The sequence below is a fragment of the Ambystoma mexicanum genome, chromosome 9 (genome assembly GCF_040938575.1).
Source record: "Ambystoma mexicanum isolate Mex_15411 chromosome 9, UKY_AmexF1_1, whole genome shotgun sequence".
Classification (NCBI taxonomy): domain Eukaryota; kingdom Metazoa; phylum Chordata; class Amphibia; order Caudata; family Ambystomatidae; genus Ambystoma; species Ambystoma mexicanum.
The window spans coordinates 79324269-79605527 of NC_090931.1; the positions used below are offsets into that span (position 1 = coordinate 79324269).

Consider the following 281259-nt stretch of genomic DNA (forward strand, 5'->3'; position numbering starts at 1 on the left):
AGTGTCATTGCCCCACTGCAGCCATTGCCAGTGGTTGGCACTCCATTTGAGAGGGTGGGCATCAACATTGTTGGCCCCCTTGACCCTCCCACTTCAGGTGGACATTGGTTCATCCTGGTCTTGGTTGATCATGCCACCGGGTACCCTGAGGCTATACCCCTTCGGACTGTAACTGCCAAGGTGGTTGCCAGGGCTCTCCTGGGCATTTTCACCCATGTTGGATTCCCTAAGGAGGTTGTCTCTGACAGAGGATCCAACTTCATGTCTACTTACATGAAAACCATGTGGAAAGAGTGTGGGGTAACCTACAAGTTCTCCACCTCTTACCATTCCCACACCAATGGTCTGGTTGAGAGATTTAATAAAACTCTCAAGGGCATGCTAGGCGCTTTGGAAGAGCCCCATAGGAGGAAATGGGATCTCCTCCTGCCATGCCTGCTGTTCGCTTACAGAGAGGTACCCCAAGAGGGTGTTGGTTTCAGTCCCTTTAAGTTACTCTTTAGACATCCCGTGAGGGGGCCCCTTGCCTTGATCAGAGAAGGTTGGGAGGCCACCCCTCCAGGTCCCACCAAGGAAGTGGGGGACTATGTATTAGGCCTCAGACAGAGGATGACACAGATGATGGGTCAGGTGACAGCGAATCTCAAGGCCAGCCAGGAATTGAATAAGTACTGGCATGACCTTAAAGCCTCACAAGTGGATTGGACTCCGGGACAGGAAATCCTTGTGATGGAGCCTACCAAGCCTAGAGCTTTGGTAGACAAGTGGACTGGGCCCTTCAGGATCATCTCCAAGATGGGAAAGGCAATTATATGGTTGACATGGTTGCCCCTGGGGTAGCCCCTGAGGTATTCCATGTTAACAGGCACAAGCCTTTCCAAAGGCGAGCAGAAGTCTCATGTCTCTTGCTAGCTTCAGAGCAAGAAGAGGATGAGAGTGAGCCCCTTCCTGATTTGCTGCATAGCAACCCTCTGGATGGCTCCGTGGAGTGAGTACATCTCGCTCCCCATCTGATGACAGAGCAGCAGAGGGCCTGCAGGCCTTTGCTCCGGCAGTATGCCTCTCTGTTTTCACTGATTCCAGGCCTTACACCGTGGTTTATTCCCGAAATTGACATTGGTGACAGTGTGCCTGTCAAAAGCAGGTGCTACCGTATGTCAGATACTGTAAAGAACCACATCCAGGCTGAGGTCACCAAGATGTTGGATCTGGGTGTTATGAACCCTCAACCAGTCCCTGGTCCAGTCCAGTGGTCCTTGTCCGCAAGGCAAGTTCCCAGGCAGGTTCCAAGGATTGGAGGTTCTGTGTGGACTACAGAGGAGTCAATGCCGTCACCAACACTGACGCGCACCCATTGCCCCGGGCTGATGAGCTCATGGACACCATAAGTGCTGCCAAATTTGTGAGCACCTTTGACCTTACCTCAGGCTATTGGCAAATAGCTCTGACAGACCATGCCAAGGAAAAGACGTCATTCTCAACACCAGAGGAACTCTACCAGTTTAGGGACATGCCTTTTGGGTTGAAGAATGCCCCTGCCACCTTCCAGAGACTGGTCAATCATGCGCTCAGTGGGCTGGAGGCCTTTTGTGTGGCCTACTTAGGCGACATTGCCATCTACAGTTCCACCTGGGAAGAGCATTTGACACATCTGGATAAGGTGTTGCAGGCCTTGAAAAGGGCTAACCTCACTATCAAGGCCACCAAGTGCCAGATAACTCAGGGGAACGTCAAATCTTGGTCATGAGGTAGGAGTGGGTCAAATCCAACCTCTCCCCAGTAAAATACAGGATGTACAGGACTGGGAGACTCCCACTACTCAAACCCAGGTGAGAGCCTTTTTGGCCTCAATGGGTATTATCGCAATTTCATGGCAGACTATGGAACCATAGCTGCACCCCTGACAGCTCTGACTTCACCCAAACAGCCTAGGAAGGTTAACTGTACTGAAGACTGTCAGAGGGCCTTTGATGGCTTGAACAAAAAGTCTGTGTAGGGCATCTGTGTTGTGTGCGCCCGATTACAGCAAGCCCTTTATTGTTCAAACTGACGCCTGCGATACTGGAATTGGAGCTGTCTTGTCCCAATTAGATGACAAAGGGAGGGAACACCCGATCATACTCATCAGTAGACAAATCAAGGGTAGAGAACTTAGGTGGGCTACTGTTGAAAAGGAATTTTTTAGCATAGTGTGGAGCCTTAGGCGTTTTAGGCCCTACCTTACATGGTCTACCTTCAAGGTCCAAACAGATCATAATCCCCTGAAGTGGCTCATGCAGATGAAGGGTGAGAACCCAAAACTGCTCAGGTGGTCCATTAGCCTGCAAGGGCTAGACTTCCCCATAGAGCACAGACCAGGGAAGAGTCACGCTAATGCAGATGGCCTTTCCAGAAGGTATGTTGACCGTCTGGATGGGGGTGTCTATCTCTTGGGAGATTAGGCACCCTAACCTCAGTCTGGGGAGGGGGAGCACAATGACTGAGACAACCCTGCCTGGAACTGGTATGAATGCAGTGTGGAGTGTTGAATGGCTGGGTACTTGTCCCAATGCACATAAATTGTTGTGAGTGTCTGGAGAGAAGTGAATGGCCTGAATGTACTATGCACCTGATTGGATGCCTGCCTGCATGAATGCCCTTCTGACCGATTAGTTGCCTGAGTGTGACCCAGCAGAATGAATGGGAGATCAACTAGTATATCTGGGGGCCTCTCAATGCTATAATTCGTGTTCAGAAGCTGAAGAGAAACTGGAGTTGAAACTGAAGCTTTACCTTGAAGCCCTGCTGGAAGAGAAGAATTGCTGTTGCCCTTCTTCATCAATCTGAAAGCTGCTGTGTCTTCAAGGACTGACCCAGAGAGGACCTGGTAAGGCGCCCTCTTCCCGAGCTACGAGGGACCATCATGCACCAGCTGATCTTTGCCAAAGCTCCCTGGTAGACAGACCTACGACAGGCTGCCGACCGGAGATGGGGATTGCTGCGGAATCACAAGCAGAAGCGCCCGGACACTGTTGTCCATCACCGTCGACGACCAACATTGACGAACGGAGCCGCCGTGCTCCCTTTGCCTAAAAACCTTCGATTCACAGACACGTTCGTCCGCACCGCCACCCGCCTTATCCCGCCAGAGATGGCCAGGCTGTCGACGCGCCGAGGAGCATCCGTCGGTGGGTTTCCCGCCACCCAAAGGCCACAGAGACGCTGATGACTCGACGCCCTTGCTGCGCCACAGTTCTTCAAACTCTTTGCAGTCCTGAACTATCGACATCGAGGTGCCCCGCACGCCTCATCCTTGCAGGACGTCTACGGTCCGTCGCTGATGAGCACTGCTAGGAACGAAGTTGCCACTTCACCGCCATAGTTCACCCTGTTCATCACCGGACGTTCGATGACCCGTGACTCCTGCCTTGAAGGGAGTGTACTCAAGAAGTAACTGCTTTCCTCTTATATCTATCATTGGTTTCCTTTACGAACTGATTTGTGTGACATTTAACCGTACAGTTGATGCCCTTTGATGAGGTCTAATAGTAAGTGTGGTACCACGTACAACTGTATATTTGCCATTGTGGATAACCGAGTACAAAGTGAGTTAACGTGTTATTGTACATAACCTTGAACATTAATTATATAAAGACTGTGTTTTAACTAATACAGTGTATGGACATTCCTTTGTGGGGGCTTGGGGTCTACACTGTACTTAAGAACCAGCCTGCATCACCTTCTGAGAAGCCAGGCCTGGATTGCTCGACCACGTACCAATAATAGAGAATCTTGGCTGGGGTCCTCTGTGCCTCTCCTCTACCATATAGAGAGCAGAAGTCCAGACACCCCCTCCAGTCTTTACAGTGACCTATCTACATATGGCCAGGGTTAGGAGTGCAAGGTTGCAGGTTGTTTTGCTTGGTATGGCTTACTCCCCACTTCCCCTGACTAACCCACTCCCCAGGATCTCCTACCAACTTACACTACACAGACAAACCGTCCACAGACAGCCACCACAGGTGTAGCCATTAACACATCAACACTAACCAAGGCATGACCAAGCTCTCCTTTTCAGCCCCATCGCACTCTCCCTCTCGGAGGAAAGGGGCAGTCTGGAAACTCAGACTTTACCTTTCTCCCACAGCCTTGGTTGATTTTTGTCCTCACTAAGTTTAACACTATCTGTTCCTTAGCAAACTCTGTAGTTTAATCTACTATCAATAGCCCTCCTGCTTCCCCCGATTCTGCTCCTTGTGACTCCCTCTCTCTTTGACTTCTTCACTCTTTTCCCTTTTCACACCTATTTCCGAAGCTGATGTCCTATATATGATCCTTCGGACTCACCCTACGGCTGCTCCTTCAGACCCTCCACCTCGCTTTCTGGTCAAATTGGTCAATCAGGCTCAGACTTCTTTCCTTACTATGTTGTGTAATCTTTTCTCATTGCTCTCAGGTTCCTTTCCTTCCCTCTTTAAACATGCTACTCTTTTACTAATCCTCAAAAAACCTTGACTCTTCTGACCCTTCTAGGAACGTTTAGTCCACTCAAGTTTCCTCTTTTCATAACTCAAATAATTGTCTTCCTTCTCAACAATCTGACTTTAGATCTGGCTTTTCCACAGAAACTGAACTTATTGTTGTATCTGATTCTATTTACCGTGCACACCATCTTAAACGTTCCTCTCTATTGATTCCTCTTGATCTCAGTGCAGCCTTCGACACTGTTGATCACCCCACTCTCCTTCCTCCTCCCTTGGTCTATCTGGCACGGTTTTCAACTGGTTCCCATTCTACCTGTCTAACCGCTCCTTTTCTGTCTCATGGTGTCCTGCAAGGGTCTGTCTTCGGTCCTGTTCTTTTCTATCTTTAAACTTTGTCCCCCACTGCTCTAATGACTAGTTTCGAGTTCCAGGCACACCTCTACGCTCGCGACACCTATATTGTTCTCTCATTACCCTTTCTGATTCTATTCATCATCGGCTATCCTCCTGTGTCTCTGCTATCTTTGACTGGATGTCTTCTCCTTTTCTGGGCATCAAATCTAAGAAAACTGAAATCTTGATTCTGCACCTCCATCTATCTACTTTCCTCTGCTGCACTTTCCTTTGTCCTCTCAAGCACGGAACCAGGAAGCCATATTTGACCCCACCTTCTCCTTTCAAACTCTTGTCTCGTCTGTATCTCGTTCCCGTCATTTTTATCAGTTCAACATCAGAAAAATGTGCAAACCTTTGCTCCAGTCTCAGGTTCTTTCTCGGCTCTATTATTGCTCATTGCTTTAAGTTGACCTACCTAAGTCTTTTCACCCTATGTTCTATCCTGGACTTTGTGGTTAGGACTCAATTTGGTCTTCCCTCTGTTCACATTTCACCTTACCTTGCCAGCCTTAAATGGCTTCCTGCCACCGTCATCATGAATTGAATTTTCTTTGCCTTGTCCTACTTACCTCTCTCTCTCTCTCTCCTGCCGTTAAAGCACTTTGGATAAAAGCACTGCAAGCAAATAAATCATTGGCTCATCTCATCCAAAGCAATGTAGTCTTATCAGATCCTGGGATCTTCCATATGAATGACATACTCCAGGTTTCTATGCCAACCCCATAAAAAGCAAATTGGCACTCAAGAACCCGGTACTTTCAACCTTCACCCATCAACACCACAGGTTTTGCATCTTCCTCTCCTTTTGTCTCACTAATGAACCCCACCCTCTTTTTTACTAATAGAGCCAAGCGCAGCAAAGATAACGATGGTGGCACCAGGACTCTATACAAGACCACTTAAGTTACCTTACTGAGCCTCCTCTTAGGCCCCAGGCCACATATCCAACCTAGGGACTATGCCACACATTAACCTTATTCAGTAGACCAGACAGTGGTCTTAGACACATGGCCACACCTTCCTCTCACCCACAGGGCCAAACATTTTCCATAGACCCTACGCTATGTCTTCTTGTCAGCTAGTGGGCCATACTGTCCCCTAAGTCACCACACTTTCAACTTATTCACTAAGCCTTACCTTAGTTTTAAAAGCCAAATCTTCATTTTAGTTACTGGGCAACACCTTCACATTAGTCACAAGATACACCGTCACCTTACCGGGTAAGCCATGCTTTCACCCAAATCACTGGTCTGCACCTTCATCGTAGCCACTGGGTCACACCTTCGCCTTAGTCATGGGTCTAACCGTCACCTTAGTCACTGAACCACACTTTTACCGTAATCAATGGGCAACACTTTAACCTTAAAGCCACTAAAACACACCTTTGCCTTAGTTAAAAAGCCGCATCTTCATCTTATTTACTGGTCAATGCCTTCACATCAGTCACCAAACCAGAGATTCATCTTAGTTACTGATCCACACCTTCACCTTAGCCACACCTTCCATGAATCACCACACCTTCCATGAATCACTGGTATACACCTTCATCTTCACTGGTATACACCTTCATCTTGGTCAATGGACCACACCTTCACCTTAGCCACACCTTCCATTAGTCACTGGTATACACCTTCATCTTAGTCAATGGACCACACCTTCACCTTAGCCACACCTTCCATTAGTCACTGGTATACACCTTCATCTTAGTGAATGGACCACACCTTCACCTTAGCCACACCTTCCATTAGTCACTGCTATACACCTTCATCTTAGTCAATGGACCACACCTTCACCTTAGCCACACCTTCCATTAGTCACTGGTATACACCTTCATGTTAGTCAATGGACCACACCTTCACATTAGCCACACCTTCCATTAGTCACTGGTATACACCTTCATCTTAGTCAATGGACCACACCTTCACCTTAGCCACACCTTCCATTAGTCACTGCTATACACCTTCATGTTAGTCAATGGACCACACCTTCACCTTAGCCACACCTTCCATTAGTCACTGCTATACGCCTTCATGTTAGTCAATGGACCACACCTTCACCTTAGCCACACCTTCCATTAGTCACTGCTATACGCCTTCATCTTAGTCAATGGACCACACCTTCACCTTAGCCACACCTTCCATTAGTCACTGCTATACGCCTTCATCTTAGTCAATGGACCACACCTTCACCTTAGCCACACCTTCCATTAGTCACTGCTATACGCCTTCATCTTAGTCAATGGACCACACCTTCACCTTAGCCACCCCTTCCATTAGTCACTGCTATACGCCTTCATCTTAGTCAATGGACCACACCTTCACCTTAGCCACCCCTTCCATTAGTCACTGCTATACGCCTTCATCTTAGTCAATGGACCACACCTTCACCTTAGCCACACCTTCCATTAGTCACTGCTATACGCCTTCATCTTAGTCAATGGACCACACCTTCACATTAGCCACACCTTCCATTAGTCACTGGTATACGCCTTCATCTTAGTCAATGGACCACACCTTCACCTTAGCCACACCTTCCATTAGCCACTGCTATACGCCTTCTTCTTAGTCAATGGACCACACCTTCACCTTAGCCACACCTTCCATTAGTCACTGCTATACGCCTTCATCTTAGTCAATGGACCACACCTTCACCTTAGCCACACCTTCCATTAGTCACTGCTATACGCCTTCATCTTAGTCAATGGACCACACGTTCACATTAGTCACACCTTCCATTAATCACTGGTATACGCCTTCATCTTAGTCAATGGACCACACCTTCACCTTAGCCACACCTTCCATTAATCACTGGTATACGCCTTCATCTTAGTCAACGGACCACACCTTCACCTTAGCCACACCTTCCATTAGTCACTGCTATACACCTTCATCTTAGTCAACGGACCACACCTTCACCTTAGCCACACCTTCCATTAGTCACTGCTATACACCTTCATCTTAGTCAACGGACCACACCTTCACCTTAGCCACACCTTCCACTAGTCACTGCTATACACCTTCATCTTAGTCAACGGACCACACCTTCACCTTAGCCACACCTTCCACTAGTCACTGCTATACACCTTCATCTTAGTCAACGGACCACACCTTCACCTTAGCCACACCTTCCATTAGTCACTGCTATACACCTTCATCTTAGTCAACGGACCACACCTTCACCTTAGCCACACCTTCCATTAGTCACTGCTATACACCTTCATCTTAGTCAACGGACCACACCTTCACATTAGCCACACCTTCCATTAGTCACTGGTATACGCCTTCATCTTAGTCAACGGACCACACCTTCACCTTAGCCACACCTTCCATTAGTCACTGCTATACGCCTTCAACTTAGTCAACGGACCACACCTTCACCTTAGCCACACCTTCCATTAGTCACTGCTATACGCCTTCATCTTAGTCAACGGACCACACCTTCACCTTAGCCACACCTTCCATTAGTCACTGCTATACGCCTTCATCTTAGTCAACGGACCACACCTTCACCTTAGCCACACCTTCCATTAGTCACTGCTATACGCCTTCATCTTAGTCAACGGACCACACCTTCACATTAGCCACACCTTCCATTAGTCACTGGTATACGCCTTCATCTTAGTCAACGGACCACACCTTCACCTTAGCCACACCTTCCATTAGCCACTGCTATACGCCTTCTTCTTAGTCAACGGACCACACCTTCACCTTAGCCACACCTTCCATTAGTCACTGCTATACGCCTTCATCTTAGTCAACGGACCACACCTTCACCTTAGCCACACCTTCCATTAGTCACTGCTATACGCCTTCATCTTAGTCAACGGACCACACCTTCACCTTAGCCACACCTTCCATTAGTCACTGCTATACGCCTTCATCTTAGTCAATGGACCACACCTTCACATTAGCAGCTCGGCCACACCTTCACCTTAGCCAGTGGGCCAAGTGGGCCACTCGTCTACCTTAGTCATTGTTCCACACCTTTATCTTAGTCAATGGCCACACCTTCACCTTAGTCACTGGGCCGCACCTTCACCTTATCCACTGGGCCACACCTTCACGTTAGCCACTGGGACACGCCTTCACTTTAGCCACTGCGATACACCTTCATCTTAGTTGATAAGCCACACCTTCACCTTACCCACTACTGGGCCAGACCTTCACCTTAGTCACGGGTCCATACCTTCGTGTTAGCCACTGGGCCACACCTTCACCTATGTCACTGGGATACACGTTCATCTTCTCAGATAATACATCTCAACTGCATTGTAGCCAGTGGGCCACAACTTCATCTTAGCCAAAGCTCCACCTTATTTTCTAGGCAACACCTTCGCCTTAGACACTGGACTTCTTTGAATGTATCCAAACAGGATGTTGAGCTGTGGGTGCTTTACTCCATACTTTTACAATTGAGTATTTTTCAGAGAGCAAAACAAAGTAGCTCTCATTGTTCAATGGGGTATTTTTTTTGACAAATGTAGAAACACATTTTCATTTTAAAAGCATGGCTAATTTTGTCTTACGCATTCTTTTAGTGCCCTGAAAGGAAAAGATGCTTTTGTTAAACCGATGCACCTTATAAGCTACTGGTCATTGAACAGAGTAGAGGGTCACCTCAGTGCGGCTGCGCTGTTGATAGCTCTGGTCTGAACCCATGAAGGAAGTAGTGTTCGTGGCAAGAAGAGGGGGTTTCTTGCGATCTGCGTTTAAATGTTGGGAGTAAAAATGCGTTTCTGGTCGTAAAAAAAGCAGTTATCATTGGTGACTGGGGTATTTTTTAAATGGGCATTTTTGTTTCACACATCCCTTCAAAAAAAGACATGCTTCTGTGTACCTCGGGTATTTGAAGAGCTGCATTCCGTGTTCCCAGTGCACACCTCTTTCTAGACCACCAAAGCACACCTCCTCCTACACCTTTATTGCCAGAGCACACCTCTTTCTAGACCACCAAAGCACACCTCCTCCTACACCTTTATTACCAGAGCACACCTCTTTCTAGAACACCAAAGCACACCTCCTCCTAGTAGACCACCAGAGCACACCTCCTCCTAGACCTTTTTGACCAGAGCACACCTCTTCCTAGACCACCAAAGCACACCTCCTCCTACACCTTTCTTACCAGAGCACACCTCTTCCAAGACCAAAGCACACCACCTATTAGACCACCAGAGCACACCTCATCTTCCTAGACCACCAGAGAACACCACCTCCTAGACCAGCAGAGCTACCTTCTCCTGAGCCTTTATTACCAGAGCACACCTTCTCCTAGACCACCAGAGCACACCTCCTCCTAGACCACCAAGGCACACCTCCTCCTAGACCATCAGGACACACCTCTTCCTCTTAGACCAACCATTTACCCCTCCTCCGAGACCACAATGGCACACCTCCTCCTAGACCTTCATTACCAGAGAACACCTCTTCCTAAACCACCAAAGCACACCTCCTCATACACCTTTATTACCTTATTACCAAAGCACACCTTTTCCTACACCTTCATTACCAGAGCACACCTCTTCCTAGACCACCAAAGCACACCTCATCCTACACCTTTATTACCAGAGCACACCTCTTTCTAGACCAGCAAATGACACCTCCTCCTAGTAAACCACCAGAGCACACCTCCTCCTAGACCATAGCACACCACCTCTTAGACCACCAGAGCACACCTCATCCTCCTAGACCACCAGAGCACACCTCCTCCTAGATCACCAGAACACACCCCCTCCTAGATGAACAAAGCAGACCTCCTCCTAGACCACCATAGCACACCTCTTCCTCCTAGACCACCAATGCACACCTCCCCCAAGACCACCAAAGCACACCTCCTCCTAGACCACCAAAGCACACCTCCTCCTACACCTGTATTACCAAAGCACGCCTCCTCCTAGACCACCAGAGCACACCTCGTCCTCCTAGACCACCAGAGCACACCTCCTCCTAGACCACGAGAGCACACCACCTCCTAGACCACCAGGGCACACCTCCTCCTAGACCACCAGGGCAAATCTCCTAGACCACCAAGGCACACCTCTTTGTTGACCACCAGACCACACCTCTTCCTCTTAGACCACCAATGTACCTCTCATCCTAGACCACCAGAGCACACCTCATCCTAGACCACCAGGGCACACCTCCTCCTAGACCACCAGGCCACACCTCTTCCTCCTAGACCATCAAGGCACACCTCCGCCGAGACCACCAGAGCAAACCTCCTCCTAAACCAGTAGATCAACCTCCTCCTAAGCCTTTATTACCTGAGCACACCTACTCCTAGAACACCAGAGCGCATCTCCTCCTTGACCACCAAAGCACACCTCCTCCTCCTCCTAGATCACCAGAGCACACCTCCTCCTAGACCACCAGAGCACGCCTCCTCCTAGGCCAGAGCACACTTCCTACGAGACCACCATAGCACACCTCCTCCTACTAGACCACCAGAGCACACCTCCACTCCTCCTAGACCATCAAGGCACACCTCCTCCGAGACCACCAGAGCACACCTCCTCCTAGACCAGCAGATCACACCTCCTCCTAAGCCTTTATTACCTGAGCACACCTACTCCGAGACCACCAGAGCGCATCTCCTCCGAGACCACCAAAGCACACCTCCTCCTCCTAGACCACCAAAGCACACCTCCTCTTCCTAGACCACCAATGCACACCTCATCCTAGGCCTTTATTACCAAAGCACACCTCCTCCTAGACTACCATAGCACACCTCCTCCTACACCACCAAAGCACACCTCCTCCTCTTAGACCCACAGAGAACACCTCCTGCTCTTAGACCACCAGAGCCGACCGCCTCCTAGAAAACCAGAGCCCATCTCTTCCTAGACCACCAGCGCACACCTTCTCCTAGACCGTGATAGCACACTTCCTGCTCCTAGACCACCAGAGCACACCTCCTCCTAGAAAGCCAGAGCCCATCTCTTCTAAGACCACCAGCGCACACCGTCTCCTACACCTTCATTACCAGAGCACACCTCCTCCTAGACCACCAAAGCACACCTCCTCCTAGACCACCAGAGCACACCTCATACTCCTAGACCACCAGAGAACACCTCCTCCTACACCTTCATTACCAGAGCACATCGCCTCCTAGTCCACCAAAGCAGACCTCCTCCTAGACCACCAGAGCACACCTCATCTTCCTAGAGCACCAGAGCACACCTACACCTTCATTACCAGAGCACAACTCTTCCGAGACAACCAAAGCACACCTCCTCCTACACCTTTATTACCAGAGCACACCACTTTCTAGACCACCAAAGCACACCTTCTCCTAGACCACCAGAGCACACCTCATCTTCCTAGAGCACACCTACACCTTCATTACTAGAGCACACCTCTTCCTAGACCACCAAAGCACACCTCCTCCTACACCTTTATTACCAGAGCACACCACTTTCTAGACCACCAAAGCACACCTTCTCCTAGACCACCAGAGCACACCTCACCCTAGACCACCAGAGCACACCTCCTCCTAGACCACCAGAGAACACCTCCTCCTAGACCAGCAGAGCTACCTTCTCCTAAGCCTTTATTACCAGAGCACACCTCCTCCTAAACCACCAGAGAACACCTCCTCCTACACCTTCATTACCAGAGCACATCGCCTCCTAGTCCACCAAAGCACACCTCCTCCTAGACCACCAGAGCACACCTCATCTTCCTAGAGCACACCTACACCTTCATTACTAGAGCACATCTCTTCCTAGACCACCAAAGCACACCTCCTCCTACACCTTTATTACCAGAGCACGCCACTTTCTAGACCAACAAAGCACACTGTCTCCTAGACCACCAGAGCACACCTCACCCTAGACCACCAAAGCACACCTCCTCCTAGACCACCAGAGCACACCTCCTCCTAGACCAGCAGAGCTCCCTTCTCCTAAGCCTTTATTACCAGAGCACACCTCCTCCTAGACCACCAGAGCACACCTCATCTTACTAGAGCACCAGAGCACACCTACACCTTCATTACCAGAGCACACCTCTTTCTAGACCACCAAAGCACACCTCCTCCTACACCTTTATTACCAGAGCACACCACTTTCTAGACCACCAAAGCACATCTTCTCCTAGACCACCAGAGCACACCTCACCCTAGACCACCAAAGCACACCTCCTCCTAGACCGCCAGAGCACACCTCCTCCTAGACCAGCAGAGCTACCTTCTCCTAAGCCTTTATTACCAGAGCACACCTCCTCCTAAACCACCAAAGCACACCTCCTCCTACACCTTTATTACCAGAGCACACCACTTTCTAGACCACCAAAGCACACCTTCTCCTAGACCACCAGAGCACACCTCACCCTAGACCACCAAAGCACAACTCCTCCTAGACCAACAAAGCACACCTCCTCCTAGACCACCAAGGCACACCTTCTCCTAGACCATCAGAACACACCTCTTCCTCTTAGAACACCAATGTACCTCTCCTCCGAGACCACAAAAACACACCTCCTCCTTGACCTTCATTACCAGAGCACACCTCTTCCTAAACCACCAAAGCACACCTCCTCATACACCTTTATTACCAGAGCGCACCTCTTTCTAGACCGCCAAAGGACACCTCCTCCTAGTAGACCACCAGAGCACACCTCCTCCTAGACCTTAATTACCAGAGCACACCTCTTCCTAGACCAAAGCACACCACCTCTTAGACCACCAGATAACACCTCCTCCTAGACCACCAGAGCACACCTCCTCCTAGATCGATCACCAGAGCACACCTCCTCCTAGACCACCAGAGCACACCTCGTCCTCCTAGACCACCAATGCACACCTCCCCCGAGACCACCAAAGCACACCTCCTCCTCCTCCTAGAACACCAAAGCACACCTCCTCTTAGAAAACCAGAGCACACCTCCTCCTCCTAGACCACCAGAGCACACCTCCTCCTAGACCACGAGAGCACACCACCTCCTAGACCACCAGGGCACACCACCTCCTAGACCAGCAAAGCACACCTCCTCCTACACCTTCATTACCAGAGCACACCTCCTCCTAGACCACCAAAGCACACCTCATCCTACACCTTTATTACCAGAGCACACCTCTTTCTAGACCACCAAATGACACCTCCTTCTAGTAGACCACCAGAGCACACCTCTTCCTAGACCAAAGCACACCACCTCTTAGACCACCAGAGCACACCTCATCCTCCTAGACCACCAGAGCACACCTCTTCCTAGACCAACAGAGCACACCTCCTCCTAGACCACCAGAGCACACCTCTTCCTCCTATACCACCAATGCACACCTCTGCCGAGACCACCAAAGCACACCTCCTCTTAGACCACCAAAGGACACCTCCTCCTCTTCGTAGACCACCAACGCACACCTCCTCCTACACATGTATTCCCAAAGCACACCTCTTCCTAGAACACCAATGTCAAGGAGTTCCCCCTTCTCATCTGGGTCCGGAGTTTGCCGGTGTCTTCGATCGGTGTCTTCGATCGCTGCCTTCTTGCGAACGCTCCTGGTCTTGAACAGCGTTGCTCGAGTCTCGTCTGGTTCCAGGTTGCGTTTAGTTCCGGGAGCGCGGCGTCCAGGAATCCGGGAGTCTGGGAAAGGCTAGAAATGCTCGGAACCAGGAAGGGGGAAAGGGTCAGGAGTGGGTAATAACACTGAGACAAAAGAAACAATACCGCGAGCTACGAACACACGCCTGGGGCTACTCTGCAATAGCATTGAGATGCGCGGAGCCGCGGAAGGCGTGGTCTATAAATAGATCATGCGACGTTCAGCGCATGGAGCGAGCAAGGGCTTCAGCTCTGCACGGCCATGTTGGAAGTAGTATGGAATGTAAGCCCCGTTGAGACAAGGACCAGGAGGTCCAAAAGAGGCGTGATCTGAAGTTCATGACAACCAAAGAACACCTCCTCCTAGACCACCAGAGCACACCTCCTTCTCCTAGACCAGCAGAGCACACCTCCTCCTAGACCACCAGGGCACACCACCTCCTAGACCACCAGGGCACACCACCTCCTAGACCACCAGGACACACCTCCTCCTAGACCACCAGGACACATCTCCTAGACCACCAAGTCACAGCTCTTTGTTGACCACCAGACCACACCTCTTCCTCTTAGACCACCAATGTACCTCTCCTCCTAGACCACCAGAGCACACCTACCCCTAGACCACCAGAGCGCATCTCCTCCTTGACCACCAAAGCACACCTCCTCCTCCTCCTAGACCACCAAGGCACACCTCCTCCTAGGCCATCAGAACACACCTCTTCCTCTTAGACCACCAATGTACCTCTCCTCCTAGACCACCAGAGCACACCTCCTCCTAGACCACCAGAGCATGCCTCCTCCTAGGCCAGAGCACACCTCCTACGAGACCACAAGAGCAGACCTCCTCCGACTAGACCACCAGAGCACACCTCCTCTCCACCTAGACCATCAAGGCACACCTCCTCCTAGACCACCAAAGCTCACCTCCTCCTCCTAGACCACCAATGCATAGCTCATCCTAGACCTTTATTACCAGAGCACACCTCCTCCTAGACTACCATAGCACACCTCCTCCTACACACCTCCTGCTCTTAAACCCCCAAAGCACACCCCCTGCTCTTAGACCACCAGAGCACACCTCCTCCTAGAAAACCAGAGCCCATCTCTTCCTAGACCACCAGCGCACACCTTCTCTTAGACCACCAGAGTACACCCCTCCTGGACCGCCAGAGCCCACCTTCTCCTACACCACCAATGCACACCTCATCCTAGACCTTTATTACCAAAGCACACCTTCTCCTAGACCACCAGAGCATGCCTCCTCCTAGGCCAGAGCATGCCTCCTACTAGACCACCAGAGCACACCTCCTCCTACTAAACCACCAGAGCAGACCTCCTCCTAGACCACCAAAGCTCACCTCCTCCTCCTAGACCACCAATGCACACCTCATCCTAGATCTTTATTACGAGAGCACACCCCCTCCTAGACTACCATAGCACACTTCCTCCTACACACCTCCTGCTCTTAAACCCCCAAAGCACACCTCCTGCTCGTAGACCACCAGAGCACGCCTCCTCCTAGAAAACCAGAGCCTATCTCTTCCTAGACCACCAGTGCACACCTTCTCCTAGACCACCATAGCACACCTACTCCTAGACCACCAAGGCACATCTCCTAGACCACCAAAGCACACCTGCTCCTCTTGGACCACCAGAGCACACCTCCTCCTAGAAAACCAGAGCCCATCTCTTCCTAGACCACCAGCGCACACCTTCTCCCAGACCACCAGAGTACACTCCTCCTAGACCAGAAGATCACACCACCTAAACCTTTATTACCTAAACACATCTCCTACTAAACCACCAGAGCATACCCTTCCTAGTCCACCAAAGCACACCTCCTCCTAGACCACCAGAGCACACCTCATCTTCCTAGAGCACACCTACACCTTCATTACTAGAGCACACCTCTTCCTAGACCACCAAAGTACACCTCCTCCTACACCGTTATTACCAGAGCACGCCACTTTCTAGACCAACAAAGCACACTGTCTCCTAGACCACCAGAGCACACCTCACCCTAGACCACCAAAGCACACCTCCTCCTAGACCACCAGAGCACACCCCCTCCTAGACCAGCAGAGCTCCCTTCTCCTAAGCCTTTATTACCAGAGCACACCTCCTCCTAGACCACCAGAGCACACCTCATCTTACTAGAGCACCAGAGCACACCTACCCCTTCATTACCAGAGCACACCTCTTCCTAGACCACCAAAGCACACCTCCTCCTACACCTTTATTACCAGAGCACACCACTTTCTAGACCACCAAAGCACACCTTCTCCTAGACCACCAGAGCACACCTCACCATAGACCACCAAAGCACACCTCCTCCTAGACCACCAGAGCACACCTCCTCCTAGACCACCAGAGCTACCTTCTCCTAAGCCTTTATTACCAGAGCACACCTCCTCCTAGACCACCAAGGCACACCTTCTCCTAGACCAACAGAACACACCTCTTCCTCTTAGAACACCAATGTACCTCTCCTCCGAGACCACAAAAACACACCTCCTCCTTGACCTTCATTACCAGAGCACACCTCTTCCTAAATCACCAAAGCACACCTCCTCATACACCTTTATTACCAGAGCGCACCTCTTTCTAGACCACCAAAGGACACCTCCTCCTAGTAGACCACCAGAGCACACCTCCTCCTAGACCTTAATTACCAGAGCACACCTCTTCCTAGACCAAAGCACACCACCTCTTAGACCACCAGAGAACACCTCCTCCTAGACCACCAGAGCACACCTCCTCCTAGATCGATCACCAGAGCACACCTCCTCCTAGACCACCTGAGCAGACCTCTTCCTCCTAGACCACCAATGCACACCTCCCCCGAGACCACCAAAGCACACCTCCTCCTCCTCCTAGACCACATAAGCACACCTCCTCCTACACCTGTATTACCAAATCACACCTCTTCCTAGAACACCAAAGCACACCTCCTCTTAGAAAACCAGAGCACACCTCCTCCTCCTAGACCAGCAGAGCACACCTCCTCCTAGACCACGAAGCACACCACCTCCTAGACCCCCAGGGCACACCACCTCCTAGACCAGCAAAGCACACCTCCTCCTACACCTTCATTACCAGAGCACACCTCTTCCTAGACCACCAAAGCACACCTCATCCTACACCTTTATTACCAGAGCACAACTCTTTCTAGACCACCAAATGACACCTCCTTCTAGTAGACCACCAGAGCACACCTCTTCCTAGACCAAAGCACACCACCTCTTAGACCACCAGAGCACACCTCATCCTCCTAGACCACCAGAGCACACCTCTTCCTAGACCAACAGAGCACACCTCCTCCTGGACCACCAGAGCATACCTCTTCCTCCTATACCACCAATGCACACCTCCGCCGAGACCACCAAAGCACACCTCCTCTTAGACCACCAAAGGACACCTCCTCCTCTTCGTAGACCACCAAAGCACACCTCCTCCTACACATGTATTACCAAAGCACACCTCTTCCTAGAACACCAATGTCAAGGAGTTCCCCCTTCTCACCTGGGTCCGGAGTTTGCCGGTGTCTTCGATCGGTGTCTTCGATCGCTGCCTTCTTGCGAACGCTCCTGGTCTTGAACAGCGTTGCTCGAGTCTCGTCTGGTTCCAGGTTGCGTTTAGTTCCGGGAGCGCGGCGTCCAGGAATCCGGGAGTCTGGGAAAGGCTAGAAATGCTCGGAACCAGGAAGGGGGAAAGGGTCAGGAGTGGGTAAAAACACTGGGACAAAAGAAACAATGCTGCGAGCTACGAACACACGTCTGGGGCTATTCTGCAATACCATTGAGATGCGCGGAGCCGCGGAAGGCGTGGTCTATAAATAGCTCATGCCACGTTCAGCGCATGGAGCGAGCAAGGGCTTCAGCTCTGCACGGCCATGTTGGAAGTAGTATGGAATGTAAGCCCCGTTGAGACAAGGACCAGGAGGTCCAAAAGAGGTGTGATCTGAAGTTCATGACAACCAAAGAACACCTCCTCCTAGACCACCAGAGCACACCTCCTCCTCCTAGACCAGCAGAGCACACCTCCTCCTAGACCACCAGGGCACACCACCTCCTAGACCACCAGGGCACACCACCTCCTAGACCACCAGGACACACCTCCTTCTAGACCACCAGGACACATCTCCTAGACCACCAAGTCACACCTCTTTGTTGACCACCAGACCACACCTCTTCCTCTTAGACCACCAATGTACCTCTCCTCCTAGACCACCAGAGCACACCTACCCCTAGACCACCAGAGCGCATCTCCTCCTTGACCACCAAAGCACACCTCCTCCTCCTCCTAGACCACCAAGGCACACCTCCTCCTAGGCCATCAGAACACACCTCTTCCTCTTAGACCACCAATGTACCTCTCCTCCTAGACCACCAGAGCACACCTCCTCCTAGACCACCAGAGCATGCCTCCTCCTAGACCAGAGCACACCTCCTACGAGACCACAAGAGCAGACCTCCTCCGACTAGACCACCAGAGCACACCTCCTCTCCACCTAGACCATCAAGGCACACCTCCTCTAGACCACCAAAGCTCACCTCCTCCCCCTAGACCACCAATGCATAGCTCATCCTAGACCTTTATTACCAGAGCACACCTCCTCCTAGACTACCATAGCACACCTCCTCCTACACACCTCCTGCTCTTAAACCCCCAAAGCACACCCCCTGCTCTTAGACCACCAGAGCACACCTCCTCCTAGAAAACCAGAGCCCATCTCTTCCTAGACCACCAGCGCACACCTTCTCTTAGACCACCAGAGTACACCCCTCCTGGACCGCCAGAGCCCACCTTCTCCTAGACCACCAATGCACACCTCATCCTAGACCTTTATTACCAAAGCACACCTTCTCCTAGACCACCAGAGCATGCCTCCTCCTAGGCCAGAGCATGCCTCCTACTAGACCACCAGAGCACACCTCCTCCTACTAGACCACCAGAGCAGACCTCCTCCTAGACCACCAAAGCTCACCTCCTCCTCCTAGACCACCAATGCACACCTCATCCTAGATCTTTATTACGAGAGCACACCCCCTCCTAGACTACCATAGCACACACTTCCTCCTACGCACCTCCTGCTCTTAAACCCCCAAAGCACACCTCCTGCTCGTAGACCACCAGAGTACTCCTCCTCCTAGAAAACCAAAGCCTATCTCTTCCTAGACCACCAGTGCACACCTTCTCCTAGACCACCATAGCACACCTCCTCCTAGACCACCAAGGCACATCTCCTAGACCACCAAAGCACACCTGCTCCTCTTGGACCACCAGAGCACACCTCCTCCTAGAAAACCAGAGCCCATCTCTTCCTAGACCACCAGCGCACACCTTCTCCCAGACCACCAGAGTACACTCCTCCTAGACCAGAAGATCACACCACCTAAACCTTTATTACCTGAACACATCTCCTCCTAAACCACCAGAGCATACCCTTCCTAGAGCACCAAAGCACACCTCCTCCTAGACCACCAAAGCACACCGCCTCCTCCTAGAACACCAATGCACACCTCATCCTAGACCTTTATTACCAGAGCAAACCTCCTCCTAGACTACCATAGCACAATTCCTCCTACACCACCAAAGCAGACCTCCTGCTCTTAGACCACCAGAGCACACCTCCTCCTAAAAAACCAGAGCCCATTTCTTCCTAGACCACCAGCACACACCTTCTCCTAGACCACCAGAGTACACCCCTCCTGGACCGCCAGAGCCCACCCCTCCTGGACCACCAATGCACACCTCATCCTAGACCGTTATTACCAGAGCACACCTCCTCCTACATACCTCCTGCTCTTAAACCCCCTAAGCACACCTCCTGCTCTTAGACCACTAGAGCACACCTCCTCCTAGAAAACCAGAGCCCATCTCTTCCTAGACCTCCAGCGCACACCTTCTCCTACACCACCAAAGCACACCAATTCCTAGACCACCAGAACACACCTCCTCCTAGACCACCAGAGGACACCTCCTCCTAAGCCTTTATTACCTGAGCAAATCTCCTCCTAGACCACCATTGCACACCTCATCCTAGATCTTCATTATCAGAGCATACCCTTCCTAGACCACCAAAGCACACCTCCTAGACCACCAAAGCACACCTCCTCCTCCTAGACCACCAATGAACACCTCATCGTAGACCTTTATGACCAGAGCACACCTCCTCCTAGACTACCATAGCAAACCTCCTCCTAGACCACCAAAGCACACCTCCTGATCCTAGACCACCAGAGCACACCGCCTCCTAGAAAACCAGAGCACACCTCCTCCTAGGAAACCAGAGCCCATCTCTTCCTAGGCCACCAGCGCACACCTCTCCTGGACCACCAGGGCCCACCTACTCATAGACCACCAGAACCCACCTCCTCCTAGACACCACCAAAGCTCACCTCCAACTAGACCACCAGAGCACACCTTCTCCTAGACCACCAGAACACACCTCATCCTAGTGCTTTATTACCAGAGCGCACCTCCCCTAGACCACCAGAGCACACAACTTCCTATACCTTTATTACCAAACCACAACTTCTCTTAGACCACCAGATTACACCTCCTCCTGGACAACCAACGCACACCTCCTCAGATACCACCAGAGCCCACCTCCTCTTAGACCACCAGAGCACACCTCCTCCTAGACCACCAGAGCACACCTCATCCTAGTTATTTATTAGCAGAGCACACCACCCCTAGACCACCGGAGCACACCACTTTCTAGACCTTTATTACCAAAGCACACCTTCTCCTAGACAACCAGAGCACACCTCCTCCTAGACCAGAGCACACCTCCTCCTAGACCAACAATGCACCTCTCCTCCTAGACCACCAGAGCACACCTCAATCCCAGTGCTTTATTACCAGAGAACACAACCTCCTAGCCAGCCAGAGCACACCACCTCCTAGACCATTATTACCAAAGCACACCTTCTCCTAGACCACCAGAGCACACCTCCTCCTAGACCACCAGAGCACACCACCTCCTAGACCACCAGAGCACACCTCCTCCTAGATTACCAGAGCACACCTCCTCCTAGACCACCAGAGCACACCACCTCCTAGACCACCAGAGCACACCTCCTCCTAGACTACCATAGCACAATTCCTCCTAGACCACCAAAGCACACCTCCTGCTCCTAGACCACCAGAGCACACCTTCTCCTAGACTACCAGAGCACACCTCCTCCTAGATTACCAGAGCACACCTCCTCCTAGACCACCAGAGCACACCACCTCCTAGACCACCAGAGCACACCTCCTCCTAGACTACCATAGCACAATTCCTCCTAGACCACCAAAGCACACCTCCTGCTCCTAGACCACCAGAGCATACCTTCTCCTAGACTACCAGAGCACACCTCCTCCTAGATTACCAGAGCAGCACACTTCCTCCTAGACCACCAGAGCACACCTCCTCCTAGAACACCAGAGCACACCACCTCCTAGACCACCAGAGCACACCTCCTCCTAGACTACCATAGCACAATTCCTTCTAGACCACCAAAGCACAGCTCCTGTTCGTAGACCACCAGAGCACACCTTCTCCTAGACTACCAGAGCACACCTCCTCCTAGATTACCAGAGCACACCTCCTCCTAGACCACCAGAGCACACCACCTCTTAGACCACCAGAGCACACCTTCTCCTAGACTACCATCGCACAATTCCTCCTAGACCACCAAAGCACACCTCAAGCTCCTAGACCACCAGAGCACACCTTCTCCTAGACTACCAGAGCACACCTCCTCCTAGCTTACCGGAGCACACCTCCTCCTAGGCCTTTATTACCAGAGCACACCTTCTCCTAGACTACCAGAGCACACCTCCTCCGAGGCCTTTATTACTAGAGCACACCTTCTCCTAGACTACCAGAGCACACCTCCTCCTAGACTACCAGAGCACACCTCCTCCTAGGCGTTTATTACCAGAGCACACCTTCTCCTAGACTACCAGAGCACACCTCCTCCCTAGATTACCAGAGCACACCTCCTCCTAGGCCTTTATTACCAGAGCACACCTTCTCCTAGACTACCAGAGCAAACCTCCTCCTAGGCCTTTATTACTAGAGCACACCTCCCAGACTACCAGAGCACGCCTCCTCCTAGGCCTTTTTTACCAGAGCACACCTTCTCCTAGACTACCAGACCACGCCTCCTCCTAGGCCTTTATTACCAGAGCACATCTTCTCCTAGACTACCAGAGCACACCTCCTCCTAGGACTTTATTTCCAGAGCATATCTTCTCCTAGACTACCAGAGCACACCTCCTCCTAGGCCTTTATTACCAGAGCACACATCCTCCTAGGCCTTTATTACCAGAGCACACCTCCTCCTAGACCAACAATGCACCTCTCCTCCTAGACCACCAGAGCACACCTCATCCCAGTGCTTTATTACCAGAGAAAACAACCTCCTAGCCAGGCAGAGCACACCACCTCCTAGACCTTTATTACCAAAGCACACCTCTTCCTAGACTACCTTGAGCACACCTCCTCCTAGACCACCAGAGCACACCACCTCCTAGACCACCAGAGCACACCTCCACCTAGACCAGAGCACACCTCCTCCTCTTAGACCACCAATGCACCTCTCCTCCTAGACCACCAGAGCACACCTCAATCCCAGTGCTTTATTACCAGAGAACACAACCTCCTAGCCAGCCAGAGCACACAACCTCCTAGACCATTATTACCAAAATCACACCTTCTCCTAGACCACCAGAGCACACCTTCTCCTAGACCACCAGATCACACCTCCTCCTAGACCACCAGAGCACACCACCTCCTAGACCACCAGAGCACACCTTCTCCTAGACTACCGGAGCACACCTCCTCCTAGGCCTTTATTACCAGAGCACACCTTCTCCTAGACTACCAGAGCACACCTCCTCCTAGACCTTTATGACTAGAGCACACCTCCTCCTAGGCCAGAGCACGCCTCCTACTAGACCACCAGAGCACACCTCCTCCTACTAGACCACCAGAGCAGAACTCCTCCACACCTCCGAGACCACCGGAGCACACCTCCTCCTAGACCACCAAAGCTCAGCTCCTCCTCCTAGACCACCAATGCACACCTCATCCTAGATATTTATTACGAGAGCACACCTCCTCCTAGACTACCATAGCACACTTTCTCCTACACACCTCCTGCTCTTAAACCCCCAAAGCACACCTCCTGCTCGTAGACCACCAGAGCACACCTCCTCCTAGAAAACCAGAGCCCATCTCTTCCTAGACCACCAGTGCACACCTTCTCTTAGACCACCATAGCACACCTCCTCCTAGACTACCATAGCACAATTCCTCCTAGACCACCAGCGCACACCTTCTCCTAGACCACCAGAGTGCACCCCTCCTGGACCGCCAGAGCCCACCTCCTCCTAGACAACCAATGCACACCTCATCCTAGACCTTTATTACCAGAGCAAACCTCCTCCTACATACCTCCTGCTCTTAAACCCCCAGGGCACACCTCCTGCTCTTAGACCACTAGAGCACACCTCCTCCTAGAAAACCAGAGCCCATCTCTTCCTAGACCTCCAGCGCACACCTTCTCCTAGACCACCAATGCACACCAACTCCTAGACCACCAGAACACGCCTCCTCCTAGACCACCAGAGGACACCTCCTCCTAAGCCTTTATTACCTGAGCAAATCTCCTCCTAGACCACCAATGCACACCTCATCCTAGATCTTCATTATCAGAGCATACCCTTCCTAGACCACCAAAGCACACCTCCTCCTAGACCACCAATGAACACCTCATCCCAGACCTTTATGACCAGAGCACACCTCCTCTTAGACTACCATAGCACACCTCCTCCTAGACCACCAAAGCACACCTCCTGCTCCTAGACCAAGAGAACACCTCCTCCTAGAAAACCAGAGCACACCTCCTCCTAGAAAACCAGAGCCCATCTCTTCCTAGGCCACCAGTGCACACCCCTCCTGGATGACCAGAGCCCACCTACTCATAGACCACCAGAACCCACCTCCTCCTAGACACCACCAAAGCTCACCTCCAACTAGACCACCAGAGCACACCTCCTCCTAGACCACCACAACACACCTCATCCTAGTGCTTTATTACCAGAGCGCACCTCTCCTAGACCACCAGAGCACACCACTTCCTATACCTTTATTACCAAACCACAACTTCTCTTAGACCACCAGATCACACCTCCTCCTAGACCAGAGGACACCTCCTCCTAGACCAACAATGCACCTCTCCTCCTAGACCACCAGAGCACACCTCAATCCCAATGCTTTATTACCAGAGAACACAACCTCCTAGCCAGCCAGAGCACACCACCTCCTAGACCATTATTACCAAAGCACACCTTCTCCTAGACCACCAGAGCACACCTCCTCCTAGACCACCAGAGCATACCTCCTCCTAGGCCTTTATTACCAGAGCACACCTTCTCCTAGACCACCAGAGCACACCTCATCCCAGTGCTTTATTACCAGAGAACACAACTTCCTAGCCAGCCAGAGCACACCACCTCCTAGACCTTTATTATCAAAGCACACCTTCTCCTAGACCACCAGAGCACACCTCCTCCTAGACCACCAGAGCACACCACCTCCTAGACCACCAGAGCACACCTCCTCCTAGACCAGAGCACACCTCCTCCTCTTAGACCACCAGAGCACCTCTCCTCCTAGACCACCAATGCACCTCTCCTCCTAGACCACCAGAGCACACCTCAATCCCAGTGCTTTATTACCAGAGAACACAACCTCCTAGCCAGCCAGAGCACACAACCTCCTAGACCATTATTACCAAATCACACCTTCTCCTAGACCACCAGAGCACACCTTCTCCTAGACCACCAGAGCACACCTCCTCCTAGGCCTTTATTACCGGAGCACACCTTCTCCTAGACTACCAGAGCACACCTCTTCCTAGGCCTTTATTACCAGAGCACACCTCCTCCTAGGCCTTTATTACCAGAGCACACCTTCTCCTAGACTACCAGAGCACACCTCCTCCTAGGCCTTTATTACCAGAGCACACCTCCTAGACTACCAGAGCACGCCTCCTCCTAGGCCTTTTTTACCAGAGCACACCTTCTCCTAGACTACCAGAGCACACCTTCTCCTAGACTACCAGAGCACACCTCCTCCTAGGCTTTTATTACTAGGGCACACCTTCTCCTAGACTACCAGAGCACACCTTCTCCTAGACCACCATAGTACACTGGGAGGGTGAGACGGGTGCTAGCGCACAGGGCATTATTGCAATAACGCTACCTCTACTTTCCTGATAAACAGCAGCCAGACATGCGCTAGTGGATTAATGTCCACATCTAAATCCACAGTATCCTCACTCGGGATTGTGGCCGGCCGGGCAGTGGGAGTGGCTGATCTATCCGCGTTAGCTGTGCTACACGAGCAGCTCCCCGGGACCCCTAACATTCAATTGAGCCCTACCGAAACGTTAACTGCCACATCGCACCCACAAGCGCTCAGAGCTTTTTCTGCAACAGCAGTCTGATCCTCAGAACAGAAACATTTTGCAGGTTGATGCCGATGTTGGGATGAAGGACTGCGCATCCGACAGCCTGCCCGATAACGTCACACACAAAGTTGTGCATGTCCGGAGCAAGGAATCAGTTTGCCTCCTGCTACTCTGATGACCTTGAAGACCAGACCGCAGAGCACCGGCTAAGCACCGGCTAAGCGAGTCAAGTGCCACAAGAGCTGCACCTACGAGTTATCAAAGCATAACACATCATCTACATACAGCTCATCAAGGAGTTGCAAAATGAAGAACATCTTCGCTAAAGGGTCAGAAAATGGCAAGCTTCCCCTGCCGACACTCATAAAATGGGGTGATGTCTTGAATGAGTCCAAATTTGTCAAGGAAGCCACTTCCTCCCGTAGAAATTCCTTAGCAGTTGCTGACAAGCTGCACTGTGACATAACTGAAATCACTTCACAAATGGAAAACAATAGGGCAGATATGCTAAGAACCTCTGCCCATTGCGAAACATTCATCCACAATGAAACCAGCTTGAATACCAGGTCAAACAAACACAGAAGAGTTGACTCATGCACATCTCCGGACATCAGATGCTCACAAACTAAACCATGTGAGAACAATTATATAAAATCAAGACTGCCAATTAGCGAGACAAGTGACCTTGAAAGAGCGGCCACGAATAAAGATCGCGCATCAACATCAGAAGAAACCTCAACTTTCCGAAGGTGAGAAGGTCCACATACAGCAGGAAAATTGGCACCAAACCCGAAGGAGTAAGTTCCAAAAAGATCATACAGCAATTCATACATGAACTAAATCCAAATATCATGTCAGCCCTAACCATAACTTTCGCTCCATTCATAAAGATGTATGAGCATATAAAAGAAAATTATAAAGATCAAAGCCCTCGAACAGCGATGATGCATTCAAAGCTTATCAACATCGAAGCATCCATGCTTGTGGTTAAAACAAAAGCAAATGAGGACAACGAGCGGACAGAACTAATTCAAAAATCACTAGTGGAACAACTCAAAATCAATGGAGAAGACAAAAAATTGTTGGCAAAAGTGGCCCGATAGGCACTCCTGCTAAAAATGAACAAAAACAGAGCCAATGACGAATTAGAAATAGGAGACAACTGCAAAAGATTCCACGGAGAAGCAAAGACTCCATGCCAGCAAAAGAAAAATGTAGGCACTCAAACAGATGCATTGCCCTCAATCATGGCCGAAGTGGATACCCAAATAGCCCATGGCCCATCCAGGCTGACCGCAGGAAATTCGAGTAACATTTAGGAAGCAACATCATTAAAACACCCAGAAATCATCAAAATAACTGAAATCCGCAAGATACTTCTGACAACAGAAGAACAGGGTCCCTCCACCAGACCAGACCATCGACCTCTGAAGATGCGGAAGGTATAGTGGGAAATCCGAGAGACCCAAGCTCGCTAACAAAACCAACAATAAACCCAGGTGGTTACAAATATCCAATCCTGCAAAGCAGGACTTCAAACCACGATCAAATCCAAAATTGTTCAATACAAAATGCCAAAAAATCAAACCAAAGGGAAACAGCCTAAATCTAACAGCTAGCGGAAATTCCTGCAAAGCATTAAGTCTTACTCACAGGAAATAGAAGGAAAGACCTCCGACATGAAGAAGAAAACCACAGTAAATTCATGCAAAAACAAACAGGATTCTTCTATGCAAAAGAAGAAAGGTTTATCTCCAATTAAGACAAACTCCTCATCTGACGACATGGCAATCTTGCTGTATCTAACAACACACGACACGGACCCTGAATCTGAAGACTCACAAGTTCGGCAAGACTTGTTCATATCAATATTTGATATGGACCCTGAAATCAAAGAATAACATGATCAGGAAATGTCGATTGCTGTGGACGTAAACTACCCCATAGCTCTTGAAGAACGCAAACAACACGATGGATCAAACTGAAGAGTCGTGATAGAGAACAATCATAAAGAATCCTCTAGGGCAGACTTCCTCACTTTAGCTGAAAAGAGACAAAGATTTGACCTAAAGGCCCGTGAAAAACCACCCAATGATAAAACCTCCAACTTTGGCCGAAACCCTTGTGATGCGAACCACCTGGATGACTTGGCATGTAAGGTGGACCAAACACAACATAGAACAAGACATCCATCAGTGTCTCTCCCCTTGAGTCGTAACAAACTCACCAAAGATGAGACTCAACGAGAACACGAAAATAGAGGCCACAAATACAACAAAACAAAATCTGGCAAAACATCAATTGCGAACAACCAATTAACATTGGAACAAATACTTTCAGTAAATGACGGACTGACCTTGAACCGTCAAACGTTCTACCGCTTCTTCATCATGTTACAGCACTACGAGCAATTGAGTATGATGACATTGCCGTAGTAGTATTCCCTAAAGACCTTCAACACGACCGTGTGGGGTTGCACATACATTCCAGGATGATCTGCGATCTACTGCTTTGCGCCACTTCGTCACTACTTCCACTAGGATTCGACATCATGGAATTTCGACACAAATCAAGTCAAGACAAAACCAAAAACCTCCATCAAAGGCAAAGAAGGCTTAATAAATGAAGTGGAAAGCAGAAGATCGCAAAAAGTTCCAGACCTGAATTGCCACAAAGGACAAAGTTCAACAAAGATGGACACAGTCAATTGCCTACAATGGAAGAGAGTGATCAATACGACAAAGAACAACATTAGTGACCAACACAAGGCTCCACTGAAAATCATGATCAAGTGCCCTAATAAAGCAATAAAGAGGAACAAGAATGTTGTGTACTCAGCAGCTTCAGCCTCAATGTAAGAAACATGGAGCTGGCTAGCCGAGGCACTTTGTTCTGGAAACAACAGCTAACACCAAGACCTTCAACAAGTATCGAGCTGCTTAATTGGATCATGGAACACCAGAGGATTCACACACCTGTTTTCCAATGGCAAGTGCAATTTAAAGCAATTTGACATCTGATGCCTACAGGAAACATGGTTATCCTCTCAACCAATTGCTGAAGGGTTTGACATACTCATGAATCCAGCACCAAAAGAAAGGAAGCGACGACCAATGGCAGGCCTCCTTACCATAATAAAAAAGAAAATTGGACTTCGAATCATAAAATCCGGCAATCCAAGTCCATATATCCAGCTCACTGTTCTGGAATAAGTTCAAAAACTCAAAGCATCAGACAATACCATTGCGATCATGAACCTCTACTGGCAACACAAGGCAACAGGCACCAACCAATTCATTTATCAAATAACCACCATGATTGATCAGCTTAAATCCTCAGCCATGAACCCAATTATATTATTGTGTGGCAATCTAAACATCAATTGCTTCACATCAGACAGTGATGCAAAGAATAAAGCCAGTAACAGACCTGAGGACAGAACAAGAAAGGCCAACACTTGGATGGAAGAAATGGAAGTAAGAAACATCTCCATCCTGAATGGTCAAATAGAGGGAGACATACCTCCACGGGCCACGTAGAAAAGAGGAACCCAGAAATCCAAGCTGGACTACTTCTTCATCTCAGAAAGAGCAATACAGAGAGGAGTCTCATTTATTTATTTTTAAAATGTATAGAGCGCGCAAACAGCCCGGGGGCATCGAGGCGCTGTTACAAGAAAATGACTTCGTTACTTGAGGCATTCATCATACAAAACACAGTGAGACATGTGGCAGATATTAAAAAATATTACATACATATAGTTTCAGCAGAATGGGATAAGGCGAATAGCAGTGTTTTGATGGCTTTGTGGAAAGGCTAGGTGGGAGGTTTGTGCTCTAAGTAATATCAACTGAACAGAGCGATCACGATTTACTGGAACTAACCTGCCACTTTCAGATGTCCCCTAAGCAAAATCGCTGGAAAACAGGAGTGACGGTAGAGGCTGGCAGAAACAGACTATGGCTAAATGCAGCAAAGCTGGGCAACATCAAGACAGAGTTTCAAAAAACACCTAGCGGCAGAAAAACCAAAGTCGACTACCTTCTGCTGTTGGATCAATATGTAGAATCCCAGCAGGGACTTTCGAAGATGCGGTTTCAAGTCGAAACATGCATTTCATCCTGAAATATTAGTATGAAAAAGAGAGCTACGTAAGGATATTAGATCAACTGCACATTTACAGATTTCAGAAAAAGCCATTAAGAAGAAGAAAGCCAAACAAAAATGTAAAACAATTGGCTAATCTCCCACAAATGCATAATTGAGCAATGAGATGCCGAGTGCATGATGCGATCCCTTTCAAACAGAAACACAAGTGTCTTCTGGCACCTCATAAACAACATAAACGATCCACAGCAAGCGATCCAAAACAACATGCTAGCAGAAGATGCGTGGATCAAACATTATGATGAGCTATACAAAAGGAAAGGGACGACACCAAATCTGGATTTGCCAACCCAGCATAAGTGGGATATTGACTTTTTAAAAGATGATATCTTAGCAAAAATCATGCCATAGCGTCTAGAGCACCAGACCCAGGTGGCACAACCAACCAGATGCTAAAATAATCACCTGATGAATGGGCTGATTTTTTGTCTGACCCTATTCTCACGAATAGTAGAAAAGGGGGAGATTCCAAGCTCCTGGAGAAGTGCAATTGTAGTACCGATATTTAAGAAGGGAATAAGAACGGACCCGAACAATTATCGCCGAATTGCAATTCTTGATGTGCTGGGCAAAATCTTCGCCTCCCTGTTGCAAACAAAAATGATGACCTGGATCAACGCGTCACAACATTATGACTGCAGACAAACAGGATTCGTACGGGGAGTGGGATGTGGACCCAATCTACTTTTGATCAACTTGCTAAAAATCAAAGCAATGAAACAAGGAGCCAAGATCTATTAGTCCTTCATAGATCTAGCTCATCCTTTTGATAGCATTGACAGAGAGCTATTGTGGTCAAAATTAAAAAGATGGAACTGTCCAACAAGTCTTCTCCTGGCGAACAAAGACTTTCCATTGGCGACTAGGGAAAGGAATATTGAACAGAGTAGACTCAACAAGATACTTGGGGATGTGGATCAACTGAAGCATAAATGATCCCGCGTGGGTGAGCACCATCAAGGCAAAAAACAAGCAACTAATAGCGCAGGGAATCACCATCTACCAAACATTCTGCAAATTCTCGATGCTACCGGTAACATCCTTTTATAAGCAGAAAGATGTCCCTGCACTACTCCATGGTGCAGACTGCGCACTAGGCTGCCCTTGGAGCCTGTGGTCATCTCTGGAAAACAAATGTCGACGAACTCTCCTTCATCTGCCACAAAGCATTCCCACAGACATCATAAGGTACGAACTGGGTTTGATCTCTATAAACGTCAGAGAAACTTGGAGTGATCTCTCGCACTATGGAAAAATCATGATAGATGACACGCCCACACAGTTGAACATCTTACGACCACAATGCAAACATAAGAATGACCCGATCCTCAAAGAATGGGCTGATCGATGCTTTAAAACATTAGCGGACATCAACACGTCCACGTCAACTTTGCAGTCTAATCCTGAGGCCGTAAAAAGAAAACTTTGGAACCAAGATTGGTCTGACACAGGGCCTCATTCCGAGGTGGGCGCAAAAGGGATACCGGGCACCGTTAAGGACATCGGTGTCGGTAATCCCTTGCGCCCTATTCCGAGGTCCCTTAGCGGTTCCCGCAATGGGCGCCTGGTTTTACCAGGCGCCCTTAGCGGGAGCCGCTAAGGGACCAGAGAGCTAATAATGGTACCGCAAATTGCAGTACTGTTATTAGCTACTTGCCCATTCCCATTGAGCCCTATGGGGGCTCAAATGAGAATGGATTTTTCAATGGGGACTTACTGGTCCCTCCAGGGTCGGAATGGACCTGTAAATCCCCATTGAACCAGGTCAAACCCGGACCCGGACCCCGCAAATAGCGCCATGACTACCTCCATACTCGGAATGAGGCCCACAGTCAACCAAAGGCACAAATACAAATTGTTCAAAAATGTATGCAGTGAAACAAAATCTATGAATAAATTGCCTAAATATCTAGGAAAATTCCCTCATCGTCATCATCGGAATCTATTCGTGAGATTTCGGTTCAATTTATTTCATACAAAAGAAAAGACAACCTTGAAAGTCGTAAAATCAACCCATTCACGAAGGACAAGTGTAGGTTTTGTCAAGGCTCCGTTGAAACAGTGAAACATCTAACCTTGTCCTGCCCTGCAATGAGAACATGAAGAACGCAACATCTTGGAGTCTTCATCTCTGGAAGACCGTAGCTAAGTGCAGCCGAATGGTGGCAAATATTCTGCAAAGGACAGCAGATAAAACAAACCCACGCCTTGACAACCTTTCTGGACCAAATAGCCAAATTATTAACATCATCAACTGATAGCTTCACATAAAAGAGCATGTATGTAACCATTGATTTTTGTAGAGCACCAATTAAAATTGTATCCATGCCTGGCGGGCCTTTATCGGTAGCAGGCTAACTTGTGCACCGCTGCTCTGGGCCGGCATGCGACATTCACATTACTCCACACCTAGCTGCCCCCTCAGACTGGTCCATTGCCATCACTGACCCCCCCCCACCCCCACCTTCTCTGCATACACCCATAGGTAGTGTCTGGTTAGCAGAACTGGATGGCTGGGCAATGCTGGGACGGCTCCCAGTAAACCTATAAAATTGACGTTTGTACGAGGATCCCTCACACTCTTGCTAACCCCCAACCCACATTCCAATCATTGCACTCATCAACCCCCATTATACGAGAAGAACGAGGGAAGAACTAAAAATCAATAACATTGAATCACATGCTTTTGTGATTCTTCCTGGTACATTTTGCACAGTGTTATGTGTGACCATCCCAAGTGCATTTCCCTTTTAAGATGGTGTGTCCCTCCCAAGTGTATTGCCCTCATAAAAGGAGCCCCTGCATGCGCTGCCTCAGAAGCGGCCCATCACTGCGAAGACCCTGTGAAACCAGCTCTACTGTGACAAGACCACACAGACCAAGAAGAAAACACACCCACGACTACATACTCGACCCAAGAAGGTATCCAAAAAATCACAGCTGATGGATAAAAATCTATCAGCAAGAACAAGAACAAGCGCTGCCTCAGAACGGCTGCAGACTCCAATTATGGAACTGCTGACTCGGTCCCATTTCAGGCCTGCACCGTGTGACCACGTTCCCACAGCCCTGGCCTGCAGGCCTGCACCGTGTGACCACGTTCCCACAGCCCTGGCCTGCAGGCACACAACGTGTGATCACGGTCCTGTAGCCCTGACCTGCAGGCACGCACCGTGTGATCACGTTCCCACAGCCATGGCCTGCAGGCACACACCGTGTGATCACGGTCCTGTAGCCCGGTGCCTACCGTGTGACCACGTTCCCACAGCCTTGGCCTGCAGGCACACACCGTGTGATCCCGGTCCTTGCTGGTCTGGACCCCCATGCCAGGCACCCTCCATTTAGGATACTCCTGGAATCCATGGTCCCCCTGGCACCCAGGCCGTATCCCTATGGCCTACCAGGGCCCCGCCCTTCAACCACAGTAAGTCTGGGTGATCACGGCACATCCACTAAGGTACTGGCACTCCCAGCGCCTGTGAGTTCCGCCGTGTGCCCACAGTCGGCCCCACAATACACGGCATGGCGCGATTGTGTCATCCTGACTATTACAAAACAGGGAAACCTTTTAAGAGAACGATAGCAGTAAAAGTGGAGGGGCCTGCCAAAGACTCCGCCCGTGGAACGCACCTTTATTTGTCTGCAAGTTTCCAGCTCGCAATGTAGTGTCTACATTTATTGTCTCCGTGGGTTGGCAAGGCGCCGGCTGCCAAACACAACCGGCGGCTCCTGGGACACTAAGTCTGGCACCAAGCCCCTTCTTTCTCATTGCAGCCCCAATGCCAACTGGTATTAATAGGTGACCGCGCCCACCCAGTGAGGCATAGGAACTAGTGGCTAGTTCTCCGCTACCACGGTGAGCATGGTTAAGAGGCAGCTTGCGGACCTTTCAGCAAATCTTCACCTATAAATCCACTGAATTGGTTTCACTTTCACATGTCTGCCCCCACCTCAACATCATCCATCTTTGCTGCCCCTGCTGGCCACTGGCCTCCTTGCAGGAAAGCTCACACAGCCGAGATCCTCTACATTCTTGCGGCCCACCTGTGCAGCTTGTAAAATTCTCATCAGTGCTTAAAGTGGCCTGCAACTCTAGCCGGGGCTCCCAAGGGGGCGTGGCCTGGCAGGGGGTTAGAGCCGCAATTAAATGCAAGCAACACTTACCTGAATGCTGCCTGTTAGACCACGCCCCCATAAGAGCCCCAGCTCCATTTTGCAAAGGGCCTCCCGGGGCCATAGCGTAACTGCCAGCGTTCATGCCAGGTAAGTGGAGTGTGAGGACGATGGCTTTTTTTGAATAAAGGCTGAAGCATTTGCGCGAGAGCTTCAGGCTTAACAAAAAAAAGCCTCTCCTTTTGATTGTGTTGCCGACCCCTTGCCAGACACCCCTTTCATTAGAGATGCAGGGAACACCACCCCTGCATCTCTAATGAAAGGGGTTCCCGGCACCGGAGTCGGCAACACAATCAAAAGGAGAGGCTTTTTTTCCCTCAGGCCTGAAGCTCTCACTTACACGGGGGAGCGTCAGGCTTTAGAAAAAGGCCTTGGCATCTAGCAGCCTGGTGGACTGGGGGTAGGCTCGGCCTCGCCTGACTCCCATAAAATGGGGACCATTTTGCTGAATTCAAATCGTTTTTTTCCTGATGCACAATTGGTCCACAGGTCCCAGATCAGTGGCCTGAATCTTTAAGAGGTTTGTCCGCCATCTTGATTTCACCTTTCCTGGTGCTTGCAATCCTGTTGTCTTCCCATGAACTACAAGCATCCATGGCTAGGGTGGCCAACTGTCCCATATTTTGCGGGATTGTCCAGTAATTGGGGACTCTGTCCCACAGTTTGCAGAGTGGCTGTGCGGGACACAGGTTGTCCCGACTTGTGACTCTCGGGAGACAGCAACAGCCACTCTGCAAACTGAAGTAGCCGTCTACACACCACGGCGCTGCCACCTGCTGTTTTTTTTCTCTGGGTGGCTCCATGGCCCCGGCTCCTTTTGAGCCTGCAGGTTGAGCTGCTACCTGTCTTCATTCCAATGCTAATGGTTTGTTCCTGGGGTCCTGATGGTTATGTTTTCAGTTAAAAAATGTGACAATCACCTCCCAAGCACAAACTGTTTGCATTGCAATGAAGCCAGGTGTTAAGAGCCATTAACAAATTTAAATTACAAATGGGGCGGGCCAAACGTGAATGACACTGCGACGTGGGCAAGTGTCCCGCAAAAGGATCTCAAAAAGTTGGCCACCCTATCTATGGCTCCCTCAAGCCTGCGAGAGCTATGCCTCATGGCTTGGGGCTCACACAGAGGAGCCGGCGGGCATTTACTAGGCCTCTGCGATGCAAACCATAGAGGAATTGTGGGAATTCCTGGTTACCTCGCTGCAACTAGTTTTCATAGAGTCTTGGGGCTACAAAGATTTGCACACTGGATGCAGTGTATGGAGGTGTGTTTTTTAATATTCATGAAGTAGACACTTGGTCTAGGCGGTGGTCAGTCGACACGTGTTTCGAACCCGGAGGTTCCTTCTCAAGGCATTTATAGTAATAACGATCTTGGATTTAAGATGCGAGGTTGGGTCTTATGGCTGCGTGGGAGACAGTTCAATGGTTGAACTCGTGAGATTTCATGGCTGATGCCAGTGCGTTCGCACATATGCCGCAAACAAATGAGGAGCCATGGATAGATGAATTGTGTGTGTGGCCGACACTCGTATGCAAAGCAACAGCTATCTTCATGAAGAAATGTACCTCACAATGTAAACGCTGTTACCATGAAATAAATCAATGGTTCAAAAGGGCAGTGCAGGGAGAGGCTGGCAGCAATAGCAGGGCCATTGTGGAAACGGGGGAGCACAGGGTCCCACAGCCACTACTAGGGTGTCTAACTTTCTGAGATCATTTTGCAGGACACTTGACATACACACGGTGGCGATGATGTCACACTTGACCCGCCCCCCCAATTGTTATTTAAACAACTTGTGAATGGGTTTTATCGCCAGGTGCCATAGCTGAAAGTGCGCTGACAACAGCTCGACCTGACAACACAAATGAGCCTGGGTGGGACGTTTACCCGTGCAGCACAGGACAGATAGTTGGCCACCCTACTTATTATGTAAGGAGAAACTCTGCAGTCATTAGGATTTTTTTTAAATAGTAGCATGATATATTAACATAAGCTATGAAATGAATCACTCTCAGAGGCGCCAGATAAGTCGAGGTGAGATTAAATGATTTGCCCAGGATCACACACGTTGGTTAAATGGAGAAACTGGGATGAGAACAATTAAAGCAATGAAACACCCATGGTGCCACATTTAGTTAATATACATATTTATTAAGGTTTTGCTTTGAGTTCCATGTGCCCAAGTAATACTTTCTTTATAGCAATGCCTTGAAAAGAACACACATTGCATAATGAACTAGCCTTTCATAACAAACTAACCCTAAAATACATAGTCATAAAAATATGCTGAGCAATAATTGTATGGCCGATGTTTTTTTTTCACCATCCTACCTACATAGGCGTCAACAGTAGCACCAGGCAAATTAATGTGAGCCTAATCTCACCTGGGTTTCAAAACCAGAGTAATTATTTCATAAAGCCTGCAGCATCTTGCACCCTTCTCGGGTCCCATCAGCCCCGTGCACAGTTCTGAAAGGACAACATCCCTGCTACTTGTGCCACACCCCCTGCCTCCCTCCCGTCAGTGTCTCGCTGCGTCGCAACGTGTCAGGTCCCTGGGAGAGCGGCTCTCCCGCCGGAGCTCAGACTTTGACATGAAACCGTGAGCGCTTGTCCCGTGTCCTGTCGACCCTCTCTCAGGCTGCCCGAAGCAACAGCGGGGCTGTTGGTGCCCCACTGATGGGGACTGCAGATTGTGGGATCCGAGCTGTCATTTTGGGACAGTCCCGCAAAAAACGGGACAGTTGGACATCCTAATAATAAGGTGCCACTTCAAGGCACAAAGTTATTCACCGCTCAGCTTACCTATGGTAGCGTCTTTAATGTCACTGGCCGTGGCCCCTCTATCTTACAAAGGCTAAAGATACTCTTTGCAATTCCCTTTTCGTGGAAGTCACTTATCTTGGTGTGAATGCACACCAGCAAAATCCTTAGGCTTCACCACCGATAGCATTCTGTCCTTCCAGAAACATATAGCCAAGAAGGTCCAATTCCCGCCGCAGGACTTACGGACCGTAGTGCAGGCCGTTGTGGTCTCGCGCATAGATGGGGGATAATGCTTTCCTGACAAGGCTCCCAGCTGCTCACTCAGGGATGTCATTTCACCATAATGCCAGGGGTAGCGGAAGTGACATCACACGGCCCTTGACCTCTGACGACATCACAGGAAGTGATGTCATTTGACCCCACCCCAAAGTGCCATCACAGGAATCGATGGAACACAACCTTTCAGCCTCTGACAAAGCAGGAAGTGGCATCACATAGCATTGTTTCTAAGTATACTACAAAAAATATGGTTTCGATATCACTGTAAAGTGAAATACATTTATACAAGAATGGATCACCATATGTATCATTGATATCAGCGCATATAGGCCCATATTACCAAATTACTGTGAATGCAAGCAGACGTCCAAGGCCAAACGATAATGATATGTTATTATATAGCACTTATGCCTAAGTACTCTTATTTAGAACAAATATACATACAATATTACCCAACCTGTTTTGGTACTCATTTATCAACCTCAGCAGGATGAAAGGCTGAGTTGACGTTGCCGGGAGTCAAACCTGCAACCTCCAGATCACACACACATTGCAACAGCGAGCTCTCAACCCACGGAGCTATCTTAACGGCAATAGCTAGCAGAAAATCAGCCACTCCAGAAACAAAGAGCCACATGCTGCTGGCCACAGCCCGGGAGCCTCGATTTAATTTAAAGAAAAAAAGGCCAACTTTTTTCTTAAGGGTTGCATGGAGACCACTTAGGTAGCGGCGGCCCCTAAATGATGTCCATGTGCTCACTTGGCTCCCCTAAAAGCAGTGCACCACGCTGCAGCATGTCTTAATATGGAAGCACAGAAATGTGACCAAATTACCCCCATCCTACGCGAGCTACATTGGCTTCCACTCCGAGCCAGGATACTGTTCAAGACTACATCTATCATCTACAAAGCAGTCACGAGTAGCACACCAGCGTCCCTGGCAGCTAAGATCCACATATCCGATGGTACACGTTCCTCGCGCAGAAAATCGACCAACCGGCTTGAATCACAACTCGTCTGTAATGAGAGGACCCGTAAACAATCCTTCACGTGTCATGCATCCACCCTCTGGAACTGGTCCTAGTGTCAGCTTGGAATGCCCCCACAATTCTCCAATTTTGCAAATCTCTCAAAACATGGCTCTTTCAACAGCACCTGACCAAGGACTACTTCCATGGACGCACAAACCGACGCACAGACCTCAAAGTACTACGCTACTGTTAAAAGATGCCAGTCCACATGCCAAGTAACCACACTCTGTAGAGCGCTCGGCTGCTCTCGTGCTAGGTCCGTGCTTTAAACAAATACAAAAAAATATATATAGGCAAATTAGGCTTGCATGTATTTTGCCCCATAGGGCTGGTCAGAACTTAAAATTGATTTTCCTGCATGTATAATGGTCCTACAGTTTTGTTATTTTTTTTGGTTCTGTGTATGTGTTAAAATGCCACCTGTAACTAAAATCCCCTAAAATGTTAATGGGGGAGCGCAAATGATATTGTGTGCAATTGCGTGCGCTACAGGCCACTTCCGGTATGCTACCACTTTCAAAGTGTCCCGCGAAACCCTTTTGTAAAGTTGGCCACCCTACAAACGTCTAGCAACGAGTTCAGGGGAGCTGCAGTCACTTGTGGGATAAAGACAAAGGCTGTCGGGAGGATGGTGGAATAGGACCGCATTGGGGGAAGCTGGAGGTATACCTCGATAGGGAACAAGGCCGGCATTCCGGGGAAAATGTGGCATCCCCCTTTATAGGTTCCCAAATTACTTTGGTGAGGAGATGCTTTTTTCAATATTCTCCCTGTATCCCATGTCAGATACATAACAGCTCTCATCTGATGTCAACAGCTGGACCCCCCCCCCTCATAGGACGTGGTGGTCTTTACTGCTGTTCCACCTGCCCCGCAGGTCTCCTGGCAATGGACTATTCCTCTCATGGCTGGGAGCTCTGCAGGGTGCTCCAATGATGCACTCCAGATCCTAGGCCCCTGGCCAGCATGGTTACCCCAGGTCCACCACCTGGTCCAAAACCTGGGCAATAGTGACATGACTTTGGTGTTTCAAAAGGTGCTGTAGAAGGTGCAATCCACCCACATGTACCGCAGCTGGTGGGACCATTTAGAAGATTTCTATTTTCTTTAAGTTGAGTTGCTGGTTGTACTAGCGGAAGTGTTTGGCGTTGCTCTGGCTCTTTCCCGCGCACTCCCATCCTTAATGTCCTGCCTCCAATTCCTTCTTTCCTTCACTGCCATGCCTTGGTCTTGTGTGGGCCTTTTAAATTAAATTGAGTCCTCGTTATTTCGTCAATGCTCGGTCAGGGAAATATCTCGCAGTGCAATCTGGTGCTCGTTTTATCAACTTTTCAGAATGAACAGTTTAGGGGTGCCTCGTCCAGAATGGGTGACGTCGTGTTTTCGCTTGTCTCCGCCATTGCAGCAGGGGATGAGCTCCAGCATGAACTAATTGCCCCCCTCACTGATGCACCGGAACTTGGCAGAATTGCACCCAGGACTGCCTAGGCCCCGTGGCACAGGATATGTGTGAAAAGACAGAGGAAAAAAGCCTGAATTCGTTTTTTCATTTTTCCCTCATCCGTTCGCATATATATATGTGGGGGAGACCACCCACACCCTCCTCACCTTATGCCTATACATTTTCTATTAACTTTACCCCCCACATATACAAACAAATGGGGTCAGGCTTTTGGGCCTCTGCCTTTTTGACCTCAGTATTTTTGGGTGTTTCCGTGGCACAGGACTCCAGGGCAGGCAGGCCGGCCGGCCGGCCATCAGGTGCGTTTCGCTGTGCACAACTTCCACAGGCGGCCATCGGCACGTATGTCCCTTTCTGGGGTCTCCATCCTTCTGTTGTGAGGTCATGGCAGGGGTCTCTGGGAATCATAGTCAACCTTTGCCACATCACAGCAGGGGGGGGGCACAGCATTTTCTCTGCTAGCTGTTTTTCCTCTTTTGGATTCCTGCTGTGCGGGTTATGTTATGCCTAGTTCCCCCCTCTCTACACCCTTTGAGTTGCTGGCCCACCGGGACAGCAAAGGTGGGGGGAAACAAGTTTAAGTGGATCATACAAAACGTACAATTATTATAGATGGGTAGCTGTCAACTACAGGATGTTTGATATGATTGGTTATTTATAACGTGCTTAATACCCAGAGGTTTCTAAGCGCAGACCCGGGGATCGAACTTGTGGTGCTCTGCGTCCAAGGCGAGCACGTTGCCATTGAGCTATCCTCCTGGAGTTCCGAGTGATATCACAGTCAACTTGGTGTTTGCCATCATCATCTCACTAGGTACAGCCGTTTAGTCTCTCACCCTCGCTCTCATTCTCTCATACTCTCATATACAGGATACTGTGCCAGGGGCAGAATTGGCACCAGCTGGTGGTTTACACAGGGCGTCTCAAGGCGGCTGTAATGCCCACTAGAACAAGGCGAACACATGTCCAATGATGAATGGTGCTTACGTCATGTTCAGATTACTTGAGAGAAGCAACACCATGTTACGTGTAATCCCCTTCAGATGCCCGTCACCGGGAGATTGTGAACTAATCCAGGCAGTCTGCTGACCAAGACCCCTCACGCGGCATCTACAAGACACGGCCTTTTCTAAGCCTGGGCTCACTCACGCCATTCAGCTAATCGGGCTCCAGGCGTGACCCTCCCTCCCCCCCAAAATGTGAGGTGAGGGGCGGGGCTCCCACACCAGGGCTGCCGCTTAATTGCTGACCACCGCCCGCCCTGCAAGGTAATTTACAGATGAAAGGAGAACGGTCCTCTCAGCCACTGTCCAAACGTAACCCCTTGTTGCGTAGTGACTACGCGAATGTGCGCATGCGCGAGCGGGATGGAGGCTCACGCGTGCGTGATTACAATAAAGATGGTCCCATGGCAGTTGGCGCCGGGGAGTCGGGGACCTGAGCAAGCAGGCAACCCAAATCTCGAACACAGCGTCGACGAGACAGGAGAGAGCAGAAATTGTCGCAGCGATGCACACCAGACAAGGGGACAAAGGCGCCAATCCCAACTACGCCATGACGCCGAGGACACAACGCCAATGTTACCGCTGCGGCATGGCCTACCCACATGCAGGAGCCTGCCCCGCCATATCACAGAGATGTGGCAACTGTGGCAGGGAAGGACACTTCCAGTCGGTCTGTAGAGAAGGCAGACCGTTTCCGACGCAAAAGTCCCCCATCGCCGCGCAATTCAAGGCGCCCGTTAGGAACCCCCCATTCCAGACGTACCAACCACGCACATACGCCCAAAACCCACGGAGATACGTTAGAGTAGTCGAAGAAGCTTATCCCGTGGACGACGGGCAAGAGCAGGAAGGCGAAGAGCAAGTATCCCACATCAGAGACGAGTACGACGGACCTCCGGATCATCTCTCACACCATGAAGGGGACCCACAAGGGTATCCACAGGAGCTGGATCAATTTCACCTGAATGCACACGACGAATACGTGAATCTCATCATGGACGAAAGCGAGGCACGTGAAGCTCCCAAAATACCCATCGACATAGCAGGCCAGCAGTTCTGTTTCCTTGTAGACTCGGGAGCCACCGTCAACATAATGGGCGAAAAAGAGTTCAACCAAATCACCAATAGACCACCCCTGACACCTTCAGCCTCCAAGATCTACCAATGGGGCGCTGCAAACCCCCTGCAGTCAATTGGATTTTTCAGCCGCCGGCTCATACGTGACAACCAGTCCACGACGACAGACATACATGTCATTCGCAGCCCCACCAAAGGCAGATGCCTACTTAGCTACAGGACGGCGTCATGCCTAGGACTCATTGACATACATGTCGGCGAAAGGGACAGAATACGCTCGACCGACCCGGCATCAGAAACGAGGGACTCAATACTGTTTCTCTCCTCGGCACTCACCAAACCTGAAATGATGTCGAGTGCTGCCATCCAAAAAGAATTTCCTCTCATCTGCAAGGGTCTGGGCCAACTGAAAGGTCCGCCGGTGAAACTCCACATTGATCCCACGATTCGACCGGTCCCTCAACACCCGAGAAGGGTCGGCTTCCATCTGCAGGAGGCAGTGTCAGCAGAACTCAACCAACTCCTGACCGATGGCATAATTGAACCAGCCACGGGCCCGACCCCGTGGGTATCCCCACTGGTCATAGTACCTAAAGAAGGCGGGCGCCTGAGACTCTGCGTTGACATGCGCATGGCCAATACAGCAATTCAGCGCGAAAGACACCCAGGGCCACGCATCGAAGATATGATAGTGCAACTGAATAAGTCCACCCTCTTCTCGAAATTGGACTTGAACCAAGGCTACCACCAAATGGTACTTCACCCAGATTCCAGAGGAATCACCACGTTTGCCACCCATGATGGCCTATTCAGATACAGACGCCTAAACTTCGGCATTTCATCGGCGGCGGAAATTTTTCACGAAGCAATCAGACAGATCATACGCCCAATCAAGGGCACGCTGAACTACAGCGATGACATTCTAGTGTTTGGCCGCACCCGAGAAGAGCACGACACCGCCCTGCGAGCCACGTGCAAAGCCATTCAGGATGCAGGCCTCACGTTGAATGTGGAGAAATGCAGATTCAGCAAAAGCAAGTTAAAGTTCTTTGGCCACATCTTCTCGGCTGACGGGATGACGCCGGACCCCGACAAAGTGGCCACCATCTTTGGTTTGCAAGCTCCGAAACAGATTGCCGACGTCCGCTCGTTCCTGGGCATGGCCGGATACTGCGCCCGCTATATCCCCCACTACGCCACCATCACCGAACCCCTCCGGAAGTTGCTCCAAAAGGACATGATCTTCGCCTGGACCGCCGAGTGCCAGGAAGCATTTGACTCCATAAAATTGTCCTTGGCCGAGGCACGGAAACTGGCCTATTTCGACCCAGAATGGCACACAGAAATCGTGGTCGACGCGAGCCCGGTAGGTCTTGGGGCCATTCTTGCCCAGACCAATGGCAAGGACGCTCACCCGCGCCACATCGTGGCGTATGCCAGCAGAGCACTCGCGCCCCCTGAGGCAGCATATTCCCAGGCGGAAAAAGAAAGTCTGGCCGCAGTATGGGCATGTGAACACTTTCATAACTTCGTCATCGGGAAACGGTTCACCCTCATCACAGATCACCAGGCCCTCCTGTCGCTGTTCGGAAACCCAAGGACAAAAATGCCCCCCAGGATAGAACGGTGGGGCATCCGGCTACAAGAGTATGATTATCACATCATTCACCGACCGGGGGGTGAGCATAATCCAGCTGACTATCTGTCGAGACACCCCTCTGGGACGTCAACGCCAAGACAAGGTGACATAGAATATATAAACTACGTCACTAACAACGCACTACCTCCGGCGATGTCACTCGAGACGGTAGCGCTCGCAACGGCAGCAGACCCATCCATGGCACTGGCGATCGAACTCACTGAACACAACAAATGGAAAGACTACAAGAGAGCACTATCGTCACACCCAGGAGCAAATCAAGACGAAGTAGAAAGGATTGCAAGGATCCACTCAGAGCTAGCAGTACACGACGGCGCCATACTTCTCAGAGGGTGCAGAATAATAGTCCCATCGGCCCTGAGATCTGAAATCATCAGGACGGCACATGAAGGCCACAGAGGCGCAGACAACACCAAGCGCCAACTGCGACGACACGTATGGTTTCCCTATCTCGACGCCTTAGTCGACCGGTGGGTGAGAAATTGCATGGCCTGCAAATGCACAGCCAGAGAAGAGGCACCTGCACCCCTACAAATAACACATATCCCAGAGCGCCCATGGGAAAAGCTCGCAGTAGATTTCTACGGGCCCCTCGAAACAGGAGAATACTTACTTCTATTCATCGATGAACACTCACGATTCCCCATCGTCAAAAGATCACCATCCACAGCATTTGCACACGTAGCGGCAATCTTTGATGAAGTAGTGAGCGAGTGGGGTATACCGGACATGATCAAATCGGATAATGGACCCCCCTTCTGTAGTCATGACTTCTCGAAGTTGGCGAAACATTTGGGGTTTAAGCACCAGAAAATAACGCCCCTCTGGCCTCAAGCAAATGGAATGGCAGAGCGGTTCATGTCATCGATTAAAAAGACAGTACAAAGAGCAAAGCTGGAAAACGTGGATCTCCACCAAGCTCTGTGCAGAATGCTCCGAGACTACAGGAACACGCCGCATGAAGCAACAAACAAGACGCCAGCGGAACTGATGGTAAAATACCAAGTTCGCACAAGGATCATTCAGCACCCGATGAACAGACCGGACCCCGACTTACAACTCATAGAGAGAGACACACAGAGAAAAGAACGAGCTTGCACCCACACCAATGAAAGGCGGAGAGCTCAGCAGAAGGACTTCCAAGTAGGAGACGAAGTCTTAGTCCAACAGCCAATGACGAGAAAGAGTGACTCCCGATTCTCTCCTCAAACGCTCCAAGTCACTGCTGTGAAAGGAACAATGGTGACCGCTGGAAACGAAGAAAGAGAGACGACAAGGAACTGCTCAAAGTTCAAGCTGGCACCAACGACCAGCCTTGAAGAACCTCAACCCACAGATCCTGAGATGATGTCGGTGGATGCGCGAGACACGTTGTGGACGCCTCCTCAGTTCTTCCCCCGGCCACGGACCAAGAGAACGGAGAGACCAGAAGAAGATCCTCATGAAGGCACCAGCGCTCGACCACAGCGGGCCATAAAGAAGCCTGCGCGATTAGTTGAGGAATGTTGAGCCGGAAGCAAAGACATTTTGTCCGGGGGTGATGTTACGGTCCGACACCGCTACAGGGACCGCGTCCCCTTTAAGAGGTCAAGCCCGTACCACGTGGGAACACGTCACGGGAGCAAGGACGTTATAAAGGGGGAAGGGACAGAGGCAAGGCAGTCCATGTAGGTATTTGAATAAAGAAAGAGTTACCTTCCACTCGGTGTGTCTGTCCTCCTTTCATGGGCTCTGTCCAGGCCCAACAGTCTCCAGCGTGGTTCCTGGTATGCGTGTGCCATCTGAATGCGGTCGGGGGCCCAGGTCAGCCCCCACCAACACAATACCCCTGAAGCTCCGGCTGATCGCCGGTATCAGGCAAGGCGGCAGGCAGCGTCCCGGACCAGGCTGCCTGCGGAAGGCGGCAGGCAGCGTCCCGGACTGGGCTGCCTGTGGAAGGCGGTGTGGCAGCGTCCCGGACTGGGCTGCCTGTTGAAGGCGGTGTGGCGGCGTCCCGGACTGGGCTGCCTGTGGAAGGCCGCAGGCAGTGTCCCGGCTGGGCTGCCTGCGGAATGCGGCAGGCAGCATCCCGGCTGGGCTGCCTGTGGAAGGCCGCAGGCAGTGTCCCGGACTGGGCTGCCTGTGGAAGGTGGCAGGCAGCGTCCCAGACTGGGCTGCCTGCAGAATGCGGCAGGCAGCATCCCAGCTGCGCTGCCTGTGAAATGCGGTAGGCAGCGTCCCGGACTGGGCTGCCTGTGGAAGGCGGCAGGCAGCATCCCGGACTGGGCTGCCTGCGGCCTTTGAGTGACCTGCAACTACTCCTTTCTCCCCCATCAACCGCACCGACCTTTTACACATGTTTGCACAAGTGTCACTGATGATCTGTAAGGGCCCACGCCCCCTCTTGGTTCATTACCTTAGCAAATAGGTGTCCATCTAAAATAAGGCTGCCCTTAACTCTGATATGCACAACAGGTGGTGCTTTAAAAGGAAGCATAACCGCATTCTTTAAATGAGTAGGAAAAGCATTCTGTATCCACGGAACACTCGGACTTGTGGTTTTCCTATTACGATGTGGAAAATTAAGCTACAGTATTATGCTTTAGGCTTACCATGTTTCCCTAAGGACTTACATATTGTAATATGAATTAATATGAGATATGTGTATTTTGTCTTTAAACTAACAGAGCTCTGAACGTTCCTGTGACCATACATGAGAAGGACTTGCAGTCCAGCTTACCCCTTAAGATTCTGGGACTTGTTTTTTTTCTTTACCATTTGAAAGTAAGGAAAACTAAAAGACCAAGAATTCCAAGCAAAATCAGGTCAGGGTGGCTCTCTCATGCATAGCCACGAGTAACGGGAGGCCTCTGCTCTACTATAAGACATGATTGTAGGCCTTAAAATGTAAATATTTGTGCCAAGTGCATGGGAGGTAACGTTTAGGCAAGTGTGGCGCCGCCCGATGACGGGCGCACGCGGCGGCGTGACATATCACGCCGCCGCAGTTTGTATAAATAAAGGGGGCGTTCCCGGCCACGGTAGAGTGACCGGGAAGCCCGAACTGGAAGGACTGGTGCCCGTGTGAGTCCTTGGGTGAAGGGGCTTACGGGACCGCGTGGGGGCTCTGATCCGCCCCCAACAGTGGCGACGAATGATGAGGGAGACCCGGGCCCGGCGGTGAAATTGTTTATTCCGAATTTTTGAATGGAAGCGGAACGAAGCATCGCTTCGCTTCATGCCGGGTCGCGGGACGCACACGCGGCCGGCGGCCATTTTGTCTTGTAGGCCATGAAACTTCGCAAGGCTCCGGTTTGGAGCGTGAGTACATCACGGGCCTAATTTTTGGAAAAATTGGAAGTGGGAGTTATGACCTGCATGCCCATGCTGGTTTTGTGCATTTTTACACAATTTTGGGACTCTTACGTCGTGTGAAAGCCAGGAGAAGGACCAACATCACAGGGCCTGTATAGGCCCATCCAGTGCCTAGGCTCAATTTTTGGAACCCCCAGGCCTATATGGACTTTGACAAGGGGAATTCACTGCTTTCTCTTGGTCTCCTTCATCATCAAAGCGCTGTGGTTTCTTCGCTGGCTCCTTCATCATCAGGTTTGGCTGCATGTTGTGCCTCCATTGGTGCCCTGCCTAGAAACCTCCCTCAAGTTGGGTGCCTGGAGAGGAAGAAGTTTGAGTTGCGGCCCTCAGGACAGTAGGTAGGGGGTGCCTGTGCGCTCAAACCCATGGGTGACTCTGATGATTCGGACAGTGGTGGTGCAGCTGCGTCACGTCCCCGCGATCGTGGCCAGGCTGCTGCTCAACAACAGGCTGTCCTTCCACCGGTGATCCAGGCCCCTGCAGGACTGCTGCCTGGACAACCGGGGCTTCCCATTATGGCCCAAGCACGCGCACCTGCGGCCCATGCCGCCCTGCAGCCCATTCCTGAGTTCGATGCATCGGGCCACCCTCGAGCATGGGGCCCCGATGGAGAAGATGGGTGAGTCGCCTCGACATGTATTTCAGGGCTGCTCAGGTGACGGATGACGACAGCCGGATTGCCACCATGCTATACTCGGCCGGACCGGCAGTCCAGGAAATATTTGAATCACTTACTCCCATCAATAACTCCTACGATGCGGCCAAGGCGGCGCTCCTCGCGCATTTCCTCCCCCTTGCGAATGTGGACTATGAGAGGTTCGTTATGCTTTCGGCTAAGCAGAAGGAAGAGGAAACACTGGACACTTTCTACGGTCGCTTACGCCGCCTCTCCCTCGGATGTGCATGGGGAGACGCAGACGGCATGATGCGCACGATGCTGATCCAGGCATGCTCCTCTGGCAAGCTCAGGAGGCAGGTCCTGAGAGAGCCAGGCATCACGCTGCCCCGCATACTGGAGCTGGGCAGATGCCATGAGGTAGCGGAGGTCCGAGCCAGCAAGATGGAAGCAGGGTCTCGGTCGGGCAGGCCTGAGGAAGTGTGTGTGGTGTGGCGAGGTGGCCGAGGTGTGAGACGCCCAGGTGGAGGACCCCGAGACAGGGCAGGAAGGAGTGGGGAGTCGTGCCAGAAGTGCGGGTATGACCTCCCCCACATGACAGAGTGCCCTGCGGTTGGAAAAACCTGCGGGAGGTGTGGGCTGGCCGATCACTTCTCGCGGGTATGTCGTGCGGCCATGCCAGTGATGGTGCCGAGGGGTCAGGCACGGTTGTGGACTCCGCGCCAGAACCAACCGCCCAGTGTAGCCCAGGTGGAGCAGGGTGAGGTCGAGCCCCAGGCGGAAGGAGCTGAGGAGGAAGACGAAGAGAACGTTTTTTTTGTCTCCAGCGTAGAAACGCTCAAAAGGAAAAGCAGGAGACAGCCAAGATGTGTAGTGGAGATCAACCACTCCCCAGTCCCGGTGCTCGTGGACACTGGTGCTTCCGTCAATGTGATGGCCAGAGGACATTTTGACTCTCTCAAACCCCTCCCGGGTCTGGCCACACCGAGAGCCCGCATATTTGCATTTGGGGGCCAGGAACCGATACCGCTGGACGGTGCCTTCGTGGCTGACGTGGAACATGATGGCTCACACATTAAGGCTCGATTCTACGTGACCCCGGTGAGCAGTAATACTTTGCTCAGCTGTGCAGCTGCAGAGGCATTAGGGATCGTGAGCTTCGCCTACTCCGTCCACCTTGAGAATATACATGACCTCCTGGACAAGTACGCTGCCCTCTTCAGCGGCATCGGAAAGATGACGGGGGAACCCATTCGACTACACATCGATGAGTCGGTGCAACCCATCGCACTGAAACACCGGCGAGTACCCTTTCACTTAAGGGGGCTGGTGGATAAGGAGCTGGACAATCTGGTGAGCCTGGATATCATCGAGAAAGTGGAAGGCCCAACCCCGTGGGTGTCCCCGATCGTGGTGGCCAGAAAGCCCAAGCAACCTGACTCAGTGCGCATATGCGTGGACATGAGGCTCCCGAACAAAGCGATCAGAAGGGAGCGGCATCTTACACTGACGATTGATGACATCATTGCGGATGTTCAAGGGGCTCGATTTTTCTCCAAGCTGGACCTCCGAGCTGGCTATCACCAGGTCGTCCTTGATCCTGACTCCCGGTACATAACGACTTTCACCACCCAGCGGGGTCTGTATCGATACAAGCGGTTGAGCTTCGGGGAGTCGTCTGCCGCTGAAGTGTTCCAAAATATCATCAGGGGCGCCCTAGCATATCTGGAGGGCGTCCTTAACATTAGCGACGACATCCTGGTGTTCGCCAAAACTGAAGTGGATCACATGAGGAGGCTGGGAAAGACCTTAGAACGACTCCAATCTCTGGGCCTCACCCTTCACCGGGAAAAATGTGAATTCATGCGCTCCTCCATCGAGTTTTTCGGATTCATCTTCAAGGAGGGGGGGGTGTCGCCAGACCCGAAAAAGGTCCAGGACATCAAGGCGGCGAAAGCCCCCGAGTCGGTGACCGACGTGAGGAGTTTCCTGGGGATGGTAACTTACTGTGGGCGGTTCATCCAGAACTTGGCGTCGAGATCTGAGCCACTCCGGGCGCTGACCAAGAAAGAATCACCATGGCAGTGGGGTCCCCTTGAACAAGCAGCTTTCGAGGACATTAAGGGTGCCCTCACAGCGGAGGACACGATGGCATTCTTCGACCCAGCACTAGAATCTGAAATCGTGGTCGATGCAAGTCCCTTCGGGTTGGGAGCAGTGCTGACGCAGGTGGACCGCAACGGGAGTGTTCGACCTATAGCATATGCTAGCAAGGCCCTCACTGAGACTGAACAGAGGTACTCCCAGATCGAGCGGGAGGCCTTGGCGGTGCTGTGGGGCTGCAGGCACTTCCGGCTCTACGTCCTGGGACGCCCGGTGACGGTGGTTACTGACCACAAACCACTGCTTCCGATCCTGGTGGGCTCCTCTTCGAAACCACCGGCGAGAATCGAGAGGTGGATGCTCGCCCTCCTGGAATATTCTGTTACCCTGGTGTACAGGCCCGGGGCCAACAATGCCGCGGACTATCTATCTCGTCACCCGGGAGTGTGCGGGGGAGAGGGATATGACACCTGCGGAGAGGAAGCGGACAGTCATGTTCGCATGGTGGTGGAAGCGGCAACACCAAACGCGATGTCCCTAGAGGAGTTGGAGGCTGCGGCAGCTGAGGACGAGTGCTTTCGAATTCTAAAAGACTCAATGCACAGTGGGTCGTGGAAGTCCATCCTCGAAGCAGGGGCCGGACGCACGCAAGAAGCCAAAACAGTATTGGAGCAGCTGTGGAAGGTAAAGGAGGAGCTGTCGTTCTCGGACTCTGGGCTGCTGCTCCGGGGTGACAGGATTGTTGTCCCACAGGCAAAGGTGGCGGAGGTGATCCATCTCGCCCACCATGGACATCAGGGCGCCGCCAAGACCAAGGCGCGGCTCCGCTCAAAGGTCTGGTTTCCAGAGTTAGAGAAAAGGGTGGATGACTTTGTGGCGGCCTGCGTATGGTGTCAGGCGGCCTCCCCTCTGCAACGTGAACCCGCCATTGAGGCCATGCCCCGAGGCACGAGGCCGTGGGAGATCGTCCACACCGACTTTGGCTCAACATCAGTGGGTACCCATTTCCTGGTGCTAGTCGATGAATACTCGAGATACCCCGAAGTGGAGTTCGTTGACTCAGTGGCCTTTGAGCATGTGGTGGTAGCGATGGAGAAAATGTTTGCGTCCCATGGTTTTCCCCACACCCTATGCTCCGACAATGGATCGCCCTTCCAAAGTGAGCGATTCTCCGAGCTGCTGGAGAGCTGTGGAATACAACACTGGAAGATATCCCCCCTGTGGCCTCGAGCGAACGGCGATGCAGAGAGACTGATGCAGACCCTAAACAAAACCTTCCGGATTGCTCAAGGGCAGGGCCAATCTTTACAATGGGCCCTCTATCAGTTCCTTCGGGTGTACCGCACCACCCCACATGCAGCCACGGGAGTGGCTCCGGCAGAGGTGTTATTCAAGAGATGCCCCCGGGGGCTGCTGCCGGAAGTTGGGGAGAAAGAACCGGGGGTCATCGATAATGAGTGGGTAGAGGCTCAAAGGCGAGTCCGAATTAAACAAGAAAACCTGCGCCGGGGTCTCCGCCCTCAGAGACTTGAACTAGGGGATGAGGTCCTCCTCCGTAATCGACACCCCCACGGGAAGCTATCACTCCCCTATGAACCGGAGCCCCTGGATGTAGTGGCGGTGAAGGGGTCCATGGTGACGGCCTCGGATGGACGATCAGCTGTCACCCGAAACGTGAGCTTCTTCAAGAAGCTGGGTGATCCACGAACTGACACCCCACCTGAACCGGATCCACCAGACACGCCGGCGGACGGAGGCCTCTATGAAGCGGCGCCCGAATCCCCCGTCCGGGGAGAGGCGGTGGAAGGACGTCACGTGCCGGAGGTAGGCAGGAGGTACCCCCAGAGGGCTGGGCGAGGGAAACCTGCCTACCTCAGCGAATATGTCGTGGGACAAATGGCTAGTGAACTGGGGTGAGCAGATCTGGGTGGATGACATTAAAGGGGTTTTTTCTTTGGGTGTGCAGTAGCGTTTAAAGTATATGTGTGATTTTCTGGTTAACAAAGTTAATGTTATTGCGTTCTGTTGTTCCTCCCGGAAAAGGAGGAGTGTGGCGCCGCCCGATGACGGGCGCACGCGGCGGCATGACGTATCACGCCGGCGCAGTTTGTATAAATAAAGGGGGCGTTCCCGGCTGCGGTAGAGCGACCGGGAAGCCCGAACTGGAAGGACTGGTGCCCGTGTGAGTCCTTGGGTGAAGGGGCTTACGGGACCGCGTGGGGGCTCTGACCCGCCCCCAACAGCAAGTGCCTAAACTATAGCATAGGTGAGAATCCCAGCTTCACTCTTTAACCAAAGTGTATGTGATCTTTACATGCAATCACTTGGCTATTCTCACTGGCGAGTTGCGCTTACCTGGGCCCCACACCAGACAACCCTGGAGATTGAACGGAGGGGGAGGGGCCTCCACATTATCCCCGCCCAGTTTCTGAAGTCACTCCTTCGCGCCCCTGCCTCTGAGGCGAAGAGGTGGTGTGAGGACATCCTGGCTTTCCTTGAGCCGACTGATTTCCAAAGGCGCTACCATGGTTATACTCAAACGGGTGGGGAAAACCCTGGCAGCAATAACCAACGAGTACCATGTGCAAGTGGTTGCATTTCAGCACATAGAATGGTGTGGTAATAATGTAGGGTGACCAGACGTTCCGGCTTGGCTGGGATTGTCCCAGTTTTTTTGGTGCTCTGTCCCCCTTTCTCAAGATTATGTTCCCATTGGAATCTGCAGTGGTCCTGGTTTTTGGTAGTAGGTCTTCGTAGCTGGCAGGCAGGAATGCACCATCTCACACAGAAGAAATGCTGCATTTTACGAATTAGGATAGTGGTAGTTTGTGCTAAATTAATTATAATATGTGGTTATTCTAACAGTAACACTTAAACCCCCTTCTCCTCCAAACTCTACTGAAGTGTAGTGCCTTGACAGCCACTTTCAAGAGTTAGTCCTACCTTTATGTTAGTTGCCCTGTCCGTTTTGTTTACTTTTTAAATCTGGTCACCCTGTGATAAGGTTACCGGCTTAAAGTCATTTTGAACCGCAACTTCTTCACATGAATGCAAACTAAACGCGCGTCACAATTTACTTGTTGGGGGGAAAGTGTTGCTTCTAATAAGAGCAATTACCCAGTGAACCCTGTCAGGTCTCGTATGGAAAGGCTGACAGAGGGCCCCAAGTCCACATTGTTGTGTGGGAGGTCTGCCGTTGTGGGCTATTCCCTCAGGGGAAGTGACTTTGGGGTAGAGAGGGGCTGGCAAGGGGCCGGCAGTTACCCTGGTTGTTAATAAAGAAAGATGTTACTCTCTGAGCTCCGACTCCGCGTGTAATTACTTAGGCGCGTGAATGGTGTCGGAGTGGCAGGGCCTGCACCCTAACACTGGCGACGGGACGAGGCGAACTCCGCTCGCACAGTGGGCTGCTGTCAGGCAGTTTTAGCGCATCGGCGCCCCTCAAACACACGCGACCTGTAAACAAGCCTGTGAAGGCCCAGACCAGGCCGCGGAAGCACAGCTGTGACATGCGCAGCCCACACAGCTGGCAGCCCCGCTCACAGAGTCCAGGCAGCATTTCGTACGCAGAGGCACAGAGCCCCTCACAGGCAGACTGGTTCCACCCCCACAGCACGGCGAGCACAGGGGCAGAACCGAATAACGATGGGAAGGCCACACGGGCGCCAAGACACGCCACCAAGGGAAACACACAGTGCACCAAGAGTGCCACGCACACGTGGTACAGCCCCACGTTCATCATCGTTGAAGGCAGCAGAGGACCCTGTCTGCCAGGCAGCAAGTAAGCAAACCAAGAAAAGTAAGCAATACAGAAAGAAAGTCACACCCTGCCCTCATTAGTCATAAAAGACTCCATCACCAGACGCATCACGTGACATCACAGAAACCCAGCATGACAGACCAGGCTTCATCATCAGCGCCCACAACCTCATCAACCGTGCCCACAGCTGCAGCATCAGGCACAGATGGAGCAACTGGTGCCAGACCCCAACAGCAGGTGGGTCAGCACAAGTAATACACATGCCCAACCCCTTTGACGTACGAGACACGATGAACCTGGGACCCCTGTGGGCCACATGGCTGTGGGATTTCAAATTTTACGCAGGGGCAGCGGGCCTCACTGACGATGCTAGGTTGAAATACACACTATCCATGGCCATAGGGCCAGCCGTGGGAGACACTGAGGGTGAACTAGTCAACTGGGACACTGCCACATACGAGGAGGTACACCGGAAACTGTCAGAATATTTTGCTCCGCATACCGACATAGACTACGAACGCCACATCTTCCATTCCACCCGACAAGAAAAAGGTGAATCACTAGACAACTACGTAATGCGCCTGCGCATCAAAAAAAAATACTGCAAATTTCACCGTTACCCAAATGAGGAGGCCCTAAGGTCACAAGTAATTGCGGGCTGTCTTTCCCAATCTTTCAGGAAGCAACTGCTCCAAAAACAAAGATTGTTGGAAGAAATATTAGCCCTAGCCAGGAAGGAAGTGACGGTCAAATCGCAATTAGACAATCTGGGCAAAGTAAAACTGCAACAACCCATCACGCCCACCGACACAGTCAATAGATTACAATCGTCCGCGAGCCAAGGTGGAGGACGATCCGACGCCACATGCTACAGGTGTAGTTATGAGTACCCACACACGGGTGACTGCCCCGCAGTAGGACAACAATGCGCCGCTTGGGGTGGCATGGACCACTTCCGGGCAGTATGCAAAAACACCCCATCGGCTGCTCCCAGCAGGCAGAGGACACAGGAACGCCGCAGGACCACACGCCACAGCCCGACAAACAACCCGTCTGAGTGGGACCACAAATCCTCATGCAGAGATGACAAGGAGCGCAGGAGCACACATGTCAGGGAGGATAGGCGATCACAGGAGGGAGGGAGGCGCAGTCGGAGACGAAGATTTGTCCGATACATAGAAATGCGCTCGTCCTCAAGTAGTGAGACCCCGTCCTCAGAGGACGATCAGCGAATAAAAGAATATGTCTGGGCTCTCAACAACGCAACGGCTACTCAGCACAGCTCTCACCCTTCAAGTGAACGACACCCCAGTAGAATTCCTAATTGACACGGGCGCTACGGTGAACATTATCAGCGAACAAGCATTCAATTCGCTATCTCGCCAACTGAATATACGCAAAACCACAGTGGACATTTACCCATATGGTGCAACCACACCGCTGCCATGCAAGGGCACCATCACGGCGTGGTGTGCACACAAATCTCATGCGGCAAAGTTACCCCTGCATATCCTAAAAACCGAGGCCAATAGTGGATGCATCCTAAGAGTTAAAACTGCAGTCGACATGGGCCTCGTGCACATTCTATACCAAATAATGGCCCACAAATACTTTGACACTCCGAAATCAATCCATGACACGTTCCTGAAACTTTTTAAGGGCCTAGGAAAACTAAAGAATAGAAAAGAGCACCTCCACATCAATCTGTCATGATCTCTGCTTCCAAAAGATCAGGACTTGCCCGACTCCCTTGGAAGCAGACCCATAACCCCGGTTCCGAGTGCCAGCCAGTCCCAATTGGGACCTTTTGGACCCTGTCCTGGCACCAGTGGCACCAGGCTCATAAAGATGCCCAGTCCCAGCGCTGGAAGCGCCGGGCTCATAATGCTTGGGTGGACTTACCTGCAGCAGATCATGCTGCTTACTTACCTGCCAGTTGAACCCCTGATCCTCTTCTGTTTGGGACTACTTTTCCTGTTGGGTGGGGCAGGAGCCACTCCCTAAGTTCAGAACACTGGAACTCTTCTGGAAAGCAGGAACTCTTTTCTTACCTAGGCGTGGCTGTGGAAGGAGACACCTAAGCACTACAGGAGGCTATTTAACCCACACCCAATGGATGAATCTTGCTTTGCGTCATTCTGCATTCTCTGCAGCAGAACGCTCATCGTGTCTTCTGCTTCTGATCCTTGGCCTAAGGGAACAAAGGCTTACCATCCTGGAATCCAGTCTTCAGCAGCACCTGTAAAGACAAACAAAGAACAGGTTAGCACTACGGTCTTCAGTGGCAGCGCATCTCTTACCTGGTCCATCGGCTGTCACCAACGCCTTGCGCTGCATTCCGGCATCTGAAAGACAAAGGCTTACCTACTCTTCGCATGCTCCGGAGGTCTTCGCACTGCATTCCGGCATCTGAAAGACAAAAGCTTACCAGCTCTTCGCACGCTCCGGAGGCCTTCGGCGCTGCATCCCGCATCTGAAAGACAAAAGAAGGTGCGTTTAAAGACATTGGGCAACTTTATTACTCACGTGCCATTACTCCTTCCCACGCCGAATCCAGTGGGTATTCCAGCACCCTTCAGCTTCTCTAAAGCTCCGAACTTGTACCTGCAAGATAAAAGGGACAGTTAGTGCGCATCGTGAAGCAGGCTACAAGCGCTTACTTACGTGCTTCCAGGCGCTTCTATTCCTCACGCGGGTTCGATCCTCAACTCTCATCAGCCCGCCATCCGCCATCGCCGGAACCCTGCAAAACAAGAGATATCATTACAAAAGACTTTTAAGACATTTGAAGTGCCCAGAACTTACCGTTCGTGCAGTTAACGACGGACAGCAGTCCTCTGAGGCCAAGAGGCCTGCACCCTTATCCAGTGAAGAAACTGGTTACGGCACCCTGCCCCGAGGCAGATGGAGAGCTCGGCGTTCACTTACCTAAGGTGAGGGTGTTAACCTTTGGGGTTCTACAGGAGAAGAGAAAGGGAAGAGGAGAGAGGCACCCAATAACCCCAGTTCATTAATCCCATATTTTCTATCTGCAGACATCTTACTCTTCGAGTCAGACATACAGTGCACAGAGGTCCAGCCCAAAGAGCCAACCGTGTGTTACACATCACCTTTGAAGATACGGCATTCACCCAGTCAAGACCGGCGCCTCTGCGGGAATCAGGTGAGCGTTACACAATCCAGTGGCAAAACATTACAGGGGAAAACCTGTTAACATACAGAGAGAGATAGAAGAGGAGCTAGGCAAATTAATCAAACTGCAAGTCATTGAGCCGGTACAGGGACCGACGCCTTGGGGGTCACCCATCGTCCCCGTTCCGAAAAGATCCCCGGATGGCTCCATACACCTGTGCATGGGCATGAGAAGGGCCAATGTCGCCATCAAAAGGGAGCGACACCAGACGCCGAGGATCACCGATATGATCCACCTCCTCCATGAAGCCAAGTTATTTTCTAAGCTAGACCTGACAAAGGGATACTATCAGATAGAAATAAGCCCTGAGTCAAGATACATCACAACCTTTGTAACACACCTGGGGTTTGTTTCAATATAAGAGACTCAGCTTTGGCATCTCATCGGCCGCTGAGATCTTTCAAGAGGAGATCCACAGAGTCATTCTCCACATAACGAATTGTCTAAACTACTCGGACGACGTGCTGGTATTCAGCAAAACCAAAGAACATCATGACACAGTATTACACTGAGTGTGCGCCGCGATGGAAACCGCAGGCCTCACACTCAACAAAGATAAATGTGAGTTTGGGAAAGGATCGCTATGTTTCTTTGGACACATTTTCTCAGATCAGGGCATGCGACCAGACCCAGACAAGGTCGCGGCACTCAACACGGCAATGCCCCTCACAAACACGTCAGAGCTACTCTCGTTCCTGGGACTCGCAAGCTATTGCTCGAGATACCTCAAAGATTATGCGATGGTGAGCAACCCACTACAATTACTAACACGCAAGGGCCAACCATTCATATGGTCAGAGGAGTGCCAGCAAGCATTCAAATCCATCCGAAATTCCATCTCAAAGGCAGAACATATGGCATATTTTGACACCTGCAGGAACACAGAAGTTATAGTAGATGCAAGCCCGGTGGGACTAGGGGCCATCCTCTCTCAAAAGGACCCATACGACCACATAAAAATGTTCATAGTAGCATATGCCAGCAGAAGCCTCACGCCCACGGAACAGGCCTATTCACAGGCTGAGAAAGAGAGCCTGGCAGTAGTATGGGCCTGTGAATATTTTCACCTATTCCTATACGGGAAGGAATTCACGGTTGTCACCGACCATCAAGCACTGCTCACCATTTACGATGATCCCAAGTCAAGGATGCCCCTGAGGATAGCCAGGTGGGGTTGTGGTTACAAGACTACAAGTTTAACATAAAACATCACCCGGGAAAGGAGGACAATCCAGCTGATTATCTGTCCCGACACCCCTCGAGCACGGCACAGACACAACAGTCCATAGCTTTGTAGATTCGTACATCAACTATGTGGTACATCATCTGCAGCCATTCCCCATAGAATGGTCGGAAGTGGTGAGAGAATCCGAACAAGGCACAGCGCTACAAATTGTAAAACACTGCATGCAAACTGACAAAGAGCGCACATGAAACAACAAGCGAAACAAGAACAGGAGACGGTGAGAGACGACATACGCTGGATTGACCAAGTCAGAGACGAGCTATCAATTGTGGAAGACCACATCATCTTGAAGGGCTGCAAAGTAATAATAACAGAATCCCTGCGGGGGAGGACCATACGGCTGGCTCATGAAGGACATAGAGGTGTGGCAGCAACAAAATGACTCATAAGACAAAAAGTGTGGTTTCCAAAACTGGACGCCCTGGTCGGTCGAAGCACAAGTAGGAGGATGCACAACCTGTGCACAACTCGCCCCTCCGCCACACCCTAATCCATTGCAAATGTCCACACTACCAAACAGAGTCTGGGACGAACTGGCAGTAGACTTGTGTGGACCCATGCGAGATGGCACGTATGTCTTAGTACTAGTGGATGAACACTCACGCTTCCCAGAAGCACAGATCGTGGAAAACACGACAGCCTCCTGCAGCATCCCAGCAATGGACCGCATGCTCTCTGCATATGGAATACCGAGAGTGATAAAATCGGACAATGGCCCCACCTTCGCCAGCACCGATTTTCAGAACTTCGCCAGGTACATGGGGTTTCATCATAGAAAGATAACACCAAGATGGCCCCAACCAAATGGAACCGTAGAGAGGTTCATGGACAATATCAAAAGAACACTGGAACTAGCCAGGGCTGGTGCTATCACTAGGCAAGGTTAGGCGCTTGCGTATATGTTGGAAATGTTAGAGCAGCAAAACGCTGCATTAACACCTCCACACAAATTACTGCCTTGCCTGTAGTGATAGCACCGGCCTTGCCCTGTTGTTACACTGGCTGCATCAGCAGCAGACCAGGTGGCACCATGAAGGTTGGGACTCAGGGTCGGGTCAGGGTCACGAATGGCATGGGCGTGACAGCGCTGGCACCTGCACATTAGCATGCCACGGAGCACCGCACGTTCCCGCTCGACCGATCGTCGACTCAATGGTATGAGCCAGTGAATGCTGCAGTGCATTGTGCAGCCTGGCTGATCCCCTGAGCCTGTTAACTTGAATTGGTCCGGACCGTCAGACGTGGTGACTGCCTGCGCACCCTGCACTAGCTGCAGAACCGCAGCAGTTTTTTGCTGTGCGGTGCGCCAGGCCAGTGCCCGTACTAGGCCATCCGACCCATCCTGGTGGCGGCTCCCGCTGCTGTGCCTGTGAGAGCGTCCTGGGGGTGTGCCATGGCTGTGCTGTGCTGAAAGAGTGAGGGAGTAACAGTCCAACGCAGGTGCAGGCTAAGGTGCTGTGCCGACTACTGCTGACTAACACCATGGTGTATCATGCATGCAGTGCTCCCCAACCCTCTCTCTGTCTTAATTAAAAGTTATGCCTATGCCTGGCTGGCTGGCAATGGCTCAGGCTGTAGGCTGTAACAGTAAGAGCCCCTCAAGGGGCGGGTGGCGGACTCAAGTCTGCCGCTGCAGATTACAGCAATGTTATGGAAAATAATTTAATCTGTTTTTAACTGATAATTTGTTATTGTTATAGCGCTTTCACTGTATGAATTGCTCACATCATTAGCATAGACTGCATAATCCTTGTGCCCTCATGCAAGTGTGTACCTGGACACGACTCTACCCCTTGTCCCGCCAGGACACTCAACCCCTGCTCTCTCTCAGTTGCACACTTCATGGTCCTCGCCGGCGACTCTATTCTTGCATGCAGCATGCTGACTTTCCTGTGACTGCCTGGCTGCCCCCTCGGTGCCCTGCTCCTGTGCTCTTGTCTCAGTCGCCTCCGCTCTTCTGTCACTGTCCCACTCCTCACCCGTTCTCTGCCGCCTATGCCTTTCCTTCTTTACAACACCCTCCCTTGCCCTTAGTTCTCACCGCATTCCCCTATTTCGTCTTTTTGTCCACATGCCTTTGTGGCTTTGCCCTGTCTCTGCCTAACACCTCCCAGTCTTCTGCCATGCTCCCTGGCCTCATCTTTGTGTCCACAACACTGTGGTTGGGGTGCCATCTCCATTTCTCTAGTCGATATGCCCTTCTGTCTCCTCTCTTCATCCCTGTGTCCTTCAGTCCACGCCTCTGTCCAGCCCCTTCCTTCTGCCACCACTCACCTGCCCCTATGCCCTATCCTCATATTACCACTGATCTAGTCTGGATGTATGTGTGTGTCTCAATCTGGTCCCCTCATGTTTCCAATGCCCCCCTTTCTCTTTCTGTTGTTTCCTGTTCTTGTCCTCCTGTCCCGTACCCACTGTGTTCTTCCCACATCTCACAGCAATACCCCCTCCTTGACCCGTTGCCCTCTCACCTATAAATCCAATAATCCAATGCCCGGTAAATCTAATCTCCTCCGCTATGGTCATGCTGGGTGGGCCGATTGGCCCTATCTACCTGCGTGGGACACGTGGCCATTTGAGATTCCAGTGTCCCCTGTGACTGCTGCCCGGCTACAACGAAGGAGAGAGGTGACTTAGCAATAAGAAAATCTTAGAGTTGCCACGGTCCACAGAAACCCACATGATTCTATATAGGGGGATGTGGAGAAGATACCCACGTCTACAACTCCCCTGTGCCCCACCATGCAAAGCACCTGTCCGTGGCCATTTGTCATTTTTTTTTCGAGCCTTGGGCTTTCATTCAACTGATAAGTTCTGGTAACTGTAGATTTGGTTACAATTTATTTAAGAATAAAATACAGTCGGGCCCAGGCCTGCCACAATGATGATGGAGGTGGCTGACAGAAGGGGCAGTTGTCCTGCAGTCCTGGACTTCACGCAGGCATTGTGATGAGAGCATGTATTTTTTGTTTTTGAAAGCACCACCTATAACCCGATCTATTGCATCTGAGTGGGGAGCAATTGCGTATGAGGAGGAACACAAGGGTGGTTAGTGTTGTTTGTTTATTGACCCACCCATTGACTACCCAAGGCCATGCTAATCGCTATGGCCATTCCAACCCACTTCCTGTCCAAAACGCAGTCTAACCATACAACTTTTCACTTGTAGTGCCTACCAATGTTTTTCCAAAGCAGTCTTCTGAGAATTTGAGCTGACATGTGCTACTGATGTAATAGAAATGTCTTACCAGGCCTGCCTACAGCCACTCAATTTATAAGCACTATGCTCTCCTTCACTGAAGTCCTGTTAAAAACAAGCACTGGCAAAGTCAACAGTTTTGACTTGTGTATAGGTATTTGGCATTTGCCAGGCACTGCAGTTATATGCCCAGGTATTCGCTCCATTTGCACCTGCTCCCATCATTGGCCAGTTAATACCACTACAGCAGTGCCTGGCAAATTCCTTTCCCTTGTCTACAAAAAGACCCAAACCTTTGGCATTGCCAATGCTTGTTTCTTTTGTTTTGGTGGTGTGGCACCAAATCTGGTAAGGTACCGGAAGCTGCCCCACATTTGTTTGTTGATTTCTTTTTATGCATGCTGGCGTAGAAGTCAGCCGATCCAGCAGGGCAATTTACACCTCATGAACACAAGGCTGTGGAGGGTGCGATTAGTGGGAGGGGGGCAATTCAATGAGAGTGAAGTGCCAACAGCTGTCTCCAGCCCTTTAAGCTGAGAACATGCTGTTACATGATACAGCTCTTTTTTTTTTTAAAAAATGAAGTTAATCTTTTTTGAAGTGTGGAAGTGGGGTTTGTTTCATTAAGTCTGTCTACTTCTCAAATTTTAATTCTCAGCATGTGTCCTTCCTAGTTTTTGATATGCCTCTTGGTAGAGTTATAAAATGTAAATTTCCTCCTGTGGTCTCCTTTAAAAGCGATCTGGGCATGTTTTGCATAACATGTTTCTATAACCTTCTACATTGTATGTTGCCAGATTCACATATGAGCCTCAATTTTTCCCCAGAAAAGCCAAACAAATGTTTTGCTATGTTTGTTGGGGGGGGGATTTTCTGTAAGGTGGGTCTTCGAAAGACAATGGGCCTCATTACGAGTTTGGAGGTAGCCATGCGGCTATTTGCGGCATGGCTGCCTCCAAACTTGGGTTCGGGTTCCTTGAATGAGGAATTACCGGGCCATTCCAACCTTGAAGGACCCTGTAATTCCTCATTCCATTTACCCATCCCCATTCCCATTTGAGCCCCCATAGGGCTCAATGGGAATGGGGAGGGAGCTAACAACGGGCCCGTTATTAGCTCCCTGGTCCTTCAGCGGCTCCCACTAAGGGCAACTGGTAAAACCATCCTCCCTTAGGGGGGACCCGCTAAAGGACCTCGTAATGCGGTGGTAAGGGGTTAATGGCACACGCATCCTTACCAGCACCGTTAACCCCTTACCACCAACCTCGTAATGAGGCCCATGCCTCCAATTTGGATGGCTCTATGGGGCATTTGTGCCAAACTGTTGAAGGTGCATGCATGTAATTTGGCAACAGGAAAACTGAATCAGAAAACTGGATGACCCACTTTAACAATATTGTGTAATCCTGAGCAAATCACAGTTGCTCTCGGTCGCTCAGCCCACTTAAGTGTCTAATTTGTGAGTGCATAAACCTGAAACCTACCTGAAACATTTATTTTTATCACCCAACTAAAGCTGGTACTCATTTATCGTCCTCAGAAGGATGAAAGGCTGAGTTGGCCATGTCGGGATTCCATCATGCACCTGCAGATTACACACAGTTCGAAGCAGTGAGTGTTCAACCCACAATCTATTTTATGGCTTACATTCCTATGTTTTAGTTGTATTTCCAGGAGGTTCTTAGATGATTATCCAATCCCGTTCCCAACAGCCTATTCCTCAACAGCCTTCAGGATGGAACTAGGGGATTCGGGGGGAGGGGAAGGGGGTTGAAATAGCCTTCCCAGGAAATGTGGTAACTTTTAAAACTTACTTATAAAATTGGTTGCTGCCACAAATCTGTTTTTTCTACAGCTCATCACATTGGATGGAAAGAACTTTGCAGCACTGTTTCACTGAACCAAGCCCACATACACAGGTATATGATGGAGTACAAGGGGGTTTACGGTAGTCTGTAACAAAATGAGGACAGCTGGTTGAGAACGCTTAGGATCTGGAGTGGGGGGGTGTCAATCTGACAGTTTGCCTAGGGTGGCAAAATTCTTTGCACCGGCCCTGGAACTAGCCACCATAATGAACAAGCCGTTCGAACAGGCCCTATATCACAGGTGTGTGCCTGGCGGATTTGATGTTCCGGCGACCCGTAAAGACAAGATTACCCAAGGACCCGACACCCAAGCCCCTGACACCCTTGGAGAGTCAAGCCAAAGACAAAGACTTTGAGGAGAAGGAAAAGATGAAGCAAACTGCCGACAGACGCAGGAAGGCAAAGAAATCAAACATCGAACTAGGCGATCAAGTGCTCTTGCGCCAGACAACGGGCAGGAAGGAAGATGCCAAGTTTGCCCCCGAACTGCTGACGGTGACACGAAAGAAAGGCACCATGGTCACAGCAGAAAGTGAAGGGTGCTCCTCAGTAACTCAGAACGTATCACAATTCAAAAGAGTGCTGACCCCACTCAATGAGAGATGGGAACGGAATGAGGAAGCAAGAGACTGGCACGTGATAGACAAACCTTATTTTGGAGACAGCAAAGCATCTGACGATGAAGGTCCACGGTCAGGAGAGCCAGAGTTCGAGGGACCCTCCACCCCTGAGAAGCCACAGCGACCTCAGAGAAGTCGCATGAAGCCGCTGAGACTGATAGAAGAGATGGGGTAAGAAACACTAGTGAACTGCTGAGTTAAAAAGGCGGGAGATACCAGGTCTCATATTGAGAGGCTGACAGAGGGCCCGTCCACATTGTTCTGTGGGAGGTCCACCGTTGCGGGCTATTCCCCGAAGGGAAGTGACGTTGGGGTAGGGAGGGGCTGGCGAGGGGCCGGCAGTTACCCTGGTTGTTAATAAAGAAAAATGTTACTCTCTGAGCTCCGACTCCGCATGTAATTACGTATGCGCGTGAATGGAGTCGGAGTGGCAGGGCCTGAACCCTATTAAACCCCCTTTTGCTGCTTTCTGCCATCTCGAAGGATTGTCTGCATGTGTGGCGACCTAAAACGGATCAACATTCTTAAAGGACACATGTCATCTCTGCGTTTGCGTCTTAATGACACGTCTAGGGCATCACGTTCTAGTCTCACGCCCATTTCCACTACAGGCCAGATAACAGTCTCCATAGAGGGGCGGCCGGATAATCACCCTTTTCTGGATATGTGTTTAGCCTTGGAACTTTACAAAAATACCCTATTGAAAATCAAAACCCGCTCGAAAGATAAATAGTGCACACTCACCAAGGAAAGTTCACACCCAACAATCACGCAGGAAGGGCCATTTCCATTTAAAACCCCAGCCATGGAACATTCACATTAAATAGGGCTTTGCTTTTCAATAGGCTAGATTTGAAACAGGCCATTTGATTATTCGGGCAGAGCTGGTATGGTGCCACGCCTCAAAGGAACACTTTCCATCTCACTTTAGAAAACTCGGCTGGTGCAGTTTTAGGTTTTATAACTGGCAATTAGGTTTTGAGGCTGGCAAGTCATCTGGGAAGAACAGAGGAGTAATGCGGTTTATACCCGACAAGTTTATATTTCCAAGGCCGAATGCCACCTCTTTCTTTGTCGCACCCATCGCCTCTGGCCTTTTCTTTAAGGCAGAGCGAAAAAATTATAAACTGTTTATGGGAGATGGAGAAAAGACGAGTCCAGCGTCACAAACAAGCGGTGACAAAAAAAAGCTTTGCACCAGAAGAGCACTTTTTAAAAAGATCAATTTAAAAAGCTCCATTTTAAAATCTGTGGTGCATTAGGAGATTGGCTTAAGTAAGTAAACATTCTGATGTTTGGCTTTGGACGAATCCTTTTAGGCTTACTTATAAACCAGAAAGTTAATGGCGGCCATGGCGATCGGAAAATGCACTTGCCCTTCAGAAATCAACATGTTACAAAGTTAACTCTTGCATTTGCTTACTGATAACTTGTTTTCTGGCCTCACAGCTTCAATTGTAATGATATAAATTAAATGAGATTGCACGACCATTGTATGAACACCCTCAATGGAAGCGGCCACCTTGACGCGGTGGCACGGTACCACTAGTCCCCATTCAAAGACTCCACTCACTGCCTCCATCCTTGAAAGTCAACCATATGTTCTTGAGGAAAGCCCTATGCCCTCATCTCAGAATAGTTCCCCATCCACACCGTCATCGCCCACCACCCATAGCATCACCTAATCTCCACTGTAGGTCATCTTCGCAGGCTGCCTTGTCAACCTTGCGGCTCGCTTGGTGACCCCATTCTAGTCTTCAGTTCAACATTTGGGTTGGGTAGCCCCAGCTTCCTGTTGCACTCAGACTCGCTTTACAACCTCAACACTCTTGGTTTCCATCAGCAGGTTAACAATCGGGCACACCCTCAATCTCGTCTTTGCCCTCGACGAGGTTGCCGTGCTGGTCAGATGGCCGGGACATCTCCTTTACCATCAGCTCTACTAAGACACTGCATGCCGACGTTATGCCAAGCACCTCACTCCTGTCATGCCTGCCGGACATACCTCTGGACCAGGAACAACTTCTTCATACAAGATGAGTTACGCCCATAGAACCATTAGACCTTTTTACTCAAAATGGAGGTTGTTCGATGCATTGCCCGGAAAACGACGTCTGCATTTTTCACGTCGTTAATTTTCACGTGACTTAGGTCCGTCATGTGTATCACGGCAGTGCGTACATAAGCAGCATGGAAACTCCATTCGCTGCTTCTGATTAAATCAATCTTGGCGTTTTGTAGCTGAACTCCGTTCCTGCGTTCTCGCATTCTTTTCAGCAAACTTCTTTGGCCTAATTTGAGCCTGCTTTCCTCCACACGCAAATTCCTGGGCTGCGTGTATCCAGTTCGCGTGCCAAATCTCCACGCGGACGCTGTCTGCAAGCGCGGCTGTCCTGAGCTGCGTGAATCCTGTTCGCGTGCCAAATCTCCACGCGGACGCTGTCTGCAAACGCGGCTGTCCTGAGCTGCGTGAATCCTGTTCGCGTGCCAAATCTCCACGCGGATGCTGTCTGCAAGCGCAGCTGTCCTGAGCGTCGTGAATCCTGTTCGCGTGCCAAATCTCTACGCGGACGCTGTCTGCAAGCGAGGCTGTCCTGAGCTGCGTGAATCCAGTTCGCGTGCCAAATCTCCACGCGGACGCTGTCTGCAAGCGCGGCTGTCCTGAGCTGCGTGAATCCTGTTCGCGTGCCAAATCTCCACGCGGACGCTGTCTGCAAGCGCGACTGTCCTGAGCTGCGTGAATCCAGTTTGCGTGCCAAATCTCCACGCGGACGCTGTCTTCAAGCGCGGCTGTCCTGAGCTGCGTGAATCCTGTTCGCGTGTCAAAATCTTCACGCGGAAACGCTGTCTACAAGCGTGGCTGGCCTGGCTGCGTGTATGCTGTCGCGTGCAATCCTGCACGTGTTTTTCTGAACTACTTTGAACTTTTGGTACCTGTGACAGTCAACAGGTGAGATTCTTATTTTGTTCTTCGTGGGAAAGGAAGTATTTCATGAACTATTGGAAGGTGATTGTGCACAGTACATTGGACGCTATCCTTGGTGCACCAACCCAGTATCTAGCGAGAGCCTCGTGCCGTTCGGGATAAGTCTCCCTTACTAATCTTCCCTTCCTTTGTCGTTTGTTCAACTCTTGGGATTCTTCAAGAAACTGTTCTGGAATTCTTCAGTTTAGCCTTAAGGTCAGTGTCTGAATTAATACCAATTCTGTGTTTCTTAGTATTTGACTTGGGACAGTGTCTTATGATACTTATCTATTCTAGGCATACTTCCTATACAATTCCCACGCCCTTTCCAGTGATCCATCTCTCTGCCTGTTTTATTCAGTCAGAGAGTTGTATAATTTGGAAGGTCTAATTGGACCTGCCTACAATCAAGTCGTGTGAAGATAGGATCCGGAAAAGCCCTACCAAATTGTATCCTTTTTTGGTTACCGTAACCTTTTCAGTTGATACTTTGGTGATTGATGACAGAATCAGAAGCCATGGAGGGTACGGATCCTATAACTGTTTTGACTCAGTTAATCTCTGACTTGAGAAATGAAATGATTACGGCACAGGATATGCTACGGCATCGAATGGATGTTATGCAAGATGCCATGCATGTCACTCCTCAGGGAGTACAGGTTCCAGTAGCCATTGCATCTGGATCTGGGACTACAACACCATCATTATCACAGGAAACTCTTAAAGTGGTTATGCCCACACAGTTTCCCTTGGCTCCTCCGAAAAGGTTCACAGGTGATCCTAAAACCTATAGAACCTTTGTTAATCAGTGCCGACTTAATTTCCTTTGCCGGCCTAATTCATTTCCTGATCTTACTACTAAAGCAGCATTCGTGCTTTCCCATTTGGGGGGTACAGCTGCTGCTTGGGCAAATCCTTTATTGGAATCAAATAGCCCCCTGTTGTACGATTGCGATGATCTTCTGGCGGCTATGAACAAAGTCTTTGATATGCGCTATGCTACTCAAGCCACAGATCTGGAGTTGTTGAATTTACAACAAGGTACTCAGCTTTTGTTGGCTTACATTGCACGATTTAACCAATTAACAGCCGAAACCCAATGGCCGGAAGACAAGAAGACGGCTGTTTTCTACAAGGGTCTTTCAGAAGAACTCAAGGACGCTTTGTCCACGGTTCCAGTGGTTCCTACAGGTTTTTCAGAATTTCTTGATTTAATTTTACAAATTGATGCCCGCAAAGGAGAGAAAAAACCTTTTCTTCCGGCACCAGTTCGTGCTGATACACCGGCACATTCTTCGAATGATCCTGAACCAATGTAAATTGGCGCGGTGAGAGGCCGGTTGTCTAAAGCAGAAAGAGAGAACCGAAAGAGAAATAACTTATGTATGTATTGCGGTTCATCCGAGCATTTATTGGCGGCATATCCTAAAAGGCCAAATAAGCCTTCGGGAAACACCAAAACTCGACAGTAGCAGGAGTCCCTGTGTCGAGTGTTACATCGGACTCCATTACATTTCCAGCTCATGCACCGATAGCTGTTGAGATGATTTTACGTTTCAATGATCAAGACTTAGCTTCCAAGGCTATGGTTGACTCTGGAGCCACTAATAATTACATTGATATCACATATGCCAAGAAATGTTCTATACCCCTCATAGACAAGAACAAACTTGAAACTGTTAATACAGTGGATGGATCAATCTTGATTTCCGGTACGGCAACTCAGGAGACTGTACCTATTCAGATGACTTTATCAAATGGTCATTCGGAGGAAATAGTCTTCGATGTCATTGCGGCTCCTCAATACCAAATAATACTTGGACTTAATTGTTTGACTCTTCATAATCCCACCATAGACTAGGTTACGGGATTGATCCAATATCCTTCCGTTTTTTCTAACGAACATTGCTTTACCAGCCAGGTGGTGTCAAATAAATCACATATGTTGGCCTCTATTGAGGGAACTTCCGCTATCAATGTGGTACATCAGAACGGTACGCATATACCAAGTGAATATGCAGATTTTGCCGATGTGTTTGACAAAGGTCAGGCAGAACAGCTTCCTCCACATAGGCAATATGATTGTCCAATTGAATTAATTCCTGGAGCTAAAATTCCTACTGGTCGAGTTTATTCTTTGACTCTCAAAGAAGATGCTGTCTTGAAAGAATATATTGATAAAGCTCTGGATATGGGATTTATACGGCCATCTCAATCGCCGGCTGCCTCTCCTTTATTCTTTGTTCCAAAGAAGGAACGAGACCTAAGGCCTTGCATTGATTACAGGGCTATTAACGACATCACCATAAATAATCAGTATCCTTTACCATTGATTAATGTTCTGTTAGACCAATTAGGAACTTCCAAGTATTTCTCTAAATTGGATTTGCGCGGCGCTTACAATCTGGTTCGCATTCGCGAAGGAGACGAATGGAAGACCGCTTTTAAGACGCGGTACGGCCTTTACGAATATTTAGTAATGCCTTTTGGTCTTTGTAACGCTCCCGCCACATTTCAGTTCTTCATGAACAATATCTTCAAAGATATGATGGATCAATTCGTGGTGATTTACTTGGATGACATTTTGATATATTCATCATCTTTTCTAGAACATGTTAAACACGTCTCAGCTGTCTTACAAAGACTGAGAGAGAATAAACTTTTTGTTAAAATCGAGAAATGTGTTTTTCATACACAAGAAGTGGAATTTCTGGGTTACGACATTACCAATCATGGTGTTCGAATGAGTCGTTCTAAAGTGAAAGCCATATTGAATTGGCCTATCCCACACAATGTCAAGTCATTACAGTCATTTCTAGGATTTGCGAATTTTTATCGCAGATTTATTTGTTCTTTCTCCAAAACAGTGGCCCCATTGACAGCTTTAACTAGCTCTAAAATTCCATTCTGTTGGAACCAGAATGCTCAAGCTTCCTTTGAGAAGTTAAAAGAAGCATTTACAACTGCACCTGTACTTCAGCATCCTGATCCGGATCCGGATGGTCAGTTTATCGTTGAAGCAGACGCATCCAGTGTTGCTACAGGAGCTGTACTCTTGCAGGTTTGTGCAGAAACTAAGGAGGAGCATCCAGTTGTCTTCTTCTCACGCAAACTTACCCCTTATGAACAGAACTATACTGTCACTGAGCGTGAGTTACTTGCAATCAAAGATGCTTTCCGAGAGTGGCGACATCATCTTCTTGGGGCCAAACATCAGGTGGTGGTGTATTCGGATCATAGAAATCTTCAGTCATTTAAAACTATGAAATGTCTTACAGCTAGACAGGCCAGATGGCATGTTTTTTTTGCTCAATACGATTTTCAAATTACTTATCGCCCTGCCAGACAACATGTCAAATCTGATGCTTTGTCTCGCATCGGTGAAGAGGTGAAAGAAGAATCATCGGTACAAAATAAGTTGTTGGCAGATCACGTGATATGTAGTTGTTCTGCACAACCTTCTCTAAAAAACGACTTACAGGAGCGGGTGAAACTAAATCCACAATTGATTCAGGAATTGAACATTGATTTATACAATGGTTTGCCTTTTAAACAAGGAGTACTCTATCTACCAACTGATACCATTCAGAAAAAAAGCCCTCAGTTGGGGTCATGATTCTTTGATTGCTGCCCATCCTGGACAGAATAAGACTCTAGAGCTATTGAAAAGATGGTGTTGGTGGCCGTCTATAACACAAGATGTTATAAATTATGTTTCAACATGTTCGGTATGCAGTCAATGCAAGAATACTCCTGGCAAACCAGTGGGTTTACTCCAGTCTCTACCAGTTCCCAAAAATCCATGGGACATGATATCAATGGATTTTGTGGTTGAACTTCCAAGAAACAAAGGCTACGATACCATATGGGTGGTGGTGGACTACTTTATAAAGTTGGTGCTTTTCATTCCCTTTATTGGTGTACCAACAGCTGCTAGTCTGGCTGATCTATTCATCCGGCATATATTCCGTTTTTTTGGTCTACCTTCAGTGATCATCACTGACAGGGGCTCACAATTTGCGTCACGTTTTTGGAAGGCACTAAATTCGGCATTATTAATTGATGACAGGTTGTCTAGTGCTTATCACCCTCAAACGGATGGACAGACTGAGAGAGTCAATAGCACTATGGAACAGTATCTGCGATGTTTGTGCTTGCAGTTTCAGTCAGATTGGCTCAATGTTCTGCCGGCAGCACAGTTCGCCTATAACAATTCCTATCATAGTGCTATAGGTACTTCACCTTTCTATGCTTTGTATGGGCAACACCCACGTTCCATTCCTTTTGACTCCAGTTTGTCTTTCGATACTCCTGCAGCAGGACGTACTTTTAGGGATCTTAAAAGTCTACAGAAGAAAGTTAAGCAGCAATTGGAGCAAGCTAAAAAACGAGACAAGTACTATGCCAACGCTCATAGAATCCCTGCACCTGTCTACAAAGCAGGAATGAAGGTATGGCTGTCCACAAAAAATTTGAGAATACCCGGCAAAAGGAAATTGTTGCTTAAATACATTGGGCCATATGAAGTGCTCCAAGTTATAAATCCGGCTGCTGTCCGTCTGGCTTTGCCACAACGGTGGCGAGTGCATCCCGTTTTCCACGTATCACTCATCAAACCGTGTTCGGATGCTACTAGATTACCTATACGGCGTGTTGCTATTTCAGTGAAAGGGTCAGATGAATATGAAGTGCATGACATTCTGGACATAAGGTTGCGGTCTGGAAAACCATTTTATCTGGTAGATTGGAAAGGTTATGGGCCCGAGGATAGGTCCTGGGAACCTCTGTCTAACATTCATGCTCCTGCTTTATTAAGGCGATTCCACTCGAAAAGGGGAGAAGCTGCTCCTTTGGGGGGTGGCACTGTCGTGCCTGCCGGACATACCTCTGGACCAGGAACAACTTCTTCATACAAGATGAGTTACGCCCATAGAACCATTAGACCGTTTTACTCAAAATGGAGGTTGTTCGATGCATTGCCCGGAAAACGACATCTGCATTTTTCACGTCGTTAATTTTCAAGTGACTTAGGTACGTCACGTGTATCACGGCTGTGCGTACATAAGCAGCGTGGAAACTCCATTTGCTGCTTCTGATTAAATCAATCTTGGCGTTTTGTAGCTGAACTCCGGACCTGCGTTCTCGCATTCTTTTCAGCAAACTTCTTTGGCCTAATTTGAGCCTGCTTTCCTCCACACGCAAATTCCTGGGCTGCGTGTATCCGGTTCGCGTGCCAAATCTCCACGCGGACGCTGTCTGCAAGCGCGACTGTCCTGAGCTGCGTGAATCCTGTTTGCGTGCCAAATCTCCACGCAGACGCTGTCTGCAAGCGCGGCTGTCCTGAGCTGCGTGAATCCTGTTTGCGTGCCAAATCTCCACGCGGACGCTGTCTGCAAGCGCGACTGTCTGAGCTGCGTGAATCCAGTTCGCGTGCCAAATCTCCACGCGGACGCTGTCTGCAAGCGCGGCTGTCTTGAGCTGCGTGAATCCAGTTCACATGCCAAATCTCCACGTGGATGCTGTCTTCAAACGCGGCTGTCCTGAGCTGCGTGAATCCTGTTCGCGTGTCAAAATCTTCACGTGGAAACGCTGTCTACAAGCGCGGCTGGCCTGGCTGCGTGTATGCTGTCGCGTGCAATCCTGCACGTGTTTTTCTGAACTACTTTGAACTTTTGGTACCTGTGACAGTCAACAGGTGAGATTCTTATTTTGTTCTTCGTGGGAAAGGAAGTATTTCATGAACTATTGGAAGGTGATTGTGCACAGTACATTGGACGCTATCCTGTGGTGCACCAAACCCGGTATCTAGCGAGAGCCTCGTGCCGTTCGGGATAAGTCTCCCTTACTAATCTTCCCTTCCTTTGTTGTTTGTTCAACTCTTGGGATTCTTCAAGAAACTGTTCTGGAATTCTTCAGTTTAGCCTTAAGGTCAGTGTCTGAATTAATACCAATTCTATGTTTCTTAGTATTTGACTTGGGACAGTGTCTTATGATACTTATCTATTCTAGGCATACTTCCTATACAATTCCCACACCCTTTCCAGTGATCCATCTCTCTGCCTGTTTTATTCAGTCAGAGAGTTGTATCATTTGGAAGGTCTAATTTGACGTGCCTACAATCAAGTCGTGTGAAGATAGGATCCGGAAAAGCCCTACCAAATTGTATCCTTTTTTGGTTACCGTATCCTTTTCAGTTGATACTTTGGTGATTTATGACAGCTCCATCATTATGTCTTCACTTCAGCTCCTGAGGACGTTCAAACCCTCAACGTGCCTCGATTTCTACATTTACTCCCTCTGAAAAGTTGACATGTTCACCAACTCTGCCGTAGGAACTCCCCTTCTACAAAGTCACCCCTGGCAAAAGGTTTACTGACCCGCTTGTACAATCCAAGTCCACGATGAAGACATTAGGAAGCCCTTGGTAGCCCAGTCACCGTCCATTCACTTTCTCCTACAAGCCACAAAACAAAACAAAAAAAACTTTACCCCTTACCTAAACGTCCATCACACACCTTCAGTTTTACCAAAGCCTCCAAAAACTCATTCATAATCCTTGGTGAACTCCCTTCCACTCTCTTTCCTCTGTCATGCTTTGCACAGACCTTATACATTTCTTTTCCAACTAGGTCACTGATCTACAGAATCCCCTTTCCCCACTATATAACTCCCCATCTCCTTCCTCAGCTCATGTCACGCTCAGTCCTAGGCTAAATCCGCGACTTTTATTAATGGTCGCAGGCATTTGCTCTGATCCTCCCATCCTCCAAGTCCTGAACAATTCCCTCCATTATGGTTTGGTACCCCTGTCTCTTACCACCACTCTGCCTAAAAGGCCCCCCATCAGTTCTGGAGACCTCCAAAATGTATGTGTTCCTATGTACATGTAAGATGTTTGGAGGAAGTGGCAGCAGCATCATCACTACTGCTTGCCCACATCCCCAGAGCAGGAAACAGGAAGCGGCAGCATCATCACTGCTGCTTGCCCACATCTACAGATCAGGAAACAGGAAGTGGCAGTATCATCACTACTGCTTGCCCACATCTCCAGAGCAGGAAACAGGAAGGGGCAGCAGCATCATCACTACTGCTTGCCCACATCTCCAGAGCAGGAAACGGGAAGCGGCAGCATCATCACTGCTGCTTGCCCACATCTACAGAGCAGGAAACGGGAAGTGGCAGCATCCTCACTACTGCTTGCCCACATCTCCAGAGCAGGAAACGGGAAGCGGCAGCATCCTCACTACTGCTTGCCCATATCTTCAGATCAGGAAACGGGAAGCGGCAGCATCATCACTACTGCTTGCCCAAATCTCCAGAGCAGGAAACGGGAAGCGGCAGCATCATCACTACTGCTTGCCCACATCTCCAGAGCACGAAACGGGTAGCAGCAGCATCATCACTACTGCTTGCCCACATCTACAGAGCAGGAAACAGGAAGCGGCAGCATCATCACTGCTGCTTGCCCACATCTCCAGAGCAGGAAACGGGAAGTGGCAGCAACATCACTACTGCTTGCCCACATCTCCAGAGCACGAAACAGGAAGCAGCAGCATCATCATCATCATCACTACTGCTTGCCCACATCTCCAGAGCAGGAAACAGGAAACGGCAGCATCATCACTACTGCTTGCCCACATCCCCAGAGCAGGAAACGGGTAGCGGCAGCATCATCACTACTGCTTGCCCACATCTACAGAGCAGGAAACAGGAAGCGGCAGCATCATCACTACTGCTTGCCCACATCTCCAGAGCATTGTACGTCCAACAGACACAATTGGTGAATACATTCACTCGAACTCCAGCACAGGAAAGGTGTGTGGGTCTCGGGACAGCCCTAATCCTCGTTCCATTACAAACACTTCCCACGCTTTTAAACCAGGAACCTCAGTGTGTCTGTGCATTCTGTTGAATCCTTGATAAGACCTTATTGGACCTGAAAAACAGCAGATTCTACCCAAACAGATGGAGTTGCTCCAGGAAGCGGTGTTGGTCTCGTAGTGATGGAGCACTAAGAAGGGGAAGCCTTTGCCTCTGCAGCCCATGTCAGCACCCCTTCATTTGCACTTACCCAATTAGAGCACCGATTGTGAACCTTCCGAAAGGGGATTTCACAGTACCCCCACGTAGCCTTCCATCTCTAATCACCTGCTCTAAACTATATTGCCCTGGTCAGATAGGCTTTCCTTTCCATTATTGATAAAATATGAAAGTCACATTATTTTCCCTCCTATCTTTAGCTGTGATTTTCAGTTAGTTGTTCTCACCTCTTTGTTATCAAGAGTCATCCTTGCAGCTATTTGAACTGCGCTGTATTATAAGGGGCAAATGCAGCACTTCAGTGAGTTCTTTACAGAAGTAGTGCTATGGCACTTAAGCCCACGGTCACTATCTGCCAAATCAGGTCACTCATTTTACCTAATTTCATTTTCTTCCTTACCCCTCGAACCCAAGCGGGAAATGAAAACTGCTGTTGTCAAATTTACTTTATAAAGGCATACGCCTATTCTTCTGCACAGAGGCCACCTGATGTACATTACATCATTTACATACAGCCTATTACAATAAACAAATTCTCAAGTGTGGCAACCGCAGCGAAGAACTCCACTTGATCATATCAGAATTCAGGAAACCTAGGTCCACCTCTGCCCAATCCACCCCCTCGCAATCACTCTGCGACTCCCTCTCCCTACATTTCTTCAACATGGCACTTGATAGGATGGCAACCCTTAACACCAAACTGTCCTTGCTCTCCCCCATCCCTTCACAGACCCGTCCTGAGCTCACTGCCCCGACGCCCACTTTACCCATTTTTGACTCCTTCAAACCCATCTCCAAAGACAAGTTCCTTGACCCATCACCCAGCAAACCCTCCAGGTCGCCCATCGACCCCTGCCCAGCCTCTGTCCTGAAAGAAATATTCTCCTCTACCTGCACAGGAGAACATCCGAGAGCCATACTAAACAACTCCCTCACCTCCGGCATCTTCACTGAAGCCTTCAAAATAGTGCATGTCAAGTCACTTCTCAAAAAGGCAACCCATGACGACCTTGACCCCAAGAATTACAGGCCGATCTCCAACACCAGATTTCTCGCAAACTTCACTGGACTGCATACTCCCAGCTCAACTCCTTCGTAGAATCTAACAATCTCCTCGACTCTGCACAATCAGGCTTCATACCGCGACATGGAACAGAAACCACCCTGATTTCGATCCGGGACGATCTCAAGGTCACTGCAGACTCTGAGGGATCCGCAGCACCGATTCTCCTCGACCTCTCTGCAGCCTTTGACATGGTTACCAATTCAATCCTCCTTGACCACCCCCACTCCCTGGGAATCCATGGCACTGCTCTCAAATGGATTGCCTCCTTCCCCACATTTTCAGCACGGGACAAGGTGGGTCTCCTGAGCACAGCACGCAGTCTAGCTTTTCCCAGCACAAACCAACAGTTTCGCTCCAGCTACCAGGTTCTTCAATGGTTAAAGTCTCTTTTCAATAAAAAGTCTCTTGCCTTCAAGGGCCTGATATTTTCAAACACGTATGGCTTTGGGTGACTGTCTCACCCCTGGGTCCCCCTCTTCTGGGTGCAGACCACTCACAGTCGTACTCGACAACTCAATTAAAACAGTTGCTTTCTGAACGAACTTTGGGCAGTGACTTTCCACCCCTGGATCTCTCCTTCAGGTTCGGACACCTTTTCAATTGCCAGCCTCCCTCCTTTGGGTTCACAACTACTTTTTCTTCAGGTTCTCTCTCTGCCGGTCTTGCATCCCAATGCCAAGGGGGACAATCCACTTCCCCTGGTCTTACAATGCTGCTTGTATATACAAAAACAAAATTTCTCCTTAAACAGTTATTTTAGGCTTTGCCTCTATTTGTTGCCCTCCCTCTGCCGGGTACACTATTGAAAACATTTACAAACCAGTTCACTGTGGACATCCCTTCGCCGGGTTCACTCCTGTCAACACAATGTTCATGGGGCTTCAGATTTCATTCCCTCGTTAGCATGCTTCCGCCAGGTTCACTCTTGCCAACTTTCACAACGTACTGTTCGTGTAGTTTTCATACCATGCAGGATTTGTTTCCCAATCAACTGCCAGTCAAAGACTTTCGACTGTACGGAGGATTCAACAAGACCCCCGTATGTCCACTTTGACCCCCTTCTGCTTTTTCCTAAGGCCTTCTGGTTACTGTACTTCACAAGCAGGGTAATCACCTCGTGTTTCTCGAGTGAACACATACGTGTTGGTTGATTCTGCTATGCTGGCTTTGCTCTTTTCTTATATCAACAGTTATTTGTTTATTCAAAGTTCAATTAGCCGCTTGCTACTTTTATTCAACACAGTTCATGTTTTTTTATCGCCTCTGCCCTCGACTCACTGTCTGTGATGAACTGCTTTGCTTTGTCTGTAGAGTCAAGGCCAGTACCATTGGGCCATGCGTCTTTCCTTGGCTTGGCTGTCAGCGGAGGAGGCACCCGTTGACATCTGTTGTAACACATGCTGGCTATTGTCCGCGGCCTTACAATTTCTTCTCTTGATGCTTCACGGGTCTCTGTCGATAAGGGTCACTTCAACCCTTGGAATCCTCTCGACTTGCGCCGGCTTTCTCCTTCTCGTGAATTGCCATGCTGAGATAGCCCTCACGTCGTGGGGTCTACCTTGCTCGTCCTGTGCTCTACCTTTTATCCCTGTGGGGAAAGGAAAGGGCTGTTGGGTGTGTGTGATTCTGATCAATTGCCTGACTCTGCCTGGCCCTTGGGTTAGGACATGTCAGGTAAACAGCTTTGGATTTAGTCTGTTTTCCGTGTTGTAAAAGTGTTCAGGTCGGAAGAGAGGGAGTTTAGAGTGTTGAAGTATCCTACGGGATATAGAGAGGAAAAGGTGTTGTATGCGATTGTAACCCAAGTACTAGAGGGGTTTGTGGTGATCTTGGAAGGATAATTTTTGTATGGTTTGAGAATTTTTAATTTTTTTAATTTTTTTTTTATTTACTTGTTTATAATCAAAACCATTTGATTTTTACAACATGTTGATACGAAAAGCAGAAGAAAGCACGTTTTGTAGAAAATAGATATCATGGATGCAGATAAAATAGATAAAGATAGAACAAAAAGTGGATAACAAGAAACAGAGGAATAATTGGAACCAGAAAACTAGGCACTTCACTGCAGAAACTTTGTGTCTCAACATAAGAGAAAGTCACTGTTCTTTAAATTGCACTTGACTAGTTTATAGGTTCTGGTTTAGACTCAATGCTGCTTCTAAAATCTTTACTGTCGCTGTCGACCACTTAGTTCTGTCTCCAGCAATCAGACGACACCACCATGTGTTTTCCTCTCGGAGTGGTATGTCATACATGAAAGGGAGTAGATAGGCATCCCGCAAAAATAAGGTTCTAGTGCATGTCATAAGTAAGTGTCTCAGAGTTTCCACTTTTCCTGGGTCCAGACAGAATCTGCAAGTACGAGCGTCCGTTTTCGTACGGATTGCTATGATTTCCTGCGTTGGTAATTGATTGAATCTTATTTTCATAAAGGTTTTCTGCATTTTTTTGTTGGGGAATTTTATCCAGTAGCTCATAGGTTGGTTGAGTTTATTTGTTGTTGCTGGTAAATGAGCCAGGAGTTTGTTTCCTATTGTTTTTTCGCCGGTTTGGATCCCATCTGCTTGCGCTATTTTTGTCTTGATTCTGTTGGGATTAAATCGTCTGCCGAACAGGCCAAATCTGCTAGTTGTTTTGTAAGTTTTTGAACCCAGTTATTTAGTGCTCTGCAACGTCCTTGGTTAAGCTCTATCTGAACCAACTTGTAAATTGGAATGGTATCTGGAAGAATAATTTTCCGAAAAAGACGCATCTTGCTTTGGTCTACTGATGCTTGTAATGATAGTAAGCCCAGTTCACATCTAACAGCAGCAATTGCAGAGGATTTAGGCAGCCCTAAAACGGCTTTCCATAGGTAGCCTTCCAGTTTGGTCCATATGGTGTTATCGATGATCAACGCAGCGTCCATGCCATAGATTATAGACGGAACTACCTTTTGTTTGTAGTATTGGATCACTGGAAGAAGCGAGAATTTACCAAATTTCTGATCTACTAATTTCATTTGGATTGTCAAAGTTTTGGTCTTTGTCCATAGCGCTGAAATGGTCGCACTTTCTGACCTTTTTGAATCCATCATGATTCCCAAGTATTTTATAGTAGACACGGATTCAAGTTTTGTGTTGTTTAAATACCAGTGGTCTTGATGGATCGTTGCTGGACGACTTTTCCCCATCGTCAAAATGTTTGACTTATAGATGTTTATCTCTAAGTCATTATCGCTGATGTAACTTGCCAGGTTCGTAAGTTGGCGTTGAAGACCTATTTGGGTTTGATCCATCAGGATCAAGTCGTCAGCATATAACAATCTTGAGATTTCAGTATTGCCCAATTTAGGTGGAAAGGCTTTGACTGCTGGTTGTGTATGCTGGAAGTCTCCCATGAAGGCGATGAATAGGGCCGGAGCGAGCGGGCAGCCCTGTTTAACACCACGCTCTGATGAAAATTGGTCCAATAACATCCCTTGCCGGTTTAAGCGTACTCTTAGTTTAGTATCTGTGTGTAATGCGATCACCGGGCATAGGATCTTTTCAGGGCAATTCCATGTTTTTAATTTCGCCCATAGCCTTTGACAGCTGATCTTGTCAAAGGCTTGTGTTAAATCGATAAACGCAATGTAGACTGGAGGCGCACCGTTCTTAACATTGTCCTTTATGATATTCAAAATCAGGATGTTTATGCTGGTACTTGCGTTTTTAACGAAGCCTGTTTGAAATGTATCTAGACAGGGCGCCGATCTTGCCCAGTTTTGAAATCTAGTTAATAGAAGGGTGGCAAAGATCTTCCCCATGATGTCAAGAAGGGCAATAGGGCGGTAGTTTGCTGGAATTTCTCTATTTCCATTTTTGAAAATGGGAACTATTACCGCCTCAGTCCAAGTTTTAGGTATTAGCCTAGTGATCGTGCATTGCTTAAAGATTTTTGTGATTAGGGCGGCCCATTCCTCTGGATGCTGCTTTAGATCGATGTTGGTTAATCCATCAGGGCCAGGCGCCCTAGAGGTTTTTAATTTCAGGATTGTTGCCAGAATTTCGTCGCGATCTGCCAGATCTTCCCACGGTGATGTTGTGCAGCATAGAGATTTGTTTCAGGTTTGCGAAATAGAAGCAAACTGTGCTGAGAAAAAGGTTATCCCCGCCTGTTCAGAGACGGCGTTCGAGAGTTGGTTGTTTGTCACATCGTTTTTGTCTTTGATCAGGGACCAGAATTCTTTTGGATTTTTTGTTGTTAGAGTTTTTAGCATTTGCTCTGAGTCATTCTGGTACATTGCTGCTTTATGGTGTCTCACCCAAGATTTGTAGGATCTTGTGGCCGCTTTGGCGTGGTCCTTTTGTACCTGATTATTGGAGACTTTAGCCAGACGGTTTAATTTACACATCTGCTTTTTTTTCAAGGCAAGTTCTTTATCATACTCGTGGACCCCTTTTCCATTGGGTCGGTGACATAGACCCTTTTCCTTCCTATACGACAACAATAGGGGCGTGTAATTTGGTCTACTTGTTGCGTCTATCTTTGTTTTACTGAGTACATCAAATTGCTCGGCGATTTCCTTGATATTAGTTGCTGTAAGTTGAATTTGCGACGACGTTCGCGCTACCTCTACCTCAAAAGGATATATTTGCTTTGGAGTTAATACAGTCTCGAGAGTCATTATCAGTGGATTATGGTTGCTGAATTTTGTTCTGTATACCTCAAAATAGTCAACAAAGGGGAGGAACGGATAAGAGACGTAAATATGATCCAATGTTGCTGATGTTTCGGCACGTTCCCAAGTTGGAATTCGGGGTAAATGGCCTCTAGCTGGTGCAACATTGTAAAATTTTCTCAAGTCCATAAAGTCGGTCCAAAGCACACCTCTGAGAGCCGAGGGGCAGAGATTTGGTGCTGCAGCAGTTTGATCAACTCTTGCGTTAAGATCGCCACAGATTATGATGTAGTCAGTTTTCTCTTCAAGAAGAAATGTATCTATGGTTTCCGCGATGGTATCAAGAAATTCCATGTTACTTGTTCTTTGCGGATTCCAATAGACATTGATGATTCCGAGGTTGGATTTCGTATTGCTTTTTGATATAGATTCTATATGGAGCCACTCAACTAATAGAGCTAACATGCCATATGATTCGGCCACTTTCTTTTTACTAGAAATGCCCGATTCAATTTTAATTGCCGTTAGGAGGCCCGATGATGGTCTTCCAAACAAACCTTTGACTGCAGAAGAGATGTGTATATCGTATCCATCTAGTACTGGTGGTTCCATAAGCCACGTCTCCTGGAGGCAGATAATATCAAAGTCACTCAAGTCAAAAGCATCTGGCTTAGTAAGGTGATCGTGACCCCTCATGTTCCAAGAACACATGATGCTCCTATTCCGTCGTAAACATTCCGATGTTAGAGGTCCCGTGGGCGTCGCCGAGTCTTTTAGTCGTTATTCTTGCTGGTTTGGGTTCAGAACCTTTTTTAACCATCTCCAAGGCCCCGATGGTTCACGCTTTTTATTATGGGCCCACTCAGCAGTTTCGTCAATGGATTCTGAGTGCTTATGGATTTTCCCCCGTCTGGGATTTGAACTCCAGTTACCTTCATGTTGAAATTTTCGATAGTTTGTGTTGGTGTTTGACGAGTATAATCTCGATCTGAATCTCTGTCTGCTTAGTTCAGGTTTCTCCCTGAAAGTGACTCTTCTACTGCCCACCGGCAGATCTGTAGTGTTTAGGTGGCGTTCCGAAGGATCCACCGTCGCATTGCTTCGCAGAGGAACAGCCTTTTCTGCACCTTCAGACGTCGGGACTTCCTCTATCGAGAAGCCTAATTGGATTAAGGCGCCGCTCACATCTTCGCCACCTTCCAAGTCCACAAGATTGTTCCCGTGAAGGTAAGTTTTAGCCTTCCCGTCTCTGTGGTAAGGCTCCACTAATACAAGATCTGATGTTTTTAAAGATTTCAATGCCGGTATGCTGGTTAAGATTTTCAGGACCGTCTTTCTATTCAAGACGAGGACATTTTTCCCAGCTACGAGTTGTTGCATTTTAAAAACTCTGGTAGATGTTACTTTAGAATCACACTGACGCCTTGTCTCCCCTGATATCTTTGTAGTATTTACAGTTTTCGTCTTTTCAGGTATTTTTTCATGTTGCTTTAGCTGCACCTCCCTTTTTTTGATCGATGGATCCGCTAGTAGTTTTTCACTCTCTTTACACATTGTAGTTTTTGTTTTATTTGTGTTTGAAGGCAGGGATCTACTCACGATTTGTGGTTCTTCTCCGTCATTTACGTTTAGCTCCAAGTTCGTTTCCTCTTCGTTTAGATGGACCGTCAGGTCAAGAAGTGACGAATTCCCCATTGAGCCTTGCTCATTTAGTTTGGAATTGTCAAGTTCGATTATAGTTTGTTCCATTTCTGAATTACTGCCAACTGGGGCTCGAGGTGGCGTGTGGGTAGTTACAATCTTTTCCTGAGTCGAAGCAATTGCTTTTGGAGTTTTAAACATTGCTGGCGTTTTTAGATGTTCTTTGCTTTTCTTCCCGTTTTGAAGCATAGAGTTTGTGCTTTGGCTTCTAGCGGCTTGATTTGCCTTTGCACCTTGTGTTTGTGGATCCTTTATGTTTAAGGACAGAAGATGTTCTAACTGGGGGTTTTGCCTGTTTTCCCCAAGATTTCTTGCAGTGGTTAGTATGGTAATTAAAGATTCAAGCCGGGTAAGCTTTGAGTCCCATTGTTTCTCTTTCTCCACGTTTTGCTGGTTTTGGGCAGTAATGAAACCTTCCAAAAATGTTACTTTTGTATTCAGGGCCGAAGCAAGAGTTAAGAATCCTTCATTGACTCGTTAATTGATTCATACAATTTTACAAAGGTTGCCAGCCCCACTGTTATGGCGGACATGATTGTGAGTTAAGTCTGGCTTTTTTGTTGGCGTTTCTTTGGGAAGGTGGCCCACCATGTCACTTGATCTTCTATTTCTGACCGGTGTTGAGGTGTCTTTTAGAAAGTCATTATATGAAGACTGTCTTCCATGTGGAGGGTCAGGTGGAAATATCTTTTGTCCATGCGTAACCAGCACAGGTGGAACAATTCTAGGAAGGGACTTATTCCCCAAATCCGGTTGGGCTAGTATTGGTGATGAAGTCTTTCTTTGGTTATTTACTTTCATTGGTGGGGAAATGGTTGATGGTATTAGAAAGTTTTCCTCCTGTCCGGCTCTCTCTGAATGATGTGGGGGGACGTCTTCATCGAGCAGATTTATTGTCTCTGTTTGAGCTCTCGTTCGACAATGGTTGATCCTGTTTCCTTGCACCTCCCTGTCATCTCGTCTGCTGAATAGTGGGGTGGTGGGGTTGCCACACTGGGCCTCAACTGCACTATGAGTGAAATCCGCTATTCTTTCTCTTTGTTGCCCCACTGGAGGTAATTCCAGCGGAACATCGGAAAGTTCAGTGTCTGTTTATGGTATTCTCTTTGTTTGTTTAAAAAATAATTCTTTGAGCGTGTGTGGTGTCGGAAGATTTTGAAAGGTGGATTTGACTGGGTCACATTTTTTTTGTTTCTGAATAGGAGCCCTTTTTAGTTGCTGGGAGCTATGCTCTAAATGATCCCCCAGTTCCTTTCCACTCTTTCTTAATGATGCTCTTTTTTTTTTTAATAGCGCCATTGCAATTTCTCTTTTCTGGGCAATAAGCTTGCCAGTTACGGCATTTTGTCTATTTCCCTGGGTTGGGCGATCTGGGGTTGCGTCCGTGAACCCATTCTCAATAACAGGCAAGGAAGCCTGTTGCTGCAAGTCTTGGCTTTGCCACGAGGTGGAGGCGGAGAGAAGCTCTGTAGTGGCGTTGCCTGAGTTTAACACAGGCTAATGTTTGGCAGCAACAGCTTCTGCCTGTGAAAGAACTTGGTGGTCTTGGATATCTGATTTCTCGGCAAAAGTAGCTGGTGGCCCCATCACCCTCACGGATGGGGCAAGAGGGACGTGGGAGCCACAAGCAAACGCCGCCACCGGCGAGGTGACCCACAAGCTGAGATCAGCCGCGCGTGGTCCTACGACTCCGCTTGGCTCACTCCTACTCGCCGTAGCGGAGGCCTGCGGGGTGCCGACGGGCGATGGCGGCGGGCTCGTACTGAGCAGCGGCCTCCCAACGTCCAACCTTGGGTCTGTTTCAGCGAACACGGCCTCGGATTGGGGAGGTAGCGGTGCCGGATATGATGTTTCACAGGACACGTTAATAGAATCCTCCTCCGAGCTTTCACTCGTTGTGTTCTCCAAAGTACTGTAGGAAATGTTTGATGTTTTCTGAGCGGTCCAAGGGCTTACGCCCTTACAGGACGCTTTCTCAAGAGGGTTCTCGGGGTGGCTAAAGTTCGTTTGGATGGGGGGCACTGAGGGTCCTGAAGGTAGCGCTTTTTTCACTGGCATAGTGCCAGAGTTCGCGTTAATTTCACGGTTTTTCTTTGCTGTGTAATTTTTACGGGATTCTTTCTGCTTCTCAGGGCATAGAAATTTGCTCCTCAGTACCCTACCAGATGGACTTTTTACTTGGGGATAGAGGGTGGAAAGTTCCGAGTTACCTGTAACACTTTCAGGTCTAGGAAGTAGGGGGTCCGCTTGCAAATCCATGCCTCCTTACCTCTTACTTACGTAGACTGTTTCCTTACCATCCGCCAAACAGCCGCACAACAGCCGATGGACTTGACTCCACGAGGCTTAACGCTGCGAGGGTGAATAGCTCTGCCTCTTCAAGGTGTTCAAAGTCACGTGATTAGCATGGCCACGCCTCCTCTAGGCAGCACACTGGCACACGGGAACCAGCAAGTGCTCCTTCCTTGCTCGCAGTGCTGGTGTGCACAGAAATAGATGTTTCTTCGTAAGCACAAAACTACTGCTTTGATACAGCAACAGACGCCCCTCGGGCGGATGGCTCTGCCTCTGCCTCTTCAAGGTGTTCAAAGTCACGTGATACATCACGTGATTAGCACGGCCACGCCTCCTCCAGGCAGCACACGGGCACACGGGAACCAGCAAGTGCTCCTTCCTTGCTTGCAGTGCTGGTGTGCACAGAAATAGACGTTTCTTCGTAAGCACAAAACTACTGCTTTGATGCAGCAACAGAGAAATGAGTAAGAGGGTTTGTGGGAGCTGTAGTTATCGTCACATTCGACTGGCAGAGGGACAGGATGGGTAGTGGTTATGAAGCAAACGGGGATAGCCGGGATCGTGAACTGAAAAGAGGAGGGGATTGTGGGAACGGTAGTGTTTTGTCAAGGTAGATTGGATGTTCAGGAAAGAATAATCATAGGGACGTGAAGAAGAATGGTTGGGAGTATTCGGGTAGCTAACAGAAAGACAGGGATCCTGGGAGATGTAATTTCTCACAGCACTGGGGTTTGGGTTCTTAAAGGGTTTACCGTAGGTGGATGGTTTGTTGTTTTTGGTTAAGGGAGATTTATTGGGAGGAAGCGGGGAAGATTTGGAATAACCAAAGAAAATCTGAGGGACTTCGTCCTCCTCTCCTTCATCTGCAGTGTGGTACCGCGTTTCTCCTGGGGCATTACCCCCGTGAATTACCTCGGGCTCCCCTACCTAGGTGATCCTCCCTCACTAATTAAACACCCGGAAAAAAGTATTTTGAGGTGTACTTGTCTTTATTTCTATATCCCATGTCCATTGAGACCCCACCAAACTGCATGACCCTGGTCCATCTCTGGAACGCAAGGTCGATCTGTAATAAATCCTCTGCTGTATTGGACCCTTTTCTTAGACATTTCCTCTGCATTGCAGAGACTTTGATTCCTCCGTACAATACCACGGTCGCTGCCTCTTTGACCACCTCACCCAACTTCTTTTTGCCATGTTCCTCGTCCCATTGCTGATGGAGGGGTAGTGGCATTCTCCATCATTCTTCTTTTTCTGCTCTTTCTTCCTCTCTGGTTCTTCCTACCTATTATTCGTTTGAATTTACCTAGAATACTTTTTCAGAACCCCATCTCATTTAATTTCTTGTTTACCGACCCCCTGGCTCTGTTTGTTCTTTTTGCGATAATGATTATCTTCTTTCTTACATTCTCCCTAGCTCCACCCCTAATTACTTCTGGGGGACCTCAATCTCAATCTTTTGGTGACACACTCCACTCTATCTTTTCTTTCGATTCTCGACTCATCTCCTCCATTCTCGCTCTACTCCCCCCATCCCATATCTCTGGCTCCTGTCTTGATCTTATTTTCATTTAATCCTTTCCAGCTTCTCCTGTGTCTTCTCTCCTGTATCACCATCTCAAGTCGCTGTGCCTTCCTCCGCTTTTTCTCCCACGTCATCCTTTTCTCTGCGTGATCTACGCAATTTTGACCCTTCATTCTTTATTTCGACTTGTACCTCTGCCCTTCCTCCGCTTTCTTCCCTCTCATCTCTAACACCTGACGAGGTTGCCCTCTCCATTTTCTCGTCTCTTTCTTCCTTTCTTGACTTGCTTTACCCTTTAGCACCGTTCCGTCCTACTCGTAAACCTTCCCAACCTTCGCTCTCCCTTCATCTCTGCTCTATGCGCCATTTCTTCTGTCGCCTTGAAAGACGTTGGCTTAAGACCAAATCGATGGTTGATCATTCATATTTTTCTTACAATGCTCTCTATGACTGTCTACTCTATGCTAATCGTCTCTACTGCGCTGATCTTTTACACACTCAGTCTGCCCAACCTAGGCATCTTTTTCAAATTCTCCCTCAGCTTCTGTCTCCTTCTAATCTCGACTCTTCTGCTAATTCTACTCTGTCCGCCTCTGACTGTGCCCAATTTTTCTCCTCTAAGGTAACCTCTCTCCGTAATGACACTGAAGCTTCTATTTCATCTGACATTGTGACTCCTCCCTCTACCTCTGCTCCCCTCACTTTTATTTATTGCTTTAAACCTCTCTCTAACACTGATGTTTCTCTTCTATTGGCTAAAGCTCACCCGACTACCTCTCTTACTGACCCAATCCCTTCTGCACTTATTCTTAAGGTTTACCCTTCATCAGCGTCTTACCTTGCCTCCTTTTTTAAGGTTTGTCTCTCTACTTCTACTTTTCCCAAGCCCTTCAAACATGCTTCCACTATCCCAATTTTAAAGAAACACACACGCTGATCCACTGATTGTCTCACATTTTCACCCTATTTCCTTATTACCCGATCTTACTAAATTACTGGAACGTCTGGTCTATTCTCAAGTCTCTACTTTTGTCTATAACTCTTCTATTCTTCCACAATGCCAATCTGTCTTTCGCACTATCCACTCCACAGAAACTGCTCTCCTCTCTGCTTTGGGCTCACTTCTTTCTGCGCGTTATTCCAAACGCTCATCTTTTCTCATCCTTTTGGATCTATCTGCTGCATGCGACACTGTTGACGACTCTCTCCTACTGGTGTCACTCTCTTCCTTTGGTCTCACGGGTTCTGTCCTTTCCTGGTTTCAATCTCATCTATCTCAAAGAACTTTTTCTGTTTCTTGCACCGGCAAATCATCTAAATCTTTCCTGCTTGTCTATGGGGTTCCCCAAGGGTCCGTCTTAGCCTTTCTCTGTTCTTTCTTTACACTTTCCCTCTAGCTGCTGTTATTTCTTATGGTTTATTCACACCACTTTCATGCTGATGACACTCAACTCTTTCTCTTCCTTTTCTTCTGAAATTCACTATATGCTTTCGGCCTGTCTAGTGGCTATCAGATCCTGGATGTCCTCTCACTATCTCACGCTCAATGCTGGGAAAACTGAAGTCCTGTTATTCCCCGCTAATATCCTCTCCTCTCCCCCTCCCCTCCCCCGTCCTTTATCTCTTTTCCTCCATCCCAGCTTCCAATCTCACCCACGTCCCGAAATCTTGGCCTCCACTTTGACTGTAGTCTTTCCTTCTCTCATCACATTTCTCTAACTTTGCATGCCTGTCGCTTTCATGTACACAATATTCGTAAACCATGGCCATTTCTCACCTTTCAAGCTTCTAAACTCCCGATTTCCTCCTTGATTTTCCCCGCCTCTTATTGTTGCTCTGTCCCCTTTGGACTTACTGATTCCTGTCTCGCCCCTCTCAAATCTGTATTCAACTCTTCTAGCCATCTTCTCTGTCTACTTTCTTTCCGAGATTCCATCTCCTCTTACCACTCTTGGCTGGTTATCCTTTCACACTCAAATTAAATTCAATTTTCTCTGCCTTGTCTTTAAATCCCTCCATGGTCTGGCACCCAACTATCTCTCTGCTCTGATATCTTTCTATACTCCTTGTCGTTCTCTCTGCTCTTCTGCCCAGTTTCTGCTGGTGGCACCTCGTCCCCCCTGTGCTAAATCCCATTTTCATACTTTCACGCTTTTAGACCCGCTTCACTGGAATGCTCTTCCTTGCTCTCTTTGTTCTATCTCTATTCTTTAATTCGTAGATCGCTGAAGTCTCACTTGCTGCAACATCCTTGGATGTTGCTCTGAATTTTTGTTTACTCATTTTATTGTAACGTTCCTCGTTCTCTGTACAGCACCTTGGCTTGAGGCACTTTATAAAACAAAAATAACAAAATACAAACTGCCACCCCCCAACCCCTTGCCAAAGACATGGCCCAGATTCCCCTATTCCTCCCCACACCAAACAGCATAGACTGGGTCCTTCCTTATTCTGTGCGCCAATGACATGCCTTTGTAGTGTGTAGTCCCCCCCCCCCTACACACTACAATGGCATGGCCCTGGTCTCTCCCTATCCCCCCCAACCAATGGCATAGCCCTGTTCCCCATCATCTCCAATGACATGGCCCTGGTCCTCCCCATTACCTCTCCCCCAGACCCCAAACAACATGTCTCATGCCCCTCCCCAGCAAACAGCAAAGCCCTGGTCCCCCTACCCCTGCCACTGGAACAGCCCTGGTTCGTCCCCATCCTCCCCACAATTACATGACCCTGGTCCTCCCTATTCCCCCCACCCTCCCAATCAAATGCTACACCCCATGACCCCCAAACACTATCCCCATGCCCCCAACCAAACACAATGCCCCATGACCTCACCCCCCCCAAACACCATCCCTATGACCTCTACCCCAAAAATGATGCCCCATGACCCCACCAACCGAAAGCTATGCCCAATGACCCACCCCCCAACCAAACACCATCCTCCATTACTTCCACCCCAAACACTATGCACCATGACCCTCACCCCAACCAAACACCATCCCAAAGACCCCCACGCAACCAAAAGCTATGCTCTATGACCCCCCCAAACCCAACAAGAGCATGACCCCCACCCAAACGCTATGCCTCATGAGCACCACCACCCAACCAAACACCTATGCCCCATGACTCCCACCCCGAACCAAACACTACGCCCCATGACTCCCACCCCAGAACCAAACGCTGTCCCCATGACCTCACCACCACCAACAAAACACCACCCCCATGTCACCCACCCGCAAACACCATCTCCATGACCCCCACCTACAAAGCAAGCACCATCCCCATAACCCACACCCAAGGAATCCAGATTGGTTTTCAGGATAGCCCTTATTCGTATTCATGAGAAAACATTTGCGTGCATTTAGAATCATGATTTGCAAATTTAGCTCATCAATATTAATGTGTGGCGTTTCCCCGACCTGGAGTTGGGCAACCCTGCTCTAAAGCATCTTAAAGAAAAGTGGGTCAGACAGGATTGCAAGACAATACGGTTATAATTACAAGCTTCCAACCAAACACATCTGAAGGGTAGTAATTACAGGATGGCAACATTTATTGTTGTTAGCAGCTATCATGGCTTACTTCATTCATCCTAAAATTGTATTGGGTTGGTTTATTTATATAGCGCTCTTTCCCCACTTGTGAGGATTGCAAGACAATACAGTTGTAAATGACAAGCTTCCAACCGAACACATCCGAAGGCAGTAATTACAGGATGACAACATATATTGTTGTTAGCAGCTATCATGGCTTACTTCATTCATCCTAAAATTGTATTGGGTTGGTTTATTTATATGATTCTCTTTCCCCACTTGTGTGGCCTCAATGCGCTTTTTTCTGGTTGGAACGCCCTCAGTGACCGCAGTCGACGTGGTGGAAAAGTTCTAAGGAGTTTAGCTTAGGAGATGCATGTGTGCATGTTGCTGTTCCAGGACCTGGGCGGCTGGCAAGGCTCGACTAAGCAGCCCAAAGACAGGTCAGGCACATGAGTGGGTGCTATTGGAGGTTTGCGATAGATTGCTATTCTTGAGAGAGTCGATGTGTGGCCAGCTGTACAGAGTTCCTTTCGGATGGTAGTTGCTGTATGCTAGTAGCAGAGGTGTTGAGGTACATCAGGTGTTTCAGTCTGGACGGCTATATGCGCTGCTAGACCAGATGTGCATAGTCATAGCAGCTTTCTATCGTGCATCGATGATTGGCCGTGCCTGTGGTCTGTGTCCACACTGGTGGTGTGAGATATACGTACCGTAAGTTTCGAACATGTTCGGCTGGGGGACAATCTTTGTCCAGTGCAGCAGAGAAAAACCGGCCTAGATTTGCGAGTCCAATACCATTGAGGCCTTGGTTTCACAATGCAGTAGGTACACCATATACTAAACAAAGATGGAGGCTACCCCTATATTTAAGAGTCCTGTATAGTGGGAGAGAGGCCTAGGTTTCACAATGCAATGAGGTAGGTGTCATAATATACTAAAACAAATATGGAGGCTACCCCTAGATTTGAGAGTCCGGTATAGTGGGAGAGAGGCCGAGGTTTCACAATGCAGTAGGTACGCCATATTGTATTGTATTGGCCACTTACACAGCGCTCTTTCCCCACTTGTGTGGCCTCAATGCTTTTTATTTATTTATTTATTTTTAAATTGGTTGGAATGCTCTTGGTGACCGCAGGAGAATATGGTGGGAAATTCTAGGGAGTTTAGCTTAGGAGATGCATGTGTGCATGTTGCTGTTCCAGGACCTGTGTGGCTGGCAAGGCTCGGCTAAGCAGCCCTAAGAGAGGTCAGACACATGGGTGGGTGCTGTTGAGGGTTTGAGACAGATTAGATTGCTATTGTTGAGAGAGTCTATGTGAGGCCAGCTATACCAGGTTCCTTTCGAGTGGTAGTCGCAGTATACTAGTGCCAGAGGTGTTGAGGTACGCCAGGTGCTTCAGTCTGGACGGATATGTGCGATACTAGACCGGATGTGCATAGCCCTAGCCGTATTCTATCGTGCATGGATGCTTGGCCGTGCCTGCAGCTTGTGTCCACACCAGTGGTGCGAGATTTACATACAGTAGGCTGCGAGATTGTTCGGTTGGGGCGATATTTGTCCAGGTCTAGGTTTCACAATGTAGCAGGTTTCAGCATATAGTAAACAAGGATGGAGGCTATACCTAGATTTGAGAGTCCTGTATAGTGGGAGAGAGGCCTAGGTTTCACACTACAGTAGGCTTCATCGTATAATAACCGAAGAGAGGAGGCTACACCTAGATTTGATAACCCTGTATGGTGGGAGAAGGGCCCAGGCTTCACTATGCCGTAGGTTTCGGAATATAGTGTAGTAGGTTTCCGTAACTAAACAGTCATCAATGGTTTGTTACACCTGGATTTGGGAGTACATTTTTAGTGGGAGATTGCTAGTATTGAGAATTCCCTGAAACCGCGTTGGAGGTTACCAATCGCCGTGATTCCTTAGTGACGGGCGTGTGCTACCCTGGTCTATTTTTTTTTTTTTTTTTTTTTTTTTTTTTTTTAATTTTTTTATTGGTTTTTACAAACCTTTAAAAATCTAACGCAAAACATCCACACATCTTCATCAAATTTCCCTTGCCCCATTCAAGTTCCTTCCCTCATTACAGCTTTCTCCTCTCTTTTCATGTTTGGTCCTTCAACCACGGGCTCCATTCCCCGAAATGCTTTCCCCTAATGACAATAAACGTGCTTCTATGGTTTCCAGCAGTCTTATTAGAGGCAGAATTAATTTTAGATCGGTTCCTTGATACATTGAACTCCACCACTCATCCGCACACAATGATGGGTGGGCTAAGCTCCATGGTCCCAAGTGTATGGTCCTCTCAGATCTCAATTTGGTGCAAAATAAAACTAGGTGTTTTAGTGATTCAGGACCTTTTGCACATAACCTACATTCCGGGCTTAGATGGGCAAAGCTCCTCCATGATCGGAGGCGATCCTTCGTTTTAAACATGTTTAGCCTAAACAGCATAAACAGTCTGCGTGCCTGAGAGTTTGGAAATAAAGACACATACTTCTGAAGGCTGTTAAAGGCACGTGCTTCCAATGGAGCATGACTCGAACTTCCAGCAGCAGCTCTTTCTGCACAAGTCTCGTCCCAGTCTGTCCGCCAGATCTTTAGTTTAGCTGCATCCGGGTTCTCATGAAGCAGATCGACCGTTATGTCGTATTTTTTCAGAATTGTCTCACATCTTTTCAACCACATCTGGCTAATTTTGGAGTTTCCAGGTTGGATATTATGAAGAATCTCAAACTGTGGGATCTGCGCTCGACTGCAGGTTTTTCGATACAAGCTCAACAAGCTCCAACAGATTCTTGCGTGCAGAGATATTAGTGCCAGTTCATATCTTATGCAAGATGTTTTCACCCCCCTAGGGAGCGTTAATACTCTCGACCAAAAGCAGTTTTCAAGATTGGCCCAGGTCTCATAAGGGCATCCCAGCGCATTTTCTGCACCATAAGACACAACCGGTATCACCTTCTGTTGGTAAAAGGCTAAGACTGGACGTAGTGAGAATTTGCCAAATTTCTTGTTAAGTATCAGGGCTTGGTTTGCGAGTTGGTTACACTTCCTTTTAGTTTCCGCAAGCCAAGGCCCGTCGTTGATGGAAGAACTAATTGTCATCCCAAGATATTTGACACTTTGTGAGAACTGCAACTTTTCATGCCCCAGTGACCAAGCTATTCTTTTTCTTCTACCTACGCCGCCGCCATTTAAGTTCTGCAATACCAGTACCTCACATTTCTTGACATTAATTACAAGATTATTGGACACGACATAATGTTGCACAGCATTCAATTTCCTTTGCAGGCCAATTGGTGTCATGTCCAATACAATCAAGTCATCAGCATAAAGCAGCCAACTTAGATGTGTGTTAGCCACTTTCGGGGAAAAGGATTTTGCATTATTGATTGAGTCGCCAATGTCGGAGATGAACAGTCCAAAGATGGCTGCTGCTAATGGACAGCCCTGCTTTACTCCCCTAAAAGTATCAATGGGGGCGGATAACAAGCCCGAACGATCTAGTCTCACTCGAATGGAAGTCTTTGAGTGGAGCTCCTTAATTGCTTCCCTTAAGTCTGCTGGACATCCCCAGTTCTTCAACTTCTCCCACAAGCGCTCTATCAATGGTGTCAAATGCATATGAAAAGTCTATAAAGGCTAGGTACACCTTTGTGTTCGTTTTAATTGCCTCCATTTTAATTATGTTTATCAGTAGAAGATTTAACGAGCAACCCACTTGTTTCACAAAGCCTGATTGACGTTTGTCGACGTGTAGAGAACTTGTTGACCAAGCTAGTAGTTTCTTTTGTAACATTGTTGCATAAATTTTCCCTAACACGTCTAACAGTGCCACAGGCCTGTAATTTTTCGGATCTGATCTGTTGCCCTTCTTAAAGATAGGCACGATGATCGCACTCTTACACGATTTTGGGGATTGCCGAATCTGTACTATTCTTTTGAAGAGTGTCTCGCACAGACTTGCCCATATCTCGGGGAACTGCTTAATCGTAAAGTTTGTGAGCCCGTCTGGACCTGGTGCCCGCGAGTTTTTTGCTTTCTGAATGATTTCTATTATGTCTTCTTTTCTAAATTCCAGATCCCATGGTTTGGAACAATCCTCAATACCGACCTCCGGATGTCCAGCTGACATGTATAAGTTTCTAAAGTGCGATATCCAATCAGCCTCTGACACCATACAGGTTTGGATTGATTCTTGGGGCACGTACACGTTGTTAATGAGAGACCAGAAAGCTGAAGTATTTTTATTTTGTAATGACCTCATCAACACTTCGGCATCTTTTTGTAGTAACATGTGTTTATGCGCTTTTAGCCAGTTCTTGTACGATTGTTTTGCAACCTTAACAGCTTGTATACGGGCCAGTTGACCCAGGGATTTTGAGTGTCTTAAATTACTACGTAGCATACGTTTATGCTTTAGCACCTCCACATCAAAGCTGTGAGCACGCGCATAGCCCATATTTTTTAGACCTACCCTTTTAGGTTTAAATTGCTGTAGCAGCTGCTCATATTCCAAATGCTGACTAACCTTACAGTAGTCGCTTGCAAGCTTTTCCAGCTCATCTTTCTTTAGGGATAGCCGCACTCTGTTCGAGGTAGCCTGAATGTTATATTGCCACATCTGCGATGGAATTTTTTCGAGTGCGGTGAATTCTGCTATCAGCATGTCATGGTCACTAGCGTTTTTCTTTGTGACCTTCAATGAGACTATACGCGGATGTAACTGCTCTGAGACAAACATATAGTCAATCGTCGAAGCCTGGTCTGCACGGCGCCAAGTATTAGCAGGGGGCATGTCATTACAGGTATTACCATTTAACATTTGGAAGTTACGAGCGGCCATCTCATCTAACCATGCCTGCTTCAAATATGTTTTTGTCATCAAGTTTGGTGTTTTCAGCAGGTCAATGTTAAGATCTCCACATAACATTATGTTGGGCCATCCTGATGTTGACACAAAAGAGTCCAATATCTCCATAGTTTCGTCTATGAAGACTTGTTCGCCGGCCTTTTTATGATTCCAGTAGATGTTGACCACTATTAGGCCATCCACCGCCAAACCTGCTACACCGGCCCATTCTAGGTGGGTAGATTGAATGAACGGCGAGTGATTCATTGAGCTTACAAGTCTCCAGCCCGAAGATCTTCTGACCATGGTGGCCATCCCCGCCATAGGACGCCCTTTACTAGATTTAATGGCGGGATTAATCACCACCTCAAAATCATTCGAGATCGGAGCTTCTGTTAGCCATGTTTCTTGTAGACAGATTACCTGCCATTCGTTGATCCAATTTGAATTGAATAAATGCGTAAATCCCCGCGTGTTCCAAGATACGATGCTGCACGTATTTCGAACCGTAGGGTTCTGGCATTATTGCTGAGAGGTGTTTGCCAAGGCCTTTGGTAACCAGCCCCACTCCGGATTTTCTGTACTGGATGTCTCGGATTGCACTCCAACATCTTTAATGGTAATCTGGGGTGAGCTTCCATGTATTGTTATGGTTATCTCGTCTTTTTGAGCCGCCGGAGCCATTTTATGAGTCGATACGTTCTTCTCAACTGCTCGTAAAGTGTTTATGCCGCCCAATGAATCTTTATTGTTACCTTGACCACAGATTTTCTTTTTTCCAATGTCCTCTAGCACCTTATTCCCTAACGATGGTTTCAGAATGGATACTCGAGTTACAGGTTTATACTTATCAACCGCATCAACTGTATTAGGTGATGCTTGCTGTAATCCATTCCATTCGTATACGTCAAAGCCCAAGGAGAATAATGCTGCGTTTGCTTCCATGATTGTTGCTACAATTAAAGAAGACGCCACGTGCAGTACTACTTTATCATTTCTGATCTCATCGTAAAATTCCACAATCTTCAGGTCGTTTGAACTTATCGATCGTAGTGAGGGGACCGAGTGCAGCAATCTAACAATGTTTCCTCGGTTCAGTGTTAAGTTGTCCGAGATTTCAAGGCTCTCGATTATAATTTTATTGGTCGGCATAGACGGGGAATTTTTTCTTAGCGAAGATCTTTTACTAAATCGCACATGTTTTGGCGCTTCCTTTGTGTCTCTAAGGCAACCCGTATTTCGTGTCGAAGGCTGTGTACCATCAACTCCTTTTTGGTCTTGTGTTTTTTTTCTTTCCACATATACAAGGTTACCAACCTTCGGTGCAGTTGCCTCTGCAATAATGAAGGGCTCTTGATGGTTGGCGGCCAAAGACCTCAGCCTCTTTTCTAGTAAAGTCAGAAAGGGAGGGCTCACAGGACCTTGTGAGCATGACAAAGCATGGTTGTTTTTGTTGACAATCTGGCAAATTCTGCCACCTGGCGTCGTTGGTCGACCCACATCATGAGGAGACTCTTCTTGATTTCGATCTGTGTTTGTTGTAACGGGTCCCGTTACGAGTGCCTGGTGACCGTTTGTGCAAACTTGTGCAATTACGCTCATCGATTGCTCCAGTGCAATTTGTTGCTCAGTCCCAGAGGGGGACGGTTCATTTTCAAGGTCTATGCAGTCCTCGTCATCATAAGTTGACATATTCAACAATTCTATTGAAGTCTCTTGAGTTTGGTCTGTAACGACTGAGTCTGTGTTATGTGAGGAAGTTGATTGGCAGGCAGATGTTTGTTGTAAAGGCTTATTTTGCAAAGCCGAACTACATATGCATTTTTTTAATGAGCTGACTTCGTTTGGAACCACGTTGATGTTTCGCAAGAATTTACGAGCACCGTTTAGGGACTTTTGTTTTCTGCTCGGTTGATTCTTAGTTTTTTTTAGTTGAGTTATCGAGTTCACGTTTGACCTTTTTGGTTGAGGTAACATTACCACTGATGGATGACCTCCGTTAAATAACGGATAGGTAGCGGTTTGAACCCCTTCCAAATTTTTTGCAGGCGACTCTGCAGAGGAGTTTACAGTCAAAGGCTGCTTTGAACAAGCTGGCACCTGAGTATCCGTTTGCGCTTGATTCGAAGTGCTCCGGGCTTGTTCGAAGGCGGTATTAAACGAGATATCTAAGGAGGATTCGCAACCTGTACCACTAGAGGATTCAGAGTTTTCAGTTTGATGTACAGATAATTTCTGGTTTAGGTCTCTCAAGGCTTCCATCGTTTGCACAGATGCAGCAGACAGCAGTGCAGGTTGTTCTCCGCTCTTGGTGGCTACTTTTAACAGAGTGCTACTTTCACTATCCGTGAGCACTTCTTTGCCTAAGTTGACCACAGGCGGACCTTGTGCACAACTTGCTTCATTACTTGTGACCAATGGAGTTTTTAAACAACCCCCTTCTTTGGGGTTGCGTTCTCTAGTTGAGAAACGCCCCTCAGATTTGAATAACGCAAGAGCTTCTCTAGCAACATCAGCCAGTAATTTTTTATCCAAGGTGTCATTTAGCTTTTGCTCCTTTAGGAGGTTAAAGGATAGATCAAGTCTCTTAGATCTTTCTTGTTGACTGTACTGTATCTGCTCACAAACTTGCTCTAAGTGGATTATCTTGGACAAAGCTAAGGCCACCGTAGTAGTTAAATCCCTTGTTGCCTCGTGCAAAGTTTCGTATAATTTCATGAACGGAGCCAACGCAATTGTTGTTGATGACAATAAAATGGCCTGCAGATCTTGCGGTGATGGGCGAGTGTCTTCATTGGGCGAGGACTCGTTGACTTGATAGTCCCTCACGTTCGTCGTTAACGGTACTTTGCAGTGGCGTATTTTAGGGAAAGGCCGTTCCATAAAAGAAGAGTCTTGAGAGTCATCTAAGCTTGTGCCATTTAATCCAGGAGATGCCGACATGGCTATGGGAATATCGTTTACTGTGTTTATGTTGTGTCGAGTCGGAGCTACCCTCTTTTGAGATGATAATAGTTGGGTAGGTGGATCATCAACATAAGCATTGGTCTCGCAGCACCTATCGAATTTTGCGCGCTTATAACACACTTTGTGCCATATATCCTCATTTGCACCTGACAGCTGGCAGTTTGATCTTTTGACTAAGGGTCTTTCCATTAGATTTGAAGACTGCGTGGAACCTCTGTTTGGAAGTTGCCGGTGTAATTTGTTAAGTGCTATCAAGTTACCCAGCACTTTGTCTGCAATTCCTAGGGAGTCTCTCCTGTTTGGGTCGTGCGCACAGGCGACCGCTTTGGGAGGCTCACTTGCGCTTGGGGTTATAACGCAGTCTGCCAGGAGAGGCTGCACCACGAACACCTCGTCATGCAACTCTTCTCCTTGATAACTGCAGGATAATCCGGCTGTCCAGGCGGGATTAGGCGAGGTCTCAAAGAGATACCTCCGCGTCTGGCTCCTCGCCAAGACCAACTTTCTGTGAATCAGCACACTCGCCCCTGGAATCTGTTGCTCGGTGGCCTAATGTCCGCGCCTTATTCGAAGACGCGCTAGCCTTTTTCTCGCTCACGGGGCGGCCTCCAACACGGCATACAGATACAACGTTTTCCCTCCACTCTATAGACCGCCCATGCTCACCCGGCGATTCCGGCTGTTCCATCTGTTCTAACTCGGCCACAGACGCCACGGTTTGAATCCCGCCTCCTAATGCGGATTTTCCGCCTGGAATGATGTTAGCGGGCGCCGGTACTGTGAGTGTGGCCGCTAACTCCTCAGAAGATACAAAGGGAATTAACTCAGGATGTATATCAGAGCTGGTATGATCGCGGTCTTCGATTCCCATTTTGGCCTGAATTCCATTGTTTGAAGCAACGGTCTGTGATGTTTGGCCATTGTAAGCATCAGCACTTATGCCGGGTAAGTTAGTAGCGCTCGCCCCGCTCAGCTCGACTGTTTCGAGCTCACTTGGTTGTGACTCCATTGTACTAGATAGCGTATGTGGATTGGGCACGACCACTTGCGTGCATGAGATTTTGGGTTCATGAGGGGCAGTGCCGGGAGTGTGGCATCCTGGCTCCTCTGTGCTAGAAACACATGAAAAATAACGACTTACTGTGTTCGTCGGCCCCTTGATATTAGATACTGCAGACCCTCCGGGTGCCTCGCGTTTCCTTTGCGCTCGGGTCCTAGAGGCTGATGGGGCCGGTGATGGAAGTGTTGACCCAGGCATAATCCTCGGCGGCTCGCAACTCGCCACAGCCTAACAGCCAGGAATTAGAGTACAGCCCTTTGCTCACAGGGCTTAGCGCCGCAAGGGCGCTGGAGGCGGCCACAAGTAGGTGGGAGAAGTCAGGTGACTCCGCCAGCTGACACAATAGCTCCTCCCCCTTAAGGGCACAGGCACCTCCGTGAGTACACGTTCTTTCTGTCAAAGAGCTTCTCCAGGCAAGCTTTCTTTCTTCAATATGCTTCTCCAAACGAACGCTCGCCACAGCCTAACAGCCAGGAATTAGAGTACAGCCCTTTGCTCACAGGGCTTACCCTGGTCTATTTGTCTCATTGTTCGTGGCCGCTCATGTGGACACGGTGAAATGTTGCAGGTGTGCCACAGCGAGAGCTGCTGGCCCATCTGGAGTAGTTGTCGGGTGGGAGTGCGGCTGAGCAATTGGTGGTGGCATGTCAGGTGAAACCGCTGCGAAAGCTGCCAGCCCGTGGTGTGACTGATGGAGGGGGGTTTATCAGTGGTGTATTCTCGGGGTGCAAGGGATTAGGAGAGTGTTGGGAAAAGCCAGGTAGTACTGAGATACAGATCTTATTTTCAAATATTTTTTTAGACGATGTGCGTTATGTTGCATGGGTTCGTGTGAGCAAGTATGCAGTGGGTGCAGAGGACGGTAAGTGGGAGAGAATGTGGTTGGGTGTTTGGGAATAGCAAATGTGAAAGTGTGAGTCCGTTGAGCTTTGGCATTGGCTGGTGTTGCTGCATTGGTGTCAGGATAGTTGGCGGGTGATCAATTACCATAAACATCCATTAAATATATATGCGCACAAGAATAAAGCAGATTGAAATAAAATGTGAACTCTTCTCGGATTTCTAGGATCAAAACAACTGGCCAATGTTGGCTCTAGGGTTGTACTACTGTTGGATTTCGGGTATCACAGCAAGGTAGAGGTGCCCTACCCCCGCACCCTCAACTTCTTGCTATAAAAAGTCCTAGAGTCTCAATACCCCGCCTCGCATCAAATCCCCCTTCTCGCATCCTCTACTACTGCAGCCATCCCCCTCCCTCCCACTCCTGATAATCAAACCCCTCCTCATCCATTTCCCCTCCATCATCTGATGCTACTACTTCTTCCCGACTTTCTCCAATGCCCTACATTGTCAAGTTCTGAACTGCACCTCCACCGACCTCCTCCAATGGACACTCTTACACAATGTTATCTCCACCAATTCCCTCTGATCTTAATCCCGACTCCCTTAACTCATTCTCCCCTCCCGGTCTCTCCCTTAGCTGTAACTCCACACCTTATCTCTCCTCACCTTGAGTGCTACACCGCCTTTGCCCCACTCTCCCACCAAGCTCTCTCCTCCCAAAACAGCTGATTTTGCTTTTGATAGTGTCTTCGTTCCTCCCCTGGGTCGTTTCGAAGCAGGGGGAGGAGGGAGAGGTAGAGGGAGGGGGGGGGTTGACTAGACCACTTCCAATGTGAGCATGTGAAGCACAGCAGGGGATTTCGTCACACTGAGTAGTAAGTGTGTGCCCAGATCTAGCCATGGGGCAGGAATAGGTGCACTCGGCACATGTCAGGCTTCACAGTTTCTGAAGGCATTAAATGCAGTAACAAGGGGCTTAATCGCTCTGTAGACATTTAAATGGAGTGGCAGGACGGGGTCCAGAGGAGTAACATTCACATTTTCGTGGAAAGTATAGTGTCATCATTCCTAAGAAGAGAACACCAGTAGTGAAGGCTCCCAGGGACAGAAAGCGGGTGGGGGAAGTGGCGATTACGAAGCCAGAACAATCCTGGAGACAGTGTAACACCCGTAAGTGAAGAGTAGGCCAAGAATGCGGACAGATCCATCAGGAGTCAAAATCACAGAGTGCCACGCGGAGTAGTTGTGCATTTCCGCTTTTTTTAGTATTCCAGTATTCCCCAGAGTGTTGGCCTAGCTGCAAGGACACATTCTCCATCATCACTACTTCGCTCACAGGGCGCTGCACATAAAAGAATACGGTGCAGGGTCATAATGAGAACCGGTCAGAGACAGCCAAATGGGGCAGGGTGCGAGACTGGGACCATGTAATTGGGGCAACACTAGCCAGCACAGTGTGAAGGTGGGGTTCCCAAGTTCTGCATTGCACTACACATTCCCAATTTAAGAGCCAGGGGAGAATCCTCCGTGATCACACAAGCGCAGTGTAGAGCTCTGGTCAGCAAGGTGCTGAGATTCCTCCGTGATCACACAGGTGCAGTGCACAAGTGCAGTGTATAGCTCTGGTCAGCACGGTGGGGAGATTCCTCCATGATCACACAAGTGCAGCGTAGAGCTCTGGTCTGCACGGTGGGGAGATTCCTCCATGATCACACAAGTGCAGTGTAGAGCTCTGGTCAGCACGGTGCTGAGATTCCTCCATGATCACACAAGTGCAGTGTAGAGCTCTGGTCAGCACGGTGGGGAGATTCATCACAGAAGTGCAGTGTAGAGCTCTGGTCAGCAAGGTGCTGAGATTCCTCCATGATCACACAAGTGCAGTGTAGAGTTCTGGTCACAACAGTTCTGAGATTCCGCCATGATCACACTACAGCACGGTACTGAGATTCCTCCATGATCACACATGTGCAGTGTAGAGCTCTGGTCAGCACGGTGGGGAGATTCCTCCGTGATCACACAAGTGCAGTGTAGAGCTCTGGTCAGCACGGTGGGGAGATTCCTCTGATCACAGAAGTGCAGTGTAGAGCTCTGGTCAGCACGGTGCTGAGATTTCTCCATGATCACACAAGTGCAGTGTAGAGCTCTGGTCAGCACGGTGCTGAGATTCCTCCATGATCACACAAGTGCAGCATAGAGCTCTGGTCAGCAAGGTGCTGAGATTCCTCCGTGTTCACACAGGTGCAGTGCACAAGTGCAGCGTAGAGCTCTGGTCAGCACGGTGCTGAGATTCCTCCATGATCACACAAGTGCAGCGTAGAGCTCTGGTCAGCAAGGTGCTGATATTCCTCCGTGTTCACACAGGTGCAGTGCACAAGTGCAGTGTAGAGCTCTGGTCAGCAAGGTGCTGAGATTCCTCCGTGTTCACACAGGTGCTGTGCTGAGATTCCTCCATGATCACACAAGTGCAGCGTAGAGCTCTGGTCAGCAAGGTGCTGAGATTCCTCCGTGTTCACACAGGTGCAGTGCACAAGTGCAGCGTAGAGCTCTGGTCAGCACGGTGCTGAGATTCCTCCATGATCACACAAGTGCAGCGTAGAGCTCTGGTCAGCAAGGTGCTGAGATTCCTCCGTGTTCACACAGGTGCAGTGCACAAGTGCAGTGTAGAGCTCTGGTCAGCAAGGTGCTGCGATTCCTCCACAAGTGCAGCGCAGAGCTCCGTTCAGCAAGGTGCTGAGATTCCTCCTTGTTCACACAGGTGCAGTGCACAAGTGCAGCACAGAGCTCCGTTCAGCAAGGTGCTGAGATTCCTCCAGGATCACACAAGTGCAGTGTAGAGCTCTGGTCAGCAAGGTGCTGAGATTCCTCCATGATCACACAAGTGCAGTGTAGAGCTCTGGTCAGCACGGTGCTGAGATTCCTCTGATCACAAAAGTGCAGTGTAGAGATCTGGTCAACACGGTGGTGAGATTCCTCCATGATCACACAAGTGCAGTGTAGAGCTCTGGTCAGCACGGTGGGGAGGTTCCTCCATGATCACACAAGTGCAGTGTAGAGCTCTGGTCAGTAAGGTGCTGAGATTCCTCCGTGTTCACACAGGTGCAGTGCACAAGTGCAGTGTAGAGCTCTGGTCAGCAAGGTGCTGAGATTCCTTCACAAGTGCAGCGCAGAGCTCCGTTCAGCAAGGTGCTGAGATTCCTCCGTGATCACACAGGTGCAGTGCACAAGGGCACTGTAGAGCTCTGGTCAGCAAGGTGCTGAGATTCCTCCACAAGTGCAGCGCAGAGCTCCATTCAGCAAGGTGCTGAGATTCCTCCGTGTTCACACAGGTGCAGTGCACAAGTGCAGCGTAGAGCTCTGGTCAGCAAGGTGGGGAGATTCCTCCATGATCACACAAGTGCAGCGTAGAGCTCTGGTCAGCACGGTGGGGAGATTCCTCCATGATCACACAAGTGCAGTGTAGAGCTCTGGTCAGCACGGTGGGGAGATTCCTCTGATCACAGAAGTGCAGTGTAGAGCTCTGGTCAGCACGGTGCTGAGATTCCTCCATGATCACACAAGTGCAGTGTAGAGCTCTGGTCAGCACGGTGCTGAGATTCCTCCATGATCACACAAGTGCAGTGTAGAGCTCTGGTCAGCACGGTGCTGAGATTCCTCCATGATCACACAAGTGCAGTGTAGAGCTCTGGTCAGCACGGTGGGGAGATTCCTCTGATCACAGAAGTGCAGTGTAGAGCTCTGGTCAGCACGGTGGGGAGATTCCTCTGATCACAGAAGTGCAGTGTAGAGCTCTGGTCAGCACGGTGGGGAGATTCCTCTGATCACAGAAGTGCAGTGTAGAGCTCTGGTCAGCACGGTGCTGAGATTCCTCCATGATCACACAAGTGCAGTGTAGAGCTCTGGTCAGCACGGTGGGGAGATTCCTCTGATCACAGAAGTGCAGTGTAGAGCTCTGGTCAGCACGGTGCTGAGATTCCTCCATGATCACACAAGTGCAGTGTAGAGCTCTGGTCAGCACGGTGCTGAGATTCCTCCATGATCACACAAGTGCAGTGTAGAGCTCTGGTCAGCACGGTGCTGAGATTCCTCCATGATCACACAAGTGCAGTGTAGAGCTCTGGTCAGCAAGGTGCTGAGATTCCTCCATGATCACACAAGTGCAGTGTAGAGCTCTGGTCAGCACGGTGGGGAGATTCCTCTGATCACAGAAGTGCAGTGTAGAGCTCTGGTCAGCACGGTGCTGAGATTCCTCCATGATCACACAAGTGCAGTGTAGAGCTCTGGTCAGCACGGTGCTGAGATTCCTCCATGATCACACAAGTGCAGTGTAGAGCTCTGGTCAGCACGGTGGGGAGGTTCCTCCATGATCACACAAGTGCAGTGTAGAGCTCTGGTCAGTAAGGTGCTGAGATTCCTCCGTGTTCACACAGGTGCAGTGCACAAGTGCAGTGTAGAGCTCTGGTCAGCAAGGTGCTGAGATTCCTTCACAAGTGCAGCGCAGAGCTCCGTTCAGCAAGGTGCTGAGATTCCTCCGTGATCACACAGGTGCAGTGCACAAGGGCACTGTAGAGCTCTGGTCAGCAAGGTGCTGAGATTCCTCCACAAGTGCAGCGCAGAGCTCCATTCAGCAAGGTGCTGAGATTCCTCCGTGTTCACACAGGTGCAGTGCACAAGTGCAGCGTAGAGCTCTGGTCAGCAAGGTGGGGAGATTCCTCCATGATCACACAAGTGCAGCGTAGAGCTCTGGTCAGCACGGTGGGGAGATTCCTCCATGATCACACAAGTGCAGTGTAGAGCTCTGGTCAGCACGGTGGGGAGATTCCTCTGATCACAGAAGTGCAGTGTAGAGCTCTGGTCAGCACGGTGCTGAGATTCCTCCATGATCACACAAGTGCAGTGTAGAGCTCTGGTCAGCACGGTGCTGAGATTCCTCCATGATCACACAAGTGCAGTGTAGAGCTCTGGTCAGCACGGTGCTGAGATTCCTCCATGATCACACAAGTGCAGTGTAGAGCTCTGGTCAGCACGGTGGGGAGATTCCTCTGATCACAGAAGTGCAGTGTAGAGCTCTGGTCAGCACGGTGGGGAGATTCCTCTGATCACAGAAGTGCAGTGTAGAGCTCTGGTCAGCACGGTGGGGAGATTCCTCTGATCACAGAAGTGCAGTGTAGAGCTCTGGTCAGCACGGTGCTGAGATTCCTCCATGATCACACAAGTGCAGTGTAGAGCTCTGGTCAGCACGGTGGGGAGATTCCTCTGATCACAGAAGTGCAGTGTAGAGCTCTGGTCAGCACGGTGCTGAGATTCCTCCATGATCACACAAGTGCAGTGTAGAGCTCTGGTCAGCACGGTGCTGAGATTCCTCCATGATCACACAAGTGCAGTGTAGAGCTCTGGTCAGCACGGTGCTGAGATTCCTCCATGATCACACAAGTGCAGTGTAGAGCTCTGGTCAGCAAGGTGCTGAGATTCCTCCATGATCACACAAGTGCAGTGTAGAGCTCTGGTCAGCACGGTGGGGAGATTCCTCTGATCACAGAAGTGCAGTGTAGAGCTCTGGTCAGCACGGTGCTGAGATTCCTCCATGATCACACAAGTGCAGTGTAGAGCTCTGGTCAGCACGGTGCTATGGGATATTTCCGCACATTGAAGATTTAACACAGAAAAAAAAATATTTATCATTCTCAACCACCCCACGAATCAGATCCCCCGAACGCCCTCTAAAACGAAGGATTTCTTGCAAATTGAGGGGTTTCACCTCAAGCCCCCCTCCCCCATCAACACTCCACCATCCCCCTTCCCTGCCCAAAGCCTTTCTCCCGTACTCAACCCCACCACGGACGCACGAACAGTCACACAAACACGCACGCCCCTTGCCCCCAAACATTACTCACACACAGACACACACAACACTCACAAAACCCTTACCTAGACGGCCAGCATCCTCCCTCCTCCGGGCACCGCGGTGCTGGTCAGCCCCTGCTCGCACTTGTGTGTCATAGGGGCTGGGAGTTCGATTTAGAAGGACTGCCCGGAGTCGGTCTCCAAGCAGTCTTTCTAAATCGATATTTTCTGAAATCCATTGTGAAGAATCGATTTCTTCACTTGGTACCAGTCAGCACGTGTGCCCCTAGTTGACAAGTGATCAAAGTCGCCGACACCCGTTTAGCTCTGGCGTGTGGCCCAGAACAGCCTGGTAAGATGAACCTCAACTGCAACACGGAGCTGCGTTTGACTTCCCAGGCCAGTCCGTGCCAAGTGTGCCACACACCCGTTCATGTAAAACATTAGCTGCTTGGGAATGCGTGTGAAGGAGCATTAGGACACAATAATAAGTTGTGCAAAGGTCACGCTTGCAGCACGCTGTGGACTCGCTTCTCGTTCCCCAGAGGCCGTGCCTACCTACTGGTACCCAGCAGCAGCTCTTAGATCCTGTTCACCACACTTTTGGGGTTCAGTGAATTCCTCAGCTGTATGCTGCCACCCAATAACGGTGCATTAGGCGTAACAAGCTTTATATGGGCATTCTTACATCTTCATGCTACTGCTTTCAACAACCCCCATTTGTCCTTATTTTTTGTTAAATCCGATACCTCAACCCTTCTTTCTATGTGCCACTGAGTGGCAGCAGCAGCTCCACATTCATGCAGCCCACTCCACAGCCGCGTACATGTGATGTGCGCTGACGAGATGTAGCCGGGCAATTTGCCTTTCATATGCCACCCTCACTTCATGTGTACATCCAATCGATGCAGCATCACTTGTATCATCAGGCTGAGTCGCACATATGTGCGCCCTCATGACATTCCCCCTCACGCCATGCCAACATGTATGCAGTAGAGCGGTGATGCCAGAGGAAGCAGGTGGTATTACTAATTTCCCACCATCTTATGCCATCTTCCAAGCAATGCCATCATAGTGCCAGGGGCTACGGCGCTTCATCTAATCCAATGCTATCTTCCAAGCAATGCAATGCAGAGCCATCATAGTGCCAGGGGAATATGACGCTTCATCTAATCTGATGCCATCTTCCAAGCAATGCCATCATAGTGCCAGGGAATATGACGCTTCATCTAATCCGATGCCATCTTCCAAGCAATGCAAGGCCATCATAGTGCCAGGGGCTACGGCGCTTCATCTAATCTGATGCCATCTTCCAAGCAATATAACGTAGCCCTGAGCGAGAGGCCATCCTAGTGCCAGGGAATATGATGCTTCATCTAAGATCATGCCATCTTCCAAGCAATGCAATGCAGGGCCATCATAGTGCCAGGGAATACGATGCTTCATCTAATCTGATGCCATCTTCCAAGCAATGCAATGCGGTCCTGATATCTGGGACATTCACCAATTTCGAATTTGGAAGGAAGATCTAAAAATAGAATGGTGGAGAAGTAAACAAGGTGGGGCAGGCATGGGTAAGGGGAGGAGGTACTTCTCCCCTCACCTCCCCCCACCCCCATGCTCTACATAAAGGTTAGAGCAATACAAAACAGAAGGGGCAAATTAGAAGAACTGGGTAGGAAGAAAAGGCAAATTAATGATTCCAGGGCTCTGGGACCTAATGGTCTTGCGTTGTGTGTCAACCATGATCCCATGGGCTGGGACGTAATCCTAATGACCCTTTACAACAAGGTGCGTCATGAAAAACATATTCCTTTATCATGGAATAATAAGATACTGATCCCCGTGTATAAAGCTGGGACGCAGTCCATGCCTGAAAACTCTCGGACGCGATCATTACTTGACACCACGAGTAAGATATTCACTGCCATTGTTTTGAATTATTTGCAATCTTGGACTGATGATCACCAGATACTTCATCCCATCCAGTCTGGTTTTCGATCTGGGTGTTGTACCGCGGATAACATCAGACTCCTCGATGCAATTGTGTCCAGGGCTAAACCGTGTTCTAATCCATCCATATATGTAACATGTGTTGATTTTAGTTCTGCATTTGAGAGTAAATCGCAATAAGCTATGGGAGCTTTTACGTTACCATCAGTGCCCATCCTGGTGGCTAGAGAGTCTAATTAAACTCCATCAGAGCAACACCGCCTGTGTGCGTCTAGATAACAATGGCCGACTTACTAGTCCAATACAAATAAGGGTGTTAAACAGGGCTGCCTACTAGCAGCACTTCTCTACAATGTATATATTGCCGAACTAATTAAACGATTGGCGAGTCGCGCACACAGCCCTGCTAGATGTTCAACTACCAGGGTCCCTGCATTACTGTATGGGGATGACATTGTGATAGTTGATCACACAATCACAGGTATGAAGGCCATATTGGAGGAACTGGGTCTTTTTTCTGCTGAACACGGCATGACTGTCAACTTAAAAAATACTAAATCCATGCTTATTTCTTCCAAGAAGGTTAACAGACCCACTATGAATATCAGTGGTGGAACGATAGAATACACTGATTCTAATAGGTATCTTGGTGTGGGCATGGACTGTAAACCAGGTTATTTGCCATTAATTGATATTAGGACTAAACAAGCTAAACAAATCACGTTGCTTGTGCGCAAACATGTTACCCAGTATGCTGGATATACATTAAAGGGAATTATGTTGTTGTATAGGCAATATTTGGACCTGTATTGACCTATGTTCTTGAAGTCCTTACACTTGTAGGCCTATCTTGGTTGGATAAAATCGAAGGCTTTTTTTGGCAGACCACCCACCGACGTATCCTATTCAATATATAAGGGTTGAATTTGGGCTGACATCAATAAAAGCTATGGTAAAACATCAAAGAGATTTCTTGCCTCAGAAGGCCTTGAGCCATCCTGTTAGCCAGATGATTTGTTCCATTGGGAAAAATGTAATAGATCTTAAAACAACAATTGTACCCAACAATACATATGCTGCCCTGTGTTTGAAGTCTTATACTTCCCTTAAATTTGTCCATACAGCGTTCTACCTGCGGAAGATATAAGACCATTCAGAGGGTCTTTAAAAACAAATCTTGCCTAAAAGACTGGGAAGAAAATGTTATTTATACGAGTGGTCTTCGAAACTATGTGCATCTTGAAGGCATTGTTCACAAGTACCTTTGTCCTCAACTGTACTAGATTAGATGCCCTAGTCCTGATGTTTGTAGAGTCCGGATACTGATGCAAATTAACCTTTTACCAGTCAGAGCTCCGCATGGATCCCAATGGAAATTCGCGCATAACCTACGTATGTGTCGTATATGTGATGTTGAGAGTAATCTAGAGACTCTGAGACATATACTTACTGAGTGCCCTTACTTGGAGTACCTATATAGGGAGCAGGTGCAGTCGCGATTACCATCACTTTGACTCGGTAGCTACAGTCCACTTTTGGAACATACGTTACACACCTCGTCTGAAGTCTTGGTCATTGCCTTGTATAATGTATGGTCTGTAGCACTGGTCTTGTTTAAATCCGCTGCTAATACTTAAAAGTACAGATGTTGACATCTGCCAGCATTCATGAATTTATTAATTATGAGAATGTGAATAATTTGAATAGGAGTAGTTGCCAAATGAGTTTGATATTTTTAGATGAGGTAATTTTATGAATTAGTTACTTACATATGATCAGGTGGATGAATTAAGAGCACCCTTTTTAGGTTTTAGATGCTGGAAGTAGGTTAATATTTATATTTAAGATGAATTGTTGATGAGGATGCATGGAAATGTAATGAGATTTTGTTGATGTATATGTACTGTTGTAAAAGTTCAATAGAACTGAAAACAACAATAAATAAATAAAATAAAGATAAATTCGATGAAACAGGTCAGTACCCCCACCCGCCGCCCTGTAGGATCTGCCATGTAATATGACACCGCCTTGAGCTCGTCATTTCCCCCCAGCCTATGGCTTCTTCCCAATAATATGATATATTTTATTTATAGCGCACCTATAAACAAGTGTTTCAAGGCGCGACGAGTCCAGGGAGGACAAGACAACAATGTGGAAAGTGTGTTGCATTTCTCCGAACCTAGGTCTGCCGTAATGAAATTTAGCATTGGGCATGTTTCATCCCCTCTACGGGAGTTGTTATGACTTCTAGCACGATAAACACTATGGTAGAAAAACCCCTTCCTCTCCGACCAATTGGACTCCTACAATCCACGTCTCACACTCAGAGGAATAATAGAAACTCGGATGACCTATGTGACCCTGGCACACCTACCACCATCGGTATGGCTAATCACTGCCACTGTCAGACTTCACCAGACTCGCCTTAGAGTCTGCTGGCGCCCAGCCCCTCACCTACCACCTAATTAGCCTCCTTATTAATAGGTCACCTAGCCCCCCCCCTCAACTCCTTGGAGATCTCGACATTAGCCTGAGCTAAACAGAAGCCACTGTTGCTTTTATTGCGGGTTTGGGGGGGAGGGGCAGGGGGTATTCCAAAAATCCTCAGTCCCCCACCAACTTGAAATCCAATCTCTTTTGACCAGGCCTTCGACTTAAACCCAATTCTTAGCTCCACTTTCAAGAACTACTACCCCCCATCCATGCCGTCTCGCCATCTTTGCTGCCTTGTGCTCAACTCCTTGAAAGTCAGAAATCATCCATTTTCCAGCCTCCAACGCCCCTTTCTCCCCTCCCCAATTTCCATTATTCCAGAGATCTTACATCTTCCCCAAAAGGCACGCAACTTGGAGCCTCGGTTTAAACATTGTTTTAATTGGTCATTTATAAAGCACTTAATACCCAGAGGTATCCAAGCACGGACTGGTGGATTGAGCCTGTGTTGCTCCACATCGCCCTGCTTCCAAGGCGAGCGTGTTGCCCCTGAGCTAGAGAAATCCCATCAATGAATCACCTCTGAAGCCAGTGTGTGCTGATGGAATCCATCTCTTACCCTCCACAAGACCCGCCCAACCTCCCCAACCAACATACTATGGCCATCCTGGTGTTTGGATGCCTGGTGTACTGCTGAAGCCTGCCACTAGGCTATCCATGCACAACCATTATTGTACAAACTCCTCCATTTTGTTTTTGAAACACATTCGCAGGCTGCCCCTTCTCTCATACATTTGGCCAGCACCATCTTCTGCAACTCTCCTCATCGTACCCTTTGACCTAGCACTGTTCTCAATCAATCTGTTCTGCCTTAGCGCCTTCCACTGGTACAGACCTCCTCCAGGCATCTAAAATGCAACCAGCATTCAACCATTCAAAACATCCCTCGAGCTCCACCTCCCACACCTTGAAGGAGACCACTGTAAAAAATAAAAAACTCAACCCCACCCGAACCTACCACCAGTGCACTGGCTCGTCTAAATTGTAAATCTACCACGCAAAGGTTTTGAGAATAGTTCAGGTCCTCTATTTGCCTCGGTGGAGGTTTTGTTCCAACCCCCGGGTCATGTGCTATCCAATACTTGATTCTAAATCCTTTGTGGGGCTCTTGCATGCAGGACTGACCCAGCCTACTGTGTAGGGTTTCAGATATAAACACCATGTCCTCAATACATAAAAAAAGAACCAAATGCACTGAGGTTTAGCTTGGCATTTTCCAATGTCTCATTACCTACAATGTTCTATGTTGCATCCTAAGGGCTTCACCCCCCCTTCAGGTTCCTGAAATGCAAAGCCGCTCCGCAGCCCCACTTTGCCAGAAGTAGGGCGCCCTTGACACATAAGTAGGGAAGGAGTGCCACCAGGCTCAGTGAAAACCACGCTCAAATGAGGTGGTCTAGTATGGCGGCCCGTGACGTGGCCATCAAGAACCACGATAACATGAGACCGCTACATGTGCATTTCAAACGGATGACCCAGTACTAAGATCTAGTATTAGGTGTCTGGTCAATAATGCACCGAATTATCAAATCTAGGGCGGCTTTCGATAGATTTGCTGCAAATGTATAAAATATTTGTGCTTCTGTTGGTCCCTCTGAACACCCCACCAGATTGTACTATTCCGTGAGTTCACAAACACCGCCCTCAACATGCTCAACTCCTGAAAGTCAGATGCAATTACTGGAGCCTGGATTGTGTGAATGGATCGTCTTATCGTCCTAAGAGCTGAGGAGGACTCTGGGGATTAGGAAAGCTGGGCGGCCATGGCCAAACGATCAGTGCAGGAAGCTGCATGGAGGAGGAAATGGTGGGATCCCCAGTCAACCACCCAATGGTCAGAGCAGAGCCCCTTCTACCTCGGACCCTTTCCTATCTACAATGTCTTCATGAAAGCAATGCTTTGGAGGTCTACTGGGGTGAAGAAGGAAAGCAAAGCGAGTGATTGGGGGCATTAGGCGCTACATGGAGGGAAATGTGCATCACTGCTGCAGTCCCCCTTCCAAGGAAGGTCCTCTCACTACACTAACACTCTAATCTGCCCCCATCGTAGACCGCCAGTGTGTAGGGGAGCATTGCAGAGCAGGAACATCCTGGAGGCGAGAAAACGCAGACCTACGTGCTCGAGGCGGCACTGTGACCTAACCCGAAAACTATGATTGGGACATTTTAAACCCCAGAGGTATGTGTGAAGCTTGCACCTGGGCCAATTTACCAAATTAAGCATGGAGACCAATCAGAAAGCCTCAGAGAGAGCCCAGTGAAAATCTGTATTACATGAACCAAACAACCCAAGTAGTGCACAGGGGCACTTTCAAGAAAATGGTAAATAGGGAATATGAAGAGGGAATAAAGTCCTGAAAGAGCAGAGGGTGGCCCAAACGAGCAGGGCGGCCCACAGCAAGCAGGGCGGCCCAAGGGAGCCACAGCGAGCAGGGCGGCCCAAGGGAGCCACAGCGAGCAGGGCGGCCCAAGGGAGCCACAGCGAGCAGGGCGGCCCAAGGGAGCCACAGCAAGCAGGGCGGCCCAAGGGAGCCAAAGCAAGCAGGGCGGCCCAAGGGAGCCACAGCAAGCAGGGCTGCCCAAGGGAGCCACAGCAAGCAGGGCGGCCCAAGGGAGCCACAGCAAGCAGGGCGGCCCAAGGGAGCCACAGCAAGCAGGGCGGCCCAAGGGAGCCACAGCAAGCAGGGCGGCCCAAGGGAGCCACAGCAAGCAGGGCGGCCCAAGGGAGCCACAGCAAGCAGGGCGGCCCAAGGGAGCCACAGCAAGCAGGGCGGCCCAAGGGAGCCACAGCAAGCAGGGCGGCCCAAGGGAGCCACAGCAAGCAGGGCGGCCCAAGGGAGCCACAGCAAGCAGGGCGGCCCAAGGGAGCCACAGCAAGCAGGGCGGCCCAAGGGAGCCACAGCAAGCAGGCAGCCACAGCAAGCAGGGCTGCCCAAGGGAGCCACAGCAAGCAGGGCTGCCCAATGGAAAGGACTGGCCATAGAACTTTGACGGGTCTAAGTTCAGAGACACAGAAGACTGAGACCAGAACGGCATGAGAAGCCAAGAAGACCGGAGAACCAGGAGGTCTACCCAAGGGGGAGCACCAGGAGGTCTTCCCAAGGGGGAGACTCAATCAGAGGGTGAGAATATCTGGCAGGGGTTGAGAGGGCGAGTGAAGCGCTACACCATTAGATCATAGTGAGATTGCACTGTATCCTTCGGGGTCTGTACAAGAGGGAGCCGGGCACGATACTCATGGAAACTATGGAAGCACACTGGGCGCTATGGACGGTTGCCAAGAAGCGGGCTGGGCACTAAAACCCTGAGTGTGTTAATGTTCAAGGATATTTGTACCGCGCACTATCACCACCGGAGTGGTCCCCTGGTGGCTCTGAAAGATATATTTTTTTTTAAAAAGGAAGGGGGCGAGTGTTAGTCGGAAAAGCTGGAAAAGTGCAAGAGAGCAGTGATGTGCTGTTGGCAGCCTCAGGCTTGGGGTGTTTTCCGGTCGGTGTGTCAAAGTGTGCAGGGCACTAGAACCTTGTGTCAAGAAAGGGGACATTGAAAGCGGTTTAGAGGGACCCCTGGGTACCCCTGGGTGACGATAGCGTAGCCCTTTTGTTTAGGGAGCTCCGGGATTTGAACGTCCTGTCCCACAGTAGAGAGACCCCCAGGAACTACAGGAGTGTTTCCCACTACCCCTCCAGACAGCAATAAAGGAACATGTCATGCGCTCTGTTGATCAGCCACACCGCCTTACAAACTGGATCTCTTTTTATACAGATAAGCAAGTCATTTGAAAAAAGAGGAATGTATTTAATCATATGCACCGATAAAAACCACTACAAAACCAAATATTTTAAAAAATCTGTTTTAAATCAGGGGTCACGTCAACTAGCATTTGCCAGCCTCTCTGAACTTCTGAAGCAAGGGCTCGTCCTCTCGAAGGGCGTAAGTCAAGGTCCGCCTTTGATAGTATTGGGGATCCAGCCCCAGGTTCTGGATGACGTCGGACAGGAGGTGGGCGCGCTCCACTGACGTGCCAGGGGCATCGTATCCCAGGGCTGTGAAATGGACGTGCAGGTGGTAGTAGGACGGCTGGTAATGCAGGTACACCCTCAGCTGACTCTTGTTGACGCCGTACTGCTTCTGGATCACACTCTAAAAAGACAACACAGCTATATTCATAATGTTTACAGCACTTTAAAACTCCCAACATTAACGTCCCCCAAATGCAGGGTAATTTGCTTCTGCTTCTAATGTGTTGCCGCCTTCAAACTATACAGACCAGTGAAATACTCGACTTGTTAAACCTACCTTCAGCATAAATATTCAGAATAAAGGATGCTTTCGTGAAGCCAAACGCACCCATCAATCAGCAAGTGCCCCCCGGGCGGTGGTGGCTTCCCTCGTTCATGTACTAGGCAGCTTGTCCTACACTTCTCCCCAGCAAAGCAAAGAGGTCTCTTCCTGTGGCGGAGCTTATGGCCCACGAGAACTCTCTGTTGCTAGGCGACGTGCAGCGTGTCAGCCCCATATGAACCGATGTACCTGCACCTGGTGTACATTATGCTGCTCAAGGATGCATGCGTCAATACATAGAACGGCATCAGTTCATGTGTAAAAAGCCACGGCCATCTTCGCTTTCAGGGTCACTGCTGCTGCTCTGGCTAGGGGCCTATGCGAATCCCAGCAGCGCCCCGTTGCCCCAGCCTCTAGCCCTGACGCGTGGAACATGTAACGGGGCAGGACCATGAACGCGGCATATATCTGGGCTCCATGCGCGCCACTTCAGGGGGCGAGGGAGTCAGTGACCCAAGGAGCAGCTCGCAGCGCCAAGAGCCCTAAACTCTCAGCTCGAGTTCAAGGAACTACTACTGCATCTACCAGGGTAACTAAGAGACGAATTGCGCAGGAGAAAATACTGTATTGGCGCAGTACTACAAGTGCAACGAAAAAAGTAGTGAACTGCGGTCTCGCCAGGGGAGAGGGCAGGCGGAAGCAAAGTGCAGCATGTGATAAGGAGGTGCAGCCGGGCACGTGCAGTAGTCGAAGTGACTAGTAACTAAGGCTCCCAGTACAACTTTACACTTGCACAGGGACACGAATGGACAAATCCTCTATAGAGATTGGTGGCTATGGAAGTAAAAAAAGTAGAGGAATGGTCAACAGAAAAAAACAAAGTAGTGGAACACGGCTCACACTAGTTCCCGCTCACTTCGATCACTGTTAGATTGGTGACTATAGCCATGCATAGACTGGATCCTCAACTGCCTGCTCTGCTTTTGTTTCTTGGTGCCAAATTTAAAGGCCAGGTGCTTTCAGCAGCCTGCTTAGCTGGCACTTCTCCACATCTAAAAGAAACCTGCAGCTAAATGTTTGAAATCTCTGAGGAGGGTGCACATATGGGTGGGCACCAGTATAGGTCATCTGGATAATGGCGGTGGCACCTCCCAGCCATGCCACTCTGCCTGGGCAACCAATGGATTGGCAACCCAGGGTGCGAATAACCACCACCCATTCCAAGGGTTGGAACGGGTGGTAACATCCCGGGGCCCTCGTTAAACACCCTCGCTACGCTGTGGCCTACTCTGGCCCTGGCTGTTACCACCCGTACCAGCCCTTGGGACTTGTGGTTAACGCTTAAGTATTATGGCAGTAACTTCTCTTATTCCATCACCAACCACAACAACAGATGGCATTCGGTTGCTACAGACTTGGGGCACACAGAATCTCACCAGGCAGAGCACAAGTAAAAAGCGCACCAACTTGCTGCCAAGTTGCTGAACTAGAGAACCAGACTGCTGGTGGAGTGTCAGAAAAAAGGGTCAACATCAGCTTTTGCCTCAAGCGATCAGCTACTTCCCTGTGACACGATGATTTAGTGGACCTCAAGGTCCTCTGCAATCATTTGTCCACAGCTGCCCATTTCTCTAAGGAAGCCACTGCCTAGATCCAATCCTTTTTAGACAACCGCTCCATGAGAGTTTTCTCATCTACCGCATCAGCTGACCACTACCTATTGAGTACCTCAGGACTCCTGTGTCTCACCCACTATGTACAATATTTTTACGAAGCCCCCGTTTGACGACCTTGATAATCTGGGTGTCTCCTACACTAATTATGCAGATGACACCCAGATTCTCATTCCCATCACAGGCGACTACAAAACAGACATGGCAAGGGTTAATAAAATGTACCTCGTCATTCAAGCCTGGATGGCCACACATGGCCTTTTGTCTCAATGATGACGAAACTGAGCTCCTGCTCATCGGATCGTCAGCCAGACTCAAACTCAGCAACCAATTTAAGACATTAAACATTGATGGCCTAAAGATCAATGCTTCTAAATAGGTAAAAGCTCTAGGATTCTACCTGGACTCAGCACTGAACTTGAACAAACAAATCAACGCAACCACTTCAGCCACCAGCTACACATGCAAACTCATCGATGCATGTAAACCACTTCCATCTACAGACAGCTGCATTACCTTAGCCAGAGCTCTTATTCTGTCTAAATTAGACTATTGTAATGCACTCTACATGGGGTCCAGTAAACGTAACATCAGCAAACTCTACAAAACAACGCCCTCAGAACTGCTCCAAGAATCCCTAAAATGCAGCACATCCCCAATGCCAGGCGTTCTACAAAATGGCTGCCATCAAGGCCAGAATCAAATTTAAATCCCTAAACCTGACTTTTAAATGCCCCAAAATACTTTATGGACACATTCTCCAAACACACCTCTGAACGCCCCATCAGATCCCATCACACCAATTGCCTCAATGTACCCAACCTTAAGATCAGCCCCATCGCACTACACATTCAGGAAAGAATCCAAAATGTGGCTTTTCTCCCTGGAGCGATAAAAGGACGATGGCCACCTACACTCTGCCTGAACTTTACTGATCGTTGGAAAAGGACCATCATACTCCCTGCATTAATCATGTACTTTTACTGCTAAAAGAAATGTGTGTTCCTCATTGTATACACTCTGCTTTTGTGCAAAATTCTAAGTAATCCTGTAACATGCTATGCGCCTAGATACAATAAACAATTTGCTTACACTGCGACTGGGTAAGAAATAAAAAATATCCTAATTATTGCATCTTCACCTGGCCTTCACTCAAGATGTTGTTCAGCAGGGGGAGGTGCTCGCTGGATAAGTCCCGCAGACTCTTTATCGTGCGTATGTGGCATAAAGCTATCAGGTACAAGTCGTCAACCTATGGCGGCAAAAGTGGCGTTATCACCTGCGTTTCAAACAATTCCATTTTTAAACTGCATTTTAAATTAAAAGTGGTTATTAAAAAAAAAAAAAAAAAATCATCTTTGTTGGGTAGACCGCCAGTCTAGAAACTGGTTTTCTTTTCATGTTTTACAATTGTTCATATAAAAAAATAAACAAAACACAGGTGAAGACATATGTTCCCTCAGCAGCTTAGCCTCTCCGTTCTACAGCAAGCTCAAGCTTCGCCTCGCCCGTTCTACAGCAAGCTCAAGCTTCGCCTCGCCCGTTCTACAGCAAGCTCAAGCTTCGCCTCGCCCGTTCTACTTCTACAGCAAGTTCAAGTAGTACCGACTTTGGAACATCTGTTGGATGCATAGTGGCAGGAGTATTTAATCACCAGCAAGAAGACAAGCTACACTTTTCCAACAATTCTCACCAGAGATGAAAGAGGGCTTGTTCACAGCGCAATGATACAAAATAGTTTGAGAACTACGATGGGAGGCCCAAGCAATCAGGCCCATCACCCCCAGCAAGAGACACATTTTCTGGTTCTTTACTGGCAGCTGTGATAAGGTCACACCGAATATTCCTTCTTTGCAATGAAAAGAGGATCCGGGGAAAAGGATGCCCGCTCGCTAAGCGAAGAGCTACTTGGAGGTGGTGCATGGGGAGCCGGGCAAGCTTGTGTGGCGTCCACACCACGAGATGTGGGTCTCAGACAACAGTACAAAGCCTCTTCTCCAAGCCCTCTCCATACCTGCGCGCACACCATGTGGCAAGAGCTCCGCAGCCCGACATAGTCCCTGTAACCATTAGGTTCTGCCAACGACCACCGTTTGAGTCTCAGTCCTGGCTTGAAGTGGACCAGTGAGAAGATTGTGCAACATTCTGTGGAGACACTGCCTGATTCAAAATGGTGGATGGACTTTAAGCCTTCAGCTACCACCAGGAATGCACCAATGAGTGATAATGTTAGGATGGAAAGAAGTGTCCACAACGAATGCCTTTCAGGTGGGAAAGGGAAACATCTGGGAAAGCAAAGAAGGGGTGAGGGACATAACTAATCACAGATTGAAAGGAGGCGTCCTTTCGGGAATAACAAAAATCGCATGGTTCATTGAACAATCAGACTAAACAGGAGGCCTATAAAAAAAAAAGATCAGTGCTCATTAGAGCACTGAGGGGGAATAAAAGCCCAAAAGGCAAGAACCAGAGACTGAGACCAAAGTGAGTGAGAAATCCAAGCACTCAATGAGGCTATATCTCAGACACTGGGTAGAGTGACAGGGAGTGAAAGCCAAGCACTCAATGAGGCTATGTCTCAGACCCCGGGAAGAGTGACAGGGCGAGAAATCCCAGCACTCATTGAAGCTATAGCAGAGACCCTGGGGAGAGGGACAGGGCAAGAAATCCAAGCACTCGATGAGGCTATATCACAGACCCCGGGAAGAGTGACACGGTGAGAAATCCAAGCACTCAATGAGGCTATAGCACAGACACCGGGAAGAGTGACACGGTGAGAAATCCAAGCACTCAATGAGGCTATGTCTCAGACCCCGGGGACAGTGACAGGGAGATACATCCAAGCACTCAATAAGGCTATGTCTCAAACACCAGGAAGAGTGACAGGGTGAGAAATCCAAGCACTCAATGAGGCTATAGCACAGACATTGGGGAGTGTGACAGGGCGAGAAATCCAAGCACTCAATGAGGCTATAGCACAGACACCGGGAAGAGTGACACGGTGAGAAATCCAAGCACTCAATGAGGCTATGTCTCAGACCCCGGGGACAGTGACAGGGAGATACATCCAAGCACTCAATAAGGCTATGTCTCAAACACCAGGAAGAGTGACAGGGTGAGAAATCCAAGCACTCAATGAGGCTATAGCACAGACATTGGGGAGTGTGACAGGGCGAGAAATCCAAGCACTCAATGAGGCTGTAGCACAGACACTGGCGAGAGTGACAGGGCGAGAAATCCAAGAGCTCGCTGGGGCTACAGCTCATACACTGGGGAGCTAGTATAAGAAATCTAAAAGCGTTTTGGGGCTACAGCTCAAACACTGGGAAAGTGACGGGAAACAAACCTAAGAGCTTGCTGAGGCTTTATGTCAGACATTGGCAGAGAGCAATCGGAAGAGAAACTTGCTGGGATTCAATCTGAGACAATGGAGAAGACAAGAGAGATACATGAAGAGCAGAGCAATGCACCAGAGACTAGAGTCGGAGACGCTGGTGAAGAGCAGAGCAATGCACCAGAGACTAGAGTCGGAGACGCTGGCGAAGAGCAGAGCAATGCACCAGAGACTAGAGTCGGAGACGCTGGTGAAGAGCAGAGCAATGCACCAGAGACTAGAGTCGGAGACGCTGGTGAAGAGCAGAGGAATGCACCAGAGACTAGAGTCGGAGACGCTGGTGAAGAGCAGAGCAATGCACCAGAGACTAGAGTCGGAGACGCTGGCGAAGAGCAGAGCAATGCACCAGAGACTAGAGTCAGAGACGCTGGTGAAGAGCAGAGCAACTCACCAGAGACTAGAGTCGGAGACGCTGGTGAAGAGCAGAGCAACGCAACAGAGACTAGAGTTGGAGACGCTGGTGAAGAACAGAGCAACGCACCAGAGACTAGAGTCAGAGACGCTGGTGAAGAGCAGAGCAATGCACCAGAGACTAGAGTTGGAGACGCTGGTGAAGAGCAGAGCAACTCACCAGAGACTACGGAGACGCTGGTGAAGAGCAGAGCAACTCACCAGAGACTAGAGTCGGAGACGCTGGTGAAGAGCAGAGCAATGCACCAGAGACTAGAGTCGGAGACGCTGGTGAAGAGCAGAGCAACGCACCAGAGACTAGAGTCGGAGACGCTGGTGAAGAGCAGAGCAACGCACCAGAGACTAGAGTCGGAGACGCTGGTGAAGAGCAGAGCAATGCACCAGAGACTAGAGTCGGAGACGCTGGTGAAGAGCAGAGCAACTCACCAGAGACTTGAGTCTGAGACGCTGGTACATGGCTGGAGGGTAATATCACATTCTGGGAAAAAGCCTAAGCAAGGGGGAAGAGACCCAGCGTAAAAGTGTGTTACAAGACACTGCTACCGACCCAGGTGGCCGAGGCAGGCCAACGAATGTTCAACTATGCCTGCCAAGAACCCTCAAGCAAGGAAGGAGATACAGGGTCTGGGTTTTCATGGTGCTGACCAAAAGTATTTAAACGTATTAAGCATTTGTACATCGCCATTTTTATCTCAGTTACTCTAAGAAGGGCCCACTGTTGGTCTTTCTGTTCCTCAAACAAACCCTCCCCCATTCCGGTCTCTAGATTGACGGTCCCCATCTCTATATTCAGATTTACGAGTGTGCTCATGGCCTGCGCAGGGCTGCATGGGCAAGCAAAGCCAGAGTGTCCAACAGACACTAGGAAAAGAAAACACTTCACATGTGAGGGTCTCTTCCGGAGAATGCAGCTGACAGGTGGTAAAGAAATGCAGGAGTACAGAGAGACGCAAAGCCCTTACCTGCTTTTGGTCCCACTTGAAGTCTGGGAGGAGGATGAACCCATTGGCGGGGTCGGGGTTTTCGTGGACGATTCGATCAGCCTCTGCTCTTTTCTCCAGGATGTTGTACACCCACTAGGGAAGAGAAAGGTAATAGCGGTGAATCTAGGCACAGGGCTGTGCCACTGATGGAGCAGGCAGGAAATATAACATCCAACATGGAAAGCATCGCTACTGCAGCCATTCTGGGCACTGTTGCATGGCTACTGAAGGTCCTGGGATGGCACCAGCAAGGGGCATTATATTAATGGGGTAATTCATAGAATCCAGCGCACAAGTGGCGCACGCAGCTGGCGCACAGTGTGCACGTGCGACAGTCTGCGCCAGCCGCGTGCGCTAAAATCCATTTCCGCGCACAGCGTATTCATGGATTTCAACATCCAAAACCAGCCGTGGCGCAGCGACCCTGCAGCAGCGCCAGTTACGCCCCCAACCCCTCCCCACGCGCCATGCACAGCGCACAAACCCTGTACATGGCGCCCAGGCCATTGGACCAGCATACAGCCACCCCAACCACGAAAATTCCTGTAAAACTCCCCGCGCACCCCTCCAAATACATGTACACCCCGGGGCTGGGAGTTTCACACGCGATTGGCCCTGTGCGAGCGTGGTACGTGTATTTCGGGGGTGCAGGGGGCGTTTCACACGCGATTGGCCCTGTGTGAGCGGGGTACGTGTATTTCGGGGGTGCGCGGGAAGTTTCACACGCGATTGGCTCTGTGCGAGCGGGGTACGTGTATTTCTGGGGTGCGCGGAGAGTTTCACACGCAATTGGCCCTATGCGAGCGGTATACGTGTATTACCAGGGTTCGCAGGAAGTTTAAAATGCGATTTTGCTGTCAGAGCGGGGTACGTGTATTTCGGGGGTGTGCGTGAAGTTTCACACGTGATTTCGCTGTCAGAGCGGGGTATGTGTATCCAGTGGGGTGCACAGGAAGTCCCACACGTGAATTGGCAGTGTGGGTCCTCGCAGGTGTCCCCTCTACCCCCTCCACGGCCCTTGCAGGCAGCCCACACCACAGGGGACTACCCTGCACCCCTGGTCATGTCCCTTAGGCAGCCCATCCACCATGGGCATGCCCCCCAGCCAAGCCACATGTCACCTTGCAATATGATCACCAACTCATGTCCCCCAGCACCCCCAGCAGTGAGGGGCACTTGCCAGCAGGCCCCCACTCATGTCCCCCTTCACCCCCACCCCTCAGCAGTGAGGGGCACCTGTCAGCAGGCCCCCACTCATGTCCCCCTGCACCCCCAGCAGTGAGGGGCCCCTGCCAGCAAGCCCCCACTCATGTCCCCCAGCACCCCCAGCAGTGAGGGGCACTTGCCAGCAGGCCCCCACTCATGTTCCCCGGCACCCCCACACCCTAGCAGTGAGGGGCACCTGCCAGCAGGCCCCCACTCATGTTCCCCTGCACCCCCACCCCCCAGCAGTGAGGGGCACCTGCCAGCAGGCCCCCACTCATGTCCCCCCAACATGTCAACATGACCCACAATCATGGCCCTCATGGCCACCAAAATCCCACAGCACGCCACCCCTGCCCAAATAACCAACCAAGCATAACATAGACCTCACATTGAAATGCCCATTACATGAAACAACCCAAATAGCATGTATGTACATCAACACATGTCCGTCACACACACACAATGGGTGCCAGTGAATGTGAAAGCCCACATCGTGACATGCATGAAACCAATGATAGAATACACATTGAAGTACGGGAACAAATGTATTGAACAAAAGATGTGGTGAAAGAAATCCAAAGACCAAACAATGTATATAAGGAAAACAATGCAGAATGTCACACGATGATAAAAAAAGGAAATCAGAATCCAAAATATATGAAATTAAAAATGTCTCCAAAGTCTCCTTCCAACAAAGCAAATCCAAACCGAAATGAAAAAGTAAAATCCATTGCTCCATGGAAAAATCAAAAAAGAAAATGCAGACAAATCCACACTCCAACAATTTACAAGGATGAAATCCTGAGTCCATGAGCCCAACTGTCCAAATGAAACCTACAAAAATACACTAACTAATGAAGAACTATATAAAAAAAAAGTGGAGTATTGTCCAAACGCCCCAAACAAAAATGAAAACCAAAATGAAACCTAAAACTACCTAACTATTTACAATGGCAGCGGGCTAGTCCGACGGCTCACTTTTTGATGTCCCAGGCCAGGGCATCATCGAACTCCCGCTCAATGTCCTGGAGGCGGTCCTCTTCCATGGCCCAGAGGGTTCACAGGGACGATGACATGTTGACCTCCAACTCCCTGCGAATTGCCTCGAGGCACTCGGTCTGCCTCAGTGCCCTCCGCATGCAGTTCTCGTCCCCGACCATTGTGAGACGTGCCTCTTCCTCCCGCTGCCGCTCCGCATCTATGGCATGGCCCAACCGCTGCCACACGGAAGACACTTGCAATCCTGGGTCCTCCTGCCCTCTGGCCGATGCCTGCCCCTCCGATGTTGAAGACCCTGAGCCATCATTGCTCCCACCATGTTGCTGCTGCTGCTGTGCCTGTGCCTGTGCCCTGGCTCTTGCTGCCTACACGTCCTCCTCCGGCTGGGGTGCAGTTGCTGCGGTGGCCACCCCTGCTGGACGTCCGACTCCCGACTGTGGCAGGGATGTGTCCTCCACCAGCCTGGACGCTGGGTCAGAGGCAGCTCCACAGGGTACCCAGGTGATACATGGGTGGGAAGATGGCATGGAGGACGACTGCCGCGTAGGGGGTTCAGGTGACGAGGGGGCGGGGGTGGGTCGCAAGTAGGTCCAGCACACGGAGGAATCCAGCACTGGTGACCTGTCCCAGTAGGTCAACGCGGTCAAAGAGGCATCCGAGATGACGTGCAGTGTCTTCACAAAAACACTGCAGGTCACCTCGCATGCCCTGTTGACGCAACGCTATCCCAGCCAGAACAGACTCAACCTGGTCCTGGATAGCCACGTCAGCAGGGAGAGAAGGCCAGTTATTGTGCGCCCATCCCCTCCCTGAAAACGGGTCTGGACGTAGGCATCCCTGCTGGTGCCGGATGATGCAGTCACAGGATCAGGGACAGGATTACACACCTGCACCTCCACGGCGGCCTGTGCTGCCTCCTGTCCCTGTCCCTGTCCCTGCACTGCACCACTGGCACCAGTGGAATCCCCACCTCCAGACCCTGTGCGTGTCCCTTCCATGGTCTCCTCCTCCTCCAAACCCCCCACCAAGCTGGATGACTCCATGCCATCTTCCTCCGTCGGACCCTCTGGGGTCTCAGCTGCCCCTTCTGCTGCCGAGGAGTCCATCTCCAACCTCCGCCTCTTGGACCTACCCTCGGCAGCTGCGGCCTGGGACGCAGCACCAGACTCCTCACTCCCCGAAGAGATGACAATCTTGGAGGGAAGCCGGGCCTTGCGTCTCCGGCTGGTGGTGCGATCCCGGTCGCTTTGCGGGCTAGTCCGACGGCTCACTTTTTGATGTCCCGGGCCAGGGCATCATCGAACTCCCGCTCAATGTCCTGGAGGCGGTCCTCTTCCATGGCCCAGAGGGTTCACAGGGACGATGACATGTTGACCTCCAACTCCCTGCGAATTGCCTCGAGGCACTCGGTCTGCCTCAGTGCCCTCCGCATGGAGTTCTCGTCCCCGACCATTGTGAGACGTGCCTCTTCCTGCCGCTCCGCATCTATGGCATGGCCCAACCGCTGCCACACGGAAGACACTTGCAATCCTGGGTCCTCCTGCCCTCTGGCCGATGCCTGCCCCTCCGATGTTGAAGACCCTGAGCCATCATTGCTCCCACCATGTTGCTGCTGCTGCTGTGCCTGTGCCTGTGCCCTGGCTCTTGCTGCCTACACGTCCTCCTCCGGCTGGGGTGCAGTTGCTGCGTTGGCCACCCCTGCTGGACGTCCGACTCCCGACTGTGGCAGGGATGTGTCCTCCACCAGCCTGGACGCTGGGTCAGAGGCAGCTCCAAGGGGGTACCCAGGTGATACATGGGTGGGAAGATGGCATGGAGGACGACTGCCGCGTAGGGGGTTCAGGTGACGAGGGGGCGGGGGTGGGTCGCAAGTAGGTCCAGCACACGGAGGAATCCAGCACTGGTGACCTGTCCCAGTAGGTCAACGCGGTCAAAGAGGCATCCGAGATGACGTGCAGTGTCTTCACAAAAACACTGCAGGTCACCTCGCATGCCCTGTTGACGCAACGCTATCCCAGCCAGAACAGACTCAACCTGGTCCTGGATAGCCACGTCAGCAGGGAGAGAAGGCCAGTTATTGTGCGCCCATCCCCTCCCTGAAAACGGGTCTGGACGTAGGCATCCCTGCTGGTGCCGGATGATGCAGTCACAGGATCAGGGACAGGATTACACACCTGCACCTCCACGGCGGCCTGTGCTGCCTCCTGTCCCTGTCCCTGTCCCTGCACTGCACCACTGGCACCAGTGGAATCCCCACCTCCAGACCCTGTGTGTGTCCCTTCCATGGTCTCCTCCTCCTCCAAACCCCCCACCAAGCTGGATGACTCCATGCCATCTTCCTCCGTCGGACCCTCTGGGGTCTCAGCTGCCCCTTCTGCTGCCGAGGAGTCCATCTCCAACCTCCGCCTCTTGGACCTACCCTCGGCAGCTGCGGCCTGGGACGCAGCACCAGACTCCTCACTCCCCGAAGAGATGACAATCTTGGAGGGAAGCCGGGCCTTGCGTCTCCGGCTGGTGGTGCGATCCCTGTCGCTTTGCTCCACAGCACCCTCTCCGCCCTCTTCATCCGTTGACGCTGCAGACAGGGAGAGATAGAACACAGGCATCAGGGCACTGTACAATGGACGGACACACATGACAGTTGCACATGAGTGGCAGTGTCAAACTTCAGACATGGCATCACACTCCCTAACACACATGTCATTTCTACTCACACACATGAGCAATTCCACAGCAATATTGCACCAGGCAGCACCATCCATACACATCATCATCAGCATCCAAAGGTGAGCCTGACATCACATGAAACACGGGGAGTACACAACACATGCATACACACCAACACACTTACATGCATGTGTACATTTCCACCAACTGTCAGAGTGATGAGATCGCCATCCATGTCACATCTGGCATTCAGCCTTCTACATGTCAGTGCCACATGCATCCATGTTGCATCACAGTTGCACACTTGTCAAATACACACACATGCACATGTACACAGTGCAGATACATGCAGCTGGAACCAACATCCATGTGTGACACCACAACCATGCCAACGTACATACACAGTAATTCAAACGTGTGCTCCCACATCTGCATTTGGCCTGCATGCTTATCCACACATACACCATCCATGTGTCTCACAAATGAGAGGACTTGCATGCGTCAGCCTCACGCCCCTGTACATACACATCCATACATAGCCCTACAGAAACACATGTGCAACCTGCACACTACTGGCACACCACGACACACACAGCGCCCAACCAGTATGCATGAACACTTACTGCTCGACTCCAGACGGGTCTGCCTCTCAAGGACCTGGGAGTGGAGCGCTGGGCTTATGCGTTCCAGGACCCTCATTTGGTGGTCGGACAGGTGGCCCTGGCGCCCCTTGGCATCTGCTGCTTTCAAGAGGCGCCGGGCCTTGTTGAGGGTCCTGGACCTGAAGTCTTCCCAGTGCTTCTTGACATGTTTGATGTCACGGACTACCACCCCCTCCTCGTTGATGGCAGTCACGATGTCCATCCAGATCATGGTCCTGGTCCGTCCTTCATAGTCGGCGCGCGAACCTCCAAAGAGGGCATCATACTGCCCCAGGACTTGCTCCACCAGGACACCAACTTCCCTGGCACTGAAGCTGGTGGCCCTCTGCCTCTCTGGCTGGGCGTTTCCAGTGGTTGGTGCCAGATGGTGTTGTGCCCGAAATGGCAACCCCAGAGGCAGGTGTGGGTGGGCAACTGGGTCCTGGGGCTGGGCTGTGGAGCGATGGTATCCCAGTCGGGAGTCTTCAGTTCCAGCAGGAGTGATCACAGCAACTTCACCCCTGGCTGATGTGCAGGCAGCAAATAGCAGGGCACTTGGGCAGCAGGCAGGCAGCAGGTGGGAACGTGCTTGGGGCTCTTGGGGGTAGTAATTCGGCCTTCTGGGCAGGAGCGTGGTCTTCCGTGTGTTGTTGCGTGGCCAGCTTGATACGGAGTGATTTGGCACGTGAAAAAATTGCACGTCAGTGTGTAATTCGAGGAAAGGGCCTTAGCGCGTAAACATGTCTGTGACGTTACGCGCGGGTGTTTCCCTCGTGACGGGTGCATAGTGAATCAGCACGTGAATACACCGCACGTACGCGAATTCATTGGACCAAAGGCCCTTTAGCGCATAAGCGTGTCAGTGACGTGACGCGCAAGGGCGTTTCCCTCAACACGGGTGCATGTTCATCGTACACGTGCAAAAACTGCACGTCCGAGTGTCAGCTCGTGTAATTGGAGCAAAGGGCCTTAGCGCGTACAAGCATATGTGACATTGTAGGTGTGGGCCGGTTTAAAAGGTACGTGTAGGATGCCATTTACTTGTACGTGCTTTTTGTGGAGAGCGAGTGGGTGAATTTTGTACTTCTTGTCAGTTCACACGCGATTACTTCACAGCGTTTCAAGTTCGTACTCCCTGTTACCTCTGACAGCGTTTATTTTCTTTTGTTGTGCCTGTTTCCTCAGACAGCATACAATTCTTCTTTTGGCAGGGGTGTTGCCAAGGCTCACACGTGTGTCTTTTTTCACGTTCTTTTTCCAGGCATACGGTGAGTCGCGCACGTATTTACCAACTCTGCTTGCCCCGTGTGTCGCGTACCCCTTCAGAGGTCATTGTAGGCTGCGTGTATTACGCATACGCTTATTTTTGTGTTTCTGGGTGCCACCGCGTAGTGCAAGTTCATTTCTCCACGCACATGGTCTTTGAGGGGTTGCGTACACGTTCATTTTTGTTTTCGGGGTGCCTGTGCGTTGCGTGACCCGTCATCTTCCCCCAGGGGTCACAGACAGCCTTGCTAGAGCACTAGAGTACGAATTCCATCTAGTACCCTACCCCTTTCACCCCCAATTGCCCAGGACAATAGTTTACTGCTACTCCCATACGCACAACAACATCAGTGCCATGGTTGGGAGGCGACCAAGCGGTAAAGGAGGCAAAGGTGGCCGCCCTGCAAAAGGTGGGCGTGGTGGGCGCGGTAGGGGACGTGGCCAGGATTTGCATGGTGCCCCTAGACCCCCATGTGTGGAGGACCAATCAGGGACACCCATGCCCCACACCCCCATGGTTGTGGGAAACGTAGCTAACACCATCCCAGCTCAGCCCTTGTTGGACCGGCCCATTGTGGCACCTGAACCGGCACAGGAAGACTCCCAGGCTGACTTCCAGGTCAGCAAGTCTAAGCCACGTGTGGCGGTGCAAGTTGGTGTCACCAGGCCACGTGGATCTGGGGCAGCAATGTCATCTGCTGCCCCAAGTAGACAGGGTGGGGAGGCTGCAGGGGAAGCTGCAGCTCTATCCACCCCAGCTCTGAGTCTCCTAGCCGGGAGAGTATCGGTCCAGGTCCATCAAACCGACGTTGCCCCTGCCAACAACACCCTGCACCCAATGCCTGCACCAAGACCTATGGTCATTGTGCCTTCGCACACTCCTAGTACACAGTCCTCCGGCGCTTCTGCCTCTACTGACAAGAGCGGCATAAGCCACCTTCGAAAAAGAAGGGTGCTCTGGCACTACAGGCTGAGACCCCAGACACGGCTACACACTCTGGCACGTCAAGGGAGCCTAGATTAAATGACGCCGAACTTGATGCACTTGGGGCCTATGTGACTGCAGGGTGCAAGACCACACCTGGTCAACGTAGGGCACACTGGCAGACCATCGTGGACCACATTAGTGCCCTTTGATTTGTGAGTAGCAAAACTGATGATTGCTACAAGCGGTGGAATGACCTGAAAGACAGAGCAAAGAACAAGCTGGTCTCAAATCATGCCTCTACTCTGGTGTCTGGCGGTGGGTCTCCACCAGAGGACAACCAACTCACTGAACATGAGTCTATTGCTGGAGCCTTCATCAGAGGAACAGATCCAAGGCGTGGGAAACCTACCTGATTATGACGCATTGTCCGGTGAGTGCCCATGCATGTGTGTGTAATCCATGTGTATGTTGTTTGGGTGACGGTTCTGATTGAGTGCCAGGTGAGGGTGTGTACTCCAGAGTGGTATGGGTCACCCATGTGCTTCCTCCAATACATTCACGTGCCTTGGATTTGGGTACGACAGTATCCCTTCTGCCCACAGTAGCCAATTAGCGCCACAGTAGCCAATTAGCGCCACATTACTGCAGTTGCCCTTGAACTGTCATCTTGCAACAACATTGCTCAGATTTTTTCAGTGTTCATTCAGGCCGATTGTTTCAATTCTCCCATTTTTGCTACGCATTTTTCAGCCCTAATGCCACATATGTGACATGCTTCTGTCATTGATTACACCACAAATTGGGCCACAGTTGTTACCTGGTTATGTGAATGATTAGACCATTCAGGCCAATAAGAGTATTGGCCTACTCACATTTATTTTTAGGGCCTGTTTGCATGTGGAACATGATAGTTGTTTCCTGTCATGTTAAAGTGACCAACCATTGATGTGTACATCTGCCTACAATCACTGTATTATTGTACACTGGATGTGTTGCAGTGTGTGGCACATCCATATTTTGCCACACTATTTAGGATTTTTCATCTCACCATGTCCATCTCACATGGATGGGTGACAGTACTCATTCATTGACATATCGCTGTAGTTGTGTAATGTACCATGGCTATGCTACATGCCATCTGTGTGCTGGCATGTGTCATGTATGTGTATTGGACATGCCACTCACAGGCTAATGTGTGATGCCAGTGCTACCCACCATGCAGCAAGTGTGTTGCTTTTCCATCTTGGTGTCCTCAGTGTCTGCTTTTTGCCTCCCCTTCCAACTCATTGACAGTGCATGCATGCCAGGGTTATAGTCATGTGGGACATGTGTAAATCATGTACAGGATCTCTGTCTTGTCAGGCCTGTGTGTGTGCTATGGTGCTCATGCCAGTTTCCATTTGTTGTATTTCATGTTTTTGCAGGTGATGACGCACTTGATGCTGGTGAGGTTGAGGAGATGGTGCAGACCCAGGAGGTATCTCAGCCACGTCCGGGCACCAGTGGAGGACGTAGTGTGGTGGTGGGTGAAAACCCTTTGTTACTGCAGACCATACTGTCCAGGAGTGTCTCTGGGTGCACCTACCCAGACCTCTATTCAGTTGCTGAATCTGATGATGAGACTTATGTGCTGTCGCAGGTGAGTGCTTCTGGCAGGGATTCCGTTCTGTCCAACCCACCTGCACCAGGGGTAGAACCCTCTATGGGGATGTCAGTGTTGGTAGGTCCGCCTTTGGCGGTTACGGATGCAGGGTCACACTCCACAACATCTGATCCTGTTCCTGGGCCAGCAGATCAAAGGAGGAATGCAGTCCTGCAGCCTCATGTAGTGCCAGCAAAGCAGGGTGCACATCGCCTTGCCCCAAACAGGTGTGGTGCCCGCCAACGCGGTGGCCGTGCGCCACCAGGCAATACTGTATCGGAAAACTCCATGTACGGTATGGCAACCCAACAGGCAGCATCAGTTGAAATGATGGCTCAGGCAATGGAGAGGGTGGCCACTTCCATTATCCCCCCTGAAAGGCAGATGGAGCAACAACAGCAGGCAAAAGACTCCATTTGCCAATCAATCACACAGGGAAGACATGTTGGCGTCCAACAGGGACGGACGGGCGGCACTGGAGACTCTGTGCGAAGCCATATCAATAGAGTCACAGGGAAGCCCTGAGGGTAGAACTCCATAACGTCAGGGAGACTCTGCTTGAACTTGAGGCTTCCCGAAATGTTAGGGCAGAACAGCAGCGGGAGCAGCTCACACGTTCGCTCACAGCTGAGCTGCAGACAACCTGTGAGGAGATCCAGGCATCACGCAAGGCCATGCGTGAAGAAATGCAGGCAACCCGGGAGGTGCTGCATGGGCATCTCCGCACTATCATCTTCCAGAACCGCATGCTTGCTGCCATGGAGGACCATACCAGGGCTTTGCATGGGCTGCCTCCCATAGCACCACCACCTCCTAATGCAGCAGCAGAGGGTGAAGAGAAAGACAGCAGTTCTCCCACAATGGCATAGCTGTGCAGGCCATGAGCCCATGGAGGTATTTTTTTTTTCGCAACATCCACGCAGGTGGGTGTTGGTGTGCACCCTGTCCTCGAACCGCCTGGGTAGCCTCCCCCCTCCCCGGCCCCCACATGGCCATTTTTGATTTTTTCAATTTTTTTTTTTTTTTATTTTTTTTAACAGTGTTACCTTGTGTGGCTCCCGTGGGCATCCACAGTGTATTCCGGCTGGGCACATGCAGGCTTGTCCCGAGTTTGGGTTAGATGCTTGGGTTTGTGACACACACACCCCTCCTGCTTCCCATTTCTATGGGCTTGCAAAGGGTGTGACCAAGTGACAGTGACTTACACTGTGACATTGGGCTCCCATGAGCTGTGTGGGCAGTCTGTAGTCAATACTGTGTGGACATCCCTAGTGGGTATTGTTGTATTGAACACTGCATGGTGTATTGATATATGCTTGTGCATCCATGTCTTCCTCAAAATTCATTGTACTGTGCAGCTCTGCCACTGCAGGGCAGTAAGTCTCCACTGCAGGGTAACGTGCAGCTCTTCCACTGCAGGTTAATGTGCAGCTCTTCCACTGCAGGAGCTTCCACTGCAGGGTACTGTGCAGCTCTGCCACTGCAGGGTAGCAGCTCTTCCACTGCAGGGCAGTAACTCTGGCACTGCAGGGTAATGTGCAGCTCTTCCACTGCAGGGTAATGTGCAGCTCTGTCACTACAGTGCAGTAACTCTCCATTGCAGGGTAGCAGCTCTGCCACTGCAGGGTAATGTGCAGCTCTGCCACTGCAGGACAGTAACTCTCCACTCCATGGTAGCAGCTCTTCCACTGCAGGACAGTAACTCTGCCACTGCAGGGTACTGTGCAGCACTTCCACTGCAGGGTAATGTGCAGCACTGCCACTGCAGGGCAGCAACTCTCCACTGCAGGGTAGCAGCTCTGTCGCTGCAGGCAGGGCAGTAACTCTCCACTCCAGGACAGTAGCTCTTCCACTGCAGGGTAATGTGCAGCTCTTCCACTGCAGGGTAATGTGCAGCTCTGCCACTGCAGGGTACTGTGCAGCTCTGCCACTGCGGGGCAGTAACTCTCCACTCCAGGGTAGCAGCTCTTCCACTGCAGGGCAGTAACTCTGCCACTGCAGGGTAATGTGCAGCTCTGCCACTGCAGGGCAGTAACTCTCCACTGCAGGATAGCAGCTCTGCCACTGCAGGACAGTAACTCTGCCACTGCAGGGTACTGTGCAGCACTGCCACTGCAGGGTAATGTGCTGCTCTTCCACTGCAGGGCAGTAACTCTCCAATGCAGGGTAGCAGCTCTGCCACTGCAGGCAGGGCAGTAACTCTCCACTCCAGGGTAGCAGCTCTGTCACTGCATGGCAGTAACTCTGCCACTGCAGGGTAATGTGCAGCTCTGTCACTGCAGGACAGTAACTCTGCAACTGCAGGGTACTGTGCAGCTCTGCCACTGAAGGGTAGCAGCTCTGCCACTGCAGGGCAGTAACTCTCCACTGCAGGGCAGCAGCACTGCCACTGCAGGGCAGTAACTCTGCCACTGCAGGGTAATGTGCACCTCCGCCACTGCAGGGCAATAACTCTCCACTGCAGGGTTGCAGCTCTACCACTGCAGGGCAGTAACTCTGCCACTGCAGGGTAATGTGCAGCTCTGCCACTGCAGGGCAGTAACTCTCCATTGCAGGCTAGCACCTCTGCCACTGCAGGGTAATGTGCAGCTCTGTCACTGCAGGGCAGTAACTCTCCACTGCAGGGCAGTAGCTCTGCCACTGCAGGGTAATGTGCACCTCCGCCACTGCAGGGCAATAACTCTCCACTGCAGGGTTGCAGCTCTACCACTGCAGGGCAGTAACTCTGCCACTGCAGGGTAATGTGCAGCTCTGCCACTGCAGGGCAGTAACTCTCCACTGCAGGGCAGTAGCTCTGCCACTGCAGGGTAATGTGCACCTCCGCCACTGCAGGGCAATAACTCTCCACTGCAGGGTTGCAGATCTACCACTGCATGGCAGTAACTCTGCCACTGCAGGGTAATGTGCAGCTCTGTCACTGCAGGACAGTAACTCTGCAACTGCAGGGTACTGTGCAGCTCTGCCACTGAAGGGTAGCAGCTCTGCCACTGCAGGGCAGTAACTCTCCACTGCAGGGCAGCAGCACTGCCACTGCAGGGCAGTAACTCTGCCACTGCAGGGTAATGTGCACCTCCGCCACTGCAGGGCAATAACTCTCCACTGCAGGGTTGCAGCTCTACCACTGCAGGGCAGTAACTCTGCCACTGCAGGGTAATGTGCAGCTCTGCCACTGCAGGGCAGTAACTCTCCATTGCAGGCTAGCACCTCTGCCACTGCAGGGTAATGTGCAGCTCTGCCACTGCAGGGCAGTAACTCTCCACTGCAGGGCAGTAGCTCTGCCACTGCAGGGTAATGTGCACCTCCGCCACTGCAGGGCAATAACTCTCCACTGCAGGGTTGCAGCTCTACCACTGCAGGGCAGTAACTCTGCCACTGCAGGGTAATGTGCAGCTCTGCCACTGCAGGGCAGTAACTCTCCATTGCAGGCTAGCACCTCTGCCACTGCAGGGTAATGTGCAGCTCTGCCACTGCAGGGCAGTAACTCTCCATTGCAGGGCAGCAGCTCTGCCACTGCAGGGCAGTAACTCTGCCACTGCAGGGTAATATGCAGCACCTCCACTGCAGGGTAGCAGCTCTGACACTGCAGGGCACTAACTCTCCACTCCAGGGTAGCAGCTCTGCCACTGCAGGGTAATGTGCAGCTCTGCCACTGCAGGGTAATGTGCAGATCTGCCACTGCAGGGTAATGTGCAGCTCTGCCACTGCAGGGTAATGTGCAGCTCTCCCACTGCAGGGCAGTAACTCTTCCACTGCAGGGTAATGTGCAGCTCTGCCACTGCAGGGTAATGTGCAGAAGGGCAGTAACTCTCCATTGCAGGGTAGCAGCTCTGCCACTGCAGGGTAATGTGCAGCTCTGCCACTGCAGGGCAGTAACTCTCCACTCCAGGGCAGCAGCTCTCCCACTGCAGGGTAATATGCAGCTCCTCCACTGCAGGGTAGCAGCTCTGACACTGCAGGGCACTAACTCTCCACTCCAGGGTAGCAGCTCTGCCACTGCAGGGTAATGTGCAGCTCTGCCACTGCAGGGCAGTAACTCTCCATTGCAGGCTAGCACCTCTGCCACTGCAGGGTAATGTGCAGCTCTGCCACTGCAGGGCAGTAACTCTCCATTGCAGGGCAGCAGCTCTGCCACTGCAGGGCAGTAACTCTGCCACTGCAGGGTAATATGCAGCACCTCCACTGCAGGGTAGCAGCTCTGACACTGCAGGGCACTAACTCTCCACTCCAGGGTAGCAGCTCTGCCACTGCAGGGTAATGTGCAGCTCTGCCACTGCAGGGTAATGTGCAGCTCTGCCACTGCAGGGTAATGTGCAGAAGGGCAGTAACTCTCCATTGCAGGGTAGCAGCTCTGCCACTGCAGGGTAATGTGCAGCTCTGCCACTGCAGGGCAGTAACTCTCCACTCCAGGGCAGCAGCTCTCCCACTGCAGGGTAATATGCAGCTCCTCCACTGCAGGGTAGCAGCTCTGACACTGCAGGGCACTAACTCTCCACTCCAGGGTAGCAGCTCTGCCACTGCAGGGTAATGTGCAGCTCTTCCACTGCAGGGCAGTAACTCTGCCACTGCAGGGTAATGTGCAGCTCTGCCACTGCAGGGCAGTAACTCTCCACTGCAGGATAGCAGCTCTGCCACTGCAGGACAGTAACTCTGCCACTGCATGGTACTGTGCAGCACTGCCACTGCAGGGTAATGTGCTGCTCTTCCACTGCAGGGCAGTAACTCTCCAATGCAGGGTAGCAGCTCTGCCACTGCAGGCAGGGCAGTAACTCTCCACTCCAGGGTAGCAGCTCTGTCACTGCATGGCAGTAACTCTGCCACTGCAGGGTACTGTGCAGCTCTGCCACTGAAGGGTAGCAGCTCTGCCACTGCAGGGCAGTAACTCTCCACTGCAGGGCAGCAGCACTGCCACTGCAGGGCAGTAACTCTGCCACTGCAGGGTAATGTGCACCTCCGCCACTGCAGGGCAATAACTCTCCACTGCAGGGTTGCAGCTCTACCACTGCAGGGCAGTAACTCTGCCACTGCAGGGTAATGTGCAGCTCTGCCACTGCAGGGCAGTAACTCTCCATTGCAGGCTAGCACCTCTGCCACTGCAGGGTAATGTGCAGCTCTGCCACTGCAGGGCAGTAACTCTCCATTGCAGGGCAGCAGCTCTGCCACTGCAGGGCAGTAACTCTGCCACTGCAGGGTAATGTGCACCTCTGCCACTGCAGGGCAATAACTCTCCACTGCAGGGTTGCAGCTCTACCACTGGAGGGCAGTAACTCTGCCACTGCAGGGTAATGTGCAGCTCTGCCACTGCAGGGCAGTAACTCTCCATTGCAGGCTAGCACCTCTGCCACTGCAGGGTAATGTGCAGCTCTGCCACTGCAGGGCAGTAACTCTCCATTGCAGGGCAGCAGCTCTGCCACTGCAGGGCAGTAACTCTGCCACTGCAGGGTAATATGCAGCACCTCCACTGCAGGGTAGCAGCTCTGACACTGCAGGGCACTAACTCTCCACTCCAGGGTAGCAGCTCTGCCACTGCAGGGTAATGTGCAGCTCTGCCACTGCAGGGTAATGTGCAGCTCTGCCACTGCAGGGTAATGTGCAGCTCTGTCACTGCAGGGCAGTAACTCTCCATTGCAGGGCAGCAGCTCTGCCACTGCAGGGCAGTAACTCTGCCACTGCAGGGTAATATGCAGCACCTCCACTGCAGGGTAGCAGCTCTGACACTGCAGGGCACTAACTCTCCACTCCAGGGTAGCAGCTCTGCCACTGCAGGGTAATGTGCAGCTCTGCCACTGCAGGGTAATGTGCAGCTCTGCCACTGCAAGGCAGCAGCTCTCCCACTGCAGGGCAGTAACTCTTCCACTGCAGGGTAATGTGCAGCTCTGCCACTGCAGGGCAGTAACTCTCCACTCCAGGGCAGCAGCTCTCCCACTGCAGGGTAATATGCAGCTCCTCCACTGCAGGGTAGCAGCTCTGACACTGCAGGGCACTAACTCTCCACTCCAGGGTAGCAGCTCTGCCACTGCAGGGCAGTAACTCTCCACTCCAGGGCAGCAGCTCTCCCACTGCAGGGTAATATGCAGCTCCTCCACTGCAGGGTAGCAGCTCTGACACTGCAGGGCACTAACTCTCCACTCCAGGGTAGCAGCTCTGCCACTGCAGGGCAGTAACTCTCCACTCCAGGGCAGCAGCTCTTCCACTGCAGGGCAGTAACTCTCCACTCCAGGGCAGCAGCTCTTCCACTGCTGGGCAGTAACTCTGCCACTGCAGTGTACTGTGCAGCACTGCCACTGCAGGGTTATGTGCTGCTCTTCCACTGCAGGGCAGTAACTCTCCACTGCAGGGTAGCAGCTCTGCCACTGCAGGGCAGTAACTCTCCACTGCAGGGTAATGTGCAGCTCTTCCACTGCAGGGTAATGTGCAGCTCTTCCACTGCAGGACAGTAACACTTCCACTGCAGGGTACTGTGCAGCTCTGTCACTGCAGGGCAGCAAGTCTCCACTGCAGGGTAATGTGCAGCTCTTCGACTGCAGGGTAATGTGCAGCTCTTCCACTGCAGGTTAATGTGCAGCTCTTCCACTGCAGGACAGTAACGCTTCCACTGCAGGGTAATGTGCAGCTCTGCCACTGCAGGGCAGTAACTCTTCACCCCAGGGTAGCAGCTCTGCCACTGCAGGGCAGTATTTCTCCACTCCAGGGCAGCAGCTCTCCCACTGCAGGGCAGCAACTCTCCCACTGCAGGGTAATATGCAGCTCTGCCACTGCAGGGCAGTAACTCTTCACTCCAGGGTAGCAGCTCTGCCACTGCAGGGTTATGTGCTGCTCTGCCACTGCAGGGCAGTAACTCTCCACTGCAGGGTAGCAGCTCTGCCACTGCAGGCAGGGCAGTAACCCTCGACTGCAGGGTAGCAGCTCTGCCACTGCAGGGCAGTAACTCTCCCACTGCAGGGTAATGTGCAGCTCTTCCACTGCAGGGTAATGTGCAGCTCTTCCACTGCAGGTTAATGTGCAGCTCTTCCACTGCAGGGCAGCAAGTCTCCACTGCAGGGTAATGTGCAGCTCTTCCACTGCAGGGTAATGTGCAGCTCTTCCACTGCAGGACAGTAACGCTTCCACTGAAGGGTACTGTGCAGCTCTGCCACTGCAGGGTAGCAGCTCTTCCTATGCAGGGCAGTAACTCTGGCACTGCAGGGTAATGTGCAGCTCTGCCACTGCAGGGCAGTAACTCTTCACCCCAGGGTAGCAGCTCTGCCACTGCAGGCAGGGCAGTAACCCTCGACTGCAGGGTAGCAGCTCTGCCACTGCAGGGTAATGTGCAGCTCTTCCACTGCAGGACAGTAACACTTCCACTGCAGGGTACTGTGCAGCTCTGCCACTGCAGGGCAGCAAGTCTCCACTGCAGGGTAATGTGCAGCTCTTCCACTGCAGGTTAATGTGCAGCTCTTCCACTGCAGGACAGTAACGCTTCCACTGAAGGGTACTGTGCAGCTCTGCCACTGCAGGGTAGCAGCTCTTCCACTGCAGGGCAGCAGCTCTCCCACTGCAGGGCAGCAACTCTCCCACTGCAGGGCACTAACTCTCCACTCCAGGGTAGCAGCTCTGCCACCGCAGGGTAATGTGCAGCTCTGCCACTGCAGGGTAATGTGCAGCTCTGCCACTGCAAGGCAGTAACTCTCCACTCCAGGGCAGCAGCTCTTCCACTGCTGGGCAGTAACTCTGCCATTGCAGTGTAGTGTGCAGCACTGCCACTGCAGGGTTATGTGCTGCTCAGCCACTGCAGGGCATTAACTCTCCACTGCAGGGTAATGTGCAGCTCTGCCACTGCAGGGTAATGTGCAGCTCTGCCACTGCAGGGTAATGTGCAGCTCTGCCACTGCAGGGCAGTAACTCCACACTCCAGGGCAGCAGCTCTGCCACTGCAGGGCAGTAACTCTCCACTCCGGGGCAGCAGCTCTCCCACTGCAGAGCAGCAGCTCTCCCACTGCAGGGCAGCAGCTCTGCCACTGCAGGGTAATATGCAGCTCCTCCACTGCAGGGGAGCAGCTCTGACACTGCAGGGTAATGTGCAGCTATGCCACTGCAGGGTAATATGCAGCTCTGCCACTGCAAGGCAGTAACTCTCCACTCCAGGGCAGGGCAGCAGCTCTGCCACTGCAGGGCAGTAACTGCCACTGCAGGGTAATGTGCAGCTTCGCCACTGCAGGGTAATGTGCAGCTCTGCCACTGCAGGGCAGTAACTCTCCATTGCAGGGTAGCAGCTCTTCCACTGCAGGGTAATGTGCAGCTCTTCCACTGCTGGGCAGTAACTCTGCCACTGCAGTGTACTGTGCAGCTCTGCCACTGCAGGGCAGTAAGTCTCCACTGCAGGTTAATGTGCAGCTCTTCCACTGCAGGTTAATGTGCAGCTCTTCCACTGCAGGAGCTTCCACTGCAGGGTACTGTGCAGCTCTGCCACTGCAGGGTAGCAGCTCTTCCACTGCAGGGCAGTAACTCTGGCACTGCAGGGTAATGTGCAGCTCTTCCACTGCAGGGTAATGTGCAGCTCTGTCACTACAGTGCAGTAACTCTCCATTGCAGGGTAGCAGCTCTGCCACTGCAGGGTAATGTGCAGCTCTGCCACTGCAGGACAGTAACTCTCCACTCCATGGTAGCAGCTCTTCCACTGCAGGACAGTAACTCTGCCACTGCAGGGTACTGTGCAGCACTTCCACTGCAGGGTAATGTGCAGCACTGCCACTGCAGGGCAGCAACTCTCCACTGCAGGGTAGCAGCTCTGCCGCTGCAGGCAGGGCAGTAACTCTCCACTCCAGGACAGTAGCTCTTCCACTGCAGGGTACTGTGCAGCTCTGCCACTCCAGGGTACTGTGCAGCTCTGCCACTGCAGGGCAGCAAGTCTCCACTGCAGGGTAATGTGCAGCTCTTCTACTGCAGGTTAATGTGCAGCTCTTCCACTGCAGGACAGTAAAGCTTCCACTGAAGGGTACTGTGCAGCTCTGCCACTGCAGGGTAGCAGCTCTTCCACTGCAGGGCAGTAACTCTGCCACTGCAGGGTAATGTGCAGCTCTGACACTGCAGGGCAGTAACTCTCCACTCCAGGGCAGCAGCTCTCCCACTGCAGGGCAGCAACTCTCCCACTGCAGGGTAATATGCAGCTCCTCCACTGCAGGGTAGCAGCTCTGACACTGCAGGGCACTAACTCTCCACTCCAGGGTAGCAGCTCTGCCACCGCAGGGTAATGTGCAGCTCTGCCACTGCAGGGTAATGTGCAGCTCTGCCACTGCAAGGCAGTAACTCTCCACTCCAGGGCAGCAGCTCTTCCACTGCTGGGCAGTAACTCTGCCACTGCAGTGTACTGTGCAGCACTGCCACTGCAGGGTTATGTGCTGCTCTGCCACTGCAGGGCATTAACTCTCCACTGCAGGGTAGCAGCTCTGCCACTGCAGGCAGGGCAGTAACCCTCGACTGCAGGGTAGCAGCTCTGCCACTGCCCGGCAGTAACTCTCCACTGCAGGGTAATGTGCAGCCCTTCCACTGCAGGGTAATGTGCAGCTCTTCCCCTGCAGGACAGTAACACTTCCACTGCAGGGTACTGTGCAGCTCTGCCACTGCAGGGCAGCAAGTCTCCACTGCAGGGTAATGTGCAGCTTTTCCACTGCAGGGTAATGTGCAGCTCTTCCACTGCAGGGTAATGTGCAGCTCTTCCACTGCAGGACAGTAACGCTTCCACTAAGGGTACTGTGCAGCTCTGCCACTGCAGGGTAGCAGCTCTTCCACTGCAGGGTAGCAGCTCTGCCACTGCAGGGTACTGTGCAGCTCTGCCACTGCAGGACAGTAACTCTCCACTCCATGGTAGCAGCTCTTCCACTGCAGGACAGTAACTGCCACTGCAGGGTACTATGCAGCACTGCCACTGCAGGGTAATGTGCAGCACTGCCACTGCAGGGCAGTAACTCTCCACTCCAGGGTAGCAGCTCTGCCACTGCAGGGCAGTAACTCTCCACTGCAGGGCAGCAGCTCTACCACTGCAGGGCAGCAGCTCTGCCACTGCAGGGTAATGTGCAGCTCTTCCACTGCAGGGCAATGTGCAGCTCTGCCACTGCAGGACAGTAACTCTCCACTCCAGGGTAGCAGCTGTGCCACTGCAGGACAGTAACTCTGCCACTGCAGGGTACTGTGCAGCACTGCCACTGCAGGGTAATGTGCCGCTCTGCCACTGCAGGGCAGTAACTCTCCAATGCAGGGTAGCAGCTCTGCCACTGCAGGCAGGGCAGTAACTCTCCACTCCAGGGTAGCAGCTCTGTCACTGCAGGGCAGTAACTCTGCCACTGCAGGGTAATATGCAGCTCTTCCACTGCAGGACAGTAACCCTGCAACTGCAGGGTACTGTGCAGCTCTGCCACTGCAGGGCAGTAACTCTCCACTCCAGGGTAGCAGCTCTGCCACTGCAGGGCAGTAACTCTGCCACTGCAGGGTAATGTGCAGCTCTGCCACTGCAGGGCAGTAACTCTCCACTCCAGGGTAGCAGATCTGCCACTGCAGGGCAGTAACTCTGCCACTGCAGGGTAATGTGCAACTCTGCCACTGCAGGGCAATGTGCAACTCTGCCACTGCAGGGAAGTAACTCTGCCACTGCAGGGTAATGTGCAGCTCTGCCACTCCAGGGCAGTAACTCTTCCACTGCAGGGCAGCAACTCTTCCACTGCAGGGCAATGTGCAGCTCTGCCACTGCAGGGCAATGTGCAGCTCTGCCACTGCAGGGCAATGTGCAGCTCTGCCACTGCAGGGCAATGTGCTGCCCGCCTCCAGTGAACATCACTTTCGTCTTTGGGTATCCGGACATCGTGTGCTGCTGCTTCTAATGACCACCCAGGGGTGGGAAGAGGCCTTTTAATCGACTCTCTCCAATGCCGGCTACTAACAGCCGAAGGATGCCCTGGGGTGGTCTTTATGGTGTGACGTCATTGCCATCCTTCGTTCAAGACCAGAACCACAAATAAGGTGACCAAAATGGAGCAACACACTTAAAACCGAAAAATGCATTTCGGTAACACAATCAAAGTTGTATGTGGGCGACAGAACGGAAATAGGGTTAAGCATAAACGCGGGCTGGGGGGGGGGAAGGGCATTGAGCATGGGAAGCAAAGAGCAAGCGCACATTAAAACCGATGAAACTGTTAGGAAGCTTCATCCAACATGCATTAGAAAATAAAAGCAACACTCCTGGAAGATGGCTAGGCACTCACACCGCCACAGTGGTGACTTGGCACGGTATGGAAACAGAACATAAAGGCAGCGATGGACAACGTCATCACCTTCCCAACAGCAGTGCGGTGGGGGGGGGGTCATTAATGGGTGCTCAAAGGACAGATGGGGTGTGCAGCTCAAATGGCGCCCTGGGAGACGCAGCAGGGAAGCTCGCAGGTTTGCACCGAAGCTCGAGAGGCGCCCACCCACGCTTAGAGGGGAGGCGTCGCTAGTGAAGCACGGCCTCCCGTCTACTCTCCTCCCCAGTCCCTCGCCACTCTTACACAAGCAGTGGCACGGCCAAGTCTGGGATGCACATTTGCTGGGTACTGCACAATGCTGCTACCTGACACAAGATGGCAACATCTAGTCTTTGGAGCAAGTACCTCCACATTTGATAACACAGTGCCTGGCAAATGCCAACCTATAACAAGCCAAAACTACTGGATTTGCCAAGATTTTCTTGCAAGGAACAGATGCTTCTAAAGCCAGTGGCCGAAGGCACGTTTGCATACAGCATTGCCCTTCAGCAGTAGCGCCATTGCCTCTGCAGTGACGTCTTGGAAACAAGCCTAGCGGGCGATAGACAGCTCAATGTTTGATGCTACTGCTGGACAGAGCTAGCTATAGCTAAAAGGGAGGGCAGATCGGCGGTGGGAATTGCACCAGGGATTACAATGTCCATGAGCAGCCAATGGGCGGGTAAATGACCAACCCCCCCGAGTCCCTCGCATATATATATATATATATATATATATATATATATATATATATATATATATATATAAAAAAATCTCTCACTCCCCAAAAGAACGGAGCGGGTACTGTGATGTCATACATCTGTAAAGACCAGTGTTTATCTGCACAGGAACACCGACACCCATGCCCAGAGTGCAACCTGTACATGCTGCAGGAAGGGGCCGGAGAAGCCACGGGTACCTGCACTGGGTCATGAAAAGGAGTGTAAAGAAGGAGTGGACCCCATGCAGAGTGTTTAGAAAGCACAGTCCAGAGCAAACATGATCTCAAGAAAAAAACGGCATGCTCAGGGCAAAGTGTCTCCCCCCCACCCCCCCCCCCCCACCTATGAGGCCAAATACGATGGAGACTATACAGAGGTAAACGAACGAAACATGCCAAGGCCATGAAATACTGGGCTCTCTGGTGGAACCAGCAACACTGGCCGTTTTTAGTGGCACTGCGTGCAGCTGGTGAGGGTGTGCATAGCCTTGGCCCAGCAGGATACTCTTGTTCTGCAGTGGCTGGGGGGCAGGCGTTAGATCCACGGAAGCTTCTTTGGCTAGCTAGATGGGAGACGGGAAACCTGTAGCTTGCGCTGACACTGCTTCACGTATGAGGAGGACAAGCCCATCCTTCTCTATGTGACCAGTAACTTCCCCGTGCCTTCTGGATCCAGGCAACAGGGGCTTGAATGTGCACCCACTGGTGATGGCTGACCCCCCCCCCACCCCCACTAAGACTGAGGCTCTGCTTGTGGGTGAAGACCACCCACCCAATTTTTTCTCAGTGGGATTCTACCGGACCCCCTCCGAAGAAAAGATCTCCTTTCTCCATGAACCGAGACCCCTTATTTAACGCTGAATCAGCCCACCCATGGGCACTTGTTTCTACCCAGCACAACTCGTTCTAAAGCAGAGTTTAGACTGTGAATCTAACAAACTCTCCGCGTCTGGAGTGGCGTCTAGCTGGGCCATCGTCAAGTTGCCCAGCTAGACCATCTCCAAGGGCTGGTTTCAAAGCGCTCATCTGTCCTGCCAAATCTGGCCCCCATCACAAATCAAGTCACATGTACAACTGTGTGCATCAGCCACCAAGCCACCTGTGCAACCGTGTGCATCAGCCACCAAGCCACCTGTGCAACTGGACCAGAGCGACTGGATCCACAAGTCCCGCCAACCACTGCGCTCTATGGATCGAACCCACCTTTGTGCGCCCCAAGGCGGCCGTGCAGTTCCTGGTCCGAAATTGGAACTATGGTTGCGACAGACTGCGAAAGCCCAGTCTTTTCTTGAAATAAAATTATGCAGGCAATTATTTTACTGAAAGGGTGGTCTGCTAATCCGACCCGTGTCCAGTATGCTCCCCGATAAAAATGACAGTCAGAGGTAAAATGTAACCGTCAGCACAAGCCATGCCTGGTTTGGCACGATGACTAATAATCGCACAAGAGATCACTGTAGTGTGCAGCATGGGAAGGGGGTGGGGTGGGCTAGGAGTATCCAGAGGGGATGGTAGGCCTGGAGAAGGGTCCCACCACCTTACTCTGCTCTCTCCCTTTTCCTGTGCTCTCCAGGTACTCGGGTGTGAGGTCATAAGGCAAAAATCTAATTGTTAAAACAACCTGGATTGGACCCCTAACAGGAGGTTTGCTTTGGAGCAAAACCTGGTGGCATTTCTTTAGTTTAAAAAGGTAGCGGGTTGCATTTTATGCTTTCATTAGAGTCAATGGGCCTCATTACGACCCTGGCGGAATGGGTTTAACGGCGCCGGGAAAGGTGCTGGCGTCATTAAACCCCTTCCGCCTCATTACGACGTTCCCTCGCAGGACCCGCTCTGGACGTCTGGTCAGACAAGGCGTCCTTTGCAGGTCCTGCGAGCGGCCCAGCATGCTACCAACGGGCCGGTCATTGACGGGCCCATTGTTAGCATCATCCCCATTCCCATTGACCCTTATGGGGGCTCGGATGGGGATGGTACAGATCCGGGTTCCCCGAATGGGGAAATACCGGGCCCTCCTAGGTCGGAATGGTCCACTAATTCCCCCTTCAGTGAACCCGGACCAGAGTTTGGAGGCAGCCATGCCCTTATTATGGGCATGGCTGCCTCCAAACTCATAATGAGGCCCAATATTTTCTATAGAACCTTGACTGGACATTCTTCCATTCTGGGACCATTGTACTTAAGCCTTCGGGTTGCTACTGTCATCAGCTCGCATCACCCCTGAAGAGAACGGCTTGGCCTGTGCTACCACATTAGGCAAAGGAGGTATACCTTTCGGCCTGTGCCAGTTGCACTTATGATTGGCATTGCTGCTGGTTTAGTAGTAGTGTGGGGTAGAGTAGGCGGTTTAACCAGTATTAGCATAATTAACCTAAAAACATTTGATCGCTTTTTTTGACCTTTTTTCCATCAAATTTAATTAAATATATATGTGGTAGGTAAGGGTATACATAATGTTGAGGGGAAGTGTGGAGGGTTGTGGGGGTCTCCCCCCCCCGCATTTTAGACCGGAAAAAAGGTCAAATAATAGCCAGCGTCATATCTGTACTACTGCGAAGCCATATTCATTTGGCCACAATGGTAGTCTCTGCAGTGGTGTGTACCTGCGCCTCCCTGCCTCTGCTCACCTGCACGCTGAAGCTCTGCGACTCCAGGAAAGGCAGGGTGATGCTCCTGTAATCCTCCCCGCTCTCATGAATTAGATGCACCTCTTGACGTCGGTACTTTTGAATGTGTTTTTCTGTCGCTGGGAAAATGAGCGTCGTCTTGATCTCTACAGAAAGAAGGCGGAAGCGCGGTCAGGCATTGATGAACTCCAAATCCTGGGCTATGTACACTCGCACACAGCAATGCACAGGCCCGGTTTACCCAGCATTCATTCTGCACTCAGAGCAATCATTACGCACAAGTCAAACAGCGAGGAGGTCAATGGGCGCTACTCTGCAAACAGCGGCGCGTATTTACAGCAGGGCGAGACAGAAGAGGACTGCTTGCTAGATTTGGGGGTGCGGTTGCAGGCGAGCTATTGACTCAGTGCAGTAACACGAGAATCCACGCAAAGCCAACAGAGCATGGACGTGCACTAGCGTGGCAAGGAGGCCGCTGCACAGGGCACCCAAGGTCGGGTGTGGACGCCCCTCATATGCATGACAAGCCGTTATGCGATTCACTGCGCCTGAAATAGAGGCTCTCAAAGGGCAAAGACCAGGACATGACAGAGCCAAGGTGACGCGCGCGCATCTAAGCCCCCTTTCCCTTTTACAATAACAGCCCGCTGCTTGCTGGTGTCAGCACTTCGTGTTTAGAAATGCCTTTTCTTTTAATCCGAAGTGCTGACACCTGCAGGCAGCTCCTGTAACCGTGCAGCCACTACATTGACTGCCTCGGGTGTCAACATGGCTGGGGCTAGTCGGGGGTGGGCCCCGGCAGCGCCCCGGCTCGGGAGCCTTTTCTAGAGAGTGCTGGGGGGCTCAGCCCCCAGCTAGCTCTGGTCCACTTAAAGCACTGCTTAGAGCCTTATGAAGCTTCCGAAACCCTCCCTCCCCGAGTAGTAGTGGTAAATAGTAAGCGGTAGCAGGAAGAGGGGAGGTAGTAGTGGACGTTAGTGAGTGGTAGCAAGAAGAAAGGGAGGGAGCAGAGGGAGATGTGGTCGTAGGAGTGGTAAGAGGAAAGGCAGCAGAAGTGGTAGGAAAGGTAGTAGGCACAGTGAGGAGCTAGTAGCAGAATAGAGAGGTGTTAGTTGTAGCACAGGAGTAGAAGTGGTGTAGAGGAGAAGTGGCAGTAGAGAAAGCGAAAAGAGAAGTAGGAAGTAAAAGAAAGTGGGTTAACATCTAAGGACGGAGGCAGGAAGGCAGAGCATCAGATCGGAGGGACAGAAGCGTGGCGAGGAGGAGCATGCAGGAGGAAAGCCAGAGTAGAAGGGCAAGGCGAGACTGTGCGTCTAACGATTGATTCCAACGGGGCTAGAGCAAGGCACCATTACACAGCTCTATAGAACAGTAAGCGGGTCAAGGAAAAGACCCCTAGGGAGTCCGTTAGCCAGCACTTTAGGGTTATCAGAGCCATAGCCTTAAGTTAAGACATTAGGGGTTTCCAAGCCATAGAACTAACAGGGGTAACAGATGCATGGGTTAGGTTGGCGGTAGCCCAATGGAGACGATAGAGCGCGGGCGGTCCCTAGCTCCAAATTCTGGCAAAACATTTTGGTCCCAAATTCTCGCTGACTCAAGCTAAACTCACCATTCTTGTAATGTCAAAAATAAACACCCTTGGAAGAGAGTGTTGAGTGCCTTCCAGTGATGCCCCATCACAGTTATTATGGTATTTATTAAGCGCGGACCAGGTTTAAAAAAACTAGGCACTTCAACAGAAGTAGACAACAGTACAGATACATAACGGAGCGCTTTTCAGAGGTAACAGAACAGATATTCAGCGCTGGGTGGGATACAGAGGGTCACAGAGAAGGGGTACAGCTGTATAGGGTGATGGGGAATAGGGCAGACGGCATCTAGCAAGTTACGTGGCGCAGGAGGAGACGTGATAGCCTAGTTGTTAAGGAGAGGCTCCTTAAAGAGGTTGGTCTCCAATTCTTTTCAGAATTGTGGTGGCGAGTCTGATGCACACAAGGAGGTGGTTCCATAGTCTTGGGGCATAGGCAGAGAAGTCTCGTTTTCGGGTCCTTTCCTTCTTGCAGTGGCAGATTTCCAGGCTGCACATGTGATTGTTTCAGGAGGTGGCGGTCCGCCGGAGAATGCAGAGTTTCTCTGCGAGGTAGCTGGGGGACTTGCGTGCAACTGCCTTATAGAAGACGCAGCAAGACTTGAAGGTGATTTGTGCGTGCAGTGGGAAGGTCGATGAGGATCGTGGTGATGTAGTCGTATCTGCGTGGACCCTTGATGAGGCATGCGCCTGCGTGTAGGACACTTCTCTGGGGCTTAAGGGCGGACGACGGGAGGCCTTTGATGAGTGCATTGTCCTACATACAGGTGGGATATAACCAGTGCTTGAGCGGTGGATCTAAAGTTGTCCAGAGGGAGGAAGGTCTCGACTTTCTGCAAGAGAGAGCCGATCCCAGCGTAGCTACACCATTGCCAACAGCGAGATGTTTCTTTGCATTTCAGAGCACGCTTTTGGAATTGTCATATGATAAACCATCCCATCATTAAACAAGCTTTGGCAAAGCCAATAGCTCACGCTTTTGTGGAGGCATGGGATACGAGTTTTCCAGGCACTGCCATAATAGTACTGTCTGGCCATAGGATGGCGAGAGCTGGCAAATGGTGCTGGTACCCAGACGTGTTATGGCAGTGCCTGACAAATATAAATATATGGTTAAAGATATTGCTCCACACTTCAGGAACTGCGCCACACTGAATACTGGTGAGAAAGTTGGTCTCCAGACGACAGGAGATTGTGTGCGACTCGGAGGGGGATTTATCCCGTGACGGTTTGTTTCATTAAATTGGAAAATCTAGATTTGGAATATAGCTTTGCTAATAGCCCCGATTTGAAAGAGACACTGGTGTGTCGAAACACGCATTATCCATAAAGGGCAATACAATAAATACCAACTTTCGCACCAGTATTCAGTGTGGCGCAGTTCCTGAAGTGTGGCGCAATTTCTTTAACTGCTTCCTAAAGGGGTTGGGGTCAAAAGCCCTTTTTCTGCCCCACACCAACTGCGACATTTGTTTAAATTGCAATAATAGCCTGGCGCATGGAAACGTCTTTAGTTGGCACAAAACTCAACCCCAGACTTGTGGTATAAAATTTAAATATATATCTTTTTTTTTTTTTTTCACTCAACAACTGGTTTATAGCTAGAATTAAGCCATTAACTTTCAGAAGGCGCCTCAGAAAGCACAAAGCTGGACTCAGAACCCAGGGTATCTGCTTTTGGGGGAGAAGGCAAGGTAGTGGGTGGGAATGGCAACAGGGACCAGCATGGCCATGGTCAGTCAATGGGCGAATAACCAACCAACCACTGCAAGCTGTGTGTCCCTCTTCACGTTCCATCTCTCTCCTTTCCTAGGGCAATTGTTTCAACTTTTAGGCAGCGCTTTCTGAGCACTACCACCTAGCCAAAACAAAAAAGAAATGACCCATCAGGCCTTCTATGTACAGCAACAAAAGCTATCCTGGATATGTATCACTCCGCCCCCCCCCCATCCTTATAGAGCATGTGCAGTTTGAGACCCTTAGCAAGCGAATGAGCCACATCGGGTCAGATCAGCCTGCTGCATTAATCGTTCTGCCGGGAGCTCAACTCCACCTCGAACAGTTGGTGAGGCACCACTTTTATTTTCAAAGTAGATAGCACATTATACACCAAAGAGCTTTAGGGTGGAAACGCTGACATAATGCGCTCGTCATTGCAGCAGAAACAGAGCAGTCGAATAAGTGGGAGGCTGGGTTGACTCTTACAAACGTCAGTGATCCAGGCCTGACGGTTGTGTCGTCTTCCAAGCAGATGTACAGTGTTAAGACATATCATGATACTGATGTGTTTTTTCATTTAGTGCTTCCGCCAAAGCGCCTTACATAGAACATATTTACATACAATATCACCCAACCGAAGTTGGTACACATTTATCAACATCAGAAAGATGAAAAGCTGAGTTGGCTTTGCCCGGATCAGAATCTACAACATGCAGATCACACACAAGTCGAATCAAAGAGCGTTCAACCTGTCGCACTAGTGACTGAACCTTTAGCGGTGCTGCTGAGGAATACACTGTCATGGACGGGATTCCACTGGGCCAGTGACTGGGAAGATAGAGTCTCCTTGTACGCTGATGACTTACGATCTACCTTAGTAACCCGAAGGAATCTTGTCCTGTCATTACTCAGCTGCTGCAAAGATATGGAATGTTTAGCGGGCTGAAAGTGAACTGGGCCAAATCAATAATATTTCAGATTAAAGGGGCAGCCAACCTGATCCCAGATAACTGCCCATCCAGGGTGGGAGCGGGGCAATTCCGCTATCTCGGTATACTAGTCACGCCCAACCTGGAGGAGTATGAGCCGAAAAACGTATGCCCGATTATAGAGCGGTTTGCAAATGATGTGAGACATTGGATACCGCTACCCCTCACCTTACTGGGAAGAGCGGCATTGTTTAAAATGCTAGCCCTCCCACGCTTCTTATACATACTACAAAATACACCATTGTACATTTCAGTGAAAGAGTTCCGCAAAATCGACAAGATACTGAGGAAGCTACTATGGGGGGTGGGCACCCACGAATAGCCCCGAGCACCCTACAACGATCCATTTGGGAGGGGGGCATCGGACTCCCACACCTGCAAATATACTACTGGGCTTCACAAATGGCAGTCGTAAACGATATCCTACACGGTAACCCCGAACTCCCACACATTTGAGCAGATACGCGTGCTAGACAAAATCTCTCTCCACTGGAAAGTCTCCATCAGAACATGACACATCCACCCCCACGCACAATGGCAACCCACAAAGCACAGATATGGGCGGAGACACACAAACACATACACGTGGAAGGGAAATCCCCCCAGCACAACCCCTATTTAGAAACAGAAACCTGCCTGAACTGAATAGACTTCCGAAGTGGGCCAGCTGGGAGATAGCGGGAATAACTAAAATCGGAGACGTGATACAAGAAGGCAAAATAGTACCCTTTGAACACCTAATGAAAGAGTGTGGATTACTCTAGACAGAAGACTTTCACTATAGGCAAATGTCTCATGCACTGAGTACACACATGCCAGCCCTCTCTGACATGCCTGAATGCACACCGATTGAAAGGAATATTGTACTAGACCGAGTGGATGTGAAAACAACCTCCATAATGTACAGTGCAAGCTCCTCATTTGCAACAACAACCCTCGACTGCCGGAATGCAAAGTGGGAAAAAGACGTCGGCATAATACAGCCTGAGGAATGGACTGCAGCCTTGATGCACCCCAGAGAGGTTGCCATTTCTGCCAGAATCAGGCTTGTGCAACTCAAAACACTACACAGAATATACTAGCCAACGGTGGCGCTATTTAGATGGGGGAAAATAGCAGACCCCAATTGCCTGAGATGCACACAAGAGGAGGGAACCTTCTACCATATCTTGTGAGAATGCCCACAAATCCAGTCCTTCTGCGGAAATGCTGCGACAGGCTCTCAATGGTAATGGGCCAAGCAATACCAATGGAGCCCAAATGATTGATAATGGGAGTGGAAGAAGACAGTGAGATGTCTCGCTATGAAAAACTAATGTTAGACGGCAATAGGGCTGGCCAAAAGGAATGTGGCGCAGTTATGGGGTTCAAATATCGCCCCGAACAATGGATGAACGACGTGGATGCATGCATTGCAATGGAAAATAAGGTTTATACAGCCAGAGGTTGCCCCGGAAAGGTGAAGAAAATCTGGCACAAATGGGAGAACTAGAGAAACACAGCAGCGTCGAGTTGAACACCAAAGCATAAACGTAGTAACAGTGAATCAAATAAATAATCCACCACAACTGATCGAAATATGTTGAATTACCCAAGAAAGGCATTAAACCTGTGACTTATGTATTGTGTGTTTGCACAAAATAAATAAAACTGGTATACATTTTTTATTTTTTTAAAAAAGAGCGCTCAACCCGCCGAGCCATTTTAGTGGCTAGATCTTAACGGATGATCATTTGTTTGCGAGTTCCATGATCCCATTTCAAGCAAGCCAACAGCAGCAGCGATGTTTGTCATGGTCTCCCGGGGGTTGCGTTCAACACCTCCTCACGCCAGATGTTAGACTCCAGGCACACCCTGGTCTATCCGGGTACAATGGCAGTGACATCTGCCAACCAGGAACCAAACGTCCAGGATATTACTGTGCCAACCCCAATCTGGCTGCTACGTCTCATGGAGCCCATCTGGCACATTCAGGAGGAGTTTCTCCTTGCGCCATAACAAGAGATACCGAAGGAAGCTAAGATCTGCGTCACTACTTTGTTGAGCTGTGCTGTTTCTCCTGCCATTCTACTCCACTGTTCCTTACTGCCGAATCCTCCTTTCAGCTTTAATCTTTCCTCCTCGAATCCTGTTGCCTCGTCCAGTACTGCTACCATTATTGCTTCACGCTGATCTACACTACGCCGCCATCAACGTGTCTGACCAGCTCAAGGTTTTCATCTCCACAGGAGGTTTTGCTTTGGTCAGGACTTCCTGTCAGCCCGGGAATGTTTCAATTCGTGCTGCCCTGGCTTTCCGAGAGGATTGACTTAATCTTTCCAGAGAAAATCCTATATCAAATCTCAGGTAAGGCCACAGTCGCTGAAAGCCTGTGACGCCCGCTGCCTGCCTCAGACATGGCTCAGCCACAAGATCTAGTGACTGCAGTCCAAAAACTCACTGCTAAAGTTCAAACATTGAAAAACGAAAACATTAATTTGCAGCAAGCCTTACAAGCCCAGTGATACACTACCTACAGCCCCGTCTGGCTTGGCTAGGATGGTAGATACATTTCAAGGGGATCCAAAAAGTGTCTGGGCACGTGTATGGTCCATTTCTCTTTCATTAGGCATCATTCTAAACCGATAAATCGAATTTGGGTTCTCTTATCACCCACATGTCTGGAAGTGCTCGGTCTTTGGCTTTGACTAACATTGATCCGATTCTCAATTCCTATGATGTCTTTTTGCAAGCCCTCAAGAACATTTGATAGACCCGACTGACCTTTATGAACACAGCTAAAGAATAACTTCTGGGCTTTCGTCAAGGTCCGTTGGACCTCTTCACTTATATGACCAGATTTAAAGAAATGGCTACACAAGCAGTTTGGTCTTACGAGGCTCGTTTCAGCTTGTATCGCAGGGGTCTTTCTGAGGACTTGAAAGACGAGTTATCCAGGGTTCCGCGCCCAGTGTCCTTGGAAGCACTCCTTCAAATTGATTTCAGACTACAAGAGCTGGGAAAAGACAAACCTGAAGTACAACCTTTTGAGCTACCCTTTTACCTCCCATGCCTTCGGAAACCATTAGAGACATCCTCATCAATGTCTCTAGTGGTTTCTATGAGATAATTTCACTTTTGGTCACCCAACAAAAAGACTGATTTCTTTTGCCCGATTTTGGGCAGCCTACAAAAGCAAAAACCCACATTGCCTCGCCCCCCAGAACCCCACCGACCCTCCATCCGCACCCTCCCCGTCCTTTCCCTGATGAGATTTGGTCAAAATTGGGGGCAGAGTGGGGGTTCACCCCCACAAGCCCCGAAAATAAACAAACACACACACACACACACACACACACACACACACACACACACTTACCGTTCTCCGTCACGGGGGCTTCCGGGTCCTGGCGTGCCTGTCAACCCCTGCGCGCACTCGTGTTTTTTTTTTTTTTAAATCTCCATTGACCTAATACCGTTTCCAAAGGCATGCAGATTGGTACAGCCTGGGGACCGATGACCTCAGAACAGAGGACTAGACAACGGACCAATGGGTTATGTATGTATTGAGATCCTCTTCTAATCTCCACAGGAATTGCCCATTAGCTCCTCCACGAAGAAAGGAAAACTTCACCTCCTGATCCTAGATGGGACCCAGGATGGGGAGCCATTGTCCTGTCCCACCAAATAGGAACATAACGCGATTCATTCCATCTTGACCGAAACTACTCTTTTGGTTTTGAAAGTCCCTTTGAAATTACCCGATGGAAGATCTTTTAAGGTTCCAGCTCTTTTGGATTCAGGTGCTGCAGGTCTCTTTATGAACTTTTCGTGGGTTAAACAAAATGAACATAAAAAGAGCACAAGTCGAGTCCTGTTCCAGTTGAAGGGGTTGATGGGCAAGCTCTAGAAAGGGGTCCGCATTAATAGCACTTACCCGTTACAGATGCGGATTAATCATCATGCAGAAATTCTTACTATTTACATCATTCAAGCAGCCTATTTTCCCATTATCTTGGGAATTCCGTGTCTCTCTCCACAGAAACCTATCAATGGGAGGTATCATACAATCTTTCTTGAATCTGAATATTGCATGAGCTCCTGTGTTAAGGAAAAGAAACCAGTTTCTGTGGTCACTGTTCCTTCTACTGAATGTGCAGCCGTCCCTAGTGCTGTCTGTTGTACTATTTCTCTACAATAGCAAAACTTGAGAAGGTAGTTGGTAAGAAATCTGTGAAATCCTTGCTACCTCATAGGCCAGAGGATCGTGCTATAAATCTACTTCCTTAATCCTGTGTACAATTCAATAGGATGTTTCATCTTACCCCTACTAAGAAAGTTGCTTTAAAGGAATACTTCAAACAGAATTTAGCCAATGGACTCATCCATTGGCCAAATTGGATGAGATACAGAGCTATACAATCCCTCAAGCCCAGGGATCGTATCTCTCCAGCCCTGAAATGTCTCCACTGGCTCCCTGTAGCTGCACGGATCAAGTTCAAACCCCTCAACTTCGTCCACAAGGCTTTCTGGGGCCGGGGACCACACTACATACAACTTTTCCTTCCTAAGCATATTCCTTCTCGAGCCCTCCGCTCATCCACCTCCAACTTTGAGGGTCAGACACTTCTCCAGGCAGAGAGTGGGGGGTAGATCTCTGCCCTTGGCTGGGGCCTCCCTCTGGAACAGCCTCCTTGCCTCTCTCAAACTTGAGCAGGACAACCTAAGGTTCAGGTAGCAACTCAAGACCTTCCTTTTCGCTTCCGCTCTCCCTCTCCCTTGCTGATACGTGGCCACCCACTGAACTTACGAGACCAGGCTCCTGCACGACCAGTTTCCCTTGCACTGCCCCTGGGCCCCCAAACCACTTAGGGACTGTATCTACAACCTTACAGTCCCCTGACCCTCTGAATTTATGAGCCACCTTGCGGGCAGCACTTGTGAATACCTTTGCACTCTCCCCTCCCACTCTCCCTGGCACTTCTCTCCCTCCCTGTCCAACGCACTTGCGTGATCTGAATGACACAAGGCCTAGTAAAATCGTTTTTTTGTCCTCCTGTCTGCCCTTCCTTGTCTCGACACTCTTAGAAAAACTTGTTTACAGGCGTGCTATAAATTACTTATCATATCATATATCCGAGAATCAGCGTCACCTGCCGGAGATTCGCTTTGTTTTATTCCCAAAAGGAATACCTCAGAACTGAGGTCTTGCCTGGACTACCGTGGCTTAAAGGCAGTCACGGTCAAGGATAAATATCCCCTTCCCTTAATACTGGATATATTGGACGCAGTACAAGATGCCTGCATTTTCACGAAATTAGATCTGTGAGGTGCTTACCTCTTGATAAGGATAAAGACGGGAGATGAGTGGGAAACAGTTTTTAGGACCCCCTTCGGTCATTCTGTATACTGCAGTATGCCTTTTGGGTTGGCTAATGCTCCAGGGGTATTTCTTTATGGACCATCTGTTTACCGATTTATTGATTTAGACTGTAATAGTGTACTTGAATGGCATCTTGGTGTTTTCCCAAACAGGTCAGTGATCATGTTCTTCACATAAGGGAAGTTCTTCAACGTTTGCAAATTAATCAGCGTCAGTTTCAGGTTAAGGCTGAGAAATGCACGTTTGATCCTTCTTCTGCACCCTATTTAAGATACATACTGTCCGCTGAAGGGATATCTATGGATCCTCAAAAAGTAGCGTCATTTTAAACGGAAAGAAAGCTGCATCAGTAAAAGACTACGATTTCTAGTTCTTACCAACTTTTATAGGAAATGTATTCAGCATTTTCCAAGACAGTACTGCCGCTAACATTTTAAAGAAAAGAAATCCATCTTTGAAGCAACTTCAAAGGTGGAACTAGCCTTTCACAGATTGAAAATTGCTCTCACCACTGCTCCAGTTTTGGTACAACCCATCCTAAGATCTCCATTATTGAAACGGATGCTTCAGACAGGACAGTGGGAGAAGTACTAAACTCTCAAATGACCAGGAAGAACACCTGCTTACCTACTACTCCCGCACCATGTCCCCCGCGGAAATTAATTATTTGGTCCTGGAAAGGGAACTTTTAGCAATCAAACTGGCTTGTCAAGGGTGGTGGCATTTACTAATGGGTGCTTAACAGGAGACCGAAATAAGAACGGACCACAGGAATCTACTACTATTACAATCGTATAATTGCAGTTATAGCCGTCAGGCTCGCTGGGCTAATTTCATTTCGTTTTCATCTCACATTCCAAAGAAAAAGAACATAATTGCAGGTGCCTTACCCACCACAGATTTTCCATCTACCAAGGAAGAGCAAGCGCCAGAAAAGATGCTTCCTACTACCTCTTGTTTTTCTGGTAAACCATTTTCTAAAAGAAATACAAGAAGCTTATGACAATGAGACCAAAGATCAAGAAGCCTCACGTCTTACAAGGAAAGATGGATTCTGTTTCAAAGATCCCCACTGAAGTTTTGAGGAAGGACATTTTACATAGCAGGTCATCAAGGTCCCAAACCACACTTCATGTGTTACAAAAGACATTTTTGGTGGCCTCACGTTCATAAGGAAGTAAATCGCTTACTGCCAGTCATGTGTAGTCTGTACTCAAGCAAAAGAAAAACAAGACAACCATACCTTCTCGTCCATGGGAGAAGATGGCTACCGATTTTATAGTGGAGTTACCAGCCTCAGAAGGATGTACCGTGAGAATGGTTACCATTGACACTTTTCTAGGATGGTCACTTTACCCCATGTGTCAAGATTCCCTCTTAACCAGAGATGAGCCAAATATTCTTCAACGAGCTCTACAGAAATCATGGCATACCTAACACCATCATTTCAGATCGTGGAATACAATACACTTTGAAATTCTGGGTGGCGTTGTGTAAAGACGCCAGGTCTATCCTCAGGATATCATCCTGAATCCAATGGAATTACCACAGACTAACCAGAATCTGGAGCAGTACCGAAGACGTTTTGTATTTGTGGCTCAAGATAATTGGGTGTCACTACTACCCTCGACTGAGTTTTCTTATAGCAATTCATGACATTCATCCATTGGAATGTTGTAATTTTTCTGTAATTACTGGTTTAATCCAACATGGATAGCATTGTAATAAAAATGCAAGTTCAGGGCGGTATGATGGAACGCATGTTTCAGCTGCGCGAGAACACTGTTAAAGGGGAGGGGGCTCTTTCTGATATTTGTGAAATTAAATGCTTAATAAAACTAATCCATAAATGCTGGGGCACAGTTAAGTATAATCATGCTTAGTGGCAGAATGAAACGCTGTAAATAGGCCCTACAAGCTTGATTCTGCTTTAAACGCGCGCAGGCATTTTGTTTGCGGCAAAGGCTGCTGTAGTTGGTGAATTAGTGCAGAGTTTGTAATCCTGGGCCAGCGCTGCGGGAAAAACACAGTGGTCGTTATTTTTCGAGGTCTACAGATTCGAGCCCACAGGTAATGAATACATGACCATTTTATAATTCTAAATCATTTATGAAATGCAATTTTCTAATGGAGTCGGCAAGAACCACGCAGTTTGAAATCGCCCCACAGAACGTTTACCCTAGGAAAATGGTTAGTGTGTCCAGATATGCAACATTTATGCAGCAGTAGGTCCGTGGTTCAAGGCTCTGATGGGGACATGGTGGGCAGCCATTCTCATGAGAATCAGGATGAGGCGACCAGGGCAGATTATTAAAGTTCAGCTGGTCGTCACAAATATTTCAATGATTTAATTTTGCATTTTGGTAATTGGGGGTGGATTGTGACGTCACAAGGCATAAGTGAGGGCGGTGTAGGAAGGTCGGCAAACCCAATCATTGCTTACAATGTATACTTTTCTACATGGGCGCAAAGTGCAAGGTGCAATCAAACTTGTGTGGGGAGATTTTGTTCATGTCGCACGATCGCAAATGCTAATTATTTCGTTTTCTATAAAAGTTCTTAGTGTATGGGGCATTTCTTTGACAGTGCCTTTTCATGCAGTTCTGTTCCACTATCGGTTTGAATTTGCTGTCCCAGCTGCATCTGGAGCCCTGAATAAAATGGTGTTATTTCTTGCACCGGCATACACTTGTTTTTGACTACTTTTGTAATTTTTTTGGCAAGTTCAACGAGGCGACCCCCGATACAGCATTGTTATCCAAACACAGTACTCCGGGTCCAGCCGCAGAGGGAGTCTTTCAGGAAATACATCATAAACAACATGCTTTGGTCTCCCTCCAGAAAGTCAGAAATGATGCTAAGAAGTACGCTGAGAAACGTTGGGGGTTCTACACCTTCATATCAAACATCTACCCACTCATCTCAAAAAGGCAACATTTGTACCTAGATTCTATGGACCTTTTAGGATCAAAAAGTTAATCAATCCAGTGGCCTTTAAAATGGGTCTTCCTCCTACATGGAACACAATACATCCAGTATTTTACTCGCCTTTGATGAAACCTGCTCCTCAAGCCTCTCCTTTACAAAAGACTGCAACCATTCCACAACCTTTACTACGAAACCAACAAAAAGAATATGAAGTAGCACACATTTTCATAGAGGTACTTCACAGTATGTCATAGATTGAGAAAGGCTATTTACCATCAGATCGCACATGGGAGCCAGCGCGCCATGTACACGTTGCAATATTGCTATACAAACGTCATTGTTTGCACCTTTGGAAGCCTGGTGGGTCCAAGTTTGGACTCTCCGACTCATTCCTGGTCCATCTGGCAACGATGGAAGCGACATCTGCCAACCAGGAACCGAACATCCATACCCTTACTGTGCCAACCCCAATATGTCCGCTACATCTCACGTAGCACGTCTGTTAAATTCAGGAGGAGTTTCCCCTTCCACCATAACAAAAGACGCTGAACGAAGCCAAGATTTGAGTCGCAACTGATTTGTTGCTCTACGCAGTTTCTCCTGCCGTTCTACTCCACTGTTTCTTACTCTTGAATCCTGCCTTTCACCTTTAGTCCTTCCTCCTGGATTCCTGTTGCCTCAACCCTTACTGCTTCATGCAGATCTACACTATGCCTCCATCAACGTCTTACCAGCTCAAGATTTTTTGCTACACGAGAATTTTTCCTTGGGTCTGCCCTTCCTGTCAGCCCGGGCAGCCTGTTTCCATTCAGGCTGCCCTGGCTTTCGCTTTCAGAGAGAATCCACCTCACCTCTTCCAGAGAAACTTCTCAGGTAAGGCCAGTCGCTAAAGCCGGTTCACTTGACCCTATGCACTGTGCATACTCCACATGTGCAGTGCCCTTGCAACCTTCCAAAGGGTTTCAATTTTTTAGCAAAACCAACGATCTTTATGGAATAACAACATCTTTTATAATACAGAGGAGCAGCTCGGACCAAAACAAAAAAAACCTGCATTACGACTGCAACAAAGTCCTGAAAAGATAGATTAGTATGAAGGAAAACAATGCAAGGCAAGCCAACTCTGAACCAGTGAGAGGTGGGTGGAAGAAAGTAGTAGAGCCTTATTTCATGAAGCTTTCGCTAGACGGGCTGCTTTGAAGCGCTCACCTTCAGGATAAACATAAAATGCAACGTTGGACGGAGCTGCAGGGGGGGTCTGCGCGCCTGCACCAGGGGCACATCTGTGGTGGGGCTCGTGCATCTCACACGAGGAGCAACACGTGTTCTTTATAAGGCGATTAGTCACCGGTGTGAGGGTCTGTGGACTCCACTCTAGGGAATGTTTTTCTAAGGACGTAACGCCACATTTTCTTTAAGTCAAATTTTGCTTTGTTTCATGCGTGACGTATTTAGCAGGAGGTCAATATTGGCACACTGTTTTTTAAGCCGATATTTTAGCGGCCTTGGTCTGTGTTTGAGATATTTTGACATCTTGTAAGCCTTTGAGGCCAGTGAATTGCGTGAATACTTTTGGCACCAGATGGTGCCGTAAGAACTGCCCTTCTCTGCAAACTAGCCACGTGCACGTCTACAGACGGCCCATACATGCGCTGCAAAGCGTTGCGGGGCGCTGCAAAGCGTTGCGGGGCACCGCCCTCTGACAGCATTGCTGAGCGCTTTATCAGAAACTGAAACGTTTTAAAGCGTTGGAATTTGAAAACCTACAACGCCCCGTCCACGCCGTGCTCAGCGCTCCTGTCCACGCCGTGCTCAGCGCCCCGTCCACGCGCCCCATCCATGCACCCCGTCCATGCCGTGCCCAGCGCAGTGTCCACGCCGTGCTCAGCGACCCGTCCACGCGCCCCATCCATGCACCCCGTCCACGCCGTGCTCAGCGCCCCATCCATGCACCCCGTCCATGCCGTGCTCAGTGCCCTGCTTAGTGCCCTGCTTAAAAACGTACTGGCAGGAAGCGCATGCAGCAAAGCCATGCTGTGCTTTTTCTTCGGCTAGAGCTGGGGCCCACTACTTGCGATGGCCGCAGACATTAGGGTGGCCGTTTGAATGGGAACCCTGTGCCCTAGGTGGTGGGAGGAGAGGACTAGATGGCATCTGGCTATTTACAGGCCCAGCACGTGCAACAAGGCAGTGTTGAGAGAAAGTGGAACATTGGGTGCATTAGGAGAAGACGTCAGGAATGTAGAAATCCGCTTTGGCCTATTCAGGGCGTGCCTAGAAGCCAGGGACATCTTAAGGATTTTTTGGGGCCCGGGCACAGACACCTTTGGGCCCCCGCTACCGAACCAAAGGAATTAAGCAATCCAGAATATCTAGGGACACCCCCCTCATAGGGATCACAGCCCATAGTTTGATAGGCTGCCTCTCAGTGATCAAAATAAGTATGGGTACTCCTTTTCAGTCCCCTTACCATTCTCGTTTTAATTAGAATGATAAACAAGTTACATTTCAAGGCCAACATTCGCAGTCCACAACACAGGCTCTTATGTTCTAGCATAGCTGCAGGACAATGTTTAACAATAGCAGCAACGAGGAAGGTATACTGGCCAAATTATAAATGCGAGACATAGATCGTTTAAAAAGGTTCACATAATCCAGACTAGACAGAGGATTCGGATTAGCAGCCTCACAGAATACAAAAGCACTCGGAGATGGATACAGGAAACCCAATAGGAAGCAAGGAGAAAGCTAAACATACCATAGCAGTGGATGTAAATTAGAAGCGGCCAAGAAGGTGTCTGTATCCAGAAGGACTGAGATTAGAAGAGGGACATAGTTTTCAAGTATTGTTGCCATTAGAGAGCAAAGGAACGGGTGACTGTGGTGCACAATGCACCAATGCTCACTATTATTATAGAGGAAGCAACACTATAGCCAGTGAAGCCATGAGTGAGGCTTTTCTAAGGATCATACTCTAAGAATGAAATCACTCTGATGCCCAGGATCACACATTGGTAAAGAAGTGAAGTTAGGATATGTGCCCACTGTGCAATTTTTTCACTTCACCACTTTCTTTTCCTGTTCCTTTTCCTGTTCTTAGCATGAACTAAAATAATCCCATTTTATAGAACTGACTTGGAAAGTACACAAATCACATAACCCAACATGACAATTAAAAAAAATGTAAATGTTATAAAAGCTTATTATGCTAAATAGGAATGATTCTAGCTTCATTGTCTCCATCAAGGGAAGTATATAAGTAGCACCATACTGATGCCATTTTAAAATATTCCACCTTGGTTTCTCTTTTGTATTTTAAAGCTTTAAAAAAACATTGAATACAGGCTAGTGAAATTGTCATTCATAAATGTTCATACAAATCTTTCAATTGTACAAAAAAAAAAAATCAAACAATTTCTTTGTCAAATAAGCTGGCCGTAAATATGCTTGCCAGAGGCCGGCAATAAATGGACCGTTCTCTTCTGTGTATAACCCCTTCTGCTCAAATGGCCTACATAAACAGAAAGATTAGATAATGTGCTAAACAATGCCATTAGCATGTGAAATAGCAACACTTTTCACAGAAGACAGCACAGTAATGTTAGTGCTATAAAATGAATGATTAGTCCAGGATCACTGTGTCGTCTGCTGGCAAAGCCATGATGCAAGCATGAACACTTTTGGTCGACAGTCTTTAATTTGTATAACTAATCACCTCTCGGACTAACAATGTATGCTCATCATTTGGAAGTGGCATCCTAGGTTTTACAACTCCACATTTGAACAAACCAATTTCTAGACCTTCTCTGTGCTGATGTTATGTTACTTTAAATAGCAAATGCTATCTGGTGCAGGTATATTGCTGATGATAGCAGCTGTTGTACTACAAAACAAAGTACATATACATGCAGCTGGAATGTGTAATCTTGCATATGAAGACAGATCTCTGCAAAGCGTGCTTAACACACTGAGCAATCTTCTGAACCATTGCTTCACTCAAATTTATTAATATGCATTACAACTTTAGCTGTTGTACATGATCAATAGAATTCACACGGAAAGTTGAGAATGCTGTACAACTTGTGCCGCAGTGAATAAACAAACCATGCATTCCATGAGCACAGACAGCATTACACAATGAATTGATCAGAGAATAATGTTCTTGTCAACAACAGACAGGCAAACCTTTAGAGCCTCAGCAGCACACTTTAAAATATCCTGGTGCGTGCTATTTAAGTTTGTTGAAAAATGAGAACTGACTTCTTTAGATCAAGCAGCTTTATGGGTCCCCCCTCCAAGGTGGGGGCCCGGGGCAAGTGCCCCTTTTGCCCTCCCATAAAGACGTCTCTGCTAGAAGCCATATATCGAGCAGTCTCTACAGAGCCACTAGCGACCGTGCAGGGCGGCTGTATGTGTGCTGGGTCTCCAGAACAGAAACCCCAGAATGAGTGTGTTGTGATGAACAACTCAGCTGAACTCTTTAAAATCTGAAAGGAACTGGCCAATCATGCCGCAGTCTCTACCTCTCCTGTCCCCTCCCAGGCCCTCTGCACGGCACTGGCTTGTCACCTCGTCTCTAAAACTCAGGATATCCTGTCCTCACTCTCCTCCTCCCCCCCCCCCTACTCCCTGCTCTTCCTCTGACCCTTCTGCAGCCGCCTCTCCTCCCTTCTTCTCTGCCTTTCCCCTGTTCTCCGCAGACAAGGTTTCTAGACAAGTCTGATCTATAACGTCTTGTCAAAACAGGTTCACCCCTGTTCCTCCAAAACTATCAAGGACCACATCGACTCCCTGGCTCCTACCCTGGCTGATTTCTGCAATCACTTCTTCACCACTGGAGTATTCAAATCCCCGCTGAAGCACTCCTTTGTGCACTCTCTTCTTAAGAAACCTTCTGCCGACCCCTCATGCCCGGCTAACTATTGCCCAATCTCCATCACTCCCTTCCTGGGCAAGCTCCTGGAGAAACTGGCCATCTGCCAGCTTAATCTCCACTCTGAATCTGTGGGTTGTCTTCATGATCATCAGTCTGGCTTCAGAGCAGCCAGAAGCACGTAAACTGCTCTCCTGAACATCTGTGAAGACCTGCTCTCCAACCTCGACGCTAACACCCCCTGCATCCTCATCCTGCTTGATCCATCTCCTGCCTTTGACACGGTCAACCATGCCATCCTGCTCAACCGTCTCCATGATAACCTGGGTATCACAGGTTAGGATCTGGCGTGGCTGACTTCTTTCCTCTCTGACAGACGCTCCCAGGTCCAACTTGGGTCCTTCCTCTCCTCTATCTTTTTCTCTACTTGTGGTGTCCCCCAGGGGTCGAACCACTCTCCCTGGCTTTTCAACCAATACCTGGCACTCCTTGCCCACCGCATCGCCGCTCTCTGCCCCAACTTTCAGTGCTATGCGGATGACACCCAGCTCATTTTCAGGCTATCCTCGACCCCCTCCTCTCCTTCCCTCATTTCTGTCTGCCTGCTATCCAGGAGTGGTGTGCTGCAAATGACCGCTGCCTTAATGCCAGTAAGACTGAGATTCTCCTCAACGGCACACCCGCTCCCTCCTTTTCTGTAGCTCTGTCACTCTATAGCCGGCCTCCCTTGACCCTCTTCCTGCTCCAACCTGCAAGGCTAAAAACCTCAGGGTCATCTTCGACTCCACACTCCTTTTCTCCTCACATCTCTGACGTCTCTAAGAAGTCACACTACCAGCTGCACCTTCTCAGAGGTATTCTTCCTTTCCTCTCCTTCCCCCAGAAGCTCACTGTCTCAAGAGCTCTGGTTCTCTGTAGGCTGGACTATTGCAACAGCCTCTTTCTTAATCTGCCTGCTTCTACTCTCCGCCCTCTGCAACTTATCCAGAACAGGACTGCAAGACTTGTCCTTGGCCTCAAGCCCAGGGATCGTATCTCTCCAGGACTGAAATCTCTGCACGGACTCCCAGTGGCTGCGAGGATTAAGTTCAAAACCCTCTGCATCGTCCACAAGGCCTTCTGGGGCCTGGGGCCTCAATACCTTCAACTCTCTCTCCCCAAATATCTTCCTTCTAGAGCTCTACGCTCATCCGCCTCCAACTCCCTCAGAGTCAGTCGCATTTCTAAGTAACGAGTCGGCAGTAGATCTCCATCTTTGGCTGGGGCCTCCCTCTGGAAAAGCCTCCCTTAAACTTAAGGAGAACCATCTCCGGAAACCTCAAAACCTTTCTCTTTGCCTCTGCTTTTTCTCCTCCTCTCCTCTGCTGACCTCCTGGGTGTTACCGAAACTGCACCAACTACCTGACACCTTCTGATCCCAGACCCAGGTCCCTCCCCAACCAGCATCACACACCTGCACTGCCCACCTTGCAACCCCCGCACTTGGGGACTGTTTCTGTATCCCTTCAGTCCCCCAGCCCTTGACACCTGATGTCTGCACTTATATGCACTTGCCACATGATGGACGTTACTTATTGTTTATCTATTCCCATGTACTGCACTGTTCCTGCTCCCTTCCCACGCACTTGTGCGATCTGAATGACACCTGGCAAAGTAGGATCGTTGTCTGTCCTACCTTGTTCCTCTCCTTTGCCTCGTCGCGCCTTGAAACACTTGTGTATAGGCGTGTTATAAATGCCATATCATATCATCATATCATATCATGAATGTCTGTGTTATCACTTCTCCCCAAGAGGGGGGGAGCCAGGGAGGTGAGGCCGCTGCCCTATAGTCTCCCTGGGGGTGGTTCTCTGCGGGAGGATTCCATGAGAGGGGACGCCCTTTGCGGGAGAATACAGTATGCCAACCACCATGTCGCCATGCATTGCTCACCTAACACGGATAGGGCCCAAGGCCCCCCACACTCTATGTCTCCACTTTCTTCCGTTAGTTACTTAATGCATAGTAAACCATTGTATCATATAGACAATACTGTGATGAGGAAGAGTGAGTAAAGAGTAGATGGCTCCAGAAATACTGACACGAAGAAAAGCAGAGCAACGAAGAGCCATACACGGAACCAGGACAAACATATTTGCTATCCGAGAGTCGAAAAACGGCTTATCATAAAAACCAGATGCGGACTCTCCTCAGAGTCAGTCCTGCCCCAGAGGAGCATCGAGCTCGGGTGCAAAGCAGTGCAGGGAGGTCGCACTGCAGACACGGACGCCGGGAGAAAGAAGTTGACGTCCGAGAAGGCAGAGAGGAGCGAGGGATCACCTGAAGATTGGGACACCAGATGTCCGGTTGCAGAAAAAAGCCATCCAAGTGGTCCAGGCAAAACGAGATATATGGCGAGAAACCAGTGTGGCGGAGCCGCCGAAAGCAGACCGCGAGAACCCCAGGGAAGCCAGAGAATCTTGCCAGTGTTGCAGAGGACCGGAACCTCATGGGCCAAGTTAGAAGGTATGCAGAGAGGGACAAGGAAGGCACTTTGAAACACTAGAGGCTGTGGTCAGAAGTGCAGAACCGGTGTCCTATTCCAATGGGACCAGAGAAACTAAACATACTGGGTGAGGAGCACCCCAAAGAAACCAGAAGAGATGGGTCTGGGACCTGAATGTTGAGAGGTTTGGAGAGTTAGACGTATAAGGTAAGGCCCGGAAGGATAGTGAACCAGGCCTGTATAAACCGGAAGAGGGGTTCTGGGACCTGAAGGTTAAGAGGTTTGAATAATTGTACATGAAAGGCCATGCTTGGCAGGATAGTGAGCCGGGCCCGAGAAAGACATTTTAAACCGAGAAAGGGGTCTGGGACACACATAACAAGAGAAGACCAAAGGGGGAGAGAGATATTCTTTGGAAAAGGTCACAAGACTACCAACAGAAAAGAGAAACATTCTTTAGTCAAAGTCAAGAGAAGACCAAGAGAGAAATATCCTTAGGCAAAAGTCAAGAGAAGACCAAAGGAGGAAAGATATATCCTCTTGTAAATATCATCCAGATATCTTGGAGACTGTTGAAAGAGAGCCTGGAAGGGGCTTGGTGAAGGGAGACATTTTCCCTATCCTCAAGGAACTGTAAAGAGATGTCTGGGATGGCCTGGGCAAGGGAGATCTCCCCTGCCCCACACCCATTTGTGTGGAACTTTATAGAAAGGCCTACTAATAGCAAGGGGAAGGAGGATACTCCCCATCATTTACAAACTGCCTAATCCATCCAGAAGGAAGGAAGGAGCCACCCTTCTGGGTATAAGGCGAAACCTGTTATATCATTTTTCTTTTGAAGTGTAAGGGATGGAAATGGGTTTGGGGCATAGGACAGTGGACTATTTACTTTTGATGGATGTTCCAACATCATCCATAGTTTGGTCTGAGGTATGGAAACCCCTCTTAGTAAAGGGATGGGTAAAGTTCTTCCTTATTTTTTCTGTTAAATTAAATTATGCCAACAAGCATGCCACCTCTGTGTCCTGCATCTACTTCCGTGTCCATGGGGTAGAATCCAAAAGGGCATGGGGATGTGGAGGGGGGGTCTGGGGGCTTAATAGCACAGACAGGAGCTGGAGACCAAGTGACGTCACAGCAGGACGAAGAATTAGGAGACCGGCATGGATCCTGGGGATTTAACGACCGACACTTTTGTTTGTGGTACATCAGGCCCTTTGAAGCAAGAGACTTTGCATAAAAGAGACTTGGGCACAGAAGGCCCCGATATTGGACAAAGGAACTGTAAACTCAGGCCGGAGAAGACCAGAAGTGTGCTGTGCTCGAGATTCCTGCCTTGTACGTGCTTCAAACGTGGGGATGGGAGCCCCCCGGCCATAACATCCTGACTTATCATTTTGAGAACACTTCTTTCTTTCTTTGTGACCATGATCCCACCCTATTTTGTAGCATAGCGGTAAGGATTAGCAATACGTTTTTTCTTAGTATAGGTCCTTTTTTATTTGACTAGACTCCAGTAGGACTGTATATTAGAGGGTTGTGGCTTGCTCCCATCTTAGAATTAGGTTTAGATTAGGCGTTCATCTCACCCATTTTTACGGTTTAATAAAACACCCTGGAACTGTGATCACTTCTGTCTGTCTTGCTTGGATACCATGCCTTCCTTACATAGTCGACCACCCATATATCACGCAGGGTACCACTAAGTTGGTATGGTCCTAGAGCTGGCATCCACCACCCAGGCGGTACCTCTCTTAACAGGTTATCCTAAGCAACTAGCCAGATTGTTTGAAATGTTTATTGGATTACAACAGATTAAGGGGTGCAGGGGGCGGAAGTATTGCAAAAAACGGTGTTACTCTCAACGCCCAACAGTTACAATTAAAACATCACAGTCCAACACACACACACATTCCAATCCTGACGTAAGGATTAATGACACCACAACAATTGGCGACAAGCGGGGAGAACCTTGCATGCATGACGCAGAGCGGCTCCAGGTTCGCTGCCCTCCGGTGGCTGGCAGGGTTGCTACACCGCAGTGTGATGAACCATGGCCAGTGAAGTATGTGGGCAATACTGGGTTGGGTAAGAGAGGCCAAGAAAAAGACAAGAAACAGAGCTGCCATCTCCTGGTTGCTGCGGCGGCTGCATAGCATGGCTGCTGTTTAGCACAAAGGAGGGCTGTTGTGGAGCCACACCGCGCTAAACCTGTGCCCGACTGTGAGCAATTCTTTTGGCTTGTTATTTTAGCTTATTTTGTTGTTCTTGGACAGAGGCAACAATCACGCCCCCGCCACAGTTTCAGGCCACCACTGCTGGACCAGGGGTTGCATGGGTGCTATGGAAAAAGATGTTCGATACATGCCTAATTGTTACTGACGGATATCGAGGGGGGGGGGAGAGAAGTGAGCATTTGATCCAGTGAAGAATCAAGCTATATTGCCGAACATACTGGGTGTCGAAGGAAGGATGATTCTAGAAACGTTGCCTCTGATGCAGACAGGGGAAGGAGCAGGAGATGTGCTGCAGGGGGAAGGAGCAGGAGATGTGCTGCAGGGGGAAGGAGCGGGGGGAAAGGATCAGGAGGAAGGTGCGGGGGGAAAGGATCAGGAGGAAGGTGCGGGGGGAAAGGATCAGGAGGAAGGTGCGGGGGGAAAAGAGCAGGGGGGAAAAGAGCAGGGGGGAAAAGAGCAAAGAGCAGGGGGGAAAAGAGCAGGGGGGAAAGAGCAGGGGGGAAAGAGCAGGGGGGAAGGAGCAGGGGGGAAGGAGCAGGGGGGAAGGAGCAGGGGGGAAGGAGCAGGGGGGAAGGAGCAGGGGGAAGGAGCAGGGGATGTGCAGGGGGAAGGAGCAGGGGATGTGCAGGGGGAAGGGGCAGGGGATGTGCAGGGGGAAGGAGCAGGAGATGTGCAGGGGGAAGGAGCAGGAGGAAGGAGCAGGAGGAAGGAGCAGGAGGAAGGAGCAGGAGGAAGGAGGAAGGTGCAGGGGGAAAGGTGCAGGGGGAAAGGTGCAGGGGGAAAGGTGCAGGGGGAAAGGTGCAGGGGGAAAGGAGCAGGGGGAAAAGAGCAGGGGGAAAAGAGCAGGGGGAAAAGAGCAGGGGGAAAAGAGCAGGGGGAAGGAGCAGGGGGAAGGAGCAGGGGGAAGGAGCAGGGGGAAGGAGCAGGAGATGTGCAGGGGGAAGGAGCAGGAGATGTGCAGGGGGAAGGAGCAGGGGGAAAGGTGCAGGGGGAAAGGTGCAGGGGGAAAGGTGCAGGGGGAAAGGTGCAGGGGGAAAGGTGCAGGGGGAAAGGTGCAGGGGGAAAGGTGCAGGGGGAAAGGTGCAGGGGGAAAGGTGCAGGGGGAAAGGTGCAGGGGGAAAGGTGCAGGGGGAAAGGTGCAGGGGGAAAGGTGCAGGGGGAAAGGTGCAGGGGGAAAGGTGCAGGGGGAAAGGTGCAGGGGGAAAGGTGCAGGGGGAAAGGTGCAGGGGGAAAGGTGCAGGGGGAAAGGTGCAGGGGGAAAGGTGCAGGGGGAAAGGTGCAGGGGGAAAAGAGCAGGGGGAAAGAGCAGGGGGAAAGAGAAGGGGGAAAGAGCAGGGGGAAGGGGAAGGGGGAAGGGGCAGGGGGAAGGGGCAGGGGGAAGGGGCAGGGGGAAGGGGAAGGGGGAAGGGGAAGGGGAAGGGGCAGGGGGAAGGGGCAGGGGCAGGGGGCAGGGGGAAGGGGCAGGGGGAAGGGGCAGGGGGAAGGGGCAGGGGGAAGGGGCAGGGGGAAGGGGCAGGGGGAAGGAGCAGGAGATGTGCAGGGGGAAGGAGCAGGAGATGTGCAGGGGGAAGGAGCAGGAGATGTGCAGGGGGAAGGAGCAGGAGATGTGCAGGGGGAAGGAGCAGGAGATGTGCAGGGGGAAGGAGCAGGAGATGTGCAGGGGGAAGGAGCAGGGGATGTGCAGGGGGGAAGGAGCAGGGGATGTGCAGGGGGGAAGGAGCAGGGGGAAGGGGAAGGAGGAGATGCGCAGGGGGGAGGTGCAGGGGGAAGGAGCAGGGGGAAGGGGAAGGAGCAGGAGATGCGCAGGGGGAAGGAGCAGGAGACGCGCAGGGGGAAGGAGCAGGAGACGCGCAGGGGGAAGGAGCAGGGGGAAGGAGTAGGGGACATGCAGGGGGAAGGAGCAGGAGATGTGCAGGGGGAAGGAGCAGGAGATGTGCAGGGGGAAGGAGCAGGAGACGTGCAGGGGGGAAGGTGCAGGAGACGTGCAGGGGGAAGGAGCAGATGTGCAGGGGGAAGGAGCAGGGGGAAAGAGCAGGAGATGTGCAGGGGGAAGGTGCAGGAGACGTGCAGGGGGAAGGTGCAGGGGAAGGAGCAGGGGATGTGCAGGTCAGGGAGCAGGAGATGTGCAGGTCGGGGAGCAGGAGATGTGCAGGTCGGGGAGCAGGAGATGTGCAGGGGAAGGAGCAGGAGATGAACAGGGGGAAGGAGCAGGAGATGAGCAGGGGGAAGGAGCAGGAGATGTGCAGGGGGAAGGAGCAGGAGATGTGCAGGGGGGAGAAGCAGGAGATGAGCAGGGGGAAGGAGCAGGAGATGTGCAGGGGGAAGGAGCAGGAGATGAGCAGGGGGAAGGAGCAGGAGACGAGCAGGGGGAAGGAGCAGGAGACGAGCAGGGGGAAGGAGCAGGAGACGAGCAGGGGGAAGGAGCAGGAGACGAGCAGGGGGAAGGAGCAGGAGACGAGCAGGGGGAAGGAGCAGGAGACGAGCAGGGGGAAGGAGCAGGAGACGTGCAGGGGGAAGGAGCAGGAGACGTGCAGGGGGAAGGAGCAGGAGACGTGCAGGGGGAAGGAGCAGGAGACGTGCAGGGGGAAGGAGCAGGAGACGTGCAGGGGGAAGGAGCAGGAGACGTGCAGGGGGGAGGTGCAGGGGAAGGAGCAGGGGAAGGAGCAGGAGATGTGCAGGGGGAAGGAGCAGGAGATGAGCAGGGGGAAGGAGCAGGAGACGAGCAGGGGGAAGGAGCAGGAGACGAGCAGGGGGAAGGAGCAGGAGACGAGCAGGGGGAAGGAGCAGGAGACGAGCAGGGGGAAGGAGCAGGAGACGAGCAGGGGGAAGGAGCAGGAGACGAGCAGGGGGAAGGAGCAGGAGACGTGCAGGGGGGAGGTGCAGATGTGCAGGGGGAAGGAGCAGGAGACGTGCAGGTCGGGGAGCAGGAGACGTGCAGGTCGGGGAGCAGGAGACGTGCAGGTCGGGGAGCAGGAGACGTGCAGGTCGGGGAGCAGGAGACGTGCAGGTCGGGGAGCAGGAGACGTGCAGGTCGGGGAGCAGGAGACGTGCAGGTCGGGGAGCAGGAGACGTGCAGGTCGGGGAGCAGGAGATGTGCAGGTCGGGGAGCAGGAGATGTGCAGGTCGGGGAGCAGGAGATGTGCAGGTCGGGGAGCAGGAGATGTGCAGTTGCATGGGAAGGAGCAGGAGATGTGCAGTTGCATGGGAAGGAGCAGGAGATGTGCAGGTGCAGGGGAAGGAGCAGGAGATGTGCAGGTGCAGGGGAAGGAGCAGGAGATGTGCAGGGGGAAGGAGCAGGAGATGTGTAGGTCGGGGAGCAGGAGATGTGCAGGTCGGGGAGCAGGAGATGTGCAGGTCGGGGAGCAGGAGATGTGCAGGTCGGGGAGCAGGAGATGTGCAGGTCGGGGAGCAGGAGATGTGCAGGTCGGGGAGCAGGAGATGTGCAGGTCGGGGAGCAGGAGATGTGCAGGTCGGGGAGCAGGAGATGTGCAGGTCGGGGAGCAGGAGATGTGCAGTTGCAGGGGAAGGAGCAGGAGATGTGCAGTTGCATGGGAAGGAGCAGGAGATGTGCAGGTGCAGGGGAAGGAGCAGGAGATGTGCAGGTGCAGGGGAAGGAGCAGGAGATGTGCAGGTGCAGGGGAAGGAGCAGGAGATGTGCAGGGGGAAGGAGCAGGAGATGTGTAGGTCGGGGAGCAGGAGATGTGCAGGTTGGGGAGCAGGAGATGTGCAGGTTGGGGAGCAGGAGTTGTGCAGGATAGCCATCAGGCGACAGAGTGCACATTGATTGAACAATTCGGCCCTTTTATGAATGTAGTGATGGAACGTCACTTGTTTTTTTCGGACTCGCAAGAACAGGGTGAGCGGCTTCACGTGGGTTAACTAAGAACTGAAGTCAGCAGTTTAACGGACAGCCACATGCGTGACCAAACAGAGTTGTAGCACGGATAGGCAGTTTCAGGAAAGACGATTAATGATACAGGAGCTGACTCTGGAAGAGGCCATAACCGGGCGAAACTGGAGGAGCAATCCGACGCCGCCAAGTGCATCCAAAGGGGAGGTCAACAGTGGGGAAATGAAGACAGTAAGAGCACCCAGAGAAGTGGAGAACATTCAGAAAAGCACCCAGGCATAACAACCAATTAACAGGCCTCAATGGCATGGGACAAACCAGTGTCCTTTGCATGTAGTGATAGCGACCACATTTCCACGAGCGATCGAATGTGATGCGAAGCAAGTGCAGGGGGCACGATCACCTGACCAACATGTGTAGCAATAGAGGCGGTGCAGGTGTGTGCAGGACGCGTATGAACGACCGACCGATTCCAAGGGTAAAGTGAAACTTGATGGCCATGGGGTGGTGACTGGGTTCGCCTCCAGGGCCTTGCAGGGAGCAGAGAAGAAGGATTCCGCTACTGAACACGAGGCATTGCGCGGTCACTGGACAAGGAGTCCTTTCCTTTTTTCTTTTGGGTAGTGCAGTGTGTGATAAAGACGGCTAACAAGCCCCATCTTCATGCACTGGTAGGGAAACATGGGCCTTGGCGCTGCCGGAGTGTATAGGCCAGGTCTAGCTCATGTTCATGCACTGGTAGGGAAACATGGGCCTTGGCGCTGCGGGAGTGTATAGGCCAGGTCTAGCTCATGTTCATGCACTGGTAGTGAAACATGGGCCTTGGCGCTGCGGGAGTGTATACGCCAGGTCTAGCTCATGTTCATGCAAGCCGTTTGTTGAGACTTCCTAGAGTGCAAAAGCATGTTGCCTACGGAGCAAGAGAAACATCAGATACAAGTGAACGGGTCAGTAGAACTAGCAGGCCCCCTTACCGCTCATTTTCAGATCACAGAATATATAAGTACCACACCTGAATTTTTGTAATACTTATGATTTATAGCATATATACATACTTATTGGTTTTTGTATAATGCAGAGCACCAAATTATACAAATTGAGCAATATAGATTGCACGACAGACAATAGCAAGTTAGGTTCCTTGCACATAAATACAAAGTCAACATTGTACAGATTCTACTGTCGATATACAAAACACGACAGGGGTCATATCACGTAAAAAATTGCAATGGGTACATATAATGAACAACACTTAGATACAGTGAAACCATTCATAGCACTGCGATTCAAGAGTTGATGTCTACACCACGATGTTTCGGCCTTTTGTAGGGGCTCTATTAGCCATGTTCTTAATGGGGGCCTTCGTCAGGACAGGGGAGACCGACATCTAGGTGTTCAGAGAATGCTGTGGAAATGAATGAAGCACAGTAAGGGAGGTGCCAATGGACAAAGTTTGTGAGAAATGTGATTGAATCACCCTGCGTCCCCAGAAAATGGTGGACACGGCTTACCTTGTGGAGAAACATTAGGGCCACAGGTGGAAGGATATGGGTCCAGAGACCTGCAATGTCTCTCCACGTGGAAAGACTGGATGTCTATAAAAATATAAAGGGAGGGCTTAGTCTATCCCTACTCTATTGAGTGAAACACTCTGTGTAGGGAGCAAAAGGAAAACGCTTTCCTTATTCAAGGTAGCGTAGGTGCGCCACGGGATCAAATCCACGTGAGTTAGTGCTGTGGTAGTAGGACCTGGTGTGTTGCCCTGCAAAAATGCACAAAGTTATCACCGGCTACTACGGCTGATACTGGCGGTTCGCCAGTGCACTAGAACTTACCTGTGATTTAGTCGTGTAATACGAGTCAATTTACTGGTGCCCGTCTAGGAGCAGGCGTGAGCTGACCCGTTCACTTGTATCTGATGATTATATAGCCCTCATGGGCAGAATAGGGTCACCAGCAGAAGCCCTTGTTTTCAACTACGGAGCAAGAGTCCATGGTTGCACAGGTGACCAAAGGGTTCGCAAAACGGCAGACGATGGCAAGTTGCTTGAGAGAGGATGATCTAAACATTTGTCGGGAGTGATGCACAATTTGAACAGGTTAAGGACGAATTGTGGGTAAAGAGTGATACGCTGTGCAGGGGTGAAAAGATAGTCCCTGCCGAAGGAAAGGAGGCAGTCATTCTAGAACTAGCACACAGGGGCCACTTGGGGAGGAACATGACCAAAAGCAGGGTTGGGTAGACTTATTGCCAGCCTAATATGGGTGCTGAGGTGGCAGAGATGGCAGCTTATTGCCTGCCATGTGCGTAGAGTGACCTATTGCATGTTACTATAAAACCACCTCTGTGTACTGTTAAAATACCAGCAGAGCCATGGGAAAAGGTTGCACTGGATGTTATTGGTCTGCTTCCTGAATGTTATCAAGGCAAAAGATTCAGGTTTGTGCTAATGGATTATCATAGTAAATGGCTGTGTCTCAGATGGGCGGATCCAACAACTGTCAGGTCTGGAGTGGAATTTTTGAATGGGGCGTTTCCATCAAACAAGTTGACGGACAATGGTATTCAGTTTTGGTCCAAGGTGTTTGGAAACCTGGGCAGTGCTGGGGTGAGGCATGAGACGACAGCTCTATATTGCCCCATGCAGAATGGCATGGTGCCAAGGTTTATTCTTGTCATTAAAAGAAACACTTCAATTGGCCCCCAAGTTGAAATTGGATGTTGTGACGGCATGGTGTGGGCATGTAGGACAACACCACATTCCACCGCGGGTGTGTCCCCATGGGTCTCCTGAAGAACGAGGAAGCCAGTCAATAACTGCCATGGGAATGTTTAAGTTGCTGGGCCCAGCAAAGGTGAGGCGAGAGGAACTGATCAAAAAGGAAGAGGTGTGTCACGAGAGGTAGAAGCAGTGCTTTCAGGATATGAAACATGTGTATGTGGAACAGTTTAGAGTGGGTGATTAGGTACCCGTCGGGAAATGCCAGCCGTAATTATCAGCTCCTAAGAGGATCATGCAGGTGATTGGAACTGCAGTAGCATTGGATGATGGAACGAAATGGGAGCGAAAGAACTGATTAAGTGCCATGAGGCTGAATGGAGAGTTTGTGAGAGAAGAAGAGATAAGTGGCAAGCGCTGCAATGAGATTGAAGCAAGTGTTGCTGACTCGAGCTGGAGCGGTAGTGCTTTCAAGAAGAACCTTTCATGGGGAAAGAGATGCAACGATTGGTGCAACACCGGAAAGTGTTGTGGAACTGGGAGTGGTGACAGGAGGAGCAGTAAATGAGGAGAGAATCATGTCAAGGGCTGAAGGAGGAAACTCTGGACGGGCGTTGGGGAGGAGTCGAGAAGATCAGCAGGAGACAGGAGAAGTAATAAGAACGGGTACACAATTGCAGAAAGCTCCTGTTAAGCTAAAAGACTGTGTTGCATTTGCGGTCTAAGGAGGGGGGGGGGGAAATGTAGTGGAATTAATATGCACCCAGCCTGTGTCGCTGTTTCATGGCGGTGCTGAATCCCCTGCGCCGTGTTGAACCTGGTGCGCGATTTCAACCACTGCCGTGGCTGGCGGGGAGCAGTAGACATTGGAGATATGCAGCAAGAGGTTGGGCGCAGCGCTGCTCCGTAGGAATTATACACTTACCAATAAACTGTGTGCTCCACAACGAACGTCTGGCCGAGTCTTTCCTCCTGGTTAACCACAACATATATCCTCTTTCAAGGGGTCTCTTGTAGGAAAATCAGTCCTGCTGTATGCCCTCTACTGACCGTGCCATACAGTGCACCTAGTCCTCTACACGCAATGCAACATTCTTAGAAGGTTAATTGGCAGTCTACTTCCTCTCCTTACAAAGGGCGAGCTTAAGAATTCCTGTGCAGGTCCCCCATTCCAGAAAAGCAAACACTACCATGAAATCTGGCAACCTAATCAATTCTTATTTAGGTCTGGCTAAAAGGGAGTCTTGACACATTTGGGCAGGTGTGACGAATCTAACACGATCGTCACTAATTCTCGAGGGAAGCTTCTCTTAGGTGGCCAGGGAAAGCAGAAGCTACCCGACTGACCTTGGGGGTGGGTATCTGCGGGGGGACCACACAGGGGGGAAGGACAACCAGAGAGGTAGAAAAACAGGCAACCAAAACAACCGTGCAGCAATAGGGTCACATGGTACCCCCTATACCTTTACAACATACCTGTATGGCCTATTGTGACAGATAATAATTCCCCTCGTTTTTCCAGCCAATCACCCTATTTACCTTCTTCCTCCCCATCCATTTAGCACCGAGAAGATGAAGAGGGATGGAGCAATGAAGCCAACACCACGTTCTAGTCTTTGGAAATTATGCACGAGTGTCGGGGAGTGTCCAACCTCCCCTAAGCGCTTTAGAGTAAGGCGAGCGGCATTCAAAGCACTAGGATGGGCTTTTCCATGTGCACCAAGTGCCCTTTGACCACCAACTCCAAAGTAACAAGAGGACGGACATTGCACGTCTTTGACAATCATATAATTTGTATTGCGAGGTGCTGGGAGGGACACATAGATCAAAATGAAGGTGGAGACCTTGGAGCCGAATGGCGAGAGAGGGAGTGAGTCAAATGTGTGTGTGCGGTGGTTAGAGTGCCCCAGAACCTCCTTTGTGCCAGTCTTAAACCCGGCCAGGTGCACAATATAAAGTAGCATTGTGTTAGGATATAGTTCATTTGTTCTTTGATATTCTTCGGTAAGAAGACTACTATCTCTGCAGCACCCACGTGATGCAAGACGGACGGACTGGGCTGGGCTGGAACCAATGACCTGGCATCCGTCATGGGGCAGGCGGATCCTGTATAGACGCACACCATACAGCCACGTGGGCTTTTACTGTATGTATTGCGTCACAATGACAATGTGTCTCCTCTTAAGCCTCTGCTTGTACCCTTTTTGGCAGAACGTTCTTAGCAGCCGAGTTCTTTGCTGTTGCTCTCATCTGTGTGCGAGATTAAAATGTGTTATGCTTACAAGATCGACTTGGGCCTTTCTTCCCTAGCGGGTTGTTTTTTCTCTCGTGTGAGCGCGCAGGGACTAGCCTTCAGAAGTTTAACTGCCACAGCTGACAGGGATTGAGCAAGAGGCAGAGTCAGAAGCTGTTTGCAACTTGTTCTGATGCCTGTCGGGATGCCAGAGACGAGATGATTGTAAGAAGCAGCACAGAGGCAGACAGAAATGGTGTGCAAGAAGACTGTACCGAAAGAAGCTTACCTCTGGATGACCATGAGCAGCTGGAGCCGCCCGGAGAGAAGGAAAGCCAAGCAGGAGCTGGCCGGCTGACAGGACACACGCCTAGACAGCGGCCCGGGAGATGAGCAGAAGAAGAGACACGAGAACCGGCAAAGTCATCCAGTAAGCCCAGGAAGAACTAATGGGTTAACGGGTTGTAGAAAGGAAAATGCTGCGTTGCAGTGATTGCATATATTAAAGCAACTGGCACGGATGAGAAGAAACGGGCAGTGACCTAGTATTTCAAAGAAGGGATTAGTACATATGTGAACAGTTTTAAAGTTGGGTCGGAGACCCAATGCTTGAGAGGAAGATTGGATGCACATGTTAATAGTGTTGAAAAGGGTCAGAGACCCAACATATGAAAAGAGGAATTAAAACAGACACAGACTTAGTGAAAAGAGGGGTGGTAAGCCCTGGCAGGTTAGTGAACCTGGCAGACAATGAGTCTGGGGCTCACACCCAAGAGAGGAAGGCAAAAGGAAGTGAATTGATATCTTGGCAGAAGAGTAAGCCAGGAGTGTGCCGAGAAGTGAACCTGAAATTGCAATACCCCTTTTAAAGAATCAATAAGAAAGTCACAAATACCCTGGCAGGAGAGTATGCCTGGGATAGAAAGAGGAGAGAGTATGAGAAATTGAATTTTGTAATGAACTTTGAGTTTAAGGGAAACTTAAGGGAAAGGTCATGCTCCTTGAGTAAAGTTGAATTGTGGAAGGAAGAGTAACCAGTGGAGGAATTCAAAAAGGGAAGACTCACTACCCTGGTGTGAAGTGGAAAGATGTTAAAGTATTGAAAGTGGAAAACAGAAGACGTTAAGGAAAAGAAGCATTTGCCTCAAAACTGTGGCAGTATACAAACTGGAGGAACACAAAGGAGAAGCTGTCCTTGAAAATGTGGAGTGAAATATTGAGAGAACACTGAAACATTGGGGGTGAGGGAGGGGACTCCCTCAGTTTTGGTGAAGCACTGGGACATTTTTTACTTTTATCTGAAAGTGCTGGGTACACAGTGAAGAATCAGAGAAACAATACCAGTATGGGAGGCCCCCTTTCTCCATTAGAACTTGTATATCTTTTCTGCACGTTGAGAACTTTGAAAGGAAGCTATAGGTACATATGTTACCAGAATCCCTTTTTGAACATTATACCGAGTTTAGAGTGTATGTATCAGTTTAGGATTGTTGGACGAAGGATGCTCTTTTGTTTGACATCCTGACACAGACGTTTGTTCCTTAGTTTTATTTAGGCAGGGAAACCCCTGTTGGGATTAGGGACAAATAGGTTTGCCCCACACCTTATTTTTATCTTATCAATAAAACACCAAATGTATATCGAAACTGATTACTGTGTCAGAGTCTTCTTACTCTTGATCCCTTACAGAGGTTAAGATATGAGGGAATGAGAAGGGGTCTCGGAGGAAGAGAACTTTCAGAGCAGGAAATGCAGAAAGGCAGCATTTCACACATCAGCAAGTCGTGGATATCGTCTTCCTTTCTTTTACCATGTGTGGCTGCACTATGCATATGTAAGAGTGAATAATTTGCGCACACAATACACATTCAATTTTCTGTGTGTCACCAAGCCAGGCGCAGTTAAACATGAACAAAATCAATCATACAAAAGAACAAAAGACATAACCTATAAAAAATAGATTTTTAAAACAATAAGCTGAATAATATTAGGCTGAAAGAATTAAAAAACACACAATTTTACGTAGGGAAACGCAGAGAATGAAAAGTCAGAATAAAAGAACAATCCAAAAAATACAGCAGAAGCACCTGGGAGTGGAACCTAATGACAAAAGGTGGTCTAGACACAAGCCGCTCATCAAAAGACAAAAGCAAACTGGCCATCCTCCTACTGCTGGACCCCTCAGCCGCCTTCGACTTAGCAGACAATAATAAAAACACCCAACATCAGCGGATTCCTTCTCCCCAAACGCCACTACTTGGACACAATCCTTCTTAGCAAACAGGACTATGAGAGTCTTCGCATCGTCGGCCTCAGCCAAACCCGTACCAATCTACTGCGGAGTCCCACAAGGCTCCTGTGTCTATCCCACCTTATACAATATTTTCCGGAAGCTCCTATTCGATCACCTGGACAACTTGGGTGTCACCTACACTAACTATGCAGGTGACACCCAAGTCCTCATCACTCTTAGGGGCTGCTATGACGAATCTTCTAAAATGCTGAACAAAATCTATCTTCACATCCTGGCATGGATGGCAACCCATGGACTATGCACGAATGACAAGACCAAGCTTCTTCTCATCGGCTCGCAATCCCACCCCTCTACAAATTCTTCAACATCGATGGGAATATCATCAAAGTGTCTTACGAGGTCAAAACCATAAGCATTTATCTGGATTCCACCCTCTCCCTTAATAAGCAAGTCAATGCAACCGCCTCAGCTACTGCAGACACCACTAAATTGAGCGACGCCGGCAAACCGTTTCTCTCCTCCAATAGCTGCATTATCCTAGCCAGAGCCCTAATTCTCTCCAAGCTAGACTATTGCAACAACCTAAACTTGGGTTCCAAAAAAGGGAACTTGAATAAACTTCAAGTGCTCCAAAATAATGCACTTAGATCTGCCCTCAATATCCCTCGCACCAAACACGTCTCAGCAATTCAACGTGACATACAGTGGCTCCAGTTCGAAACAGACCGCCAATAACTGCACCTCCATTATCGCTATATGTATCATATTAGCTGTATCTGCTCTGTACCATATTAACAGTATACGCTGCACCGGTCTAGCTTAATAACTTGATCTGTAACACAAGTCCTCCTCATTATGTTCTGCTCTTGTTAACACCATCTACTCTTCAACCATATGCACCCAGATACCTCAGGGTTAGGTGTGCTTTATAAATACCTAAACTGAACGTATCCCTCCTACAGGTTACACAATCACTGGCACCTGGTCCCACCATGCCACAAGCCCACATGAGTATGTTCTGGGTTGAGCGGGATGTGGTCATGTATTTACTATTCGTAGGTCACAGTTATACATGGGAATTCAGAAGGACTTCTGGGCAGGAAAACAAGCCTATTTCAGGAGAACCATGGTCTGAGCACCTCCCGGCGGGGCCAGGCTCCCTGCTCGTCTGATCCACTGTCAGACAGGCCTGTTATTAAGCCATGTCTCTAAACCCCCAGAGGCTGGTGTTGCATCACACAGCCCGCCTTATCACCCCAATTGATACCGTCTGCCAGCACGAGATTAGCAGTGCCTGGGGAAAAGGTTGGGTGACAGCCCAACCCGCCCCAGCACCACCCCGACACCCCCGTCCCGTCATCACCGCAGAGCCCACAACGTAACGGCAAATCAAAGGGGCTGGGAAGTGTTTCCTCGAGGTAATGTGTCCACCCACGTTTTAGAAATAGCAGTGTAGGAACAACATCGGCTTCAGGAACTCCCTCCAGCTTTACATAAAGCAACCTGAAGCCACCGTTAGCTTATTTAAATGCTGTGTTCGGAACAAAAATACAATTTGCCAATTAGGCTTGAAATTTCACAAAAAACAGATACGAGCAAGTGGTCAATGTTTTACAGAGCAGTGTTATTCTGTGCATGGCATCATCAACCAAAGGCTCACAGCTGTCAGCGAAGCAAGACCCAACCACAGACACATTTTACCCTCATTGGGTGGTTGGGGGGTGGGAGGGAGTCGAGGGGGGAATCATCCGAGTGACCTAGGTGGACATCCTTGAGATCAGAGAAAAGAACAGAGAACGGAGGCCTGTTTACCATTTATCATCAATACTATGGGAGGGTTTAGAAAAACGTTTCCTGCGATGTGATGGAGAATAGGTGATTTCATCTGAAAAGCTACAGAGTACACTGCCAGCTAGTAGCCATCACTAGATGTTCAGATCAGAGCCATGTGGCACTGCCCACGGGCTGTGTAGTGATGGCTCTACGTGGGTGGACTGGGAGATGCTGTCACCTAACTTTTCCGCAGGTACTATTAAACTCGTTCTAGCAGAGTTCGCGAACTTTCAGTGATGGCCACTAGCTGGCACTGTGTGCAGGTGTGGATTTTTAGCAGAAATTAAGGAATCTTTGTGAGCAAGCGTAACAGCAAAGACCCACCTGGAAGCGCGGGACCGGGATTCCAAGGTGTGCTGCTCGGCATGGTTTTGCTTCAAAGATACACGCGTTGCCCCCTGGCCTATTCTACTACCACGCTGCAGGTAGAAGGGGGTTCCACTGCTTTCTTCAACCCCACCACAATAACGATAGCGAATAACCACCTACAAAGCTTGGCGCAGCACTCAGGCAATGGCAGGTCTCTGCTACAATCGCCCAGGTGGCAAATGAGCACCTGCAGCAGGGACATCAAATAATGACTAACAAAGAATGTGATATGACAGATGTGACATTTATAACGCACCTATACACAGGTGTTTCAAGGCGCGACGCGGCAAGGGAGCGGGAACAGAGGCAAGACAAAGATAATGATCCTACTAGGCCAGGTGACATTCAAATCGTGCGGGGGAAGGGAAATAGTGTGGGGGGACAGTGCATTACATGGGGTAAATAGAATAAATAAAACCATAAGAGAAGTGCGCCAGCTGGTGGCAAGTGGAAAGGGTAAGTGCAGACATCAGATGTCAAGTGCTGGTGTGGGAGTGGCACTATAGGGATACAGAAAAAGGCCCTAAGTGCGAGGGTTGCCAGGGAAACAGTGTAGGTGTGCAACTGGAAGGGAAGGGGACCTGGGCCCGAGATCAGAGGGTGGCCAGGTAACTAGTGTGCAGTTTCAGCCAGGAGTTCATCAGGGGAGAGGAGGAGAGAAAGCAGAAGCAGAGGAAGGTTTTGAGGTGCTTCCGGAACCGGAGATGGTTCTCCTCAAGTTTCAGGGAGGCAGAACAGCTGTTTCAGAGGGAGGCCCCAGCCAAAGAAAGAGATCTACCACCAACTCGTTGCTTGGAGAAGCAACAGACCCTGATGGAGTTGGAGGCAGATGAGCGAAGAGCTCAAGAAGGAAGATATTTAGGAAGAGAGAGTTGAAGGTATTGAGGTCTCAGTCCCCAGAAGGCCTTGTGGATAATGCAGAGGGTTTGGAGCTTAATCCTCACACCCACTGGGAGCCAGTGCAAAGATTTCAGATCTGGAGAGCTACAATACCTGGGCTTGAGACCAAGGACAAGTTTCGCAGTCCTGTTCTGGATGAGTTGCAGAGGGCGGACAGTAGAAGCAGGCAGATTTAGAAAGAGGCTGTTGCAATAGTCTAGCCTAGAGAGAACCAGAGCTCTGGAGACAGTGAACCTCTGGGGGAATGAGAGGAAAGGAAGAATACCTTTGAGGAGGTGCAGCTGGTAGTGTGACTTCTTAGAGACGTCAGAGATGTGAGGAGAGAAGGAGAGTGTAGAGTTGAAGATGACCCTGAGGTTTTTTCCCTCACAGGTGGGAGCAGGAAGAGGGCCAAGAGAGGCTGGCCAGAGAGTGGAAGGAAAAGAGGGAGCGGGTGTGCCGATGAGGAGAATCTCAGTCTTACTGGCATTAAGGGAGAGATCATTCGTGGCACACCACTCCTGGATGGCAGACAATCAGAGAAGAGAGAAGAGGTGGCTGAAGGGAGCCTAAAAATGAGCCGAGTGTCATCCGCATAGCACTGAAAGTTGGGGCAAAGAGCGGCAAAACGGTGGGTAAGAAGCTCCAGGTATTAGTTGAAAAGCCAGGGAGAGAGGTTAGACCCATGGGGAACACCATAGGTAGAGAGTGAGATAGATGAGAGGAAGGACACAAGTTAAACCTGGGAGGGTCGATCAGAGAGGAAAGAAGTCAGCCATGCCAGGCCTTGACCGGTGATGCCCCGGTTATCACAGAGACAGTTGCACAGGAGGGCATGGTTGACCGTGTCAAAGGCAGACGAAAGATCAAGTAAGATGAGCACACAGGAGTTGTTAGAGTCGAGGTTGGAGAGCAGGTCTTTGCGGGTGTTCAGGAGAGCAGTTTCCGTGCTTCTGGCAGCTCTGAAGCCAGACTGATTGTCATGAAGACAACCAACAGATTCAGTGTGAAGATTAAGCTGGGAAATGGCCAGCTTTTCCACGAGTTTGACCAGAAAAGGAGTGATGGAGATTGGTCGATAGTTAGCCGGGCAGGCCACGCCGGCAGAGGGTTTCTTAAGAAGAGGGTGCACAAGGGAGTGCTTCAGGGGGGATGGGAAGACTCCAGTGGTGAAGGAGAGGTTACAGGCGTCAGCCAGAGCAGGGGCCAGGGAGTCAATGTGGTCCTTGATGGTTTTGGAGGAACAGGGATGAACCTATTTTGATGAAACTTTCATAGATCAGACTTGTCTAGAAACCTTGTCAGGGGAGAGCAGGGGAAAGGCAGAGAAAGAGTGAGGTGAGGTGGCCAAAGAAGGGCCCGAGGAAGAGCACGAAGTAGAGGGGAAAGTGGGAGAGGAAGATAGAGAGGACAGGATGTCCTGAGTTTGAGAGATGAAGTGAGAAGCCAGAGTCGTGCAGAGGGCTTGGGACGGGACAAGAGAGGTAGAGACTGCAGCAGGATTGGCCAGTTCCTTGCAGATTTTAAAGAGTTCAGCCGAGTTGTAAGATGCTGCATAGACGCGGGATTGGATGAGGGCAATCTTCTTGGTTAGGACATAGAGCTGGTATTGCCTTTGGAGCAGGCAGCAGGCCAGTTTGTTGGAGGATGTACAAGAAGCACACCCTTTCCGCTCAGCCACCCTGCACTTGCATTTGAGGGTGACGAGGTCTGAGTCATAACAGGAATTGCACTTGGCTTTGGGATGCAGGCGGATCCTTATGACAGGGGCAAGAACATCGAGAGTATCAGATATAGCAGAGTGGAGCATGGAGAGAGCTGAGTCAGGGTGTGATTCAGCCAAGGGGGAGGAGAGAAAGTGGCGGCAAAAGCCTCAACTGACACGCACTTCATGGGTCGAATAACCGAGAAGGTGGGGGGTAGTGCTGGAGTTGGCTTGGCCTGAGGGGTAGAGAGTGTGAGCTGGAAGGAAAGAAGAAAGTGATCACTCCAGGAGAGAGGAGTGGTGAGAGGGACAGAAAGGGGAAGGTCTGAGGAGAGCAGAACATCCAGAGGGGAGAATAGTGAGTGAGAGAGAGTCGCAGAGGTTGCGAAAAAGTCCAGAGGAAGGACAGGAAGCATCCAGGTAGATGTTAAAGTCTCCAAGACGGAGGAGTTGAGAGGTCGAGACCAAGAGGGAAGAGGAAATTCAGAGAGAAACGAGGAGATCCGGCCAGGTGGCCAATAGATAGTGGCCACAGTAAGGGAATGGCCGTGAGAGTGTGAGAGAGAGAGAGAGTGAGAGAGTGAGAGAGAGAGAAGACGAGGCATTCAAAGGAGTAGACCTGCGTAAGAATGACAGATGCAGGAATCCACTCGGGGAAGATCAGGGCTACACCCCCTTCAGAGCGGTTGGACCTGGGCAAGGAGAGGATCTTGTAGCCGTCAGGGAGGGGAATGTCAAAGATGGTGACAGAGCTGGTCATGAACCACGTCTCAGTGAGACCGGGGACATCGAGGTCAAGTTCCTCCAGAAAGCAGCAGATGTTCGTGGAGTGTTTGACAACAGAGCGAGAGTTAAGGATGGCAATAAGGAGAAGGTTGCCGTCCTTGAGAGACTTCTGGGATGGGTACAAATCAGAGGTACGCCCTGCAGAGGTCTAAAAGAGGAAGGAGGAGAGGGTAAGGTAGCCAAGGAGGAGACAGCAGGGGAGGCAAGGAAGCCGAGGAGGTTAGAGTGGGGACAGCAGCAAAGGGAAGGAAATTGATGAGGCATGCTAAGTGTCCATCAAAGAGGAGAAGATTGGCCTGAGGGGCTTGGACCAAGACGGTACCATTCAAGTAAACTTTAATGATGATTTTAGAGGAGTAGAAGGAGGAAAGGAGGGCCTCCCACCAGGTGCCACTATTAATGGGAGATGAAGAGAATGGAGAAAGCACAGAGACCATGTGAAGAGTCCATAGGTCTGGCGAGTGAACGACAGGATGGCGGTGAAGGTTTGCCTAGAGGCGGCACCGGAATAGGTGTCAGCAAGGGAGGCCTGGGTTGGAGACCAGGATATCATTGTTAAACTTCTTCCTACCAGATTTAGTGAGGAGAGGATAGTCAACAGAAAAACAGAAAAGGGACACAGAGCACCATAGGGTAGGTGATGATAGGAGAGGAGAGTAAAAGGGAGGGGAGAACACTAGGGAAAGACGCAGGGAGGGGCACAAGCAGAAGTGGCCTTTTTTTAGTGTCATGCCCAACCGCTTACTACAGCAACAGGGAAGGGGCTCCCGAGGCTGCAGCCTGCAATGCACGCTAGGAGCCATTAGAGTTGCCAGTCCCAGGATGTGCCCTAGAGGAGAACGGAAACTACTCCACGACAGTGTGCACAACACAGGGACACACCAAGAAGCTCAGGCAAAGCCTGCACGTTGCTTTCCTGTTTCCAGCCACTGCGGGTCGCCCCTTGGTCTACTGGCCACAACTGTCACAGTTATTTTTCGCTGTGCTCTCCGTGATGCGGTGGGTGGGGGGTAGAAAGTACAAGATTGGGTGAAGTTTACAGTAGAAGAGAGAGTTTCACGTGAACAAATCAAATCGGATGGTCACACGTTTCCTTTCTATGCTCTGCCTTCAACCCCACTGCAAACATGAACGCGCCTCCACCCGAGGGTTCTATTTGCGCCTACAGCATAGTAGCAACATCGCTCTGTGGGTGTGCAACAGCACGTGGGCACACACCGAAAACAAGCGCGCGCACTGCAGTTTTCCCGTCACACCGTTGGTGCAGCATGCACAGCATGGGTAACAGCAGTGTATGCACACACCAAAAGGGAAGTAGGCCAATAAAGGCATCAGAGCAACGGGACCACCCCTCCAACCCCCACCAAAGAGGCACAGGCCATGCTTCGGCAGCTTAGTAAACAGTTCAAAAGAACATAATACACAGGACAAATGCAGTGAAGGCACACATGCCAACATTATCAATTCCACCTCTGGATCAACTTGGCGTTCTGGAACTTGTAACCCTAGATTTCCCCATTATAACCCCTGTACTACAAACTCCAAAGTTCAAACCAGCAGTGGGCCAGTGTCTTCAAAACGATTAAGGTTGGTATCAGCAGCCTAGCAACCCAGTGGGCAGGGCCGGCCTTAGGGGCAACAGCGCCCTGGGCGAATTGGTGCTTCCCCCATGCGCCCCCCCCTTCCCCACACACCCCTGGTCAACAGGGGGCGGGGTCAGGAAGTGTCACTATTTTTTTTTTAAATCTCGTCCCTCTGACTTGGAGGTAATGCTATGAATAGGGTGCCTTAGCACCCTATTGTTCTTAAATGCGCTCTGCGGGCGCATTGACTAACAATGAGGCGCCTACCACGCCTTCTGCCACTATGTCAGCTTGGGGGAGCCCTTGAAAGACTCCCCCGAGCTGGTATGGTGGGGGGGCTAATGGCACTTTATGTTGTTGAAGGCGCCTGTAGCGGAGGGGCGCATTTGGCGACAATGGGGTGCTGAGCACCCTATAGTCATTGAATGCGTGGCCTGCCGCGCCTTCTCCCACTACACCAGCTTGGGGGAGCCCTTGAAAGACTCCACCGATCTGGCGTGGCGGTGGCTAATGGCGCCCTGGGTAGCGTTGCACCCCAGGCGGTAACCCAGCTCACCCCCCCCGCCAAAGGCTGGGCCTGCCAGTGGACAAAGTAAAGAGGGGGGGGCGGTTGTGAGTGGTGCACCTCTGCTTTTTTTTAAAGTAAGTTTTAACATTCCTATACTTTTGTTTTAAAAAGAAACCGTTCCTGAATGGTTTTGTTTTAAAATAAAATTTCGGAGGAAGTTGAAACTTGCACGTCGGGGATAACGCTGCCAGAGGTACAACGTTCCCTTAAAGAGCAGGCGCGTTTGTGTTTTGCATCCGCTTTACTGGGGACTTGAACTGGAGACCTGCTGGATCGGCTCCACCCTCACATCATGTTGAGCTATTGTAGAACTGCTTGGGGAAGCCCATTGCCAAGTCCCATCACACCCCTGCTGCCGCCCTGATCAGGATGCTTCTTTAAATACTGCAGTCACAGCTGTACTTGCAGCTAATGAGTAGGTGGGAGGGGTGGCCTTCATCTTTAGAGGTGCGAATGGTGGGTGATTAGAACAGGGAGGGCGAGTAAAGCTGCAGGCCTCGAGGGACAATGAATACAAGGTAGTGGGGAGGATTGTTTAAAATTAATTTTCTTTCACGGTTGTTTTCAGCCTTTACACAGTGGTGGGGGTGGAATGGAGGAAAGGTGGGACCCAGGCATGGAGATTGTACTGCGCGTGGGAGGGGGCATGGCGAGGAAGTTTCTGGGAAGCGGCGTTCCACTACTTATTTTGTACACTTACTGGAGCAACCACCCGCCCCTTCCACGAAGAAGCGTCCCCGAGGTGGGGCAGGGTCATGACCCACAAGATAGGGGAAGCTGTGCAGGCTGCTCATACACCGAGGGGGGAGGACGGGGGAGCGAGAGGGAGGAGTTCAGCGCCATGTTCAGACAGCTCCCATGCAGAGTACACATGCTACAACCTTTGCAAAACCAGTAGCATGTTTCGAGATATAGGTAGACACGGGCTCGTACTACAGCTGCTTCTCAGACTGCAGGCACCCTATAGTCTCCAGCTCGGTCTCTGCATTTAGCGTAGAGCATCAGATGCTGGCAAAGACGCCTGCACCCAGGGGCGCCGAGTATGCCCCCCCCCCCCCCCCCCCCCCCGGCAAAATCAATTCGGGGTTGAGCCCCCCCCCCCCACCCCTCCCCCCCCCGCCGGAGAGAAGTGATGCAGCATGGATGGCCCTTTCCATCGATACTGCAGCCCTTCTCTCCGGCCGGGTGTAATCGCGAAAATGTGCGATTCAGCCCTCCACTCTAGGACTCATTGGTGCATGGTCCTGGAGGGGAGGGCTTAGGCGCAGCGGTATTCAAACTGTGGGGCGCGCCCCTCTGGTGGGCCGCAGCCTCATGCCCACGGGGCGCGCATCCACAGTTTGAAGAAACAAAAAGATAAATGACCAAAGGGACGGGCTGTTGCTTCATTAACAAGCAGCAGCCCGATCCACGGCCCCTGCCACACATGCTTAGTGCGACAGGGGCCAGGCCTTTGTGAGGTCTTGGAGCCTATTTATGAAGACAAAAGAAAAAGCACACTCCTTTTGCCTTGATGATGGTCATCCCCGCAAAAGAAGGTGTGTGCTTTTTTTCTGAGGTGAGGCCCCACAAAGGCCCGGCCTCTGTCGCACTATGGGTGGTGGCAGCAGTGGTGTGGAACTGCCCAAGTGTCACAGAAGTGCTCGAACATATTTGGGCACAGGCACCTACTGTTTTACTAATTAAGCACTTGGTATACACATGCAGTTGCAATTAAATGTTCATTAAAAAAGTATGCCCTCAAGAGTATGTTATCACAGAGAAAACGGGGACCCCAAAGCCAGTTCAACTACCCACTCCCAGGTGTGCTACTGAACAGGTAGATGTGAGTCGAGAGCCAACCAATCCCTTTCTCCTATCTGTGCTACTGCACCATACAAATAAGGGGGAATCGCTCTCCTGCAGCCTCTCTCCCAGTCATCGATTCTTGATGATTTACTGGTGCAGTCACAAAAAAAAGTTTTTTGGGGGACAAAAGTAGCGCATTACTAAAACCCCCTGGCTGCCAGTTCATTGTCCTTAGAGTCCCAGGCTCCCTACCACCTGAGAGCTACCAACCTTGGGTGCTATTTTATAACAAATGAAAGACGCAGACAGAACAATAACTGAGTCAACTGATAGATGAATGCACTCATGCTCCATTCAGAGAGAGGCTTTGAAAATGTAGCTAACAAATCAGAGAATCAGGGGGGCAAAGAAGCACTGCACATCTCAGTTCCCTCTTCATGGGTTTACGGTTGCCACCTGAAATGTTGCCAGCAGCTAACCTGCCCATCTGTCCCAACTCCATGCCTCGTGTGCTATTCCCTGATCAACCAAACCCTGTGAACTCATAGGCCGCATACGACCCACAGAAGTCTTTATACCACCTGTCCTGAACGTCCGTTTCTTGCACTAGTGATATTAACGCGTGCAGCTCCAAGGTATAATATTGACAACCAGTGTTTGTGGGCAAAGGGCCGGCATAAGGTGCTTGTGGCAGTATGGAGTTCCAGGCCTCTGCTTGGACACGAGGTTCTGCAACCTTTAGCTCTGCAGATGTGTTGGACTACAATGCTCATCAGCCCCAGCCAGCATAGTCAAGGGTGATGGATCATAGGAGTCGTAGTCCAAAACATTTGGAGAGCCACATGTTTAAGACCCCTGGCTTGAAGGAACAGAAAGTAAAATAATCAATGAAAGTAACAGGAGTATGACGTTCCTGGATCTACATGGGTAGAATAAAAGTAGACTAGAAGAACAGCCTGGGGGCATCAAGTTTATGTAGGATGGAATGGTGGGCGTCTAAGTCACCTGAGGAGACACGGGTATTTTACAGGTCTGAAACCTGGTAATCCACTTTACAATAAAAGACAACATGGAGAGGGGTGATGTCTCGGTGTGGCCTGTAAATCTGCCGAGATACCACCAAACTGTACTACCATTACTGCCACTTGGTCTGGCGGTATTACTGCTGGATTACAAGTGGTGGTAGGCAGTGTTAGTCCCCATTAATTGAAGTCCATAGGACTCCATGGTGGATTTCAGCGGTATTACTGCTGGTAGTAATTGTGCTAGTGGTAATACCCCAAATGTTTCTATTTTGGGCGGTATGGTGGAGGAAATACCTCCAGCTTCTTGCTGAAGGATTTTCCTCCACCTTTGCCCTCAAATTCTTAGTTGGGCGGTGCGATAATGTGGCTCTATACGGTATTACCAGTGTTGCCAGTCAGAACTCATTTACCTCAGCAATGTATTCAGTTCTCCGTTTTTTGTCCTGACGCTTAAAATGTGCGATTTGCATTACAAGCTGTGTGCCGCAGACTGCTTCCACTCTAAGCGGGGGAGAAGTTAGGACTGTGGGGACTAAGACGGCAGGACTTTTCAACCTTTTGACACGAGGGGCCTTCACGGATTCTTGGTGGGGTATCACCTCCCACGGGATATGGTACCGTTTAATTACCTCATTGCTTTCTAACACTGGTTCCTCTACATCAGCCTCTTGCTGACATAGAAGGGTTTATAGCTGTTCAGTGGGCATTCAGTGGTTAAGATCTGTGCTGGCCTGCCATCTTGTGATAAACAGCAGCTATTAACCTTAAATTTGTCGCCATCGCAAGTCTCACTTCTCCCACAGCAACAGCAGAGCCCGCTTGCCATTGCCTGATAATCCCAAAATTCTCTGTAATTTTATGCAAAGCTGCATTTTATTTTTACAAGGTTATTTTACTCACTTTATTAACTAGGTGCTTGTATTTGCTGCAAAAGCGCTCTTTACAATCTAAACTAGGGGTGTGTTTACAATGTTGATTGTTCCAAAATACATCTCCTAGTGTGCTGCTTTGGGTCAGGTGGCCCCCTTTAAACTGTACACAATGATACGTTGTCTGGTTGACAACCTATGATTTGTGTATTTTATAAAGGACACTAAGACCACTAGAACTCACCACCCCAGAAACTCCCAATTCCACCTTTGGGGGCATTCCTGTGGATATGGGAACACAGAGGAAAGAATGAATAAAAAAGTTTTTGCCTTCAAGAGGAAGCTAGACCTTTCCAAAAGAACAGTTGGAGCTCGGCAAGCCACCTAGCAACATTAATGTCTAATAAACATAAAGGTTTAAGATTAAGCTACATCCCTAACTCTATCTGGTTACCCAGAGGTAACATCTGAGCAAATGTCACTTGTGGCTGGCCAATCTACAGCAGCAGTATTGTAAGTTTGAATTGTTGATGTTTTACTGAACTATGGCACCACACACGTCTTGCTTGGTAGTTTTTAATCGGGAAACGTCTTTACTTCTCGTTTCCCTTGAATTGGGAACTTTTTTTTGGTGGTGGTGGTGGTGGTACTCCACCTTTCAGCTGTATCTTCTGTTTAGCAAGCATTTCATTCTCCCATCCTAGTTGTGTTGCTGAACGATTATAGAGCGGTGGAGTAGGGGCAGTGATGTCTCACTGGAATGCAACTCGAAGGCTTAAATCTCCTTCTTTCTTGACTTTAGTATATGCAGTGCATACTAGCCAATGTTTCCACTGTTCTGCGCTGTGCGCGCCAACACCCGCCGCCCCCCACACGCTGTTGCACCAAGTTGGCGACTACATGCAAATTTGTAGTCATATAACTGGCAGCAATGTCACGTCCTGTATTTGGTCCCCCCCCTCCCTCTCCTCCTCCCCCGCCCCCCTCCCGGGAAATTCATAAGTCGGCTCCACTGCCGGCACCTGGTCCACACCCTACTTTAGCAATCATGTTCTTCCACACAGAGGACACATACCTCTCAGTGCTCAACATCAATTTAGGTGTTCGTCCAAGCTGAACGACCCACCAGCGGATTACATGCACAATGACTGCTTGACGCAGCCCGTGGCTTCTCTTGTTTGTGCTCATTGGTTCGTGTAGAGCGGGCCACACCCGGACAACCACTGCGGCTTGGATTCCATACAGGTCATCAAACAAAAAGAGAAAAACCTGCCCTTTGGAATCACCTAAACTGCTTCAAGGGCAATGCATGGGCTGTCAAACATGCTTAGAACATACCATAATCTGGTCTTCTCCCAGATACCGTGGGCGAGCGCACAGCATGCCAGCCACCAGGCAGGCCTAGAATCAATACCTCGGGATTTGGCACAGTTTTAAAGGATTCCCAGGTCATTCTAGAAGCTTGCATAAGAGGCACCGATGAACTCAAGTCCTGCAGACATGATCATGTTTCTCTAGGCCGCAGCCCCTTCATAGAACTTTAAACCCAATTGTGCAACCAGCTTAAGGTACAGGTTCACACCCTTTGTGCCTGGGTTTAGGTACTTACGTAAAACTATTCCTGCATTAGAAAAAAAAATTGGTTAACATTTTTTTTTTAAAAAACAATTTGAAAAAAATAAATCAGAGCCTTCGTTCAGCAAATCAAAACACACACAGGAAAAGAAAAAAAAAGTGTTTGCATTTGAAGCCGATCAAGTTCCTTGCGGGACAGCAAACACGTCCACAGCGCTAGAAAAGAGCGGAATTGCATAAGAATAGCCAGGATGGAACCATTACACCTGGGGACATGCATGGGGGTTTCAATGGATCACAACATTTGGAGAGACTGGCCCACAAAACCAGAACAGGTGACATATTGAAGGCCAGCGGCATCGTCTGATGTCCTAATGGGGGTGACATCACAATGCCTCTGATCTGCCTATTAACACTAGGCTGGTTCGTCTGCTGCTGGGATCTTCAGAAAAAGCCAACGATGCCTTGTCGTGGTCGCACATGCCTATGCAGAGGTCTTGGCAAAGAAGGTCTTGGCAACGAAGGCCTTGGGATAGCGCGTGCCGCGGTTACACTGGCACAGCAGATGGCAGATTCGGGCTTCCCATGTCTCCAGAAGGGGCAAGAGATACAGGATACAGACTGAAGGTCTCATCGGCTCAAGCAGTCCCATTACCTAGGGTTGTGATGGGTCATGAGCACATCACACACTTCCGTTTCCAGGTTACACCGTGCTTCTGGTAGCTTCTGGATGGATTGTAGCATGGACATATGGACCCGGAGGTACATTTCCTCTAGTAAGTACTGTCATTATCTACACCCGCAGAGTCCTGCTTGGTCTAGGCGTGGACTCCTTCACCTCGCACTGGCAGGAAGATGCTACAGCTATGCAATCGAGCTGCGAGCCGCAAGGGCCAGGAGACCAGGTCATCGTAGAGATTACCGTCGGCTTCCTTCTGGCACGATTCACCACCGTCCTTGTTCCAATCCATTCTACCATTTCCTCCAAGGTCTTTTTCCATTGCCTCTGCTCCCAAGACCACCTTATGGCTAGTGCGAGGCACAGGTTCTTGGTTTGGTTGTTAAATAGTTACCGAGCCACATAGGCCCATGTGGACCCCTCAGTTCAAAGGCCCATGTGGACCCCTCAGTTCAAAGGCCCATGTGGACCCCTCAGTTCAAAGGCCCATGTGGACCCCTCAGTTCAAAGGCCCATGTGGACCCCTCAGTTCATCTAGCTGATCATTATGTCTTCTCCCGCTGGCATAGAGTGTCTTCTTAAAAGGTTTTAGTCCAGCCACTGGGTCCAACAAGCGATGTGTGTAGTGTGCACGTGTCACAATGGACAGGGGCCCCGGAAGTGGAAGCTGTGATCCTAGAGCCGCTTGGACCTTCGATACAGCCAGGTAGTGAACAGTTACAGATACTTTGTCCAATAGGTTATTAACAGCACAAAACATTATATATCGGGCTACACACCGGCCAGGCCATTGCTTCTGACCAGTCAAGGCCCTGCAAGACTTCGCTGGTGACAGCAGAATAAAAGTGGTTATTTACAGTAGAAAGTGGTAATGGTTGGGCAGCGAGACTTGCTGTGCATTGGGCCAGAATTGCAACGGCGCTAGATTTAGAACAGCTGCTTCCACCCTGTAATATTCCGCAACCATCCGTGGGCACTCCCTTTTTCTGCGTTTGCGGTAGCAGTAAGCACATACCGAGGAAACGGGTGGACTGGGAAATGACAGGGTAGAGTGAGAAACCGGCAACTTTCCGCTCCACAAAAAGAGAGGACATTCTGCTCCCAAAAACGTTCCCTTGACTAGTGCCGGCCTGTCCTTTTCACCCTCCCCCGCTCTTCAAATTAGGGGGGGTCGGGAGGGGGGGGGATTGTCCCACATGTGCACAGGTTCCATCCATCCATCTCTTAATGAGCTCTGTGTACAGCATAGGTCTTCTCTTAACCAAACCCAAGTGTGGCATTCCCTGGCCTCTCATGATGGTTTCTGGTAAGAATGAACAGGCATTGAGAAGTCGCCATTGGCCCCCAGTACACTCTGCATAGCTCACAGGGCTAAGAACGAACAAGAGGGAACACATTGCCCTGGCATTGAGAAGTCTCCATTGGCCCCCAGTACACTCTGCATAGCTCACACTCTGCATAGCTCACAGGGCACTGCACAAGCAGGGAGCCAAATTACTCCAGACAAAAACCAGGAAGAACACCAAGATCAAGCAGCGACTTACTTATGCAATCTAGACACTGCGAGAAAGAGTGCGAAGGGACCGCATTCTCCATCCTCGTAGTAAACATATGGAGCACAAGAAATCAGGATAAGAAAACAGCATAACTTTCCAGAAACTCCTAAAAACCTGGTTATTCAGCACAGCAACAGAGATAGACCCATAACCCAAGATAGGAAAACAAAGAGCAAACAAACCACCATCAAGACCACTTCTATACATACGACTCACCGAAACTAGCACAGTCCAAAACGCCTCTGCTAAGAAACAGCACAACAAAATACCACACTTCCCCTTCAAGCACTTCTGCACATGCGACTCACCGAAACTAGCACAGTCCAAAACGCCTCTGCTAAGAAACAGCACAACAAAATACCACACTTCCCCTTCAAGCACTTCTGCACATGCGACTCACCGAAACTAGCACACAGACCAAAACGCCTCTGCTAAGAAACAGCACAACAAAATACCACACTTCCCCTTCAAGCACTTCTGCACATGCGACTCACCAGAACTAGCACACAGACCAAAACACCTCTGCTAAGAAACAGCACAACAAAATAACGGACTTCCCCTTGAGCCACCAACACGCAAGTCTTCGCATGAAAAAGAAATGTATAAATATAAAGGCACACGGAAGACAATTAACACATCCGTGCCCAGCAGATCTGCCAAGGATCGACCGGAATAACCACCTCACTCCTCAAACACCTCACTCTTCAAACACCTCACTCTTCAAACACCTCACTCTTCAAACACCTCACTCAGCACACGCTCACTAACTTGCTGTCATGAAAGAACAGCAACAAAAAAATACTTTGGCCCATTGCAACAATAGTCAAATCAACCCACAACACACTCGCAACCCTCAGGTCTCCCATAGGGAAAACACAACAAACCATCTACTGCAAACACCTGCACTGATGCCAGTTGCACCAGGCTCTGCTTGCACCAACAGTTGAGCACAACACATTCACACTAACCCCAAAGTGTCCCCTCCCCCGCTTGAATTTTTGCAGGCACCTCTTAGTCAAATATGGCAATGGTCTGTCTTGGGATGAAGAAACTATGTATAAAATAGCACTGCCCTATAAGACAGGCAGTTTTCTGGAGCTAAAGACTTGCATTTGAGCTCATTTGCATACCCACGATGGCGTCCTCCTGGGGCTCTCGGCTGGAGGCCAGCTTGTAGTGAGGGTAGTGGGTGGCAGTGTGGAACTGGGACAAGTGGAAGGTAAAGAAGGTTGCCTGCAAAAATAGTTTCCAGCGAGGGTATACTCTATTAGTTCACCACTTTAGGATAAGCTTTGCGATGGCAGGCAGGAGGCCGAAATACTTTTCTAACCAACTAGAAATAGCCAAAACAATTTAAAACACGGGTAATAAATGAGGCTCCGTTTTATAGAATAATCTACACTAGGTGGGGCTGGCACAGTGTTCTTTTGACAATAGTGGCCTCCCTGCACGATAAGCAAGCATTGGCAATGCCAAAAGTTTGGTCTTGTGTGTAGTCATGGCAAAGGCACTTGCGGGGCACTGCTGTATTGGCATTAACTGCCTAATGATGGTAGCAGGTGCAAAACGGTGCGAGTACCTGGACATCTAATAGCACTGCCTGGCAAATGCCTATTACTTATGAAAAACCTTTTAGTTTTGCCAAAGCTGTTTTTTTTTTTTAGCAGAAGTGCTGTGAAGGACATGCCGAGTGTTTCTAAATCGTGTGGCCCAAGGCAGACCTGGATAACACATTTTTATTACACCAGTAGCGTGTTTACAGCTCCAATGAAGTCATTCACTCCCAGAAGACTGCTTTGAACAAACACTGGCAGGCACATTGAATGCAAAGCCCAAAGGTAAGGCTTGATTAAAGCGAGCTCAAAGAGTTCCCATAATGAGGCGTTTTGGGTGGGGAGGAACAGAGACTGTGTGGGAATGGCCATGGGGATTAGCAGGCCCATGGGCAGTCAATGGGTGGGCAAATAACACTGGTGTGACCCTCTTCATATGCCATTTCACCCCATCGGTACTCTAATGCAATAGTTTTGGCTTATGAATGGCGCTAAAGCACCACCGGATAGAACAAACTAAAAAAGCGAGTTAATGACTTGTCAGCTCTCACTACTCGTGCGCCCAAGTGGATCTGCAGTCCTAGGAACATCTCGCTAGAGCAGGAACCGAAGGGTGGGCAGATGTAATGGCGCCCTCATAGGCCGTGTCAACAAATGGCAGCTAGGCCCAATCTACATGGGAGCCACGTGGGGCCGGCATCACCACAGAAAGATGCCACCCAGAGCCCGAGGCTCACCCGATGTTCGGCATTCACTGCGGGAAAGGGACACGTTGCAAAACGTGCAGATAAGTGCCGCATAGCCTTATGGAAGCTAATCAGCGAGTCAGAGTGGAGTCCTTGCCTCAGGTGCACAAGGACGGTGGCACATGCAGGTGCCAAGCGAGAGAAGTTATCGGCAAGGCCAGCGTGGCTACGCAAGGTTACACAAGAGCTTAGAATGGAATGAAAATGCGGGTTCCCTGCAGGCAGTGTACACATGTCTAGCCTTGCACAAACTAGCAATTCAACCACCGTTACACAAATATTGTATCCAACCGTCTGTTCAGAACTTCCAGCCAAATATTTCTCGGAGTTGGTCTCCACTCTCCCACGCTAACTTTCTTTTGTCACCAAAAGCTACATTCTACCAGGAACACCAAGTATTTGCGGTCATGCTATTCTTGAACACAGACCATGAGATTGATTTTGCCATTTGTGTTGTTCCTCGTCGTCTTTTTACATTAGAAGTAGTAATGCATGTACTGGTCGTTTTCAATGCATAAAGTGTCGGCCCTGAGAAGCACGGCGAGCCCGAGCCACAGGTCGCGGAATCTTCCATTGCTGGTGGAACCGTTTGTAGATTCCATGAATTCCGCGTCGGAACTTTCCCCGATTAGGAGTCCTTAGCAGAAGCGGGCAGTGGCAATGTTCCAAGCGTGGGCCTGGGCAAGAGGGGCTGGAAACAGCAACGTGCTGAACTTGCCCTGCCAGCGCAGGCAGGCGCTTGCACACGCATACAGCTTTGCTCTCAAACGCCCCAAAAATGCTTCATGTTCGTCTATTCAACTAAAGTTACACCTGTGCAGCACGGCACTTATCAAGCAGGGGGAGGGGGCGTAGGGTTGCAATCTTTGGCGCTTCATTTGTTTTGGACTAGAAACCCCTCGCCGCCCCCGCCCCTCCCCCCCCCCGCTAGCCAACCTAGTTGACAACGAGGCATCACGGGATTTCTAGTCCTACACTCCTGGACAGTCACGGGCTGCAAACCCCCGTAAAATCGCTCCAGTAAAGGGGGAAATGCAGCAGCGAGCGCTTTCCCTCCTGCTCTGCAAGCTCTAGAGCGGCGAGAAAAGCTCTAGTTATCAGGGAGAACATCTCGGAGGGATCACGGCTGGTTTGGAAACGTGCGGCCCAAGGTCGCCTGAGCAATACAAGACCAGTAGCCGTTTCCTCCAGCGAGCATGCTTAGCCCTCTCCAGATAGGATCGGAGATCTTGCCATGTGTCCTACACGAGCAGAGTCTGCTCTTCTGGTACTGGTGGCTCTGGGAAGAAGGCTGAGCTCGCCATGTGTCTTGCACGAGCAGAGTTTGCTCCCCTGGGACTGGTGGCTCTGATAAGCATTCTTAGTCCTCATCAGATAGTATGGGTGAGCTCACCATGTGTCTTGTACGAGCAGAGCCTGCCCCCCTGGGATTGGTGGCTCTGATAAGCATTCTTAGTCCTCATCAGATAGCATGGGTGAGCTCGCCATGTGTCCTACACGAGCAGAGTTTGCTCCCCTGGGACTGGTGGGTCTGGTAAGAAGACTGAGCTCACCATGTGTTTTGCACGAGCAGAGCCTGCTCCCCTGGGACTGGTGGCTCTGGGAAGAAGGCTGAGCTCGCCATGTGTCTTGCACGAGCAAAGTCTGCTCCCCTGGGACTGGTGGCTCTGGGAAGAAGGCTGAGCTCGCCATGTGTCTTGCACGAGCAAAGTCTGCTCCCCTGGGACTGGTGGCTCTGGGAAGAAGGCTGAGCTCACCATGTGTCTTGTACGAGCAGAGCCTGCTCCCCTGGGATTGGTGGCTCTGATAAGCATTCTTAGTCCTCATCAGATAGCATGGGTGAGCTCGCCATGTGTCCTACACGAGCAGAGTCTGCTCCCCTGGGACTGGTGGGTCTGGTAAGAAGACTGAGCTCACCATGTGTTTTGCACGAGCAGAGCCTGCTCCGCTGGGACTGGTGGCTCTGAGAAGCATTCTTAGTCCTCATCAGATAGTATGGGTGAGCTCACCATGTGTCTTGTACGAGCAGAGCCTGCCCCCCTGGGATTGGTGGCTCTGATAAGCATTCTTAGTCCTCATCAGATAGCATGGGTGAGCTCGCCATGTGTCCTACACGAGCAGAGTTTGCTCCCCTGGGACTGGTGGGTCTGGTAAGAAGACTGAGCTCACCATGTGTTTTGCACGAGCAGAGCCTGCTCCCCTGGGACTGGTGGCTCTGGGAAGAAGGCTGAGCTCGCCATGTGTCTTGCACGAGCAAAGTCTGCTCCCCTGGGACTGGTGGCTCTGGGAAGAAGGCTGAGCTCGCCATGTGTCTTGCACGAGCAAAGTCTGCTCCCCTGGGACTGGTGGCTCTGGGAAGAAGGCTGAGCTCACCATGTGTCTTGTACGAGCAGAGCCTGCTCCCCTGGGATTGGTGGCTCTGATAAGCATTCTTAGTCCTCATCAGATAGCATGGGTGAGCTCGCCATGTGTCCTACACGAGCAGAGTCTGCTCCCCTGGGACTGGTGGGTCTGGTAAGAAGACTGAGCTCACCATGTGTTTTGCACGAGCAGAGCCTGCTCCGCTGGGACTGGTGGCTCTGAGAAGCATTCTTAGTCCTCACCAGATAGGATCAGAGAGCTTGCCATGTGTCCTACACGAGCAGAGTCTGCTCTTCTGGTACTGGTGGCTCTGGGAAGAAGGCTGAGCTCGCCATGTGTCTTGCACGAGCAGAGCTTGCTCCCCTGGGACTGGTGGCTCCGATAAGCATTCTTAGTCCTCATCAGATAGTATGGGTGAGCTCGCCACGTGTCTTGCACGAGCAGAGCCTGCTGCCCTAGGAGTGGTGGCTCTGGGAAGAAGGCTGAGCTCGACACGTGTCTTGCTCGAGCAGAGCCTGCTCCCCTGGGACTGGTGGCTCTGGGAAGAAGGCTGTGCTCGCCACGTGTCTTGCACGAGCAGAGCCTGCTCCCCTGGGACTGGTGGCTCTGGGAAGAAGGCTGGGCTCGCCACGTGTCTTGCACGAGCAGAGCCTGCTCCCCTGGGACTGGTGTCTCTGGGAAGAAGGCTGGGCTCGCCACGTGTCTTGCACGAGCAGAGCCTGCTCCCCTGCGACTGGTGGCTCTGGGAAGAAGGCTGAGCTCGCCACGTGGCTTGCACGAGCAGAGCCTTCTCCCCTGCGACTGGTGGCTCTGGGAAGAAGGCTGAGCTCGCCACGTGGCTTGCACGAGCAGAGCCTGCTCCCCTGCGACTGGTGGCTCTGGGAAGAAGGCTGAGCTCGCCACGTGGCTTGCACGAGCAGAGCCTGCTCCCCTGCGACTGGTGGCTCTGGGAAGAAAATTAACAAGGGGGGTCCTGGGAGTCCCTCTGCCAGACATTAGTCCTGGTTACGAGAGACTTACCCAGAGTATTTAGCTCACTATCTTTCACAGAGAAGAAATATCCTAAACATATCAGCCTTTGTCCTGCCCTGGGGCAGTCCAGCACCGAAATGCTAGGCAATTCTCCTCTGAACAAGAGTACCAACAGAAACCCCAGACACGTGTTTCGGTCTGGTTGGACCTCATCAGTAGGGTGGATCTGTGCCCCTCTAAGAATAGTGAGCAAGGGGTCCACGTCTGGATTCCCCTAGTAACTGAGACCCAAAGTTACTTAAATATGTAAATTAACAAGGGGGGTCCTGGGAGTCCCTCTGCCAGACATTAGTCCTGGTTATGAGAGACTTACCCTGCTGCCCTGGGAGTGGTGGCTCTGGGAAGAAGGCTGAGCTCGCCACGTGTCTTGCACGAGCAGAGCCTGCTCCCCTGGGACTGGTGGCTCGAGCAGAGCCTGCTCCCCTGGGACTGGGGGCTCGAGCAGAGCCTGCTCCCCTGGGACTGGGGGCTCTGGGAAGAAGGCTGGGAGATGTACATCCTACATTGCAAAGCACCAGAATTGCTTTAAAGCCCCTGGTCCATGTAAAAACCGGACATTCTTCTGCCGAGAGAGGGCTTGGACCTCAGACCTCCCCCCAGCCGATATGATTGCTAAAAAGGCAGACGCTTCTCCAAGATCAATGCTTGAGGCCACGTATGTGCATTGTCTCAATGGGGGGCGGGGGTGGGGAGCATGGGGGTCCCACAAACGTTGAAGGTACTAAAAAAAAAAAGTTTCCAGGGCTACAGCCTCAAATACACCGCATTCCATACCAATTTCCTCCCTGAAAGGAAAAGGCTCTGAATCTTGCCCCCAGCTGCGGCCATGAAGCCTCTGGGCCGAGTCTCCTCCGCTCTTTGGGCCTCCACTTCACTCGCCATTCTCTTGATGTGCATGCCAGGGAGGGCCAGAGGGGGCTGGCCTGCTCAGGCGAGGTTACCAACTTTCTGATGTTCTTCCAGTTTGATTCCTGGGAGCCCTGTTCAGGAACTTCATAGCAGCACCCCCACCCCCTCCACCCCCCGCGCAACAGCAAAGTCAGAAACATAGGCTGCAAGCCGGTAGCACACGGGGCTATCACACTTGGACTACAAAGTGATTTGATTGCATGTGGCCCATTCCTCAGAAGCACGAGCGCCACCTGCAGGCTCGCCACTCCAAGGAGAAGTTGGGTAATGCTCTAGGTGGCACGGCAGAGGCACCGGCCACTGCAGTCGCTTCTAGTCCAAGGGTGCAGATATAAACGCCTAAGGGCTGAACGTTCCCCTTACTGGAGCTGGGCGCCAGGCGCAGCAGACTGCACCTGGAGAAGTCCATAGTCACTTCATGGTAGGCTGGAGAAGAGCCAGGGTGCCAAGAAGCGGGCCTCTCAGAGGAGGGATATCAAAGCTGCCCGCGGGCGGATGCCAGACACAGAACCGTTCAGCCAGACTGAGGCCACAGGAACCAGCACAGCTGCCATAGTGGAGCCAGACACCGGATGCTGGCAAGACAGTCTGCCAGGAGGACCAACAGAGGGACACTTGTGCCATGCGTCAGACGTGGTGAAGGAAGGGAACGGGCAACAGCAAGTAACTGAACCAGAGGCTCAGAGAATGCAAGGCCAGGAGGCGACCCAAAACAATGGGAACGGAGGAAACGCTGCACTGTGGGGGGTAGCCTAACCCACATAAAAGGAAAGCAGGTGAAAGGCCGCATCCTGCGATACATGAAAAATCCAAAGGGTGGCAAAAAAACTGAGGCTTTCAAAGGGGCTCAGAAAAGAAGAGCACATCTCGCAACCTTCTGCACCTCCCTGCAGCGGCCATGGGCCGGGCCCTCCACATCTCGCAACCTTCTGCACCTCCCTGCAGCGGCCATGGGCCGGGCCCTCCACATCTCGCAACCTTCTGCACCTCCCTGCAGCGGCCATGGGCCGGGCCCTCCACATCTCGCAACCTTCTGCACTTCCCTGCAGCGGCCACGGGCCGGGCCCTCCACATCTCGCAACCTTCTGCACCTCCCTGCAGCGGCCATGGGCTGGGCCCTCCACATCTCGCAACCTTCTGCACCTCCCTGCAGCCGCAACCTTCTGCACCTCCCTGCAGCGGCCATGGGCCGGGCCCTCCACATCTCGCAACCTTCTGCACCTCCCTGCAGTGGCCATGGGCCGGGCCCTCCACATCTCGCAACCTTCTGCACCTCCCTGCAGCGGCCATGGGCCGGGCCCTCCACATCTCGCAACCTTCTGCACTTCCCTGCAGCGGCCATGGGCCGGGCCCTCCACATCTCGCAACCTTCTGCACTTCCCTGCAGCGGCCACGGGCCGGGCCCTCCACATCTCGCAACCTTCTGCACCTCCCTGCAGCGGCCATGGGCCGGGCCCTCCACATCTCGCAACCTTCTGCACCTCCCTGCAGCCGCAACCTTCTGCACCTCCCTGCAGCGGCCATGGGCAGGGCCCTCCAGTAGGATCTGCAGTATACAGAGCAGGTCTCCATGGTGTGGAAGGTCGGAAGATGGAGACAGGCCAATGTTTGGCATGTTTAGCACGAGATTTATTTAAATTATATGTAAAAGGCCTCTCTATCCCTATTCTATGCCCCCCCCCTAACAAACTAACAAGGGGGCTCGTTCTGAGAGGTGAAGTCCAAAAAGTAAGTAGCCTGCGCTGCGCCTTAAAGCCAATCTATAAGGGCCCCGGCACCAAGAGAAAACAAGAGAAGGAGAAGGACTCCCTTCTCCTGGATAGGCTGATCCAGCCCTAGTAAATGATTGTAGATAGTCCTTGGATCACTTGTTCAGTTCCTCTCAGGGACTTCCCTTTTCCTTCTCTAGATAAACTTGGTCTCATCGCGGTGTTTGGGTTTTGACACCTTCTTACTGTGATTTCTTGAAGTGTCTCTTTAAAGATCCCTTTCTCCATTTATTTTGGGGAGCTGAAATCCTTCTTTACTTGATCTCGGTTCCCCGTCTCCCCCTGGTTACTTACTTCCTCATGAACAACACGTTTCTCTGTTTCTGATAAACTGGCTTCCTTTTTGGGATGAATATAGCAGCCCAAACAACTATGGTTTTCCTTTGGTTTCTGTCTTGTTGCAAAGAGTAAAACAGGTCCAACTGTAATTCTCCTTTTTATGGGCATTTGATCATTCACTGAGACGAGACCCTGAGTGTTCCTCAGTCTTTTTGCTACATGATCAATCGCACGGACGAGCAGGCCGAGTCCCTGAGTTATTCTCACTCTTATGGGCACTTGACGCCATTCACTGGGATGAGTAGGCCAAGTGTGCTCTTAATCCTTGTATCCCTTCCTGCGTTTCCCGCCGATCCAGTTACCTTCTTTCTTACAGGCTAGCGTAACTAGGTCTTGCTCCAAGATCAGGACGACACTCAGAGCGGTTCAAACGTTCACTCCAACTCTTCTTGGTTCTTCTTCGTGGCTCTAGAGTCAATGATGTAGCGGTCTCAGCGCTACGTGTCACGCCACCGCACCCTTGAGTCGCCTTCACTCAGGGTTCTCTTAACCTGCACGGCTCGGCTCTGCTCTCTCCGTGCCTCCTTTGTACGATTTCCCGATTCTCGTCAGCTTCCACCTCCTGGCTGATTCGAACTTCCAAGGTTTCACACATATTCCGTAGTCCTTCCATTTTTAATGGTAGACTTATGGGTCCTCCGTAGCGGAGCATTAAAGTCCTTTCTCTCTTTCTGTTAAGCATTTTCCCAGTGAGGTCCTGCATACCACCACCCCTAGGGGGAATGTTGTGTAGCGGGCTCACCTCCCTAGCCTCACAAACAAAGGGCCCCCCTTGGAGAAGTGATTGAATCCTGCGATTCATCACAATGGACAAAGTATGGGTCCCCCGCTCTTCAAAATTCCTGCAAGGGTTCTCGTCAGGTGGATCAAATGAGTCAGTGGGTGCCAAGCCGGTCAGAGTAAGTATCTATGCGTGGAAACCAAAATCAGGCATTGGGCTACAAATGAGTCTCTTGGTCTCGAGTGTTCCATCAGTGCAGAATGGTCCACTGGAGGAGGAAGGAAGATGGTTGCTACAGAGGTGGGAGGGGCTGTCCGAATTCTTGGGGAGTATGGAGCGTAGGCAATGGAGGGGCTTGGGTCCGATTAAGCCTTGGCAAAAGCTCTGCCCGATGCTCCTTAATGGCCCTGGGCTTCATCACAGAAACATCAGGCTCCGAAGGCAGCTCGAGTGCTCATCCTGGCAATATGTTTTGCCTTCTCAAAAGTCCTAGACTAGACTGAAAGATTCAATGTCTCGACCTGTGAAAGTCAACTGGAAAGGCAGAGTCACAAACCCGGACTTTTGCCTGGTCGGATACCACCGCAACACCCCGGCTTAAGTGAAATAAGCCAGACACATGAGGCGATATTTCATGCAAGACTAGCCTTAATTTCACAGATTTATGCAGCAAATTCCACATCCAAACGCACCGCCTCAGATTCCATCACGTGTATGAGAAGTCACACAAGGTGGAGGCGACTAGAGCCCTAGTCCCCTCTGAAATAGAGGATTGCAATAACCTGTGCAGAGGCGGCCCCAAGAAAGCGCTCCCATTCAGTTGAACTGTTACAGAAAAGAACTGCAAGACTACCTGCGAGCCTGGAACTCAGGGACCTTGTTATGACCGTCCATTTTTCGAGGATTAGTTTGAATTTGTGAAAGGAACATGTTTTTTTCCCATGTTCTTTTTAAACTTATATATTCCACATGGTAAAGGTAATAATGGTGATGGTTTAGTGCGTGCACGCCACCTGTGAAGACTCGCCATGCACTCCACCAGGTATAAGCTTGGAAGTATAGCCTGTGCTCTGCTAGTGGCAATTTGTGAAGCATAGTCCGTCACCAACCATTTGTCGCAGCCGCAAGAATCGACAGAGGATGACACTACCTGATCGGGTGCTCACACAACAAATCATCATCCTAGTTTCTAGGTATGTACAAATGCAGCACTCTGACACTGGCCGCAGGCATCGCTGCCTACACAAATCCGAATACAGCACTGACCACAACAAATGCATCTCGCTGGTCACTGGCCGCAGGCATCGCTGCCTACACGAATCCGAATACAGCAATGACCACAACAAATGCATCTCGCTGGTCACTTAGTTTTTCTGCCTACTTACACCAGGCTACACCTCAAGACCTCTAACATTAGTATGCAACGAAGACCGACGACAAATTTAGGGCAGCTGGACACATAGCGATTCTCTAGCACTCATGCCACCTCCTGACCCCTCTCAGCACCCATCCACATGCCCGACCTCGTGGGTCGCTTTCTACCGGAGCCTGGCCAGCACTGCTAAGCCTTATCGTGGCCAAATGCACACACACACTCCAACTCTACTCCGTGAACGCAACACTCTGACTTTGGTCCCGAAGGGTGTTCCGACCCCTAGCGCATTGAGACTAGAATAATGGCAGAATACAGGAAGTTGGAAAGGCAAGAACCAAAAGGCAGCCGCTGGACCTTTATGCTGCTGCAGCGGACACTGCTTATTATATCCGAAGAGCGAGTAGCACATAGTTCTTTTGAATTCTTAAGGTCACCACTACTAGAAGCAAGGTCCCTTTTCGACGGGTCACAGCACATTAATTTCCTACATAAAATGGATGACAACGAAAAAAGTTAACAGCAGGGAGCATTGGTGTTGGACAAGCAAGAACAACGCTGGAAAGCATAGTTGGTGTCAAGAACTGCTGCACTGCAGCCTGGCAGCCCAATTGAGCCAGTCCTAAAATATGCTGCGAAGAAAAAAAAAAAGTCTCCTTTACCCGACGATGTTTGTTATCAGCACAAAAAACACTGAGTGGCACACTTTCTATGTAACATTCGCGTTAACGTTGCCGATCCCTGGTTTCCTGGCGTACTGCTGCCATCTAGTGGCGTTCCGCAAGTGTTGACGTTCTGCTTTCAGCAGCTTACTTACGGAGGATAATGGCAGGTCACAATTGTTGAAATATCTGTGCGCCGCAACGGCAAGGCTTCAATCTGTAGTCCAAATAAAATGCGTGGGAGACTGAAGTGGGTTATACAAAATATTTAAAAGAGGCCATTTGTGCGTAACAGAACAGAGGCAGGCATTTCTACCTAAACCCCTGCTCCCTTGCTTGCAATCCTCTCTCTGCGTGGAATCCCCGTACGGAACGCAGAATTGCAATCCCGTGGGGGTTAACCCACACTCCCAACTATGGTCCTCATCTCGCAGCCGCTCAGCCGCACAGGAAGGCGGATGCTAGAAACTCCTGCGCGTTCCATTGCAAGTAACTCTGAAATAGGCTCGATCTTTTCCCCTCAAGATTTTTTCTGCCACACAGGTCGACGACATGCATTCGGGGATGCAGCATATTAGCTCATCTAATACTCAGCACGTGCACTGCAGATTTGCAACTATAAGAAGGGAGCAGCGAGGATTTAAATTCCTTTTGTGCACAATAAACGCAACACGGATACAGTTCTTGTGAAGTCTACAGGCTTTCTTTCCACAAAAACACTGCAGTCACTGCCGGATTGATAACCTTTTGCGCGCCACAACGGAGGTGGGAAAAAAAAGACAATTTAAACGCAATAAAGTCAAAATGTCTGTCTGCAAATTCGACCCGCTTTCTAGAGGCACTTCATGGCGCTGCCCAACTCATTCCCGCTGCGCAGCAGAGTCACAGGAGTAGTGGCAACATCGATATGCAAGCTCCTGTACCAAACCTTAACTAGAACCCAGAGATCGGGGCAAACAGACGGCAGTGCTGTCCCCGGAACTAGTGAAACGCTGACTGGACCAGGTGATGGCAAGGACGCAGTGGGACAGGAACCGGGGACGATGGGCAGACCGAGGACGCTTCTAGGGGCAGGTCAGGAATACAGGGAACACGAGTTCCATAGTGTGGACGCCCCTTCAATGCATAGCAGAGGCAGCGGGAGGACGGCTTTGAAAGCAGGTCCTCCTGATAGCTCTACCCTGCTCTGCTGTCAATTGCATGGTCTCCAGCTGCCCTGGCGGATCTGAAAGAGTGGGGGTGGGCATCACAAAGGGCCCCCACTGCTAGCCATTCCATAGGGAAAATTCCACGGGGTGCTGTGTGTAGGGCGAGTAACTTCTTAAGCAGCTTGGTACTTGAAAGGTTTACCCTAGGGGGGGTGGGTTTAGAGGTTGGACGACTGCTAGACGGCTTTGACCTTGTGTTGAGGTGTGCAGAGCAGAAGTACACGGATCCCTGCGTGCAGGCGAGTTTCTAGGCGTGGCGTGGCGTGTCCAGAAAGCAGACCCTGTGCACCAGGTGTAAGGATGCACTGGTCAGGCCTGTGAGATGCAGGTTGATTTCAGGTGTAGTATTCGGTTTGCCATCTAGGAAGTGGGATATTAAGAAGCCATGTGTGAGTGGCTTGGTTCATTTACGTGTTTGAGCGCAGAAGTTCAGTAGTCGGTAGGGTTAGCAAAGGCTCCAGTGAAAGAGCAGGTATTGTTTCATTGCCCTTATTGCATAGGTTCCCAGGTGCCAAACAGAACATGATGCCGTGTACATGGTGTGTCACTCCGGGCAAGGACTCTTTGTATCTGGGCAACGCAACGATGCGTCTGCAAGTCTGGGATTGTGTGGCACAACAGAGAACAAGAGTCACACTGCAGATATTCAAATACAGCTTCATTAGGCAGGAGCTAAAAGCAGGTCCTACCTCTGGGAAACACTGAGCTAGTCCATAGCATGCCACAGGCAACATAGAACCCTTTACCCATTAAGCTCCTTTACACACAGGCATGTTTCTTTGGCACCAGATCAGATGGCCTGGCGTGTCAGAAGAAGCTCCTGCAAGCTCTCGGTGTCAAGTGACTGGGATGTGCTGGGCTAGAAGCATCCCCTACATAGCTTGCAGAGCCTAGCCATTCCAAAGCTTGGATTGTGGCGGCCGGAATAACATGCCATGTTTGTTTCCCCGAGTATATGCTGCGGCATCAGGTCTGAATTACTAGCTGGCATTACATGCTGAAGGGTCTCTAGATGCTGTGGGCTACACGGGTGAACGAGCTGGTGAAAGCCGTAGGTGCGCCTGGATTGTGCACCCTCCCTTTAGCACAGTGCGCCAGAGTTGGGTCACGATAGGCCGACCCTTCGCGTCGCTCTCTGGTGTAGCACACAGTCGCTGGATCTCTCCTTGGCTGGTAACTGATGATCTTATGTTTGATGAATTCATGTCCAAGATTCAAAGGGCTGTGTGAGCGATGCACAGTGCTTTGACCGACAGCCAGTGGAGAGCTCTTGGGGCTAGTGTTTGACTGCTGTCAAGTCGGAGTAGCGGTCTTGCTGCTGTGTTCTGGGCGCGCTGAAGAGGCAATCCGGAATGCCGAGCTATGTGCTTTTGGCATAGATGATTCTTGCTAAAAACCAAGGATATGACAATGAAGGTCCGATGCCGGAAGGTGATGAATGGACTGAACTATGGCCGAGCATAGATGGAAGATGTCTTTGATTGCGACAGAGGGACTGCTCGTCAGATCACATCCCAAAATGAACACGTCTTAAAATCTTCCATGGAGAACAGTCCGGCAATTCCAAGAAAGCACTGGCTTCAGATCCCAACACCTCTTGTGATGTACAGAGTCCCCTGGAAAGACCTCGGGCGCAACTAGCTGTGCTTGCAGGCACTGGTTCTATAGTGCCTTTCTCCAGCAGGGCTAAAGTCTCCTACACAAGGAGCAGATCCAGAACCTTCAAGGAGTGTTTCCCCTGTGGATTGGTGCAAGGCATGCGAAGAAAAGGGAGGCAGTAACCGTGGGCTATGGTATCCAGAGCCCACGCATCTGAAGTAATGGCTCGCCACTCTTCTAGATACTGCGACAGCCTGCCCCCGACTGGTGAACTGGGGCTCAAAGCCTCAGAGCGGTTCCTCCAACCACCAGCACCTACCATTCTGCTAGATTCCGGTGACCGTTCTCTCTGGTCCCTTTTCGATGTAACCTGCACTTTAACTCTCTCAGTGCCAAGTCAGTTATCAAAATGTCATCTAAATTTAGCAGGAAGGTGCACCACACACAGAGCCACAAATAACCTATAACTCACAACATACATTCAAAGGGCACTCAAATTGTTCTTTTAACAGACCAACTTGTTTTGCTTGTCCTGCTTACATGTGCTTTAACCTGACAGGTGCCCTACAGCTAGTTTCCTGGTAAGAAGATTGGAGTCCCTCTACTAAGACCAAACATGTGTCAAATACCCTCCAGAGTGGCAGCAATTCCATAGAACAGGGTGTTTGACCCATGTTCGTCCGCAGTAGAGGGGTTCCCACACCCCTTTAAAATTCTGTAAAACATGGGGTTTCACCCTAAGTAGCCAAGGGTCATCCAGACGTGGACCCCTTGTTCAATGTGCCTTAGAGAAAGACGTGTCTGGTGTTGCTGTTGGTACTGTTATTCAAAGGGGGGGGGGGGTTTACCTGGCATTTTGGTGCTGTACTGCCCTTGCGTGGGACAAAGACTGATATGCAAATGGATATTCGCCCTCTGTGAGGGGTGCAGGGGGCTAAAACATGGCTGCGGGCCCTCCCGAGTGGAAGAAATTCCATAGAACAGGGTATTTGATCCATGTTCGCCCTCAGAGAGAGGGGTTCCCACATCCCTATTCTAGTTTCCTGGTAGCCCAAAAATATAAAATGATGGCTTTAGAGGTAACACCCACCCTCCCCATTTAGAATACCCTCCCCTCAAAATGAAAGCTAAATGCCCCTCTGTGAAATCTGTGCAAACGGAGATTCCCAATATTCACCCGTGAAAAAGCAGCTCAGTCCTTTATTCTTACAAGTTAGCCAGAAAGTATAGGAGAGGAAAAAAGGACATCACAGATAAAAAGTGTTTATATAAAACACGTTAAATATTTCTAACATCCAAAACATTCATCCTCATGAAACCCCATTTTATTGAGGTACCGCTCAAGTCAGAGCCCCCAGCACCCATCTTACCACTCAGCTGCGGAGGAGGGTACAGGCTATACGTGCTGTACACATCGTTGCTCATCTGCAGCTTTAGCTTGGGATCGTCGCTCAGGATGTCGGAGATGCCGTCTGCATGGAATGGCGTTTTCTCCAGGATCACAACAGCATCTTTCTCATCTCCCTCTTTATCTTTCAACTAGAGCAAGTGAAGAAGATCAAAGAAAAATTCATGAATGAAGCAAAAAGAAAAACATTAAAAAAACAGCAACCAAAGCTAGAAAAACCACCAAAAAGATGGCAACCAAAGCTAGAAAAACCGCCAAAAAGATGGCAACCAAAGATAGAAAAACCGCCAAAGCTAGAAAGCCCACCAAAAAGATGGCAACCAAAGCTAGAAAAACCGCCAAAGCTAGAAAGCCCACCAAAAAGATAGCAAGCAAAGCTACAAAAAATGTTTTGAGACAAACTATGTGTTGCACTGTTTCTCATGCACATAAGTAGTTTAGCATGGATTGTCAAAGTTTCATATGGCCCACTTATTTTAACATTTACACCCAGTTGTACGGTGGAGCAGGCACTACAGTAGATGCACTCCTTGCAACAAGCTGCTCAAGAGGTGTTCGATCATGACCAATGGATTTCTCACCAAGTCATAGCCCAAAACATCTACTCAGTCACACGTTGAAGACCCCTGCCAAGGAAGGCCACCTACACCCGGGCAGCTTGTACTCGACACATGCAAATCCAACGCCAGGGAAGACTTAGCCTCCCATACTTCGGAGGTCGATAGATAAGTACGTTTCAAAGCAGAGTACTAATAACACGTTTAGTTTATTGGAGAGCATTAAAGCTGGAGCAGTTTGGCATGTAGCGCTAGACAAGAACCCAATGCTAAAATTATTGTTAGTGAATGACATCCAAAACATACAAGATCAGTCTGGTAAGGGAGGTGCAGATGGCTCCTTTTGGTTGAAACCCTACAACCCACCCCCCCACCCCCACTTCCCCAACAATGAACATGGGCTTTCAGCTCTACTCATTTACGTCACATGCTCATGGTGTCCCACCAGATCACTTGCTGTTCAATGATATTCTCCTTCGTACCCAATTGCTTGGTCACCTTTGCTTAGACCAATAGTCAGCAGCCTGTGGCCCAAGGATGCAGACCCCTGCGGTTAAAGCTTGTGGGGAGAGCAGGCGAGGCAAGACGTGAAACCGGAGGCGTGGATGTGCATACATATGAAGTACAGGTTCTCAGTGTGCTAGTGAGATTCTAGAGGACTTGGGTTAGGGTATCTGGGGGTTTCTATTGCCATAGAAGCGCAACTGGGTCTGTGTTTTGCTGCTTTTGCCGATAACGAATCGTACCCTACTTCAATGCAAGATGGCAGGGAATTGTTCTCTTTTCATGGGACTGAATTTAGAGGACAAAAGGAAAAGGATGCTACTGAAGTCAACGTTGGATTGGTCCATGCATGGTGATGTGCCCTGCACAGGAGTTCTTAGCAGATCATAGCATTTGCCCATTTTGAATAAAATGCATTCTGCTTACATCCTAATCTAGGATAACTTTTATCAGTTTGAAGCAAGCAGCCTCAGAGGAGTGCTTATTCTGGATGTCTGACATAGTCCAACTGTTCATGAATAAACAATACATAAAGGGTATTTTCTTCCTTATTTTTTTAAAAAAATTGACAGCAAGCCTAATGGTTGCTGCTGAGGTATCTTGTTGAGGAAAGTTGTTGCGCACTTATTGATGTTGGCTGTTGTCTGGCAAATTCATTTCTTGCTTATTTCCTGGTGGTTTAAGTTTCAGATATTGCTAAACTGTCCGGGCTGGAGGAGATTATTCTCGGGATGTGGTGGCATTTTTTCAGCAAGCGGTAAGAACAACCTGCACGTTCCTGTCCTCGTCACAGATGTGTGAATTTGGTCTGGTCTTTAAGACTAGTCCTATACTTAAAGTTTGGGGCAGAGGGGGGGCGTTATCCAAAAAGGACTAAATCTCCCTCAGCCAATTAGAAGCCATTCCACCTCTGACGTTAATTCCTATAATAGAAACTTGAGATGGATAGCTCGGCACCCCTGGGGCATTAAGTACCTGGGTACCCAAATGATCTGGTTGACATGTATTTTGCCAGTAGCTAGTAACTGGTAAAGTTGCAACCTTTGACCACTAAAAAGACCTTACCTAATTAGTAAGGTGTACTTGTCTGAGACCTGCTTAACACTGTTAAGAGTACAGTTTCTTCAGAACTTCATGGTGTGTAAATTGCCTTAGTCCACTGCAAATTCATGTATTGATTTGTGGATTTGGAAGTCTAAAATGACAAGACGGAAAGCACAGTCTCCCCCTCGCCCCACGGCCTCAGCTTCCCTAGGCTGTAAGCAAACTGCTACCTTTCTTGTTAAGTGCTTGTTTGCCATTTATCGCTTCGAAGCAATTAAACAGCAAGCACAATGTTTTTCATTTCTTCAATAAAGCCAATCATGTTCCCCCACCACCATGAGATTTCTTCTCTGGAAAGAATTTGAGGTGCGACAGGGGACATGTGTGGGGATGTAAATTGTGAAGAGAAAGGGGTCAGCTGAGAGGAGAGCGTGTTTGGGACAGAGGGAGGAGACAAAGTGCTTAAGAGTAGGAAAGAAAGAGATGAAGTGCTGATGAAGGAAGGAGACGAATATCCCAACTGCTCCTCTTTAGCAGATACATCTCCAATTTCGGGTCCGGGAATAGAGCATTACGGTGCATGCGCATCGGACGAGGCGACGATTGAGGGTGCGACACAGACCAAAACAGTGCATATAACAGCCACCACCTAAATCAGAGACTCCAATTGCACAGATCGCAGTTCCTCTGCATAAAATTTGAGATTTATTTAGATCAGGTCTGAATTTTAACTAATAATTAGCAAGGAGTGAGTGGACATATGCTATCCAATCTTACTATATGGAATCATGAAAATTGATGTGGCATCTACGTATTGTAAGACTGTAAAAGGTTTGAGCATTAACCCGTAATGTTTGCCAACAGCTCATTCTATGCATTACCCGTGCCAAAAACATACATCACTGTCTCTCATGAATGTTAAAGAAAAGACCAAAGCAAAACTTTATTTTAGTTCATATTAAGGCCAAGTTCCGGACCTTCAGGGTAGGGCTAGATGCCGAGCTTCCCAAACAAGCATGTAGAATTCCAAGGAAGAAATATCTCGCAATGTTGCTGTTGCAAGTAAAGTCTCCGGTGTTCGTTTCATTAGGAGACGACATGGAGGCAGCCTCCTCCCAGGTCTCAAATGGCCCTGGAGTTTGGAAGCCAACTCTGCAGTTGGTGTCAAGCTGTAGCTAGCCTGAAACTAAGGTTCAGCGCCACAGAAACACAAGAGGTCCCCCTGAACGTTTTTACAGAGTCCTCTCATCACCTCTCGCTCCTGTGATTCTATGGCCTTCCAAACCAATCCATCGTTCTTCCTGGACATCCTGCTACAAGCTTGCTGCTAGGGGACTCTCTCTTGTTCCTCCCGTCTCCTGATCGTAATCCTCATGCTTTCCCTGCAACCCATTGACACTTAGCTTGGATCACATTCCTATACGTAAAAGGCTTCCCTCAGTCTGCTACTCTTATATTCTCCCATAATCTTCCATTCTGCCCCTCTCCTATTGCTGGCAATTCTCTGCTTCACTGTTCCAATCCCGTCACTCTACTCTTTAATGGTCTTTTTACTGTTCCCACCTTTCTCTTTAGGTGCCTCTATATTAAGTGCTGGCTGCTTCACCCACTCATCTGTGGTTCCCCCCCTCTCCACTGCTTCCTTAACTTGTCTAGCCACCGCCTCCGTAATATTGTTCTATTTCTCCCTACCCAACCTCCTAGTACCATCTCGTTCTCTCCCCAACCTTCTGGGTCTCGGTCCCCCTTTCTCTCTCCAAATTGAAGGGTGTGTTACTGTCTCTCTCTTCACAACCTAATATGGTGCTCCCTCTCTATCTCCAAGTAACCTCCAGTGTGTCTGCCCATCTCTCCCCCTGAAAATCCTGGGTCGGTCTCTCTTCCTCCCTCTCCAACCTACTGGATTTCCCTTTTCGCAATCTCCTCAATCGCTCTTTCCAGCTGAATTAGTCTCACTCACTCGGGCACTCCTCTTCCCCCCCCCCCCCCAAATGGGTCAGTCTCACCTGGGGAGACCTGCATTTTTCCCTCCCTATGACCCTACCTCTTTTCGCAGCTCCTGGCTATCTCGTCTGACCTACTCCAGCTCCTTCTGAACACTTTTCTTAGTCTCCGAATGAGCTCCTTGCCTGCATTCGGGACTCCTCCTGCCTTATAACACAGGACCCCCCCCCCCATGTATGGAGCCTTAACTGCTTTCCAGTCTCTCTCTAGCATAGGGGAACGTGGGCGAGTCTGTGTAGCTGGTACGAGAATGGCGGATGGGCCCTGAGGATGCCTTGCAGTTGTGATAAGTGTCTTACGGTTGGTCAGCCCCCGCCCATGCGTGGCCTCCCTCTGCTCCCACATGCTAGACTGACCCTTGGGAGGACTTCCATAAGTCAACAGTGTTACATGTATTTGTGTTGAAACCTTGCGAGGTAACTGATTAAAGGCTCACGTTTGCACTTACATCGGGCCCTGCTACATCCCACAGTGAAGAACTGAGCGGGCAGGCACTGCAGGCTCCTATGGTCCATCCCCCATAGACTCAAATTAAAAAGGACTAGAGCTTCTAATGTGAAAAAAGCCCTGCCTCCCTCCCATGGCATGGTGGGAATAGCTAGGGTATCCTTGCCATGGCTTGTGATAAAGTCTGCCCCCTTTGGCGATCCCACCACTGACTAGTAAGGTCAGGCATGGGACTTCTCCACAATGGGTAGCAATTCCCTGAGTGCAAGATGCACAGGCACTGCCTCTTATGCCTGCACATTGCATATGTGCTGTTTGGCCGTCTGCATACCTGTACTCCGATTACGGAAGGAAACTGCGACTGGTTACCTCCCAACACTGGCTCAATCACATGGCACATTCTGCCAGATGTCTCATCGACTTCGACCCTACCCCACCCCACCCCACTTTGTAATGGGACCATCCCGACACGTGATTGAATGGACTTTGAATATGTATAGCACATATCCCGAGGGAATCAAGTGGCGATCCACAGCTAGGTGCAGATTTTATCAGAAATAGCATGTTGTACAAGGCAGCAATTAATGTTACAAATGTTATAAGCCGTTTTCTAAACAGAGCCAATGATTTGATTTTCCTCAATTGGAGCGGCAGCATGTTCCAGGCCCGAGGCCCAGCCGTTGAAAACCTTCTGTCACCCCTGGTGGATTTTGAAGTTGGAACTACCAAAAGGTCTTGGCTTAATGACATGTATGGTCTTGGAGGATTGTCGATTTTGATTTTCAGCTAGATATACCGGTGCCAAGCCCCGTAAGCACTTGAAGACCAGGCACAGTAGCTTAAACTGGAAACATTGGTGAATCGGCATCCAGCGACGCTTCCGACGAAATTCTGAAATCGATCCTTTCCGGGGTAGTGAGAAGATCAAATCAACTACAGAGTTTTGAGACACTGCAAGGCGTTGCAGCTGGTATTTTGGGCAACCCACCAGAAGCCCATTGCAATACTCCAGCCTAGCATTAACAAGAGTACCATTCACAGTTGATTGAAACCTCTTCTCCCCCTTATTGCAGAGGGGGATCAATGTTTTTAATTGAAAATGCACTGATTTTATTATCTGGTTTACATAGAGATTTAAACCCATATTCGATTGCCAAATGCAACCCAAGTTTTCTACCGAGTCTGAATACTTCGGGACATGGGGTCATTGGGAAAAATGTTTTCAATTTTTGTTTTGAACCAAACACAAATACTTCAGTTTTATTAGAGTTTAGTTGGAACTTATTTTCGAGCATCCAAATTCGGATCTCTTCTACGCACTTCATGATGCGTTCAACTGCCTCCACTGGTTGTTTCAGGCCAACATAAATCTGTGTATCATCAGCATATGAGTGGAATGGCAGAATATAATTGAGGTAAGATCTCTAACAGGGGGTAAATATACAGAGTAAATAGGATATTGGACAGAGATGAACCCTGTGGAACTGATATTTTCAACATTTCTGGAAAAAAAAAAGAGCCCATTTTCACCTGCTGCTTTCTATCGGTCAGCAAGGAGTTAAACCATTTTGATGCCTTTTCTGACACCCATGCCTGTGATCTTAATCTATTTGTATTTATTTAGTTTATATAGCGTTTTACTCCAAAACGCTGCACATTTTAACAACAGGATACATATAACAATTAACGTTATAACAGTAACAGTAGAAGCAATTTACACTTGTGAATCAGACCAACAAAACAGTAAGTAGAGCAATTAAACTGAAGGGAAGAGGGAGAGTAGTGCAGAGGACTGAGAGGGAGGGGTGGGGAGGAGAAGGAGGAGGGAAACTGATGGGGAGAAAGGTGAGGATGGGGAGGAGAGGGGAGATGATCATGGTGGAAAGGAGGGGGGCAAGAAAGGGGAGGGATTTCATGGCGGGGAATGGAGGAGGAGAGATTTAGGGGATGTACGGAATGAGGAAAAGGAAGAAGTAGAGCGGAGTAAGAGGTAAGGAGTTCCAGTGCAGGGGGGCTAGGAGCTGGAAGGAGCGGAAGCGGGATGCGGCACAAGGGGAAGGAGGAACAGTGAGAAGGAAGTGGTCGGCAGAGCGAAGGGAGTAGGGAGTGTAGAAAAAGAGGAGGGCAGAGAGATAAGGGGGGGGCAACACCGTGGAGAGATTTAAAGACTAAGCAGAGAAAATGAAATTTAAGTTGGGAGTGAAAGGGAAGCCAGCCAAGGGAGGAAAGGGAAGCAGAGATGGAGTCACGGGAGGAGAGGAGACCGAGGGTACGGACAGCAGAATGGTAGATAGATTTAAGGGGGGCGAGATGAGAGGTAGGTAGTCCAAAGAGTAAGGAGGAGCAGAGAAGATAAGGGAGGAGATTAAAAGTTTAGTAGTAGCATGGAAAATTAATCTAGCCTTAAGAATGGTAACATCCACCGTGTAGAACGCTGCCGACAAATCTAGCATGATACATGCTAATGTCCCCATTGTCGGCATTTGAGAAGATCATCCCAGACTGTAAGCAGTACAGCCTCGGTCCCATGATCGGCCTAAAGACAGATTGATGTATATCTAGGATACTATTAGCTTCTAGGTGGTCTTGAAGCTGCATAGTAACAACCTTCTCAAGCATCCTAGTTGGCCATAGTAGCCCAGCAATCGGACGATAATTTGCCCAAATCATATGGTCCAAGGAGGTTTTTTTTTTTTTTAAACAGTGGCGTAAGGAAGGACTTTTTTTTTTTTTATTCTTCCGGCACGTGGCCATAGTTCAGGGAAGCATTTACGAACCTTTGAATGGGTTCGCTCAAAACCTCTGCATGTTGTGGCTAAATAAGCTGGGATGGGATCCTATATGAGATTTGTTGGTTTAAGTGCACCAAGAAGTTTCTCAATAGTCTCCCCTATCCACTGGAGTGAAATTAAACTCAGAGTCCTGAGCCTTCTCCAAGCATCGTAGTGGACTGGGCATCAATATTTGCTCTAATCTGATCCGTCTTATTGGAATTAAATTCATTAGCCAATAATTGGCTGGGATACAAACATGTATTTATACAATCCGTATTTGTGAAATTCCTGATGCATTAAAGTTCTGGAGGCTGTTTGCTGCCACACTTTTATAATTCTGTACAGGTTGTGCTTTAGCCTGCATGATCTCGGCTTTTTTTCGGGCCGTCTTTGCCTTCAAACCATCTTCAGCTGTTTAAGTGCCATTTCTTTTCAGTTTTTCGGTAATCACTTTGGCATCATTTCAATTCTTTAGTGAACCAACAATTCTCTCTCCTTATCGTACCTATAATCTTTTTCATAGGTGCCATGAGGCCACAATCCGTAATTGTTGCATTAGACTAATATAATCCTCTGCCACACCTGTCATATCCTGAACCCTAGGAATATTAAGCATCAAATCCTCATCGGAAATTTGATCCAAACCTTTTTTCCTACTTCGGGATTCTATATTACCCGATCCTTTTCTAATGATTGTATTCGCTGTCAAACTCCAGTTGAACCGGACCATGTAATGGTCAGACCAACTAACCAGTTGAATTTAAGTCTCCAAGTTTGAACCCTCTAAACCAGTGGTCTCGAAACAGTCGATCGTGAGCTATGAGTAGCTCGCCAGAGCATTTGAAGTAGCTCACACTTGAGTTTCAGAATTGATGCCAGGAAGTGCTCTGACCAATCACAGGCCTGCAATTCACTATAACATATAGATTGCACCTTGTGATTGGCCAGAGCACGTTCCTTGCTGGGAGCTGTGCTCCCATTGGCTACAGTGGTTTGTTTGGGCTCCTCAGTTTGCCGGCTTTTTTCTTTAAGATGCACCATGGCACCTCGCATAGTTTTTGGATTTGTTTTGGAGGTGTCTGAGGCTGGGGCTTGGATTGTGGCAGTGGCATTCCAGGAAAACGTTTTGCTGAGGTAAGTTGGGTCGGGTGGATCGTGGGAAGTTAATATTTTGTTTTCTGCTGAGCCACTGCAGCCCCTGTCGCACAGATGTTGGGTGTGCTGTCAGAGGGGCGGGCAGCTCGGCAGAACGAAACCCGGGTTGAAATGGAGACATTTAGCTATGATGCTTAATGTCTCTGCTTCACCCTGGGCTCGTTTGCAATTATGTGAGCTACTTTTAGAATGCATGGCTCTGGCGAGCAAGCCCCATCAGGACTTCCTCGCCGGAGCCCTGCCGTTTCTAATAGTAACTCATATGACTAGAAGTCAGCTCATGGCGAGCGGAGACATTCAGCATGATACCTGCATGCCTCCGTGTCGACCCTGGGCTAATTTTCAGTCATGTGAGCCATTTTTAGAAGGCAGGGCTCTGGCGAGCAAGCCCCCTTGGGATTTCCTCGCCAGAACCCTGCCGTTTCTAATAATAGCTGCAGCCTTGTTCGTCCCATGCTCTTCTTTCATGCTGCTTCTTTCCAAACTCCACACTGTTACGAGGTTAGCTCAGCAGGTTCAGAGACTGTTGCCGAGATGTTAACCACCTGGGCCACCTATGCTTATATGGCACTTTATAATGCATGGACATCACCCATTGGCATCCCTTTTCCATTGAGACAATATCTAAGCTCCTTAAAGACCCTGGTAATATACGCATTACTTGTAAAAGCTGCTGGACTTGTGGACACAGGGTGCGTTTACCCTGTCCTTCTTTCATTTGCCCATTTTTTTGGTCTCGGCTACCATCTTTGCAATACTTTAATGATCCCAATGGTGCCACCTGATCTGCAGCCTGTGCTAACAGGTCTTGAAAGTGTGGACGATTGCGATTTACGGGTGCTAAACAACTAGTGTGTATTGCTCTGTTTGAGGGGTCTACAACCTACGACTCCTATGATTCCCCTCCACCCCATGGGCCTTGCTGGCTAGGGCTGATGGGAGTTGTAGTCTGCAGCCTCTGCATAGCCAAAGGTTTCAGCCTGCTGCTCTACACTGTGGCGCTCATTTAACGGAACATGGGGAACCTGTGCAAGCTGCAGCGACGTGGGAATGTAAACCTCGAGCTGACCTGTCCTTGCAATGGCCGTACTTTGCTACCTTCCCAGAGCTTAAAATATCGAACCAACGCTGCCAAGTAACCTGTTCAATGGGGTTGGTTCCCACCCTGGAGAGCAAAATATCTATTTGCATATTGGTCTGAACCCACCCAGGATAGCATGGCACTGAAATGCCAGGAAGTTCTACTCTGCGCAGGTTGTCAAATGATTGGACCAGTAGCTAAAAGCAGCTTCTGGATATCTGACCTCGTTAAGGAAACTAGGAGCTAGAAAACCTAACTCATGTGCCAAAGTTGCAGTGGTAAAAACGAGTAATGTCGAGAGGCATTTTAGGACAATGCATACAAATTATGAAAATAACTTTCCTAAAGGAAGCCGTCTGCGATCCCAAAATGTAGCTGAACTAAAAGCTGTAGCTGAACTAAAAGCTGCCCTGCAGATGCAACAATCATTTTTCACCCAACCAGCAAAGAAAGCAAATGCTGCAACAGAGGCATCCTTCAAAGTTGTGCATTATTTGGCAAAACACAAATGCACTTTTACAGATGGTGCAGTTGTGAAAGGTGAGATGGCTCTCGTGGCTGAGTCAGTTTTAAAAGATTTTAAAAACTGCCCTGAAATTATGTTTGCCATTTCAGATGTGCAGTTAGGTGCAAACACAATGGCAAGGAGGGTATCTGCACTATCAGCCAATGTGATGGGGCAATTAGAAAAAGATATGAGCTTATGCAATTTGTTTTTCCATTCAGTGTGATGAATCGGTTGATGCAAGTGATACTGCCCAGCTGGCACTGTTTGCTCGAATGGAGTTTGAAGACTTCACCAACAAAGAGGAATTATTGACCTTGTTGCCTCTGAAATCCACAACCAGAGGTGTTGATATCTACAATGAGGCCAAGAATTATTTTGTCAAAACAAAAATTCCATTGAACAAGTTGGTGGCAATAACCGGCCTCATTCTGGCTTTGTTGCATGCTGTAAAGCAGACACCGATTTCCCTCCATTATTGCACTTCCACTGCATCATCAGCAGGCCATTTGTGCCAAAGTGATGGGGTTTGATCACTTAATGGCCCCTGCTGTGCGAATTATTAATTCAATTCGTGCAGAGGCCAAACAGCAGAGAATGTTCAAAATATTCCTGTAAGAACTATCTGCCGCACATAGTGATCTGTTGCTACACACGGAAATCCGGCGGCTTAGCAGGGGGAAAAAAATACTACGTCGCTTTCTTTCACTTTTGCCAGAAATCAAAGACTTCATGAGGTCAAGAAATGAAGACATCGGCCAATTATGCACCATTTCTTGGCTACTTAATTTGGCATTTCTTGCAGATGTTACTGAGAAATTAAATACCCTGAACTGTGAACTACAAGGAAAGGGTAAACCCATTGCCGACATGATAAGCACAGTAAAGACATTTAAGTCCAAACTTAACCTTTTCACTGAACAAGTGGTCAAAAGGAAAATGCATCAATTCCCTTCTGTAATGCAAATTCTAACAGAGCACATACAGCTAGTCCTGAACTCCTGAACATAGACAAATACAGCAGTCTCCTGAGCAGGCATAAGGAAGAGTTCAGTGACCGGTTCAGGGATTTTGAAAGGATTGAACCGTGTGTGATGTTCATCGCAAACCCCTTCATGGAAGTCAATGTTTGAACTTACAGAACAAATGAGTGAGCTGTTTACTCTGAACAATTTTGCTATGGAAATGGAGATTGTCAGCCTGCAAGGTGACATTCAGTTGAAAAGCAGACAATCTCACATCAATTTCTGGAGCCTTGTTGATTACAAGGAGTACAGTAACATTTGCACAGCAGCATTAAAAGTACTTCTCTGTGGTTCCACCTATCTCTGTGAATCTGCATTCTCAGATATGAACTTCATCAAATCGAAACTTCAAACCCGCCTGACTGATGAGCATCTGAGTGACTACATTCGAGTTGCTGTATCAAGTTATACACCAGACTACAGAGCACTGGTGGATGGCAAGCAGTGTCAACCTTCACACTGAATGTCCCAGTCATTTTCCTACATTGTGAAAGTCTTTTTATGAGAACTTCTAATAAAAAAGAATGTATTAAAGAGATTTTTGAACTTACTAACATACTCCTGAAGGGATATGTTATTCCCTATATTTATAAAGGGAAAATTACAGCTAAAAAATTAAGTACAAGTTCCAATGTTTATGAACAACCCCGACCCCTGATATTGTTCGCAAGTAGCTCCGCTGTTGGCCCCCCACTGAAAGTAGCTCACGCCAACATAAAGGTTGGAGACCCCTGTTCTAAACACTATTGGGTCCAAACAATGTCCATTAGTAGGAGTTGGAAGATCGGAAAGCAGCTGGAGGTCATGAGAGTCTATAATGTTCATAAAATGTGCAGAGTCAGTATTTTCCAGCCTATTGCACCATATATTCAGGTCTCCCAGAATTAAAGTATTTGTATAATTACTGGCCTCAACCCCTAGATATGTATCCAGCATATCTAAAACGTCTGAGGCCTCCCAAAGGGGGTCTATAACACCAAATAATCCTGAAAGATTCATTCGATGAGAGCTGATATGTATAAATCTTTATTTGTGAAACATTGTACCAATCCAGGGTACATGTGTTTTGAAACACAATGCCTACCCTATACAATCATAGCAATGCCACCGCCCCTTCTATTCTTTCAATTACACCATTTTATTTGATAATTATCATCAGGTACCAAACTATGAAAATGAGATTGACACGAGTCAGTAAACCATTTCTTTGCGAGCAATCAAAATATCACTATCACAGGCAGTGATGTAATCATTGATTGCAGCCGCATATTTTATAGCTGATCTCGCATTGATCAGTGCTACTCTATATGTTAACACCTTTGATACCACATGTGATGGACTGGTAACCATATCTTCCTATTTAGAAAGGAAATTATCCTTTCTTATCTCGTCTAGAGCACGGAGCGATAGGAAGCCCTGGTCCGAAGCCCTCGTGAATAAATATGAATCATACTGCACGAGACAAGAACGACCACCACAACAGAAGTAGTAATTGTGATCAAAATGACTTACCGAACCATAAAGAACCAGCGTTTCCAGAGTATCCACATCCAGCCACAGACAGGCTAAACGATGTCGCGCCAGCTGGGAATTAATACCCACAAAGACTAAAGAGCGCGTGGGAACTGTAGTGCAGAAGAACGCCTTCAGTCACCTAGGAGTACGGTATTCTAGAATACACCGCAATAGGTTTATTTACTCTAAAAAGCAATTCAAACAGTAACTTCACTAAAGATCTCAATTGCCATTACAATAGTACAGAATTTACTTAATAGTAAAATCAATTATATATATATAAATATATATATATATATATATATATATATATATATATATATATATATATATATATATTTTAAAACGCATATGCACAAGCATTAATGCCTTTAAAATAAATTAAATCCTGTAAACAATTAAAATTTGTAGCACAAAGCACGTAGCATGTGTAACAGCACAGTAGACAAATCAACTCTGTCATCAACAGGACTTGCAGACCAACTGCCCTGGAGTAGAGAATGTCAATCCTCCATAATTTGCAGGCTCTACCCAGATGAGGCCAGAGAAGAGACTCTTCCACATGACTCTGCATAAATGTTAAGACAAATAGTTTGGCAGCGCTTGTGTTATGTCTTGGGCTCGTTCACTTTGTGGGATATTATAAGATTTGTCTTGGCTGCTACACTGCGCTGTGCTTGTGAACGCCCACACCATTGTCCTCTCTAGAACACGGGTAAGGCCTGTCAATAAAAACTCTTGGTGGTGGTGGTGCCTTTTCCAGTTTCATAACAATTATACGTGTAACCTATTGATATTGTTCTGTAATTACTACGGAGAGGACGAGGGAGAGCAAGTGGTCTTTCATGGTCGCTGTGAAGTCTTTTTGCTGTTTTCCTGAGTGGAGGAGGAGCCTGTATGCTGCGAGGACTGCTGCGAGCAGATTAGCCCATTTCCAGTGCGGAGAGAAGTGGGAGAGAAAGTGGTTTTTCGTGGTCCTTCGGAGTCTAGAGATTCGGAAGAGCCGAGGAGAGAGCCTGCAAGAAGCCAGTAACTCACAGTGGAAACGGGTGCGCCTGTCTCGGAACTGTCCTGGAATTGTGCTTTGCACGGCAAGTTATATGTGTGCTTACACTGTTGGTGCACATGTTAGTGAACTTTGTACTAGGCTCTGTATCCAAGTTAATCCACTAAGGGGAGAGTGACTCTGCAGTTAAAGGATTGTCATAAGAAATTGCATAGGGGCTCTAGGAAACAATCATCCACCCGGCACTTAAGCGCACTCGCGAGCCCTTTAAATCCACTATTGCTGAAGCATTAATGCATCAAGGGGGAGACTGTTGAGGTTAATCCCCTTTGATCCCACTGAACTGCCAACAAACCCATTCCAAATAAATTGCTTCAAAATTAGAGCTTAGCCACTGCAGCTGGGCAGGAAAGAAAACAGCAAGTTTTGCCCGGAATCAGTGTGCAGCCTCCCAAATGTAAATCCCGCTCCTCGGATAGGGACTCAGCCGCACTTGTTTGTCATCGCAACGTTTTACTGAGGAGGGAAGGAAAGTGGTAGAGTAAAAACGACTGCCGAGTGAAAAGTAGACGAGAGGTTTTAAACGGGAGGATTGTTCTTGAAATCCTTCTCTCTCATTTACCCATCCTAATACCACACACAAACTCTAAAAAGAATGAAACTTCGGAGTACCATGCACCAAGATGACATCAGGTCCCCAGAATGGGAAGAGCCATGTCCCAATCATCTCTCACACTCTAAGAACAACCCTGCAGCCCGGATCCCATCACGGCAGGGAATGGTCCTACCCCGGCCTGCAGGCAATCTTTCCAGGCCCAAGTGCATACTCAACCAGTGCCCAAACACTGAAGGCAGAGCCAGGAACAACAGGCAATTAGAAACTCATGGAAGCGCAGATTAGAATACACGAACAACAAAAAAAGATTCAAATGAAAATAGATGACCACTTTGGGAAAAAGAGAAGTAGGAGTGTGAATGATGACAACCTACTGCCTGCCTCCCAAGGTACTTGGTCACAGCCGAGGGAAGGAAGGAGTGCAACCGGGGAGCAGCAGGATTATACTCCCTGAATGGAAGAGACCTTGGAAAGAGTGAGATTGGGCGACTAGGCCAATGAGATAGGAACAGAGAACTGTTCTCTTATGTCCAGCAGCAGTTGGGAGGATTATTGATGAAGTCAAACGCAATGTGCCATAGAACAATCACACAAAACAAGACGGTAATCATTCAAATGAAATAACCTTGTCCGCGCTAAATTTTGTTCTAAATTCCCTAGTATCTGTATTTGAATTATTAAGAGCAGAAGTCCAAACACAGGCCAGGGTCCTTTTAGAACTAAAAACAGAAATAGCAAGCCTGGATGCATCCCTAGTGACTCCTATTATGAAAGGCCTCCAATTGGAGGTAACCAAACAAGGTTTGGATTTGTCAGCCGTCCAATTGTCACTTTCGACCAAAAGGAAAGAGGAAGATTTTAAGAACACCCTTATGCAGGACATCTTGAAACATATAATTTCAGCATCTTAAGAAAAAATGGATCAGGTAAAGGGAGACACGAGGGAGGAATCAACATCTCCCTTTGATGGTATCCCGTTATCAGACTCAGTATTGGAGGATTTTAGAAGACTGGCCAATGTGGCAGAGGAACCAGCGGAGGGAAATAGAACTACCCCACAGGTGCAAGAGCCACCCCGTAGAGACCCTGAAGTAGCGGAACATCCCAATACAGAAGCCGGGTATCGCCTTTCCAAAAATAGAAGGAAATTGAGGAAGAGAGGCGAGAAGACGGAGAAGAAATAAAGAAACCATTCCACCCAGAGAAGAGCGGAAAAAAACTAAGCAAAGTTGTGTCAAATATAAGAAAACGGTAATGAATTCCTTTATGAAAGCACTAGGTAATTCGTCGTCAGTGGTGATCCTCACGGGGGAGGATTATCTGAACTCCACAACTGTGACCAGTAAAGAGGAGAAAGTAAGTGCCTCAAAAGAAGTTCAGCAAGGGACAGGAAAGCAAAACCAAAAGGAGACGAAGAAGGGATTGGAACACCAGCAGCAACAGGGTGTCAAGATCCTAAGTGTGAGTGTGGGACTACAAACGGATCGGTGGACACAAGAGGGGGAGAATAAGACAGACCAGATGAAGAATCCCAAGTAGTACGAGCCAGAGGGACAGAAGTAAACTGGGTGGTGCCAATTGTGTGATAGCTGTAGATGGTCGAGATATCCCCTTGGCACCAATCTTTTTGATGAACAAACGGCAAGTAAGTTCTCAAGGGAGGGTCCCAACTGCTATAGTGAACCAATCAGGAAGGGAGAATCTAAAACTTGCTCCTATGTTCCTGAATTGCCCCAAAATGAAATCAGGACAAGATGAAGTAAGACTGGGTCATGGGAAGCACTGTATGGTAGACATGACTTGGAACAGAGCTGGAAAAACAACAAATGTCGGAGGGAAAACTGTGCTGCCCGTCACTGAGAGGAAGGAGTCAGGACAAATTTGTTGAAAAAGAAAAGACGTAAGATGAAGGAAATTCCATGTTTGGAATGCCAAAAATGTGGCTTTCTACAAACACAAATCACAAGAAAGTGAAATCACTTTGTAGAAGCGCAATTTTATCAAGTTTGAAACAAGTGCCAAACCTTTATCTCTTTAGTTCAAAGGACATTGAATATGTGAGATTTCCGGTTAGCAAGAACTCCCATATGGTAGAGGTTGGCCTAACAAAAAGAGAGGATGTAGAAGCCATACTGAGATCAACAAAAGAGCTAAAGGGGGTGGGGCTGTTGGTTTCTAGCTCACTACCACTGGAAAAGGAACAACAAAACCAATCAATAACATGGAGTCCTCCAAGTGTAGGGGGGGGGGGGGTGCAGGGCCCGGCAGGCAAAGTGAAACATCCCGGAGAAGGGTGGAGAGAATTCTCAGGCAAAGACTTTTTCACTTTTGCCAGAAATCCTGACGCAAGTCCTTTAGGAACCTGGGGGCGGGCTTACAGTCCTTTTAGACAACCAGGATTAAATGCGATATGCTGGAACACGCAGGGTCAAAATACATTCAACTTGAGAAAAATGAGGGATTATCTCCTTCATAAAGGCGACATTCTGATGCTGCAAGAAACATGGCTGGTCAATCCAATAGCTATTGAACGTTTCACGATCTTCTCTCAACCAGCTCTACAAAAAGCTAAGGAAGACCGGCAGGGGGGTCTTCTGACGGCATTTAAGAACACCACAATTGGAATCCCCATAGTGCTACGTAATAGCAAAAATGGAATTCAGGTGTGCAAGGCAGCTTAAAAAAAACAGGGATCTACCATCGAGTTGATTATAATAAATTTATATTGTAACCCCGCCTGTTCCAATTTACAGGGTTTTTTTGAACAATCTGGCAGAGATCTTGGAGGGGATTAAGACAGATTTTGAAGGGACCCACATAATTCTGGGGGCCGATTTGAATTCTCAGTGCTTCCCTCTGGTAAAAAGAGGGTCTATCCAAAGATCCTGTAGAATATCAGAGAAAGTTCAATCTTGGGTGGAGTTCCTGGAGGGCTTGGGCCTAAAAATGACAAATGGATCCCTGCAGGGCGATTCCCCTGCGAATCCAACCCGACATCAGGGATCCTCTGCCTCGATCATTGATTACATCTTTCTGTCTCCAGCCCTCTTCAAATATAATGTATCCCTGAATATTGAACAGGAAGGGGGGAGTGACCACTCTCGGCTAGAATTGGTCTTCTGACATGGGGTCTAGCGTGCATGACCGACAGATGCAGGCCCTGGTGAACAGGAAAGGGAGAATTTGTCTACCAAAGTATGGTGTTTGGGGAGCCTCTTAACAATGAACTATTAGATGTGCCAGAGAACATTCTTTAGGAAAACTGTAGGCCCGAGACCTTTGTCAAATTTATCTGGTCTATATACCCACCCAAGTGGGGGCAGGAGGGCACAAAACAAGTTAATCGCCATTACTTTGATGAGGAAATGTTGCAAAGGAAAAAACAATTAAACAAGAAGTTGAGGAAATTAAAGAGGAAAGTGGGGCCGAGTTGAAAAGAGAGTCCAGAGTTCTTTCACAGAATTACAAGCACTGATCAATGGGAAGATGAATATTACGCCTCCAAAAAGATGGTGGACAGATGCTGAAGTTCCTGAGTAATAAAGACTCTAGAGGCTTCTGGTCTGTCATCAATCAGATGGAGGACAAATCTGGCAGTATGCTCTGTAATTTAGTGTCGGAAAAAAGGTGGACAGGTTATCTGTCAGCGGCCTTTGAAAGACCCGAAGGGTCCACACATTTCCATGTGAGAGACTGTTTGGAACTTCTCTTTCAATGAGCAAACTTTGGTGGACTTGATCTTAAGTAGTTCAACTTCGAAGGCCGCTGGGCCTAACTGGTTGACCTACCAGGTTTTAAGAAGCAATCCCTTGTCTTGGGCAAAAATGCTGGGCTGCTTGTTCTGGGAGATTTTGGAGACCCAAACCTTTCCACCCTCATGGAAATCGGCAATTATCATCCCACTGTTCAAGGGGGCGCCCGGACGGTGCCTGCGAATAACCATCCGATCACCCTCCTGGACAACAAGGGTAAACTCTTTATGAGAATCCTTCTGTACGAATTGGAAATCTGGGTGAAGAAAGCCAAGATCCTTTATAAGTACCAGACGGGGTTCAGAAGAGGTCTGTCTACAGCCCTAAATGGGGTGGCGTTATACATTGTGAGCGAAAACTCAGGGGAAAAAAGGAGGGCAAGCACTATTTGTGGCGTGTGTGGACTTCTCAAAAGCATGCGACTGGATTGACAGAAACAGCCTTTGGGAAAAGTTAAGAACATGGGGCATCCCAGAGGTGTTGCGGTGAATGCTGGTCGAGCTTCACGGGACACAACAGTCAGAGTCCGGCCGGACGATGAGGGGTGTCTGTCCCATCCCATTGATGTAGAGAGAGGGGTTAGGCAGGGTTGTCTAGGAGCACGCCTTTTCTTCAATTTATATCTAGCAGATGTAGGGGATTACTTGATATCATGGGCATTGACTAGTCCAACGATCAATAGCTCAAAGGTGTACGCCGATGATGTAGTCCTGTTTGACTGCACAGTGGTTGGGTTACAGTGCCTTCTGAACAAACTCAACTGCTATGCTAGAGAAAACGGTCTTGCCATAAACCCCTAGAATTATGGTCTTCAGACAGATGTAACATTTTTCTAACTGGGAGATGGGAGGGCAACGTATAACAATAGTGGAAGAAAGTTTATCTGGGCTACAAAATCTATGCCTCCCCAGCCAATTGTAAAGTAGAGCAAGATGTACAAATTAAGATCATGCAACTCATCCCCCAGATGAAAATAATCCTATCAAAATTCTGTACATTTTCGATCCTCCCTTTAATCAAATACTATCAGGTTAAGGCAATAGCAGTACTGCTGTTTGGGCTAGAGGCAAAGGTCCACCTGTGGTTTGTAGACTGGCAAAGATGGGAAGGCCTCATTTGGAAGAATTCTCTTAGGAAGAATTCTCTTAATCTACCAGCAAGCCTACCAGATTGGAAGTTAGCCTCTCTTTATCGGTTGATTTGACGGCTCAGGAGGGGACACTATGCAGACATTAGAGCTCATATGGAAAACAGATCCAAAATTCTATCAAAACTGGAGAGGTACGTAGTGGATGGGTTAATTAAAGCAGATACGGACACCCAAACACTAATCAAGAACCCAGTGAAAGCAAAAAAGGCTATGGTTACAATGGACTGGATCCTCACAATAGAGGATATGCGAGCAAAGACTGGTACAAACTCCTTTTTGTCAGTGGATCAAAAAAATAGGGCACATGCAAATTACCTTGAGAAGTTTCTGGATTGGAAAATTATTGAGACTGCAGTTAAATATTGCCCAAACTGGGGGATTCCAAGATGGCCGCCTGCTGAAGTGGACGCACGTCCCCTGCGCTCCGCACCGGCGGATAAAACATTACAAAGGTGTAGATCAACTTCAGCTACTATAAGTAACGTCATCCGAGAACGTGTGAGACAGCGGGGGCAACCCGGAAACACATTGCGACCAGCAACGGAGCTGGATTGCTTATAATTGCGGAGCGCGGCCGCCCCTCCCCCATCCCGGCAGATCTCTGGCGGGCTCCGTCTGCTGTCGGGCAATCACATAGAGCTTCCCGCCCCCACAGCGGAGACTAAGGTGCCGGACTGCGGGCCCCTCCGCGCTCAATGAAAGGCTGAGAAGGGCATCGTTCGCTGGGCGCAACCCGGGTGAAGTCACACGGCTTGAACAACGGCTGCCAACAAGGCGGTCCCAGTAGGGACCAAATCTACCGAGCCACATCAGCAGCGTGGACGGGGACAGAGCCCCTACACCGTTCCCCCCCCCCCTCACACCCCTATGCAGCTGGAAATAACCGAATCCTGCGACACCGAGACGTGGGCCTCCTTCCGCCCTCGGATTGCGGTGGTTGGGGGCTTTAGCGCCGGGGCCGGAGGAGTAAACAAACACTTGACCTGAAGCTGGTCCCCCCTGGAGCCGCGATTGGCAGCGAAAGCTCTGCAGGAACTCAGAGTGTCTTGGATAGTACAACGTAGCTGTGGAGCCGACTGTCACACAACACGTGGGCACAGGAGTCGAAGCTCGCCGTCACCGGAGGCCTGCAAACTGAATCCAACTCGACTGCCAAGGTGAGAGGTGCTTCCCCTGTCCTCTCCTCACCCACTTCACAGAGGTCTCCACAGGCTAGGCTGCAAACCCAGAGTAGTCTGCTTGCGCATATTTACCCCCCCATGAAGAGGAGAAACAGACAGCGCAGACACTAAACATAATAAAGCCGGGGGGGTGAGTTCAATCAACCCAACAAGCGTCACGACCTGCTTGGTTCTAGACTCTAAGCCAGCCCCACTCACTCCTGTGAACTCCTTCGCTTCGGGGGGGGGGGGGGGGGTCAAGCGGAACAGTCGGATTAACGGGCATAACACGCAAGGTAAAACTGGCACTGTCCATCGATAACAATTGGTCCCAATTCATGCGCCCAACCGAAGTCTACACGAGCCAAGTGTCTGACGAAACAGATGTATTGAGATCACCCTTAGCGCACCGCCCCCCTCCCCCCAACTGGCTCAGAGAATAAGGGTCCAACATGAACACAGAACTGGGACCACATTGACCCTTACTTCCGCTGACCTGGCACCTCAAAAGTCATCGGGTTCCCTCCCAACAGGGCACACCTAGAACATAAAAGCGACTCACCCGGGACAGGCCCCCAATTCAGATGCCGGGCACCAGAACTAAAAGCGCCCCGCCTAGGTCGAAAGGTTCGCCAAGGAGATAAGAACACCAACTAGCCAAGTACTGGGGACAGACGAAGCAGCAAGATCAGTTTCCCCAGCAAGCACAACTGGAATCAGCTGAGCCACCCCCGGAAACACCTCATAGAACCATGGATGCAGACAAAGAAGAACTGTTGTCTTGTCTGAAAGGTATGGAAGCCAGGATGACCACAGTATTTCAGGCTCAAATAGGTCAACTGAGGGAAGACAAACCTCTCTGCAGGAAATTCGGAAAGAGGTAAACGAACTAGGGGACCGAGTTGACACAGTTGAAAGCGGCCTCTCCGCCTTATCTGAAGAGTCCAAACAGTCCAGCCTCCTGCTGGACCAAATAGCAACTGCTACGCGTTCCAACATACGAGTCAAAGGGCTACCTGAAACGATCCCTGATGGCGAACTCCGTGAGACACTCCAATTGGCCTTCAGTAACATATTGCATGAAGAACCACCAGAATCCATTGGATTTGATAGAATACATCGGGTTGGACCCAGAAGGAGTGACCCTGGGGCCCGCCCACGGGGTGTGCTGGTGGCACTCATTCTCAACGAAAGAATGCATCCTGAAAGGTGCCAGGTCTAGCACCGGCCCGACATTTAATGGCCACGAGATTAAACTGTTCCAGGACCTCGCCCTTTCCACACTACACAAGCGCAGACTCATGCGCCCGGTGACAAAAACCTTACAGGGAAAACAAATCCCCTATCGATGGGCGTATCCTTTTGGCCTAACGTTCAATTGGGAAGGAAAACAGAGATGACGAACTACATGTGAGGAGGGTCAGGCGTTACTAAATCTAACTCTCCGGATAGAGACAAGATACGACAGCCACAAGATCCCGGGCCCAACCCGTGGGAATGGTCCACGGCGCGCAGAGGCAGACCGAGAAATGAATAAAAATTAGATGGCCCACGAGGATGCCAGGACCTCCAGAAATGCTAATGGACTATACGATAATTGAGTTCACATCCCGACTGAGATCTGTCTGCTGATCTATACACTGCAACTTATACAAGCTCCTATAAGCAGTCGGCGCGGAGGCAGGCTATGCCAATCTATGGAATCCAACGCAAGACATTACAACTCTGAGTCTCGCGTCCCTTGTGAATTGCTGCTCTACTTGACACCCCAAATAGTTAGTGGGGAGGATTCTATGGAATCCGGGTTGTTGAGGACACAAGGGGGGGGGGAGGGCAGGGGAGACAAGGAGGGGGTGGGGAAAGCCATCAGAGATTAACATAATGAGACGCAGCAAGAAGCACCAGAAAGGTCCTACTTGGGAAAAGAAATGGGATAACAATACAACTTTTTACAATGCTAAGGGTAAATATCCTCCTCCTAAATATACATGGCTGAATCAAATATAGTCTCCCTGAATGTGCAGGGTTTGAACTCTCCAGTTAAACGCCGGGTTATCCTCGATAGGCTGGTAAAGTTGCAGACAGAGATAGGGATACTGCAAGAGACGCACCTCCTCTCGAAAGATGAAAAGCGCATGGCCCATCGAGCATTTGCGCAACAATATTTTGCCTCCAGTGGGGAGAAAAAGAGGGGGGTGGCCATACTATTGGGGAGGGCTCTAGTTTTTCAAAAAACCCAACTTTGTAGAGATAAAGAGGGGCGTTATCTGGGTATGAAAGGGTTGATTAAAAAGGTAGAATGTACACAATTCTGGCCTTATACGCCCCCAATGAGCGCCAAGATGCGTTTATAACAAACTTACTGGGTAAATTGGGCAGCTGGTGCGAGGGCCAATTAATAGTTGGAGGAGACTTCAACTGTGTCATGGACCCAGCCCTGGACAAAACACTCCCCCCCCCCACGAACGCAGATCAAAGAAATAGACAGGCACTGGGTCGGTTTTTTCCGGAAATGGGAGTCATTGAGACCTGGCGATTTTTTCATGGGGACAAAAGGGAATATACCCACTACTCGGCGGTTCACCTGGGCTATTCAAGAATAGATATGATCCTTGTCTCTACTACGTTAATCCCACAAATAACTGGGGTGGAAATTGGGGTGGAATATCACTCAGACCATGCGCCAGTGATAGTGGGTGTAGCCTGGAGGGAGGGTGATCACAAAAATAAACCTCCTTGGAAACTGAATGAAGTCCTATTGAAAGACATAGCACTCAGAGCACATATTGAGACCTCTATAAATAACTACTTTAAAGAAAATGACAATGGGGAAACAAGCTGGGGGATAATATGGGATGCAGGGAAGGCGGTGATCAGGGGTTAACTCTTGTCACAAGCAGCAGCATACTACCGAGAAAAAGCAATAGTGACTCATCGGTTAGAAACAGAGGTGAAAAATGCGGAAATACAACATAAAACTTGCCGCTCAAGGAAATCCCTGCGTGCACTCCGGAAGATCATAACACAGCTTGAGCATCATACAGCGGACCCGATGGCCATGTCAAAACTCCACACAAAACAGTCCTACTACATTCATGGGGGCAAAGCAAACCGATTTTTAGCGGCAAAACTGAGGAAGCGTAAAGCCCGCAACTACATAGTACAATTGGACGATGAACTTGGGAAACCGCACACAGCAGAGCCAGACAAAATTAAAATAATGAAACATTTCCACGAGACATTCCTGAGCACCGAAAAACTAGACCCCACACAGCAGTTTGCCTATATAAACTCTCTACCTCTTCCCCAAATAACAGAACAAGACAGAACCAGTCTTGGAAGTCTGATTTCAGCGCAAGAGGTCAGCGACGGCATCTCGGCCTTGCCTGCCAACAAAACTCCGGGCCCCGATGGTTTCAGCAACGGTTATTAAAAAACCTTTTGTATCCAATTACTTGGCCCACTGACAAAGCTTTACAACACCATCAGAGAAGAAGGGAGAGTGACGCCAGACATGGAAAAGTCCACAACTATTCTGCCCTTGAAGCCCGGGAGAGATCCGCGCAACTGCGCAAGCTACCGTCCTATAACGCTATTGAACACTGATGCAAAGATTTACGCGAAGATATTAGCTACCCGACTGATGAAAGTACTCCCTGATATAATACATGACGATCAAGCGGGATTCATCACAGACCGCCACACACAGGACAATATCAGAAGGTCAATAGACGTTATTGATGCTGGACGAAGGACGCAACAAGAGTTCGCAATAGCTGCCTTGGACGCCTCCCGTGCATTTGACAGTATGGACTGGAACTATCTGTCTCTAATCCTGGAGCGCTTTGGTTGTGGCCCGGTGTTCACCAAGATGGTTCTAGCCAACTATCAAACCCCATCGACAACCCTCATGATCAACGGCCAGAAAACGGAACCGATAGCAGTCAGAAGAGGCACGAGACAGGGATGTCCCCTGTCCCCGCTGATATTCGCAATGGCAATGGAACCGTGTGCCATACGGTTCAGACTAGAAACCAACATCAAGGGCGTGACCCTAGGCTCCGAAGCCCATAAACTTGCATTATATGCAGATGACATTATCCTCTACATGGGTGATCCAGGTAACACAATGCCCTGGGCAATGGCTAAATTAGAAGAATTCAGGCAAGTCTCGGGATTCTCCGTAAAGTTTCCCAAATCGAAAGCAATGAACGTTACGGCGAAGAGGGAAACGATTGCAAGGCTAGAGCCATCATACCCATTGACATGGGTGAAAGACTCCCTTGACTACCTGGGAATACGACTAACCGCGGAACCAAGTAAGCTTTTCCAGGCGAACATCTCTCCCTTATGGAAGCAATTACAAGAAGACATGCTCAAATGGGAATCCCAAGAACTATTGTGGTTTGCCCGCATCAGGGCAGTAAAAATGACCATACTCCCCCGCCTGCTTTATGTGGTAAACTCAATCCCTGTGTCCATTCCACCAACCAAAAACAAAGAGCTGCAGAAAGCAATAGTTAAATTCATATGGCAAGGCAAGCGGCCAAGGATCCAGAAGGGTATCCTAATGCAACCCCCGCTTTTGGGAGGCCTCGGAATACCAGATGTGGGCAGATATATATTGGCAGCGCATCTAGCCCCTATGCTGCGTTGGGCCAAGGTCGAACATCATAAAGGATGGTGTAGAATAGAACCATCAGTCACGTTGATCCCTCTGATCTCACTCCTAGGTCTGAAAGCTAAACACAGAGAAGGTGGTAGTGCCCTCCTGGAATCCACAAAGGGATCCTTGCAGAGCTGGGACATTGCTATGAAACAGAAACGTATCCCAACGGGTCTGGGTCCATGTTCACCTATACTACATAACCCGGACTTTACTCCGGGCCTTCGAGGCAAACTTTGAGAGGGTTGGAATGAAACGGGGACCCTGACTTTGGCTGAGATGTATAGGGATGGCTCCCCACTGCAATTCACGGACTGCCAGCAGAAGTTTGGTATAGGAGAAAGGGAGCGATACAGGTATATGCAAATCAGACATTGGATAACTCAACCCATGGTGAAAAGAGCAGGCACACGATCACCGTCCGGCCTGGAACTAACCTTACAGGAGGGCCTGCCCAAAAAGGGGGTCTCCAGACTCTATAAACTCCTTTCAAACTCCCAAACGTCAGATCGCCTCCTATATCAAGTAAACTGGGAAAGAGACTTGTAAGAATCTATAACGGAAGAAGAGTGGTGCAAAATATGGTCTCGAGCTCATGGTGCCTCCAAATGTACCTCAATCAAAGAGTCCGCCTATAAAATGTGCTTTAGGTGGTATATGCCCCTGCACCGTTTGCATAAGATCACCAAGACCTACTCGCCGTTCTGCTGGAGAAACTGTGGAGAGAGAGGGGACCTAATCCACATGTGGTGGTCATGCCCCAAGGCAACAGTCTATTGGAAGGAGATTCTGGGCCACATTAAAGATATCACAGGTGTGGACCTTCCGATGTCCCCGAAAACTATACTATTAGGTGTCCCGATTGAGGGCAAATATGCAATGTCTGGGGCGACCGCCTCTCTCATTACTCATCTGCTAACTGCTGCAGGTATGACCCTAGCGCAAAACTGGAAAAATGAGGAGGGTCCCATAGTGGCATGGTGGTGGGTCAAGATCTGGGGAGTGATGGCCATGGAGAAAATCTGTGCACTTACGGCCCGGAAAATATCAAAAATTTCTGGCGACCTGGTCCCCATTCCACGAGTGTGTGAGCGATAGAGAGGCCCTCTTTTTTAAACCCTGGCTTCTCAGGAGTATACATGTCATATGAGGGATAACAGCACGGAGGAATGAACTCGGGATTAACCCTAAACGGAACCCTTTCATCTGTTGATCTCTGTAATGTATTATGATATTTTTTATGAAGTGTTAGTTAAAGCAGGGTGGGGGGAGGGAAGGGGAAGACAGAGGGGGAAAGAAATGGGGGAATTTCCAAATAGTAAATGACGAACTTTCAGAGGTTGAGACGTTTCGCCTATTTTTGGTTAACATCAGAAAGAGAGGGAGGTTGATTTAGAATGTTAATTTTCTGTTTCTGAACGGTTTTGATTTTCCTGTATTCCTCTGATCCAAAAATAAAGTGTTTTAAAAATATATATATATTGCCCAAACTGGGGAGGTGCTCTCAAAAAGGGGAATGAGGGAATCAACTAAGTATTGCTGTAATGGGTGTAATCCCCCTGAGGAACAAACACTTAAGCACTTATTAACAGATTGTGAGAGAACACGGAAGTTAACATCTCCGTTATTTAACAAATTTGTTATGAACTCTGAGGGCCATGGGCCGGATATGTTTTGGCATTGGTTAATCTCAGGGCAAAATCAAGCACTCACTATTGCAGTAGCACAGGTGTTGGATAGATTCAACATAGTATTCTGTCTGAAGCCTGGGAAGACTTTCTGATGTACCCCCCTAAGGATTTGGTGGAATTTGATCTGACTTGGTTCTTTAGCATTTCCTTGGCTTGGTACCTCCCCCTTTCTCGACTTTCAACTTTTATTTTTCATTATTTTGAGTCTAATTAGAACTTAGTTTTAGGATACGAGTGTGTTTTATACATTTTATATGTTAATTATGTTTAATATGAATTGGAAAAATGTTTTATTGTAAATCGGCAAAGTTATGTGTATTTGTAAAAGATTCAAGTTTAACCAACTACAATAAAAACTTTTTATTTTTTTAAATTATGACAAATTGATCTGTGGTGTTGGCCAATGGCCATACTGAATTGTTCCTCCCTCCAAGACCCCCCACCATGTGCTTCAATAACAAAGCAAGTGCAACAACAGGGCAATTTCAGGTGGATGCCTAGGGCTCCACCAACTGAAAGGCACTGCAAGGCCTATTTGGACCCTGAAAGCTCCATACCTGGACTGATTGGAAAGGGGGAAATGCCCTGATCCTTAACCTCATTCACTTCATTTGTATTCCTCCTCTCCCTTACCGCTCTAACTGCTCTCCTTCTCTCTTTTAATCTTACAGTCATGATGTTGCATGGAAACGAGCCATGACGTAGCATGTCAGTCTGCCATAATGAATACGGCCCCCACGCTCGCCGTAGGGCATTCATGACCGGGGCACTGGTGTAGACAGAACCCTTGTCTGTGTCTTCATTGCACACACTGCATGGCACAGCCTACACGCGTACTACACCCCGCAGTATGCGTTTCCCTGGAAACATAATGGTGACAAGGCTGATCCGAGCACGGACCCGCTGATCTGCACAACACCAACAGGGTTTCCAACGTTGGCATGTTCACACACGTGCAGCCATGCTAGGTCCAGAGGAATCCCTCATCCGCGGTATCCCGCCGGCAAGTATCCCCAGACAATCTTCACAGTCATGCTATCCTACACTCATTGGAGGTGTGGAGGTGCCCCTGCCTCAATTTATTGAACTTTTCTGATCCGCAAGTGGGATTTACAGCCACCAGCGGCCCACGCTGGCCTAGTCTCCCTCAGTGATGAGTGCAGTAAACACTGTCCATCCCACAGTGTGCAGAAGTGGGTGCAGCTCTCTCACGAGTGATCATGCGCCAATGCTCACAGGAATACCACCTGCAGACACACTCAACTACCACGGCTGGCGCGAAAAGGGTTGCGGCTCTACTCCTAGACTGCTTGTGCACCCACCAGCAAGAAAGGAGTGTTCAGAGAGACTATCCCACTCGAGGGGAAATCATAGCATGTTGTCATGTCTGAGGAGGATGATGGTGCGATGGCACCACCACCTAGAGGCAGATAATCACGTCAGCAGGGGTCTTTGGCCCCAATCGGTGAGTTTGACGTCGATGGGGCCCCAGCTAGTCTGGGCCCATGATGGGAACTTTGGCACAAACGCCTAGGTATGTACTTCGACGCCACTGGTGAACACGATGACAGAGCAAAGAAGTCCACATTGATCTACTCAGCCGGCCCCGCCATCCACAAGGTATTCAAGACATTGCGTCCATAAGACGAACGATCGTACGGAGCCGCAGTTAGGGCGTTATACAAGTATTTCACACAAATGGTCAACACTGACTACGAAAAGTTCATAATAAGAACCGCACTGTAAAAAGGTGACAAAAGTCTGGATGCATACCACAGCCACCTACGGCAAACCGCATCTAGCGGTGCGTGGACTAATGAAGAGGAGGAAGTGATATTGCAAATAATCATTGGGTGTTTTTCGGTCAAGCTGCACCAATAGATACTCTGCGAGCCTGGAATCACGCTACCCAGAATCCGAGATATGGGGGCGCTGCCACAAATTGGCTGCCATCAGGGCATCCAGGATGGAGTTAGCACTAAAGTCAGTTGAGCTGGAGTGTGCGCAGTGGAAAAACTCACGGCAAGAAACTGGCCCTGGCGACAGAGAAAACAACGGAAAAGCGCTGCCCTACCTCCCTATGACCATCCCCACACCAAGGATTGTCCTGCAAAAGGTACACATGCAACAGATGTGGCACCCAAAACCACTTTGCGCAAGGCACCGACACAAGCCATAGTGCCCAGAGGAAAAGAGGAACGACCCAGAGAACTGGTGCAAGACAAAACTCCACAAAGAGTAAATACTGCAGCTGCAGAGGGCGCGAGGGAACAGCAAATGGGTGGCAAGGAGAACAGTACATTTTTGCATCTGTGCAGTATTGAGCATTGTGGAAAGAAGAAACGTCAACCGAAGCATAGAACAACCACAGATTGTTCAGTTAAGACGGTGAAAACGATCACAGATAGCTAAATAACAAAGTCATAACTATATATATATGTTGTGGGCGCCCGGTAATTGAATGTTAATGTCAAAATAGGTTACTCAACAATGTATTTGAAATAACTACATAATGCTCATAACCATACTCATAACCATACCAACTACGAATGTTCTGTTTGCTTGAATAAGATTTTGTGTATAAAGCATGGGCATGTGGCCCGATGAAGGACATTGTCTGAAAAGAAGAGGCCTATTAATATACTCTTTGTTTAACATTAAGCACCTAGATAAGATACTATCACTGAAAATAAATATCAGCGATATCAAACATACAAGACTAAGTTGCCTTTTTCAACAGTCATTTGAATATAACAAGAAGATTCAAAGAAAACTCAAACTATTACTTCTGAAGAAAACTAACCCTTCAAGGGTAATTAGGGTGTGCGGCCCACATCGATGGCTCATTAGCCTACGTCTCTTTGTCCGCATGACAGCAGAGCTCATACACCTCCACATAGATAAACAGTCCAGCCCGTGATACTAAAACACGCTAAAAGACGGGCACGTGAGGAGAAGGAAATTCAAAAGATGTCATTGAACCGGTGGAAGGACCCACACCATGGGTGTCCCCGACAGTTGTTGCGCAGCAACCTAAGCAACCCGACAGTATGCGGATATGTGTGGACATGAGGCTCCCAAACAAAGCCACATAACGCAGCAATCAATGAAATTGTGGCCGACCTGGAAGGCACTACTTTGTTTTCCAAGCTGGATCTAAGAGCCGGGTATCACCAACTTGTGCTACACGATGAATACAGATACATAACAACATTCACAACCCATATCAGTCTATACCGGTACAAAAGACTCCATTTCGGGGTCTCTTGTCGGCAGCCAAAGTGTTTCAGGACACTATCCGGGGAGCCCTGGCTGGACTACAAGCGGTACTGAATGTAAGCGACGGCAACCTGGTATTCGCGAGGTCATAAACTGAACACCTGGAACACTTAGAAGCAGTACTGGAAAGAATCTGGTAATTGGGGCTAACTCTTCACCGTGAAAAGACATCAAAGCTGCCCTATCTGGCGACTGCACGTTGGTCTTTTTCGATTCTGGCAGGAGCACCGAAATCATTGTAGACGTCAGTCCCTTTGGATTGGGAGCTGTGCTCAAAAAGGCAGACGAAGAAATTTGAGGCCAGTTGCAGACGCGAGTCACGCTCTGTTAACGACTGAGCAGAGATATGATATTATATGGCATTTGTAACACGACTCTACACAAGTGTTTCAAGGCAGGAGGAGGAAAGGAAGGGGGAACAGAGTGAGGACAGAGACAACAATTTTACTAGGCAAATTGACATTGAGATCACGCAAGTGCAGGGGAGGGGGCAGTCAAACAGCAGACCAAGACGGAAATCCGAGGCCAGTTGCGTACGCGACTCACGCTCTGTTACCGACTGAGCAGAGATATGATATTATATGGCATTTGCAACATGCCTGTACACAAGTGTTTCAAGGCGGGACGAGGCAAGGAAGGGGGAACAAAGGGAGGACAGAGACAATGTGACATTGAGATTGCGCAAGTGCAGGGGAGGGGGCAGTGCTGTACATGGGATCAAAACAATAACAAGAAGTGCAGCCATTAGGTGGCTGGTGCAAGCTTAGCAGGTGTCCAAAAGTGCAGTTAGGTGGGAGGGGTGCAGCGTTACAGATAGAGACCCAAGTGCAAGGGTTGCCAGGAGGCAGTGCAACTGGGCAGGCAGTGACCTGGGCCCGAAATCAGAGGGTAGCCAGGAGACCAGTGCAGTATCAGACAGGAAATAAGCAGGGAAGAGGAAGAGAGAAGGCAGAAGCAAAGAGGAAGGTCTTGAGGTGCTTCCGGAACCGGAGATGTTTCTCCTCAAGTGTCAGTGAGGCAGGGAAGCCGTTCCAGAGGGAGGCCCCAGCCGAAGAAAGGTCTACCACCAACACGTTGCTTGGAGAATCGACTGACCCTGAGGGAGTTGGAGGAGTGAAGAGCTCGAGTATGAAGGTATTTATGGAGAAAAAGTTGGAGTTATTGAGAACCCAGGCCCCAGAATGCCTTGTGGACAATGCAGAAGGTCTTTAACTTAATCCTTGCAGCCACTGGGAGCCAATGCAGAGATTTGAGTGCTGGAGAGATACGATACCTGGGCTTGAGGCCAAGGACAAGTCTTGCAGTCCTGGGCGAGTTGCAGAGGGTGAAGAGTAGAAGCAGGCAGATTTAGAAAGAGGTTGTTGCAGTAGTCCAGCCTAGAGAGAACCAGATCTCTAGAGACAGTGAGCTTCTGGGGGAAGGAGAGGAAACTAATACCACCTCTGAGGAGGCGCAGTTGGTAGTTTGACTTCTTAGAGACGTCAGACATGTGAGGAGAAAAGTAGAGTGTGGAGTCAAAGATGATCCAGATGTTCTTAGCCTCACAGGTGGGAGCAAGAAGAAGGCCAAGGGAGGCCAGCCAGAGAGTGACAGGAAAAGAGGGTGCAGGTATGCCGATGAGGAGAATCTCTGTCTTATTGGCATTAAGGCAGAGATCGTTGGTGGCACACCACTCCTGGATAGAAAACAGACAGTCAGAGACGAGAGAAGGAGAAAAGGTGGCAGAGGGGAGCCTGAAAACGAGCTGAGTGTCATCCGCATAGCACTGAAAGTTGGAGAAGAAAGCAGCAATGCGTTGGGCGACAGGTGCCAGGTATTGGTCGAACAACCTGGGAGAGAGGTTAGACCCCTGGGGAACACCACATGTAGAGAGTGAGATAGAGGAAAGGAAGGACCCAAGTTGGACCTGGGAGGATCGATCAGAGAGGTACGAGGTCAGCCAGGCCAAGGCCTGATCGGCGATACCCAGGTTATCACAGAGACGATTGAGCAGGATGGCATGGTTGACTGTGTCAAAGGCAGAAGCGAAATTGAGTAAGATGAGGAGAGAGGGAAAGATTAGAAAGCAGGTCTTCATAGATATTCAGAAGAGCAGTTTTCAGCCAATCAACATATATCAGTGTGAAGATTAAGCAGTGAGATGGCCAGTGTTTCCAGGAGTTTGCCCAGGAAAGGAGTGATGGAGATCAGGCGATAGTTAGCCAGGCAGGAGGGGTCGGCTGAGGGTTTCTTGAGAAGAGGGTGCACAAGCAAGTGCTTAAGGGGGGAAGAGAGGCTCCAGCGGCGAAGGAGTGGTTGCAGAAGTCAGCCAGGGCAGGAGCGAGGGCGTCAATGTAGACATTGATGGTTTTGGAATAACAGGGAAGAACCTGTTTTGGCAAGACTTTCGAAGATCAGACTTGTCTAGAAACCTCGACAGGGAACAGAGGAAAGGAAGAGAAAGAGGGAGGAGAGGTGGCCACATGGGGCTGAAGGTAGAGGAGAGAATAGAGTGAAGAGGACAAGAGGGTGGACAAGGATGTCCTGAGATGAAATGAGAAGCCAGGGCCATGCAGAGGGACTTGGATGGGACAGGAGAGGTAGAGACTGCAGCCGGATTAGCCAGCTCCTTGTAGATTTTAAAGAGTTCGGCCGAGTTGTTAGATACTTTCCGATAGAGAGAGAAGCCTTGGCAGTGCTCTGGGTATGCCAACACTACCATTTATATATATGGAAAGCCAGTCCAGGTCATAACGGATCACAAACCAATAATCCCCATTATGACGGGTGGCTTGGCACATGCCACACATAGAAAAGTGGCTGGTGGAGCTACACGAGTATGGAGTGAACCTAACGTCCCGGCCAGGAGTGAACAATGCAGCCGACTACCTGTCCAGGCATCCACACGAGAGAACGGACGTTGAACAAGACCAGGTCTCAGAGACTGAAGAATTTGTGAGGTAGGTTACCATCCGCGACAATACCCAAAAAGGAAGCATCTGTGAGTGATGGCATCTCTCAGGAGCTGGAAGCAGCTATGAGGTCAAAGCAGTGGAAAAAAGCTGTAGAGAATCTTGCAAACAAGACACGGTAGGCAAAAGAGACCCTGGAACAGCTCTGGAAAGTGAAGCACGAGCTTACATTTAATGAGGATGGCCTCCTCCTGAGGGGTTCATGCATGGTGGTCCCCACGGCACTAATTGACAAAGTGATCGCACTGGGCCACCATGGGCATCAAGGAGCAGCAAAAACAAAGAGTTGCCTTCGGCTAAAATTATGGTTCCTTACCCTCAAGCATAAAGTGGAGGAATTCATAAGAGGATACGTGTGGTGCCAAGCGACTGCCCCAAGACACAAAGAGCCTTCAATCCAGAGCATGCCAAGGAGGGAAGAACCTTGGGACTGTGTACACATGAACTACGGCTCGACACATCGCTAGTCACACTTCCTGGTCATGGTGGACCAGTGGTCCCAGCACCCAGAGGTGGAGTTCATTCAATCCATGGCCCTCCACAACATGGTGCCTGTGATAGAGAAAATGTTCGCCACCCGCGGGTTCCCAAAGACAATATGCTCAGATAATGGGCCCCCCTTTTCAAAGCTCAGGCCTGGAGGAATTTCTGGCAGAGCGAGGAATACAACACCGGAAAATCACCTGTGTGTGGCCACAAGCAAATGGGGAGGCAGAGCAACTGATGCGCACCCTCAACAAAACTCAGGATCGCCCAAAGTCAGGGACTACGCAAGAAGAGGGCCCTTTTTCAATTCTTACTTGAGAACCACACCACTCCACAATGTTCAACAGGGGTGGCCCCTGCGGAAGCCTTTTTTCAAAGATGCCCATGATCCTTGCTCCCCAAGTTGGAGGGGTGAGTCCCAGGCACCATAGACAATTAAGCATTTGGCGTGAAAAGACAAATGCTGATTAATAATCAGAATATACAGAGAGGCCTGTGAGAGTATGAAATATTGGTAGACGACATGGTCCTACTCTGTACCCGTAACCCTGCAGGGAAGATGTCGCTCAACCACGAACTGACACCACTCTGGGTGGTAAAGGCACACGGATCACAGATGATCAAGGACAAGTTACTAGGAACTCAAGCTTATTCCACAAGCTGTCTGGGCCCCAAAGCCAAGAAAAAGGGAATGGCGCTGGAGGAGGTCGAGTAGTCGCACCCCAGGCCTGTGTATAAGTGATGGTGACGATGACAATCAACCCTGAACACAACAGAATGACACAGGTGACCTGAAAGCAGAATCCGCCGGCAATATGGTGGTAGAAGTGCCAGAATTGGTACGAGCGACAATATCCTATGCATGAGTCCAGGTGCCAGCCAGCGTACCTGCAAGACTTTGATACAAACACATATATGATAATGTGAGCAGGAAGATTGCCCAGTTGGTAATCAGTTACGAGCTTTGTTAAAAAAAGTAGACGTCTTATTTTTGTATTAAAAGGGAGGAATGTGATGTGTGGAAAAATGCTGTGACGTAGCATGTCACGGCATGCCTTAATAAATTCTGCCCCCACACTCGCCATTGGGCATTCACGATCGGGGGACCGGGAAAGACAGAACCCTTGTCCGTGTCTTCATTGTGCACACTGTGGGGCCTACCCGCGCTCTACACCCTACAGTATATGTTTCACTGGAAACATAACAGTGAGCCTCTCCAGACCAGAAGCATCCTGAATGCATTTAGAAGTCTCATTTACCATATTCCACAAATCACCTTCTTGCATTCCCTACACTCAAAGTATCCCCCTTCTCACAAACACAAAAATGGTGCAATAAACATTGTGCTAGAAATTACGTTTCCTGACACCAAAAAACACTCCCAATGCATCAAAGGACTGAGTTGAAATGCTGATCTAACTCCAGTCCTAGAAGATTTGGGGATGGGGTGGTGAAAAGTGAACAATTGGGGGGGAAAAGAATGTCCCATTCAGAGCATTTTTTTAAAATTCAGTATTATCAATAGTTATCGACGAAAAGAAATCCTCCCAAAACAATAAATCGATTTGATTATTTAGCCAGAATGTATGTATTTGTTTTGGTCCACGCACGAAGCTGGGATTCGAACTCGCCGCAATGTTGCCAATGGGTCACGTGCCGCTTCGGTAACTCCACCCACTGCGCCGGGATCCCTCTCACACAGACCGCCTTTGGTCATTCGCGCCAAGCGCATCAGCCTCCTTTCCTTCCTCCTACCTTTGCGTGCATGAAGATGGTCTTGTCTCTCGCGGATTCCCGGAGCACCGTCTGCAGCTTGAAGCTGCTCAGTGAGGCGGGCTGCGCCTCGCCACCCTCCCCTGGAGCCCCATCACTTTCCCGCTTTCGCTTGCAGCTTTCTGGTGCGTGGAGCTCCGCCATGCCGAGAAGAGAAGGAGGAAAGCTGTACGCATGCGCGTGTGGCACAGACATGGTATAGTGAGGCAGGGACGCGGCTTGAGATGAAGGCCGCCATCTTGTAAGGGCGTTTGCCCCGGTGTCAATAGGGGGACCGAAAGAAGAACTTCGCACACCCACTACCAACCACGGCTTGTGTGAAGAAATATTTGAGAACCTTAACACATTTTGCCACGCTTCAAATAAATACCTCATTTTTTTCCATAGAGCTTTGTTACCTTATTAAACGAATGTTGGTTAAATGTACAGTGGGACCTATAGTACACGTATTAATATAGGAAAGTTATTCCACTTTTACCTTCCGTATTCTTTCCTTGTGTGATATTACTAAACATGTGTGATTAATTACTGAGAAATAGCTGCCTGTTCCAAGATGGCCTCTGTGTTCTTTATGAAAATGTGATGTGCAATTTTCTCTATACTTGCCCGTTATATTCCTGTTGTGCAGTATCCTTGTAATTTTCCCCTTGACATAGCTCTCAACCATATCTACTTTATATCACAACAGACAGTTATAGCCACACTACAAAATACAACCCACCTTGCAAAGGAATGCAGAGGACAGAGCAGTTCAGAGAAGCATAGCTCTCAACCATTTGTCTTGCAAAGGCAGGTGAAATCACCCGATTTTGTTTCTGGCGGGTGAGACGCCCATTATAATGAATGGGCGTTCAGGAGGCTTGGCGGGTGAGTCAGCCCTTTGCAAGGCGGGTGACACCCGCCAAAAGCGGGTGAGTTGAGAGCTATGAGAGAAGGGGACAGAGTTCTAGAGTGGAGTCAGCTGCGGATATCAGGACGGTTCGGCGAGCAAAGCTGAACGAGCGGCTGCAGGCTGGCCTACAGAGCGGCTCAGTGTCAGGAATTGTCTCATTGCTGATCGGCGGTTCTGAAGCGCTGGTCGAGACGTCTCGGATGTCTTTAAGCAACTGCGGTTTGACAACAGTCAGTTTTGCAGCTTGTAAGGTCTTATGGTGGCAACAGTAAACACAGACACAAGTGATCACATTTCAAGGGTGTTTATTAAACTTAAAAATGGGTGAGATAAACGCCTAAATCTAAGATGGGAGCAAGCTACACCGATCAAATAATAACACTGTCGAAGTCCGGTCAAATCAAAAGGGCCTACACTAGAAAACCTATTGCCAATCCTTACCGCTATGCTACAAAAATAGTGTGGGATAATGTTCACAAGAAAAGAAAGAGCTCAGAAAATGTTAAGCCAGAATGTTATAGCTGGGGTCTCCCTTCCCCACATTTTCGGCACTGGCAAGACGGGACTCCTGAGCACGGCACACTCCTGGGCCTCTTCAGCACAAGGTCAAAGTTCCAGTAAACTGTACCAGGACCTTATGGGGCCAAGTCTCTTATATGCAAAAAGTTTCTTGCCTTAGAGGGCCTGATGAACCATAAACAACAAGTTCCTTTGGTAATCTTTTACGTTAGGCGATTCCTCTTCACCCCTCAGATTCTCCCTTAGACAGACTCTGAGCCTTCTTTCAACAATAGCCTCCCTCAGTCGGGTTCACCACGATCTTTCTTTCAAAATATCACCATCTGTAATATTCGAGAGTCTCAATGTCTTTTTAACCAATCATTCACTGTGGACAGCCCTCTGTTGGGTTCACTCTTGTCGACACAATGTTCACGGGTGTATTATGATTCACCCCAGTTCGCAGGCATCCCTGAGCCGGGTTCACATTTGCCAAATACACAGTTCACTTTGCTTTATCACAATGCGAGATTCACTCCCCTTAGCTTTCTCTTGACAATGTAAAGACTTTCGATTGTACAAGGGGTTTGACTCGACCCTTGTATGACAACTCTGACTTCTCACGCCGGCCTTTCCTAGGCCCCCTGGTACTTGTGATAAAAAAAAGTGGAATGGTAACAGGTCACATATTTAAATATATGAAATCCAATTAGAAGATAAGCAGAGAATATGAACAGTGCATACACATAGTCATAAGCATCAGTTGATGCAAAGGATACGAGAATGTCATCCCGATCACATGGAGAAGGCAGCAAAATAAAAAAGAACCCCATTGTAATTACATATCGAAATTGTTGGTATATTACTCGCAGATCTCACATATACAGTGGGATTACAAGGTACATGGATTACTATTATGTAATACCAGAGCCAGCATTGTGATTGTACTACATTAATACTGCCATGAGTCACCAGATTACACCATTGTAGTGACTTGATGGGTCAGATACCCGTTGTGCACAACCCAATGTTTTAAACTCTTGAGTACTGACACATAACATCGTGCGTGCCTGTGAGTATTCTTGTTAGACCCACTCAACTATGATATGGGCTGAATCACCAGATTACACCATCATAGTGACTAGTTTGGTCAGATACCCGTTGTGCACACCCCAATAGTTTAAACTCTTGAGTACTTACACATAAAATTTGTGCATACCTGTAAAAAGATTACTTTTGCGCACTAGCGGACATTACCAATTCTATTAGGTAAGCGATTCCACCTCTCAGATAATTCATTAGACTTGTGTTAACTAATGGAAGATTAGACCATTAAGAGCAATATGGCGAAGTTTAATTAAATACAACCTCACCTTAAATTTTGTATCTCAGCCTATATCCCAGTTATTTTCTGAGGTGGGTAATAGGACCAATACCTTCTGTCCTATGGAAAATTATCTTAAGCTTACTTTCTTATTGTAATTGGATTTTTGTTGTCTCTGGGCTTATTTTCATATGAGTGCCGACTAGATCTCGAACAAGTCTCACGTTCTCGCATTCAGGTAGCAGTTTGCGAGATGGGAATGGGTGCCTCTTCTCCTTCATCACAGGTTTCCCGGAACATGTCCAGGACATCGCTGGGCTCTCTGCCATAAAGTAGTTCAAAGGCTAATAATCCCGTAGAGGCCAGTGGGGTTTTCCTCACTGCAAATAGTGCCCACAGGATCGTTCGGTTCCAGTCTTTCCGTCCTTGTCTACCAATTTTCTCAGAATTCATTTTAGGGTCTTGCTGAATCTTTCTACCAAGCCATTGGTTTGGGATGGTATACAAAGGTTCGTAAGTTGGTAATATGGAGTAGCTCTTTGACTTCTGCCATAAGCTTGCTCATAAAATTTGAATCTTGATCGGATAGTATTTCCTTGGGAAAGCTGACCCAGGAGAAATACGGTAGGAGGTATTTAACGATTTGCTGTAGTATTATTTCGCATTGGGACTGCTTCGGGGTATCTAGTTGCATAATAAACTATAACAAGGACATATTTATTGCCTAGTCTGGATGTTTCCAGAAGTCCAATAATGTCATCCCGAATCTTGCAAAGGGGACTTATATGATGGGTAAAGGATTCAGGGGGGGGGCAGGTAATAGGATGTGTGGGGTGGTTTTTTGACATATTTCACATATCTGGATAACAGTCTTTATATCGGCGTGGATCCCTGGCCAGTAACATTTCCCACTAACGTGTGCCTGGGTTTTGGATTGTCCCAAGTGGCCCCCGGTAAGATGGGAATGCGAAATCTCCAGCACAACCTTTCGGTGGGTCTTGGGGATTACCAATTGCATCTTCACTAATCCTTTGGTAGATGTCTCCCTTCTGTACAACAATCCCTGCTTTAAGAAGAAAAGAGGGCTCCCTTTCTTTATATCCACTCCCTCCAGAGCCGCCTGTAAAAAAGTCTCAGCGTGAGCTGGATCATTTAGCTGGGCGAAGGCTAGGTCACGAGAGAGGGTAGGCTTTTCCCCCTTCTTTTCTTCGATATTAGAGGGGTTATCAGATCCCCCAAAGCCAAATGTACCTCTTTCTGTTTTGTCTGTTCACTTTCTTTAAACTGAGGGAATAGCGCCCTTTCCAAAATTCCTTGAGCAATTTCATCCCCATGATGTACTTCAAATGCGATTGAACCATGATTCTGTAAGAGAACCTTTACGTCTCCCTGTGTCGTAATCCTGTTTGGGTTGGGAGCGTATTTTGGTTCGATCCAACCACAGAACTGTAGACCGATGACAAAAAAAACCTTCCTCCCAAGAGCGCGGCTTGCAGGGTATAATATACCTGTCAGGCCAGAGGCTTGGGTGAAAAGTCAGGAGCAGCAACAGAGCTAGGAGAAAAAACAATGTCACAATTCAGTAACAAAAACTCTGATGGTACAAATCCCCACAACACCTCCCTTGGTAACCCCACTCTTACCTGCTGTGTGATGTAAGACATGTGTGATGTAAGACAGCGGAAAACCTAATTGCCAGTGAAGACCAGGATACATGAAAAACAAAGGTGTTCAGAATCTAGATTTCGTGACAGTCCCAACAAAACTAACCCGAACGGCATGAGGGTGCATCTATTAATGTCCCAATAATCCAAATGAGGTATAAGTAAACAGAAAAGCGTCCCAGATAATTACAAATCAGGAATACAGCAGAGCGTCCCAAATAGACCCAACAGTTCGTGGAACACACCCTTGGTTGATGAAAAATCGTGCAGCAAAGCATCCAAATCCTCCGTAGGAAGTAATGAAGAAGTGGAGAAAAACAGTGTTGATGCATTGTGAGTAAAAGAAAGGGAAGTAACAAGGTAAACAAATAGCGGGCAATACAAGGGTATTCCGTGGGCGGAACACCAGGACCAAATTGCCTTGGGAGGTTCCGGGCAGAACAAGGTTATGAAGTACAATGTTGCCAGGTAAGGACAATCCAAAAAGCGGTGTTTGAATGAAATCGTAATCAGGGAGCCAGGAAGCAATTGATGGCAGGGGATTCAGCATTACGAAGCAGAACAAGGGGAAGACCAAAGGCAGTCAGTTTTAACAATCCAAAAGTCAGGAAAACAGGAATAATATGTGCGACTTAACTTGTAAGCAGAAAGCCAGTTAAGGAGCACCGGAGAAGCGCCGCAAAGCAGTTCAAATAACCGCAGTATCGGAAAGATGGGAGGCAAGCAACGTGTGAGTCACGTGATTGCCTCCATTCCGGAAATGTTGGGACTTGTAGTGTCTTCCCCAATCTTAACACTGTGATAAACGCCATGGCAACTTCCAGGACTGTCTGGAGAGACAGCGGTTTCTCAAAGTAAGAGACCGGGTCATGACAGCACCCCATCGCAAAGGAGCCTTTCCTTGTATACCATAGAAATTGTAGCCAAAAAGTACCTAACAGGATGGGGGCATGTACATTGGAAGCGGGTTCCCAGGTCTGCTCCTCTGGGCCATAGCCTTTCCAGTCCACCAGATAATACCTACCGCCATGGCAGAGTCGAGTGTCCAGGATAGAATGCACCTCATATTCCTCTTTACCCTGGACCCTTATCGGAGCAGCAGACTAAGGAAGTCTGGTACCGGGTGCACAGGGACGAAGCAGGGACACATGAAAAACTGGATGTATGCGCCATGAAGTAGGGATACCCAATCAGTCAGTAACAGGATTAAGGCACTTCAGAACTTTGTACGGACCCACATAACGAGGGAGCAATTTACGCTTACCATACATCGATAAGTGTTTTGTGGATAACCAAACTAGATCACCAGAATGGTAAACAGGGGCTGGGGATCGCTTCTTATCCGCCTGAGCCTTGGATCATATCTGAGCCATTCGTAATTGTCCAGCGACTGCTGAACGGATGGAGACCAGAGAGTCTTGTATGGATTTAGCTGCCGGGACATGCTCCAAGGGTGGTAAGACAAGTGGGAGCATTCTAGAGTTTAGTCCATACAAGGCATAAAAAGGGGAGCAACCCACTGATGAATGTATGGAATTATTATATGCAAATTCAGCGGCTCCCAACACCGATAACCAATCGGATTGATATTGCAAACACAGACACCTGAGATATTGCTCCATGGTGGCATTTGTACGTTCCGTTTGCCCATCTGTTTGAGGATGGTAAGCCGAGGAAAGACGTGCATCAACACCCAAAGAGGCAGTTAGGGCATGCCAACAACGAGAAATGAACTGAGGTCCACGATCAGAAATCATTACAGAAGGAAGTCCAAAATATCGAACCACATGATCAAAAAACAAACTCGCAACCTGTGTAGCTAAAGGGATCCCTTGTCATGATGCCTACCCCCGGGGAACCAGACCAGGTCCAGCAACCCCAGAAGCAGGCATCAAGTTGTTTTGAGCAAGCCCAAAAGCCCCTGCTAGGGGCTGTTTGGGTGTGGTCCTGGCACCTATGGCGCCAGGCTCATATGGAGAGTCAGTCCTGGCGCCATAGGCGCCAGGCTCATAGAGTAGAATTTACCTGATGCAGACCATGCTGCAAGCTTACCTGGTGCAGACCATGCTGCAGAGCTCCAAGCCAAATGAGACTTGGAAGGGACTATTTTACCTAGGGACTATTTTTTTACTCGGGTGGAGCTGGGGAGAATACTTACCTGGGACTACTTTGGAGGCTATTTAAACCACGCCCGAAGAGCAGCACACGCTTCGCGTTATTCTGCATCCAGCAGCGTAACGCTCACTGTGTCTGCAAGCCTGCATCCAGTCTTCTGCCACGCCTGCCTCGAGTCTGCAGCTCCTAGAAAAAGGGAGGAACAGAAGGAGAAAAGGTTAGAATAGGAGCAAACCTTCGATCCTTACCTGAATTCCGGATCCACCGCACCTTCGAGCTGGAAGAAAGAAGCATTTACGCGCGCCACCTCTCCTTCTGCAGCGCCGCGCTGAACTCACTGGCCTTTCGCAGCATCCTCACGATCCACCGCATCCTTCTGCACATTCCCGCCGCATTCTGGCACCTAAGGGGAATACAAGAACAGCAAAGGTGAGCCAAGGAAATAAACAGAGGCAATAGTAACTACCCCCATAGACTTACCTGATTACCGCCGGGGGTACTATTCCTCTTCACGGGTCGGCGCAGTCTCCATTGCATCCTCGCCGCACCCCGACCCCTAAGGGGAACAAAAAGATGACAAGGTGAGACAACGGGACAAATAAAGGGAACTCTTCTCACCGCAATAGACTTACCTAATTTTACTGCCGGAGGCATAATTCGCCGAACTTCATATTTTCTCGCCACACCTGAATAAGGGAACAAGCAGCTTACATTCTGGCCTTATTTTATTGAACTGTGTAGGATAAGCCAAATACTTACCTGAACTTAGTCAGCTACCACAAGGAACTCTTTGCTGCAGTGAAGCTGCAAACTGCAAGGAATCGGACAAGAGTGAAAGTCAGACATGTGAACTCTTACGAACTACATATTTTTCGGAGTCAATATTGTTCTGGAACTCACCAATTCCTTCGAGCCAGTGAAGCAACTGGTTATCAACGCGCCCCTGTGCTCAACGCAGGATGGAGAGCTCATCTTTTCAAACCATCAGGTGAGACTATAAGAGGGGACATCAAAGGTGATCTGTGGGGAGAACAGCGGGGTGGGGGGAATTTACGCTCAACTCCACGGGTGGTTAATTCCCTTTCTCCATTTGCAGAAGAATATTCCTACGGGCCAAGCAAACGAAGCTAGGTGGGCCAGTCCAGTTCGTCATCTCGGCCCTACGCGTCACATTGGTGGAGACCGCAGCTGTCCAGTTCAGATCAACGTCTCTGTGGGAGCCAGGTGAGCGTAACAGAACGCAAAGCCTACCCACAAATTCCCACCTGGGCGTTATGGATACCTCAGAGACTGACCAATTGGCCCAATTACTAGGGGAACTGAGGGCTGAAGTGCATTCAGCCCGTCAAGAAACTAATGCTCTTAGGAGAGAACTGATTTTGTCAAAGGAGCGAACTGATGACCTTGCTAGGTAACTATTGCAAAGCCAGGATGGACAAGCACCCCTACCTGGTTCCGGGGGTAATCCAGCTCCTGTGTTATCGAGTAACCCTGTGCAAATAAACCTACCAGGAAATATTCCATTAGCTCCACCCGAACGCTTTGCCGGAGATCCCAAAAGGTTCGCCGTGTTTATGAACCAATGCCACCTGCACTTTTTATGCAGACCTGGAGCCTTCCCAAACGACCAAGCCAAGGTAGCCTTTGTATCATCATATCTCAGCGGCAGTGCAGCTGATTAGTCAATTCCACTAGTCACTCAGGATGACCCAATTCTTCGGGATTTTCAGGGCTTTCAAACTAGCATGGAAAGACTATTTGCCCGGCACTCCCAAGGACAGGCCCTGGATAACGAACATTTGTCCCTACGACAGGATAACCAGGACCTTCTATCCTACATCGCGACCTTTAATAGGTTGATAGTGGAAACTGGATGGCCTGAGGTAAAACGATCACGTTATTTCATTGAGGGCTTCGAGGAGAACTCAAGGATGTTTTGGCTCAAGTTGTGAACCCACCTCAAGACTGCGCTGAATATATAGACTTAGTGGTCCAGTTAGATCACAGACTTCAGAACAGAAAGGCTGATCGAGCCAAGTTTGAGAATCGGGTGTTGGTCAAAACCCATGCTAACCCCAAAGGAGCAGATGCTTCAGAACCCATGCAAATCGGAGGGGTTAAAGGACCCTTAACCCAGAAGGAAAGAGAACGGAGACGACAAATGCAATTGTGTCTATATTGTGGAACTTCTGGGCATTTTCTACGGGATTGCCCTGTAAAACCACCCAAGAAGGTGGTAGGAGCTGCTGATAAAAGCCATATGGAGTCAGACTCAGGAAACGACCACGCCCGACAAGCGTAGAGGTCCGCTTGCCGAGCATGAAGAAGGATACTCAGACCTCGCATTTCATCATACCAATGGTCCTCGTAGATCCAGGGCAGCCATTGCGTATGCACGCAGTAAGGGCATAATTTGGTGGCGGGGCCATAGGAAACTATGTGGACTATGAATTGGCTTCCAGGATGAATCTACCTCTCTGCCGAAAAACCACCTCAGATGTCATCACCACCTCAGATGTCATCACCGCAACTGAAATTGCCTCTGGGCCTTTAACTCATTCCACCGCAGAGATGACACTATTGGGTCAGGATGGGCATCGAGAGACTATTGTGTTTGATCTAATCAAAGCCCCACAGTTCCAAATAATACTGGGGATACCTTGGTAGGAAACACATAATCCTTGTATTGATTGGCGAGAGAAGAGAATAACCTTCCCGGATTGTGCACAAACCTGTTACCCACAGAAAAATCAGAACGTAGGCCTGGCCACAGTAACCTCAGCAGTCATGCAACTACCTCCAGAATACCAAGAATTCCAGGATGTCTTTCAAAAGGAACAGACAAACACCTTACCTCCTCACAGATCGTACGATTGTCAGATTGATCTCATACCCGGTGCACAACCCCCTTGTAGCAGGAACTATGCCCTTAAGGAACCTGAGAACCTTCACCTACGACAATATTTAGACCAGTACCTTGCCAATGGCTTTATTCGCCCATCCAAGTCCCCTGCATCTTCAGCTTTGTTTTTCGTGCCCAAAAAGGAAGGTGACCTCAGAACGTGCATAGACTACCGCGCATTGAACCAGATAACTGTTAAGAACCGATACCCATTGCCTCTGATCCCTGAGCTATTAGACCAAGTGAAGGACGCTTGTATATACACTAAATTAGATCTATGGGGGGCATACCATCTGGTACGTGTAAAAGAGGGCGACGAATGGAAGACAGCTTTCCGCACTAAGTATGGGTTATTCGAGTACCAGGTGATGCCTTTCGGGTTGTGCAATGCACCAGCAGCCTTCCAATACTTCATGAACGATGTCCTTCGTGAACTCATTGACGTTTGTGTTGTCGTGTATATCGATGATATTTTAGTATACTCCTCTTCAGAATCTGACCATGTGAAGCACATCCGAGCAGTCCTTAAGAAATTGCGCCAGCACAAACTATATGCAAAACTAGAAAAATGCGTTTTTCATGCCACAGAAGTTGAATTCCTTGGGTTTATCCTGACCCCAAAGAGAGTCCGAATGGACTCACGAAAGGTGGACGCAATCCTGAAGTGGCCATCACCAAGTTCAGTTAAAGGAGTACAAAGCATGCTCGGCTTTGCCAATTTCTACCACAGATTCATCCCAGATTTTTCACATGTCGTACATCCCATCACAGCACTCTTGCAAAAAAATAAACGCTTTATATGAACTGAAGAAGCTGAAAAAGCCTTCCAAGAGCTGAAAGCGAAATTCACGTCTGCACCTGTGTTAAAGCACCCGCGCCCTGAACTTCCATACATAGTGGAAACTGATGCATCCAGTCTGGCCATGGGAGCTGTCCTATCTCAAAAGGACTCTGAAACTGGCCAGCTTCACCCAGTAGCATTTTGGTCCAGAAAGTTCTCGGCACCCGAGTTAAACTATGCGGTTACCGACAAGTAGTTATTAGCCATTAAATCCGCCTTCAAGGCTTGGCGGCACTATCTTCTCGGTGCCAGGCATACCATTACTGTGATCACCGATCTCCAGAACTTACAGTATTTAAAAACATCCAAGGCACAATCGTCATGTCAACTCCGATGGGCATTGTTCTTTGCCGAGTTTGATTTCGTGATAACCTATCGACCAGGTTGTAAGAATGGTAAAGCAGACGCCTTATCCCGAATAGGGATCGGAGAGGCAGAAGTGAACCCAGAACCAGTACCTATAATTTCCGAACAAAGGATCCTTGGCATGACTACTCTACAGACACTAGAGGACATTCAGGTAAAGATCCAGCAACTCTTTGATCCTACAGCCCTGCAGGACTGGGTAAAGAAAGGCCCGGACTACTCTGTCACCAATGATCTGCCTTATTACCAAGGGCGACTGTTTCTGCCACACAAGGAACTACAAGAGCAAGTCATTTCCCGTTATCATGATACCCTAATGGAGGGGCACCCATGTATTGCAAAAACTGAAGCTAAGATTAAAAGACAATTCTGGTGGCCCACCTGGCGAAAGGATATTAAATCATTTGTGATGTCTTGAGGCATTTGCGCTCAAAACAAAAGTCAAAAGAAAAAACCAGCTGGACTCTTACAACCTTTAGACATTCCACCTACACCATGGCACACCTTATCATTAGACTTTATCACTGATCTACCTTCTTGTAATGGGTTTAACACCATTCTAGTTATTGTGGATCTTTTTTCCAAGATGGCCCACTTTATTCCTTTAAAAGGACTATCTTCAGCCTTAATCCTGGTCAAAGAATTCCTTGAAAACATTATTCGCTTACATGAATTTCCGTCCGAGCTGGTCTTTGACCGGGGCAGGCAATTCATTTCACATTTTTGGGAGAAATGTTGTCAATTGGCGGAAATCGACGAGAGATTATCGACCAGTCACCACCCCAGACATATGGTCAAACGAAGAGGACCAACCAGACTCTTGTACAATACCTGCGTTGTATGTTACATCAAACTGAGAGTAATTGGGAGGACATCCTTTGGATCGCCGAATATGCATACAATAATTCAGTACATTCTGGAACTGGACAAAGTCCCTTTTATACCCTATATGGGCACCACCCTCGAACCTCAGACCTTGACTCACCCCAACACTTAGAAATCCCTGCAGTGGACCATCTACACGCTACGATTACACAAGCCTTTAAGGAGGCAACTGCACATTTGAAACAGGCGAAGGAGAAATATAAGAAAGATGCTGATCGGCATAGAAGTGATACTCCACAGTACCAGATAGGGGACCAAGTATAGTTGGCCACAAAACACATACCTCTCAAGGGAACGCGGACCTTTAACCCTAGATATTTGGGACCTTACTCTATTAAGGCCATTATCAACCCGGTGGCCGTCAAGTTGGACTTACCTGCTAATATGCAAATTCATCCCGTCTTTCAAGTGTCACTTTTGAAGCCAGTGGAACCAGGGACAAGACTAACCAAGCCACCAGACCCCGTCCTTATAGACGGGCAACCCGAATTTGAAGTTAAGAACATCCTGGACTCCAAGATGGTGAAGTCAAAACTTTTTTATTTAATCAACTGGAAAGGGTACGGACCACACGAAAGGTCTTGGGAACCTAGTGACCACGTGCATGCACCTCGATTGGTGAAAAGATTCCACCGAAATTTCCCAGACAAACCAAAACCACGGGGAAGAACGACTTTCGGAGGGGCCTTGGGGGGGAGTGCTGTCATGATGCCTACCCCCGGGGAACCAGACCAGGTCCAGCAACCCCGGAAGCAGGCATCAAGTTGTTTTGAGCAAGCCCAAAAGCCCCTGCTAGGGGCTGTTTGGGTGCGGTCCTGGCGCCTATGGCACCAGGCTCATATGGAGAGTCAGTCCTGGTGCCATAGGCGCCAGGCTCATAGAGTAGAGCTTACCTGATGCAGACCATGCTGCAAGCTTACCTGGTGCAGACCATGCTGCAGAGCTCCAAGCCAAATGAGGCTTGGAAGGGACTATTTTACCTAGGGACTATTTTTTTACTCGGGTGGGGCTGGGGAAGAATACTTACCTGGGACTACTTTGGAGGCTATTTAAACCACGCCCGAAGAGCATCACACGCTTTGCATTATTCTGCATCCAGCAGCGTAACGCTCACCGTGTCTGCAAGCCTGCATCCAGTCTCCTGCCACGCCCGTCTCGAGTCTGCAGCTCCAAGAAAAAGGGAGGAACAGAAGGAGAAAAGGTTAGAATAAGAGCAAACCTTCGATCCTTACCTGAATTCCGGATCCACCGCACCTTCGAGCTGGAAGAAAGAAGCATTTACGCGCGCTGCCTCGCCTTCTGCAGTGCCGCGCTGACCTCACCGGCCTTCGCAGCATCCTCACGATCCACCGCATCCTTCTGCACGTTCCCGCCGCATTCTGGCACCTAAGGGGAACACAAGAACAGCAAAGGTGAGCCAAGGAAATAAACAGAGGCAATAGTAACTACCCCCATAGACTTACCTGATTACCGCAGGGGGTACTATTCCTCTTCACGGGTCGGCGCAGTCTCCATTGCATCCTCGCCGCACCCTGGCCCCTAAGGGGAACAAAAGGACGACAAGGTGAGACAACGGGACAAATAAGGGGAACTCTTCTCACCGCAATAGACTTACCTAATTTTACCGCCGGAGGCATAATTACCCGAACTTCATATTTTCTCGCCACACCTGAATAAGGGAACAAGCAGCTTACATTCTGGCCTTATTTTATTGAACTGTGTAGGATAAGCCAAATCCTTACCTGAACTTAGTCAGCTACCACGAGGAACTCTTCACTGGGGTCAAGCTGCAAACTGCAAGGAATCGGACAAGAGTGAAAGTCAGACATGTGAACTCTTACGAACTACATATTTTTCGGAGTCAATATTGTTCTGGAACTCACCAATTCCTTCAAGCCAGTGAAGCAACTGGTTATCAACGTGCCCCTGCGCTCAACGCAGGATGGAGAGCTTATCTTTTCAAACCAGACTATAAGAGGGGACATCAAAGGTGATCTGTGGGGAGAACAGCTGGGTTGGGGGGAATTTACGCTCAACTCCAAGGGTGGTTAATTCCCTTTCTCCATTTGCAGAAGAATATTCCTACGGGCCAAGCAAACGAAGCTAGGTGGGCCAGTCCAGTCCTTCATCTCGGCCCTACGCGTCACATTGGTGGAGACCGCAGCTGTCCAGTTCAGATCGATGCCTCTGTGGGAGCCAGGTGAGCATAACACCCCTGGCATGGGATAAAGAGAGCCATTTTTGTGAATATGTCCACCACAACAGGAATAGTGGACATACTGTTCACTACTGGTAACTCCACCACAAAATCAAGAGTCACAGTATGCCAGGGAAACAGGGGTATCGGCATCTCCATCAACAACCTCACTGGTTTGCCTGGTTGTCTGGTTATCTTTTGCATTGGACACAAGTGGCACACCTAGAGACATAGAGACATACAGGTTGCTATCTTTGCTGATATTTGGCCACCAACACCACAGTTGCAAAAGGTCGTATGTCTTAGCTTAACCGGGGTGTAAGGCCAGCCACGAATCATGAGCCCATTGTAATTGGAATGATTGTCAGGAAGGTATAACAACCCCTGGACGTAAGACAGACCCTCATCAAGCTTTATGCCTAACTCATCCAGAATGGTGGAATGATCCCGAACCCATTGCCTGAGATGACCCAAAAGAGGAGAGGAAACAAAACAAGCACAGATAACGGAACCTGAGGGCAACAGAGAGGGCCATATTTTAGGCATCTCTAGTTCGATGCAGATGCGCAATAGCATGTCAGCTTCACCATGCAACGGAGGACGATAAAGTCCAACAATGTAAAGAACAAGTACCACCATATTTGACGGGCATTAGTGCATTTTGCATGGGGCAATGCTTCAAGATTCCGGTGATCGGTGTACATAACGACTGGATGTCAGGCCCCCAAAAGATGATGTCGCCATTCCTTAAAGGCCGCTCTGATGGCAAGTAGTTCTCATTCCATTATCGTGTAGTTGCGTTCTGCAGGAGACAGGGACCTAGAATAATAAGCCACCGGATGCAGACGTCTCATGGTGGGACAAACTTGAGACAGAATAGCCCCAACTGCAATAGCTGAGGCGTCAGCTTCCTCAATGAAAGGAAGAGAAGGATTTGGGTGCTGTAAGACAGGTGCAGAAGTAAAGGCCTCCTTTAATGCCTGGAAGGCCGATTGTGTTTTTTGGTCCCAACAAAATGGGACAGAAGGACTGGGAAGGCGAGTAAGAGGAGCGGCAATCTCGGAAAAGGAGGCGATGAACCTCCTATAGAAATTGGAGAAGCCTAGAAATGACTGTAAGTCTTTGACCGTGGTGGGAACAGGCCAATCCAGTTCGGCTTTCACTTTGGAAGAGCACAGGTGTACTCCTTTGGCAGATAGCATAAACCCTGGGAATTCAACCGAGGGAGCATGGAAACATGTTTTTCCAACTTTGCAAACAAGGAATGATCTCGAAGGCGCTGTAGGACAGAACCAACATGTCGTACATGATGCTGTAAGGTATCAGAGAAAATCAAGATGTCGTGCAAATACGCCACCACACAATAATCCAACACATTGTGAAAGATGTCATTGATGAAGTGTTGAAAAGTGGCTGGGGCGTTGCACAACCCGAAAGGCATGACGGAATATTCGAAAAGACCGAATTTGGTTTTGAACGCAGTCTTCCATTCGTCTCCCCGTCGAACCCTTACAAGATTATATGCCCCCCTCAAATCGTGCTTGGTAAATATCGTGGAGTATGAGACCTTTTCCAACAGCTCCAGGATGAGAGGCAATGGGTATTGATTTTTTATAGTAATCTTGTTCAGAGCTCTGTAATCCACACAAGGGCGTAGATCCCCCTCCTTTTTTGGGAACAAAAAATATCGGGGAAGCAGCGGGAGAGCGAGAGGGTTAGATATGACCCAACCGTAAAGCCTTATCTATGTATTCCCACACATGATCCTCTTCTGTTTGAGTAAGAGAGTAAATGCGTTTGTGTGGAACAACAGCCCCAGGTACTAAATCAATGGGACAATCAGTGGCGGGAGTTGTTCAGAAAGACCTTTGTCAAACACATCTGCATAGGCCTGATATTCCGCCGGTAACTCAGGAGTAGGGCTTTGTAGCGTGGCGTTTATTGATGTAATATTAGCTACCATAGCCAAACAGGGAGACCACATAGCCACATCATGATTTTGTAAACAATGTTTGGTACAAAAATCAGAAGAAAAGTGAACGGACTGTTGAGCCCAATCGATGGTAGGATTATGGGTCTTCAACCACGATGAACCAATTATGACCGCAAACTGAGGAGTAGAAATGAGGTCAAAAGAAACCCACTCGGAGTTTCCCTCTGGAGTGGACATCACCACAGGACCTGTTTGTTCAGTGACCTATCCGGATACTAGACTGGAACCATCAACGGCCTGTACCTCTTCCAGTCTGGTCTTTGGAATCAGGGGCAAACCGTGTCGTTTAGCCAATTGAATATCCATATAGTTGTCAATGGCCCCGGAATCTATCATCACAGGAGAAGAAAAGGATACCTTGGCTGGAACAGAAGAGAAACTCATAAACAGGTAAATATGAGAAGACAGACAAGATCCACCCGAACCATCCATCGATAGACTCATCCTTCCGGTTCGGCTTAGGGACGAGTCTTGGCGTTTCCCGCCGTTTTTAATGGTCTTTTTGGTCATACACGAATGAAATAACCAGATTGACCGCAGTAAAGACACAGATTGTTTGTCATTCGCCTCTCTCTTTCCGCTTTAGTCAACGGGCCTCTGGTGGCCCCAATTTGCACAGGTTCGATATCCCCAGAAGATGTTGTAGGGGATAGATCCACTTTATTGGGGCGAAGGTCAGCTACTCAACGTTCTCCTCATCTTTGGCGAAGCCGAGCGTCTACCTGTAACACCAAATCCACCAACTCAGGGAAAGCTGATAGGAGAGAAGGTACAACCGACAAAGCATCCTTGAGTTCTTCTGAGAGCCCCTTATAGAACACTGCCGCTTTCTTTTGCTCAGGCCACGTTGTTTCAGCTGCCAACTGATTAAAGCGGGCAAGATAGGGCAGGAATTCTTGTTTACCTTGGGTTATTGCTAAGAACTCCAAATCAGATGGCTGGGCCTTGTAACGGGCATCAAAAACGGCATTCATGGCTTGTAGCAGAACGTCAAAATCATATAGAGCCGGATCATTGACTTCCAATAGAGGGTTAGCCCAAGCAGCAGCTGTACCACCCAAATGGGATAGTACAAACGCGGCTTTTGTGGTGGCATCTAGAAATGCCAAAGGTCGGTATAGGAAATGGAGCCGGCACTGGTTGATAAAAGTCCAGTAGGACTTCAGATCGCCCGAGAAGCGCTCCGGCGGGACCAAAGTAAAAGGCCCAGGGAGGACTACAGGTGTTGGTGCAGGAGGTTTGGGGTGTGGTACTGGGGGAGAGTTTACAGCTGCAGCATCCCCAAATTCCTCATCATGAGGAAAGGGTTGTACAAAGCTCTGTAGGACGTCCATGCGCTGATTCAGCGTGACATGGGCAGAGGCCATATCGGCACGCAGGGTGGCAAAAGCTTGCATAAGTGCAGCCATATGGTCTGCCCGGACTCCATCCTGATATAAATAGGCTGTTTGGGTTGGGAACGTATTTTGGTTCGATCCAACCGCAGAACAGTAGACCGATGACAAAAAAAAACTTCCTCCCAAGAGCGTGGCTTGCAGGGTATAATATACCTATCAGGCCAGGGGCTTGGGTGAAAAGTCAGGAGCAGCAACAGAGCTAGGAGAAAAAACAACTTCACAATTCAGTAACAAAAACTCTGATGGTACAAATCCCCACAACACCTTCCTTGGTAACCCCACTCTTACCTGCTGTGTGATGTGAGACAGCGGAAACCCTACTTGCCAGTGAAGACCAGGATAGATGAAAAACAAAGGTGTTCAGAATCCAGATTTCGTGACAGTCCCAAAAAAACGAACCTGAACGGCACGAGTGCGCATCTATTAATGTCCCAATAATCCAAATGAGATGTAAGCAAACAGCAAAGCGTCCCAGATAATTACAAATCAGGAATACACCAGAGAGTCACAAATAGATCCAACAGTTCTTGGAACACACCCTTGGTTGATGAAAAATCGTGCAGCAAAGCATCCAAATCCTCCGTAGGAAGTAATGAAGAAGTGGAGAAAAACAGTGTTGATGCCGTGTGAGTAAAAGAAAGGGATGTAACAAGGTAAACAAATAGCGGCAATACAATGGTATTCCATGGGCGGAACGCCGGGACCAAATTGCCTTGGGATTTTCCGGGCAGAACAAGGTTATGAAGTACAACGTTGCCAGGTAAGGACAATCCAAAAAGCGGTGTTTGAAGGAAATCCGTAATCAGGGATCCAGGAAGCAATTGAGGGCAGGGGATTCAGCGTTACGAAGCATTTCAAGGGGAAGATCAAATGCAGTCAGTTTTAACAATCCAAAAGTCAGAATACCAGGAAAACAGGAATAATACATGCGACTTAACTTGTAAGCAGAAAGCCAGTTAAGGAGCACCGGAGAAGCACCGCAAAGCAGTTTAAATAGCCGTGGTATCGGAAAGATGGGAAGCACGTAACATGTGAGTCACGTGATTGCCTCCATTCCGGGAATGTTGGGACTTGTAGTGTCTTCCCCAATCTTAACGCTGTGATAAACTCCATGTCAACTTCCAGGACTGTCTGGAGGGACGGAGGTTTCTCAAAGTAAGAGACCGAGTCATGACACCCCAGAAGTCAGGATCGATGACGCCTGCTAAAACTTCTATACCAAACTTTAACGGTAGGCCAGATTTTGGGGCTACCCTTATGTAACACCCCGGACGGGGTATAAAACCCAGATGTGTAGGAATCATTCCAGGGGTGACAGCTTCCCTACTGCTAAAGATATCGAAAACTATTGATTCTTTCTTGGTAACAGAGGGGTTACAAACTTGATGACTACATTTTTGGAAGTGTATAGTTCCCCAATTAGTTTCAATTGAGTCACATCCCACCTCTGACACCATATGTAAGGAGCACATGGTGGCAACAGTAAAGACAGACACAAGTGATCACAGTTCAAAGGTGTTTATTAAACTGTATTATGGGTGAGATAAATGCCTAATCTAAACCTAAATCTAAGATGGGAGCAAGCTACAACCATCAAATAATAATAACATTGTCCAAGTACAGTCTAGTCAAATCAAAAGGGCCTATACTAAAAAACCTATTGCCAATCCATACCACTATGCTGCAAAAATAATGTGGGATTATGTTCACAAGAAAAGAAAGAAGTGTTCATAAAATGATAAATCAGGATGGTATAGCTGGGGTCTCCCTTCCCCACGTTTTCAGCACGGGGCAAGGCGGGACTCCTGAGCATGGGACACTCCTGGGCCTCTTCAGCACCTGGTCATAGTTCCAGTAAACAATATCAGGACCTTCTTGGGCCAAGTCTCTTTTATGCAAAAAGTCTCTTGCCTTAGAGGGCCTGATGAACCATAAATAACAAACAGACAAAAGTTCCTTCGGTAATCTTTTACGTTGGGCGATTCCTCTTCACCCCTCGGATCCTCCCTCAGCCGGGCTCTGATCCTTCTTTCAACAATAGCCTCCCTCAGTCAGGTTCACCACAGTCTTTCTTTCAAAATATCACCATCTGTAATATTCGAGAATTGCGATGTCTTTTTAACCAATCATTCACCGTGGACATCCCTCGGTCGGGTTCACTCTTCTCGACACAATGTTCACGGGTGTACTATGATTCACCTCATTTCGTAGGCATCCCTCAGCTGGGTTCACATTTGCCAAATACACAGTTCACTTTGCTTTATCACAGTGCACGATTCACTCCCCTTAGCTTTCCCTTTACAATGTGTCGGAGACTTTCAATTGTACAAAGGGATTGATCCGACCACTCGAATGACCACTCTGACTTCTCACATCGGCCTCTCCTAGTGCCTCCTGGTACTTGCAGTTTAAAAAAAAAGAAAGGGACCAGCCAGATTCTTTCAAATGAGCGCCCACTTGGTGCCTGACCATTCAGCAGCTGGTCCTTCACTGGACTTTCTTTCAAGCTCAAGCACACACAAGTTCTTTGTTCACAAGTTCAGATAATGTTGCCGTTTTCAACCTTGGGCTCAACACAGTGTGGTTTACTATCAGCTCTCTCCGACTCACCGGCTGTGCTGTACCCGTTGGCGTTTCTTGTCTCTGGAGTCAAGGACGGTACAACGGTAGCAAGCGTGCCTCCCGCCTTGGCTATCACTGTGGGAGGGCTCCGAGCACCGTTGACATCTGATACACCGCATGTCAGCTGTACCGGTCTTATAATTCCTTTCACAGAGGCTTTGCAGGTCTGGGTTGAAAAGGGCAAGGGCACTTCCCTTCTTGGTCTCGTTGCTTTTTTTCTCCATTTGAACTGCCCTTCTGGAATAGCTGCTTCCTTGTGCGTTTGACCTTGCTCAAAGTGTGATCTTGTACTCTGCATTTTATCCCTTTGGGGAAGGGAAAGGGCAGTCAAGTGTGTGTAGTTATTGTCAATTGCCTTACTCTGCCTGACCCTTGTGTTGGGACATGTCAGGTAAACAGCTCTGGTGTTAGTCCATTGTCTTTCACTGTGTAAGAAAGTGTGCGTGTTTGAAAGGGGGGTAGAACTTCTAAGTATCCTACAGTGTACAATGGGGAAAAGGTGTTATAATGAAGGGGGTACCACATCTCACCCTTCAGTGTGCCACTTCCACTCCCAAAGACCCCCATTCAGGTGATCCTCCCCCACTGGTCCACCCCAGGAACTGGATCTAATAGCGATGGCCGTGTCCTGCACACCTGGATGACAGCTCTCCGGGGACTTGCGGGTGAGACACTGTCAGGTTTCTCACAAGCTCGAGGAACTAGACTGGCAGGAAAGTGTCCTTTACGGCAGACGGTGGTAGATGCTTGGTGAGGCACTTCTCCCAGCATCTTCAAGGGGCTTGTGTCATCCTTTAAGGCAGATGGCCCAAAGCTGAGGAGTGTGTTGCAGGCAGCTGTCTTGTCCTTTTCCCCCGGGTTCAGGGACCTTCTGGCACTTCCTACCTAGGAAGCTTGCTGCAGAGCCTAGCAGCCTCTGTACCCTGGGAGATGTTTAGGGGACGGATCGTGCTTCCCTCTTTGCAGGTCCTGGCCTGCCTTCACTGGCGGAAGATGTAATACAGACTGTACCTTCAGCCAGAGTCCAATGATGAGTGCTTCTTGCTACTCCTTGCAAAGTCTTCAGATGATCTGCCAAAAGAATGGCTCAGCCGCATGGGCCACAGGGATTGGTGTAGGTTAAGTCTACTTTAATTAACCAATCCTGGGGTCCCCACCAAAAATCTTCTGTATGCATGAGGCCATAACAATAGTGCTTTGCAACAGGAAAAGTAATGGGGTGAATACATGTGATTTTAAGTCCCACCCATCTTCCTGTCTGTCGTGGATCAAAGAGTCTCTCTGGTTAATGGATCTCTGTGGTTCCTGATTAAAGCAGCAAGTCTCCATTGAAGCTTTGGAGAGACCAGACTCTCTGGCTCCTGAAAACCACATTCTCATATAAACAAGCAGTCCCAGACATGAAAGCTCACTGTCATAGATACTGAGGGCAGGAGCTGGCTTCAGGTTGACACAGTTGCATATGAAAGGTTGTTGGGGTTTCCCATCTCCTTTGTTAACCTCTACAGCCAGGCCCCACGTAGGCCTGTTTGAATTGCCCTCAAATTGGTATGCAAATTGCTGCCACCAGCTTCAGGGCCCAACAAAAAAGCAGGGCGGATCTATGGAACGATTGTTAGTTAATCAGGCTGGGGATGGTGAAGATTTGGCCCTCCCCCTTCTGGAGATACATCATGTTCCCCTGGCTGTTGTATCCCAACTAAATATGACATGGGGGGTGGTGCCAGTAGGCTGTGTCCACCGAGCATACACAGGTCTATGTGTTTGTCGTGCTGTGAGCATAGGAACATGTGTGTGGATTAGCCCCACATATTTTCCTGAGGTTGGTCTACCATCATTCCATTTAATGAAACATTTTTTAAAAAGCCCTGGCGAACGCACACTCATCGTGCAGATAGTCGAAATCCTCACATGCCCCCCAGCCTCAACATGTGAACCACCACCGTACTGAGGGTCTTGGTCGTCATCTAAGCAAATTTACTGGCTGAGGCGTCTGCATTTCCATGCTGAGAGCCTGGCTTGTGCTGGATTTGTCATGCTGTGAGCATAGGAAAATGTGTGTGGATTAGCCCCACACATTTTCCTGAGGTTGATCTACCATCATTCCATTTAATAATTTTTTTTTTAAAAAAGCCCAGGTGAGCGCTTGCCCACCATGCGGATAGTCGAAATCCTCACATTAGCAGGAGCTTAAAGAGAGCGATTTGCATAAAGAGCCATCCAGCGGGGTGACAGTACATCGGGGTGGGGGGAAGATCTGAGTGGGTTGAAACAATGCTTACAAGTATAGGACTTTGTTGAGGGGAGCAAAAGAGTAGAGGGATCATGTAGAGGGATCATGTAAATCAGTGCTCTCAAGTTTCCTGTGGTCATACTTTGTGAAAACCACTCAGTCATATTTTTGCTTGGAATTCCGGGACTTGTTTTTTACCCAAATTCCAAATGAGAAATCAAAAGCAACAAGTCCCAGAATCCAAAGGGAAAACAAGAATGGAGGGCCTTCTCATGCATGGCCACTCGAAACCTGAGCACTCTTTGTAATGTAATTTAAGTGGTTTTCTATAGCGCTCTTCTGAGTAGACCCAAGAAGTATTCTCACGCACTAGTCCAGTTTGATGAGCATAAAAGTAGAGCTAAACATTTTAGTTGAGCAATACATGAGGTGTGGGCGGATTGGTCTAATATTTAGGAGTTAAGTCTCACTGCAGCGGCAGCAGTTGTGATGAACTTGTAGAGTTTCAGGTCACTGTCAAAGACAACTCCAAGATTACGAGCTATTGGTGATGGGGTGAGGAGGAAAGTGGGGCGGGGGGGTTGCATTGGAGGATGATGACTTACTCTTAAAAGAATTCAGCATGAGGCAGCATGAAGCTATTCAGTGGCGAATAGAAGGTGGGTATGCATTCAGAGATTGCACAGGTGACGGGGAAGGATATCTGAGTATCATCAGCGAAGTAGTGATAGCTAAAGCTACAGGATGAAATGCATTTGCAGAGGGAGGAGGGGTATGGAGCGAAGAGGAGTTGACCTAGGACTGATCCTTCAGGAACACCCACAGGAAGGGGTGTTGTGGAGGAGGTGCTTGTGTCCCGTGAGATGGGGAAAGAGCGGTCAGATATATAGGACACTGTGAAGAAGTGGTGCTAGCTAAAGCTACAGGATGAAATGCATTTGCAGAGGGAGGAGGGGTATGGAGTGAAGAGGAGTTGACCTAGGACTGATCCTTCAGGAACACCCACAGGAAGGTGTGTCGTGGAGGAGGTGCTTGTGTCCCGTGAGATGGGGAAAGAGCGGTCAGAGATATAGGACACTGTGAAGAAGTAGTGCTAGCTAAAGCTACAGGATGAAATGCATTTGCAGAGGGAGGAGGGGTATGGAGTGAAGAGGAGTTGACCTAGGACTGATCCTTCAGGAACACCCACAGGAAGGGGTGTCATGGAGCAGGTGCTTGTGTCCTGTGAAATGGGGAAAAAGCGGTCACAGATATAGGACACTGTGAAGAATCCTACGGATCCCTCACTGAAACCCTGCCTAAAGTCTCCTCCCAGGTGGCCAGGGAAAGGCAGACGCTTCCTGATCCTGACCTTGGGGGTGGTGTACTGCTGGAGGATCACCTGGGAGGAGACAAGGCCCACGGTGGTGAGGAGATCCCATGGGATGAGACACAGTATTTGTCTTTTGAAAGGGAAAACCTTTCCATGTTGCCAGGAAAAGTAGTGGCTTGTTGTCATTATAATGTTTCTGACCCACAAATAAGATCTGTGGCTCTGGGCACAAGTACCATAACATTGGAGCAATTCTCACCAACAGAAAAACTCTTCAAGGTATTTCAGGATAAACACCCTCTTTACTCCCAAAGCTATAATGGAAAAAAACTAGAAATATCACCTTAAGTAAATTGTCTTCCCCTTTAACAACAAATTCTAATGGTTCATCTTTAAATGATTTTAAGGGACGTGAAGACACCCCTAAAATCAAGCAATTACCTAAAATAATTAACTTTGTTGTTAGGGACTACAAGGCCCACAATCCAGTGAGTACTGGGAGGAGTAAGAGGGTTCAAGAGACATGCTGTAGCAGTAGTCAGGCAATTAAGCCTAATAGCCCACACCTGAAGGAACCTAGGAGGCATAAAAGGCTCACTCAGGTGCAGGCAATAGGAAGGAGCTGGAACTGTGGGTGGAGTAGGTGCTGTAGAAGCAGAACGCAGAAAACACAGTGTTGCCAATCCAGACAGAAGTGGGAGAACCAAAGGGACGCCAGAAATACAGATGACCATTGCACATTATTGCTGATTGTTGCACGAGAAAAATAATAAGAAGAAGGATACTAGAAAGGTTGAGGAAGCTAAATTAGTGCAGAAGAAATTGTCCAAATATGCTATAGAAGGGGCAATGTTAACTAGCAGAGAAGGGCCAGGATCGCAACAAACCGGACGTATGCCACAGGTGAATAACCAACGGCAGTTGGATCAAAGAGGAAATGGATTTATGTCAAGAGATAAAGGGGGCTTCCGGGGAAGAGGAGGCTTTCAGAGTAATCAAGAAGCTTTTCAGAATAGCCAAGGCAGTGACCAAGATACGCAGGATTGGAAAGTTGGGAGATTCCCTCCTGCCTGTTGGACATGTGTAATGACAGGACACATAGCGCGAACATGTGGAAGCCAAGGGTATGTACAGAATGGGCAATTCTCAAGAGGGGGGGCAGCTTATCCTCCAGCATATAGCCCACAAACTAGAGGCCGGCCCGCCCAAGATCAGACAGTATATCAGATACAAGCACTGCAAACACAGCAGGCTTGGCAAACACAGCAAGAACCACTGAGTCCACCGCAAGGACAATCACAGCAAGTACCCATGCAGATACAACAAAGTGCAAATACAAGACAATTGTTGACTCCTGGGATAGGGGGTGTCAATGTCAAAGGTGGGAATCCTTTTACAGGTACAGTGATAAGTATGTACCCGCAATAGGACAGCTCACTGGGGGACTTGATGTGTTCAGTACTGTCTGTGACGCCTAATCCTCATGAGGAACCAAGGGTGGACGTCACGATAGGAGGAAAATCCTTTTCTCTTTTAGTAGACACTGGAGTATCTTGCCCATGTATACGAGAGGGAACATTTTTATTGTTGGGTAATGCCATGAATGCTCAAGGATTCTCAGGAGATACAAGTAGATTTCCTTTTACTGAAAAATTGCCAGTTTCAATAGGGGAATGTGACATGTATGTTCTATTATTGTATTCGAAACAGACGCCAGTTAATATATTGGGCTGAGATGTAATGACAAAATTGAATATGACAATCTCCTTCACTGATGAGGGTATAGTGTGTTCAATGCCAGCAATACATTATTGAATGTAAGCGAGTTCATTATGGCATTCACAGGGCAAATAGCCTTGCAAGGGAAACCATTACAACTAGAGGTTTTTCATTATGGAGTGCACATTTTGTTAACATGGCTACCTGGATTAGTGGGCAAGGTAATGAGAATACCTGATGAATTTTTGTTTAGACCACAGATACTTATGGACAAAGAGGGGGGTCAGATATTCCACTTGAAATTACAAGCAGCCATAGTACGAGGAGAGTTGGCCATGCTCGAAGGATTTGATGATGAGGGCAGGCCATGGAGAACAGTGATTCTATTGAGGAAGGGTTTAGATTGACTGACGTCACTGACGAAGTTATGTTTAAGGATGACCCGTCAGATGACAAAGTAGTATTCGAAATGAGCATCACGTATTGGATTAGGACACAAAGAAGAGAGACCCCACAGCAAATGGTGATCATGCAACAATGTCCCACATATTTTGATAAGGACATGGAGAAGGTGCCAACTTCTTTATGGACTACAGGTCCTTATGACGTAGGACTGTTGAAGGGGGTAGGAGAACTTAAGATTAAGCTGAAACCAGGAGCAATTTTGCCTCAGGTAAGGCAGTAACCCATCTCCCCAGAAGCCGATGTGGGGATTTTTAAGACTATTTCAGCTCTGACGGACCAAGGCATTTTAGTGACGTCAGAGACACCATGTAATATGGCAGTGTATCCTATCAAAAAATCTAAAGGAGGGTAGTAGCATTTAATTCAGGATATGTGCCCGATTAACCAGGTTGTAGAGGTAGAGTTTCCTGTAGTTCCGAATCCAGCGACGATTCTATGTAATATTCCGGTAGAGGCACGATATTTCACAGTGATTGAATTGAAAAATGCACTTTTCTCAATCCCGTTACATAAGGACTCTGATGATCTTCCATCATTTACATTTCATCAGACTAAATTGAAAAGTACACGTTTGCCCCAAGGGTATTGTGAGTCTCCATCAATTTTTAATCGAGTCCTGCAGATGGACTTAAGCAATATAGATTTGCCAAGTGTTGTGTTGCAATACGTAGATGAAATTTTAGTTTGGAGCACGTCGGAAGAAGAGTGTATATGAGACTTGATTCAGCTAATGATCATTCTTGCAGAGAAAGGATATAAGGTGGACAAAAAGAAATTGCAGTACTGTCAAGAAGAAATCTTGTATATATGGCAGTTAATTTCGCATGAAGGAAAGAAACTTGCACTTGAAAGGGCTGAGGCGATTTTGAAAATAGCAAAACTGCACACAATAAAGCAAATGCAACTGTTTTTAGGACTGTGCAATTATGTTAGAACATGGGTATTTGATTATAGTTTATATATAAGACCATTGTTGCAAGCCCTGAAAAAAGCACAACAAAGTCAGGGAAAGATTGGACTGAGGAAATGGAGGAAGGATTTGACGAGTTGAAAAAAACAATTTGTACGTCTCCAGTTTTAGGAATTCCCAATTATCCGAAGGAATTCATTTTGTTTTCACACATGAATGGAGCAGTCATGACAGCAGTACTTACGCAGAGAACCACGTTGGGGTACAAACCCCTGGCATATTATAGTAGGATTCAGGATCCAGTAATGAAGGGTCACTTCCTTTGCGAACAGCCATTGGCAGCCGCCGCGTTCACTATTGAGAAGTCTGCCAGCATAGTGATGGAGTGTTCTATGATGTTATTTGTTGAGCATGCTTTGTTTGCTGTCTTAGAGAAACCCAAAGGTACTTTGACGTCTCAAAGAGCTTCTGCATATGAAGTGGTAATATTAAATCCAACGATCAAAATAGTCAGATGTAAAAAGGTGAACCCTGCAATGTTTGCTGCTAAACCATTGGCCCTGGATGACCAAGTGCATGATTGTTCAAATTATGTGGAATTCTATGATGATATCCTGAGAGTGAAGGAAAATACTCTCACTGAAGGGGAAATTGTTTTTATTGATGGTTCGTCGAGAATCGATCAGACTGATGGACAAAGGTATACAGGTGCTGCTGTAGTAAATCATAAGGCCAATTGGGACTTTGAAGTTATGACAAGTGCAAGACTACCATCTCATTTCTCAGCACAAGCTGCAGAATATGTAGAACTTGTTGTCACGCTTGAGAAACACGCAGACCAGGAAGAAACAGTGTACAGTGACTCTGTCTACGTTACGTCGACTGTGCACGTAGGATTGGCACGGTGGAAAAGGAGAGGCGACTTCTGAGTGGACGGCACTCTGGTGAAACACGCTGCTCTATTTGATAAGCTTATTAAAGCATTACAACTCCCAGTAGCCATTGCAATAGTTAAGTGCGCAGCGCACACTAAAAGGACAGACTTTATCTCGCACGGAAATAAAACCGCAGACAAAGAGGCAAAAAGGGTTGCATGTTCTTTAGACATAATGAGTTTTGATATGCCTGATGTGAAAGAGAGGATTGTTGTAATGATGATTGTGAATGAAAGTTTTAATGATTTATCGAAGACACATCTTATGGAAATTCAAGGTGGAGCTCCACAGGAAGAAAAAGACCTGTGGATATGGAGAGGGTGTTCTTTATCCCCTACCGAAGCACTGTGGCGACAGGACAGCACTGGTAAACCGGTGATGCCTGTAGCCTTGTTAAGGGTGGCTTTGGAACAGCTACACTACCCTGCGCATTTCACTGGAGAAAGCCTCGCAACAACCATTGCGGAGCACTGGTTCTTACCGAACTTGTTAGAACACGTTACATTTTATGTAGTAAATTGCATCGTATGTCAAAAGTTTACTGCTGGGCACACACTGCTAACAGTCAGAGGAGTTATCCCTCGACCGAATGGTCCATTTCAGCATTTACATATTGACTATGTTGTCATGCTGCAAGTCTGTAATGGTTATAGTCATATGATAGTGGTTGTGTGCCCCTTCTCAAGGTAGATTGAGGCTGGTCCATGCACACATCCAGACGCCACTTGCGTTGCAAAGTTCTTAGTTCGAGAAGTATTTCCTAGATGGGGAATATGTGAGGTGCTGATATGAATGGCCCCAATTTTGTAAATGAAGTGCATGAGCAAATTCGTTTGTTGCTTAGTATAAAGCACAGGTTTGCTGGTAAAACAAATATGTGTCTGAAGCAGGGATGCACTCTGGCCCTGAAACTGTTTTAATCTATTAATTACAGACATTCACCAAGAGATTCATGTTATTTGATGTTTTCCACCTAAAATTGCCACCATGATGGTTGGGCGACGACTATACGCAGATGACGTGGTACTTTTTGACAAGACCCCTGGTGGGCCTTCAGAGGCAATTGGTCGCATTACAAACCTACATTGAAAAAAATGGACTGACCATCAATCCAAACAAATCCCCCATCCTGCCACTGGGTCACTGGATTGGTCAACAGGGAACTAAGCAGCTGGAGTGGAACCTCATGTGCTCAAAGATACCGAGGGTACATTCTCTTACGTACCTCGGGGTGTGCCTGAACACCAGCTCAATTGATGCACCGAGATACGACTCACTAACAAGAAAGGCATGAAATTTGGCAGGACAAGGGAGGATTCTTCTTAAAGGATTTTGCGGCTTCTCATTGATCACATTGATCAAATTCTACAGAGGAAAGGTGATGCCAATCATAACATATGGTGATGAAATGTCCCTAAACTTCAAAACAGAGAACTGGTCTAAATTAGAGGGCACTTTTTGGAAGACGGTTCTGAGAATTCCAAGAAGCACCCCGATACAAGCCGTAAGAATGGAACTCAGGCTCACTTCACTGGAAGCAACTGCTGACTGGAAAAAACATACGTTCTACAGGAAGTGCATTGAAGACCAAACGAAGGGTGGCTATACCTGTCTGAAAAAAAGCAATGATGACAATAATGAACCGGTCTTGACAGAATGGAAGACAAGTGTGAGACACCCTAATCAAGTTTGGGCGAGACACTCCACACACTCATCACAAACCCGGATAAAATCAAAAAGAAATTGTATATCCTGGATTCGATCCGCACACTTTCTGAAAGACAAAAATATAGATCATATGGGACACCAACTGAGGAAAGTTGCAAATTAAATACACTCCCGAGATACCTCCAATCCTTCCCTAATTGGTTCTTCAGAGACCAGTTCTTCAGAATCCGCTTAAACCTATTTGACACCAAGGAGACTGTTCACTGGGGGAAGTTGGCAGCAACCTCCAAATGCTGCAGGATCTGTACGGCAGAAGCCTCAATTGAAAGTCTAAAACATTTAGTGATGGAATACTTGGCTCTAAAACAGCAGAGACTGAATAGTATGGACATAGATCTGCCGAGGAATGGTAGGAAATCCTGCCGTCAGGAGAAAAAACACCCATAACTTCAGGACTGGTTAAATTTGTAATTGACATTAAAAAGATATTGGAAGATTCCCAGTTGATTGAGACATTTGGAAAGTAGAGCTTTTGTTTTTTTAAAAGCTTTTATCTGGAATATTCCTTTTTCTTTTCTCCAGTTCTGTTTTATATGCTTGGAAAAGCAACATGATGTGGTTAAAGTTTGTCTTTTTTGTATAAGCATATGAACCAAATAAAATTAAAAAATAAATAAAGCACACTTTTTTCAGTTTATCAGCCACAAGGAAATGAGATATGTGAGAGGCTCAACGGTCTGTTATCTGTTATCCGTATCAGTTTAAGCACTAAATTGATATATATATATATATATATATACCGACAGCCTCTCGACAAATGGGAATTAGATTCAAGTGAACTCTCACCTTGGCAGACAGCTGACTTTCCAATGGAAAAACCGATGCAGCAGTTGAGGACCCCCCAGACCGACCTATCCCTCCTCACCCGGAAGACATATACCAGGGAGAAAGGACACGAAAGCCAGGGAAACCCTCTGGGGAAGAAAAGCCTGAGTTGAGGTAGGTGCTGAAGATTCTGGATTGAGTCTTGAAGATGGATTCCACAATGGACTGAGGTGGAGCGGGTTGCGGGAAAGCTTCCTCTAAGAATGAAGAAACAAAGAATAGTGAGGATAATTCACAAGAGAGAAAGAGAAATAGGATTGAATAACCAGTGAACTAGTGAGGGAAGACCTCACCTATTGAAAAGTAGATGACTCTAATCAAGAAGTAGGGGCAAGTCCCAGACCCAGGAATTAGGTGAACCGAAACCGGAGGAGTTCGGATGAAACGTTTCCTATAACAGACAGAGAGGTAATTACTCTAGGGAAAGGATGATTTCGGGGATAAGTAGGGTTCTCTAGCGATCGGGCGATCGGACGATGGAACTCACTTCAGGACATTTACGGATAGAGTTATACCATGCCAAAGAGAGCGAGGTTAAATAGAAGGGTTGGATAGATTTCCGGCCATTTGTGGAAAGCAACAGAGAGGTATGGGAGAAGGGAGAGATCCGCTGCGAGGACATGGATGGAAGGTAAACACAGAAGAAAGGTTTCAAGCTGAAGAAAGTCCAAGGAGAAAAGGTAGGGATAAGAAAGACACCTAGAAGCAAACTCATGGAGCGCCAGTAACAACAGTAGCTACGCGTAGGAAAACCGATCCCTGTTCCGTATATGGAATCATGTGGGCGATCACTGGCGTCTCTTGCGGACGTGAAAAAGCTGTACCGCTGCAATCCACCCAGTCTATACGGCCGTCCTCCATCTTGGATGTACTCACCCTGGTCAATCCACATAAACGACTGCGATGCCAAAGGGACCAACGGCCAATATTTGTAACAGTATGCCCCCTCTTCATGGGCGGTGACCCCGGCTTCCCCAGATGTAGCCGGAAAAAATGCTGCATCAAACGGGGCGCGTGAACCCCAGAAGCTGGTTCCCAGGACCTTTCAGCAGGGGAATACCCGTTCCAATCCACAAGAAATTGTAGTCGACCCCTCCGATATCGGGAATCACAGATGTTGGCTACTTCAAACTCAGGACCTGTCTCAGTCAACACCGGAGGTGGCTGAGCTGTACCCGATCGTTGAAAACGATCTCGTACTGCCAACCTGATCTGTGATAGATGAAACACCGGATGTATACGTGACCATGAAGAGGGCAATGCAAGTTTAACTGCTGCTGCGCCCACCAGGGATACAACCTTGAAAGGTCCGAAGAATCTAGGAGAAAGTTTAGATGGAACTAAATGATGGGGCAGGAACCGGGAAACCAACCAAACTGAATCTCCTATAGCTAGTGCAGGAATGTCTCGGCGATGACGATCTGCATACCTCTTGGCCCGGTCTTGAGCCGTTTGCAGTGACAGTCTGGCGAGCCTTTGACCTTCTTGTATGTCTGTTATAAGACTGTCCACCCCAGGACAGCTGGAAGGGGGAGAAGTAACTGAGGGAGCAAACAAAGGGTGATATCCATATGAGCAATGAAAGGGACTGGTTTGCAGGGCTGAGTGTCTGTCATTATTATAGGAAAACTCTGCCGATGGTAGTAATTCTACACACTTGTCTTCAGCTGCCGAAACAAAGCATCGTAAGTAACCCTTCAAGGTTTGGTTAAGACGCTCTGTCTGCCCATTAGTCTGGGGATGATATCCTGAGCTAAGAGGTCACCTGATCCCTAAAACATGACAGACCTTTTGCCAGAAGCGTGAGGTGTATTGGGGACCCCTGTCTGATACTACATTGTCCGGTAGGCTGTGTCGGGAAAATATTTCAGAAAGAAATCTTGAGTAATGGGGTAAAATGAGCCAATTTGGTGAAATAGTCTATGGTGACCATGATGGTGGTATGTTTACAAGAGGGAGGAAGGTCGGCAATAAAGTCTGTAGAGATAACTTGCCAAGGTCTATCAGGAATAGGCATCCGAGTAAATAATCCCAAAGGTGGTAATCATGGAGTCTTGGATTGTAAACACACTATACACGCCGATACATAATCTTGAACATCAGATCTTAGGTCGGGCCACCAGAAATGGCATAGAATTAGATCCAAAGTAGATTGAAAGCCTCGATGATCTTGTCACGCGCCTTGCTCGTTTCCCTTGCTGGCGAATATGGCAACGGTGGCGGCTGGTCCGTCGTTGATTGCTTTTCCCTGTTTCCGACTGCTCGCTCTAGTTCTTTCCTCTCTCCTCAACTTCCTGCTTTTTAACCCCGCCCCTGCCTTCACCCTGGCGCGTTGCAACCCTTCGCCTGCGCTTTGGGTGCTGACACTTTGCCGCCTTTGCCTCCTCTTGTTCCCTTGCTCTTTGCGGATTTCCCGCTCTTGTGTGTGTGCCTCTCGGCTCCCTCCTCGGCTCCCTCTCCGCGGGTCTCTTCCCGCTCCTCATTCACGATCCTCTCTCATTCAGCGTGCTTTCGGGTCTCGTCCCGTTTGCTTTCTGCGGGTTCTTTCCCACTTCCTTCTTCCGTTTCCTCCTCGTGGGTCCCTTCCCGCTTCTGCCGCACGGGAACCTCTTCCCGCTTAGCTAGTGGATGGGTCAATTCTCGCCCCATTTCCTTTTCTTCTCTCTGCTTCCAGGGGCACTTTCTGTCCCTTCTGCCTCCTTTGCTGTTCGGCTCCTCACAGCTGGGACTATTTTTCTATTGTCTGCAGCACCAACTCCGGCTTCCAGTTTCTGCCTGTATTTAATTCCTATAGCCTCCCTTTTCTTTATTCCCTTTTTACCTTTTACTCCTTCTCTTTCACGTAGTAATATTCTGCTATTGCCCGGTATTTAACCAGTCCTTCTTCTATTGGATATCGGTCCTCCTGGAATAACTTCACCAGTACAGCCAAGACTCATCTTCCTACTATATATACTCCTCAGCCTGGAACTGTGCCAAGAGAGGTTTTTTTTAAGCACGCGCAGAGATGTTTTTATGGGAGGGCAAAAGGGGCACTTGCCCAGGGCCCCCACCTTGGAGGGGGCCCCACAAGGCTAGCTGATCTGAAGAAGTAAGATTCCATTGTTCACCAGTCTTAAATAGCACCCGTTAGGATATTTTATGGGGTGCTGCTGAGGCTCTAAACCCATTGCCTTTCTGCTTTGGCAAGTGCATTCTGCCTTGATCAATTCATCATGCATTGCTTTCTTTGTTCACTGTGGTATACATAGTTTGTGTGTTCATTATGGCACAACTCTGTAGCATTCTGTCCTTCTTGTGGGAATTATGTTGATCATGTGCAATAGGGAAATGCATATTGATAAATTGAGTGCCACAATGGTTCAGAAGTTAGCTCAGTGTATGAAGCACCCATTACAGAGATAGTTGTTCATATGCAAAAGGAGAATATCACATTCCAGCAAGGCTGGCTGAGCCTTTCCTATGTCTGAAGTTTATATACCTGCACTGCATATGTACTTCGTTTTGCAGAACAACATCTGCTATTATTAGCAATGTACCGGTACCAGATAGGGGTTGCTATAAAAACTAACATATCCCTATGGTGAAGGTCTAGAAATTGGTTTGTTCAGATGAGGTGTTGAAGAATCGAGCCAATAGCCTCCAATGAGGGGATAAACTGTTAGTCCAAGAGTTGAATAAGAATCCAAATTCAGGACTATGGAACAACAGTGTTCATGTTTGTATCCTGGATTTGCCAGCGTACGATACAGTGGTCCTGGTCAAATCATCTAATATATCTTACATTACTGTGCTGTCTTCTGTGAGGTTTGCCTTCTTAAATGCTGCTGGAGAGCGGACCACATGTTGCAGGCCTCAGGCAAGCACGTTTTAAGGTCTGCTTGTTTGACACAAAAAAACGGGTTACTTTTTGGTAAAAGTCAAAGGCTTTTATGCACGTTTATAAATGAAACTGTCACAAGCCATTGTTTTGGAAATATTTAAAGCTTTAAAATACAAAAGACAAATCCTGATTAAATGTGTTAAATCACATGGACTGGCATGCTGGTTCTTATATACTTCCATTGATGATGGAGAGAATGAAGCTAGAATCATTCCCATTTTGCATAACACCCTTCTATAATATTTTGTTTAAAAATGGTCCTGTTTGGTAATATGATTTGTGTACTTTCCAAGTCCGTTTTCTTAAATAAAAATGAGATTGTTTTAGTTAATGGTAAGAACTGGAAAAGAAAGTGTTAAAATGCAGACATTGCAGAGTTGGCACACATCCCAGCTTCACCCCTTAACCAATGTGTGATCCTGGGCATCTCCTTTAATCTTGTATTGCCTAACCTCTCAATATTGAGTCTTGGGAATATAGCTCAGGGGCAACGTGCGCGCCTTGGAAGCAAGACAACACGGAGCAACACAGGTTCGATCCCCCACGCCAAAACCTCTGGGTATTAAGTGCGTTATAAATAACCTATCATATTATATCTTTGCCAATCTGTAAACCTTTCAAAATTGTCAGCTCTTCCAAGTGATTTCCTTCTCATTGTATGATCTTCATAAAAGCCTTATTTATGGTTTCACTGTGTTAATAGTGAGCATATTTGTATCGCACACCAGAGGCATTTCTTCCTTTGACATTGAATGGCAACACTATTTAAAAACCATATCCCACTTCTAATCTCAGTGTGTGTGGATAAAGACACCTTCCTGGTAGCTTCTAATCTGCCTCCACTATCCATATTACGCTATGTGTAGGGTTCGTCTTCCTTCTAATTGGTGGTCTCTAACCATGCATGAGCACTTTTGTATTCTGTGAGGAAGCGAATTTGAGTTCTCTGTCTATTATGGGTAACGTACGTTTTACATACGATCCTGCATTAATACTACATATACCTTCCTGAATGTTATTGATAAAAAGTATCCTGTGTGCACTAGAACAGTAACCCCTTTGTAGACTGCTAATGTTGGTCTTCAAATGCTACTTGTTTATCATTCTGATTAGAGCAAGAATGAAGAGGGCAAGGGTACTTAAAAGTAGTAAACGTGCTTATTATGCTGCGAGACAGCATATCAGCCTATTGGTTGGGAACGCGATGGTGGGTGGACGGTGGGGGGGCGCAACCAGTAATCTTGATCCCCTATTTCCTTTGGTTTGGTGGTAAAATGTCCGTGCCCAGGGCCCCAAAAATGCTTAAGATGGTGCTGAGCATGTGCTTTTTTTCCTCTCTCCGGTCCTTCCGGAAGGAGGTCACCTGAATCCCTGTTCCACTAGGGAGACCGAGTGGCTTCCATACGGGACAGACCATTCCTCTTCACAAAAAAAAAGGCACAGAAGAAGAAAAGAAGAGGCACCGAAAGAAGTCATCCTCCGAAGAATCAGGTGAGGAGGATCAGGGTTTGGAAAGGATTGGTGCTGCTGATTCTGACAGACCTGCCGCTCAGGAGTCATGGCACATTCGCAGGACTTCTTGCTGTATTAAAGGTGTTGGGACCAGAACTTGTTTCCCATGAAAGAAGTAGTCGCTTTCCCTGATAAGGTGATGAGTAAAGGCGATTTCTTCGCATAGTTGCTTGTGTTGAGAGGTAGCTAATTTAAGCTCTTGGAGAAAGTCGGCAAACACAGCGATACATTTTGCATTGGGAAACAATGTTTCCAGGTAGAATCTGGTAGTAGGCGACTCTTTGCGGGAAAGGGCATCCGCCCATAAATTTTGTTTTCCAGGAAGGAAAGTGAATTCTATCTGGAAAGGTAGGAATAAATGTGCCCAACGGCCTTGTCGGCTATTGGTAGTATGGGCATGTTGCAGTACTCTTAAGATTTTGATGGTCTGTACGGACCTCCACAGGAAACGGCAATCCCAACAGTAAATGCCTCCATTCCTCGAAAGCTCTCTTTATGGCTAACAGTTCTTTCTCAAGAACTGAATAGTTCTCTTCTGATGAATTGAAGGTTCTTGAGAGGTACGCCACCAGTCTTTCTTCCCCCTGGTCCGATAGTTGTAGCAGAGCTGCACCTAAAGCATGGTGGGAGGCGTCTGTCTCCACAATAAATTGCTTAGACTGGTCTGGAGTGGTCAAGATGGAAGCAGATGTGAACATTTTCTTCAAAGTCTCGAACACTCTTTGTGCTGGTTCATCCCAGGTGAACGGGAACCCTTTTTTTAAGAGTCGGCTTATAGGCAAGATTATCTCCGAGAAGCAGGGAATGAATTTACAATAAAAATTTGCAAACCCCAACAATCGTTGGTTCTCCTTGATGCTAGATGGAGTAGGCCAATCTAACACGGCTGATACCTTCTTGGGATCCATAGATATGCCCTGAGTGGACAGTACAAAGCCCAAATAGGTTACTTGATCTTGGTGAAATTCACATTTCGTTGCTTTGCAATACAGATGGTTGGACTGGAGACAAACAAGGACGATGTTAACGTGTTTGATGTGTTCTTCTCTGTCAGTAGAAAACACCAGAATGTTATCTAAGTATATGACGAAAAAATGTAAAAGGATATCCGCGAACAGATGGTCCATGAACAGTTGAAAAACCGATGGCGCGTTCACCAAACCAAACGGCATCACATGGTACTCATAATGTCCAAACGGTGTCCTAAAGGCTGTTTTCCATTCATCCCCAGGGGCGATGCGGATTAGATGACACGCCCCTCAGAGGTCCAATTTAGTATGGTGATTTTGTTAAGGCCCCGATAATCAATACATGGCCTGAGTTCATCAGAGTCCTTCCTGGGAATGAAAAATAAGGAAGCGCCCGCAGGGGAGACTGATTCTGTAATGAGACCATTCTGTATGTTAGCTTGGAGATATTCCTTGAGAGCAGATTTTTCTCGCTGAGAAAGTACATACATTCGTCCGAAAGGAATTGGTTGATCTGGAAGTAGATCAATGCGACAATCGTCTCTCCTCTGAGGGGTTAAAGTAGGGAACTTAGGTGTCATGAACACAGACTGGAACTTTAGATGGCATTCTCGAATGGTCTCCAGCTGATTGATGGTGGGTACCATGGAAGAATTGGAGATCTCTGTTGGAATCTGTATACCTACAGACTCAAGAGACAGACAATGGTGTACACAATATTCAGACCCTAGGAAAAGAGTCCCAGCTGTCCAGTTTATAAATGGGTTGTGGACCCGCAACCAAGGAAGGCCCAAAATTACCGGGAAGTGGGCAGCTTTTATAAGGTCCAAAACTAGGGTCTCTGTGCGCAGCAATCATACAAGTGACTGGTCTAGTCTGTTCTCGAATGGGGCCGGAGCTTAAAGGACTACCGTCTACTCCTTGAATGAGAGTTATAACTGTTTTAGGGATGCAAGCAATCCCATGATCTGTGGCCCACTTATCGTCAAGAAAATTTCCTGCGGCTCCGCAATCGATTAAAGCAGGGATACCCTGTAGGACTTGATCAGGTAAGATTATGGTTAATGACAAAATAACCATGGTCTGAGTAGCTGAAGAGGCTTCTAAGGTCATACCCATTCTATGTGGGGAACCTGGTCTGTGCACTCCTACCGTGGTTCCCCCTATGGTAGGGTCTTGGAGTTTCCTGACCCTGGAATTCGAGCTTGTCGTGGAGGAACAATAGGGCAATCCCGTTATATATGAGAGTATGATCCACAATACATACACAAACCTAATGATTTTCACCTTTCTCTCTCATTGGCAGACAGTGGACCTCTCACAGACCTATTTGCATGGGTTCTTCGGCATGGACCTGCTTGCTAGTTATTGGAGGACATTCCGTATGTGATCGGATCCCTTTATCCTTCCTTCTTTCATGTGAGCGTTCATGTAAGCGATATTCTATCTGCATAGTAAGGGTTATCATGTCTGCTAGATTAGCAGGACGAGGGAGCTTAGAGACCTCATCCTTGAGCTCATCAGACAGTCCTCGTCTGAACAACGTAAGGAGCCCATCATCCGGCCAACCAGTCTTGGAAGATAACTGTTTGAATTGGGTAATATAGGATAGAAGATCCTTGCTGCCCTGTTTAAGGTCGAGGAGTCTCTCTTGAGTTGCTACCGAAATTGCTTGTCTGCTAAACATTGATTTTAAGCTATTCGTAAAGGCAGTGTAGCAATCAAGTATAGCATTGCTAGATGTGACTAATAGAGTGGCCCAGGCTAAAGCTGGCCCAGATAGATGAGATATCACGAAACCCACTTTATCATTATCGGTAGGGAAAAAGCGGGATTTGAATGTAAATTGGACAGTGCAACTATCTAAGA

At 49.1% G+C, this 281259-nt stretch overlaps 1 protein-coding gene across 2 annotated transcripts; it reads right to left on the reverse strand.

Moving 5' to 3' along the window:
• Positions 1-113008: 113008 nt before the first annotated feature.
• DCPS (decapping enzyme, scavenger) lies at positions 113009-243381 on the reverse strand. 2 transcript variants are annotated; one of them, XM_069614191.1, is made up of 6 exons: positions 243187-243381; positions 208026-208194; positions 143929-144074; positions 119956-120069; positions 116330-116440; positions 113009-113374 (listed from the first exon to the last, which is right to left on the reverse strand). In XM_069614191.1, the coding sequence occupies exons 1-6, from the start codon at positions 243346-243348 to the stop codon at positions 113108-113110; spliced, it is 969 nt and encodes a 322-aa protein (XP_069470292.1). In that variant the 5' UTR covers positions 243349-243381; the 3' UTR covers positions 113009-113107. The 2 variants fall into 2 exon arrangements, with proteins under 2 accessions (XP_069470292.1, XP_069470293.1); XM_069614192.1 differs by lacking the exon at positions 116330-116440.
• Between the last annotated feature and the right edge of the window lie 37878 nt (positions 243382-281259).

Bases quoted from the DNA above. Each gene is read 5' to 3' on its own strand.
- DCPS (XM_069614191.1), bottom strand. From the start codon at position 243,348: ATGGCGGAGCTCCACGCACCAGAAAGCTGCAAGCGAAAGCGGGAAAGT. The intron at 144,075-208,025 runs GTAAGATGGGTG...TTCTTTCTGTAG, and splicing joins CCCTCCTCCGCAGCTGAGTG to AGATCAAGACGACGCTCATT. The intron at 113,375-116,329 runs GTGAAGATGCAA...TTGTCTTTTTAG, and splicing joins ACATCTTGAGTGAAGGCCAG to AGTGTGATCCAGAAGCAGTA.